The 204,433-nt window shown below is 55.5% G+C and overlaps 1 protein-coding gene across 25 annotated transcripts; it reads left to right on the top strand.

Moving 5' to 3' along the window:
* The first annotated feature begins 35,240 nt into the window (after positions 1-35,240).
* On the top strand, positions 35,241-168,373 carry TSNARE1 (t-SNARE domain containing 1). Of its 25 annotated transcripts, none has more exons than XM_031013892.3 (14): positions 35,342-35,538; positions 82,814-82,940; positions 92,031-92,180; positions 93,451-93,957; positions 104,535-104,612; positions 105,465-105,534; positions 117,546-117,636; positions 120,948-121,037; positions 121,600-121,656; positions 136,117-136,275; positions 152,553-152,625; positions 155,363-155,827; positions 160,847-160,929; positions 166,137-168,373. In XM_031013892.3, exons 2-14 carry the CDS (start codon positions 82,853-82,855, stop codon positions 166,179-166,181), a joined length of 1,956 nt encoding a protein of 651 aa, XP_030869752.3. In that variant the 5' UTR covers positions 35,342-35,538; positions 82,814-82,852; the 3' UTR covers positions 166,182-168,373. The 25 variants fall into 25 exon arrangements, with proteins under 25 accessions (XP_055203937.2, XP_030869752.3, XP_030869749.3 ...); XM_063709558.1 differs by lacking the exon at positions 35,342-35,538 and adding an exon at positions 69,242-71,945; XM_063709557.1 differs by lacking the exon at positions 35,342-35,538 and adding an exon at positions 69,242-71,945 and having other exon boundaries at positions 136,114-136,275.
* The last annotated feature ends 36,060 nt before the right edge of the window (positions 168,374-204,433 follow it).

The following is a 204,433-nucleotide window of genomic DNA, read 5'->3' as shown; positions in this document are numbered from 1 at the left end:
TCGCTGGGGTAGTGGGAAGGGAGGGGTGAATGGGCAGAGCGCAGGGGTTTTTAAGGTAGTGAAGCTCCTCTGGGTGCTGGTATAAAGGTAGATACGTGTCACACACATTGGTCAAAACCCGTAGAATGTGCAATACCCAGAATGAAGCCTGATGTGAACTGTGGACTTTAGTGATCATGTTGTATTATTGGCTCGTCAATTGTAACAAATGAACCACACTAATACAAGCTGTAAAAAATGGGGGAAACTGGGTGGGGAGAGGGAGAGAGTATCGTATTTTCAGATCAACAATAAGCCTAACACTGCTCTAAAATGTAGTCTATTGAAACAAAGTGCTGCCCAGAGCTCACCATGTGTTGAGGAAGCCCAGGCCACTTGGAGAGACAACACTGGTCACTAGCCACAGCTGGTCACTAGCCGTACTGGTCACTAGCTGCAGCTGAGGCCCCGGAGACAAGCCGTCCCCCCAGGCCTGTTGGAAGTCCTGACCCACAAACTCCACAGACACCGCAACCCCGTGTTCTCAGGCTGGAGGTCATGGGCTGACTTGCTGCAAGGCAGCACTAGCTGGCGAAGAGGCCTCAGGCGAGAGGGGAGCAGGAGGAGGGTGGGGCTGCCTTGGAAGGTGTGGGTGCCTGGCTGGGGAGTACAGGCTTTATCCTAGTCCTGGGAGCCCCCGAAGGGTTTGAAGTAGAGAGGTGGATGGTCAGATCCACAATCCGACAGACCACTAAGCAGTGAGACCCACTAAGAGGCAGGTGCTGGGCAGGGGTGGGCCGTGGGCATCTTTGGGGTGCTTGGGACAGGGGTCTGGGCAGGGGTAGGAGTTGAGGAGGCATCAGGGTGGGGGCATGAAGTCACCCTGAGAGACTGTGTGCCCAGGAAGGTGGAGGAGAGGAGGTGACACCACTTTAACCCCCTCTGTCTCCTGGACACAGGCCACTCTTGTTTTCCAGTGCCCCTGTGCTTAGATGAGGCCATGTGACTGGTCCCAGCTAATGGAGTGTGGGGCCATGAAGGCTGAGCTTGCAGAAAATTCCCAACCTGCTCCATGCACCCCCTGCTGCCTGGGGGCTGGTGGGGTCACAGATGAGGAGCCTGGATCCTGGTTATTGTGGGGTAGAGACTATCCTGCCACCGCAACGACCCTGATGAGCAACAGAAAACATCTATGCAGTTTAGGCTGTTGCATATCTGCTGTGTTATTGCTACAGCAGCCCTGGCCTGCCTGCTCCAACTCACACAGAAGATTGGGGACGAAAGAAAGGCCTGGGGTATTTCTGGAGCAGGCAGTGACAGGAATGCATGTGCAAGAGTGCACATGTGAGTGTGTGTGTGAAAGTGCATGTGTGAGTGTGTGAATGTACATGTGTGTGCAAGAGTGTGTGCATGTGACTGTGAGTGCACGTCTGTGCATGATAGTGCATATGTGTGTGAGTGTACATGTGTGTGCATGACTGTGAGTGCACGTCTGTGCATGATAGTGCATATGTGTGTGAGTGTACGTGTGTGCATGTGACTGTGAGTGCACGTGTGTGCATGATAGTGCATATGTGTGTGCGAGTGTACACGTGTGCAAGAGTGTGCATGTGACTGTGAGTGCACGTGTGTGCATGATAGTGCATGTGTGTGAAAGTGCATGTGTGTGCGAGAGTGCACGTGTATAAGCATGCACATGTGTGTGAGTACACATGTGAGCATGTGTTGGTGCATGTGTGTGTGAGAGTGGATGTGTGTGTATGAGTGCACTGTGTGTGCATGATGGTGCATATGTGAGCGTGTGTGTGAATGCACATGTGAGTGTGAGTGGATGTGTAAGGACGTGAGTGCACTGTGTGCCTGATTGTGCATGTGTGAGCACGTGTATAAGTGTACGTGTGAGTGTGTGTGAGCACGTGTATGAGCGCACGTGTGTGTGAATGCACGTGTGTGAGTGGATGTGTGAGCATGAGTGTGAGTGCACGTGTGTGTGAGAGTGGGGGTGTAAGCATACGTGTAAGTGCACTGTGAGGATGTGTGCACGGGACTGCACGTGCCCAAGTATACTCTGCCTCAGCAGCCCAAGGGAGGGTCCCTGAGCCCTCCTGCATGCCCCGCCCACCCAGCACCAGCAGAAACTTGGCTCTAACATCCTATTAGAACAGGGACCTCAGTGGCCCTGCAGGTGGCCTCAACACAGCCAGCTCCTCCGAATGCAGATTAATTTTTTTTTAAAAAAAGGAAGATGAACACGGGATTTGACACAGATTCCATCACAGATGACTTCATGGATGGGCGCCTTCTGCACACAGACTGACATTTGGGACTGTCCGAGGCACTGTGGTAGCTCCTGGCTGCCTGATGGGTGGACTTCTCTGGCCCAGGTTCCCCACGCACAGGCAGAAGGTGGTTCCCCCAGCTGGCCACAGCTGTCACTACAGCAACCAGGAGCCTTTACATGGGGTCCAGGTGACGTGGGGGTCAGCTTCAGGCTCTTGGCTTTTGTGCCAGCCCCAGCAGAGAGGGCCCTGGAGATGGGCACAGGGCCTGGGCTTGGACTCTGGAACCCTGTCTCCCCGAGAGGGATGTGCACACCAAACCCTGCCCCACCTGAAGGCACAGAACAGCCAGGGTGCAGCAGGACTTTTAAATCCCTTCTCGGAAGCCCCAGAGGACCCTCTCACCCATCACTCTGTGGATGAGCCCCAGGAGGCAGCCTGGTCACCCACATGCCCCTGGGAGGGATCCTCAGCCTGTGAGGGCAGAGCATGCTGGAGGGCTCCCAGGAGCCGTGACATGTGGGCGTGAGCCAGCCATTGTCTGCCCCATACTCCTGTGGGTTCCAGGAAAAGCGGGTCAACTCTTCAGGGCTGTGAAGGGGCTGCTGGCCTCCTCACCTCCAGTGCACCTTGCCCCAGGCTATCTTTCCTAAGGGTGGCTGTGACCTGCCACTCCAGGGCTTCAGAGCCTTCAGTGGCTTTCTTTTCCTCCCATGAAGCCCAAGCCCTCCCCACTCATCAGGCCTGTCCTGGTCTACCTGGCTGCCAGCCCCCCTGCCTCATCCCCAAACCCTGCTGCTCACCAACCCTGCCAGGCTCTCTCTTGTCCTCTTACTCCTTGTTCTGCTGAGTCCTTTGTCCAGGACACCCTCTCCCTTTGGGCTGCCTGGACCACATTGCGCTAGGGAGAAACCTCCATTTCCCTGAGGTGAGGGCAACCCCTGCCTCAGTGTCCTCACGTCACTCTCCATATTGACACTCTGTGGCCTGGACCCGTGGGATGGGACCATGATGGGGAGACCCTAGTGGGGGGATCGTCTCCTCTTGTGTCTCTCCTCAAAACCACAGTGCCCACCGTAGGAGGAGAGTGCGTCCAGAGCCTGCAAGAGTTCCCAGGAAGAGCTGGATGAAGGGAGGGAGGAGAGAGGACGGGGAGTGGGTGGCTGGGAGCTGTTGGGGAGGAGGGAGTCAGAGGCTGACAGGGGAGACAATGAGGGAGGCTTGGGCCTCTGTGAAGACGTAGTTGATACTCTGCGAAACAGAGACAGGGCAGCAGCATTGGCCAGTTGAGTTCAATCAGGTACTGATGTGTCAACGCCTTTTCCCTCCTCCTCTGGCTTCCCCAACTCAGTCCCTCCCCATGTTCAAAGCCAGCGGCAGGGCAGCCCACCCTAAAGAACCAGGCTGGGATCTCCCAAAGGAACACAGGGAATTTGCATGTTCATTTGCATATTGTTTGCATTCCAGTCAAAGGTGGAATCAATCTTCCAGCTCCTGGGGTCCGTTCCTGGAACTGTTGCCCTCCCAAAACCTGACAAATGTGTGGTTGCTGGGAGGAGGGCTGGGGAGGGGGTCACTACTGGGAATGGGCTTCACATGGTGATCATAATGCGTAACATTTGCTCAGCACTTTACAAGGCACACACACCTTCAAATACTTCAAATTATCTCGCTCTCAAACATTGAAAAGCAGAGAGGTTAGCGAGCATAATTCCCCTCTTAAAGGTAGGGAAACTGAGGCTCCAAAATAGCAAGCTGATGCAAAAGATCACACGGCAAGCAAGTAACCTGACAAACTTTCTCCTGTTCTTCCATACCAAACTGCCCAGTAGCCTTTGTCATTTCACCATCTGCCCTCAACTGGGTTTACACAGTCCTCTGCTCATAGCCTAATTGGGAAGATGGTGATGGTGGTGGTGATGGTGATGGAGGTGATGGTGATAGCGGTGGTGGTGATAGTAATGGTAGTGATAGTGACGGTGGTGGTGGTGATGCTGATGGGAGCGATGGTGATGGTGGTAGTGATGGTGGTGGTGATGATGGCTGTGATGATGTTAATGGTTATGATAGTGATGGTGGTGGTAATGATAGGGACAGTGATGGTGGTGGTGCTGGTAGTGATGGTAGTGGAGATAGTAATGGTGGTAGTTGTGATGATGGTGATAGTGATGATAATGGTGGTGATGATGGTGGTGGAGGTGGCAGTAATGGTGGTGGTTGTGATGGTGGTGGTAGGGTGATGGTAGGGATGGTGGTGATGGTTATAGTGGTGGTAGGAGTGATGGTGGTGATGGTGATGTTAGTGATTACAGTGTTAGTGGTGGTGGTGATGATGGTGATGGTGGTGGTGGTGATAATGATGATAGTGATGGTGATGATGGTAATGGGGTGGTGATAGTGATGGTGATGGCAATGATGATGATGGTGATGGTGGTGGTGGTGTTAATGATGGTGATAGTGGTGGTGTGGTGGTGATGGTGGTGATTATAGTGATGGTAGTGGTAGTGGTGATGCTAATGGTGGTGACAGTGGAGGTGGTGGTAATGGTGATGGTTGTGGTGGTGGGGTGATGGTGGTGATTATGATAATGGTGGTGGTTGTAGTGATAATGCTGATGGTGGCGATGATGATGGTGGTGGTGATGGTAATGGTGGTGGTAGTGGTGATGGTAATAATGGTGGTGGTGGTGATGATGGTAATAGAGATGGTGGAAATGGTGATGATAGTAATGGTAGTGATGATGGTGATGGAGATGGTGGTGGTGGTTGTAGTAATGGTGGTTATGGTGATAGTGGCAATTGTGATGATGGCGATGGTGATGGTGGTGGGAGGTGATGGTGGTTGTCATAGTGATGGTGGTTGTGGTGATGGTGGCAATTGTGATGATGGTGATGGGAGTGGGGGGTGATGGTGGTGGTGGTAGTGATGGTGGTGATAATGGTGATGGTTATGGTGATGGTGGTGTGGGTGATGGTGACTGTCATAGTGATGGTGGTTGTGGTGATGGTGGCAATTGTGATGATGGTGATGGGAGTGGGGGATGATGGTGGTGGTAGTGATGGTGGTGATAATGGTGATGGTGATGGTGGTGTGGGTGATGGTGATTGTCATAGTGATGGTGGTTGTGGTGATGGTGGCAATTGTGATGATGGTGATGGGAGTGGGGGGTGATGGTGGTGGTGGTAGTGATGATGGTGATAATTGTGGTGATGATGGTGATAGTGGTAATAGTGATGGTGGAAATGGTGATAATAGTAATGGTAGTGATGATGGTAATGATAATGGTGGTGGTGTTAATGATGGTGATGGTGGTGGTGGTGATTATAGTGATGGTAGTGGTAGTGGTGATGCTAATGGTGGTGATGGTGATGGTGATGGTGATGGTTGTGGTGGTGGGGTGATGGTGGTGATTATGATAATGGTGGTGGTTGTAGTGATGATGCTTATGGTGGTAATGATGGTGATGGTGGTGGTGATGGTGATGGTGGTGGTAGTGATGATGGTGATAATGGTGGTGGTGGTGATGGTGGTGATAGTGGTAATAGTGATGGTGGAAATGGTAGTGATAGTAATGGTAGTGATGATGGCAATGGTGATGATGGTGGTGGTTGCAGTAATGGTGGTGATGGTGATAGTGGCAATTGTGATGATGGTGATGGTGGTGGGTGGTGGTGGCGGTTGTTGTAGTGATAGTGGTTGTGGTGATGGTGGCAATTGTAATGATGGTAATGGGAGTGAGGGGTGATGGGAGTGGTGGTAGTGATGGTGGTGATAATGGTTATGGTGATGGTGATGATGATGGTAGTTTTGGTCGTGATGATGGTCATCCTGGAGGTGATGATGGTGATAGTGGTGGTGATGGTTATGGTGATGATAATGGTGGTGGTAGTGTTTATGGTGGTGGTGATGGTAGTGGTTGTGATGATGGTGATTATGATGATGGTGACAATGATGGTGGTGGTGGGGGCGGTGGAGGTGATGGGGATAGTGGTATTGATGGGGGGTGATGGTAATGGTGGTGGTTACGGGGGATGATGGTGAAGGTGACGGTGGTGATGGTAGTGGTGTTGGGGGTGAAGGTGGCGATGATGATGATGATGGCGGTGGTCATAGTGAAGGTGGTAATAATGGTGTTGGCACTAATGGCGAAGGTGCTGGTGGTGGTGGTGCTTCAGGGGATGGTAATGATGATAGTAATTGTAATGGTGTTGAAGCAAACGGGCCTGTAGGGTCTGGATGGCCCATGGAGCCAGGAACCAGAATCCACATGGCTCTCTCCTAAGATGTCTTCAGAGCCTGGCAACTGGCTTGCTCAGTGCCCATGCCATTCTTCCTGTGGTCAACCCACCATGTTTTTCAGTCTGAAGCTCTGGCAGGGTGGGGGAATCCTGGCCCCTCTGAGCTCTCCCTGCATCCTATTCAGCCCCCTCTCCTAGGCAGAGCCTTCTGGTGTGCAGTCTGTCTCCCAGCAGAATGCGGTGGCATGGCCTGCGTATTTGGATTTTTGTATCTATCCCAGTCCCAGCTCAGGGCTGGGCCCAGGGCTGCTTGACTCAGCTACTATTTGATGAGTGGGTGTATGAATGGGTCAAGACATACGGGTGATAGTCAGACAAGGTGGAGCAGCTCCTTATACCTCAAGACTCCGCCATCACCCCACAGCCCTCATCCCACTCCTCCACAGCACATGACCCAGGGCTAGCTACCTCCTCCTGCTCCCTTCTGTCCTCAACTGGAGCTAGGCCCAGGAAGCTGACAGCTCTGTGGGCCCTCAGGGTCTCTGTCCCCCAGAGGGTCTCAGCCCAAGGTGTGCATGGGTGCACAAGCATAGGTGCACATACACACAAACACATGAAAACACAGACAGCAAACGCAAACATATTCACACTCATATATGCACACAAACTGGCACACAAGGCCCTGGATCACATGGCCAGGCAGGGCAGATCCAGCCTGGGGGGCTTTTCTCCTGATTCCATGATCCTGCTCACCCCAATGCACCTACACGGCCTCGAATGCCAGGCAAGCCTCTGCAGGGACCCGAAAGGATGTCACCCAGCCGTAGCTTGTGTACTCCCAAGGAGGGAGCTGTGGCTGCCCGGTACCCCTTCCTGAGAATCAGCCAGCTGAGTCTTTCCTGCTGGTGGGCAGAGGGGCAGAGCTGCATGGAGAGGAAAGGTGGGACCCATGCTCCCTCCTGCAGGGCTTCCACGTGGAGAGATGAGAGCCTTGGGAACCAGCATCCTGGGATGTTTTCAGGGATTCCAAGGATAGTCCACTCCCAGCTCCGCCAATGGACGGGCAAGGAGCCCATGACACCCCATTAGTCCCTCTCCACTTTAGGGTAATTCGTACCCCTGCAAGCAAGGCTCCAGGAGCTGTCAGCATTTTACACCTCCATGGTACTTAGTTACGGGGTATCTTTCTTCTTTTAAACATTTCTGTAATATTTCCACTACACTGAAGTGTATGGGGACAACATAACTGGCAGCCAGCCCGGTACCCAGCTCCAATGCCTCTTAGCACGCTGCCATGTTTGCCTCTGATCTCTTCTGGTTTAGGGGAACAAAACCAAACGCTGCCGTCCTCTACCTGACTTTCCGTGACCCACAAGCCTCCCCCTTCTCCCTGCTGCAATGGAGCCTCTGGTTCCCAAGTCCCTTTCTTCACCTCTGCCTTCCATACACGTCTTTCAGATAGTGCACAGAGGGGCTCCCCTGGCTCCTAAACTTGTAAATGGCTCCCCAAGTCACACTCCCTTCAGTACTTAGTGTTTTGTGCTCAGTGCTGTGTGTGAGGTTAATTCACAGTGAGGCCTGCAGCTCTGTGCCTCCCAGCTCTTACATATGCCTCGGTCCTTCCAACTACTCCTCTGTCCCTGAACGCCATTCCCAGGATTTCAACTTCCCCAGCTGTTCTGTATATTAAGTGGGTTGTCACAGGTGAAACACAGGTTGCAGGGCCCGGCCTTTGTCTGCCAGGCTCACATGCTGTGTCTCCCTATAGGAAGCTGCACAGGGGCCTCCTTGAGTATGCAGGGCACCACTCTCTAGGGTGCCTACGGGGGAACAGAAGCACCGGGCCGAGGCCACGCGCAGCCTGAGGTTTACTGGCGTGGATTCTCCATCAGCAGGTGCATGCGTCGCACGTGTTATTTTAGCCAGTCCTGCCCAGCGGTGTGGATGGGCATTTTATTGCAGTTTTCATTTGTATTTCCTGTTGGCAGATATTCCATTGGCCAAAGAAATGGAGAGGGACAGGGACAAAGGTTGGGAAAGGGCCTGGTGGGGCCTGTAGACCCCGAGGCCCATAGGCACTGGGAGTGGCAGCAGGACGCTGAGGCAGTGTAGGAGGGGCCTGGTCTGGTGCAAGTCAAGGTGCAGGGGCCATGTTAGAAGCATCAGTCAGGGCAGCTGCAATGGCCGGTGGGACAGATGGCCACACTGAGGCCTGGGGCTTTTCTCCATCCCCCTGCCTCCAGCCCCAAGCGCCCTGGGACTTCCTGACGTTGGAATCCCCCTTCTTACAAGCCTCGTTTCTTAATCCCTAGAGCACCTCTCTCAGCCAGGTGAACTCTGAGTAAATGAATGACTGAAGGGATGGATGGATGGATGGACGGATGGATGGATGGATGGATGGATGGATGGATAGATGGATGGATAGATGGGTAGATGGATGAATGGATGGTTGGATGGATAGATGGGTGGATGGATGTATGGATGGATAGATGGATGGATGGATAGATGGGTGGATGGATGGATGGATGGATGGATGGATGGATGGATAGATGGGTGGATGGATGGATGGATAGATAGATGGATGGATAGATGGATGGATAGATGGGTGGATGGATGGATGGACAGATAGATGGATGGATAGATGGATGGATAGATGGGTGGATGGATGGATGGATAGATGGGTGGATGGATGGATGGATAGATAGATGGATGGATAGATGGATGGATAGATGGGTAGATGGATGAATGGATGGATAGATGGATGGATGGATGGATAGATGGGTGGATGGATGGATGGATGGATGGATGGATGGATGGATGGATGGATGCATGGATGGATGGATGGATGGATGGATGGATGGATGGATGGATGCATGGATGGATGGATGGATGGATGGATGGATGGATGCATGGATGGATGAATGGATGAACAGACCAGTCATGAAAAGCTTCTCTTAGGAGGCAGGCAGTTAGCTGGTTTGGGGATGAGGTCTCAGGATGACCAGGGCACACAGGGATGGGCTTTTGACTCCCTGTCCTCTCAGCTCTCCTTGTCCCCAAGCAGGACAGGTGACAGGCCAGGTGCAGCCCCTCACCCTTTGACTCCCGCATGTGGTGCTCTTGGTCAAGGCTCTAGGTCAGGTCCAAGGATGGTGCTGCAGTGGGGCTGGAAGGAGCGTCCCAATGGGAGGGATGCGGTCTCCGTGGAGGACACACGTGGTGGCAGCAGTCCCTGGGGTGGTGCAAAGGGTCTGCCTGATGACCAAGCCCAGCAAAGGGGAATCAGGAGCAAGTCAGAAATAAGCTGGTGCAGCTCAGGATCAGCACAGCATGACCTGCGAGGCAGTGAGCTCTCTGCCCCCTGCCCAGCCTCAGGCCATTCCCCTTCCCCAGGTGCTCTCTGCGTACCTGAGACAGAGCCTGCAGAGAGGAAGGCGGTTGAGAGAGTGCCTCAGGCTTTCTCTAGTGCCTGTCCAAGGCCTGGCTCCCAGGCACACTGCCCCCAGCCATCTCCCCACACAGCCCACTGGCAGGACAGGCGGGGGGCTGGGAAGCCTTGTGGCCCACGACGTGACTCAGCCTGAGATGCCTGCCGGTGACTGCAGAACACTGCCTGCCAGATTAAATTAGGCGCCTCAACATTAAAAATACATATTTATTTTAACTGGTTGGGGTGTTTGGAAGGAGATGAAAGGGAGGGGAGATGAAAAATTACAAATGAGATAATTAAGGAAGCAGAGAGGAGCGCGTGCCGAAATGGGAGTGAGGAGGTGAATTGTGAATTCCCCGCGCTGCACCAATTTAGAGGGTAGAAAAAGGAGTTAGAAGCAAAGAGGAAAAAATAAATAAACAGGCAACAAAAACCCAACCCAGCCAGCCTGAGCCATTTGCATTAGTGTTCATTTAGGAAATTAGCCGACGGGAAACGCTGGGGAGTGGAGTGGGCCCCGGCCTTGGGGACTGCAGAGCCCGCTCAGCCCTGGGTGGCTGGGCCCATATGGGCTGTGCCCCAGGGGTGCAGGAGGACCCAGAGGGTGGCCGAGGGAGTCTCGCCCGGCTCCGGTATGGGTCCTGGCCCCTCACAGGTGCGAGCCTGGCCCAGTGACTGTGGACGCTGTGGGAGAGCAGGCCTCCGATATGCAGGGCTGGGACTGCTGACCTGGAAGGTGGTGCCGGGCGTGTCTGGTGAAGGCGCGGTTGGCAGCTAGAGAGAGACGGCGGATGGGGTGACGCCATTACCCACGGTCCCAGTTTTGAGGCTTGACGGTGACGGAAAAGGACGTCGGTGCTGACCACGGCTGCTGTGGAGGTGGTGCTGAAGCTGATGGGGGTGGCACGAGGTTTGTCAGGAGGACAGTGAAGACGCTGTGCCGATGGAGTGTGCCCAGAAAGACGGCGAGGGGGCCGTCAGGAGGGGCAGCCCTGGTGCTGGTGTTGGCAGGTGACGAGAATCACAGAGGTGCCGTGGAAAAAGGGAGCGAGGATCTTCCCCGAGGCAGGGCGGGCTCCAATCCCAGCTCCAACCCTGAAAAGCCCTGGGCCAGTCCCCACAGTCAAGCCGTGGGCCAGTCCCCACAGTCACGGTCACGCATGTACAGCCAGAATATCCCACGTGGGAAGAACCGAGGGCCTGAGGGTGGGAGGGAACGCAGGCTCCGTGCTGAGGCAGGCTGGCAGTGACGCAGGTGGAGGTGGCTGAGAGAGGACAGACGACGCAGGTAATGACGGAGGAGGCGTCCCTCCGCAGGGCCAGGCTCGCCGTGGGCCTGGGCAGAAGGCACTGTTGGATCCAGCCGCTACCATGGGTGGGTCCACAGCTCAGAGCCCAGATCCTTGGCCAGGATCTGTGGGGGCCCAGGGCATGCCACCAAGGGTATGATGAGGATGTACTCGTACACACGCAGACTCTGTGTGTGTAAGGAACGCAATCTCAGCACACGCCCACGTACACGCCCTCCAGTGCCACACCCCAGCCTGCACTCCCTGCAGTGTCTGGAGTGTGTCAGGCAGGCGATGTGGGTCACGAACGGGGCCACGGCTTGTGTCACTCATTGTAACTCATCCCCCCGGGCTGACCTCCTTAGTACCAGAGGTCGCTGGTGACTTGCTGGCCCCAGATTTAGAGGGCGTGAAGAACAGCAGCTCCCCAAATCCTGAAGAGGTGGAGAAGGTTGTTTTCCCAAAAATAAAAGGAATAAAAGACACAGGCTGTCTCCTGCCCCATCCCTGTCCCTGGCCTGGAGGAATGGAGGCCACATGGGCGGAGGCCGGTGAGCCGTGCTTGGAACTTGCTGATCTGAGACATTCCATACCTTCCCTCCCTTCAGTCACCACGTGCCCCCAAGCATGGTACCTCACCAGCACCAGCGGCAGCGAGGGTCTGCACCAGGTTGGTTGGCACAGACATTGGGATTGTGGACAAAGGAAATCTGGGAGAGGAGGGGGCTTGGCTCTCTGAGACTCCCGTGAAACTGAGGTCCCGCTGGGCCCCAGGGAGGAGCCCCCTGCTCTCTCCCAGAGCAGAGATCCGGAGCTGGCCAACCACCTCCCCAGCACTCCCCTGGGCTTCAGCCACACCAGCCTCTCTACCCGCCTACCCACCAACCCCAGCTCTGAAGCCTGACCACCTGAGGATGTGCAAATCTCCCTGCCTGCTGAAGTCTTTAGTCTTTGGTTGGGAATCCAGGTAGGGGTGAAAAGGGGAGGCCCGTCCTGCAGAGGGGGAAGGGTGTGGTGCTGGGTTGGCCTGGGGACTGGTTCAAGTCCTGCACAGCCTGAGGCATGGGGGGCCTAGAGCTGGATTCCTGACCTCTGCCCCCAGCCATAGCTAAACCCAAGGCTGGCGGGGGCCTGGCAAGCTCTGCTACAGATGGCCGAGGAGGGCATGACCCTCTCTTGTGGCATCAGCTGGTCTCCCTGAGGTCTGGCTGGACCCTGGCTCACCCCACGCCCCTTGCACTTCTGCCTCCACTAAATCTGTATGGAGAGTAGGGCATATTGGCGTGTGCCTGTATGCACACCCTCATGTGTATATGTGTGCACCACGTGTATACATGGGTGGGTACATGCATGTGCACACATGTTCAAGTGTACACGTGCAGCTCTGTGCATGCTCCTCGTGTGTGTAGGAGCATACAACATGCAGACACTCTGCGTACATGTGTGCACCCACTTGTATATACAGAATGCATATGCAAGTGCACACGTGTGTGTGCGTGGACATGCTGTGAGCATAAGGGCAGGTGCACATGCACACCACACGCACACGGCGTACACACGGGTGTACAGGGCATGTGAATACACACAGGCTGCAGGCATGTGCACCGGCATGTAAACACAGAGGTACACGCAGAGCTCATGTGTCTATGCAAGTGCACGTGTTTGTGTATCCTGTGTGCATGTGGTCAGAGGAAGGCAGCCCTGGGAAAGCTGGGAGGTGCGGTAACTAAATCTGAAGGGTACAGAGAGGCCATACCATGCTTTCCACCGTTCCAGGGAAGGTGTGAGGTGCTGCCTGAGAATTTTAAATTGGGCCAAATGGAGCCTGGCAAAGGGCCCTGGAGTTGGGACCCAGGGGCTGCCAGGTTATCAGTCCAGGGGGTACCAGCTCTCCTCCTGGTCTGAGGACCTGTCCCCCATGCCCTCACCCACAGTATGGAGCACCCTTCCCTCCTTTCTCCCAGTGGGGCTCCTCCTCTAGGAAGTCTGCCTGGGTTCCCCAGGCTCACAGGCCAGCTGAAACACATGACTCTCCCACTGTATGTGTTGGGAAGTTTTCAGTGGCCTGTAACAGAAAACCCAACTCAAGCTGGCTGAAACCACATGCAAGCAGATGGTGGATGGTGGATTAGCCTAAGCAAATGGAAAACCTGACGCTGTTGCGGGTTTTGGATGAAGCGTGATGGGGCCGCAGCTCTGCTCCTCTGATTCTCCATACTTTGCCTCTTTCCAACGTGTTGACTTCGCCTTCACGATGGCTCACTCCACAGAGCAGGATGACGTCAGCGTCTCTGGCCCTCAACTGAATCCCACACCGTTCCTCCTCATCTGTGTCTTATACCTCATGGTCCAGGGTGACTGCTGGAGCTCCAGCTGTCACACTCACCTTCTGTCCATCAGGAAGGAGCAGAGGAGAAGAGCGGCCTACACTGCTCTTTAAGGGTACTTCCTGGAGGTTGCACACATCACTTCCTATGCATCCCATCGGTCAGAAATTAGTCAGGCTGTGAAGTGAAGTCTTTATTCTGGCAACTACTCACCCAGCTTAAGACCCAGGATTCTATTCCCCAGGGGCCACTGGCAGCTCATGCTACAGATGCCACCTCCTAGGAACGTTTGGACTATTAGAGGCCAGATCACCCAGCACAGGGCCTGCCCTTGGTGGTCAGCGTTTCCCATGGCTGCCTCCTGGGGGCCGTGGACTCTGAGATGACCCATACACTGTCCTACTCATAGTCAACCCACTGTCTGGTCGGGGGAGACAAACCTCGGACCCAGGGCAGGGGGTGGCCACAGAGATGGACAAATGCAGAGGGAGCTGTGGGATCCCTTCTTCAGATACTCCAGGCAGGAAGGAGGCAGGGCAGGCCAGGACAGGGAAGACCTCCCTGGTGGGCATGGGGTCTGTGCTCCACATACCATCCGACGGCGTCACTGTGACAGCAGCCCAACGCGGGCTGTCCAGATGACAGAGTGGCTGGCCTGCCGTGGAGACAGGAGGGAGAACAAAGAGGGCAGGAAAGCCCAGGGTCCTGGGGCCAGCGCCTGCCCGGTGTCCACAGGCTGGTGTCCCCAGCCTCCACACTCATCCACCTGTCCTGCCCAGCCAGCCCTCGGCAGCCAGACCCCGCCCACGCTGCCGTGTCCTGCCCTCATTGCCTCGCCCCGGATCCTAAGAGCCACGGGTGCTCGTTCTCACTCACCGGCCATGCAGGGAGCTGAAGTGCCATTTAATTAATTAACAGGTCCTCTGCAGCAGCGGGGAGCAAGTTTTTAGCACAACCCAGTTTGACTGCTACACAAGGAGCACTCGGCAGGCAGTCGCCTGAGTCCTGGCCTCCGCCCCAGAACGCCTGTCAGTGTAAAGCCAGTTCCCTCCCTAGACGCCCCCCATGCAGGGGCCTGCAGAGAACCTGGGGAGCTCCTGCTTCGGTTTCAGGCTCCCACCCGGCACCCTGGCTGTCCTCACCCTGGGCACCGCAGGTGCAGGCAGATGGTACACGGTGTTGGTAAAGAACTGGTCTGAGGGCAGAGCTGCACACTGGGAGGGTGACCACTGGCTTCAGGTGGCCCTGCATCCAAACCCAGCCCCTCCTGGACCCACCCCTGCCCTCTGGCTCAGCCTCTAGTCACTCATCTGTAAAGCGGGGGCAAACATCCCCGCCCCAAGCATGTGCCGATAAATGAAGTGCCTTTCCAGGACCTGGCAGGGGCCAGTGGAGAGTAGACACTCAGTAAACCCCAGATCCCGTCCCTCATTTACTTTGGAGAGCTTCCGGTCTAAGGGGAGGGTGGCCCTGCTGTCAGAGAGCCAGATAGGAAAGACAGAGCAGAGTGAGAAGGCAGAAAGTGGAGGCCAGGAGGAATGCTAGTGTCAGGGGTGCTCAGGGCTGGCTGCTGAGTCCACTGGGCCAATGTCACCGTCAGTCATGCCATACGATGGCATCAGAGCCCCTGCCCTGAATGCTCCCTGGAGGAATGTTCCGGAAGCTTGGCCCTCCATGGGTTCCAGTCCTTCTCTGGCTCTGTGGCCTTTCCTCTAAGACAATTTTAAAAATTTAATTCACATGTGGAGTTCTATGAGTTTACACGCACAATTTTTTTGTAGAGACGGGGTCTTGCTATGTTGCTCAGGCTGGCCTCAAACTTCTGGCTTCAAGTGATCCTCCTGCCTTGGCCTCCTATAGTGCTGGGCTCGCAGGTGTGTGCCCCGTGCCCGGCCCGTGTTTATATGTAACCATCACCACCATGAGGATACAGAACAGTTTCTTCCCCTGCCCTGTGCCTTCTGCCTGCAGTTGCACCTCCTCCTGCCCCTGCCCCCTGCAACTCCATTGCTGTACATCTGCCTTCCTGAGAATGTCATGTGGATGGAGTGGCACGTACGCCTCCTGTGGAGGCTGGCTTCTCTCACTCAGCATAACACCATTGGCAACCACCGTGTTGTTGCATATCCCAGAAGTTCGTTTCTGTTTCTGTTCACCACTGAGCTCTATCTTGCAGTGTGGATGGATCACAACTTGTTAAGTCGACCTGTTGAAAGATTTGAGTACTTTCCGATTTAGGGCTAATACAAATAAAGGTGCTATGAACATTTGTGTGCAAGTTTTTGTGAATATAAGATTTTGCTTAACTTAGGTGAGTACCTCGAATGGGATTTCTGGTCCCTGTGGCAAACGCACATCTAACTTGCTAAGAAACTGCCAACCCGTCTTCCAGCGTGGCTGAGCCATTTTGCATTTCCATTGTAATGGGACTGAGTTCCAGTTGCCTTGAGTTCTTGCTAACACTTAGTAGGGTTAGTATTTTTTTAACCCCATTTTTTTTTTGAGGTGGAGTCTTGCTCTGTTGCCCAGGCTGGAGTGCAGTGGTGTAATCTCGGCTCACTGCAACCTCAGCCTCCTGTGTTCAAGCGATTCTCCTGCCTCAGCCTCTTGAGTAGCTGGGATTACAGGTATGCATCACCATGCCCAGCTAATTTTTGTATTTTTAGTAAAGACGACGGGGTTTCTCCATGTTGGCCAGGCTGGTCTCGAACTCCTTACCTCAGGTGATCTGCCCACCTAGGCCTCCCAAAGTGCTGGGATTACAGGCGTGAGCCACCACTCCCATATTTTAGCCATTCTAGTAGGTGTGGAATAGCATCTCCTTGTGGTTTGAATTTGTATTTCCTTAATGATGAATGATGTAGAATATCTTTCCATGTGCATATTTACCATCCAAATATCCTCTTTCTTGAACTTTGTTGAGGTCTTTTGCCCTTTTTTCCCCCTTAACTTTTTATTTCAAAATAATGATAGATGCACAGGAAGTTGTAAAAATAGTACAGAAAGAGAGTTCACTTAGTTTCACTTCATCTGAGAATGTCTGTATTTCACCTTCACTCCTGAAGACTGTTTTACTGGGTATAGAATTCTAGGCCGTAGTTCTTTCCTTTCAGCATGAAAATTTTCCTCTGCTTCCATCTAGCCTCTGTGGTTTTTGATGAGACATCCAAAGACATTTGGAGAATTTTTCCTTTTATAAATAATTCATTACTTTTTTCTGCTTTCAAGATTTTTTCTTTGTCTTTAGTTTTTAGCAGATTGATTTGATGCATCTGGAAATAAATCTCTTTGGATTTATACTGCTTGGGGTTCACGGATCTTTTGTATCTGTAGGCTTGTTTTTACTAAATTTGAGAAGTTTGCAACCATTATTTCTTCAAATATTTGTTTTTGTATTATATTTCTCCTCTCCCTGTGGGCCCTGATTGTATGAATGTTAGACTTTGATATCCTTCCACAGGTCCCACAGGTCTTTCACTCTTTTTATCTCCTGTTGTTTATATTGGGTACTTTCTATTGACCCATGTTCATGTTCACTAATTTCTTCTGTCATCCCCATCCTGCTATTGAGCTTGTACCATAAGTATTTTTGTTTTGGTTAGGCAATTTTCAGTTCCAATGTTTTTATTTGGTTCTTCTTTCTCTCCCTCCCCCTCTTGCTGAGTTTTCTATGTTTCCATTTATTTCAAGAGTGTTTGCCTTTACTTGTTGGATCATTTTTATAATAGCTGCTTTTAAGTCTTTGTTTGAATCCTAACAACTGTGCCATCTTGAATTGGCTTCTGTTTATTGTTTTGTTTCATGCAAAACACAAGTTGTCATTTTCCTGTCCTTCATATGCCAAGTCATTTTGGATCATATCCTGGAAAATTTGAATATTATCATATAAGGCCTTGGATCTGGTCTAAATCATGTGGAGATGGAGATAACTCTTGTTTTAGCAGGCAATCTCCCCAGCTTCCTGGATGCAAGTAGTTCTTCTCCTTCTCCATCTCTGTTGCCTTCTCCTTCTCTTTCTCCTCCTCCTTCTCCTCCTCCTCCTCCTTCTTCTTCTTGAGACAGTGTCTTGCTCTGTTGCCCAGCCCAGTCTGGGGTGCAGTGTTGTGATCATAGCTCACTGTAACCTTGATCTCCTGGGCTCAAACAATCTTCTCACCTCTGCCTCCCAATTAGCTAGGACTACAGGTATGCACCACCATGCCTGGCTAATTTTTAAAAATTCTTATGGAGATTGAGTCTCACTCTGGGTTTGAGACCCAGGCTGATCTCAAATTCCTCACTTCAAGTGATTCTCCTGCCTTGGCCTCCCAAAGTGTTGGGATTATGGCATGAGCCAGCACACCTGGCCCTGGCTGCAAGTTCTGACCTGTCTTTCATGGGCTGTGATTTCTGTGATATTCATATCTGTCCTGTGTGTGAATACCCCATGGCCATTCTGCAACTTGGGCAGTGTCTACCCCACAGATGGTTTCTCCAAGTGTGTGGTATGCTGTTTAGGGTCCACGCATGCTCAGCTTGGGACTGGTCCTAGACAATCATAAACAACTTGATGATGTCCCCTTCCCAAGCTTCCTCAGTGCCCTCTTATACCTCTGTTCACTGGGATTTCCTCTTGTGGTCTTCTGGCCAAAAGGAAGGTTTCCATTAGGACACTGCTCCATGCACTCCCCATGTGTGGGCCAAGTGGGATGAGGATAGAGGGAAAAACAAAAAATTCAGGCTCACCCCATCTTCCTGTGAGCTCAGATCCTCTGATTAGAGAGGAAGTTTCCCTCCTGGGGTCTGTAAATGCCTGGGGCCTGCCTGCTGCCCTGCCTGCAGGACACTGCACTTGGGTTGCCTGGGGCTGGGGTGTGAGATAACAGAAAGGGACAAAAGAAATGGAAATCTCTCCCCCACTCTTTCCGTGTTAGGAGCCAGAGCTGGAAGGAGCTTCTTCCATCTCCCTCTGTTGTGCTGATGCCCACTTCCAGACTCAGGCCACCTTGAGTCCAGGCTGGAGGACACCAGTGGGGAGAAAGGAGGAGACTTACCACGGGCTTGGGGCTGCTTCAGATGTAAATTTTCCTCCCCAGTTCACCCGCTAGCATTGACTTTTGAGAGTCCTCAGGCAGCTGCTGCCTGTCCAGGTTCATAGCCTCATTCTGTGGGGGAGGAAGCTGGCATGTGTGTGCTCCACCTTACCCAGAACCAGAGCCCGGGGTACTTTTACACAGACTCTCCCTCCCCACTGCCTCCACTGCCCAGGGGCTCCCGCCTGTTCCCAAACAGGAGGAAAAGGAAAAAGAGGGCAGGGTTCATCCCCTCCATCCCTTTTCCATCTTCCAAACAGTGAAAAGCCACAGATTCTTCATCTGTGAATAGTTTGAGGCTGGAGGCCATGGCAGCGCCTGCCAACCTCACCAGGATTCCAGTTCAGGCAGGAGCTGGACACAAGGGCTCTGTTTCTCCTGGTGCTTCTCTTGCGTCTAGACCGCTACAAACAAACCCTTTGGCCTGATTAGCCTCTGCATGCTCCACCACCCAGAAAACCCTTTGGCGGCTGGGATGGCGGTGAAGGCAGGGCCCAGATGTGCCCCAGTGGGTGCTCCCACCCTCCACAAGACAGAGGCTCAGAGAGGCTTCCAGACCCCAAGAGCCATGGTGAGGCTACCAGAGAAGGCGAAGTGAGAACGGGCCTTCATGGAGAGGGATGGACCAAAGGGCAGGGACAGCAAAGGGTCCTGGTGACACTGAGCACATCCCTAGCTCCAGGCCTAGCTTTGGGACTCAGGCCCAGGAGCCAACACCCTTGGCCTGAAGAGCCTTCTCCACCTGCACACCAGAGCTCTGCACTGTCTCCTCCTGCAGCGCCCCCCTCTAGCCCCAAGGCCCCTGCTGCACCTGCTGCATCTGCTGCACCTGCTGCTGCGCCTGGACCTGCCCCACGCCCTCCTGACCTCTCAGCCCCCAACTTCTAGGTCTCCTTGACTCCATTCCAATGTGGCTCACCTCCTTTCTCTGCTTCACAGCCCCACTCTCACCTCCCAGGTGTGGCCACGCCTCTGCCTAGCCTTGCACTCTCACCTCACAGGTGCGGCCACATCTCTGCCCAGCCTTGGCATTTTGTGCTATCCATACCCCTGCCCCAGGGCGTCCCACCCCAACCCTGCAGGGAGAGCATGAGGGCTGGCAGAGGCTGTGGCCCAGAAAAGCCAGGACCTGGGGTCTGAGCAGCCTAACCCAGGGGTCTCGAGGCCTCTGGGGAGGCCTGGGCTGTCTATGGTGGGGCTCGGTCACTTTGCCCCTTCCAGCCTCAGTCTCCCCCTCCATAAGACATGGGGAACCAGGACTACAAGTTTCTGAGGACTCTGCCCAGTATTGCAGGACAGGGTCACCCAACTCCCACCTCAATGCCACGGCCACTTTGCCTGGGCGGGCAGGGCAGGACACCCAGGGCCCCAAGGCAGAAAGAGGTTCACTGGGGAGGGTGGGGGAGCCTGGGGCTGAGGGGTGAGCAGGTCTAGCTGCAGGGCTTGAGAGGATCTGGGACCTCCCCTGGTTTATGCTAACGAAGTGACACCGCCCGCCCATCAGGAGCTTCAGGGACTGCCCGGGAGTGCATTCATGTGCCTGCGGTGGGGCAGGGGAGCCCCAGGGACAGCTGGTTCTGGCTTCTCTCCTGGGCTGTGCCATTTCTCTCATTCAGTCACTCAACAAAGTAGGAGCAGAGTCACACTCCTGCATGCCCGGCACAGTGTGGGGTAAAGGGCCTGCCACAGGAGCAAATGGGACAGGGGGCCCGCCACGGTGCAGCCAATGCACCAGCCAAGCTCAGCCTGCTCTCTGTGCCTCGGCAGTGTCCCTCTGCTCCCTCTGCACTGCGCAGACCTGGCCTCCTGGGGCTCCCGCTCCACCCAGGGGAGCCGCGGCAGCTCCGGCAAGGGCCATGTCCCCTCCTACAGGCTTCATCCCTCCTTTGGGGCCTCCTACAGAGCCTTGCCATGGGACCCTGGTTGGCTGATGGCCAGAGACCCCAGCACTGCTTCCTAGAGCCAGGGGTGGTGGGCTGTGATGGCTAGAAGCACCTCTCAGCCCTTGGCAGCTACTCTCCAACCTCGTTGTGGCTTGCACACCCTGAGCAGTGTTCAGCCTCACAGGGCCCAGGAAGCCCTTTAGTTTCCAAGCAGGCCCCACTTCCCAGAGCTCACCACAGCCGGGTTAGCTGCAGATCTCCACTCAGAGGGGAACAGAGCCCAACTCAAGCCTGTTCAAGCAAAAAAGGAACTAGGACCACGTACATTCCCTGAAACAACTAGCTGCAGGTCTGGGTGGATCCAGCAGCTTGTGGGGGCGGGGCTTGGGGTCCCATCTTGCTCCCCAGCTCTCCAACGAGCTCCCCACTGCTGGCAGGCAAGCTGGTGGCACCAGGCCTTCAAGACGCATGCTCACCAATGCAGTAGCCCCAGCCGAAAATGTCAGAAAAGGCTGGGAGGCCCCGACCTCGGGAGCATCAGGAAGTGTCCACCCAATTCAAACAGACTGGGGTCCCCATGGGAAAGCAGGCTTCTGCCTGGAGCAGATTCTGAGGTGGGCGTTTGCCTGATGGATGTTTACTGGGGAAAGCTGGTAGGGGCAGCTCCTGTGAGGAGGCAGAGCAGGAGAATGGACTGGGTGCTGTGGTCCTGGGGCCTCGGCCAGCCCCATAACGGCCCCTGGAGCTGGGATGCCCCTGCAGAGCTGTGCCAACCTGGGGCGAGAGGTCTAGGACTGTGTCAGCCAGTCCCGGGGGTTAGGCTGCCCTTGGGTGGGGGCAGCGAGGACATTGCTTCCAGTCAAAGGCCATTCCCTGAGAGGGACCCAGCTAGGAGCTGGCAGCGAGTGACTCTCAGCAGTGGGAACAGGGTCTCCATGGAGGCCATTCCAAGTCCAAGGCCGGGCAGGGGATAGGCTTGGAGCCGGAAAGCAAGCACTCCCGAGGCTTCTGCCAGCCGGAGCAGCTCTCCGCGGGGGGTCCAATTGGCTGTTTGTGGCTCCCTTGCCCACCTGAAGCCTGAGGCTCATGTGGGCTTGACTTACAACAGCTGAACTCAAAGCAAAAATAGAGGATGGAACTCAGCCGGCGGAAGAGCCAGGCTCTCAGGAAGACATGGGAGCGGGGAGCCCACACAGGGAGGACCACACACGTCCTAACATCGGCACAGCCCTCGGCAGCGTGCAAAGCCCTCACAATAGCCCTGTGACGTGCATGGGACCCGCGCCGTGGGATGTCGGAAAGGGAGAGTTAAAGCCGGGGAAATTCCAGAGGAGGGCTGGAGGACAGATCCTGCCTGGGGTTTCAGGATTCTGGAAGCTCCTCCTACCTCGGGGGCCCTGCTGAACCTGACTCCGGCCACGCAGGTGGCCCGGGACCCTGCTGAACCTGACTCCGGCCACGCAGATGGCCCGGGACCCTGCTGAACCTGACTCCGGCCACGCAGGTGGCCCGGGACCCTGCTGAACCTGACTCTGGCCATGCAGGTGGCCTGGGACCCTGCTGAACCTGACTCCGGCCATGCAGGTGGCCTGGGGATGGGATGCAGACAGGCCGCACTGGGAGAGACCCTGCTCCAAGCTCGGAGGGGTGCTGGCTGCCAGCGCGGGAGTGAGCACAGGGCTCCACTGACACCCAGCTGTCCAGCTGTCCTGGGCCCAGCCCTGTCTGGGTCCCTGGCCCCTGCCCCCTTACCCATCCCACCCCAGGCTCTGTACCCAGCTGGGAGGCAGAGACCACGCTGTGAAGCACTGCAGTGACTCACGCGGCTCCTCCTCACTTTATTTTTATCTCCATCGAGCCCTATAAATACAGCAATGATCACCAAATACAGTCAATATTCCTAGCGCATCCCACCCCCGGCGCTGGCCCACCGTCACCACGGGGAGGCCAGTGAGTGGCCCATCCACACAGCAGGGGCACCAAATGGCGGAGCGGCGGGTCCCCGGCTTCCCCCAGGACAGACCCGCATCCCCTTGCCTGGATGGTCTGGGATCCCCCTTCTTTCTTCTCAGTTCTGGTGCCAAGCACGAATAGTGTATTTTCCTCTGCTGGGGACCCGGCTGTCTGTTTTCCTGTCTGAGACGGGCATGAGAATCAGGGTGGGTTGTGTGCGGTCGGCTCCCAGTGTCTGCTCCGGGTGGTGGGGTGGGCAGGGGCTTTGCTGGTGTTGGTCGCTGCTGCCCTACAGTGCCTGGGTCAAGGTCCTTGATGAATGTTTTTGGGGTGAGTGAAGGACTGAGTGAGTGCATGGATGGCCTGAGAGCACAGCCTTGCATGCCCGGGATGAGGGGCTGGGTGGGGATGATGCCACAGTGCTCATCAGAGCACCTGCTGCCCCTCACCTCCCAGCAGCCACTGGACAAGACAGGAATGGTCCCTGTCCCCATCACAGATGGGAAGGCCTCCTTACCTCTGTTAAGGCATGGATGGAAGCTGGGGCCTGGAGGCCAACCTCACAGGGTGGACGGGAGCCACCCAGGTTGAGGTCAGGGCTTGGAAACCCAAAATTCCACACACATGGCCCCCAATCTGTGCCAAGCTTCACAGACATATTTCCACATGGTTGGTCTCAAGTGCCCGTTTCCTGGACAAGAAAGTGAGGCACAGAGAGGTAGAGTGACTTGTTCAAGGTCACACAGCAAGAGAGAGCTGAGGTTTGAACTCAAGCTTGCTGAGATTTTTGTCCACACCCAGGGATGAAGCTCCTAGTGCCTTCAGAATCTGAGTCTCACCTGGGTGAGGCCAGGCCGGTGGGGAAGGCCACTGCCCAGCCACTCAGACAGGCTCAGGGCCCTCAGCTGCTGTCCCCCACCACTACCACTGGTGGTGCCCCCCATTAGCCCCTGTCCACCGGGTCCCCACAGCCTGAAGTCCTGCCCCAGGCCCCTCTCTGTCACCGTGAGCTCCATACACACTAGGGGGAGGAAGGGAGGGGTAGTCCTCCATGCCAGAGAATCATGGGGTCACATGAAGCTGCAGAGGCGCCTCCTCTCCTGAAGGCAGTCCTGCCGCCCACAGCCCCAGGAGGGCCCCTCCCTGAGCACGCCAGGGCCCAGGAGCACTCCCACCCCAGCCTCCTTAACAGATCCAGCTGGGAGCTGGTTCTTCCTTGATTGAAAGGCGGGCTGCAGGCAGGCCCCTTCCTCTCCTCTGTCCATGTGAGAAAGTATGTGCATGTGTGTGAGAACATGAGCATCTGTGTGTGAGGGAATGTGTGCATGTGTAAATATGCATGTCTGTCAATGTGAGGGGGTGTATGCGTGGGTGTGAGAATGTGCATGTCTCTGCATGTGACGGAGTGTGTGCACATGCGAGAACATGAGTGTGTGTGAGAGAATGTGCATGCGACAGAGTGTGTGCATGTGTGAGAACATGTGTGTCTCTGTGTGTGCATGTGTAAACATGCATGTCTGTGTACGTGATGGAGTGTGTGCATGTGTGAGAACACACATGTCTGTGTGTGCATGTGTAAACATGCATGTCTGTGTACGTGACGGTGTGCATGTGTGAGAACATGAATGTCTGTGTGTGAGAGAGTGTGTGGATGTGTAAACTTGCACATCTGTGCATGTGAGGGTGTGTGTGCATGTGTAAACATGCTCTGCATGTGAGGGGTGTGTGTGCACGTGTGTGAACATGTGTGTCTCTGCATGTGAGGGAGTGTGTGCATGTGTGTGAACATGTATATCTGTGCATGTGAGGGAGTGTGTGCATGTGTACATATGCATGTCTGTGAATGTGAGGGGATGTATGCATATGTGTGAGAACATGTGTGTGTGTGAGGGAGTGTGTGCATGTGTGTGTCAGAACTTGAGTCTGTGTATTTGAGGGAATGTGTGTATGTGTGATAATGTGTGTGCCTGTGCATGTGAGGTAATGTCTTCATGTGTGTGAGAACATGCGTATCTGTGTGTGTGAGGGAGTGTGTGCATGTGCGTGAGAATGTGCGTGTCTGTGTGTGAGGTATTGTGTGCCTGTGTGTGAACGTGAACATGAATCTCTATGCATATGAGGGAGTATGTGCATGTATGTGACAACATGCGTGTCTTGTGTGAGGGAGTGTGTGCATGTGTGAACACACGTCTGTGCATGTAAGGGAGTGCATGTGCATGCACTCTGTGAGGTGTGTGCATGTGTGTGGGGAGTGTGTACATGCATGTGGGAACGTGTGTCTGTGTGTGAATGTGCATGTGAGGAAGTGTGTGCATTGTGTGAAAACATGCATGTATGCATGAGCTGTGTGTGGGATATTTGTGCATGTGTGTAAGGGAGTGTGTGCATGGCTGTGAGAACATGTGTGTGCATGCACTGTGTGTCTGCACATGTTATTCAGGGAGCATGTGCATGTGTATGAGAACGTGTGTGTCTGTGTTGCATGTGCTGTGTACATGTCTGTGCATGTATGTGTGAGAACGTATGTGCATATGCTGCATGTCTGTGCACGTGTGTGTGAGAGAATGTGAATGAGTGGTGTGTGCATGTGTGTGTGTGGGTGTCTGTGCATGTGTGTGTATTTCAGGAGTGTGTGAATGTGTGGTGTGTGTGCGTGTATGTGTGTCTGCTTGTGTGCATTGCAGGAGTGTGTGACTGTGTGGTGTGTGTGCTGTGTGAGATGTGTGTGTGCGTGTGTGCATTGCAGGGGTGTATGAATGTGTGGTGTGTGTGCGTGTGTGAGAGTGTGTGTGTGGGTCTGTGTGTGTGCATTGCAGGAATGTGTGTGAATGTGTGAATGTGTGGTGTGTGTGTGTGTGGGTCTGCGTGTGTGCATTGCGGGAGTGTGTGTGAATGTGTGGTGTGTGTGCATGTGGGGCAGGGTGGATGCATTTAGGGGAGGACCTTAGCAGGGTAGGAATCTCACTCTACAGCTTTGTGAACACCCCAGGAGGCCATCACACCCTTGAGTTTTGGGGGCATACTCTGACAGCTTGGTAGGAGGGGCAGGACGGAGGAGGAAAGGCAGGAGATGGCCGTGGGGAAGGGGAGGTGTCCTATGCCTCAATGGAGAGATGGAGGCTGGGAGGAAGCCACAGGTCCTCCCCAGCCCCGCCCTCCCCCTGAGGCACCCCCTGCGATGTTATAAGGTCTTAGCACCTGAATTCTTTCTTCATGGATTAACGCCCCCCCCCACCACCATGTTTTTCTACTTGTTATCAAAGAGAAGGTGACTCTAAATTGCCTTTCCCCGCCCTACCCCTCACAGGCCAGGCCAGGAGCCCCTGCCGCACTGGAGTCATGCCTGGCACTGTCTTGGCTGCCTTTCCTGGGAGCTCGGCCCCAAGCTTCTCCCTGCTCCAGGCCAGGGCCCACCAAGCAGCAGGTGCGCCCCCCACCCCGCACCTGGCGGCACGGGAGCCTGGTGAATGCATGACAGGTTCAAGGGCCTCTCGCAGCTACCCTGCTTCACTTACAGGGAAAGTGAGGTCCAGGGAGGTGGCAGTAGTGCTCCAGGGCTGCCCCAGGCTTCGTGGGGGCAGTGCAGTGGGTTCAGTCTGCGGGTCTGCAGCCAGGCCCCAGTGGGGAACAGCAGCAAGGCCCCGGACTCCTGGGTGGGCAGGCAATGAAGCCTACCCGACACGGCATTGCTTCTCTGAGGGGCAGTGTGGGGTGGGCGAGGGCCAGTGTGGGGTGGGCGAGGGGCCAGTGTGGGGTGGGCGAGGGGCCACCTGGTTTGTCCCCCTTGCCAGAAACCTCAGTTCTGTCCTCCCGCGGAGAACGGTGCCCCACACTGAGAATCAGAACTGAAGACACAGCACTCATTTTCCAGATGGGAAAAGCGAAAAACAGCAAAATACCAACGTTGCGCAGGCCCGCGCCTGCCGGGCTGGGCTGGACCCAGCTGGGCTCCCTCTTCCTTGGCCTCCTGCTGTCACCACCGAGCATCACCTGGGCATGGCCACCCTGCCGGGGGCTGGATGCTTGTCCAGGGTGGTGACAGCTCCTTCCTGGGCCCTTCCCCATGTGGCACAGGGGAGCTGTGTTGGGTCCGCACCGCTCATCTGTCTTCATGATACCGGTGAGTTCTCTCCCTGCAACCTTGATGAAAACACAGGGAGAGGCCTGGGCGGTCAGGACTATTCCACCCAGGAATGCTGCCCCGTGGGCTGGAGGCCACCATCCCATGGCCCCTGAGGCCCTGGGAGCTCCTGGCATGCAGCCCAAGGGAGCACCCTGATGAGATCCAGCCATGATGACTTTTCTCTTGACTTCCACGACCTCCCAGGGACCAGAGGTACTTGTCTGTCCTGGTGCTGGGCCCCTCCCAGCACTGCACCCAGGCCCCTTGGAGCTGGGGAGAGTGATGGGGCACAGGCCCCGGGTCACAGGGGAGAATGCCTGGCCCTGCCCTCAGCACCTCGTCTGCTCTTCAGAGCCCATTGCTCAGCCACGGGGAAGCTGGGGTGTCTGGTTCAGAAAGGGATGATGGCGCTGCAGAGAGCGGTGGGGACCCCAAGGGCAGGGGAGAGGCCATCCCGATGAGGGCAGGGCTCTGGCCCCTGGAGATTTTCCCGCAATCCAGTGGAGAGGGAAACGCACTGGCTGGGGAGCCAGGAACTCAGTTCTGCCCCCACTGCTGGGTAGCTTTGGGGGCCACTTCCCTGCTCCAGGCCTCAGTTTCCTCCAGAATATTCCAGATGATCCCCAAGACCCCTTCCAGGTCAGTCACTCTAAGTCTATCATTCATTAATTCACCTTCTATCTAATTCATTCATCCAACAAACACACAATGAAGAGCAGTAATGGCCAGGTGCCAGCAAGGAGGAGTTCCTCCATTTGGGGGTGGGGGACAACACAGTCAGCACCCAGCAGGCAGGAAGGTTGGGCCTGCAGAGCTTAGAGGAGGCCCCAGAGCTGGGCCGAGGGGTCAGGAAGGCTTCTTGGAGCAGGTGGTAGAGAGTGTGCAGAGGTGCAACCCTAAAGGATGAGCGGGTTACCCTCCAGGCAGAGGCCCAGGCTGTGCCAACACAGGAGCTGGACGCAGGCGTGTGGAGAACCAGGAGCTCTGGCTGCTGTAGTCAGAGGCCTGGGACACTGGGCAGGTGCTTGGATGTAAGCCTGGCACGACGCATGGCCCCAGAAGGCCTCAAGCAGGCAGTTTCCCAGGGAGACCAGGTGTGTAAGCCAAGCAGAGAGGGGCATTGCTGGGCAGGGCCTGGGGCCGGGCACACCCCGGCAACCTCGAGGACCCCTTCTGCTTCCATCAACAACCTAGGAGGTGCCCCCCCACCCCCCACAGTTGCTTTCAGCCCACACACAGCGCTGTCGTGAGCTTTGGCAGCACGCTTGCTGGGGAGGGAGCCCCTGGAAGTACAAACTGTTGTGATTTTGCAAAATGCTGTTCTCCCTGATTTTTACCTTAGCTCGTTAGCATCTCATTACCGTGTTTCCCTGTGTGCAGAAGTCGGGGTGTTTTGGGTTTCTGAGTGGGCATGGAGGCTGATTTCAGCACAGCGGAGTCAACTCCAGCTTCTGTGAGTATAAGAATGTTTGTGACTGTATGTGAGTATCTGGGAGTGCATTTGTGTGCAGATGTGAAGAGAGGTGGGGGCCGAGGGAGGAGGTGTGGGCAAGTCCCTACATGCCATGTCTGGAATAGGAGTTGGGGCAGAAAGTGATGCAGGATGTGGATGGATGTGGCAACCTTCTCCAGCAGCCATGTTAGAGCCACATTGCTCCTGCCTGGCAAACTCCTACTCATCCTTCAACACCCAGCCCAAATGCTCCTTCTCTGGGAAACCTCTCCAACACCCTGGACAGAACGTAGTGTTTCCTCATATCACCTTCTAACAACAGTCTCATGGTCCAGCGGTGACCTCTTTGGCTGGTCTGCCACCTCTTCAACTTCCGAGATACCCTGAGGGCATCATGCTGTGTTCCTTAGCTCCCATGTCTGGCTTTGGTGCTTGGCATCCATGCAAGATGTCAATGGCAAATGCTCACCCACACACAACGCACTAGCTCGCATGTTCCAGGGCTTCCAGAGGGCCAGGCCCTGTGCTCAGCACTGTTCCAGGTTTCTCTTGCATTGACTCACTCAAGCCTCAGGTTGGCTCCACGGAGCCGGGAACTTTTTGGTGTGCATAGCACCGATGAGGAGGCTGAGGCTCTGGGCAGGTGTCTGATGCGCTGGGCCACCCAGCAGGCACACGGTGGAGCCAGGGGTCAAACCACACTCCCTGCCTCCAAGCTGAAAGGGCCCCAGGGATTGGCTGGGAGGCTGGAGCTTCTGGTGGCTCAGCTGGAGGGAGCACAGAGCAGGGAGGAGGGAGACGAAGTGCATCTGTCCCTAAACCGACCCTCATTACCGAGAGAATAATATGTGCCTTTGCAGAGCAGCTCATAGGATAACAGGTGGGCTGTGTCAGTGAAATGCGTCCCAGCATAGGGCTTCTTCAGCCGCTGCCCCTCGAGGGATGGCTTGGCTCAGCTCCTTGAAGAGCTGCAGAGGCAGGGCCAGGAGGGACAGCGCTTGCCCTCGGCCCTGCCCTGAGCGCTCACCAGGTCTCCCCCAGGGGAACCCAAAGGTCAGGGCGCAGTCTTCTGCTCTTTCTGCCCCCAGCCTGGGGGATGAGGGCATGTCCTGTTCCTCCACAGGCCCAGGGCTGCCCACTCGAGGTGGCAGAGGTGGCCGCCTTCTCCCTCCCTGACACTCAAACGATCCCCCTGTCATTTGCTTGTCTTCCTCATCCATGCACAAGCTCCCCATTCATCCCCCTCTCCGCAATGGGATGAGGCCTCTCTCCTGGGACACGACGCCCCTTCCTCAAGCGCCCCAGGTGGACGTCTAGAATGCAGGAAGGGGAGGCTGAGGGCCTGCAGCAGGCGGCCCCTTCGCCTCTCTCCTTCTCTTTTCACTCAACCCTTGTCCACTCGACTCAGTGACCCCCAGGACAAGAACGAGAGCCTTGGGACCTGTTCCTTCCCTCTTGTGGCTCCGCGGCTGCTGGGCGGCCCTGCCACCTGGCCACAGGCAGATGTACAGGGAAGGATGGCAGGGCGTGCTGCACCCACTCCCACACGGGGCCAGCCACATGGGCCTTAGACGACAAGAGGGGTCGGAAGTGTGGCTGCATCAGGGGGAGAATAGGGGAGCATTCAGGGAGCAGCTGCCGCCACAGTCACCATTGTGTCCATGCTTATGCCTCTCATCGCGGGCACTCACATGTGGGTACATGCCCTCAGCCCCACTCACCAGTGGCTCCTGATGGTTTCTAAGCTGTCCACCAAGAAGCCAGGTGCCAGCGTGCACGTCTAGGATGCTCACTGCCCAGCGTGAAGTGTCCTGGTCTCATTTGGGTACCAGGTCTAAATCCAAACAGCGGACACACAAGAACCACACATTCAGAACCAAAACGTGTGCTGTTGACTGTAAAAGAAGTGGTGAATGATAGCATTTTCAAAGTCCCTTCAGAGGCTGGGTGCAGTGGCTCACTTCGGAAAGCTGAGCTAGGTGAATCGCTTGAGTCCAGGAGTTTGAGACCAGCCTGGGCAACATGACGAAACCCTGTCTCAAATAAAAAAACGCAAAATACAAAAAAAATGAGCTGTAGTCCCAGCTACTAGGGAGGATGAGATGGGAGGATTGCTTGAGCCTGGGAGGTCAGGGCTGCAGTGAGCTGATTGCACCACCGCACTCCAGCTGGGCAACACAGCAAGACCCCGTGTCTAAAAAAAAAAAAAAATGGAAGCAGAACAAAATAAAGTCCCCTCGGCTCACTGGTTACTCCACTGGGCTATGACTTCGTGGCTGTTACAGGCTGAATGTGTGGAGAGGGGAGGTGCCATGACGAGGAGGCAGAGACCAAGCCTGGGGTGAGGTGACATGGGCTGGGCCCAGAGTGGCCCGGTGCTGGTCTGGGACCCTGTACGTGTCCCTCCCCTACCAGGTTTCTCACCTGTGGAATGAGGAGGAGCCAGGAGATGGGCCGTCTGAACCCTCCCGACCCCAAGCAGCTGGAGGGGTCAGGATGTGTCCACAGAGGAGAGTGGGACGTGGACGTTGCTGGCTCCTCTCTCGCCATGGTACTCACAGCTCACCCCCCAGAAACGCTACCCCTCAAGACTTGCCCATTTCGGTCTCCCCATTGATGGGCCTTCCCTGATCCCCATCCCCCCGGGCACCCCCACATCCCTGATCGCTCCTGCAGGGCCTCAGCACAGGTTCCCAGCACACACGTGTGTGATTTGCAGGTTGTCAACATTGGGCTGCCTGCCAGGTGGTGCACAGGGCTGTGTCCTGATGCAGAGACTGCCAGGTAACCCCATCCTTCCCTTTTTACTCAGTGCAAGAGTCCAGCTCTTAGCTGAGAACACAGCCCCTGGGGTGGAGACATGTCCTAGCCTCCCCTGCAGCTCGAAGTACCCGAGACCCAGCTGTGGCCAAGGGGGTGCTGTAAGCAGAGGTGGGGTGTGCAAAATCCAGGCAGCATCCGTAAAAGCACAGGTTGCAAGGTTGGGAAGAGTATGCCAATGTTTCTTCCCTGCTGGCTGAAAGCAGACATGATGGCTGGAGCTTCAACAGCTGTCTGGTACCGTGAGGCAAAAGGCCTTTTTGGGGATTGATGGGGCAACCAGACTAAGGGGGCCTGGGGTCCTGATGATTGTGAGGCCACCTTTCCAGTCCTACTGCCTACCTGGACATAAACATATCACATTAAAAGCAACCATCAATCGTTAAGCCACTGTTATTTGGGTTGTTCTGTCATCAGCAACCAAATCAAACTGGACGGTATCCCCAGATCCTAGCATGTTGCCTGGCGTGGAAGTAAAGCTTGTTGAATGAGTGAAAGAGGAGACAGGCTTTGCCGATGAGATGAACTATGGCAGGGAAGGAAAGGGCAGCTGTGCCCAGCAGCAGGCCTAGCAGTAGCTGTGGAATCTGGGGGGACCGCGCCCTTGCAGGGCGGAGACTCCTCCTGTCCCCACATCCCCACCTGCTGATCTCAGGCTCAGGGATGCCAGGAGGGGGCCGGGGAGTGGGAAGCATTCCCAGGAAGGGTGGCAAGTGTCCTTTCCCGGACGATGCATTAGCAAAAACAGCACTCCACACGCTTGTTGATGGATTTTCTATTCTTTTACTTCATTTTTCTTTTTGTCACTCCTGCTCCGTGTTAAACACCTTGGGAGGCTGTTATGCGCATCAGGCTGGAGTTGGCTTCTAAGAGCCTGGTCTCTGATGATGCAGACTGAGTCTTGAATGGTCAGACCCCTGTCCTGTGCTGGGGCTGTGTCAGGCCCTTCCCAGAGACTCCCACGTGTCCCCTCATGACACTGCCTCTGTGTGGGTGAGAAGGGAATGGACCGCCACCCTCCCACACACCCCATGCCCTTGGTTCTGCCCAGCCCTTTACCAACCTCACTCTTGGGCAGGCCTCATGACTGCTCTGCCCCTGCATTGCGGCTTTGGTGAACAAGCCTAGAGAAGGTGTGCCTCAGGCTGAGCATCACACAGCAAAACAGGGCTTAGTCTGGTGTTAGGACCAAAGTTTCTTCTCCTCCTCATCTTTTTATTTTTCAAGATGTGGTTGGAAGCCTGGGCTGCATGGGGACATGTGGAAAATAGGCACCTGGGAGTGTGGCTCCCGTGCCCTCATGCCTCACAAGCTCCTCCAGGCTGTTCCAGGTGTGAGGCACTCGCTGTGTGTGGGGCCATGACGCGCCCTTGGGGCCTGCCCGCAAGGAGCCATCGTTGTTGAGGGGCAGGACGCAGCTAATAGAACGATGTCCCACTCCCGTGAGCTTAGGAGCCCAAATCAGCTACAATGGAAGTGGCACTGGCTTGAGTTACAGAAAACCTGACGAAATTCAATGAGGCAGCCCCATAAAGGGAGCAGGGGCTTGTTCTTCCCATGGTGATGAGTCTGACGGTGCCATTGGGGCACCAAGGCAGCTGCTCACATCCTCAGCTTGGGACCCTGCCCCTTGCTGGCCACATGGCTGCTGTCCTCGGGATGCCGTGCCCACACTTCAGGCTGGAGCCAGGAGAAAGGAAGACTGTCAGTGAGGTGGGTGGCCACAGCTGCCCCTTCCAAAGGACCAGGAGGCTCGACTGTGCCTCCTGCAGTCATCCCCTGGGCAAACAGTGTCACAGCTGGCCCAGCTGCTGGTGAGGCTGGGTACATTGATGCCTTGAACAAAACTGGGGTTCTGTTGCTAAGGGACAAAGGAGGCCTGGGTAACAGTGAGGGCGGCTTGGCGGGGTTGGTGGGTGCAGGAATCAAGGACTGAGTGCCCGTGGGCTTTGCTGGAGCAGAAGCTGTGCTGGGAGCAGAGCAGGAGGTGCAAAGGCCTTCTCCTGTCCAGGCAGGGGCTGCGGGGGAGCAAGGGATGGTCTCCTGAGCAGGCGACATTGGAGCCAGGCAGCAGAGGGTAGAGAGGAAGGGTGGGAGGGTGGGGAAACTCACGACAAATCCATAGGTTGACACTGACCTGGAAATTCAGCTTAAACCCTGAGAAGTCCATGCTACTATTCAGAGAGGGAGCATTTCTGAGGTTGGCTTTAGTGGGTGCTGCCTCAACGTTCCTTCCGAAGGCCTTGGAACCACCCCCCAAACTTGTTGCCCACATTCCCTCTGGGACCTGGAATGGTAGATCCAATTTGGGGGGTGCCAGCTGAGGACCAGGCAACCCCCACCCCCTTAGGTAACAGAACTCAGCATGCTGGGGCCAATCCCACTTATTCACCCTGTTGGTCTCGCTGGTTGGCCAAGGGGTGGGACCAGAGCTCTTCCCCGGGAGTCCTGCTTCTCTGGAGGAAGGAGGGAGCCCAGAGCTGCCTGAGGTCATGCGATGACCTCTTCCAGGGAGGGGCAGAGATGAGGGAAGGGAGGGGAGCCCCAGCCCTAGGCCCAGGCAGCTATTGGCTATTTCCCTCATCCCTTCCTGAGGACCCCTTAGCATCCTCCTCCCCCTCCCCATCGGCTCAGCCTGAGGGAGTGGGCTCCTGGCTCTTCCACGGAGAGGTTTACCTTCCCTGACTTGCTGTGGGGCACTCGGGCGGGCTCAGCCCAGATTTCAGAGGAGCCAACAGGTACAGAGCCCCTCCTCTGGTGGTTCCTACCCACGCTAGACCATTCCCCCTGCAGTGTCCAGGCACAGAAACAGCCCCATATACGCCTTGTATGGTCAAGAAAGCGGCTCCTGGAGGTGGTCTGCCCTGGGAGGAAAGGGCTTCACTTTCCCCTCCTTTCCACACCTGAACACGGAGCTGTCAGAGGAGGCTGAGTGAGGTGGCGGCCAGACAGACAGCGCCAGCCACGGAGGGGGAGGTGGGCACCGTGCCAGGCACCCGGCATCCTCAGTCCGGACTGCCAGCTCTCAGACAGGCATTGGTCCTGGCGAACCTTCCCCTTCCAGTGGAAGCTGGGGGGTCAGCAGTCATGGGCATCCTCCCTGGATAGGAGCCGGCTTCCCTGCACTCTAGCTGTCCTAGCCGAAGAGTGAAGCCCTGTCCAAATCATGGCGAGGCTGCAAGACAGGCACACACTACTGCCTCCTGGGAGCCCAGGGGAGACTCAAATACACCAGGGCAAGGAGCGTGGGTGGGCCCAGGACAGGCCGGTCTGAGCACCAGCCCAGGAATGCTGGTGGGCATGTGCCTCTCTTCCCTCCCACCCATGTGTGCACACACATTTGTGCCATATACTACCGTTCCCATGTTCGTGCCTGGGCACACACTTGTGCCAGCATACACACACTTGTGCACTTGCACCTGGTGTCCAGGAACACTCAGCTCACAGACGTGCGTTGTGCGCACACAGTACCACGCAGTGTCCACGAGCACACTTTTGTGTTCATGTTCACAGAACCCGTGTGCACACACGTGCACAGTCCTGGGCTGCAGAGAACCCCAGCCAGCGGGGCGGTGGGGGAAGGGGAGGGCACGCCTCCTTCCCAGGAGCTCAGCAAGGCTGTCCGCGGGAGCCCAGGGCTGCCCGCAGGGCTTTGGCGTGGGCCTCACAAGGACAGCAAGCATCACAGAGTGAGGGCGGCGGGAGAACCTCCGCTGGCCGGAGAAGGTGCAGCGGACTCATCACTCTTGCTCTCCTGCCTTGGGTGTGACTCTTGGTTCACCTCTGGGGAAACAGGCTGAAAGGTGACCCTGGCGGCCCAAGGACACACACCCATTGTCCGCAGGTTCCTCCCAGATGTCTTCTCCAGCAGGTCACCGGGAGAGCGAGGGGCTGGAGTCTTTCGGGAGCTCAGTGCCCGCAGGCAGAGCAGGGAAAGGGAGGCGCCCCAGGCCCCTGCGGAAGGAGGTCCCAGGAGGGTCTCCGCAAGGGGGTCCCTACTCTGCGCTTCAGCTCCTCCAGGGAGGGGCTGCGACCTCGGGCAAAGGTCCCTCAGATGTCTTGAGACTCAGTTTCCTCGTTGGTGACAGTGGGCGTCCGGAGTCCCCGCGGGGCCTGCCAGCCCCAGGCCGAGCATGGCCCCACGTGGAGCCCGTGCAGCCTGACCTGGGCCCCAACGCCCGTCCCCGCAGCCCGAGACGCGCAGGTGCCCGGCCCTGCCCTGGCCGAGACCCGCCGCCTGCGCCGCCCTGCAGAAGCTCCAGCTTTGGCCCGTGTGAGGTCCGGGCTCGGCCTGGGCTGGGCGGAGCCCGCTCCCGAAGCGCCTCAGCGCCGGGCCGCCGCCCTCCACGTGACCTCCACCTTCGCCGTTATCCCCATATGCAAAACGGGGAAACCGGAAACGGAGGACCACAACCAGGCAGGTGAGGACAGCCGACTGGCGCGCGCACCCGCAGAGGCCTCTTGGCCCAGCCGACCGCCGTCCGCGCCGCTTCCGGCTCCGCGCCGGGGCCTCTGGGGCGGGTAGTCCCCCGCGCGCGTCCGGGACCGGCGGCCATTGGCTGGTGCGGGAGGGGGCGCGCACGCCGGCGGCGGGAGGGGCCGTCACGTGATGTTTGGGTGCCCGCCCCGCCCGCTCCGCCCGCCTCGCCCGCCGTGAGCGCCCCGAGCGGTCCGCGAGCCACCGAGGCCCAGGTGAGGCGGCGGCGGTGGGGTTGGGGCCTGGCCGGGGCCGGGCGTGGGGCGGCGAGGGCGAGGCGGCCGGGGGCCAGCGCGGGGCCCGGAGCCCGGCGGCGGCCGCGGCGTGGCGTCGTGTGGGGCTTGCGGGAGGCCGGGCGGGGGGCGGGGCCGCGCCGGTGGGGAGGGGAGGGGGCGGGACCGTGCTGGGAGCGGACCCCAGGGGCGCCAGGAACCCTGAGCCGCAGCCCCGCGAGAGCGCCGCATTTCGGGGACCGGCCCGCGGGCACATGAGCCCCTCGGCGGGTCCTCGCGCGCTGTTCAGACCTCAGGTCGGTGGGCTCTGGGCCGGGCAGCCGGTGCCTGCGCCTGGAGGTCAGTGCCGTCCCGGGGAGCGCCCCAGCGCCTACTTGCTGGGTGCAAGGGTTGGTGCCCTGCCGCTCAACGAGCGGAGCCCGCCTTCGAGCCTGAGCTGGGGACCCCGCCCCTGTGTGCTTGCCTCTCCACGCCTTTCTGTCCCTTCTCCAAGTTGTAAGAAGGTGCTTCCTGGGTACTGGGGCCTGCGACATCCCCACCAGGGACTTTCAGGTGATGTTGATCTGTGCTGCCCCCGCAGAAACTCTCCAGGGACCTCGTGTTTGTTGCCTCATGGCGCACTCCTCCTGCTCTGGAAGCTCTGCCATGTCCAGTGTGGTAGCCCCTAGGCATGTGTGGCTGTTTACTTTGACCTTAACATGAAGGATTCAGGTCCTCCGTGCCAGTGGTCACATGTCAGACACTCAGCAGCCACACGTGTCTGGCGGCGGCCGTGTGGGGCAGCGCGGGTAGGGAACACTACTTATCACAGGAAGTTCTGTGAGCCGTGTGGTGCGGCTCAAAATGGGCCTCGCACGTGCTTCTCCGCCCCTCATCCTGCCAGGTGCCTTTCCAGCCACACCTGGCGCCCTTTCTTTCCTCTGCTGCACGCTTGCCTCTTCTTTTAGTTCCTGGCTCGCTCCTGGCTTGGTGGCAGCTCCGCTTCCGGTATGTCTGAGCTCACCTTTCTGACCAATCTCCCTACAGTATTTCTTGTTTGTCATTGTCACTCATCTGCTTGTTTTCTGTTTTATCTTTAGTGTCTGTGAGACAGGGGTGGGGATGGTTGCTTAGGATACCCCCAGTGTGGACACAGTATTGAGTTGAAAGAAAGCTGAAGTTTGTTAGTACTGGAGTGCTTCCCGCGACTGAACCGCTGCTTTCATACGGTTCGACCCCATACATCACAGGACCTCAGCAGAAATCTGGCAGAACAAATGTTTGGACACAGCAGCACAGGCTGTGAATGCAGGTGGCTGTGGGAGGCTGGCAAATCCAAGAAGACTTCCTGGAGGAGGTTGAGTTTTGGCTGGGTCACCTCTGTTTCTCTCCTCCTCTGCTGGCCTGGCCCCATGAACATCTGGCAGCCTCTGGCTGCTCTGACTCTATCCAGGAACCTTCCGTGGACACTTCCCCTGAGTCTGGCCCTCTGCAGATGCTGGGTCAAGAGCCTAGACCTAGGCACTCAGTCTAGGGGCTCATGGGCTCATGGGCTCATGGGCAGCCAGGTGTCCCCTAAGTCTCTTCCACAGCTCCTCATGGCCTGCAGAGCGAGGTCCTGGGTTTGGCTTCTGCCAGCAGCTCCTGCCACATCTTCGGTCCCTGCTTTATGTCCCTGACAGTGCAGTCATTTTTCCTGCATTGTCTGTGGCTTTTCTCACCGGTGTGCCTGTCGATGCAGAGCCTTCTGCTTGGAATGCCCTGGCACTCCCGTGTTTGTCTCTCCTGTGTGCCTGGGAGCCTCTGTGGCATAGACCTCTGCTGTGTCACCCTTGTGTCCTGAGCACCTCGCCCAGCACCGAGAGTAGGATAAGCACCCAGCAGGTTTTGATGAATAAATAAACTGGACACATAAGGCTTTGAGGAGAACGTGGTGAGAAGTACAGCTAGGTCACGATGCTGGAGCTTGAGATGGAATCAGGGAGTCACCTTCCAGGTGGGCGGAGTTGGGGAGTCACCTTCCAGGTGGGGAGGAAAGACAAACACGCCTCGACCATGGCTGTACCAAGCCATTCGCGACACGGCGTGGGTGCATCCTTCCATGGTCCTGAAAAGGGGTGGTGAGTGTCTGCAGGTGGTGACACTAATGATACTAGTCACAGCACTTCCTGGTGCCAGGTGACCAGTGAACTGTGTTCATTACTCAGTTTACTCTCACAGTCACCCTGGGAGGAGGGTCTGTTGTCCCCATTTCCCAGATGGAGAGACTGAGACACAGAATGGTGATCTTGCCGTGAGTCCCTCAACTGTCGGGTTCTAGGACGTCATTTGTTCAGCCCAGACAGACACATTTCTTCCGAGGTTGTTGGGCGTTTTATCCCTCTGAGTGGTGTTTGGCCATAAGAACAGTTGGCTAGGGGTTAGGCTATCATCTTCTTATTTTTATTTTTTGACATGGAGTCTCACTCTGTCGCCAAGCTGGAGTGCAGTGGCGCAATCTCGGCTCGCTGCAACCTCCACCTCCCGGGTTCAAGTGATTCTCTTGCCTCAGCCTCCCAAGTAGCTGGGACTACAGGTGCCTGCCACCACACCTGGCTCATTTTTTGTATTTTTAGTAGAGATGGGGTTTCATCATGTTGGCCAGGATGGTCTCAATTTCTTGACTTTGTGATCCACCCACCTCGGCCTCCCAAAGTGCTGGGATCTCAGGCATGAGCCACCGTGCCCGGCCCTTTTAATTTTTTTTGAGAAGCTTCCCTCTTGTTGCCCAGGCTGGAGGGCGTTGGTGCAATCTTGGTTCACTGCAACCTCTGCCTCCTGGGTTCAAGCGATTTTCCTGCCTCAGCCTTCCAAGTAGCTGGGATTACGGGGGCCTGCCACCACGCCTGGCTAATGTTTTGTATTTTAAATAGAGACGGGGTTTCACCATGTTGGCCAGGCTGGACTCAAACTACTGACCTTCAGGTGATCAACCTGCCTGAGCCTCCCAAAGTGCTGGGATTACAGGTGTGAGCCACCGTGCCCAGCCACCTCTTTTTTTTTTTTTGAGATAGGCGTGTCTCACTGTGTTGCCCAGTTGCCCAGGCTGGTCTTGAACTCCTGGCCTTAAGCCATCCTCTGGCCTCAGCCTCCCGGAGTGCTGGGATTCCCAGCATGAGTCACGGCGTCTGGCTCCAGGCTTTTTTAATGCACACGGGCGTTTCTGTGGCTACTGGGTTTGTTTGGATGGGGTTATTTGCTACAAGTAGATTTTGACCTTGTGGCCCAGTCCAGCTGTAATTCATTGTGTTCTTTAAAGTCTGATTTGTGCGTCGTCCATAGTAGCGGACTCCTGAGCAGCCCTCCTCTCAGATTCCTCTGCTTTCTGCTGGGATGCTCAGCCCTGTCTAAACATTTGCGGCATCTGTGTGTGGAGCAGTGGTGACCAAAAGACTAAAGGCAAGAAGGAGTGAGCGAGAGAGTTGGAGAGCGCATGGCCGGCGCTGTCTCTCCAGAGGTGACAGTCAGTTGTTCAGTGTGGATGCTTATGTTTGGCTCTGCTCTCTGTACTGAGGGCATCCTCATCCTCTCCCTCTTGGGCGCATTGAGGCAGCTGGGGAAGATCATCATTCCTCCTGCCCCCACGGTCCCCAGCGCCAGTGGTGGACTCTGTACCTTTCCACACCTCCCTGTCTGCCACCCCACCCGCGGGGAGCTGTGCGTCTCTGAACGTCCGTCCAGCTGTGGCCCAGGGCCTGGGGCCCAGTGAATGCCTGATGGGGATTTGCTGAAGACGTGAGGGGTTGTTTCACAGCTGATCTTGAGCCTGTGCTGTTCTTATTCCACTATCCTTCCTGTTAGTGCTGCACGGTGGAGCCATCTGGAAGCTTCCATAGGAAGAGTTTTCTTGGTCTGAGTTCCCTGGCAGAGAAGAAGGGCACTACCAACAATGACAAGCCAGGTGCCTTGAATAGGTTTCTGAAGATGCCTTATGGGCGGGGTGTCCTCACCTACGGAGCCGAGTTGGGCGGTGTCTCCTGCAGGGGCCTTGCTTCGGGGTGTCCTGCTTGCCATCCAGGGCTGTCCTCAGAAGCCAGCTGTGGCTGTCCTGCCTGGCCTTATCCAGGCTATGAGATTCTCTCGTCAACTTGCGGCTTGCTGAGTCCGGGATGGGGGTGAAGGTGGCTCCGTGTGGGCTTCAAATCCGGACTGTACTGCACAGGGCCCTTCCTTTTTTGTCCTTGGGTAGGTCCTGTTAGGACGTGAACCCACTTGGGGGCCACTGCAGGCAAGCAGGACAGTCTACTGGGGGTGCCTGCCTGGACAGGGTCATTGGCAAGTCCCCAGCCCCTGCCCCTGCCATCAGGGCTGCTGTCTGAGATGCGTAATGTTCTGTGAGACTATGCTGAGGCCATGCCTGGCATGAGTCTTGGGATGGACACAGTGGCAAGCAGGATCAGGCTGTCCTGGCCTTGCTCCGGACACTGCTGTGCACCTTACAGAGCAAGGTCGAGGCGGTGTAGTGAGGAGGTGGAGAGGGGAGCTGACTCTGCTGGGGGTGTGCTTTGGGAGGGCTGGGGATGTGCTTTGGGAGGGCTGGGGATGTGCTTTGGGAGGGTTTGGGGGCATATTTTGGGGCTGGAGGTGTGTTTTGGGTAGGGCTGGGGGCATGTTTTGGGCAGGGCTAGGGGTGTGTTTTGGGCAGGGCTGGGGGTGTGTTTTGGGCAGGGCTGGGGGTGTGTTTTGGGCAGGGCTAGGGGTGTGTTTTGGGCAGGGCTGGGGGTGCGCTTTGGGAGGGTTTGGGGGTGCGTTTTGGGCAGGGCTGGGTAGATACCTGGGAAGAATCCTGGATGCTGGTGAGGCCTGAGCTGTGTCTGGAGAGCTGAGTGGCCTTAGCTGGGGAGGGCAGGAGAGGCAGCTGCTCCAGGCAGCAGGAGGCCCAAGGGAAGGCACAGCAGTGCTGGACTCCTAGTAGGCAGGTCTGACTCGGGTCAGCCTGTGAGGGTCTTGGGAGGCAGGGTGAGGCCTGGGCTTTTCTGATGGCTGTTGGTGCTGAGCAGGGAACCTGGGGCCCAGGCTGAGGTTTGCTGAAGAGGTCTGGAGACAGGGCTGGGTGGAGCAGTGCCACACCTAGGGCCTGTGTCTGGAGCCTGCAGGGGCCAGGCCCCATGCCTTGGCACTGTGTGGCTGGGTGCCTTGTGGCCGCGCTGTGGGCCCCCTCGATGGATTGGTGGGCTAGCCACGCAGCTGAGTGGACTGGCAGCAACTGCTGCTCATTATCCTGGCAACCCTGGGCTTCAGGCTGCAGGCTCAAGCCCTCCCCAGCATGGAAGCGAGTGAGCAGAGCCAGGCACTCACGCTGGCCTGGGAGCCTCTGGCCCAGTGCTGTGGCCAGATCAACTGTTGTTTTCTTCCACAGTGGAAGATTGCCTCGTTTTCTCCCTCTGATTTGCCCCGCAGGGAGGGCTACAACCCAGCCCTGACTTACGTAGCATCCAGGTAGGGACACAGCATTGCCGCATCTTAGCCGTGGGACCCTGGTCATGTCACTCGGCCCCTCCAGAAGCCCTGCCTTTCCATGTCATTAGTCTGATCCTGCAGCCTCCTGGGAGGTGGGCAGCATTGAGTCTGTCCCAGAGACTTGGAATCTCCGGGCGTCTTGGGGGACATCACCTGAGGGGTGTAGGGAAGAATTCCCAAGGTGCACAGAGGGGCTGTGGAAGGTCAGGGAGTGCAGCCCCAGGGCAGGTGGAGCTGCCTCTCTCCTGTGAGACCCTCGGGCTGCCTCGCCACTGCCACACGCATCAGAGAGCTTGCTCTACCTGGTCAGCCATGGCACGGCCAGCTCGCACAGTAGAACTGAGCATCAGGCCGTCTTGGATTCTGATTATAATAACACCTCCTGCTTTTGACCACAGGGCATCTGTCAGGCACCTGCTAGGCTCTTCCTGCTCCTCAGATCAGGAAACTTCCCAGCCTTGGGAAACTTACCTGAAGTCACGGGGGTGGTAAATGCCCAGCCATGACTTGAGCCCTGGTGTTCTCACCAGGATTCTGATCAGAGGCAGAAATCAGAGGCACTGCTCACCGTTCTGCTGCCCTGCCCACCTGGCGATCCTGCTCTGCTGCTCTCCAGGGGGACCAGGCTGGAAGCAGCTTTACGAACAAAAATTCCCTGTTGAGTTAGAGGATGTTATTAATAACGGCAATTACTGCACTAATAGAGACCTAATCCTGTCCCTCCCTTCCATCTTGAGATGATGTTCCAGAGCAGAGTGTGGCAAGGGTTCACAGGCTTGAAGGAATCCAGGTATGGAGGTTGAGATTTTTGATGGAGAGGGGAGGTGGGTGGAGCTCAAGATTCTTGTTCCCATAAGGCTTGAGGCTAGGAGGTCGGGGTGGTGTGAGCCCCCAGAGGCTGTGGTTGCCTGTGGATGGTGTCTAGTTGAGTCAGGCGTTTCCAGGGCTTTGGGGCCAGGTGCGCGGGTGTGTGCGTGTGTGTGTGTGTGTGTGTGTTTGTGTTTATCGCCTGAGCCTGACCCTGGGTGTCATCTGAGGGGTGCACACTGAACCTGTACCAATGGGAAGCTGGGCATTGGAGGGGTGATGGTGAAGGAGTTGAGTGTGGCGTGGTCTGGGGAAGATGAGGGCCAGTGTTCTGAGGGCATGGGTCATCAAGGGTCCTGTCAGAGAGCCATGGACAAAGAGAGCCACAGGCGTCTGCCCTGGACAGAGCGGGCCACCTTGGCTGCCCTCCGTCCGGACCCATGATCCATTCTAGCCAAGTATTTGGAAGGGGACATTTTTTTAAACCAGAGCCCAGAATCAGTCTCTCCCAACATTAGAAAGAAGCAACACAACACAGCAGCCTCCTTCCTGGGCTGGCTGCCCTCGGTGCTAATGACGAGCTGGATTCCTTGCTGGGAGTCTGACCTCCTTCCCCCTGCTGCTCACTTGTGGGAAGGTGCTGATGAGCGTGGCGTGCTGGGAGTGGGCGCGGGAGGCGGAATTGCGAGTGGGGAGAACCGTTGCTTCTGCTGCTTCCTGGTACCTGGGCGTTTTCGCTGGTCACAGCCTCCAGCCTGGGCCCCTTAATTCTGCATCTTGCTGAGGGGTAGATCCGGCGGTGCCGCCCCCTGGTGACAGATCTTCCTGGCAGCTCCAGCCTCACTCTCACTTGGCATTGCGGTGCTCCCTGGGCTTTCCAGCCCCTGGGAAACCTGCTGCGCTGACTTCGCAGGCTGCCTGCAGCCTGCCCCCGGTGTCTTTGCTGGGGCCGCCCCCTGCCTGGAGTGGCCCCGACTGGTGACCTCCTGGGCTGTTGAAGTCTCCGTTGGGGGACGCCGTCAGGAGTCAGCCCCATCCCCTCATCCTGAGGGCCTGGTGCCTCCCGGGGAGGGCAAGGTAGAGAGAGGGCTGCAGATTTTGGGAAGTGGCTCTGCGTGGCTTGGGCCTTGTTGCATTGCAGTCATTAGCTTTCCTCCTCCAGGGCCAGGACCTTGTCTTTTCTGTCTCTGTGGTCCCAGCACAGGAAAATGCCCACAGTGGGCACAAGATAACCATGGGAGGAGCTGAGCCTCACCTTTAGGCCGCTCAGCCTTTGATGCATGGGGCCGCCCCCCTTCCCTGCCAGGAGCAGGAAGTGGTGGGGGACAGGAACAACGATGCTTCCTGCAGGCGGGCAGGTCCTGACTTCCCAGAGCAGCCTCCAAGGTGACACCATCACCGTATCTTATGGAAGGGAGACCGGGTCACCTGCTTGCGTCTCTCCTTATGGAGACTTGGCTTCTAGGGCCCTGCACCCTTAGCGCACCTCACTGTCCCCGGGGCGCAGGCACAGCCTGGGATGCTGCCAGCAGAGGAGACTTGGCAGGGCACACGGGGACGTGGACAGGCACGCTGGCAGCTGGGGTGTGAGGAGTGCTGCGGTGACCCTGTGGACCATCCCACAGCTCAGAGCTCAGTGGCCTGGTGGCCCTGGTGCCCCTGGTTGGAGCAGGGAGGTGGGAGTTGTTTTCTGTCCAACCCGAGAGGTGATGTAGTTTCCCAAGACCATGAAGCAAGCACAGAGCAGAGCTGTGGGAGGAATCCCGTGGGGTCTGGCCGTAGAAACTGTGGCCTGTCATTCCCACACTGCGCCACGGGAAATGGGCCCAGGACTGTGGGGCACTTCCAGGTGAGTCGATTTGTGCCTTGGAACCCCGGAGGTTCTAGTCTTAGACCTGCTGCCATCATCGTCCCTCCCTTTACCCAGAGCAGCTCTGATGTGATCTGTTTCACTTGGTGTTTTCTGAGTACGGTTGTGTTTGGAGAAAAGATTCTGTAGCTAAGAATAGTTCTAGAGCGGCTTTCACTCCCCAGTTTACAGATGGGGAGTAAGAGGTCCGAGCTGTCCGGTCCACCCGCCCTGCTGCTGTGGGGTGCCCACACCCTGGTTCCTTCAGTCTGGCAGGGTGGTCCGTTGGGCAGAGCACCTCCCGTCTTCCCGTGTATCTGCCCCCAAAGCTGTTATCTTGACACCTTACCCTGTGTGAGAGGGTATGGAGGCCACTGGAGGCCGCAGGCATAAGCGTGGGGCCCACGGGCAGCCTGCAGGCTTCTGCCTTAGCCAGGGCAGGAAGGCCTCCCAGCCCAGCAAGGAGTGAAGACGGGCAGCCAGCGTGGGCAGAGCTGTGATTGGACGGGTGGAGAATGTAACCTGTATGGTTTTGCTTTTGTAATGAACATCCCTCAGGTTTTAGTAGCCTGAAGCAACAAAGGTGTGTGTTCATTGGGGACTCACAGTTCATTGGCCAGGAGGAACCACATGGCTGCAACCACAAGAGGCCAGGAAGTGCCCCACACTCCCCGAGGGAGGAGAACTGGAAGTCTCGGTTGAGCAGCACGAGCGATGCCCCACCAGCACGTAGCCAGGCAGCTTGCGCTGTGAACTGGCCGCCTTTGCTGCCCAGGCTTTCCCTCGATTTTCCTCCTGGGCTTCCCTATCTGCAGTAGGAGAGGGTGGGCTGTGTGACGCTTCGCCTCCCTCTAGTCCTCTGCTCCAGGAGGTGGTGGAGTGGACGGGGCAGGTGCTCGGGGGAGCTAGACCAGGGAGAATGTGGCCTCTGCTCTCTCACTTGGCACCTTTGGGCGTGGCGTTTGGCCTCTCAGGGTCTTTTTGTAAATTAAACTATTGTGACCATTGTAAATTCACATACAGTTTGAGAAATAATACACAGATCCTGTGCACCCTTCACCTAGTTTTCCCAGTGGTAGCTTTGTGCAGAACGAGGACAGTAGCACAGCCAGCGGATTGGCCGACGCGGCCGCCATGCCAGAGGTTTCCGTCATCACTCAGAGGAGCCCTGTGTCGTTGCCCGTTTCAGCGAAGCCTACCTTGCTTCTGCCATGAACCCTTCCTTAACTCCTGGGAGCCGCCAGTCTGCTCTCCATCTCCGTAATGTCGTCAGTTGAAGCAAGTCGTAGAAATGGAATCTTGCAGTGTGTGGCCGGGGATTGGCTTTTTCTATTCGCCATCATTCCCCGGATGGTTCTCAGGGCTGCTGCAGGGGCCAGGAGTGGTTTCTTCCTGTTGCTGAGAGGCCTGTTCCACGGTGTGGATGGCCCACAGGTTATTCTAATGACCTTTTACTTTACTATTTTGAATAGTTTAGGTAGTTTGACAATTAAAACATGGCAGGAAACATCCAGTAGAAAGTGTCCCTATCCCTGGCCGGCCCAGCTGTCATCTCCACAGCAGCCACTCTTGTAAGTTTCTTTCTTTCTTTTTTTTTTTCTTTTTCTCCTTTTTTGAGACGGAGTTTCGCTCAGGCTGGAGTGCAGTGGTGCAATCTCGGCTCACCGCAACCTCCACCTCCCAGGTTCAAGCAATTCTCCTGCCTCAGCCTCTTTAGTAGCTGGGATTACAGGCATGTGTCACCATGCCCGGCTAATTTTGTATTTTTAGTAGAGACGGGGTTTTGCCATGTTGGCCCGGGTGGTCTCAAACTCAAACTCCCGACCTCAGGTGATCCGCCCGCCTCGGCCTCCTGAAGTGCTGGGATTACAGGTGTGAGCCACCATGCCCGGCCTCTTGTGAGTTTCTCACACAGTCACGTGAAGCATAAGGACATTTTGGTCAATGATGGATGGCATAGACGAGGGTGGACCTGTAAGATTATACTGGCGCCAAAAAATTCCCGTCACCTGGTGATGTCCTGATGGTCATGATGTAGTGCAGGGCATCACTCCCGTGTGTGTGGAGAGCTGGTGCAAGCAGACCTGCTACACTGTCCGTCGTCTAACAGTTCAGCACATATGCTACATGAGACTTGATAATGAACCCTTGTGTTACCGTTCTGTGTATACTATACTTTTTATCATCATTTTAGAGTGTACTCCTTCTACTTATTAAAAAAAAGTTGGCTGGGTTTGGTGGCTCACGCCTGTAATCCCAGCACTTCAGGAGGCCGAGGTGGGTGGATCACCTGAGGTCAGGAGTTTGAGACCAGTCTGGCTGACATGGTGAAACCCTGTGTACTACAAATGCAAAAATTAGCCGGGCATGGTGGTGCGCCCCTGTAATCCCAGCCACTCGGGAGGCTGAAGCAGGATAATCACTTGAACCTGGGAGACGGAGGTTGCAGTGAGCTGAGATCGCACTATTGCACTCCAGCCTGGGCAACAAGAGCAAAACTCCGTCTCAAAAAAAAAAAATATTAACTGCAAAACAGCCTCGGGCAGGGCCTTCAGGAGGTGTTGTCACGGGATCCCTGGGGTGTCACTTAGACCGTTGGAAACCTCTGTGGCTGGTGGTGCCTCTGCCTGAGTCGTGCTTACACCCGCTGGGCTTGTTCCGCCCACTCAGCCCAGTAGGCTGTGCTCAGCTCGTGCTACCAGCCCAGATCCCACACATGCCAAGGGTGAGCCAGGCATGGAGCAGTGAGGGGCGTGTGGGTGAGCGAACATGGGTCTAGCCACTGTGCACAGCCAGGCATGCCGGCTGCTGTGGCAGGGCGGGCAGCCCCAGGTGCTGGCTGCATGCAAGGCTGCGGCTGGACCAGATGTACTGCATACGGCTTCCACTGTGAGCGCCTGCGTCTGGATGGGGGGAACGTGGTGGCGCTAGAAGCTTGGAGGCGCCAGGAACCGCAGAGCCCCAAAGAGGGTGCCACAGCCCTGGCTCAAGGAGTTTCTAGGTCTGGGCTTCCTGAAGAGCTGAAGAGCTGCAGTTCTTCCTTCCTTCTTGTCACCTGCAATGTTGCAAGTGGGGAGCGTGTCTATTTTAAAGTCCCCAGCAGTGTACAGCATCTGTTACAGAGTCACCAGCAGTGTACAGCGTCTGTTACAGAGTCCCCAGCAGTGTACAGTGTCTTATAAAGTCCCCAGCAGTGTACAGCGTCTGTTACAGAGCCCCCAGCAGTGTACAGCGTCTGTTACAGAGCCCCCAGCAGTGTACAGCGTCTGTTACAGAGCCCCCAGCAGTGTACAGCGTCTGTTACAGAGTCCCCCGCAGTGTGCAGCGTCTGTTACAGAGTCCCCAGCAGTGTGCAGCGTCTGTTACAGAGCCCCCAGCAGTGTACAGCGTCTGTTACAGAATCCCCCGCAGTGTACAGCGTCTGTTACAGAGTCCCCAGCAGTGTGCTATAAAGTCCCCCGCAGCGTACAGCGTCTGTTACAGAGTCCCCCGCAGCGTACAGCGTCTGTTACAGAGTCCCCCGCAGCGTACAGCGTCTGTTACAGAGTCCCCCGCAGCGTACAGCGTCTGTTACAGAGTCCCCCGCAGTGTACAGCGTCTGTTACAGAGTCCCCCGCAGTGTACAGCGTCTGTTACAGAGTCCCCCGCAGTGTACAGCGTCTGTTACAGAGTCCCCCGCAGTGTACAGCGTCTGTTTTAAAGTCCCTAGCAGTGTACAGCGTCTGTTATAGAGTCCCCCGCAGTGTACAGCGTCTGTTATAGAGTCCCCCGCAGTGTACAGCGTCTGTTACAGAGTTCCCAGCAGTGTACAGCGTCTGTTACAGAGCCCCCAGCAGTGTACAGCGTCTGTTACAGAGCCCCCAGCAGTGTGCAGCGTCTGTTACAGAGTCCCCCGCAGTGTACAGCGTCTGTTACAGAGTCCCCCGCAGTGTACAGCGTCTGTTATAGAGTCCCCAGCAGTGTACAGCGTCTGTTATAGAGTCCCCAGCAGTGTACAGCGTCTGTTATAGAGTCCCCAGCAGTGTACCGCGTCTGTTATAGAGTCCCCCGCAGTGTACAGCGTCTGTTACAGAGTCCCCCTCAGTGTACAGCGTCTGTTACAGAGTCCCCAGCAGTGTACAGTGTCTGTTATAAAGTCCCCAGCAGTGTACAGCGTCTATTATAAAGTCCCCCAAAGTGTACAGTAATGTCCCAGGCCTTCACATTCACTTGCCACTCACTCCCTGACGCACGCAGGCAACTTCTAGTCCTGCAAGCCCCATTCATGGTAAGTGCCCTATACAGTTGTATCATTTAAAAAAAATCCTTAAAACTGTACTTCTGCCGTACCTTTTCTATGTTTAGATATGCAGATTCTTACCACTCTGTTACAGTTGCCTACAGCATTTAGTACATTTGCCTGCTGTCCAGGTTTATAGCCTGGAGCAATAGATTTTACCACATGGCCTGGGTGTGTAATGGGCTCCAGCATTTGGTGTGTGAAGATACACTCTGTGATGTTTGCACAGTGAGGAAATCATCTAATGATACAGTCCTCAGATTGTATCCCTATGGTTAAGCAAAGAATGACTGTTTGTCCTTCCAGAGCTTCATTATACATTCCAAGCAAACATAAACATTTCTTTTTTGCTTTTTCTTTCACAAGTCATGATATGACACATTCCTGCACCTTGGATCCCTCCCTCCCTTGACGAAGTGTTAATATGGTAAGTGATGTGGAGATCTTTTGGAATCAGTCCAGGGTTCCTTTCTTGTCTCTGACAGTCACAGAGGATTCCATGGTGTGGATATGCTCAGACTGATTTCATAGGCCTCTGGGGCTGGACATTTAGGTGACTTTCAATCTTTTCCTATTACAAAATGGGTGGTCTAGTTCATATGCTGCTTTGCACATGTTTAAGTGTGATATATATGCAGGATAAATGTTCAGAACAAGTGCTGCGTCGATAAGGGTACACACTTTTGTAATTTTGATGTACATTGCCAAATTATCCTGTAACCCCATTTATTTCCACTTTTATTGCCTTTGCTTTTGGGGTCATATTCAGAAAATCATTGCCCAGACTGACGTTGTGGAGCTTTTGCTCCCTTTTCTTCTAGTTGTTTTATGGTTTTAGGACTAAATGGTTGTCTTTAATCCATTTTGAGTTGATTCTTGTATATGATGTGAGATGTGTCCACTGTTATTCTTCTGTATCTAGAGAAGCAGTTTTCCCAGCATCATTTATTGAGAAACTGTCCTTTTCTCATTGTGAATTCTTGGAACCATTGTCTAAAATCATTTGACCATGAATGAGTGGATTTATTTCTGGGCTCTCTATCCTGTTTCGTTAGGCCGTATGTCTGTTTTTATGTCATCACCATGCTGTTTTGATTACTGTAGCTTTGTGGTATGTTTTGAGTCAGGTGTTCTTTATCCTCAGAAATTTTATCCCTTTTATTGTTGTTCCAAGGAATATTTTCTTCTTTATCACATATGTGTGTGAATACTATTGTATTCTAAATATTAATTTTGGGCCAGGCACAGTGGCTCATGCCTGTAATCCCAGCACTTTGGGAGTCCGGGGCAGGCAGATCACCTGGCTGAGGTCAGGCGTTTGAGACCAGGAGTTTGAGACCAGCCTGGCCAACATGGCAAAACCCCGTCTCTACTAAAAATACAAAAACTAGCTGGGCATGGTGGTGTGTGCCTGTAATCCCAGCTACTCAGGAGGCTCAGTCAAGAGAATGATTTGAACCTGCAAGGTGGAGGTTGCAGTGAGCTGAGATCCTCTCACTGCATTCCAGCTTGGGTGACAGAGCAAGACTGTCTCAAAAAAAAAAAAATTTGTTTTTTGTTAACTTACTGATTTCTTTTTTTTTTTTTTTTAGTTCATTATCTTGGGTTTTCAAGGTATCCATTCATGTGAACTGCAAATAGTGATGGTTAACCTTATCCTTTCCAATTTTATACTCTAGTTTCTTACCTATTTTTGTGGACTAGATCCTTCAGCATGATGGTAGCTAATGGTGTTTTTAGTAGACACCTGTTAGGAATGTCTCTGCTGTTACTCCATAAAGCAGAGTATGGCTTTGGATTGAGAAAGGTATGTTAATGAAAAACCTGTACTTTCTATTTTATTTCATGTTTTCTTTTTAAAAAATCAAGAATCATTATTGAATTTTGTTAGTTGCTTTTTTAAAAAATCATCTATGAGGTGATCATGTGATTTTTTTCTTAAGACATATTAATATAATGAATTATACAAATGGAGTTGCTAATAATGAAAGATTCTTAAATTCCTTGATTATACTTCACTTGCTCTGATACATACTTCTTTTAAGGTGCTGGTGAATGTACTTTTTGCTGATATTTAATTGATTTTTATGTATTGCTCTTCATAATTAAGGTTGGTCTGTAGTTTTCTTTTGTATGTACACTGTTTTTGGTTGTGATATCAACGTTATAGTTGCTTCGTAAACATAATATAGAAGTTATATTTCTTATGCCATTCTCTGGAATAGTTTAATGGCACTGAACTGCGTGGTCTCTAAAGAGTGGTTAGATTCCTTTGTGAAATTGTTGGGACCTGGTGCTTTTTTGTTTGTTTTGTTTTCGTTTTGAGGATGAAAGTTCTTTTATGATTTTGTCTTTATTATTTTCCGTATGGAAATTATTCTGTTTGAACTTTTTGGGATCAGTTTTGTAAATATTTTCCCAAATGATTATCAATTTCATCCCGTTTGTCAAATTTATTCATGTAGGCTTGAGTAAAATGATCTTCTGTGACTCTTTTAATATCTTTGGTTTCTGCGGTTATTTCCGTCTCGGTTGCTTCTCTTGTTTTTCTTGGTTAAGTTAGTGAATAGTTTCCATTTTATTGTTTTATTTTTTTCTTCCAAGATTCAGCTTTTGAATTTTTAAATTAAATTAATTGCCTTATTTCTCTGCTTTTTAAACTCCCTTGTTTTTGCTAATAATAATCCCTTCTACTTTTCCTCAGTTTATCTTATCGTTTTTCTAAATGTCTGGTGTGAATGCTTGATTCATTTTTTATTATTCTTTTCAAACTTATTTTGTATTCAAGGGCTGATGCCTAAGTTTTGATGAGAGACATTTTCCTTATCATTGCTGTTTAGAAGTTCTGCAGTTTTGGTTTGTATTTTCTTTTTGGTTTGAGAGTTTTTCAGGAGCAAGTTTTAAAATTTCCAAGTAACAAGTCTTTTAATTTCCAGATTTTGTTAGTATTACAGTTTTCATTGCATTTTGGTGAGAGAATATTGACTATTCCCTCTTGAACTTCTGGGTTTCGGAAGGTTTCTTATGTTCCTAATTTGGAGTCAGTTTTCATCATTGTTCCACTGGGGCTTGAAAAGAGGATTGGGTTTTTGTTTTGGGTTATGGAAGTTTGATGTGTATATCAATCACTTCTACTGCCTTAATTGTGTTATTTAGGTCACGTATAATCCTTACTTAGTTTTTGTCTCTTGCTGTGTTGTGGACCAAGAGGAGTGAATTAATGTCTACCATTGATACGTTTCTGTCTGTTTCTCCTTGCGGCTCCTGTGAGTGTTGGCTGCTATGTGATTTGTTGCGTAGCTGTTTATAACTATTATATTTTTATTCTCAAGTGCATTCATTAGGATCAAAGTGCCCTTCTTTGTCTCATTTCTACTTGTCTGACTATAAGATCATAACTAGTGCTTTCTTGAGTTTGTATCTGCTTGGCATACCTTTGCCCATTACAAAATTTTAACTCTACCGAATTGTTTTAGATGTGTCTCTTATACCATGTGAAGTTAGATTTTGCCTTGTAATTCAATCGGGGAATCTTTTTTTTTTCTTGCCTAGTGAAGTTAAACTAATGTACATTTATTGATAGGTCACCTACATTTGACCTGAGTGGTGGTGTGCTTTGTGTGTGCATGTATTGTTAAGTGTTTTACTCTGTGGTCCATTTTCTTTCCTTTTTAAAAATTTTAAAGAGTTCTTATATTGAAGAGAGTCTATACTTTTGTCTATATGAGATATTATAGCATCTTATGTAATTCATAAATGCCTCTAATACTTCGTGTTGAGAGGGACCATTTATTAAGTACCTTCTGTGATAGCCAGAATAATGTTCTCCCATTCCCCCAGATAGCCACGCTCTAATCCCTAACACCTGTGAACATGTCATGTTACATGGCAAAAGGGTCTTTGCAGATGTGATTAAAGGGTATGGATCTCAAAGTAGATTGATTATCCTGGATTACCTGGGAAGGCTGAATTATCTGAGTCCTGAAAAGCAGAGAGCATTCTCTGGCAAGAAATGAGAGCTATGTGGTGAAGGGGAGAATGTTAGAGAGGTCCCAAGAGTGAGAAGGATTTGCTGGCCCCTAGATTCAAGGACTCTAGGGGCTAAGAGTGGTCCCCTGCCAGGAAGGAAACAGGGCCTCGGTCCTGTAGCCACAGGGACCTGGATTCTTCCTGCAATCCGAGTTATTTTCCCAGTCTCCAAGTAGGAACATGGCCCAGCTGGACTTCTGACCTACAGAAGCTGTGAAAGAGCAAATTTGTCTGTTTTAAGCAGCTACATTTGTGGTGATTTGATATGGCAGTCATTGGAAACTAGTACACCTTCTATGAGTAATTACAAAATGAATGTATTTTGTTTTCTTCCTCCCATCACCAATTTTCGATGACAATAGTACCTTTCTCAGTGTTTGCCTTTATACTATCAAATCTACTTGTATTTCTGTTACTGAAATGTCAGCTTTAAATGATATCCTTTGACTCCAGTTCTTACTAATGAGGTGAGGAGCTAATTGTTCTACCTCACTCCCTCTTGTCTCGTTCCCCTCCCAGGTGTCATCAGTTGAGTCATTACTCCATAGTCAGGGCTTATCTGCATTCTGTTCTGTCACCCCAAGCTCACATTTGTTTTAGTCTTAAATCTACTGGTAAATATATTAATAGTTCATGCTCATTGACAGTCGTTTTGATGGCATCTCCTCTGTCAGCTTTTGATTGGCTGAGGTTTGTTTTGAAGGTGTTTTTTTCAGAATGGTGGGTGGGAACAGTCCCTAAGTGCTGCATATTCAAAGCTGTGGCTTCTTGGCTTGCGGGATGGTTTGAATGTTGCTGGAGCCCTTGGTTTGGGCCGCCATCCTTCCAGGGTCTTGGAGGTGTCACTGTATTGTCTTCTGACCTCGAGTGTTGTTTCAGAGGAATCTGTGGCCTGGCTAGTTTTTCCTCCCTTTATAAGTGCCTGCCTGCCTGCCTTCCTTCCTCCCTCCCTCCCTCCCTCTCTTCCTTCCTTTCTCTCTCTCTCTTTCTCTCACCTCATTTCATTCGCTTTTCTTGTCTCTATCGTGTGTGATACTTTTAAAATCAGATTTTTTGTTGTTGTTGAGTTGTAGGAATTCTTTACTTATTGTGGATGTTAATCCCTCAACAGACACGTGACTGGCACATGTTTTCTCCCATGTTGTGAGTGGCCTTTGCAGTCTGTTGATAGTGTACTTTCATGTACAAAAGTTTTTAATTTTGATAAAATCCCATCTATTTTTTTCTTTTCTTGTCTGTGCTTTTGGTGTCTGTCATAGCTAAGAAATCATTGCCAAATCCAACGTCATGCACATTTTCCTTTATGTTTTGTTGTAAGAGTTTTAATAATTTTAGCTTTTACTTTTAGGCCTTTGATACGTTTCATGATAATTTTTGTGTGTGGTTTAAGGTGAGGATCCAACTTCATTCTTTGCGTGGGGCTATCCAGTCTTTCCAGCACCATTTGTTGAAAAGATGATCCTTTTCTCACTGAATAGTCTTAGCATGCTTGTTGATGATCATATCACCATGTATACACCAGGGCTTATTTCTGGGCTGTTTATTCTATTCTTTGGGTCTATATATCTGATTTTATGCCCTACCATACTGTTTTGATTACTGTAGCTTTGTAGCGTGTTTTGAAATCAGGAAGAATGTGGCCTCCAAATTTTTCTTTTTCAAGATTATTTTGGCTATTGGGTTTTATTTCATTTTAGAATGTGTTAGTTTTTTTCTGGGCCAGCTTCTTGTAAGAGTCCTTGCAGCTTCCTTCTCAGAGAGGCAGGGGATGGGGATGTAGGGGACGCAGTAGCTTTCCAGAGGCCCTTTCCTTCTCCTACAGCCCTGCCATGGAGGCAGACTGCACATGTGGCTCTCTTAGTGACTCCGTGTATGGTCCCTACTCTGCTGCTTGGGTCTGTCGACTGTTCAGGAGGCTCCTGACGCCAACCCTTCTCACCTGGTTCTGTTGCTGGTGGTGTGTTAAAGAAAGGCGTTTGAGTTCTGGGTCAGTGGCCATGCTCAGGGAACGTGTTTCTGCAGGTGCTGCACTGCACCCCTTCCACCGCGAGTGCTGCTTCACTCCCTCCTGCGTGGGCCCTGCCTGCCCTCTCTGTTCTTGGTCATAGCCCTCACTTGTGCTTTAGGGCCTATAGATTGTATTTATTTCCTGTTTTTTCTAAACGTGAAGCTTGGATTTTCAAACTTTTTGTTAATTTGGTAGCAGTGGTGGGGGCATTCTCCTTGTTGTTTTAAGGTGAGTTCTAGAAGGAAATAGGAAAAATATGTACGTAGCCATACTTAACACTCGAGGTCAGTTTCCTCACCTTGATAACCTCCTAGGGTTGTGAACATTGAAAAAGGAAATGTTCCAGTGCCTCTTTTGGTGGCTGCACACAGTAGGCACTTAGCAAATACGTGTCCACACCCCTGCCCCCTGCCGTGACAGTAGGGCCTCCAGCTCTGGCAGGTGCTGAGCTTGAGGCTGGGAGAGGGAAGACCCCATGAGGCTTTAGTGGGTGTGGACTAGGCTGGTGGGGGCAGCTTGCAGTCTGTGGCTCTCAGCACCACGGACAGTGCCTGGCCAGCTGTGCTTGGGGCCTCCCACAGAGGATGGCTGTCTGGCATTTGCACTCTGTCCTGGGTGGTGCCTTGTCTCTGGGCCCTGAAGTGGCAGCATCCTGTTCTCTGACCACACGTCTTACCCAGCCTCTGTGCCCTGCCCCGGCCTGTCTTTCTCCAGCTCTCTCTCAGCTGCTGCTGACCAGCCTGACCCGGGGTTGTTCTCCACGCACACTGACCCCTGGTTCTCCTGTCTCCCCTCCCTTAGGTCCTGTGGCCTATGACTCCACCCCTGTTTCTGAGGCTGCCTGTAGGAAAGCCACCTGCATGACGGGGCTTTTCTTGGTCCCAGGCAGGGCTAGGGCCAGCCTTTCCCTGTCCCGTTGTGGGTCCCTGTGCCCTTCTCCAGAGAGGGTCCCCACCTTCTCTTGAGGCCCCTTTCCTGCCGCCCTGCCCTCCTTTTCCCCCCAGACCCTGCTCGGCTGGGGCTGTGCTTCCAGCACAGTGGTGAAGAGCCTGCACTTCGGGCCCTCACCGCCTGCTGCCTGCTGCCTCCACCCTGGACGAGGGCCGGGCCCACTCCGTGGTTGATCTCCAACTCTGTGATCTGTGGAAGGACAGAAAAGTGCCTTCCACACAGACCTGGGAGCTCACTGAAGTGACGGCCACTGGCCCTAGGCAGGGCCTACCGGGCCCCTTCTCTCCTGGAAAGCTGGCCTCTGGTGAAGTGAACAGGTTTCCTCTGGAGTGAAATGTGCCTGAGTGGATGGGGCCCATGGGTCCCCTCCTCCTCATGGCCTGAAGGTGACAGTGGGTGGCTCTGCTTCTCCTGGCCACTCCATGGCCAGACCTTCTCTCTGCCAGGAGGTCCCTGCCTGAGGGCACAGCATGACTCTTGGGCTGCGTGCAGCTGCGTGCAGGGGTGCTCCCTGCCCCCTGCCCGCATGACTCAGGCGCTGGCATCTTGCTCTTTGTTGCTGCCATCCCGAGCAGAAGGGACTGGCGGGCAGTACCGGCAGCTGGTCAGTGGGCAGAGGCCGGCCTCCCGGGGAATGATGGAGGTTGGGAGGGAGAAAGAGGATGTGTGTTGCTGGTGTTCTGACCGCCCATTTGTGCCGTTAGCGATCGGTGCTTCTCCACCGCTGATTCTGGGCGTGGTCTACGAGGTGCCTGGGGGTGCCCGGCTGGCATTCTGCTTGACGTGGAGTTGAAGTTGCTATAACAACACTGATTCATGTAACTGCAGCTCCCCAGCTGGGCCCTCCTCCTCCTCTGGCTCTCTGTCGCACACATGAGCACACACGCTCACACATGCCACTCGGATGCCCATGCGCAGGGGCCCCATTCCACACGGAGGCTGCACAGGGCTGATGCTGGCAGGGGCGCGTGGGCCTGGGAACGGCCAGGCCTCCCCCACCGAGCATCTGGCCTGTGTGTAGGGGGGGTGTCAGGTACCCATCAGAGGAGGAGGTGGCGGCCTGCTCACCGAGGGGAGGACTGGGCAGCGTCTGAGAGTGGGTGCGGGCATGAGCCGTGGCTGTGATTCAGTGTCTCCCACACGCAGGATGAGCTGCGGCACCCGCGGGTGCTGCCTGTTCCCGATGCCAAGGCAGGCAGGGCTTGTCTTCTGCTCCGTTAGGGGCTGGCCCAGGACGCCGAGCTGCGGGGAGGTGACGATGCTTGCCCAGGTCATCTGGGGTTGGGGACTTGCTTACAGCCTGGGGCTGACACTCCCACTGAAGGAAACTGGAAGACTCTGTGGTTTGCCCCGCGTGGCTCCTCCTCGTTTAGGTGTGTGGCTCCCCTGGGTGCTGCCCTTCTCCTGCCTCACTCCAGATCCCTCAGCACTGCTGGGCGCCTGCCTCTGCTTCTGGGGTCTCCCAGAAAGGGCGCTGAGCTCCAAGACACACTCCTGCCTGTGCCACTGTCCCTGAGCCCACCCTAACCTCCACCCTTGTGCTTGGTGGGGGGGGGGGGCGCTGATAGGTTTTAGCAAGGGGAGAGCCCATTGGGTGCTAGAAGGGGGAGGCCGGAGGCTCCCCCAGCACTGACAGGAGTGCGTTGGGCAGCTCACTTCCCTGGACACCTGCTGCCCGGCCGTGGGGTTTAGCCATTCATCCTGGGACCATCACAGAGTGGGCAGGTGCTGGCCATATGGAGGTGGCTGAGACATGGCCTTGGGCTGCCCATGGCCTGACAGGGACCTGGGCTGGGTGGATGCTGTGGAGACAGGAGTTTCCCCGGTGCTCCAAGGTCAAGGGACAAGGGCGGGCAGGATTCCCAGGGGAGCAGCTTCTGGCACTGATTCTGAAGATGATTTGGAGCCCAGCAGTTGGGCCAGGGCAAGGCCCTGACGGCCCTGATTGGCTGCTGAGGCCGGGGAAGCTGTGTGCCTGCTTTGAGTCTGCAGTGCTGGGACTGAGGCTGGAGCCAGGGACTTGCTGTGGGTGATGCTGGGAGGCCAGCTGTGCAGGTGTGTGTGCAGGTGCATGTGTGTGTGGGGGGTGAGGGTGAGGAGAGAAGGGCATTGGAAGATTTTGCAGCATTCCCCCCCCCTTTATTATTTCTTAAAAGGACTTTATCTCACCTTCCTAAGAGTAGTACTCATTCCTTGTAGAAAACTCAGACCACGCCTGTCAGCAGGTGGTGTCGGTGGCATCCGCCGTGGGCTGTCCCTGGTGACCACTCAGACTTTCCTGGAGCATTTTCTCCTTGCAGTCTTTTTTCCGTTTCGGGTATTTTACCAACTTTCAGCCTCACCACATAGCTTGTTTCCACATTTGCTGTTTCCCCGTGAGGGAGGCAGGACTGTCCTCTGGGCAGGGGACGGAGGGGCTCTGCAGGGAGCCTACAGTCTGGCTGGGGAGCCCCATGGTGGGGCTGCTGTGAGAAGTGGGGTGGCCTGGTCTAGGTGAGGGCAGGGGTGGGGGCGGGGTCAGGATGCAGCGTGATAGGGGCACATTGCCTCAGGGTCTGTCTCCTCTGCCCTCCATGCAGTTCAGCCCGCAGGAGGCTGCACGATGCCATGAGCCTGTCCTGGGCCCACAGAGCCCCAGGTGAGTGTCCCAGCTGCGTCCTCCCTGCTCTGTGGCCTGCTGCTGCTGTGTCCGGTGGTGCCCGGAAGGAGGAAGGGGCCGTTGGCCATGGGTGGGACCCCGGGCTCTGCATCCGTCTGCGGAGGGCAAGGCCCGGGCACCCCATGGACGTGCTGCAGGTTCTCCTTGTTCTTTCATCTGTGTCTCCGTTTCTGTCCTGTGGAGTTGTTGGGAGGTGGGAATGAGTTCAGTGCTTAGGACAGTGCCTGGTGACGTGGTGTGCCCTGGACAAAGCTTGGCCTTGGTGTCCACCCACCTCCCCACTCTTATTGTTGTTGTTGTGACCTGGAACTCCCAGCGCAGATTTGGCAGTGGGGAGTGTGCGGGACCCACGTGTTCTCCTGCCCTCTCCCTCCAGTGTCAGTTGTCTCCTCTGCTGGGGACAGTGACACAAGAAGGCCCTTCAGACCCTGGGGAGAGGGGGATTAGATGCTTCCTTTCCCTCAGGGACCACAGAACCCTGCTTGGGATAAGAGCCTGCTGAAGGCTGTAGATCTAGGCAGATTTGGGTGGGTGGCACTGGGGCATCCCCTGGCCCTGCCAGGCCTACGTCAGCAGCCTGGAGCCCTGGAGGCTGAGGCAGCCCCGGCCCCACCCGTAAAGCTGGAGCCCTGAGGTGGGGCCCTGCACCTGACTTGGGGGCTTGGGCGGAGCACTGGGGGCTGCGTCTGTCTGGTGGGGTCTCTCTTCTCCCTTGTGTGGTCTGGCGCCTCCCCGTCAGGCAGAGAAGGGCTTTCAAGGGTGTGGAAGTACCTGTGGCACGTTGAACCCTGAAAACTGAATTAGGAAACGAAGGTGTAAGGACAAGGGGGCCTCCCCGCCCCGTTCCCCATCGTGCCCCTGGCAGGAGTGGTGTTGGCCGTGTTTGTTTTAGAAGTTGTGAAACCACTCTCCCTTTTCCCAGACGAGCACCTCTGGGCAAGTGTAGCTCCTCAGCCAGCGTGCGGCTCATCCTCCTGCTGGCTGGCCCCAGACATGAGCGCAGCACGAGTGCAGAGCCGCTGCTCACTGGGAGGGCGAGGTTGGGGGCATTTGAGTCTGGGGGTTAGGAGGAGAGGCAGCCCCTGGAGGCTTACTCGGAGGTGTGGTGCCTACTCCGTGACGGACGGTCTGTCCTTGCTGGCAGCGGCCCGCGGAGGCATGCCCACTATACAGATGAGGAGACTGATGCATTTGAGGCCGCATCTGCTGCTGAGGCGCTGACGTGGGGTGGGAGGACATGTGTGAGCCTCTCTGATCCGTGCTGATCTGCTGCAGGCTTGGTCCTCTGCTCTGAGAGTCCTCTGCAAAGGGATGCTGCTAGCCTAGTCCTCCCAAGGCTGGCATGATAGCCGCATCCAGGGAGCTATGAGAGTGCCCTGTGAGCTTGGCGACCACAGAGCCTGCTGGTGGGAAGGGTGTCTGCCCGGGCCAGCCTTGGGTGTTGAAGGGTGCGCCACCCAGGGCCTCAGAGGAGCTCACACTCAGAGGCTGCAGTGGAACCAAGGGTGCTGGGCCTGCGGTGGGCTGTTGGCAACACACCCGTGCCCGTTGGAGCACCTAACACGCCTGTGCGCCTTGAAGGACCTCTGGGCGGTAGCTTACTGGCTCCCTGAGGCCCACCAGGAACAGCTACTGAGGTTGTCTCCTTGTTACCTCTGGGCAACCCCTAATCTATCTTCTGGCTGTGGATTTGTGGGTTCTGAGCGTTTCCTGTAAATGACCTTGGATGACACGTGGTGCTTTGGGACTGGCTTCTTACCCTGAGCGGTGGATTCAAGGCTCATGCCTGCTGTCACATCTGGGAGAACTTTACTCTCGGCTTTGTAATAGATCTCCTTCTGGTCTTTTTGCTGTGCAAGTGCGCAAACTTCGAGCGTGTATAATTAACACACAGTAGGACACACAGCTCCCTGGTGTTCCGTGTGATGAGTTTTGACGGCTGCCTTTGCTCATGCCACGAAGGTGATCTTCCACCCCAAGAGAGTCCCTTGTGCCCCTCCCATGCCTTTCTGAGTTCCGTCACCACATGTGACTTTTGCCTGTTTTAGAATTTTCTGTAAATGGTATCACACAGCATGACTCTCTTTGGCCTGGCTGCTTTTGCTTTCCTGAACTGTGGGTGTGGCGTCCGCGCCTTCTCGCTTGTGATGCTGAGCAGTGTTCCCGTGTGTGGACAGACCAGGATTTGTCCTGTGTCCTGGGCTGTTTGGGACAATCGGCACAAGGCTGCTCTGACCATGGTGTATGGGGTCTTGGGGCCGCGCCTTTCCAGCATGTAAGTGCTTGGGGGTGTCAGTGGCTGGATCAGGGACTGCTGCGTCTTGATATCAGAAAGGACCGCGTAGTTCACCGCGCGGATCCGTGTGTGGGATGGCTGTGTGACGCACGCACATGCAGCCCATCCACTTCGGCATCTCTGAGCACTTACCCACATCACTAAAGACACGTGTTTAGACCCTGCTTAGAGATGCTGCGTATTATATAAATGAGTAGCATGGTTTGTTATTTATTTATTACTGAGTCTTTAGGACGTTTCCAGCTACTTGATTTTTGTTTCCAGTGCTTCCAGCTTCTGGTAGTTTCTGTCTGGATTCCTTGGAGCAGAGCTCTGGGGGTGCAGTGAAGAGGGGTCCCTCTGCATGATCATTTTGCAGGGGCCTGTGCTGCTTTGCACCCCCACAAGCTGTGTCTGAGGCTGGGGTCCCTGCCGTTCCCCCAGTTATGCACCAGCACTAACCCGATGGCAGGTGCTGGCGTCCTCTGGCTGGGAGCAGCCTTCCTGCAATTCTTGGGTTATTTGTCATGCTGCTGGGGCGCTCGCCTGCCTTCCTGCACGCTGCCCTGACTTAGTTCATGTTATGTCTGAATGTTTTAAAAATGAATTTGTAGGAGGTCCTTATTTATTGAGGGTAGCAGCCTTTGTCATGTTTGTTGCAAATATGTTGTTACTTTATCTTTTGCTTTTTAATTTTGCCTATGTTACATTTTAACTTATAGAAGCTTTTTTTTTTTTTAGTATGCTGCCAAGTCTGTGTTCGTGTGTGTGGATAACGTTGCTTTTGTATTTGGTAGATGTTTTCTTTGGGGCTGTCTTAATGTTTTACTTTTGATTTATTTGTAAGTGATGTAGCCCTTTAGTCTATCTGGGATAGATCTTGGGTAACTGATGAGATGAAGAGCTGGAGTATGTTTTGTCCCAAGTCACCCGCTGGTTTCTGGGCTGCTGGATGAGGAGTGTCTGCGGAGAACATGAGGGGACGTGCTCTTGGAGGGATGGGCTCTGAGGGTGCTGCCATGTCCCCCGTTGACGGGGGGAGGTGGCAGGGTGGGCACAGCAGAGAGATGGGACAGGAGGGCAGGCCTGAGGTGTGGGGCTCTGCCAGTAGCTGCCCTCTGCTTCCCGTGTGACCTCAGGAGTGCTTCCCTCTCTTCCTGAGCCCAGGGTCCTGTGTGGCTCTCCCTGCTCTGCCCAGGTTCTGCTGATCCGCCTGAAGCGGTTGGCCCAGGGGAAGGGCAAGGAAGGGCTGGCCTCTCTGCAGTGTGTCCACTGATGGCTTGGCACACGCTTCCCTGGCACTCCAGACCCCGGGTCTGCCACTCGGGGTTACAGCCCCCATGCCCGGGCCCTGGGAGTCCCGTGTCTGGGTGGGCTCTCCAGCTGGCCTTGTCTCTCTGCCTGACACCTTCTCCAGGCCATGGAGCTTCTCAGTCCATTCAGGCTGGTGAACAAATACCATGAACTGGCTGGTGACAGACACTCATTTCCCATCACTCTGAAGGCTACAAATCTGAGATCAGAGTGCCAGCAGGGGTGGTTCTGGGGGGCCCTCTTCTGGGTTGCAGGCTGCTGACGTCTTGCTGTGCCCACACATGGTGGAAAGACGGCCGGAGCGCTCTCAGGGGTCCATTTGACAAGGGCACTCATCCCACTGATGAGGGCTCTGCCTCATGACCTGTTCACCACCCAAATGCCTCACCTACTAACGCCATCGCCTTAGAGGCAGGATTTCAAAGTGGGAACTTGCAGAGGACACGAACATTCAGACCACAGCAGGGTTCACTGGGCCTCAGGGTCGCCCTTGCGGTTCTCAAGTTCCCCTCAGGGGAAAGCAGGGCACCAAGACACATGTGGAGTCTCACTGCGTGAGACACACCCTTGTCCCTTTCTCACCCGTTCAGTAGCCCTGCGGGGTGCAAATTGCTCCCGCACTTTGGATTATGTGGATAGACTCAGAGAGATGGAGCGATCCTCTGAAGGTTGCACGCAGGTCAGGGAGGCGCGGACTCTGCAGTCTGCAGTGTCCACCGACTCTGCTGGGACCATGTTTTCCGTATGTTTATAGCGGCTGGTCCGACTTGTGAAGTCTCCAGCACAGGGGCCTCTGTTATACCCATGGACCTGGAGGGGCAGCCAGATCTAGGAGGCCCTGCCCGCTGCTTTTGCCCACCCTCTTTCTCTCTCCTTACACCCTGCAGGCGTCCACACATCTCTATCAGTTGGAACCCCAGCCTGGGCCTGTGCTGGAAGCTGGAGCCTCATGGGAGCCAGCCAGGCCTGGGAGCAAGCAGGCTCTTGCTGCTAGGAAGCCGCATCTTCTGGGCCTCAGTTGCCATGACTGGGAGTCTCTGTGCGGGGAGGTTGGCCCAGCAGCTGAGTGCTGGTGGCATCACAGGCAGGATTTCATTTTCGTTGAACCACTTGCTTTGCTAATTGAAGGGTCAGACCTTTGAGAGAGCATGCAGTGTGCACTGTGGTGAGCTGGGTGGCGGACTTCACCGGGAGGTGCACCGAAGGCTGCCCAGTGGGCTGAGCATTCAGGCAGCTGCTGCCAGGCCTGCCTGGCGGGTCCCCTTGGAGCCGAGGAAGCTGGCGCCCAGCCCTAGGGCATGTCCTGCCAGTGCCTGCCCTGCCAGGGCCTGCGCCATCCTCTGCCAGCCCAGCTTCCTTTCCCTGCAGAGACTTAGGGACACACGCGCACTGCTCTGACCACCACGTGTGGCGCTCCTCACCTGCTACCCGCCCTCCCCCGGGGCACCGCTCCACTACTGCTCTCTGTCCAGCACAGGCCAGGCCCTGGGTGTGCACCCCTGTCCTCAAGGGGCCACATGCTGTTGTCCGCTGTGGGTGCCGGGAGCAGCTGGAAGACTGCCCCATTCTCATGGGCACCCAGAAGCAGATGTGTGGCTTGTCCCTTGCTGTACCCCAGCGTTCAGGACACGACCGGCACGTGGCAGGCTTGGAGCGTGCTGTGACCAATGGGGCCGCCCCTGTGTGAGACCCACTTCTGTTTCTTCTGGTTGGGTACTGTGGTCGAGTACTGTGGTTGAGGTGTGGTGACCCTAAATTTGGGTCTTTCCAGCAAGCCTGTCTCCTCCCTGGGGAAAGGGGACAGGAACTAATGGTGCTTGGACACCTGCCTGGCGCCGGGTCCCTGGCGGGTTCTGTCAAATGTGGATTGGTTTGGTAGCAGCAGTCGGATGTGTGTGGGGTCTTCCCAGGGCAGCCCGAGGCCAGCGCCTGTTCCCCAGGCTGAGCTGAGTCTCTCCTTCCTCCGCCCCAGCCCCTCCCTGCCCCCACTAGTTTCCAGAGCCTTCTCAGAGCCTCTTTCCCCTTTTCAGATGGTCTTTGTTTGAGAAAACTCTCCAGGGGCCATAATTCATGCATTTCCCACTTTTTTTTTTTTTTGAGACAGCGTCTTGCTCTGTCGCCCAGGCTGGAATGCAGTGGCCCGATCTCGGCTCACTGCAACCTCCGCCTCTGGGTTTCACGCCATTCTCCTGACTCACCTTCCTGAGTAGCCTGGGACTACAGGTGCCCGCCATCACGCCTGGCTAATTTTTTTGTATTTTTAGTAGAGACGGGGTTTCACCATGTTAGCCAGGATGGTGTCAATCTCCTGACCTCGTGATCCGCCTGCCTCGGCCTCCCAAAGTGCTGGGATTACAGGCGTGAGCCACCGCACCCAGCCGCATTTCCCACTTCTAAAGTGATTTGCCTGGAAGCCAAGTCCCCAGTGAGTGAACTTTAGTCTTTTGTTTTTTTCTTTTTCTTTTGTTTTTTGAGACTAGGTCTCGCTCTGTCTCCCATGCTGTAGTGCAATGGCGCGATCTTGGCTCACTGCAACCTCCGCCTCCCTGGGTTCAAGCGATTCTCCTGCCTCAGCCTCCCCAGTAGTTGGGATTACAGGTGTGGGCCACCACGCCTGGCTAACTTTTGTATTTTTAGTAGAGACGGGGTTTCACCATGTTGCCCAGGCTGGTCTCGAACTCCTGACCTCAAGTGATCTGGCTGCTTCAGCCTCCCAAAGTGCTGAGATTACAGGCATGAGCCATGTCGCCTGGCCTGAACTTTAGTCTTTTAATTTTTTTCCTCACTGACGCCTCCTGGAGACTTCCCCTTTGCTCCACACACACAGTGTATTACCTGGAGCCTGAGGTGTTTCTTCTTGTTGATGTTTTAATCCCCTGGGTGTGCCGCTGGCTGTGCTCTGAGCCCTTCCTCCCTGGCCGTCCCTCTCCCCGCTTCCCCGCTCCCCTGCCTAGCTCCCTCTCCTGTGTGTGCCTGCTTGCCTCTGCCTGGAGTGGGTAAGGCTGTCTTCTTGGATGCCGGAGGTCTAGGTCTCGCCCTGATGGGCAGCAGGCAGGTCTCTGGTGGTTTTCTGTGCTCGGCCCTTCCTTGCCTGACTCACTTTCTCTCTCCTGTGGCGGGTCCCCGTGTCAGAGGTAGAAGGAGGGGTGGGGGTGGGGGCGTCACAGAGAGCAGGGGCCAGCGTCCATCAGCTGTGGGATGGTGGTGTGGTCTCAGGGTCCTGTGGAGCTCGTGGGCCTGCCGGGCTTTCTTCCTGGAGGATGGCAGTGAACCCCTCTTGATGTTGTCTTTGATGCCTGTGTCCTGGTTTCTTGGGCCAGGTGGGGTATTGGCGGGAGTCTGGATTGGCCCTGCCATCCCCCTGCTGGCCTCCCCTGTGGGTGTTTTCCCAGCCTCCTCTCTCCCAGCCGCCAGTCAATGTGAGACCTGGCTGGACCTTTGAGATCACCCAGCTGTCCTTTGAAGGTGGCAGCGTGGCTGGGCCTGAACCCACTCCCATGGCCGTAGCCCAGGTTGCACCCTGCAGTACCTTCACAGACCAGATGGTTTTCTTCCTAAGGGAGTTGTGCCCAGCTCCAGGCCGGGCTCACATGCCTGCTGCCTGGTCCTGTGAGGCCTCCCTTCCTCTCTTTCTTCTCATGACACCCAGAGACAGAGGCTGAGGGAGACACAGACACAGTCTGAGAGAGAGACCCACTCAGGGGTCTCAGCAGGCAGGTGACGGGGGAGGCCTAGGACAGGCTGAGTGGTAGGATGGAGGGGCAGAGGGAGGGAGTGGAGCAAGAAAAATCATCCAGAAGTCAGGGGCAGGGGCTTGGCCAAGAGGCCACAGAGGAGGCCTGTGGGAGTCTGCTGGGAGAGGCACAGCAGGGAAGGAAACAGCACTGGTGGGGTGGCCTTCTCAGGAGGAGGCCCTTGGGGATGTTCCGGGTCCTTCTGCGTATGTGAGCTCAGCTCATCCTCCAGCATTGCTAAGACCATTTCATGGAGGAGGGACACAGAGGCTCCGGAATGTGCCAGGGGCCCCCCCAAGCAGGAGCCCCTTTGCCCCTGCTGCTCACATGAGGGGTGAGGGAAGCCAGCACCCCCGCTCCACCCCGCAGCCTCTGTCTGTCCCTGGGGCCCAGTTTCTCTTCTCATCCTTCCAAAGCCAGTGTGCCCACTCTTAAAGAGGGGGTCCATCCTGTGGCTGCTGTAAGGCTGACATTCATGGTTGTACTCCGTGTCCCTGCCTCTCCAGCTCTTCCCTTCCCTTCTCCCTCCCACTCATCCTTCGCTGGTTTTCTCTCATTCTTTCAGCAAATGGTTGTGGGGCTCCTCCCACTCTGCTGCCAGATGCCAGGTCCCAGGAGCTGAGGCTGCAGTGAACATGCCCAGGGACCATCCTCTGTCTGTCGTGCTGCGGACCTGCGGGGTCAGGCTCCTGTGGTGGGTCTTTCAGTCCTAGCCTCTCCCCTGAGGTCAGATCCTGTGTTCAGTTGCCCATACTCTGTTTTCAGTGAGGTGGCTTCTCAAGGTTAATGTCTGCCAAGCAGAATTCAGAATCCACCACCTCCTCTCACAGCCTTCGTCTCCTTGGTTGATGGCAACCCTGTTCTTCCATTTGCTTAAACCAGAATCACCACACATTTCCTGGAAAGGGCCAGACTGTAAATATGTTGGTGTTCTCCGGCTTTAGAGTGTCTGTTGCAGCTACCCAGCTCTGCCCCATGGTACAAAAGCAGCCCATAGACAACTCATGGATGAATGGGCGTGGCTGTGTGCCAGCAAAGCTTTACTGCAGATGAGGCAGAGTGCCTGTGGGTTGTTGTTTGCCAACCCTCAGCTTAGGCAAAAAATTTGTATTCATACTCTTTTTTTTTAAGAGTTGGCGTTTAGCTCACGTATGGTAAGAGACACATACCTTAAGTATACAGTCTGACAAATTGTTGCAGGTGTATCCACCCCTGGAACCACCACCTCGATCCAGAAACAGAGTGTTTCCAACGCCTGCAAGTTGCCTTTGTGCTCCTTTCCAGCCTGATACCTCCTCACAAGGATGACTGTGATCCTGGTTGCTGTCATGATTAATGAGTGTTGTCTGGTTGTTTTTGTGATGTCAGCCTTATTGAAGTATAATTTGTATACAGTAAAATTTACTCTTTTAAGTGTGCAGTGAATTTTGATGAATTTGTACAGTCATGCATCGCCACTGTCGTCAAGATACCGGACATTTTCACCGCCCAGGATGTTTTCTCCTGCCCGCTGCAGTCCATCCCTATGGCTGACCCCTAGCCCCTGGCAGCCATTCACCTGACTTTGCTTCCTGCAGGGTTTTTTTTTTCCCCCTTCATGGAAGAGTTTATGTATTTGGTATTCTTTAAATATTTGATAGAATTTGCTCTGAAGCCTCTAGGCCTGGAGTTTTTGTTAATGGAAGGTTTTTAACTATCAGTTCAATGTGTATTTAGTAGATACAAGGCTGTTCAGGGTTGCGTCCTTCAAGGAATTTGTTGATTTCATCTAGGTTGTTGAATTTATGGGCATAAAGTTGTTAGTAATATTCCCTCCTTATTCTTTGAATGTCTGTAGGATCTGTAATGATGTCCTCCTGTACCTGTGAGAAACAGCCTTGGCAGCTGAAGTGTAGTGTTTTTATACAGTTCCTTTTGCTTTAGTCTGACATTTCCAGTCAGAATGCTGTTTTCCGAAGGTAGTTAGGTCAGCAGCTTTTTTTCTCTACTTCATTTTTGAAGATATTTTCATTGGGTATAGAATTCTGGCTTGCAGGTTTTTTTTTTTTTTTTTTTTTTTCCCCCTCCCAGCACTTTAAAGATGTCACTCCATTGTCTTCTGGCTTGCATGGTTTCTGAAGGAAAGTCAGCTGTAATTCTTTTCTTCATTTCTTTGCATGCAGTCTGCATTCTTTCTTTGTCAGCTTCAAGATTTTTTAACCTTTGGTTTTCATCAGGTTGAGTATGATATTTCTATGTGTTTTTCACCTTCTTTTTTATGTAGTATTTATTTTCTGTAGTGTTCTCTGAGCTTTTTGTTGTTGTTGGGTTTTGTTGTTGTTGTTGTTTTTGAGACAGGATCTCACTCTGTCCCCCAGGCTGGAGTGCGGTGGTGCTTGGCTCACTGTGATCTCAAACTCCTGGGCGCAAGTGATCCTCCCACCTCAGCCTGCCGAGTAGCTGGGCACATATCATTGTACCCAACGAATGTTTAAATTTATTTTTTATTTTTTGTAGAGATGGAGTCTCACTTTGTTGGCCAGGCTGGTCTTGAACTTCTGGCCTCAAGTGATGTTCCTGCCTTGGCCTTCCAAAGTGCTGGGATTACAGGCATGAGCCACCATACCTGGCCTCTCTGGGCCTTTTGGGTCTGTGGGATGATACTGTCTCAGTTTGTTGAGGCTGCTATAGCAGAATACCATAGACGACAGAAATGTGTTTCTCACAGTTCTCAAGGCTGCAAGTCCAGGATGAAGGTGCCAGCAGATTTGGTGTCCTGTGATGGCCTATGTCCTAGTTCCTAGATGGGACCTTCTATCTGTGTCCTCACGTGGCAGAAGGGTGAAGGGTCTTTCTGGGGTCTTATTTATAAGGGCACTGATCCAATTCATGAGCGCTCCACCTCCATGATCTCATTACCTCCTAAAAGGCCCTCCTCCTAACACCATCATGTTGGGGGTTAGATTCCAACCTTGGAAAACACGTTCAGTCTAGAGTGAATGCCTTTCATTCTTTCTGGAAAATTCTCTGCCACTGTTCTCTCTCTCTTCACCTTCTGGGATTCCAGTTAAACATTTGCTGGGACGTTTGATAATGTCTGGTAGGTGCTTGTCTTTTGTTTTCTTTTTTCACTTTTTTCTCTGTGTTTTGGTTTGGGTAATTTCAGGTTGACTGACTTTTCCCTCCTGGCTGTGTTGAGTGTATGGCAGAGCTCCGGAAGCTTCTTCATTTCCGTCTGGTGTTTCTAATTGTTGGCATTTCCCTGTGACCTCCTGTTAGTTTCCATTTCTCTGCTGAGCTTCCCCACTGCTCATGCATTTTGTCCATCTTTTCTACTGGGACCTTTCACATAGAAGCCATAGTTATTTTAAATTCCTTGATGGTTCTGACCTCTCCTTAGTCTGGCTCTGCTGATTGTCTTGTTACTTGACAGTGGTTCGCTTTTTCTAATGTTCTTGTGTGTCTCGTACTTTTTGATTGATTTGATTGATTTTGACTTCAATTATAGGACTGCAGACTGAGATAAATAATATTTATGCTCAGAAATGGGCATGCCCCTTATGCTAGGCCATTTATGTGGGGTTGAGTCCAGCTGGTCAGGGGTTGGCCTGGATTCGGGTTTTGTTGCTGCTGTTTTTACCCTCAGTATACAACCTGGCTGCAGATTCCTCTGGAGTTACTTTGGGTTCAGGGTGGGTGGGTGTTCCTGCCCTACCCCCGGCAGTGTTGGGCTTCCTCCTGTGCTCACGCTGCAGATACAGAGGTGGTCTCTCCCCACACTGTTTCCCCTCCTGCAGCAGTAGGTGCGTCTGCTGGCTGTTGGAAACCTGGCAGCCGGGTGGCGGTTGTCTCATTGCAGCCTCAGTCTCAGGCAGGCCTGGTCTGCGGAGCGGGGGTTTCACAGTGACCCTTCCCTCTCCCTGCGACAGTCAAACTCTGCTTGAGTCCTTTGCTGGTCTTTAGAGGAGAGTGCTTTCTGCCTCTCCTGCACTCCTGCAGTGGGCCCAGGAAGGTGCTCTGCCCCTTTTCCAGAGACATAAGGTGTTTTTTGACCCTTCCTTAGCCACTGTGGGTGTTCACAGATGCCCTGGGGCCACAGGACTCAGCCATTGCTGCCCTTAACCCATAGGCTTGGACTTTTATTCTTCTGGGGAGAGGGACTTCCTGTCTTTGAGCTAGCAGGGCCGCCCATCTGCCGTCTGCTGGCACCTGCACCCCAGGGGTCCTGGGTTGTTCTGTGCTAGGCTTTCTCTTGAGCCCATGGAGAAGAGCTTGTGAGTGGATGTGGCTGCCCAGGTGGCTTCATTCTTCTTGTCTGCCTGGGTGACCCCTGGGGTCTCCCGTCCTTTCTCTGCTGCAGAGACCAGTGCTCCCATCTTCTCTCCTGGGACTCTCTGTCTTTCTTTAGGCTTCAGGCGACTCCATGGCCCTGACGCTTCAGCTGTCTGATGAGTCCAGGCCTTTTCGTATTGTTAGGTTCGGGCAGCACTCTTTGCAGCTTCCTAGTCATGGGCCGAAGGGGAACTCTCCGAACCAGTATAAATTTCACTTCTCTAGTTATGAGTCAGCTTGAACAATCTTTTCACATGTTTAAGCACCAGTTTTATATCCTGTGTGTGTAAATTTTCTGTTTGTGTCTTTTGCCCGTTTTTTTTTGTTTGTTTCCTTGTAGTTTTTATGAGCTCTTTATATGTTAAGGATAATATTCGTCCTTTGGCATATATTGCAAATCTTTTCTCCCTGCTTGTCTGTTGTCTTTCTGTGTTGCTTAGGGTACTTTTTTTTTTTTTAACCATACAGAAGTTTTTTTTGTTTGTTTGCTTGCTTTTATAAAAGCTGTGACATGTGTCAGTCTTCCCTTTTATAGTATTTTGATTTTGAGTCCTGCTTGGGAAACTTTTCCCTACATAGAGGTTAAAGGGGAATTCATTTTTTCTGCACATACTTTGATTGTTTTATCTTTTTTTTAATTGATAGCCATGATCCATTTGGAGTGTATTCTTTTATTATGTGAGGTATGAACCAATTTTTTTCCAAATGTCCAAGCAGATGTCTCAGCACCATTTATGAAAAAGTCCTTCTTTGATTTGTGATGCCGCATTTATCATATACTAAATTTCTATGTGTACATGGCTCTATTTTTAGACTTTCTTCCTTATTCCATTGGTCTATTTATATTTTCATGCACAGTTTTAGTTATAGAGGCTTTCTAGCATTTTTATAATAGCATTGTAATTCACATATCCTAAAGTTCACCGTTTTGAAGTGCATAATTAAGTGAATTTTAGTCTATTTACAGTGTTGTACGTTCATTACTATCAAATGCCAGAATATCTCAATCACCCTGAAAAGAAAGCCCACATATATTAGCAGTCACTCCCTAGTCCCCCTCCCCCTCCCCTGCCCCAGTGTCCGTCTGTCTGCTTTCTGTTTCTGTAGATTTGTGTCTTGCGGACCTCTCATGACAGTGGAACCACACATGTGTGGTCTTTGGTTTCTGGCTCCTCTCGCCTAGCACAGTGCTTTCAGGATCCGTCCCTGTTGTAACGCGCATCAGGACTTCACTCTCTAGGTTCTGAAAGTCTGCAAGTGCGAGCCCATTTTGTTTAGCGTTTTCCCAGTTATTCTTGTGTCTTTGTTTTCCTAGATGAACTGCCTGTTGTTTTCCCATATGAACTGTCTGCCAACTTGTCCAGCTCCATAAAAACGCATGATGGTATTTTTATTGCGACAGGAAAACTGACGTCTTTGTGATACAGTCATTCTATTCAAGAACAAGGGATAGCTTTCTGTTTGATCAGTTCTAGTTTTGTGAACTTTAAAATACTTTAAAGTCCCGTTGTAGAGATTTTTCCCATTTCATGTTAAATTTATTCCTAGGTATACTATATTCTTCGTTGCTATTGTAAATGGGTTTTTTCCTACCATGACAGCCTCAGACTGGTTTCTGTATATGTGAAGGCTGTGAATTTCTGTATGTTAATTTTATATCCTGATACTTTACCAAAGTCTTTTATTGTTCAGATTTTAACATTGTTTTGCTAGGGTTTTCCAAGTACACTGTCATATCATTTACAAGGAGAGAGAATTTTGTTTCATTTCTTTTTTTGTTTTTAATGTCTTGTTGATTTCTTGTTTTAACTGCATTGGCTGACACCAGCATAACAGTGTTGAATAGGACTGGAGATAGCTGGCACCTTTGTTTTCTTCTTGATCTTCGGGAATTGTTCCTAGTGTGATTTATTAAATAAGGTGCTCGTTTAGGATGAAAGGTTCTTTATTTTATCATTATAAGACAGCTTCTTGTGTTTTCATCAGGAATGAGCGTTCAACTCTGTTGATACTGTTTTTAACATCTGTAGAGAAACTCACCAGCTTTTCCCTGTAGGTCTCTTAGGTTAATATGGTGTAGTGCACTGGGGAGTGTCCTCGTGTTGAGCTAGCCTTGCATTCCTGGGAAAAACAAGCAGAGGGGGTTTTGGATTTTATTTATTAGTGTTTTATTTCGTATTTTTGCATCAGTATTTATAACATATTTATTTGTAATTTTTTCTTTTTCTTGTTTTTAGACTAGGTTTATTAGGTTTTGGTGACATGGTTATACATGCTTCATAAAAGCAATCAGATTGGGAGGCTGAGGCGGGCAGATCATGAGGTCAGGAGATCGAGACCATCCTGGCTAACATGGTGAAACCCCATCTCTACTAAAAATAGAAAAAATTAGCCGGGCATGGTGGTGGGTGCCTGTAGTCCCAGCTACTCGGGAGGCTGAGGCTGGAGAATGGTGTGAACCTGGGAGGCGGAGCTTACAGTGAGCTGAGATTGCGCCACTGCACTCCAGCCTGGTCAACAGAGCAAGACTCCTTCTCAAAAAAAAAAAAAAAAGAAAAAAAGCAATCAGAAAAATCCTTCATTTTCAGTGTCCTGGGACAATTTTTGGCACATTGGAAATGTTCAGCCAAATTCCTCTACAAAACCATCAGCTGCTGTAGCTGCACAGTCTTGAGTGTTCCTGTCCATGAACATGGTAGGTCTCTTCACTCATTTACATGTTCTTGACTTTCTTTTAGTAATGTTTTGCACTTTTCAGTGCTTGCACCTTTTACAATTTATTCCTATGATTAAAAAATAATTTCCAGTGAGTTTTTATTTTAGGTTTAATTTAGAACTTTTGGAATAATTTTAGTTTTAAAGAAAAGTTGCCAGATTAACAGGAAAACTTGTTGTGTATATTTTGCCCAAATGTCCCAAATGTTAACATGTCCCTCATTTGGTTTATTCTTTCTTCCCCTCTCTCTGTCTCTGTGTGTGTGTGCGCGTGCGTGTGCAGGTGTTTATGGATGGTTTTTCTCAGAACTACTTGATAGTGAGTTGCAGACGTGATGCTCCTTGATCCCCAAATACACAGTGTGTATAGCTACACCACAGTGATCAAGATCAGGACATTGACATGGATACAATAGCTTCTCCATTCTAAAGGTTGTGTTCATATTCACAGGACAGACCTTTTGAGTTGTGTTCTTTTTAGCAAAACGTCCTTTTTAGTAACATGAAATCCCAGATCCTGTGTTGGTTTTAGTGATTGTCTCTTTAGCCTCCTTTTATTTCAGACAACACCTCAGTCTGCCTGTCTTTGATGACATTGACATTTTGAAGATGGTTGGTGAGTTCTTCTCAGTCTGAGTGTCTCTGCTGTTTCTCACAGTCACACACTTTGGGCAGGGAGATCATGGAAGTGATGTTCTTCTCTGTGCATTGTGTCAGAGGGATATGTGGTGCTGGCTTGTCCCATGGCTGATGATGCTGATTTAGATCATTTGATTAAGATGATGCCTACCAGGCTTCTCTTATGTAAAGTTATTTTCTTACATTTTTAATTTATAAGTATCTCAGGGAAGATCCTTTGCAATTATGTAAATATCCTGTTATTCATCAAGCCTTCACACACTAGCTTTAACATCTGTTGGACATTCTTACCAGAATGAATGATTATCCTGTTGGTTGCTGGTTCCATCATTCCTTCCACAGTTATTAGCTGGCTTTCTACTCTAAAGAAAAGCTCTTCTTGTTTTTTTCTACTTATTCATCTATAACAGTGTGGACTCATACATTTTTATTTTATTCAATGAATTACACAATTCTTATCATTATTTATTTTCATGCTCAGATTGTCCAGATTTGGCCAGGGACAGCCTTTTCAAGCTGGTTCTTGTGTCCTTTTGAGATGCCCCTACCTTTATTTGAGCTCTTCCGTACTCTTGCATAACAGCATGCTCCATGATCCAGACTTATCTTTTACTTTCCTGGGTATAGTCCTGGAATCAGCCATTTCTCTAAGACATGTTAATATCTCTTGCTTGCTTTCGGTGAAGAGTGGTATTTAGGAAGCAAGAGCTCTGTGCTGGGTGTGCCCATTGCTGTGGGGGTGTGTAGTGTCTCAGCCCTCTCAGTGGACAAAGCTAGGGAGTAGATGTCTGTCATGTACACACTCAGCTATGTAAATGAGTGTGCCTGTGTGATTATATATACCCACACACATCTATATCTGTATTTCTCTGTGCATCTTAAAAACTATGAATTCACGCTGACTCCTCCAAATTCTAATCGAGTACCACTGCTTGGTGAGTGAGCGCGGGAGTGCTTAGTGTGGCGGGTAGGATGACGAGGACATGCTTCTCTTCCTCCGTAGCTCATGGTCCAGCAGGGAGACTGCCATGAGGGCAGACCTCAGGCCTTAGTGCCAGTGCAGGGAGAGCGCCGAGGAACCCTGAGTGTGGAAGCTGGGGCAGGTAGAAGGCACTGCAGCCATGGGGCGCCAGGTACCTTATTCTAGATCCGCTGTGTCCCTGTGACCTTGATAAGTGATTTTCCCTCCCCAGGTTTTGTTTTCTCATTTTAAAAATTGAGGTTTCAGTTAGAGAATTCCTGGTACAGGTGACTCTTCTTCCTCACCTGGAACCATGCTGTCTGCCATCACTCATCATCCCCTTTGACCCCCAGACAGGTCCTACACATCTCCACATGAGACTATGGTCTTGTGAGCAGGTGTGACCAGACGCAAGGCACCATCTGTTGGGCATCCCGGTCTCTTGTGAGGGCGTGCGTGGTCTTCACCCTGAGATCTCTGGGTCGGTTGACTTCCAAAGCACCCTGAGGGCACATTCATGGGTGGGAGCCGTTTTGGTGGGTTCTGTGGGCAGTGGGCAGTAGAGGTGAGGGTGGTCCAGGGGACATCAGTCACAGCTTGAAGGCTCCTGTGGGGACCAGTTCATGGTGTCTGTCTGGCCCTCAGGGTGAGTGGCAGGCTGGGCAGCTCAGGATTCCCTGGGAACGCCGTCTTCAGGTTGTGTTTTTGTGTTCCTGCAGGGACCAGTGGACCAAGAGGCTACCTTGAAGGGGCTCTGTGGGGGCTGGTGAGAAGCCCCGGGTGGCCTAGGGAATGGGTGCAGTGGAGCCAGGCTCATGGGGCTGGGGAGGGGCACGAGGCCCCTGTGCACCTTGAATTGGAGCTTTAACCCACATCTCTTCTCCCTATCCCCCTGGTTCCCGCTGAAAAGGCCACGTCTCCCCAGGCCACCTCCACCGGTGATGGATCTGTATGACATTTTCTTACAGAGGGCAGGGCCAGCAGCCTCCATACTGAGCTAGAGGAACCAGGAAACAGGATCCAGAGGCTCCCCGCTTTCCTCACCAGGCCCTGCTGCTTCCTCTGGGCCATGTGGTCTTGGGATGGCTCTACCCGTAGGGCCATCCCCAGTAGATACCAGTGCACAGGGAGCCACAGCCCTCACACAGCCACGTGGGGAGATGACAGAAGATCCTCTTCCTTGCTGGCGGCTTGGAGACTGGTCTGTTTGAGCGTAGCATGGTGTCTGTGGGCTTCTGGGGGGTCAGGAACCCTTCTAGATGTCTATGTGTTAGGGTGGGGCCAGGACCCGAGTGTCCAGGGATTTGGAAGCTGGGCTTTGAGCTCCTGCCTGGACCTAAGTGTGGCTCACATGTTTCATCTCACTGGTCTTCACACCTACCCTCTGAGATTTCCCTTCTTGGTCCCATGTTACAGAGGAAGAAACAGATTCAAGGGCCAGGACTTGCTGGGACACAGCAGGCTAGAGAGAGAACCAGCTAGAGGTTGAGCTGGGACTTTGCCAGGTCTTCTGCTCCTGGACTGGGACTGTGCTGTGGTGTGAATGTCCCCTCCAAAACTCATTGAAATCCAGTCACCATTGTGACGGTATGAAGAGTGGGACCTGTGAGAGGTGATTGGGTCGTGGTCACTGCCGTATCTGGGGGTGATCTCCTGATGAGAGGAAGCGCTGGCCCCCACTTGATCTCGGCCTAGTGTGCTTGTATGCTCTTCCACCGGAGGCCCCTCTGTCTTGGACTTCCCAGCCCCCAGAACCACGAGCTGAGGAAATCTCTTTTCCTTACAGACTCCCCTGTGAGTGACATTCTGTTACAGCAGCAGAAAATGGGCTCAGACTGTGTTCTCTGCCTTACACTGAATGCTTTTAGGGATTATACAGAGAAGTCTAAAGAGGCCGATAATATCCAGGGCAGGGAGGTGACCTACTGCTGTCAGCGTGGGTCTGTTGAGGCCAAGTAAGGGAGTCAGCTAATTCACGGTGGGAAGACAGCTCCAGCAGCAACCCCTGAGGCCACAGCTCCACTGGGGTCCTGGTTCTGTCTCTTCCCGCCTGGGAGTAGGATGCCAGACAAGGTGCTCACTTTTCCTGGGACTGCCCCTTCCCGTGCCGCTGTCTGATTCCTGCCTGTGGAGAGGCTGTGTTAGGGGTGTGGTGAAAGCTGCGCACCCGGCAGAGGAGCTGCAGCATGGCCACCCATGGGGGCTCCTGGTGGGCAGCTGCCCTGCTGACAGCAAGCCCTCCTGCTGCAGGCCATCAGGGCGCCTCATCCATCATTCAGTTTCTCCTCTTGAACTTTGCAGTTTCATTTTGCCCTGGAAAATGGTTTCCCCCGAAGGGTAGGCTTTGGAGAGCAGAAATTTGTGTTGTGGTTTCTCCCTGTGGTGGGGCGTGGCCGAGGGCTCCCGGCGGTCTGCAGCGGGGTCTGGCTGTGGTCTGGCCACTGATCTAGGCCTCTGCTCCCTGTGTGTGTGCACCCGTCCCTGTGAACTGACAGCTCCCTCTGTCTTTTCCGGCCTTGCCTGTGGAGCTCGCCTGAGGCTCATTCAGGGAGTGTGAAGGTAGCATGTGTTCCACTGGCTGAGGGCAAGCCTGAGCCTGAGCTCCCTGGGAGCAAGTTCAGCTCCACCTTGGTCACCATGTTGTTCCCCAGGGGACAGGGGAGGCTGGGGGCTGCAGAAAGCCCATGCGTGAGCAGCCCAGCTGGGCCAGAGCCTGCCCCAGGATTCACTCCGCCACACTGGGTCCGCAGGTGGGCACCGTGGAGGCCACAGGTCGCCCGTGTCCTGGCCCCTCGTCTGGGTGTGGGCCCTGGGCTGCTTTCTGTGCCCTCGCTCCTGGGAGGCAGGAGCTTCTTGCCATTGCCTCTGCTGCTGCGTGTCCCGGTTGGCGGCTCAGCCCTGGGCTCGCCCGAGGAGCCCGTCCCTGCGCTCGTGTCCTCCAGCCCAAGTTGTCGGGGCCTCTGGTGCCCTCACTGACCCGGCACATCCAATCAGCTGCCCTTGTCGTTTCCTCCCCCATGGGACAAGCACGATGCCGCTTTCCCGTCTGTCCCCATCTGGAGCACAGAGTCTCCGAGAGCAGGCCAGGCCTGTCTGGAGCTGCTGTGTCCCCACCACGGTGCCCGGGTCAGAGGTCCAGAGAACGCGTGCCCGAAGGTGAGGGAGGGACTGCTGTCCATTTGACAGGTGAGAAAACCAGGGGCGGGAGAGCTGGTGCGACCTGTGTGGGGCCTGGCCCTGTGGGCGACCTGCTCTCAAGCCAGGCTGAGGGGCTGGAGCTGTTCTGGAAGCCCCGGCCTGGGGAACACTGTTCCCATCTGCTGGGGGGAAGGGTGGCCCAGCCTGGGTGTCCTCTGCCTGTGTGGGGCCCGGCCCCCTGCCTCAGAGGCCCTACTGGGGAGTCTGACTGAAGGGCTAAAGACCCCCGCACTGGCCCCACAGCCCAGTAGTTGGGGACTGAGCCCCAGAGCTGGAGCCGGGAGCCCGGTGGGCAGTGGGTGTGGCATGCTGCCAGGCCTCCCTCCTCCTGGGCCGGTTTGCTTTGTCCCAGGAGCAGGCTGAGTTGCCAGGGTGGTGGCACGCCTGAGGTGGGTGTTCCCTGGCACCGCCGCTTCCCCCGGCGCCCTGCAAACAGGATCTGGGCAGTGCAAGGACAGACGGCTCCCTTCAGGCTGGCAGGGGTCGGGGGCCCTGGGGAGAGCCGGCGCCAGCCTGAGGGGCTGGTGGCTGGCCTCGGCGGGCACGGAAGCAGCTCGGTAGGAAGCCTCCTTGGGAGCAAGTGGGGCATTGTCCTGGCCTCCGTCCGGCCTCATTGAGGCAGCCCTGGAGCTCGGGCTATTCTTGGGCAAAACAGCCTGGCAGCCTCTGCCCACCCCTCTGTCCTGGCCCCGCTGCCAGCTTCCGCTCAGCGGGGCTGCGAATGGCTTCTGTGGCCCTGGCCCAGGCCCTCAGCCACATGTGGCTCAGCCAGTGCCCGCTCTGCCCTTGCCACACTCCCCCAAGGGACTCCGTGTCCCCCTCACGCCTCGTCCCTGTCCTCTGCCACACCCCCTCCTGGCCATGCCTCTGCCTGCCCAGCCCTCCCTCCTCTGAGTGCTGGCCCTGGCTGGGTCCCCTGCCCATGTGCAGCCCCTTATGCTGGCCTGCCTTCTCCTGGAGTTCTCGGGGGCGCCACTGCGTCCTGAACTCAGCAGAGTGCTTTGGTTGGGAAGGCCTGGCTCCCTCTGTTGCTGTGCCCAGGCCTTCGAGGCTGCACCCCACAGTGCCCGGCTGCCTTCCTGGCTCCTGTGCCACAGCCCTTCCCTGCACCCAGCTCACTTCTGGGAGGCTCTCGTGGTGTCCGGGTGAAGTCCCATCCGAGCGAGCCAGCATGCCTGGGTGCTGACCCCTCCTCCTGGCAGGGCAGCTGTGCCAGCAGTGGTTGGCAGTGTGCTCCTGCTGGGACAGGAGTGGCATGCTGTGGCCAGGGTGTCTCAGGCCTTCTGGCATGTTCCATGCCCTGCACTGACGGCTGGCTGACCCCGGGCCTTAGTGTCCTCTCCTTGAATGGGGTTATAAGTCCTGCCTCATAGTGTCGTGAGGATCAGCATTGCTCACACAGGTGAGGCACCTGGCCAGCGCCTGCTGAGCAGGTGCAGGTGAGGCAGGCGGGCTCTGGGTGGCCTGGGGCCAGTCAGATTCTCTTCTGGAGATTTCTCTGGCTCCCCTGTGAACGGGTTGCATGAGAGAACCTCCTCATGGACTTGTGTGGCATCCAGCGACGTGAGCGGTGCCGGTTCTAAGGACACTGGCTCAGCACCTGTGAGGGCTGGGCTTCTTCTTCTTTCCTCCCTCAGTGAAGGGTGGACCAATCCTGTGGGGGTTCTTGACTAGGGACAGGAGACAGGGTTTCCGATCTGGCCTGCTGGGATGTGCTGAGGTCAGGGCAGGGCTGGGGTGATGATGCACTGGACCGGGCCAGCGTGGGTGAGGACGGCTCCAGCGGGCGTGCAGCCTCCCTCAGGCAGGGAACAGGTGGGCATCTACATCTTATGGAGCGTGGCGATGCTCGGCCTGACGTGTGGTAAGCATCGGGCTCTGAGGTCAGGTGTGGGCAGGAAGGTCAGGATGGGGGCACCTGGCTGGCCCGGTGGGACAGCTGGGTTGAGAAGTGGGGGCATGAGCTGGTTGCGGGGTGGAGGAGCAGGAGCAGCATGGGGGAAGCCAAGTAACAGCCTGGGTGAAGGCACAGAGGTGGGAGGCAGCCTGGGTGAAACTGGAAGAACCCCCAGTGAGCAAGGGTGTGGGGCAGGGGCGCAGCAAGAGCTGAGGCTGGGGCAGGACAGGGCCCAGCTCCCAGAGACCTTGGGTGCCGGTGTGGGCGCAGGGGCCACTGCGGGCTGGGGCAGGACTGGAGAGGGCTGGGCCAGCGCAGGATGGGGGTTGAGTCGGACACTGGACGGAAGTGGAAGCGTGGGGCACCTGGGGGGTTTGGGTTAGTACAGCTCTGTACCCCATGGCCCCTTGTGGTCTCCCAGCGATGGGGGGGTTGCACCCACTGGATTCCAGGTGTCCCCAGGGGCACAGAGTGGCTGGCTGGGTGGGGCCGTGAATAGGCAGAAGACATGTGCTGCCATTTCGTGTTTCCAGACCAGCCTCCTCTGCCTGCGGTGACTCGGTGGCCCTGACCATGGGTTAGCCTTTGTCCTTGAGCTGGCTGAGCAAACACAGAGGTGTTTCATGTTTCCGTGTGCAGCAAAATGAAATTGTGAGTTTGATCAGGTGGTCTCTTTGGTGGTGGTGGAGCAGCTCACGAATCTTCACTCTCCTCCGCGTGCCTGGCCGGAGCAGAGGGGAGTTGGGCAGCCTTCCAGTCCCCCCAGGGGCCACAGCTCTGATTCAGCTCAGCTCTTTCAGACTTGAATCCCTTCTCTCCTCCCATGAGCGTTCCTACCTCTCATGAGCCCTCCTCAAGCTTCCTGTGCTCCTCCTTGTCCTGAACCCAGCAGACCCCGCTGCCCTTTCCAGTGATGGCCGCTGACTGCCCCTCCTTGTCCTGAAACCCAGGAGACTCTGCCGCCCTTTGCAGTGATAGCTGCTGGCCGCCCCCTCCTCTCACGGAGCCTCCGCCGTGGCTTTCGTGGCCTCTGGTTAACATCCCCGACTCATCCCCATCTCCTGTGTTGTCTGTGGGGCCCTCTCCTCTCTCCGTGGTGGCTTCTCTCCCTGGGAGTTCTCTTCCTTAACAACTGTCCCTACACAGTGGACTCGCGTTCTGCATGTAACCCCAACTCCAGGGCTTTGGGTATCTGCCTGCCTGTGCAAGCCCCTCTGGGCTCATCCCTGCACACGGCTCCCCTCACTTTCTGGCACGAGGAAGTCAAAGCACTGTCCGTGTGCCTTCTGGGCCAGAACTTAGGACTTGTCCTTGACTCTCCCTGGGATTGACTCTTCCGTGCCAATCCCTAGCTCCACACTCCTCCCTCCCCGGGCCCTGGTTCCTGCCGCCGCCTGCTCACTGCCCTGCCAGCCCCTCACGTGCCCCCAGCAGCTTGCTCTCGATCCTGAAGCAGAGGGAGCTCCCCAAACACAAGTCTCGTGTCAGGCATGGCTGGCCCCGCGAGCGCCTCACCATCATTTGAGGTGATGGCAAGTAGTGCCCTGTGCTTAGAGCCCCCTTGAGCCGCTTCCTTGGGACTGCTGGACCCTCCCCACCTGGGGTTTGAGTGTCCCTCCCCGAGTTCTCTGAAAGCCTGTGCAGCAGCCCTCACCCAAGACGGCTTGTGCTCCTGAGGTCTCACGGGGCGTGAGGGGCCCCTAACCAGCTCGAGTGAGCTCCGGCTGGGATCAGTGTGAATGCTGTTCCTGACGATTCTCTTCCCCTGGCCCTCCTGTCCTTCTTTCTGGAACTCTCCTTCCTCGGATGGAGAAGTGCCTGTGCAGGGCTGGTGGTTTCCTCTGACTCTGCGGTGTCTTCGTGCTCTGGTTTCTGGAGGCCCCCGCTCTGCCTGCCCCTTCTCTGGAGCTCTTTGCTGCTGCCCCCAGTGTTGGCTTCTCGGTGCTTCTCTGTGTTCTCTGAAAGTCCCTTACTTGGCGTCCCGTTCCTGTCCTGGGGCTGTTAACACAGCCTTTGTTATCTGAACTCGTTCCTTTGAGGGCAGTACAGAGAACTCAGGTGTTGGAACCAGACTGCCCGACCCTGAAACCTTCTCCACCACTTAGCAGCTGGGGGACCTTGGGCAAGTTACCTCACCTCTCCATGCCTCAGTTTCCTCAGCTGCAAGGTAAAGATGCTTGTGGCCCCAGCTTAGAGGGTTGTGAGGATGAATCTGCGCGTGTAGTAAAGCGCCTCTGTGATTGTCGTCACGCGCCAAGTGTTAAGGAAGTGCTAGCTGCTATGCTGTTAACGTGTTAAAGTTTTCTCTCTGGATAGTGTCTGTTTCCTCCACGCTGTGTTTCCCCCATGTGTCTTGGGCTGTCTTCCACATCTGAGCTTTTCCCGATGAGGCCCCGGCACGTGTGCGGAGCTCTCTGCTCGCTGGGTTGAGACCTGCCTCTCACTCGGGGCTCCTGGAATCCCACCCGCTCTCAGAGCCCACTCTCCCCGGGGCAGCAGACATCTCCTGCCTCCTGCCTCCCACTGAGACCCAACTTCCTGCCCACCTCCCCATTCCAGGCAGCGTGCAGAGAGGGGAGGGAGGCCATGGCGACTGGGCAGGTACCTGGGATGCGAGGCCTGAGACCTGTGGAGAGAGGGGCTGAGGACCACTCTGCCTGCTGCCTCTCTGCGTGGGGCCGGGCGTTTTCGTGCGCCCTGGGCAGAACAAGGCCTGCGCCAGCAGCAGGTGTGAGTCCAGCTGTCCTGCTGGGCCTGCCCGGAGGGTGCCACGACTGTAGGACGGCACCGCTGTCTCTGAGGGGTCTTGTTTTGGAAAATGCAGTGGTTTTTAATAAAGATGTTATCTGTGTTCGCAGTAAGAGCTTTGTTATTTAAAATGAATTACTACTATTTCAGAAGCCTCCATGTGAGTTTCTAATGCAGTAGATGTTGGTAGGTGCGATCCGCAGCAACCAGAGCTGTTTGGGTCCCGATTGTTCTGAGCAGGGCAATGGGGCCCACTGGGTCGATGGTGTCCTGGTGCTGCCCTGCTCTGGGCAGGGCTGGATGGCACAGGCGGGCGTCTTGCTCAGAGGGAACGTGGGGTCACACACCGCCTCCCCCGGCCCTAGGGACTTGGGTCTGTACTCAGCTGGCGTGAGGCTCACTTTGCTCTGAAACCTGCCTTTGCACTTCAGGTGTTTGTGTGGGCGGGTGGAGCCCTTGCCCTAAGGTGTTTAGAACTGAGTGTGGCCTGGCCAGCAGGCTCCATAGTGATAGCATTAGGGTGTAGGCCAGTCAGAAGCTGCCCGCACCTGCACACAGGGAGGACGCTCTGGTAGTGTCTGGGCAGGAGAGCTCCCGTTATCCTCTGGTCATTTGCTCTGAGTCCCTGGAGCTGCAGCCCATGCGAGGAGAGGTTTGGGCGGGATGCCCAGCTCCCCATTCGAGGGATGGCCTGTGCCCCAAGGGTGGCACCACTCCCGTGAGTTATGTGTTGAGTGCTTACTGTTCGCCAACCATAACGTGTGTCTGATTGCATCTCACAACAGCCCTAAGACGCAGGTCCTCTTCTTCCCCTTACTTCACAGATGAGGAGACTGAGGCCCAGAGAGGCCCCGTGGCTCTTGCCCAGCTGCACAGGTTTCATTCAGCCAGGGCAGAGCCAACCCCGGGCCTGACGCAGCCCCACTACCGTGGAGTGCGGCTCAAGACGATGGAGCTAGAGATGCCGGCAGGCTGCATGGGCGCCAGGTTCTCAGCCCGGCCTGGGCCTGACTCACATGCAGTGGATGCTGCCCTGCCTGCATGGTGGGGGCCCAGTGCTCCCAGAAGCCAGCTGGGAGGCTGGCGGTGGGGGTTGGTCTTTAAGAGCCGGCCAGAGGGCTCACCTTGCTGGGGGTCCCTGTTGGGAGGGGAGGGGGCACACCTTCCTCAGGCTGTGTTTCTGTGTTCCTGCAGGGACCAGTGGACCAAGAGGCCACCTTGAAGGGGCTCTGTGGGGGGGTTGCTGTTTGGGGGCTGGTGAGAAGCCTGGAGTAGCCTAGGGAATGGGTACAATGGAGCCAGGGTCTTGGGGCTGGGGAGGGGCCGGCGGCCCCTGTGCGCCCTGAATTGGAGCTTTAATCCCCATGTCTTCTCCCTCTTCCCCTGGTTTTCGTGTTTCCTCCAGCTCAGTGTGGAGGCTGCTGGCCCTGCCATCTGTAAGAAGATGTCATACGGATCCATCGCCCGTGGAGGTGGCCTGGGGAGCCGTGGCCCTTTCGGGGGACCTTCGAGACAAGGCTGTCAGCCCCTAGGTAATGATAGCAGCTGGCAGTGGGGGCAGGGAGGAGGGGATGACAGTGGGTAGGGTAGGATCCTCACTGTGTCATGCTGATGGCTGTACACCAGTTCTGTTCTTTTGAGGAAAGTGGCCTGTGTCCTGAGATGGGGTGTGATTCCTGAGCTCAGCCCATTCAGGGCCCTGGAAAGGAAGCATCAGGAGTGGCTGTCCTGGGTGTGGGCAGACCTGGGTGTCCCAGTTCATGCTGGGCATGGAGCTGGCGCTTAGAGCACCAAGCTGCTGGTGGGTGGTGCTTGGGGTGTTTGGAGAGTGGCTGAGGGGATGCAGGATCTCACCTGGCCTTCCTAATGACGGTGTGGAGCAGGTGGCACTTTGCACTCTGTACAGAGGAGGAAGCTGAGGCCCCTGGGGCTCTCAAACCTCACCCCAGGGCCGCGCAGCTGGTGCAGGGCAGAGCTGGGGTTTATTTCTAGGTGTTTCAGAGCGTCGAGCCCCTGCTCTTCCATTTCACCTCATCCACCCCCACCCTGCAGGCTGGCCCCACTTAGGTCCTCATGGTACCTGAATGCCACGGTAACCCCCCACTCCTGCTCTGCCGTCAGCTTGGCCTGCACATCCGGCCCTTCACGTGGGCAGGCCTGGGTCATGTAGGTGATGCCTGGGTCAGGGCAGCCGCCATGAGGGTTGTCTGGGTGTGGGGAAGAGGACTGAATTTGGGGCCTCAAGCTCTTTGCGTACCTCTCTCCACCCAGTGCCAGGCCTTGGGCTCAGCCTAACAACTGTGCAGGCAGGGTCTCCCTCACCCTGGGGCCCTTCTTTGCTGGGGTGTGAGCGTCCTCCCAGCTGTGCGGGCGGGTCTCCCTCACCCTGGGGCCCTTCTCTGCTGGGGTGTGAGCGTCCTCCCAGCTGTGCGGGCAGGTCTCCCTCGCCGTGGGGCCCTTCTCTGCTGGGGTGTGAGCGTCCTCCCAGCTGTGTGGGCAGGTCTCCCTCACCCTGGGGCCCTTCTCCGCTGGGGTGGTTCCTCCCTTGCAGCTCTGCTTGGCTCTTGGCCGGGGCTCTGGTCCCCAGGGTGGCCTGTTCAGGGAATGAGGCCTGCTGAGGGGCCCTCGCTGGCTCCTTGGCAGCCCCCAGTGCCCTGGATTTGTTTCCCACCCCCAGCCCTGCAGAGAGGGAGCAGCATGTGCTCGAGAGGGCGGCTGCCTGCCTCAGCCCTGCTGGGATAGGATGGCAGCAGGGAGGACGGGTGCAGATGGCCGTTGGTGATATCACCAAGTGCCCCTCCTCATCTTGCCATCACCACTGAGCGCCTCGCAGGCCAGGTCCTCTAGGATGCCCTCATCCTTCCTGCCCACTGGGAGTGCCGGGCTGGCCTGGTCTCCTCCCACTTCTGCCTCCCTTTCCTCCTTCCCGCCGAGACCATTGATACAGCGTCTGCTGCATGCCAGGAGTTGGGCAGGAGGCAGAGAGACAAGTGAGTCCTGTGCCCTTAGGGGGCCTGTGTTCTGACTGGGATGGTTCTGAGATCCTCTTTCTTGAGTGCTAGGAAGGAAATGACCCAGCAGGGACTAGGACTGCCAGCCCAGAGGGGTGGACTGCATGAACTGAGGAGGTGAAGGAGGGCCCTCGGGGAGAGGGTGCTTAGTGGAGAGTAGAGGGGGACCCTGGAGAAGGCAGCCCCGGGAGACCTGAATGAGAGTGTCCTGGGAGACGGGCCGGTGTGGATGGAGCTTCCTTCCATGGGCCAGGGAAGCCTGCGGGGCCTTAGGCAGGGCACGGTGTCAGCTGCTTGATCTATTTTATGTTTAAAAATGTGTTCCGAGGGACGCTGAGTAGACACAGGATTGTGTGTGTGTGCATGTGCACACGTGTGCATGGGGTATCAACACAGGTTCAGATCTAACGGTTCGGAGGTGATGCGCCTGACCCCCAGGCCCCTGCTCCTTTACCCTCCTGCCTCCTTCGTCCTTGCTCTGAACTGTGTATGTGCCGCATCTTGCATGTGCACACGTGTGCGTGGGGTATAGACACAGGTTCAGATCTAACGGTTCGGAGGTGGTGCGCCTGACCCCCAGGCCCCTGCTCCGTTACCCTCCCGCCTCCTTCGTCCTTGCTCTGAACTGTGTATGTGCCGCATCTTGCTGGTTCTTCACGGTTTTGCTTATGTGTGTGCATATCCCTGAGCCGTATGTTGCTGAGCTGTGCAGGTTTTGAACTTCCCTGGGCTCAGACGATTTGCGTTGCTCCGTGTTGTGCTACTTTTACGCGTCGTGTTCTGAGAGCCTCCACGTTGCGCGTGGCCGTGGCTCCTTCAATTCCGCGCTGCATCACGTTGGGTTCTCTGAGCACACCGTGGCGTCTGTGCGTGTTCCGCGTCTCAGGGATGCTGAGGCTGGCTCCTATGTCGTCCCTCACAGCCTGTGCCCATGGCCAGGGCCTCTGCAGGTACACGGGGCGTGGCGTTCCTGGGCTGGGCCACCTGCAGCCGAGCTGATGCGGGCCCCACCCAGAGCCCTCTTTGCTCCATGTCCTTGTCAGCACCCAGGGGTGTCGGACGGCGATGTCTTGCCAGTCTGGTGGGTGTGGCTTGTCCTCTCTGGTTGGAAGGATGTTTCTCTGATAATGAATGGGGTGGATCCCCTTTTCGTGTTTATTGGGCATGTGGGTCTTCCTGCCAGTGAGCACTGTTTGTCTGCTTTTCTCTTGGGTTTGCCTTGTGCTTATGGGTTCGCAGGCTTCCCTCCTGTGCTCTGGAGACGAAAGCCTCATCAGGTGGGTTTACATAGCCCAATCCAGGCCGGGCTGGCTTCTCACTGGGAGGCCTGCTGGGAAGCAGAAGTTCTCAGCCAGGGCAGCCTTGAGTTGATCCATCATTCCCTTCGGGACTTGTACTTTTCTCTTTAGTAACTTCCATCACAAGATGATAATGCTGCCATCTTTTACTTCCCTCTAAAGATTGAACAATTTGTTTTTCATGTTTAAGACTGTAATTGACCTTTGATTTTTGTTTATGGTGTGAGGTGGGGTGAGTGTGGAGGGGAAGCTGTGATGTTGTTTTTCTCTGTTTGAAGAACAAATTGTGTGGACTGTTGAATTGCCTTTCTTCTGTAGACCTGCAGTGACAGCTCTGTGATAAAGTTTTCATGTGGATTCTCTGGTCAAGTTTGCTTTTCCTGTGCCAAAATCCACCTTAATTTCTATAGTTTTGCTATAATCCTCAATACTTTTTAGAACAAAGTGCCCTTCTTATTTTTCTACAGAAGTGTCTTGGGTATGTTTGGCGGTTTGATGTTGACCATAAGGTTTAGAATCACCTGTCGCACTCTGGAGCTTTGACTGGGTTTTCCTGGCGTCCCTGCATCCGTGTGGGGAGAAGTGATTTCTTTATCGTTCTGAGCCTTCCAGTCCGTGAACAAGCACACGTCTTTATATTTATGGGTTTTTCTTTAATGTCTTTCAATGAAGTCATTTAACTTTCTCTGTAAAGATCTTACATATCTTTTCTTCAATTCATTTCAACAAAGTAAAAACTTTCTTTCCTGCTGTTGTAAGTGGTACCATTCTGAATATTACATTTTCCAAATGCTTCTTGCTGGTGTGTGCGTGTAATTGGCTTTTTCTAAGAACAAAGTCCAGATGTTGTATTTAATTTTTGAATATTTTATGTTTTAATTTTCTAAATGTGGAAACTTTCAAACACATCAAAGTAGGCACAGACGCGCCACAGCCCCTGGTGTACCTCGGCTTCCCCTCACTGCTCGTGGCCAGTGTGGCGGTACATGTGCCCCCAAACTGCTTCCCTGCTGTGTCATTCCGGAGTAAATCCCAGATAGCAGATCATCTCATCTGGTAATATTTCAGCGTGTCTCTAAAAGAGAAGGACTCCTTTTATGTGTGACCAGATTTCCACTGTGACAGCGCGTTTGGCTGCCGTACCCGACCTGCAGTTGAAGTGGCCGACGGCCTCTAGGAGTGTCTGTTTCAGAGATGCCGTTTAACGTGGAGCCTCCCGAGATCCCGTGTTACAGCTGACCCGTGCTCCTCCTTCGAGTGTGTCTCTGTCTCTGGCTTCCCTCCATCTCTTTATTTCCCTCCAACTTTATTTGTTGAAGAAACCAGGGTTTTCCTGTGTGGTGTAATTGATTTTTGTGTACTGGTTTGTGTCCAGCCATGTTGCTAAACGCTTTTTATTGTAATTATTTGTCTGTGGGATCTGTTGAACTTTCCCCGTAGATGGTGGTGTTTGTGCATAATGACAGTGTTTTCGCTCCTTTTCCAGTGCTTTCACCTATTATGTGTTTCTTTTCCTGGCTGGAACCTCTACTGCAGTGTTGAATGGAGATGGTGGTTCTATTCTTGGTGAGTTTGTGGAAGAACAGGATTATGTATTCCTTGAATGTTTCTGGGTTTTTGCTGTAAAACTATGCGGGTCTAGTGTTTTCCTTTGTGGAAAGATTTTCTGACTACCAGTTAATTCCTCTAGTTGTCAAACGTTATTCAGGCTTTCTGTTTCTTCTTGGGTCAGTTTTGTTAAGTTGCATTTTTCTGGAAATTCGACTGTTTTATCTAAATGTTCAACTTACTGAAATGAAATTGTACACAATAGCCTTTCACTGTCAGTTGTGACACTGGGGCACCCTCATGTAATGGTTAAGATGCAGATGCAGGAGCCGGCCTGCCCTGGTCCCAGCCCTGCCCGCCCTGCCTGCCCTGGTCCCAGCCCTGCCTGCTGAGGTCCCAGCCATACCCACCCTGCCTGCCCTAGTCACAGCCCTGCCCGCCCTGCCTGCCCTGGTCCCAGCCTTGCCTGCCCTGCCTGCCCTGGTCCCAGCCTTGCCTGCCCTGCCTGCCCTGGTCCCAGCCCTGCCTGCCCTGGTCCCAGCCCTGCCAGCCCTGCCTGCCCTGGTCCCAGCCCTGCCCGCCCTGCCTGCCCTGGTCCCAGCCCTGCCCGCCCTGCCTGCCCTGGTCCCAGCCTTGCCCGCCCTGCCTGCCCTGGTCCCAGCCTTGCCTGCCCTGCCTGCCCTGGTCCCAGCCCTGCTAGTCTTTGTCCCAGTGTGCCAGCCCTGCCTGCTTGGTCCCTGCCTTGTCTGCCCTGCCCTGTCTGCTCTGCCCTGTCTACCCACCCTGCCTGCCTTGGTCTCAGCCCTGCCCACCCTGCTGCTCATGAGCTTTGTGAACTCAGGGTTGGGAAGGGGAGGTGAGAAGAGGCCTCCGGCCTGGTGGTCATGCAGATGGATGTGTCGACACCCGTGAAGCTCGGGCAGGGCCGCTGAGGGCCGGTGGTGGCTGCTGCTGCTTTCACAGCCACAGCATCTCAACCACGTCCCTTTTCTCATTCCTGATATTCTGTATTTGTACCTTCTCTGTCTTCTTTTATAGTCAGTATCGACAGAGACCTGGCAGTTCCACAGGTCTCTGCAGAGATATGGCCCCTGGCTTCCCCCTTCTGTGCATGCGAGTTTTGAATTGTGATTGATTTCTGTTCATAGTTTCATCATTTCCCTCCTTTCTTTAAGTTGATGCTATTTTATTTTTCTGACTCCCAGATTGAATATTTACCACATTCACCATGAATATGGTAAATATTCATTTCTAATAAAAGCACTGGAAATTAGAAATTTCCCTAGAAACTGCTTTAGTTGAATATCACACATTTTGAAATGTATAGTATTTTAAATTTTTGTTCAGTTCTAAATATCTTTAACTTTCCATCATGATTTCTTTGTTTAGGAATTACTTGGAAGTTTACTTCATCATTTTCAGATGTACTTTTTTCCAGTTGTCTTTTTAAAGTGATTTCAAACCCGATCACACATCTGAAAGAAAAGCACCAGTGTTGTCCTGGTTTGTTGAAAATCGTCTCGCCGGGGCTGCTTCTGGGGCATGGGGGCGAGCCTGGCTCAGTGCCTCCTTTGCTCCCCTCAGCTCTTGGCCTTCTGTGTGGGCGGGGCCTTCGAGGACCCTCAGAGCTGGGCAAGGCCTTCCAGGCAGGCCGGTGGGGCCTGGACAGATTCCCCATGGGTGTAGGGTCAGCTGCATGTGCCCAGTCCGTGCTGTGTGCCAAAGTCCTGCCATCCTAACTGTGCAGCACCTTAGGGCCGTCGTGTCATTGTAACGTTCTCTGGACAGAGGCAGCAAAAAGCCAGCTAGTGAGTCATCAACTCATAAATCACTCAGATACACAGAAGAAAGCTCCCCAGAGCTCCATGCACACGGGCCAGGTCTGTGGACAGCTGGGACATGTAGCTGTCTCCTCAGCGCACCAGCAGTGGTCAGCCTCACAGTAACCTGGCAGGAAAAGAAAATGTCGACACGCCCTTGGCAGCCTGGGGCGGGAGCGGGGGCCAGGGGAGGGTGGGCATGGGGTGCCGGGAGCAGCCAGCTTCGGGGCAGCCTGGGGCAGGAGCAGGGGCCATGGGGTTGCAGGGGAGGGTGGGCGAGGGGTGCCGGGAGCAGCCAGCTTGGGGCAGCCGGGAGTGTTCCTTCTCTTAGCCCAGCCGTGCTTCCTCTTGGACTCTGTCTTAGGAGATAGACGCACGGGCAGAGGTGTTCACCACATATGATTTGTGCGAGTGCTGACTCAGAAATACTGTAAGCATCTGGCTTTAGGGAGACGATTGTGTTACAGCTGGGATAGAATTCGATGTGGGCATTAAAATCACATTGTTGAAGGCCCTCGAGTGACCCGCGCACGTTCTGTGATTTGTGGCGAATGTGGTGCGTGGAAGAAGCAAAGCCATACATGCAGCATTTGCTTGTGGAAGACAGCCGCCCACCTCCAGGGTTAATAGTGTTTATCTCTGGATGTTGTGATCTTTATTTTTTTATTTATAACTGTCTGCATTTACATTTTTTCTGTAATTTGTGGGTATTATTCTATTCAAAAGCAAACAGCAAATGTCCCAGGCCTGTCCCTGCCATGTTCTAGGTTCACGTGGCTCAGGTGGGCAGAGCAGACTGGCCCCTCGAGGGGCGTGGGGAGCAGCGTGGAATAACGTTGGTGCAGTGGGCAGGACCTGGATGTGGGTGAGTGGATGCAGTGTGGCGAGGTGATGGCGTGTCCTTCTGGACTTGGGTGAGCGGATGCAGTGTGGTGAGGTGATGGCGTGTCCTTCTGGACTTGGGTGAGCGGATGCAGTGTGGTGAGGTGATGGCGTGTCCTTCTGGACTTGGGTGAGTGGGTGCAGTGTGGTGAGGTGATGGCGTGTCCTTCTGGACTTGGGTGAGTGGGTGCAGTGTGGTGAGGTGATGGCGTGTCCTTCTGGACTTGGGTGGGTGGATGCAGTGTGGTGAGGTGATGGCGTGTCCTTCTGGACTTGGGTGAGCGGATGCAGTGTGGCGAGGTGATGGCGTGTCCTTGACTGACAGCAGGGCCTGTGGTCTCTCTGGGGGCCTGTGGGACCCCATTTCTGAGCAGAGGCTGAGCTCAGTCACCAAGTGCCTGGATCCCCTCACAGGCCATTGTCCGGGGTTTCCAGCTTGCAGAGTGTATCTCTGTGCAGAGAGAGGATGGTGTGGATGCCAGGGGAGAAGGGCCTGCTGGGAGCTGGAGGGACAGGCCCTGCCCTCTTGGGAGGAGGGCCCATGCTGGAGGCTCACTTCATCAAACACTGAGAGGCGTCTGTGACTTGGGGTCCCTCCCTCTGTGACTTGGGCCCCCTCCGGGCCTTGGTCAGTGCCTCTTTCGTGGGTGCCTGGTTTTCCCAGGGCAGTGTCTGTCCAGGCTGTGGCTGCTCCCTCTAGAGCCAGCTCCTCCGGAGGGTTGTCTTCTTCTGACTCTGATCCACTTTGCTGCACTTCTCTGCCCTGCGGAAACCTCTGCCCCGAAATGAGCCAGGCAGCTGCCCTCCCTTCCTTCCGCAGGCGTCTCCCTCTTCCCCCCACCAGGGCCCAGAGCTGGAGGGTGAGTGAGCCCCAGTCCAGAGCAGTGAGCTGGGCACTGGAGGCCCTTTCCTGAGTCTGGGTGGCCGTAGGCCTGTCTCTGCCTGTGTGGTTTGGGCAGTGCTGTCTGGGGGCAGGAGGATGGACCAGGTGGCTTTTGGGCCCTCGCCCGCCTCGCGGGGGTCCGATGAGAGGCTTTGGGAAAGTCCTTCCCTCCCTGTCACGTTGGGCTGTAGGGTCCCCCTAGATGGATCCTGAGAGGGAGCTCACCAGGGTGGCCCCTAGTGTCACTTCTCTGAGGGTTGTATGAAGGGCCTTTTCCAAGAGCTGCTGCTTCGGTCACTTGGCTCAGGGATGCAGCCCTGGGACCCACTGTGCCGACCTGGCCCTGGAGGCCGCGGATGTGGCTGGAAAGCGCTTCCGAGCCAGCAGCATCCTTGTGACCTACCGGGACACGTCCCGGGAAGAACAGGTTGCACACAGGCACGCGGGGTCCGGCTTCGGAGGCCTCAGCCTGGCGCACACGGCGTGTCTGTGACTCTGGGGTGCCGTGGATCAAAAGGCACATCGTGGTTCCGGAGATGTTAAAAGGCTTTTATAAGGTGCATCTGAGGATCAGTGAATTTCAGTGAAATGTGTCCAGAAATGTTTTGTGAACAAATGGAAATAATTAGAGAAAATTACGATGTGTTCCGTGCGGGGGCTGGGAGCCGGGAGAGGGGGAGCACGCATCTCTGCCTCCGCAAAGCCGAGTGGGGACAGCAGTGTGGCTTTGCTTTTCATCTCCCATACGCTACGGAGTGGCACTTTTATAAAATGCAGTAGAATGATTCTGAGCGTGGAGGTCGCAGCAGTTTCAAATTGCCTTAAACGATGCTGGAGCCGCACTTCCCATTTTGTACTTTGTTGCTGACTGGTAATAGCTGTCCAGGGATTAATCTGTGGCTACCCCTGCAGGCCCTGGGGGTTGTTTGCTAGTTTGCAGTCACATTTCAGAACTGGTTCAGAGAAAATTCCGGAACACCTAAAGTTCTGAACTCCTTGCTGGCATTCAGCAGAAGGGGGATGATCCAGAGGATATAGCAGGCAGGGAGGGCTTCCTGGAGGAGGAGCCCTGAGTGGAGCATCTTGGGTCCTGGGTGTCTGCTGTCGGTGCGTGGGGGCCTGGCACTGCCAGGAGCGCCCTGAGCTGAGAGTAATCGTGACTGTCCCTTGCTGTCCGTAGAGTGCGCTAGATGTTGGACCGAGTATGGAATCCGCCATTTCCCCTGCCCGTCGCCAGAGAGCAAGCTACAGAACCCCTGTGTGGGGAAGGACGGGGAAGGTGATCTGGGGCCGGCAGGCTCGCCTGTTGTCCCAAGGGCCAGGAAGCGAGGTACTTCACTCAGACGCTGGGTCTCAGGGGTCCTGGGAAGGCGGCTTGGAGATGCAGGTGCTGAGGAGGGCAGGGTCAGCAGGTGGGAGCTGCAGGGAGGAGGCTGGGACCAGGAGGCAAGGGGCCTGCGTCCCCTGCCCCCCACCAGGCCTTCCCCTGAGTAGGGTCAAGGGTGCAGCCGGCCCATACAGGCCACAGGATGGAAGCTGTGTGGTGGCCAGAGCTGGCCAACCCTGTAGGCTCAGGACTGAGCAGGGGTGCTCCCGCTGGGGGCTCTGGACCTGCTCTTGTGGCCCCTCACCCTCAAGCCCGACTGTCCTTGTGCTGTGGGCCAGTGAGGGGTGGCAGAGTGCTTGCTGTGGTTTGGGGAGGGACAGGTGCGGTGACCTCTGCAGGTATCCTGGTGGGCTTCCCTCCTGGTGGAGGGGCCCCTTCCAGGTCCTTCTGGGACACCAGGTCCCCAGGGAGAGGCCTGCACTTGAGTGCTTCTCCTCGGGGGCTCAGACATGCAGCACCAGGGAACCTGCAGTGTCGGGCACTGTCCCTGCCTTCAGGAAGCTGGTCCGGTTAGTGAAAAAGCTCGTCTGTGAGCAAAGACGCAGAGACTTTGCCACTGTTGCCAGTGCAGCCCTGTTCCCTTGCAGGATGGAGGGCTGTGGAGGCACAGGATGGTAGGGGGGTGAGGCTGCCGACCAGGCCACCACGTCCCCACCGGCCTCAGCCCAAGTGCGGGAGGGGAAGTCGAGGCTGGCCACCGTGTCCCCACTGGCCCTGGCCCAAGTGTGGAAGGGAAGCCGAGGCCTGTGCTCAGAGGGCTCTTAGTTGTGCTGTGGGCAGGTAGGCAGGAGCCTTCCAAAATGTCAGCTGGCAAGGCTGTCCCCAGGCGAGGGCTGACCCCAGGAGCAGCCCAGCCCTGGCCTGAGGGCAGAAAACCCTGGAGAGGGTCCAGGGCCGCAACCTAGCCTGCCCGGCTCCTGCACCTCTGTGGTGGCTGCAGGGGCAGGCAGGGCTAGTGGTGTGCTGTCTTGGAGATGGGGCACTGTGACCCAGAAGCTACGTGCTTGCCGATGGCACCTGGTGAGGCAGTGTCAGGGCTAGGGGATCGTGGGCCCAGGTCTCTGGACACCCAGCAGGGAGGGGTGGTGGCCAGGACCAGGCAGCCGTGTCCTGAAGCAGAAACCAGAGAGGAGGCGCCGTAGGGAGCCGCCGCCGGGGCCACTGCCTCCACAGGCCCAGGGCCTTAAACATCCGCCTTTTGGTGCCTTTCCAGGGCCTGGGGTTGCCCCTGAAGGCAGCCGGATGCCGGAGCCCACCTCATCACCCACCATTGGCCCGAGGAAGGACTCGGCTGCTGGGCCGCATGGCCGGATGGCGGGGCCCAGCGCTACCCGGGCCAAGAAGAGGAAGCCCAACTTCTGCCCGCAGGAGACTGAGGTGCTGGTGTCCAAGGTGAGCAAGCACCACCAGCTGCTGTTTGGCACGGGGCTGCTGAAGGCCGAGCCCACTCGCAGGTACCGCGTGTGGAGCCGCATCCTGCAGGCTGTGAATGCGCTGGGCTACTGTCGCCGCGACGTCGTGGACCTGAAGCACAAGTGGCGGGACCTACGAGCCGTCGTGCGGCGCAAGCTGGGCGACCTCCGGAAGGCGGCCCACGGCCCCAGCCCTGGTTCCGGAAAGCCCCAGGCCCTGGCTCTCACGCCCGTGGAGCAGGTGGTGGCCAAGACCTTCTCTTGCCAGGCCCTGCCCTCCGAGGGCTTCGGTCTGGAGCCGCCCAGAGGTGAGTTCCTTGCTCAGCTCACCTTGCTAGGGTGCCACTCTGTCCAGCAGGAGGGTGGGGCCCATCTTGGCCATGTTGCCCTGCATCTTCCTCCACAGTGACTTTCCTCCTCCTCCTCTTCCTCCCCTTCCCCTCTCCCCTCCTCCCCCTCCACCTCCCCTCCTCCTCCTCCTCCTCCTCCTCTTCTCCCCTCCACTCCCACTCCCCATCACCACTGTCTCATCTGGAGTGTTCTTGTTCATTCATCCTCTGCCCCATTCACTCTTCACTCGTCTGTGCATCCACCCATGTGTCCATTCAGCCAATATATATTACCTATAAAGGGAGCATTAGTAAATTTTGTCTCCCTGCTTGGCGTTTGACTTGGCCTGTCCCTCACCGCGTCCTAGAGCGGAGCTGAGCATGCAGACAGGCAGGACAGAGTTCTCCCGTCACCATCACCCAGTGACACACTGGGACCACGGCCGTGGCGAGAAGGGCATTTGCCGTTGCTGCCTGGGGTAGACACACACGCCGAGAATCAGGCATTTCTAGCCGTGCCGACGCTCCCCATGGCCACGCGTGCTCATGTTCCTCCTGCTGCGTCTTGTGCTACTCATGAAAGAAAAAGCTGGTTGCAACTTACTAAACTGGTTTTCTGACCTGGGTTTCAGCGCTGTGGTTTGAAACATGCTGCTCTGTTACTGTTTTTAACACCCAGAAGAGGCCTTCCTACAGGCTGGCGCCGCCCTGTGGTGTCAGGGTGGGCAGGTTGAGACCTGGGAGGCAGCATCTGCTCAGAGCTGCAGTGGGCCTTCTGCAGACCCTAAGGCTGAGGCTCAGGCAGAGTCCCTTTTCCCAGGGAGAGCATCGCTTTATTGGTGTCTGATGGGTCAGGGAGGTCCGCAGGAGGTCAGCGTGGGCCCAGCGTCTGAGCTCCTGCTGTGGTGGGTCCGGACAGGTGTTGGGACAGTTGCCTGGACAGGTGCGGGGCGTAGGCATGGTGTCTGAGCTCTTGCTGTGGTGGGCCTGGACAGGTGCTGGGACAGGTGTCCGGACAGGTGCTGGGACAGGTGCTGGGCATAGACACGGCATGCACTCAGGCCTCTTGACTGTTGCACGAGGCCGTGCTATAGGAGATCTTGAAGAGGAGGGCGGCAGCCTGGTTCCTGCACTGGATTCCAGCTGTGGGCGATGAGGCCTCCATCCTGGTGTGGAAGCTGCCTGGACATGCCCTGCCCTGGGACTGGATGGGTCCCTAGAGCACTGGGCTGCAGTGGGCCAAGGTTCCCCTCAAGACATTGGCTGGGATCTGCCCCCATACCTGAGCCGAGTGTGTGGCGAGGACCGCAGTGCTGGCTGTGGTGGAGCTGACAGTGTCTGGAAGAGGATCTGAGCAAGTACTCCCAGCCCCACCTGGACGGGGCAGACCTCAGTAGGCATCTCTGGTCACAGGCGCTGAGGCCTCCTGCTCAGCCGCAGGATGAGGTAGCAGGCAGTGGCAGTCCCGGCCCCGAGTCACTCGGCGTTGCTGCCGGAACTTGCTCGGGCTTGACTGTTTCAGCTTGAGGGAGGTCTTTATGGGGCAGCCCTTTCTCTTGGCACAGTTGGGGGCCGTGGGGGAGCCCCTCTTTGGCCGTCAGTGGGATAGCTGGCCCCAGGGCCTCCCCTTTGCTGTGTCCGAGGACAGGGGCTCTGCTCTCTGGCAGCCGCTGTAGTGGCTCAGTCGCCCCAGCAGTGAGGTCAGCCCGTATTGTAGGCGGCCGGCAGGGCCTGGGACTGGGGTGACACAGAGCACTGCTGTCATGGGCTGTGGGCTGCTTGTCTCTGGCTTTTACATGAAGAAGGCCTCCTGCCCTCCTCACAGGGTTCGAGTGGGTTTCCTGGTGCTGTCAGGGCTGAGGGTGCTGAGTGAGCCGGTGTTGTGCTGGGCACTGGGTAATTAACGGGATGATGGAGGAGGTGGCTAAGGTAGAGGCACAGTCCGTGGTACTCCGCAAAAGGCCTGGGCTGCAGGAGGGCTCATTGCAGCCTGCCGGGCAGTGAGTGGCTGATGGACAGTGACACTGACGGGGGTGACCTCGCTGGTGTGGAAGAGGAGGAGGTGGTCCCGGGCGGGAGGTGGTGGGATGGCTTCATATCCTCTTCTACCTCGTGCTGTCCTGCCTGTGTCCAAGACCTCTGGCCCCAGCCGTGTGTCTGGATGCGCCCCAGGCGTGCGCTCTGCTTCGGGTTGGAGGGTGGGGTCAGGCCCCAGGGCCCCTTGCCGGCCTGCCTGCTAGCCTGCCAGGGCCGTCCTGGGATGTGCCTGCAGCCCCAGGTGGCCTCTCCACCACTGCCTGCGCTTTACTCCTCTCCATGCTCATCAAGGATGAGCCTTTATTTCCTGTGAACAGGAGTCCCTTTGCCCTTGCCTTGGCAGGAGATGTGGGCCTGGATTGTTACTCCGAAGAAGACTACCCGGCCAGGCCTGGCGGGGCGGGTGCAGGGAGGCTGGGAAGGGGGCACTTGAGGGCACTCTCAATGTTCTTGGCCTCTCTCAGTCCCCACTGTGCCACTTCAACTCCCTCCCCAATGTCAGGCTCTGCATCTGAGAGGGTGGAGCCACGTGTGGACAGATGGGAGGCGTCGGGGGGCAGGGGAGGGGTCTGGGGGAGTGTGAGAGTGTTTTGTGAGCGCCTCCTTTTCCGACCCAGGCAGGCTCTGGAGTTAGGCCTTGAGGGGCATTTCTCTAATTGCATACCTCGTCTTTGACTTTGAAACAGGCTCCCTAAAGTGTATTAAGAACTTAAAAAGCCAACAGAAGCAAGTACACACTGCTCCTTCTCTGACACCAGCCCCATGCTGTGTTGTGGCTTCCCCTCTGGGCCCAAGGAGGTGTCTAGGCACGTGGTGTCATCCGTGGGGTGTGAAGTCCGAGCAGACTGCAGGCCCTGCCTGCGTGTGGGCTGGGTCATGCAGCCCTGGGGTCTGAGGCAAAGGGCTAGAGAGGTCCTTTGAGATCCAGACAGTGGTGAGAAGGCTGAGGTCGAGAGGGGATGGCACCCTTGGGACTGAGCTGGAACAAACCCGCCAGGCCCTGCCTTTCCCAGCTCTGGGGCCTTTGGTGAGTGCCACAGCCTTATTATTTTCTTTCTTTATTGACATAATAGTCACACATCAAAGTTTGTCGTTTCACCCTTTTAAAGTCTTCAACCTGGTGATGCTAGTTCATTCCCAGTGCTGTGCAGCCACCGCCACCGTCTCAATTCCAGAGCATTTCCATCTCCCAAAAGGGATCCCTGGCCCTAGGCAGTCACCCCACCCTCAGCTCCCCCAGCCCTGGCAGCTCTAGTCTGCGGTCTGCCTGCGGCTTTGCCTGTTCTGGACGTTTCCTGTGAGTGGAGCCATGCCCCATGTGCCTCTGTCTGCTCTGTGATCCTTGGAGCCTCCGCTTCCTCCTCTAGTAGGGTTCCCGCCATCACGAGGAAACACGGGACATGCCTCGGCCAGGGCTGGTGCACAGGAGGCCCCGGCAAACCTCACTTCTCTTATGTGGCCCCGTGTTCTTTTTGGACTGGTGCTCGCCTGTCTCCATCTTCCAAGGCCTGAGCACCACCCCTGCGCCCCAGCCTTCATGGACGCCTCCTTCCTGATGCCGTCCGCCTTCCTGGAGCGTGAGGCCCCGACCCTGGCCACAAACCCAGCCCTGTGCTGGCCAGTCTGGCCCCAACCCTGCCCCAGAATGAGCTTTCACTCCCCAGCTCTCCGGCTGCGTCATCAGCCCCTGTTGGGAAGCGCCTCTAGCCCTCTCAGTCCTCTGCGGAGTTGCCTGCATGGTGCAGGACTGTTGCCATGTGTGTTGGAGACACCCCCTGCGCAGCTGTCCAGAGGAGGGCTGGTCGCAGAGGAGGAGGGTGCTGCACGGCAGGGCCGCTGCTCTGGCTCATCCTTCAGCTCATCCCCTCCGGCAACTGGGGAACTGCCTGGCCAGTGTCATGCCTGGTGGCAGCAGAGCCTGGCAGCCTGTCAGCTCGCCCAGTGGTCCAGGCAGCCAGGCAGGCTTGGGGTGGGTGTTGGCTGTCCAGGGGGGCTCGGTGCCCACTGTGGAGTGGCTGTGTGGGTGCCCTCCTCAAGCTCCTGCCCTGGGGACCCCCTCGTGCTGGGGCTGCATTGCCTTGAGACCTGGTTCAGTGAAGAGTAGGTGGGGACCCAGACCCTTGTAATCCCACACACGGCCGAGTGTTCATCAGAGGCCTTCGTCTGCAGCGGGCAGGTAAGTGTGGCCTGCAGTGAGAGGTGGGGGGACGCAGCACTGGCAGGGAGCGTGCCTGCCGCCTTTTGGCGTTTTAGGGTGTCCCGTTATCCGTGTTCACAGCAGAGCTGGAGGGTGGGGATGGGGATGGCAGAGAGAAGTCCCGAGAAGTGCTGCTGACGTTTTGTTTTGTTTTATGGAGTGTTAGTGAAGTTGCTCAGATGGTGTGAAGATGGAATCTGGGAAATGAATTTTTCTTCCTTCTCCTGGGAATGGGTGTTGGGGACAGGACTGGGAATGAGGGGTCCCTCTCTGGACCTCCCTTAGGTCCCCAGCCAGAGTCACGGGATTGTTGCTAACGGCCTGTGAAGCCAGGGTCTTCAGCTGGGTGGCCGTCCCTCTGAGGGTTCCCGGACCCAAAAAACCTGTGCTCCAGTGGCAGCCGTGGGATATGTGGGAATGGGCGCTTCCTGAGACCAGGATGTGGCGTCCTGCATGTAGTGATGAGTTGGCCCAGTCGGGGCTGGAAGCGGCAGGAGGCCTGTGCTGTGGTTGGCGGGGCTGCGGTGTCGCAGGAGCGCCGTGGTGGTGTGGGATGAGGCAGCCTCTGCCTCGTGACCGTGGACCCCCAGCAGTAGCAGAGGCAGTGCTTGGGGGAGGCCCCACAGCCTGCCTGGTGACAGGACAGCACTCCCCGCGGCTCCCTCAGTCTTGAGGTTATGCTGTGACTCAACAGCCGTTTCTAGAAAGCACGGTTGCGCCGAGTCCTGGCTTTATTGCTGGGTGGCAGGCATGTCTTTGGACATAGCACGGCCTGTGTTTCCACTTATCGATGGATGCTTTCGTGTTCTCCAGCTTTTGGCTGGTAGGCAGAAAGAGGCTGTGAGCATTTCTGTAGGATCTTTGTACGGACAAATGTTTGCATTTTGTTGTGGGGGGATTATTACCTGCAAGTTGAATTGCTGGCCGTAGGGTTGGTGTGACTTTTAAAGATATGCCCAGTTAATTAAGATCAAGATCAATTCATCTTGATCTGAATAATTTTATCATCTCAGTATTATTCCCATGTAAATCGATTGATTTTATTAATCATTTGAAAGGTCCAGATGTTGATATCATTAGTTTTCTCTATTGATTTGATGTTGATTTAATTGGTTTCTGCTCACCTTTATTATTTCTTTCTCCTACTTACTTTGGGTTAATGCTTTTGTCAGATTATTGACTTGAGATCTTTTTTTTTCTAAGTATTTATTGCTATACACTTCCCTGTATACATTGCTTTACTGATACACATTTTAATATCTTGTGTTTTTATTTCATTCAGTTATTTCCTAATTTCTCTTTGATTTCTGTTACACATGATTATTTAGAAGTGTGTAATTTCAGATGATTATGTCATTCACAGATAACTTTCTGTTACTGATTTCTAGTTCTCTTTTCAGAGAATGTATTTTGTATGATTTCAGCGATTATAACTATGTCAAGACTTGCTTTATGGCCTAAAATAGAGTCTGTCTTAGTGAATGTTCCACGTGCGTTTGGCAGGAATGTGTATTCTCCTGTTGCGTGGGTTAGGCTGGTTGATGGTGTTGGAGTTTCTGTGGCCTCTATGCTCTTGTGTCTGCTTGCTCTGCTGACCGTGCTGCCTGTAACTGTGGATTTGTGTGTTTCTTTCCAGTTCTATCAGTTTTTGCTTCATTTATTTTCAAGCTGTGACATTAGGTGCATACATACTTAGAATTGTTTTATCTTAGTTGACCATCTGTGTTGAAAGTGTCCTTCTTTTATTTCTATATATTTGTGGTTCTGAATTCTACTCTGATATTAGTGTAGCCATTCCAGCTTTTTATGATTACTGTTTACATGATATATTTTTCTAATTTTTACTTATAATTTCATCTGATTTTATGTATGAAGTGGGCTTCTTGTATATACTGTAGAGCAAGATATTGCCTTTTTTTTTTTTTTTTTTTTTTTGAGACAGGGTGTCTTTCTCTGTTGTCCATGCTAAAATGTAGTGGTGTGATCAAGGCTCACTGCAGCCTCGATCTCCCAGGTTCAAGCAGTCTTCCCACCTCAGCATTTCAAGTAGCTGAGACTGCAGGTGTACATCACCACAGCTGGCCAATTTTTATTTTTTTATAGAAAGGGATCTCACTGTGTGGCCCAGGCTGATCTTGAACTTCTAGGCTCAAGTGATCCTCCTATCTTAGCCTCGGAAAGTGTTGGGATTACAGGCATGAGCCGCCACGCCTGGCCGGAATCTTGCTTTTACTCTCATCGGAGAAGCTCTGCTTTTTGGTCGGAATGGTGAAAGCAGTGCCTCTGTCCAGTAGGATTTTTGGTAATGATGAAAGGCCCTGTCATCTGCATTCTTCATTGTGACAGCCATTTGCCACATGGGGCTCCTGGGCACTTGAAATGTGGCTAGTGCAGGAAGCAACCGAGTTTACCATTTTATTTAATTTTAATTAATTAAAATCTACATTTAAATTGCCGCAAGGGGTTGATGGCTACTGGAGTGGACGAGCCGTGTTCGGCTCATGCATCATTAAGTGTAAGGCCTTCATGTTTGGCTTTAACTCTACTGTCTTGATGTTTGCTTTCTATATTTCCTTTTTTCCCCCTTTTTATTTTCTTTCTCTTCCTTCCTTTTTTTTTTGGAGTAGAATTGAGTGCTATTTAGCATTCCATTTTATCTCCACTGTGGGCTTATGAGAGATTCCTGTTTGTTTCTTTTTTTAGTGGTTGCTTTAGAGTTTACAGCATAGATCTTTAACTTTCCGCAGCCCGCCTTCAAGTAGCACCGTATTATGTCCTGTGTGGTGGATCGGCCACACAGGAATGCACTTCTGTGTCCCACGCCCGCCTCATTGATGTGGTTTCAGTACATTCAGGACCACACGTCATTTATAACACATGATGACCCCACCTCGTTGACGTGGTTTCAATACATTCGGGACCGAGGGTCATTTATAACACGATGACCCCGCCTCGTTGAGGTGGTTTCAGTACATTCAGGATCACATGTCATTTATAACATCTGATGACCCTGCCTCGTTGATGTGGTTTCAGTACATTCAGGACCATGTGTGATTTATAACACATGATGACCCCGGCACATAGTTGCGGATTTTGCTTTCACAATCGATAATGTTTTAAATAAATGAACGTATCTTTTTTCTATTTACCATTCTGGCGTTCTTTAATTCTTCAGGGAGATCCAGGTTTCTTGCTGTTACTTTCACCCTAACTAGCTGCTTCTAACATTTCCCGTACTTCACATCTGGTTGGAACCAATCCTTTTCACTTTTGCTTGTCAAAATCTGCCCGTGTTTGAAATCTGTTTCCAGTGGTTGTAGAATTCTAGTTGCAGGTTTTTCCGTCCAGCACATTAAAAACATCCTTCCATTGTCTTTCAGCTTCCACAGTTTCTGACTAAAGGGTCAAGTCCTTCTTATGTTTTTTCTTCCTCATGAAATGTGCAGTTTTTTCTCCAGGCCACTTTTCAGGTTTCTTTATCACTGTTTTTCTGCAGTTTGCCTATAATGTACCTTGGATTTAAAAAATATGTATTTATTCTGCTTGTGGATTGGTTAAATTTTTGAATCTCCGAGTTTATAGTTTCATAAAATTTGGGTACTTTTGGTCATTATTTCTGGCAATTCTTTTTGTTTTGTGTCCCATCCCCCCTGCTGCCCCCCTCCCTGTGTGTGCCGCTTACTGGCCTGTGACCTTGAGCAGGTCACCTGCCCATTTGTGAATGGGGAGAGTGATCCTGGGCCCTGGGATAGGTTCTTGTGCTCCTGCCAGAGCTTGTTCCATGATAAAAGAAAAACTTGAGCTGAAATAAATTTAAAGGAGTTTAGTTAAGCAGTGAACAATTCATGAATTGGGCAGCCTCCCGAACCAGAGTAGGCTCAGAGACTCCAGCACAGCCATGGGGTAGAAGATTTTGGACAGCAAAAGGAAAGTGACATACAGAAAATGGTAGCGAGGCATGGAAACAGATCCGTTACAGCTTGGCATTTGCCTTATTTGAACACAGTTCCAGCAGTTGGCTTTGTTTGGCCAAAATTCAGTGATTGTTACAAGTATAGACCATGGTCCATTTACACTCCCTGTTGTCATAGCTCAAGATGTACAGATAAACCTTTAGGCTGAACTGAAAATATGTAAGGAGGTGCCTTTAGGCTAAACTTGATTTAACTCATCCTCATTCTCGTTGTTCTACTAATGCAACTGAGGCCCTGGCTTGACCTTGCTAGGCTGGGCCATGGTGACATCGAGGGGTGGTGGGGGCTGGGTGATGGGGGGCCGTCCCTCAGGCCTCGCCCTCCTGGAGGCCGCCTGGCAGTTCCTCCTTTCTCCAGGCCTTGCCATGAGTGCGGCTGCTGGACCGGGAGGCCTGGGGCTGGGGCAGGGTGGAGGTAGCTGGACGGAAAGTGTGCAGGGGGCCAGGACTTTCTGGGGAGCCAGGGGTGCACAGAGCATACGTGGACAGGCCTGTGTGCACCCAGATGGAGTGCCAGGGTCAGCCCTGCCCTGGCCAGGCAGCTCAGAGACCCCAAGCAGAGCTGGGCTTGGGCCTTGTCCTGGTGGAAACCCAGATATCCAGCCAGGGGTGCTGTGTCCCTTCATGCCGGGCCACCTCAGGGCAGCCCAGACAGGATTGGTGTTGGGAGGGTCCCCCCGGCACCCCAGCGTCTTCTAGCCCTCACACCTGTTTGTAGACCTCAAACCACGTTCTTTTATTACTAAATTTTAATATGGAAAATTGTAAACTTGCAGAGAAAGTTGAAAGAACTGCACAGACACCCACGTAGCTGCCATCTGGATGCGAGCCTGGAGTCTCTACCTGGTTTAATCGCACCTTTAGTGCCTCCACCTGCATGCACTTAGGAGCGAGCTCGGCCCTCCGTGCTTCCTTCTGAACGCTGCTTTACTTGCCGTTTACTTTTCTTTCATTTATGTACAGCGAACTGCACAGCTCCTAAGTGTGCCATTCTGGGCGTTGTGACAGATGTGTAACCCACAGCTCTGTCCAGGCACAGGGCAGGCCCTCACCCAGGAGGGTCCCTCCGGCCCTGCCCCAGTTCCCCAGCCTGGCCCAGAGGCCCCGGGGATTGCCTTGGTCGTTCTGGACCTTCGCCCCGTTCGCTCTGGTTTCTGAACAGTGTTTCTGAGATTCACCGTGTTGTGTGCCTGGAGTTTCCTTGCACACAGGCCCCGTGTGGCTGTCCCTTCCCCGGTGTCTCTTGGACACCAGCCCTCTCTCCGGGTGTGGGCTGGTAGCAATCAAGCTGCTGGGAGCTGGGAGTGCTCTTCAGGAGCTTCTCTGGATGTGCGCTCTGCTCCTCTGTGTAAACCCTGGGGCTGCTGGCTGGAGGGCGGGCGGGCAGCGAGTGTTTCGATGTGCTTTGATGTGTGCTCTGCTCCTCTGTGTAAATGCCCAAGATGCTGACTGGGGGGTGAACCAGAGGGCGAGTGTGTGCAGCCTGCAGACCCTTCCCATGGTGGCCGTGCCGTTTATCCTCACCATGCAGCGGGCGAGCGTTCCATCCACCATGTCCTCATGAGGACTTGCTGTCCTCATAATGTTCTGTAGATTTTTAAAAATTGAGATAAAACTTAGTCACTCAGAATTCACCATCTTATCCATATTAAAGCATACAGCTCAGTGTCTGTTAGAATATTCAGCATTCTATAATCACCACTTTCTAATTCTAAAATGTTTCCATCACCCCCAAGAGGACCCCTGTACCCATCAGCAGTCATGCCCATTCCTCCCTCTCACTGCCCCTGCCCTGGCTCTGTCCTAGGATTGGTCTATTCCGACATGGTAGATGTGTGGAACCGTGCGGCGTATGGCCTTTTCCTGCTGGCTTTCATCTCCATGCATGCTGCGCTTAGGGCTCAGCTGCATTGTGCGGAAACCAGTGTTTCTGTTTCCAATGCTGAGCTGCTGGTGCAGAGCTGGACCTTGTTTCTGTTGCTTCATCAGCGGGGCTGTGCTTTGACTCTTAGTGATGCTGCTCTGAGCCTCCACGTGCAGGTGCTCATAGCTTCCGGGCACACACGCCAGCTGCTGCGGTGTATGGAAACTCAGGGTGCTGCCTTTCTGAGGGACCACCCCCTGCCTTCCTCTCTCCTTCCTTCCAGCTTGAAGGTACTGTGAAGGCAGGTGCGGGTGTCCAGCACTGACTCCAGGGTGGCCAAGCCGCAAAGGCAGTGAGGGGGTTCAGGGCCACTCTGCTGCCTCTCGGGTCCCTGCCCCTGGGGGCTGCCCAGAGCGGTTAGCAGAGCTGGGCCTGCAGGCTTCACCCTCAGCCTGTGTTCTCTCCTCCTCCCTGTCTTATCCCAGCCACCCAGGTCGATCCGTGCAACCTCCAGGAGCTGTTCCAGGAGATGTCGGCCAACGTCTTCCGAATCAACTCCAGTGGTGAGTGTGCGTCTGGCCTGGGCCTGCCCCTCCATCCAGGCACCCTGGACCACTGATGCGACATTGGAGGCGAGGGTGCTGGATGGCTTCCCCCCTCAGGCTGTCCTGCGGTGCAGTCCCGGGTTTCGTGGGTCCACTGACGCGACGTTGGAGGCGAGGGTGCTGGATGGCTTCCCCCCTCAGGCCGTCCTGCGGTGCAGTCCCGGGTTTCGTGGGTCCACTGATGCGACGTTGGAGGCGAGGGTGCTGGATGGCTTCCCCCCTCAGGCTGTCCTGCGGTGCAGTCCCGGGTTTCGTGGGTGGGAAGGAGCGAGGGCTGGGTCAGGGCCGGGTACTGCTCCCGCTGGCTGCTCCTGCACGCTGCTGGCTCCTCTCCCTGACCCCATGCTGCTCCTTCTTGACACCTTTTGTGTGATCTGGATGGAGCCCAGTGGAGGAAGGAGCATCCCAGGGCCTCTCAGACGTGCAGACCAGAGGTCACTGAGGCTGAGGGCAGGGATGAGAGCCATGGCCAGGGGAGGGGCAAGGGACGGGGTGAGGGGAGCAGGGTGGAGAGAAGCTGTCCCCAGAGCCAGGGCAAGACTGCTGGAGGCAGCTCCTCAGAGCCCCTGAGCTGCATGTGGACCTGAGCACCTGTTGCAGGCCAGCTGGGGAGGGGTTCTGGCGGGCGTGACCTTGTGCTGAGGCAGTGTGGGCCCTGGCCTCCAGGCCACTTAGGTGGTCTGCCCTGGCTCAAGCACTGGTCCTTGGGCTCTGCTCACCCTGCCCAGGCTGCAGTAGGCCACCCATATGGAGTAGCAGGGGGCAGGGAAGCTCCTTCTGCCCTCACCCTGTCCCTCTTCTCTCGGGCAGTGACCTCCTTGGAGCGGAGCCTTCAGTCCTTAGGGACACCGAGTGACACGCAGGAGCTTCGGGACAGCCTGTGAGTGTGTGGGCCATGGTATCTCTTTGCCTGGGCATGGTGCACATTGGGGGGCGGGGGCGGGAGTGTGGTCCTCCTGGGCACACGGGCTTTGTCCACACAGCTGCTTACGCACAGCTGCCTGGACACACATGTGCGCACATACGCACACGCACCTGCGGATAAGCCTAGTCAGTGCTGTGAACCTGAGACTGGGCCCTCAGCCTGCAGGTGCCCTCCACAGGGCGCACAGGTGCACTCTGCCCCGACGTAGAAGCCCAGGTGCACCTGTGTGCTAAGGTCAGGGGGTGCATGCCTGCTGGCACACGCTTTTCCCTGCCAACATGCTCCAAATGTGTCTTTGTCACGTTTGAAGGCTCCCTGTTGGGGCCTGCTCAGCTATGGACACAGGAGGTGACACAGATGTACCATTTGCACGGCCATGGGCTAGGTTGGAGTGGGGCGTCCGATCTTGCTTCTGCCCTTTCGGGGAGCTGAGCCTTGGCGGGCTCCCACTGGACTTTCCTTGAGGGGTGCCCAGCGGCCTGCCCTGGGTTGGGCTGGTCTGGGATGCCTCGGGTGCCTCGGGTGCTGTCTGCTAAGTCTGAGCGCTGGCTGGGCTGGGGAGGAGAGGGAAGGGAGCATCTGCCCTGGGTGTGGTTAGAGTGGCACTCTGGGGTCCGAGGGGACGCTAGCAGTCTATACTTTTCCCCTCCAGCTGGCCCCCACTGCACTTGCTGCTGTGACCTCCTGTGCTGGCCTGTGTCCCGCCCTGCAGTGAGCGGGATGCCCGCAGCTCCAAGGACCCCTGCCAGCCCCAGGCCACTGCACTGGGACGTTGTCCTCGCACTCCCCTGTGCAGAACTGGTGGCCACACCAGCCTCGCACCCTGAAAGGGCCAGAACTGAGGAGGCTGGGAGGGCCACGGCTCCCACAAGGGTGGAGGGTGCTGGAGTCTCTGCTCCTCCTCACGGCGGCTCCATTCAAAATCCACAGGCGCCTGCTACACAGCCTCATGCACCAGCTGCAGAGCACCCTTTGCAGATGTTCAGGGCAGTTCTATTCTTAGCTTTTTTTTTTTTTTTTTTTTTAAGCTCTTTTATAAAACTGAAACTTAGTGTTTTCTGATGTGACAGTGACGTAGGCTCATGATAGGGAATTTGGATGCAGGATGCCTGGGAGCTGCTGTTAGCATGTCGGTATTCCCGCCAGCCTTCCTCACACCCACGCGTATTTGCAGAGTCAGACCTCAGTGAGGGACTGTGGACCTGCTGGTCGCACCTGGGCTCTGGGGTGCTCGGGCTCAGGAAATGCGTGGCCTCTCAGAGGGCCCTGTTGATGCAGATAACTTGTGTAACTCTGGGCCGGGTCTGTGGCTCTCCCGTCTCTTCAGTGTGGTGGGCAGGTTCCCAGTGAAGCTGCTGCGCTTAGAACTTGGTGCCGCTGCCCGACTCCTGGGTTAGGTCACAAGGGCCAGGTGGGATGGGCACGTCAGGACCCTGGCCCTCATGTGCGCATCCTGGGCCACCCGGCCTGGTTCGCTGAAGACCGACACCACCTGCTGTGGGCCTTGGAGAGGAGAGGGGACCCCGGCGTGGAGTAGGAGACTGCCCTGGTCTGAGGACCGAGTATCCCGGCACCTTGGCTCTCCCCTGGGCCGGCCTTAGCTCTCAGGTCTGGAAACTCGCCTTAGTGCTTTTCCGACCCTCCCTGCATGGCCAGCTGTGGGCCTAGCCTGCTTGGCATGGCTTATCTAGAGCCTTCTATGGCCCCTCTGATGCTCCCGTATCATGGACGGTTAACATTTAAAAATAACTTTTGAGACCAACGTGGTTGCCGGTTCTATATTTCCTCCACATTGACGAAGTCGCCAACTAAGGACGTTTAAAGAATATACCTTCATCCGTGGCCGCCATCATTTCATCAGGGAAAAGGCTTTCCAGCCCTGCAGTGTAGGAGGACCCAGTCTCAGGAGGAAGGGTGGTCCTTCCACCTGAATACATTCAGCTTCAGAAAAACCTCACCAGGTGGGGCCCATTTCTCTGATCCCATGCAAGGCCAGTGTGGCCAGGTCATTTCTGTCACCTGTGTGTGGAACCCCCCCCCCAATGGCATCCCTGTCACAGACCCCCACACTGGAGTCCAGTGGCCACGTTGCGATCCCGTGGGCGGGGCTCAGTGGCAGCTCGGCTCACGCACTCCTGTCTGGGCTCTATTCCCTTCCACCCTGGGGGCCGTCACGATCTGGAGATGGTGTGTGGGCTGGCGCACCCCCGGTGTGTGGCTGTCAGAAATGCTCGTTCCTTGATGCCGAAAAGAAGAACTAGCACTCAAAGAATTTTCTCAGCAAGGCAATTTTACTTTCTGCAGAAGGGGTGCTGCCTGTTAGCACTCCTGCCACGAGAGCACGATTGAACAAAGAAAGGCAAGAATATTTATCCCTTACGCATTGGGTCCTTTAGACCTGATTGGCTAACAACTTAAAACTTTCCTGAATAGGTAAAGGTAATGGAGAACAAAAGGAAAAGAGGAAGTTGCTTGCGAAAGAACTTAGAAAAGTAATGACATTTCCAAATAAGGAGGGCACGTAGGCTGTGAGCTGGGACATGCTTGAGCATGTTTAGAACAAATACCTTGGTTAAAGTACAAGGACATAGGATGTACTTATTCCCTTATATCTAACAGCTACATAGGATAGGGCTTAACAAAGAGTTATTAGTATAAAAGCAAGGAGGCTTGAAGGAAGTTAGTTTTTTTTTTAAAAAACTATTATTTCTAACACCTATGATATATTCTTTAGTAAGAAGGGAAACTTTGAAGAGGAAATTTTTTACTTTCCACAGTGGCACAGGGGACCCGCTCCTCTTGGGGCTTTTGCACTTGTTCCCATGGGCTGTGTTCTCTGATCTGCCTGGGGCATGCAGCGACGCCTCTCTCTCACCTCCCCAGTGTGGTGAGGGTGTAGGTTGGGTGGCCCTGGTGGGGATGCATTAGAGGTGGCTGCTGAGAGTCTGCTGGCCCACTGCCCAGCATGCAGCGATGGCAGTGGGGTCTGGGTGAGCTGGGCTGCTGCTCTGCGTGAGGTGTGCTCTCCTTCCTGGCCCGGGATTTGCGTGTCAGAATCAGCACCAGAAGGGCTCAAGGAGCCTTGGATGACGATCGTTGAGCACCGTGGGCCCTTGCTTGGCAGCTCTTTCAGGGGCTTAGTCCTAACAGCCCCGCCTCCTGCAGTGAGAGCTTAAGCAGGGCAGGACCATGATCCATGTGTGCGGTTCATCCCATCCCACTTGATTGAAGGCAAGTCCCTGTGGCAGAGGGGTGGCCAGCAGGGTGTGAAGAGCTGACCTCCCGGAGTGCCCGATGGAGGGCTCTGTGAGGGGGCCAGAGAGGGCTCACAGTGCCCTCCATATGTAGGGACAGACCCATTTGCCAGCTGGTGCAGAATTGCGCCCCTCTGTCCCTCTGTAAGGATGGACCCATTCACCAGCTTGTGCAGAACCGTGCCCCTCAGTCCCACTGTGAGGACACACCCATTCGCTAGCTGGTACAGAACTGTGCCCCTCTCCCACTGTAAGGACGGATCCATTCGCCAGCTGATATAGAACTGCCCCCTCTCTGTCGCACTGTGAGGACAGACCTATTCACCAGCTTGTGCAGAACTGCACCCCTTTGCCTCACTGTAAGGACAGACCCATTCACCAGCTGGTGGGCATTTGGGTGACTTCATTTTGACCATGATGAATAAAGCTGCGGTGAATGTTTGCGGTAGGTGTTTGCGTGTGTAGATTTTCACCTGTCTTGGATATATCCCCAGGACTGGACTTGCTGGGTTATATGGTGGCTCTTTGTGTAATCCTTTGAGGAACTGCCAGACTTTCCAAAGCAGCTGCCCCATTTTACGCCCCCGCCAGCAGTGTTGGAGGGTTCCTGTCTCCTCACCTCACTGCCAGCACTGGTTGTTACATGTCTTTTGGATGTGGCTATCCTAGTGGGTGTGAAGTGGGGTCTTGTGGTGATCTCATTTGCATTTTCCTGGTAATTGAAGGCTTCAGGCATCTTTTCATCTGCTTGTTAGCCGTTTGTATATCTTCTTGGAAGGAATGTCTATTCAGATCCTTTGCCCATGTCCTGATCGGGTATTTTTCTTTTTACTGTTGAGTTGATTCCTTCTAGAAGTTTCCTCCTGCTGTGCAGCCCATGCTCTCCAGGGCCTTCACTGGTGCTGGTTCCTCATCCGTCTCGTGCTGTCCGGGGCCCTCCCCTTCACTGGTGCTGGTTCCTCATCCGTCTCATGCTCTCCGGGGCCCTCCCCTTTGCTGGTGCTGGTTCCTCATCCCTCTCATGCTCTCCGGGGCCCTCCCCTTCGTTGGTGCTGGTTCCTCATCTGTCTCATGCTCTCCAGGGCCCTCCCCTTCGCTGGTGTTGGTTCCTCATCCCTCTCATGCTCTCCGGGGCCCTCCCCTTTGCTGGTGCTGGTTCTTCACCGTCTCATGCTCTCCGGGGCCCTGGCCTTCGTTGGTGCTGGTTCGTCATCCATCTACTCCAGCCTCTTTTCCTCTCTGACCTCCTCCCCTCCCTTGGTGGTGTTGCATATCCCACAGCTCGGAATCCCTCCTCAGTGGGGCCCCAGAACCCCAGGTGTCCCTCCAGCCCTGCCACCTTCTCGCCTGCTAACTTAGGGTCCTTCTGGACTGACCGGGGGTCTCCCTGTTAGTCCCAGGCCAAGGAAGGGACCTCCAGGACCCCACCCCACCCCTGCCCTCACCGGTCATGGGCTGGCCTGTCCACTCCTCTTGAGCTGCCCCATGTCCACGCACTTCTCACCTCCTCTCCACCTCCTGGTCCAGGCCCGGCCTTGGCCCCTGGGCTCCTGCACTGTCTCCTCTTGGCCTCCCCACCCCTAGTCTTGCCCCCGACAGTGGATTGTCCATGCAGAGCTCAAAGTGATCTTTAAAAATGTGGATCTGATCACATCAGTTCCTGCTCAGGATGTTCCACTGGCCTCCCTCCCCGTAAAGTAAAACTCAAAGTCTGTGCTGTGGCCTTTCAGGTCCGCCCAGCATGACCCTTACAACTGTAGACCTGTCTCATGGCCACACCACCCCCTCCAGCCCCACGGCCTCAGGCTTCTGCCCGCGCTGCCCTCTGCCTGCCTCACTTCCAGGCCCGCTCAGTCCAGGCCTTGCCGGCCCACTCGCCCTGGCCACCTCCTCCACCGTGGGTGGTCCCTGGGTCTGTGCGCCAACACCACTGCGTTGTGTTGACTTGGGCGTCACCCGCTCATGAAGCTGGGCCGTGGTCTACGTGGAGTCACTCCTGGGGTGTTGCCAGGTCTAGGACGGGGCAGTGTACCTACTGGGAAAGGGCAGGAACCAGGAAATCAAACCAGCCCAGCCACAGGCTCTTCCCACAGCCCCCTCAGCCGAGGGACCGGCAGGGGCATTGCAGTCACTAGGAACACAGGGGCGGGAGTGCCGATTAACCACTCGAGTCTGGAGTGGGCAGCAGGGTGCCTTCCAGGGCGAGTGTGTCACCTGGAAGCTGGCATGGAGGCTGGGAGAGCTCAGGGCCCGGTGCCAGGGAGCCTGGGCTGGTCCTGACCCTACCTCTGCCCACTCCAGCTCACCAGCTCCAGCCTGCAGGTGCTTTTGTGACTCAGGGCCTTGTGTCTTCATCTGTAAAACACAGGTGGTCATGGGAGTAAATGAGCAGGTATGAGATATGCAGGACATGAGGTGCTTCTAAACAGCATCTTAAGTAATGACAAGCAAATGCCAGAGCCTCAGTACTCAGGTCGGTTCTGGCCCCGGCAGACTAGGGCAGGGCGCTAGGGCAGATGGGCCTCAGGTGACACACCCCCCAGGCAGGCCTCACAGACTCCTCAGTCACCTGACTGCTGGCAGCAACGGCACCACCTGGCTGGTAGTGCAGGAGCCGCGGAGCCGGCAGCTGCGCAGACCTCGCACAGGAGTGCTGGGAGAGGGATGCTTGGGTCAGGTTTCCTGGACCCTGTAGCCGCCTGCCTGGCCTTTCACCAAAACCGTGCAGAGCTGGCTTTGTGGGGATATGTGGGTTTTGTAAAGCGGTTGTGGGGCTTCAGGTGAAGTTTGATGAAGGCTCCAGTTCACTTGGTTTCTTTTGGCTCTGCTGATGCATCAGATTCAATCTCAGGCCAGCTTCTCTTGAGGTGACAAATGGGTGTCATGGTTCCGGGCATTGCATCTGTATCCCACATTGAATGTGGAGAGATGGGCCCGCTCTCTCAATGTACAGCTAGCGTTTCCAGCTTTCTCTGCCTCACTTGGCTCCTGGCTGAAGCAGTCCAGGGCAGGTGAGGGTCACAGGTTCACTGACATGGGCCTCGCTGGTGTTGGGGTCATAAGATGGGTGCAGTCTCATCCGTCTCCCTGCACTGGATCCACTGCTGTTCCCCAAGCCATGCATGCTATGGTGATGGAGTGGGACCCCCTCCCTCGGTGGCCGTGAGGATGGATGGGGAAGTGAGACACAAGCGGGAGGGGCACTCTATTTGTTGTTGTGGCAACTGCCTCGTGATGGCGAGTGGGAATGCTGACATCATCAGTCCATTTTCTAGTGAGGAAGGTGACTCCCTGGCTCTGACAGTGTGAGCTCCTGTGTCCTTGGGCCAAGTGCCCTGCTGGTCCTGGGTTGCTCTGTTGCCCTTGCTGAGGCACCTCGGCCTTTGGAACAGTGTCCAGCCTGAGATTGGAGTCGCCATTTCCCGGAGGAGCCCCCTCCAGTGGGACCCACACTTGGCCTTGCTGCCCCGTTGCCCCTCACGAGGCCTCCCCTTGCCAGCAGGAGTCTGCCTGAAAGTGCGTCTTTAGGATGTCTCTCATACTTTGGCGACAGGCAGAAGTTCCAGAGAGTCCTCGTTGGCTCACTGTCCACTCTGGAGACCCAGGAGGTGGCCACGAGCTGTTCCTCGCCTCGCCTGCCCCATGCCACGGTGTTCAGCCAGCCACGCTGGTGCTGCCCCCCGTGCTGCCCAAACGCATCTCCTCGTCTCACACCCCTTTGTAACTCAGTATACATTTTAGAATCAGTTTGTCAATTATTATTTCTTTAAAAAAAAGCTTTCTGTAATTTTTTGGGATTACCTTGAATCTGTGGATAAATTAAAGAACTGGCATCATAACAATATCGTCATCCAGCCCACAGACATGGCCAGGCTGGCCTTTCATAACAATATCGTCATCAGCCCACGGATGCAGCCAGGCCGGCCTTTCATAACAATATCGTCATCAGCCCACGGATGCAGCCAGGCCGGCCTTTCATAACAGTATTGTCGTCCAGCCCACAGACATGTCCAGGCCGGCCTTTCATAACAATATCATCCAGCCCACAGACACGGCCAGGCTGGCCTTTCGTAATAGTATCGTTGTCCAACCCACGGACACGGTAAGGCCGGCCTTTCATAACAATATCATCCAGCCCATGGACACGTCCAGGCCAGCCTTTCATAACAACATCGTCATCAGCCCACAGACATGGCCAGGCTGGCCTTTCATAATAGTATTGTGGTCCAACCCACGGACACGGTAAGGCCGGCCTTTCATAACAATATCATCCAGCCCATGGACACAGCCAGGCCAGCCTTTCATAACAACATCGTCATCAGCCCACAGACACGGCCAGGCTGGCCTTTCGTAATAGTATTGTGGTCCAACCCATGGACACGGTAAGGCCGGCCTTTCATAACAATATCATCCAGCCCATGGACACGTCCAGGCCAGCCTTTCATAACAACATCGTCATCAGCCCACAGACACGGCCAGGCTGGCCTTTCGTAATAGTATTGTGGTCCAACCCACGGACACGGTAAGGCCGGCCTTTCATAACAATATCATCCAGCCCATGGACACAGCCAGGCCAGCCTTTCATAACAACATCGTCATCAGCCCACAGACATGGCCAGGCCAGCCTTTCGTAATAGTATCGTTGTCCAACCCACAGACATGGTAAGGCCGGCCTTTCATAACAATATCATCCAGCCCATGGACACAGCCAGGCCGGCCTTTCATAACAACATCGTCGCCCAACCCACAGGCACGGCCAAGCTGGACTTCCATAACAATGTCATCGTCCAGCCCACGGACACAGGCTGGCCTTTCTCTTATTTGTGTTCCTCTCCTCTCATTGGCTGCAACTCCATAGAAATATAAGAGACTTCTGTGTACTTCCTTGTATCCTGTGACCTGCATAGATTCACTCGCTGATTAGTTCCTGGAGCTTCTTTGTGGATTCCTTGGGATTTTCTATATAGATGTACACGTCTCTATGACTGAAGACAGTTTTACTCTTCATTTTCAATCTTTATGCTTCTTAGTTCTTTCCTCCTTATTCCTAGGTAAACTTATAGTATGAGGAGTAAAAGTAGTGAAAGCACACATACCTGCCTCATTCCCCATCTTACAGGGAAGCATTCCGTCTTTTGCTCTAAGTATCCTAGATGTTTGTTTTGTTTTTTATTTAAGAGCCTCTCTGTATCAGATTGAGGGAGTCCCCTTCTTTTTTCTAGTTAAGGAAACTAGGAACTAAATTAAAGGAAGTTTTAGTCTAAAATGAGTGTTGAATTTTGTCACATGCTTTTTCTGCATAATTTATTAAGATGTTTTTCTCCTTATTAAAGTTGCTCTGTTGATATGAGAATTACACTCACTGATGTTTGAATGTTGAACCAACCTTGTATCCTGTGGGTAAATGCCTCTTGGTCATGGTGTACTGTCTCTTTCATATATTGTTGAATTCGTTTTTCTAAAATTGTATTGAAGATTTTTGCTGCTGGGTTTGTGAGTGATATATGGGTTTCTTTCCTTTAGATTCTCTTTGGGTTTTGTTATCAGGGTAGTGTGAGCCTCATACAATGTGTGTCTCCTCTCTGTTTTCTAGGGGATTGCATGATATTGATACTGAAGCCTGTTGTGCCTGTGTATTTGCAGCAATGTTTTTAAGCACATATTTACTTCTTGACATACATATAGAGCTATTTAGGTTTTCTATTTCTTTTTGAGTCAGTTTTGATATAATTCATGTCTTTTAAGGAATTTTTCTATTTCATCTTAGTTGTCAAATTTATGGGCCTGATATGATTTGTGTTTCCTTAATGTTCTTTTAATGTTGGATCTGTAGTCAGGCTCACTCTTTCATTCTTGATCTTGGTAATTTGCAAGTGTGGTTTTTTTTTCCTCTTGACCTGTCTAGGCAGAGTTGGGTAATGTTTTGAATGCTTTTTTATTTTATTGTTTCTATTATTGGTCTGTTTGCTATTTTATTAATTATTGAACTTACCTTTATTATCTCTGTTCTACTTCCTTTGTGTTTAATTTTCTGGCTTCTTTAGGTGGACTTTCTGGACACTGATTTTATTCTTTTCTCTTTTCTAATATAAGAATTTAAAGCAGTAATTTCCTTGTAAGTACTGTTTTAGCTGCATCCCTTAGCTTTGTGTGTGTGTTTGTTTAAAATGTATTTTCTGCTTGTTTGAGGTAGGAGGTACTGCCTGGTACCATGGCTGTAAGTGGAGGTCTCCTCTGGGCCTTTTATTGGGACGAGCATCATGGAAGGTGGCCCCTCTGCAGTGCCATTCCGTCTGGCTGCCCTTCCTTGACTGGTGGCTCTCATTCCCCACTCCCTTCATCATGTCTTGGGTTTTCTGGTTGGCAACCTCCTGTTCCCACGATGGACTTGGCAGGGTGATCTGATGCCTGGGGTATTGCCAGGTTGGGTAAGGAGGCCTTGTTCACTTTGATCCTGCATGGTGCTAACAGTTTGTGAGGGAGGCACAAATGAGACGAGATCCTGCCTGGAAAGAGAAAAGCCTGACCCACTGCCTACAGGAAACGGGCTGCCTTCGTTCCAGCACTAATGGCTCCATGAGGATGTTTCAGTGGGGGCATGAGTGGGGGCATGAGTGAGAGCCCCTGCCACATGGGAGTCTAGAGGAGTGGAGAGGTCAGCGCGGAGCAGAGAAAAGTGTGAGCCGTGACCTGCCTGGCCCTCCCAGGGGAGCTGTCTGGGAAGGTGTTGGTGCTGGGGGCGTTGCCCACGGTGGCAGCGTGACCACAGACAGCTGCTCCTGGGTCAGCAACTAGTGCTTGGTTGTCTGCATCTGGCCTAGGAAAGTGTTAAGGCAGGGATTTGTCTGGCTCATTCAGGAGCAGCAGAGACTCATGGGCCAGGAGTGAAGTGAACCCAGGGGTGGTGTGGGGAGGTGAAGTTGCAGGTACAGGAGGCTGCCCACGTGGGCCTAGAACCTAGGGGTGGTGTGGGAAGGTGAAGTTGCAGGTGCAGGAGGGCGGTGTGGGGAGGTGAAGTCGGAGGTGCAGGAGGGTGGTGTGGGGAGGTGAAGTTGCAGGTGCAGGAGGCCACCCACGTGGGCTTAGAGCAGTGCTAGAGGGACTTTGGCTTTGACCGGAATGAGATGTGGAACTGTTGGTGAGCTCTGAGGTTTGGACTGGCAAGATCTGAACTGTCTTTAGCAGAATCACTCAGGCCTGCTGTGCACAAAATGTGAGGGGATGCAGTGGTGAGTGGGCCGGGGACGGGAGGCCAAGTGGCAGCCCAGGGAGAGGGACAAGAGGCTGCGTGGCAGCCCAGGGTGAGGAGGGGACTGGTGGGAGCGGGGGTGAGGGGCACTCTGCTTCTGCATCCTTCCCACAGTGTTAAGCCAGTGGTTGGCCGAAGAGGCGTGTTTGGGAGCTGGAGGCACTGGAGGCTCTACAAAGCCTCAGACGCCAGCCGCAGGAGGAGGTGGCCCTGACCAAGGCCCCGGGGAAGAAAGCTCCTGTCCCCGCGGTTCCCGCCTAGTCTGTAGTAACCTTATGGCTCCTTGCCCTCCTTGGCCCACACCCTCTCTAGCCTGCTGGGTGCCTGTTCTGGGGGGCAGTCTTACTCCTCTGTGTGCCACAGGCTCTGCCCGCCCAGGGTGGGTATCAGGAGGTGGGCCCCGCTCCTGTAGGCTTGGCCTGCAGTGGTGGTGCCAGGCTCGCTCCCACGTGTCGGCCCCAAGGCCTGCTTGGTGCAGGTCCTGGGTGATGCCTGAGGGGCCTGCAGGGGCCTTTTGGGCTGTACTTGAAAGGGTCACTGAGGCTCCCCAGTTTCCAGCAGGCCAGGGTCCTCTCTGCAGTTGGTGTGTGTGCCTGCAGCCGGGCTGGGGTACCGTTGCCCTGGTGCTTCTCTCTCCAGGGATGGGGGTGGCGAACCCCAAGCGGGAGACGGGCTGGTCTTCCCAGTTGCTTTCGAGGTCATGCTTGGAACTGTAACTTGGGACTGTCCTGGCCTCCTTGTGTCTCCCTGGGTCTGGGTGTGAGAACCGTCTCACCCGGGGCCCCTCAGAGGTGTGCACCCCTCAGAAGTGTGCAGGGGGGTGGGGACTGCTGGCCTCCCTTGGCCATGGCGCTGTTGCCCTGATTCTCCTGCTGGTTTTCCGAGGGGAGCTGACCCCGAGACGGGCCTTTCTGCAGGGAGGGCTCGTGGCTCAGCCTCCTGTCTGTGGGGTATTTGGGGGTGGTTGCGGCGGGGGAGCAAGGTGGTCCTCGCAGTGGCCGATTGGTGGGGCCCGGCTGCCACTGTTCTGGCTGGGCCACGCACCCCAGCCAGAGCTTACCTGTGCCGTCTCTCTCTGCCTGCCTTTCTGACCCCACTGCCTCTTGCTGTGTGTCTGCCCGTCTCCCCCATCTCTTGCTGGGTGTCTGCCTGTCTCTCCCTGTCGTGGCTCTTGGGCCCCCTCCTCTTTCTCTGTGGGAATCACCGCTGCTCGTCTCTGTTCCCTTCTCTCTTTCTCTGAGTCTTTGCCTCTTTCTGTTTGCTACCCTTTCCCTACTCTTGTTTTCCTCTCTGCTGTTTTCTCTGTCTCTGTGTGTCTCTTGGCCCTCTCTCCGCCTGTCCATCCATCTGTCTCTGTCTCCCCCACTCGGCCCGTGTGTCCCTGCTTGCTGCGTCCTTCTGGGCCCTTGCTCTCTGCTGCCTTCCTCCCCTGCCTTCGCTCCTGGCTCCTTCTCGGCCCCCAGGCACACGGCACAGCAGGAGACCAACAAGACCATCGCAGCCAGCGCCAGCTCCGTGAAGCAGATGGCCGAGCTGCTGCGCAGCTCCTGCCCGGTATGTTCCTGGGGTCTGGGGCTGGGAGGGAGGAGAGGAATGGACCCCTCTGCCTGTGATGGGAGCAGGGATGTCACACGAGGCAGGATACAGGGAGGCTGACGTGTGGATGGACACAGACTGGCCTGGCACCCAGCCTCCCTTGGCTCCATGGCTCAGAACCTGTGTGCAGTCATTCAGGCAGCAGCCGTGTGCTGACCACGTGCCGGGAGCTGGTGTGGCCATCCGGACTCTTGCTGTCCTTGGCTTATGCAGTAGTGGGGACAAGAGCACCCTGGGTCTTCCTGGCCAGGCCTTACTGGAAGCTGATGGCCCGCCATTGTTTGTTTCACCATCCTCTCCCCTGCTCTGCATCCCCTGCCCCTCTGCTGCATCCGCCACCCAAGGCCACCTGCACGTGCACCCTCCCTGTCCCCTCACCTACCTTGGCGCCTTATCAGACGCATGGGCCTCAAGCCAGACATATTGCCGTGGCAGTGGCCATCAGCATACCCACCGCCACAGCCATCACTACCGTTCCAGCTCAGCTGCCCCAGGGCTGTTCCCTCGTTTCCACCCTGTCCCCAATTTTTTTGTGTGTTTTTGAGACGGAGTCTTGCTCTGTCTCCCAGGCTGGAGTGCAGTGGCATGATCTTGGCTCACTGCAGCTTCTGCCCCCAGGGTTCAAGTGATTCTCATGCCTCAGCCTCCTGAGAACCTGAGATTACAGGCGCCCGTCACCATGCCCAGCTAATTTTTGTGTTTTTAGTAGAGGTGGGGTTTCACCATGTTGCTCAGGCTGGTCTCAAACTCCTGGCCTCAAGTGATCCTCCCACCTCTGCCTCCCAAAGTGCTGCGATTACAGGCATGAGCCACCACGCCTGGCCCTGTCCCCACTTCTGACTGTCCCCACACCCTCCGCTCCACCACACCAGGTCAGTGCCCAGTTGCTGAAGATTGGAGGGTACCTGTGACAAAAGATTAAATACTGCTGAACCCTAAGATTTTACGGGGCAGGAGTCAGCAAGCTGCAGCCCGCTGGCCTGCACCCACTTCATAAGCACAGTGTGAGCCGCTGGCCGCACCCGCTTCACGCGTGCAGTGGGAGCCGCTGGCCGCACCCGCTTCACGCGTGCAGTGTGAGCCGCTGGCCGCACCCGCTTCACGCGTGCAGTGGGAGCCGCTGGCCGCACCCGCTTCACGCGTGCAGTGGGAGCCGCTGGCCGCACCCGCTTCACGCGTGCAGTGGGAGCCGCTGGCCGTACCCGCTTCACGCGTGCAGTGTGAGCCCCTGGCCGCACCCGCTTCATGCGTACAGTGTGAGCCCCTGGCCGCGCCCGCTTCATGCGTACAGTGTGAGCCGCTGGCTGCACCTGCTTCACGCGTACAGTGTGAGCTGCTGGCCACACCTGCTTCACGTGCACAGTGTGAGCAAGACGCCAATCTGTCCCTGCCGTAGGTGCTGCCCATAGCTGCTCTCACTGCCTTGGGAGGGCTGGGGTTGCAAGTTCGGCCTGCTGCAGAGCCAGCAGCGTGGTTCAGCCAGTCCTACAGGGGAAATGCATGCCGCCCTCCCTGTGGAAAATACATGTGACGTGGCCAGTGCCGCGTTGGGTGTGGTCAGCAGTGAGGAGCGGAGAGTTAGGCAGGCCACAATGTGGTGAGGCTGGAAGACCGCATGCCCCCACGCAAGAAAACACACAGTGTGTGGTTCTGTTTGTGTGAAGCATCCAGAAAATGCAATCTCTGGAGACCAAAAGTCGATGAGCAGTTGTCGGGGTTGGGAGCAGGGCTTGGTTTTGGGGTGCCTGCAGGCAGGCACAGGGCCCTTTCTGGGGTAATGGGCATGTTCTAAAACTGGGTTGTGGGGATGGCTGTACAACTAAGAGTTACTGAACTCTACACTTAAAGTGGGTAAATTTTATCAGATCTAAATTAGACAGTAATAAAACTTGTACTTAAAAAAGTAGAATCAGTTCAAAAGTTAGTTACACTAAAAAACTGTAACAGAGGCAGCAGCCCCCTGTCCAGTGATGGGGTGGCCAGAGTCTCCCTAAAGGTAGATGACAGGAACACTGGGAGCTTTGTGCTGAGCGGCCTGGAGCCTTTCCATGCATGGGTCATTCCTCATAGCCATGGCCGCCCTGCGGGGACCACTCTGTGGGGACCGGGTGCTGCCCTGGCCTGTGCCCTCGGGCAGTGATGTCAGCAGCAGCATGACCAGCATCGATGCCTGTGTCTGACCTCTTCCTCTGTAGCTTTGTTCTCCATTCTCTGACTCAGGTGTGCCTGAGTCACTTATTCATTTACTCATTCATCCAAGCATACATGCTGGGTCCCTCTTACGGGAGGCGCTGCGCTTACGTGAGGTGCTGAGCAAGGCCCCACATGGTGGAGGGTTGCGATTCTGAGAGGCGTTTCTGTGGGGTGAGAGCAGAGTTGGGTGGTCTGCGCAGGCCGTTTCCTCATGAAGCGAATGGCTCCTTCACGCGGCTTGGTGGGTGCACAGTCGGTGCCTACCACGTCTTTGACTCTGTGGGCCGTGGATGCTTCGATGAGATGTAGTGCCTTCGATTGTGGGAAGAGGTCAAGGCTGTGGTAGGCTGCTCCCAGTGCCCCTCGGCTGTCAGAGGTTTACCCCAGACCAGCCCGCCTTAGCCTTGGCTCTCTCCAATCCTCCGATAGCCATGGGGTGGGTGCTGGGAGGAAGCTGTGGGCTCCTTGGTGCACCTGCTGGTGGGTGGTGCCCACGGTGAGCCAGAGCAATGAGGCTGCCCCAGGGCTGCGTGTCCAGCCCCACCCCGGCTCCGTGCCTCTCCAGCTCCAGCTTGGAAGCAGGTGCCTGGTGGGCGCTGAGGTGTGGTGGCGAACATCCCAGCAGGAAGGAACTGGGGTTGGTGGACCCTGGTGGCCACGGGGAGCCCAGGTACAGGCGAGATGCTGCGGAGGGGGATGGTTCTGGCAGTGGCCCCACCACCTATGTGACCACAGACAAGTCACTCGGGACTCAGGGCCATGATGTCCTGCGCTGTGGAAGAGGAGTCACAGTGCTTCTCGCGGAGGTGATGTGGGGCCAGGTTTATGTGCCTTGAATAGCTCCTGGCTCCGGCAGGCGGTGTTGACCCCTGCGCCGGATTTTGTGGTGATGGTGTCCCTGGGGACCCTGGGTGTGCCTGTGGAGACGACGGTGACACGGAGGGGAAGTAGTTGATGGCGAGCCCCATTCTGAGTGTGGGAAGGTGGGACATCGGTGCGGGAGGAGGTGTGGGTGGTGGGGGCTGCTGGGGCAGGGCCAAGCCTCCCATGCCGTGCCAGCTGTACCTTCTCTGCAGCAGGAGCGTCTGCAGCAGGAGCGTCCTCAGCTGGACCGGCTGAAAACCCAGCTCTCAGATGCCATTCAGTGCTATGGAGTGGTGCAGAAGGTGAGGTGCTGGTGGGGGCAGCGGGGGTCTGCAGGCCAGGTGGGGTGGGCCTCGGTTCCCGGAGCACCCTCATGGCTGTCTTGTCCCTGTGGGCCTCGTGCAGCCCCATCCCCAAAGGCAAAGAAGAGGGTCATTCTTGCAGACAGTCTCCAGGCAGCCAGGATCCAGACTGTGCCTCAGGGCATGTGTCCTAGAGGACATTTACCTTCAAGAGCTGACCCACAGTAGCTCTGGGGAAGCAGGAAGAACAGGTCTCACCCTGCTCTGACAGGTGAGGAAACTGGGGCCCAGAGAGCTCCCACGCGTGGACAGAGGCCATCCAGTGACTCGCTGGCAGAGCTCAGCCCCGGCCCCGGCAGCCTCTTCTGGGAGTGGCATGGACAGAGGCCATCCAGCGACTCGCTGGCAGAGCTCAGCCCCGGCCCCGGCAGCCTCTTCTGGGAGTGGCAGGCGTGTTTTGCTGCACCATCGTCCAGAGCCCTGCGCTCAGCTGACCATTTCTTCTCCCTTCCCCACCTTTTTTGCTCTTCCTGTCTTCCTTCTCTTGTCCTTTTTTCAACAGAAAATTGCAGAAAAGTCCAGAGCGCTGCTTCCCATGGCGCAGAGGGGCAGTAAACAGGTGGGTGCCGAGTACTGACCATGGTCAGTGGCTGTTAGGGGACAGCCCAGAATCTGCTGCCATCTGTGCTCCATGGAAGGGCGGGGAGGGCCAAGGGCAGGGGTGTCATCTGAGGGGCGCCCTGAGGCACAGCCTTGAAAACGTGGGCATTTTGACCTTTGGGCCCTGGCACAGTGCCTGACAAGGGCTCAGCTCCCAAAGAATGACTGCGGACGGTTCCATGTGCTGGGCAGGACTCACAGGTCAGACCAGCTCTCCTGCTGAGAGCTACTGTAAAACCTGGGTTAAAACACACATACACACGTGGCCAGGTGCGGTGGCTCACGCCTGGAATCCCAGCACTTTGGGAGGCCGAGGTGGGCAGATCACCTGAGGTCAGGAGTTCAAGATCAGCCTGGCCAACATGGAGAAACCCCATCTCTACTAAAAATACAAAAATTAGCTAGGCGTGGTGGTGAGCACCTATCATCCCAGCTACACGGGAGGCTGAGGCAGGAGAATTGCTTGAACCCAGGAGGCAGGGCCAAGGTTCCAGTGAGCCAAGATCGCGCCACTGCATTCCAGCCTGGGCGACAGAGTGAGATTCTGTGTCAAAAACAAAAACAAAAAACACAGGCACATGCACACAGAAAAATGCACACATAGATGCACACAGACATGCAGACACACAGATAAACACAGATGCACAGAGATAAACACACAGAGACACAGACACGCAGAGACTTGCAGAGACAGAGCTGGAGACACACAGATACACAGAGACATACAGATAAACACAGACACATAGAGACACATGCAGATAAACACAGATGCGCAGACACATGCAGATAAACACAGACATGCAGACCCATGCAGATAAACACAGACATGTAGACACATGCAGATAAACACACAGAGACACATAAACACAGACATGCAGACACATGCAGATAAACAAGACATGTAGACAACATGCAGATAAACACGCAGAGACAGATAAACACAGACATGCAGACACATAAACAGACATGCAGACATGCAGATAAACAGACATAGAGACACACAGATAAACACGCAGAGACACAGACATGCAGAGACACAGATAAACACAGACACACAGACACACATGCAGATAAACACAGACATGCAGACCAATGCAGATAAACACAGACATCTAGACACATGCAGATAAAGAGACACGCAGACATGTGCAGATAAACACAGACATGTAGACACGCAGATAAACACACAGAGACACAGATAAACAGACACGCAGACACATGCGGATAAATGCAGACACACAGATAAACAGTCATGCAGACATGAAGAGACACAGATAAACAGACACGCAGACACATGCAGATAAACACAGACATGTAGACACATGCAGATAGACACCCAGAGACACACAGATAGATGCAGACACACATGGATCCAACATGGGGGAAACATCGGAGCAGCTGGGAGCCAGGCCTAGAGAGGCATGTGTTTCCAGATCACTCAGGCTCATCATCACTGCCTTCTCACCCCCAGGACATTTGCCAGCTTGTGTCTCAGCTTATGGAGACTGAACAGCAGTGGTGGCTTATAGCTTTAGTGGTCTTACTGGGCTGGAGAGACAAAAATTAGAGTTCAGGACCCTTAGGAATAAAACCCTAGAGCACAAGGGGATTGCAGCACTCGGTCCGTTTTCCCCTTGAGGCAGGCTTTTGCTGATCCATATTCGCTGGTGAGTGCGTGATGTGAGAGTCTAAGAAGTCAAGCAACAAGTACTTTACAGGAAAAGCTGAACAGAAATTGGAGTACCCTCAGAGTACTAAGAAGACGAAAGTTGGATTTTAAGGCCCACCCAGGAGGAGGAACTCTTGTAAACACAAGTTCTGCTTGAGACCATGAGAGATGAAGGTAAACCAGAAGTAGACCAGCCCTGACCAACCAAACCTAAAGTATAGCCTGGAATCATGTCTATGTTGTCTCTCCAAAGACAGAGGACAATCCCATCATCTAGAATCTCTGCAATTTTTCATACAGTGTTTGGGATTTAAGCCAAAGTCATCAGGCATCACAGGTAACAGGATCCAATTACTAAAGCCAAGGAAAAACAGGAAGTAGAAACTGACCAACAGGTGATGCAGATATTCAAATAGTTGGTTGGACACTCAGCTTATAGGTTGAGCATCCCTAATTTAAAACTCCAAAATCCAAAATGCTCCAAAATCTGAAACTTGTTGAGCCAACCTAACGCACAAAGGAAATGCTCATTGGAACATTTAGGTTTTTGGATTTTTGATGAGGAATGTTCATCCAATAAGTACAATGCAGATATTCCAAAATCTGAAAATAAAATCCAAAATCTGAAAACAAGTTCAAAATCTGAAACACTTCTGGTCCCAAGCATTCCGGATGAGGGATATTCAATCTGTGTTATTAACATGTGAAAGGAAATAGTAAATGGTATAGACTTTTACCAGAGAACTTACATTTTATTTTAAAAAGGGAGTTCTGGTATTGAACAATATAATTAAAATTAAGAATTTAGTGGGTTAGCTAAATCTCCACATAGACAAAGCAGAAAAAAGGATTGGTGAATTAGAAGGCAGGGCATAAGAAAACTTATGTTGAAATGCAAAAGAAAAAATGATAGAAAATCTAAAGAATATAGAGTGCTAGATGAACAGGAGAGAGAGAAAATGGATAGAAATAATATTTGAAGAGGTAACGATTGAGAGTTTTCCAAAACTGTCCAAATACTTCAAGTCACAGATTCAAGAAGCTCTATGAATAGATAAATTTGTCGTTTTAAAAAACCACCCTTGCCAGGTGTGGTGGCTCATGCTTGTATCCCAGCACTTTGGGAGGCCGAGGCGGGTGGATCACCTGAGGTTGGGAGTTTGAGACCAGCCTGACCAACATGGAGAAACCCTGTCTCTACTAAAAATACAAAATTAGCCGGGTGTGGTGGCACATGCCTGTAATTCCACCTACTCGGGAGGCTGAAGCAGGAGAACTGCTTGAACCCGGGAGGCAGAGGCTGCGGTGAGCCGAGATCGCACCATTGCACTCCAGCCTGGGCAACAAGAGCAAAACTCCATCTCAAAAAAAAAAAAAAAAAAAAACTAGAGAGGCTGAGGCAGGAGAATTGCTTGAATCTGGGAGGCGCAGGTTGCAGTGAGCCAAGATTGCCATTGCACTCCAGCCTGGGCAACAGGAGCGAAACTCCGTCTCAAATAATTAAAAAAAAAATAACCACCCTTGGCTGGGTGCAGTGGCTCACGCCTATAATCCCAGCACTTTGGGAGGCCAAGGCAGGTGGATCACTTGAGGCCAGGAGTTTGAGTCCAGCCTGACCAACATGGTGAAACCCCATCTCTACTAAAAATACATAATTTTTGTCGGGTGTGGTGGCAGGCGCCTGTAATTCCAGCTACTCAGGAGGCTGAGGCCGAGAATTGCTTGAACCTGGGTGATGGAGGTTGCAGTGAGCTGAGAGCACGCCATTTCATTCCAGCCTGGGGGACAGAGCAAAACTCTGTCTCAAAAAAGAAAAAACACAAACAAAAACACCCTTGGTCATAGCGTGATAAAAATTTGAAAACCAAAGGCAAAAATAAAATCTTAGAAAAGCAGATTCAAACTAGAAAAAAAATGTTAAGAGCACATTAAAGTCAGAGAAAAAAGTCACATGATTTTTAAAGGGACAAGACTGACACCTGACTTTCTTAGAAGAAACTATGGAATCCAGAAGACAGCGGAAATGTGCCTTCAAAACGCATGAGAAAAATAACTAATCTCCAGCTGCACCCTGGGGAAGACATGCTTCAGAAATAAAGGTGAAGTGAAAACAGTTTTAGAGGCACAAAAACGAGAGAACTCCTCATCAACAGAACCCCCTCCACGTGGAAAAGGAGTGATCTCAGAGGGAAGCGTGTCCCGGAGGAGGGAGTAAAGGACAACGGAAACAGTTGATGTGGCTGCGCCCAGGTTAACGTCGACAGTGGAATGGTGATGATGAGGATTGGCGGGCTTCAGATTATGGTCAGGTGTGTGCTATTGACAAAATGGCCCAGAAGACAGAGGGGAGGCAAATAGTGTTAAAGTGTCATGACATCCTTGCATCATCAGAGAAGTAACATACACGTCGAGGGCAGACTGAGTAAGCGTTATGTAGTAATATATGCAATTACTAAGGCAGAAATTAACAAAACATTAAACACGTTCAGTAGGCAAGTTAGCAAAGCCAAAATAATTGGCTCTTTGAAAGGGTTATTAAACCCCTACAAGATTAATCAAGATAGAAAAAGAAAATACAGATTACCAGTTGTCAGAATGAAAATGGATAGATCATTACCAGTCCTACACATTAAAAAAAGAAAAACGCAGGGATGTTATAAACATCAATAAATTTGACAACTTAGAGGAGACTTTTTTTTAGAAAACAATTTACCAGGAGGTACAGAAAATCTGGGATGTTTAATATTTATTAAAAAATTAAATCCGTAATTTAAAAATATCCCACAAAGAAAACTCTGGACCTCAATAGCTGTATGGGTGAATTCAGTCCCATATTTGAGCAGTAGCTAGCAGCAGTTTACACACGCTGTTACAGAGAATATGGCAGGAGGAAGCACACCTTGCCTGCCTCATGAGGCCCCAGTACCTTGATTTCCAGATTCTTACGAGGTTCCCAGGAAGGAAAATAACATGCCCGTCTCTCTTATGAACATGGACACAAAAGTCCTAAATATTAGTAACTTCAATCTAGCAATATGTGAAAGGATGATCCATCATTATAAAGTGGGCTTTACTGTAGGGATGCAGGATTGATTTGCATTCAGAGTCTGGGTGTGATTCACCACGTAATATAGAATAAGTGAGGAAATCTGTACAGGTCATTTAAACAGATAGAAAAAAGCACTTGATAAAATTCAGCACTCAAGGAGGCTAAAAAACTCTTGGCAAACTAGGAATAGATAGGAATGCCTTTAATCTGCCAGAAGGTATCTTCAGAAACCCTGCAGTTAATGTTAGACTTACTGAGGGATGTTAAAATCTTTTCTCCTAAGATAGAAGATAAAACTAGGGCATCTAGTACTGTGGTTTCTGTTCCCCATTGTGCCAGAAGTTGTATCCAACGCAGTATGGCATGAAAAAAAAGAGTAGGATTGAGAAGAAACTGTGTTTCATAGACAGTGTGATTATGTCCATGGAAAATCCGAATGCACCTGTAGCGTGCTGTCAGAATTCATCAGTGAATGCGGCAGGACAGGTCACTAGACAAGAAGACATTGTGTATGCTGGCAAAAGACAGTTTGGAGAGGAAATTTAAAGACTGATATAATAAATTATTACAATAGATAAATTTCTTCAAAAAATTCTATGAAGAACGGTTTAAGGCCTCTACATTAAAAAACATGCCACATTACTGAGAGAAATGACAGATGACCTAAACCACGGAGGGGTTGCTGTGCTTACGGAGATGTCAGCTCTCACCCAGTGGATGATCTAAACCGTGGAGGGGATACCGTGTGTATGGAGATGTCAGCTCTCACCCAGTGAATCTGTAGGCTCAATACAATCCCAATAAGGTTCCAGCAGGTTTTCAGTGTGTGTGTGTGTGAACTGTCAAGCTGATTCCAAAATGTATATGGAAATATGAAAGACCCAAGATAGCAAAGGCAATTTTGAAGAAGAACGAAAGGGATTTATACTATCAGGTATTGGAACACACTATAAAGCACAGAAATGAAAACAGTGTGGTGTTTGTGTGAGGCTAGACACACCAGCCCGTGGACACACCAGCCCACGGACACACCAACCCATGGGACAGGGTGGAGACTGGACACAGACCACACGTACGTGGCGGCTGGGTTTGTGGCTGAGGTGGACTGCCCTGCCACGGGAGGTGGGTGATTCATTCAGAGCTTGATACGGATCACTCGGATGTTTGAACTGGAAAAAAAGGACTCTTTGCAAACGTCAGCTCACCCTGTGCAGAAAGCACTTCCAGCCGGACTACAGACCCATGGGCGAAAGATAAGGCAGTAGCACATCCAGAAGGCACCATGGGAGGCTCCCCTGACGCCTTCACGGTGGACAAGTATTTCTTACACAGACGCACAAGTGCCAACCGCAAAGGAGAAGGTCGACACACTTTGTTAAAATTATACCCCAGGAAGAGAGTGCAGCCCACAGCACAAGACAGGGCGTTTGCACAACACGTGTGAAAAGGACTTACATCCTTAATATATAAAGATATCTTACAAATCAACAAGGAAAGGGCAGACAACTGTATTGAAAAACAATGAAAGGACAGCAGCTTTCCACAGGCACCTCACAGAAGAGGATTCCGGTTGGCTCATAAGCCTGTGATTGTGTACTTGGCAACACGAGTTGTCAGAAAAATGGCAAAGAAACCCATGATGGTAAATCACCACACACCACACCCACACAAATAACTAGAGCAAACATGAGTGAAAACCTCTGCAAAAGCTGGGCGTGGGCTGCGTGCAGGCGGTTGCACTCTCATGCCTTTACTGGTGGGGTGTGCCTCTGCATCATCACTTTGGAACACTGTTCGAGAATATCAAGTCCAGCTTTTTCTGACCTAGGATCTTGCAGTTCTGCCCAACAGACATGCATATTCAGTTGGCCCTTCGTATCCATGAGTTTCACATCCATGGATTCCACCAATCACAGACTGAAAATATTTTTAAAAGATGGCAGCTGTTCTGAACATGTACAGCCTCTTTTCTTGTCATCATTTCCAAAACAATACGGTAGAACAACTATGCTATTTACTACATAGCATTTACATCATATTAAATATTATAGGCAACCTAGAGGTGATTTAAATATATGGGAGGATGTGCGTAGGTTGTATGAAAATACCAAGTCATTTTATATCAGGGACTTGCGCACCCACAGATTCTGGTATCTGTGGAAGTCCTCGGCCACTCCCCCGTGGAGACAGGACAACTGTGTGTTGACAGAAGTCACATGGGAGAATGCTCATAGCAGCCCTCACACAGTGGCACAACCTGGAACACCGCCCAGTCTGACCAGCACGGAAAAGCAGCACCTGCTGAATTCATGCCACGGGGGACTCCACAGCAGCCAAAAGAGTGAGCTGTGGCCACCACGCCCACTGGTGATGTCTCGGACATAACGCTGAGTCCAAGCTGAATTCATGCCACTGGGGACTCTATAGCAGCCAAAAGAGTGAGCTGTGGCCACCACGCCCACTGGTGATGTCTCGGACATAACGCTGAGTCCAAGCTGAATTCATGCCACTGGGGACTCTATAGCAGCCAAAAGAGTGAGCTGTGGCTACTGTATGATCAGTGGCCCCACCAGTGATGCCTCGGACATAACGCTGAGTCCAAGAAGCCTGAGACCCAAGGGGATAGACTGTGGGATTCCATTTCTGTAGTATTCAGAACCAGGCCCCACCGGTGGACAGTGTTAGAAGTTGGAACTGGGTTCTCCTCTGTTGGGGGCCTGGGATGACAGGTGCTGGAGGGAGGCCCCGGGGGTCCTGGCCAGTGTCCTGTGTCTTGGCTGGGACGTGTTTCCTTTGTAAGCAGTCATAGAGCTATATTCTTTGCACCTGGCATTGAAACACAGATGTATTGCCTTTCGGTAGAATTTTCTTTTAAAGAGGTGGGGAGTGGCCAGTAGTGCTTCTGAGAAATCATGGAAGGTTAGATTATTTCTAGGAATTTGCAAACTATAAATGATGAGATGATATGCAACCCTGTTCAACAAAAGGACTGTTGCCAAGTTGATGCTGGGCTGATGTGGGGGGACTTGGGGGCTGCTGCTCACAGGCCGGGCAGCCCTGGCAGGGGCGAGGGGCACTTGCTGCCTTCCCTGTCTCCTGCCTGTCTCCCCTGGGTGTGGGGTGAGCAGCTCAGCCTGTGTGGAGTTGGCGATCCTGGCTGTGGTCCGTAGTTTTCAGCTGGGTCGAGGGTCAGTCTCAGACCCAGCTTGGGCTCAGCCAGTGAGCAGCATCCCAGTCCCTGGGGCAGCATCAGGGCAGTGGCCCCAGTGGCAGGTCATGCTCTGTCTCTGCCGTCACTGGCCACCTCAGCCTACATTTCCACCAGGACTTTGTGTGTCCCCAGCCAGGCTGCAGAAGTGAAGACCTGCTTCACTCTCACGGGCTGGCTGGAAATTGCCTAGACAACACCTCCCTGTCTGAGGCACAGGGCTGGGGGTCGCCCCTTGTCTCTGGGTCCAGTTCCCTTTGATTTAACGTGGGGCTGGGGGAAGCATTGCCACAGCCGTGTCCGTCCTGATGTTCTGGGCTTTGCCTCCAGAGACTCCACCAGTGAATAAATAGAGTCTGTTGCTGCTTGTAGGAAACAGCTATCTGGGGCTCCTGAAAAGACACCACCACTCCCTGTGTGAGCGCCTCTTGCCCTGGCCCCTGCCCTCCCTCGGGTCGGAGTGCATGAGAAAGTGGTCTCCTTCCCAGAGCCTTGGAGAGCCCTGAGCGCCGGCCTCGGGTCCCTGCTTTCTGAATGCCTGGCAGAGCGGAGTCTCTTCCCACGGGAAACCGTGTGTGCCCTGTCTCCAGCACTCACGTTAGAGCATGTCTCTTCCCTACGTGTCGGAACAGGGACCCAGGCCCTGAGCCCTGCGGGGAAGAGAAAGCCGCCTTTGTCTGTCTGCCTCTTGAGCTGGAAAACTATCACAGGGCCGTCCCCTCTGCGCTTGCCCCAGCACCTTGCCAGCAAATCCCTAATCCCAGCCTCGGAGCTCAAGACCCAAATTGGGCCTTTGTGAGGAGAATAAAGGAGCGCTTTGTGAGCCTTTCAGGAGGAGGCCGCGGACGGACCCGGGCATCTAAGCCATCTCTTCCTCCCCTGGCTTTTGTCCTGCACTGCTGGGGAGAGCGGCACCAGGCCCCCTGATCCTCCTGCTGTGGAGGTGAGGGAGACCGAGCACCTGCGGGGTCTCCTCTGGCCCGCACCCCAGTCCTGCCGCCTTCCTGGGCATCCACACGGCTCGCACCCCAGCCCTGCCGCCTTCCTGGACGTCCACACGGCTTGCACCCCAGCGCGACTGCCTTCCTGGGTGTACACACAGCCCGCACCCCAGCCTGGCCGCTTTCCTGGGCGTCCACACGGAGCCCCGTTTGCACCCCCCTCCCACCCCTGCGCCCTCCCCTATCCTCAGCTTCCCCCTTCTCCACATGCAGGAGGTGGCATCAATCCCAAGGCACAGATCCGAGGCAGGTGTCCATGGGTGCCCGGCACCCTCTGCCCACAGCTCCTGGGGAGCTGTCACTGAAACCCCCAAGTCCAGGGAACATCGCACAGAGCGTCCTGTGGTGCCTTCTCCACCCGGCCATCTCACTCGCCCGCATTAGCTGCCCTGGAGGATTTCATTGTGGGAGGGAGCACATTTCCTCCAGCCCCCTCGCCTGTGGCTGTTTGCTGTCAGGGCCGAGGGCAGGCTCCTGCATCTCCGTCCTCGGGCACACCAGCCGGGCTGCCCCGGGGGCCTCTTACCTCAAAAGTTTATTATGTTTACCTGGGGGCTTTGACTTTACCCAGGCCACGGGACCCCAGTCAGTGGGGCTGTTGTAGAGCCTGTCACCACTGGCAGGAGGAGGCTGTGCTCAGCTGTCATGCCGCTCTCCAGGGGCGTGTATGGCCATGTCCCCCCTGGGAGGAACGTCTCTGCCCCGTAGCTCACAGCGTTGGGAAAAGCACAGCTCAACCTGGTTTCCCACCTGAGTCCGGAAGGTGGCATCTCATGGCATCTCTGCTGTATGCTGCAGCCTCGTGTGCCTCACCTCGAGCTCTCCAGGCGACACTAGGACGTGGTGAGGTCAGCTCCATCCCCTGGAAGTGAAGCTGGAGGCTCAGGGAAGCTGAGGACCCTCCCCAGGCCCACACAGGAAGTGAAGGGCAGTGTTGCTGAGCCCTCGCACCTTAGGAGAGCCTCGTGCTCGGGCTCCTGCTGGAGTGAGGTGCACAGCTGCTGTGCTCTGCAGACATGAGGGGTCAGACCGTGTGGGTGGAGCTTGAGGGGCATAGACCACGGGGCTGTGAGTGCCGCTGCTCCCATTCTACAGATGAGGACAGTGAGGCCCAGAGAAGGGCGTGGCATGCCTGGGGCCTCACAGCCGGCACCAGTGCTGGGCCGGAACCTGAGCCCAGGCTCTTTCTGCAAGCGCCCCGGAAGCCTAGGGGCTGGAGCCGTAGGAAGGAGGCGTTGGGGTTGCTGGGCTTGGCGCGAGGCCAGCGCCTCCCTGGGCTCCCACCGCCAGGCACTGCTCACTTCCTCCCGCCCACTCCAGGAAGGGGAGGTGATAATTACCACCTTGGACGAGTTGCACTTGTCAACAGATTTTTTAGATCTTTTATTTTATATTCATCTATCCACGTATTTATTTATTTAAAGGCCTCTGCTAGCTTCTACCCGTGTCAGGGTGGTGTGTAGGAAGAAGCTGGCTTGGGAAGGAGAACCTGGCTAGGGCAGCCTCACCATCCCACCTGCAGGACCTGGGCAAGGTGCCCTTTAGACGAGGGTGGCCGTGCCCCTGCCGAGGGGCCTGAGGAAATGGGAGAAAGGAAGTAGCACCTAGCCTCATGCCGTGTCCCTCCTGGGGTGGCCGGTGCTGTGGCTGTTGGTCCTGTTGTCTCCAGCCTCATGCCATGTCCCTCCAAGGTTGCTGTGGCTGTTGGTCCTGTTGTCTCCAGCCTCATGCCATGTCCCTCCAAGGTTGCTGTGGCTGTTGGTCCTGTTGTCACCAGCCGTTTCGGCAGACTGTGGGGACTAGTGAGGTCACCCCGTCCTGGATCCAGTCATACCAGCATACAGCCCTCCTAGCCTCGCACCTGCCTGGGGTGGCTTCTGCCAGAAACACAGTGAAGTGCTTGTTTGTAGATCCGCCGGTTCGGTGCCCAGCCGGGGTTCATCTCTCTGTATTTGGTTGTCACCTGTCCATCTGCTCCAGTCCCAGTGCCTGGCATAGGGTGGGTACCATGGGCCCCCCATGGGTGTTCCTGGAAAGAAAAGCATGTGAGACGGGGCGGACCCCTCCGTCTCCTGTGTGGTGTCTGGGGTCTTCCTTCCAGCGGCCAAGGCGCAGTCGTCTCCCCACCTTGGCCAAGAGAGGGTTCTCGGGCCTCAGGAGGCGGGGCACCTCGCTGGGCCCTGGGCATAAATGGGACCCAGCCTGGGCGGTTTTTGGGAGCAGCACCTGCTGGGAAGCCAGGCGGGGCCAGTGACTGCTCCAGGGGGGGTGAACCCCCCCTACCCCGGGAGGCCTCCCCAGGAGCGCTCACAGAGCTTCCTCTGGCCTGGGGTCTCTGCACGTGCCCACCCTGAGCTACACGGCATGGTGAGGCAGCTTTCAGCTTGGGAAAGGGCAGAAGATGAGCAAGTTGCAGCCTCTACAGCTTCCTTGCAGGGCGACTGAGGTTATAGTCCCTGAGCAATGGGGGAGCCGGCAGAGCAGGTCCTGTGAGCCAGGCTGCCCTGCAGCCCATGTCCCCAGATGCCCACACACATGGAAGGGGCATGGCAAGAGCTCTGGACGTGAGTGGGATGGGTTGGGGTGGCAGCTGTACCCCTAGTGCCTGCATGCCTAGCGCTGACGGAGGATCCTTCACAGTGCCTTGCCTCCTGGCCTGCATGGCCAGCTGCTCTTGGTGGACAGTGCTGTCCCTAGGCACAGCGGAGGCCATCAGGGTCCAGTGGGGAGAGATGAGGCAGAGAGGTTGCCTGCACCCCAGGTCTAGCCTGGATTCCCATTCCCAGTCAGTTCCACACATTGCACCCAGATCTCATGCCTAGGGCGACACCCAGGCAGGGCCCTGTGCCCTCAGAGGCTAGGACCTGGCAAAGCTGTCCACACTACCTGAGGGCCCTGATGAGCAGAGGCGCAAAGCTGGCTGGGACCCTGTGCTTTGCGGGGCCTTTCCCAGACCTGGGAGAGGACGTTGATTATGTTCCCCGCAGAGGGCTGGGGAGATGGGGGTGAGGACAGCAAGGGAGGGGGCCTGTGGCTGAGTCCCTGGCTCTGGTGTGAGCTGGGCAGCCGCCATCCTGAGAGTCCTGTCCCAGCAGGGGCTCTGATGCAGGCCCAGCAACTGTGCCTCCTGCCTCACTGCCACAGAAGGCCCCGAGGCATCGGGACCGGCACAGCCCCCACCTCTGTCAGATCCTCCTCTCCAGACATGTGGTGACACCTACTGGGCCAAGACCAGCGGCCGGACGAGTCAGCTGGGAGAGCACCTGCCTGGGCAGGCAGGGTGGTCCGAGGATTTGTGTCAGGGGGTGTGTGTGGGCGCAGCATGAGTGAAGCTGAGGGGAAGCTGGATCTGGGGGCAGGGCTGAGGGCGCCATGGGTCTGCTCCTGAGGGCTGCAGGAGGCAGCAGCCTGGCCAGGTTTGCTGAATTGCACGTTCACTGCAGAGTGGCTTGGGTGGCTGTGAACCCCCTGAGTCTCCCATATGGTGTGTGGGGGGTCATTACGGTGCCCCAGGAGCATGAGGAGCAAGTAAAGGTAGCAGTGGCCGGCATGGCATCAGTGGGCCTGGCACACGTGGCACTGTTCGTTGTCAGCCATCCCCACCACTGTCGCCTTGTCCTTGCGCTCACCGAATCTTGATGTGTGTCTGAGGGCAGGCGCTGCTGCAGAGCCCCACGGGCTCGCCCTGATTTAGCACGGCGCCAGCCCCACCTCGCTCTGCCTCAGTGTCCTCGGCTGTTGTGGAGGCCCTGGCTCCTCCCTGCAGGGTTTTCAGGAAGATCGGGGGCACGGCTGAGTGGAGCAGGTGCTCGTGGTGAGGCCGGTCCTGGCCAGGCTGCCACCTCAGTTTTCTGCTCTGCCCATTCTCGGTGCCTTTTCCTGTCTCCCTTTTTCCCTCACACACACACAATGTCACATGGTCACACATCCCACAACCACACAGGCACTCGCAGTCACACATGCATAACCACACACACCTTCCTAAGGTGAAGGATGGCCTGCTGGCATGGGCAGGGCAGGTGAGGGGCACTGTGGCCGGGCTCCTGACGGGAGGGGAAGGAAGGCCCGCTGGCATGGGCAGGGCAGGTGGGGGCACTGCGGGCTCCTGACGGGAGGGGAAGGAAGGCCTGCTGGCATGGGCAGGGCAGGTGGGGGGCACTGTGGCCAGGCTCCTGGCGGGAGGTGAAGGAAGGCCTGCTGGCATGGGCAGGGCAGGTTGGGGGCACTGTGGCCGGGCTCCTGACGGGAGGGGAGGAAGGACTGTGGGGTGGGATCGCCACTGTTGTCACGTTTTCAGTTCGGTATGAACGTGTGCACCTGGAGGGGGCAGCTGCAGCATGGACCCTTCCTGCCTCCTGCCCACCCTCCCCTCTGCTGGGTGCTCCCGGGCCCCTACACCCCCACTTGGGACCTGATGCGGGGGTGCTGATGACACCGGGGACTGACGTCTGTGGTCTTTCCCAGGTGACCGGCGCCTGGGAGGCCCAGATTGATGTCCAGTGACAGGCTCGTGGCTGCAGAAGGCCCCCGCCTCAGACCCAGATCGTCCCCTCAGAGAGCAGATGGGGATAGTGAAGGGAAAAGCACCATTTTGTTGAATTTCAAAATGTGGCCAATAAATTAACAAGGAATGAAAACAAATTCCAAAAACCTCTTGGGCTCGCTCCCTGAGGCTGTCACGGGAGGGCGGGTTCCTGTGGGTGCACCTGTGCCCTGCCTGCAGTCCCACCTCATCTTTGAGCCCCACGCTGCGGCCTGCCCCTGGCTCTGTAACTGGCTCCTTGATGGGGCCGTCGTTGGGCTCACAGCCCCCAAAATGAAGAGGTAGAATTTGTGTTTATGTGCATAGGGGCATTTTTTCTGGCGGTTCACAAAGGGCCTGTGTCCCCCAAAAGCTGGGAACACGAGGTAGACTGTGTGCTCTCTGGGGTCGGGGCCACGTTTTGCTCTCGTGTCCTCCATCTGGCCAGGGACAGGGTATCCCTGGCTTGGCGTGGGGGCCGTAGGGCTCACAAGTTCTTGCACAGGCCTGGGATGGCCAGAGAGGGGGACATGTGCCAAAAGGCGGGGACCAGGGTCCACTCGCCTGTGACCCTGGCCCACTGCTCACGGTAGCCCCAGCTCCTCTCCTGCCCTCACAGTGTGCATGACGTTGCCCAGAGCTCTGGGGGGTCCCAACTTCCAGAGGCGTGGGAGGCCAAGGCCTAGCATCTGTGGCCTCATCTCATCTTGAGATGGAGCTGGGTGGCCTGCTGGGAGCCATGGGAAGACTTGGCCCTGGGGCGTGGTGGTAATGGGGGGTGTCCGTGCTAACAAGGTCTGGGCCTGGGGCGTGGTGGTAATGGGGGGTGTCCGTGCTAACAAGGTCTGGGCCTGGGGCGTGGTGAGAATGGGTCGGGGGGGGGGGTGGTCCGGTGCTGATAAGATCTGGGCCTGGGGTGTGGTGGTAATGGGAGGGGTCAGTGCTAACAAGATCTGTCTGTCATCAGCAGAGTCCCCAGGCCCCGTTTGCCGAGCTGGCTGATGATGAGAAGGTCTTTAATGGGAGTGACAACATGTGGCAGGGCCAGGAGCAGGCGCTGCTCCCGGACATCACTGAGGAGGACCTGGAGGCCATCCGGCTGCGGGAGGAGGCCATCCTGCAGATGGAGGTGAGGCTGGCGTGGGCAAGCGTGCTCACTCTCCACGCTCCACATGAGGCCGGGAACCAGAGGAGCCCAGGTGCCAGCCTGCTGCACCATTGCTTGCCCTTGACCTAGAGGGGCCGGAACTAGGCCTCCATGGCCTTGTCCATTCTAAACACCTCTCTCTGGCCATCTGGTCCAATAAGGGAGAGACGGGAGTCTGGGAGCCCTATCCCCATCCCCTCCTTCCTGGGTTTCCCTAATAGGGCACAGCCCTCTGGCCAGGAGCTGGGGTCTATTCTGGGGTAGCCTCTCAGTCACCATGGCCATTTCATTTGCTGTGTGGTTAGACTTCCAGGAGGCTGTTTAGCTCTAATGAAGATGATTTGGTGCTTAATGCAGTTCCCAGTAACTTTTTTTTGAAAAGTTGAATAAATTGCTCAGAACCGAACCTGCAATTTGGTGGTGCTACCAGCAGGTGGTGGGGTGAGCTGTCGGGGTACAACTGTAGAGTGTGGGCATTGGATGCTGCTTATTTTTCGTTTCTTTAAAGTTTACACATGTATAATACCTGCTGCCAAATGTGTCTGTAGCCCATGGTTAATCTCCTTAAGACAGTTGCTAAAACAGAGTATCCCAAGAGGCACCTGAGTCTGGGCATGTGTGTATGTATGTGTGTGTGAGTGCATGCACGTATGCATGTGTGTGTGCACGTGTGTGCGTGCATGTGCATGTGTGTGTGCGTGCATGTGAGTGCGTGTATGAGCGTGTGTGCATGCGTGTGATGCATGTGAGTGCGTGTATGAGTGCGTGTGTGTGCATGCGTGTGTGCGTGAGTGCGTGTGTGTGCATGCATGTGTAAGTGCATGCATGTGTGAGTGAGCCTCTTCTCTCTTGATGCCTGAGTGTACATAGAACACATCAGTCAGGCAGCGTGGGGGGGACACGCTCTGTTGGCGGTGGGATCCGAACCTCTGCGTGTGACCTTGAACGTCCTTCCCTTCCTCTGGCCCCCTCATCTGCAGAAGGCGCTAGGGCCTGCCCACTCTGGAGCTCCCAGAGGCTGGGTTTCCAGAGCAAATGTCTGCTAAGAGCTGACTCTTCTAGAAAAGCAGAGGCCTGGCAGTAATTCAGCTAAGTCACTGGGTTAGGACCTGTGGCTGGTTCTGCTCTCCCAGGGAGCAGGTCTTCCTCTCTTGAAGGAAGGGAATACCCCACAGTGCTGGGGCTCAGCCCCTTCTCTCTTGCTCCTTACTTCTGTGGCCCCCACCTCCCTGCCTCTGCTGTGGCAACCCCCTACTTTGACCTGGTGGAGGAGCGCCCATTTCTCAAGACCTGTGTTCGGGGCCCCTGCCTCCTCTGTGAGGTGTCCTCCCCTTCACCTTTTCCTGTCCTCGGGCTCCCTGGAGAGGAAGGCACCAGCTCTGGGCCTGTGGCCCTGGCTGGAGGCTGCTTCGGGGGCTTCTCTCTGGGGCTGAACGAGCCCTTTGCTGCTGCTGAGATGCTCCAGAGAACCACCCGAAGCACAGAGATGGTTTCCATCCCTCCCTGCTGGTGCATGAGGCCCACTGTTCCCAGAGAAGTGGAGAAACGGGTGCTCGTGAGCTCCTCCAGGAGCACTGCCCTGAAGGCTTCACAGCTAGAGAGGCAGACGGACCGCTTCCCCTTTGTGCTGGAATTGAGATCCTCCTGGGAAGGTCCAGTCACAGCCCCTCGGGCAACTCAGGCTCAGCCCTCCCTGTGGGGCATAGAGTGGCGTGAGGAGAGAGGAGGCGCTGCTTATTGATTAAGTCCAAGGAGTGGAGGTCGCTCACAGAAGCTCATTCTGCCAAAAAGCCCAAACCCCCACAGAGGGCTGCGGGCATGAGGAGGCCGTTAGAGGGCAGCGTCCAGGGAGAGGCGTGGCTCCTGGCCCACCTCCAGCCTCCTGGCGCTCACTCAGCAGCATCGGTGGCACTGGTCTCGGGGTTCCAGCGTGGCGCCTTCACCTGAGGGGCTGGCTTCTCCCTGTCCTGGCCTGGGAGTCCTGCTCCCAGGGCCTGGTGAGGGCTCGTGCCCGGTGCAGCCACCCCAGGATAGGGTTCAGAGGAGTGGAGGCTGGGGCTGGCTGCCCCGTCCGCGATCCTCTGTGTGAGGGCCTCTCCAACCGGCAGTCCTGGCCCTGGGTTCCCTCTGGCACTCTGTGTGGTGAGTGTGGGCTGAGCAGCGGCCTTTCCCAGGGCAAGGGCGCCCCACGTGGAGGCCACTGCAGTCGTCCAGCTCAGAGATGGAGAGGCCTGGGCCAGGGCGGGAGGAAAGCTGGGGCTCTGGGCTGAACTGAGCTCACTCAGGGGCCTGGGCTTGCATCTAGACCAGAGAACCCAGGTGGCCTGGGCTCTGCCTGTGGCCCTCGGGGCCCCTCACAGCTCAGCACTGTGTGGACGGGGGGTAGCAGGGGGGCTAGGAGTGGTGCAGAGTGGGCAGGCCCCATGGCCAGCCTGGCCCTTCCAGCCTCACTTTCTTTGTCTGTAGCATGGGGGTGACGCAGAGGATGTGGATCCTCATGCCAGCAACAGCAGGCGCGGGACGGAGGCTGGCGGGGTGGGAGTCGTTCTTGGAAGGCGTCTGTACACCTCACTGCATCACTCCCTCCCTTTGGTCTCTGAAAACGGGAAAAACAAAACGCAAATTGTCATTAGCCTTTAGGAAGCCCTCCCCACGGTCTGCAGCAGGTCCCGGTGACAGTAACTCCAGCGTGACGCGTGAGAGGCTGTGACGCAGTGGAGGTCCCACGTGCCAGGCCCTGCTGGCCCGATTGCTCTGCAGCCATCTTTGCAGCCTGCGCAGGGCTCGGGGGGTGGGCGGCAGGGTTTTGTGGAGCTGTGTTACGCACCTTGGCTGGCTGTAGCCCTTTCCTGTGGAAGCTGGCACCCTCATCCCCTCATCTCTCTTCCCACATTCACTGGGGGCTTTGGGATTTGCAAGATTTTATAGGTTCAGAAGTCCCCTAGTGCAGACTTGGGGTCTGAGAGAGAGCCCCCTTTGTGGCCAGCCTTCAATGACTTACTAGGTGGCTAGTGGGGGTGTGAACACAAGGGCCAGCTGAGGCCCGGGGAGGGGAAGCAGTATCACAGTAGTGGGCCAGTGTTGCGTGATTCCTGGTGCCCACTTTCCGCCTTGCTCTTGGTCTCCTCGAGTGTCCGTGGCTGCTGTCAGGCAGGGTGCAGATCGGGGTTGTGTTGGGGGCTCCTGTCCACTGGGACAGATGGCCACGCCCGGCATCCCTTTCCTTTGTCCTCCTTCCCAGCATCGTCCTTGGGACAAAACAAAGGGCCAGGCTGGGGACATGCTGTCCTGGCTTTAGGCCCGTGTCCGCTCACTGGTTGGGTGACCTTGAACCCCGATTTGCCTCAGTCATTTCATCTGTGAAGTGGGAAGGTGGAAGGTCACTCTCTGTCCTCAGGGACTTGCCAGCTGGGACAGCCCGTGTGGCCGTAGGCAGAGTGTAGCAGGCCCTGTGGGGCGTCCACAGGCCCTGTGGAAATGACAGCCTATCAGAGGACCCAGGGGGTGCCATGAGGCTGGCTTGAGAGGCCACCCACGGGAGACAGTGGAGAGCAGGCCAGCCTCCGTTCTGGGCAGTGACCTTGCCCCCCCTCAGGCCTGGTGCAGTCGGATTCTGAGGGAGGGTGTCCTGCCCCGTCCTGGGGAGCCTGTGGGGACCGCCGAGACCCACCCTGAGGACCCCTGCTGGCTTCCATGTGCCCCTGAGCACTGTTCCCTGATCTGAGCATTGCTGCTTCCATGGCGTGCCCTCCTCAGGGAGGCCCTCCCCACTGCCCTCGACTGCCCTAGCCCCCTGTCCGCCTCCCACGGGGAGTCTCTGGTTGGTCCCTGCCCTGACAGAAGGTGAGCGGCCCTTGCCTGCCTGGGGTCAGCCCCATCCCCAGAGCCTGGAGTAGTGGGCTCCACAGCGACTTGCCAGTACTTGTGGAACCGACGTGTCAAACTGGCCAGTGCCCCCAAAGACAGTGACTGCCCTTCCCCCACAGTGACCACCTCTCCCCCATGACAGTGACCGCCCCTCCCCCATGACAGTGACTGCCCCTCCCCCATGACAGTGACCACCTTTCCTCCATGACAGTGACCACCCCTCCCCCATGACAGTGACCACCCTTCCCCCATGAGTGACCAACCCCTCCCCCATGACAGTCACCACCCCCTCCGCCATGACAGTCACCACCCCCTCCCGCATGAGTCACCACCCCCTCCCCCACAATGACCACCCCCTCCCCCATGACCATCACTACCCTCTCCCGCATGACAGTCACCACCCCCTCCCCCATGACAGTCACCACCCCCTCCCCCATGACCATCACTACCCCCTCCCCTGTGACAGTGACCACCCCCTCTCCCACAATGAACACCCCCTCCCCCATGACCATCACTACTCCCTCCCGCATGACAGTCACCACCCCCTCCCCCATGACAGTCACCACCCCTCCATGACAGTGACCACCCCCTCCCCCATGACCATCACTACCCCTCCCCCGTGACAGTGACCACCCCCTCCCCCATGACCATCACTACCCCCTCCCCCGTGACAGTGACCACTCCCTCCCCCATGACCATCACCACCCCTCCCCCACAATGACCACCCCCTTCCCCCATGACCATCACCACCCCCCTCCCGTGGTAGTGACCACCCCCCCATGACAGTGACCACCTTCCTCTTCCACAGTGACCACCCCCTGCCCCATGAGTGACCACCCCCTCCCCCACAATGACCACCCTTCCCCCATGACAGTCACCACCCCCTCCCCCGTGACAGTGACTGCCTCACTCCCATGAGTGACCTCCCCCCTCCCATGACAGTGGCCAACCCCTCCCTGATGATAGCCAGCCCCCAGTGCTAGGCCTGTCCTGAGCCCTCACTGCTGGCATCCAGGATGGACTCAGGTCCCACAGGTAGCATCTCATCCCTGCACACAGGGTGTCCTGCAGAGCCATGCTGCAGGGCTGTGTGGTGAGTGCAGGGGGTTGGAGGTGCAGGCAGAGGCTAGGCCAGCCCCAGAGCATTCCCAGCCTGAGTCTGGGCAATGGACGGCCCAGCTGGAAGCACACCAGGCCATGTTTCTCTTTACTGGTTTATGTTGGGCATCTTCCTTTTTCTCTGCTGTGCAGGAATGGAGTTGATAAATACACTAAAGTTCCTCTGAGAGCAGAAGTGGAGCCACCCAGGGGCCCGTGGAGGCTGAGGGCTGCCAGTGACGGGGGCCTGCCCCCTATGTGTTCCGTGGCCTGTTCACTGGCCGCAGGGCAGCCGTCCTTGGCCTGCATGGGGCCCTGGCCCTCTCCATGGTGCCGGGACCCTCCGCCAGACAGGCCCGCTCCAGCTGCGTACACAGGGGTGTTAGAGGGGCAGAGCGGCCACCCAAGAGTGAGCAGGACCTGGGGCCGGCTCAGTGCACAGGCTCCCTCCAGGGAGGACACCATGCCCACTTCCCAGTGGGGGAGGCCACAGGGCTGGAACCCAGGCAGTCTGACTCCGACCCAAGTGCCATCTGCCTCTGGAGGGTGCAGGGTCTGGCAGCCCTGGAATTTGAACTTTTCACCTGGGGCTGCCCACCATCTCCCAGAGGGGGGTCGTAGTGGGAGGGGTTGTGCCAGTCACATGTGGGAGCTGAGTCTACTTATGGGTTGCTTGGGTGGGAGAAGGCTGGAGGGGTCCCGGAACATTGCCTGTCTCCACTGTGTACTCACTCCCCTCCCTGGGGCTGCCCTCCCTGCCTGAGCTGAGGTAGCCTGTCTCTGGCCTTCCAGCCTTGGGTAGCCCCTGGTGCTGGTCCCGGGCTGGAGCCCCGAGCCTCCCAGGACTCCGGGTGTTGGGTATCCAGGTGCCGCGGAGGTGAGTGCTGGCGGCTGGCAGCCTCCTGGCCAGTGGCCCTGTCTGGATGGGGGAGAAGATGGAGAGGCCATTCCCATCTCATCACCGGGAGTGTGAGCTTCAGTTGTGTCTGAGCAGCAGTGCGAGCCCTGGCGTGGGCGAGGAGGTGTCTGAGCATCCAATTAGGTCGTGTCCAGGAGCCACTGCCCGTCCCTGCAGCAGCAGCTCCTCTGTAGGGCTGTCTGCTGACTCTCAGCTGTCTGCTTGTCCAGCCAGGCCCTCCGAGCTCCCGCAGCTGTGCCGGCCCTGTATGGACCCTGCTGACCGGCCCCATCTCCTCTTGGCCTTGGCCAGGAGAGAGCTGGCTTCCAGGACAGCTGCCTCCACCCTCTGCACTGAGCTGCGGGACTCCCAGAGGAGGCAGGGTGCCCACGGCCACACAGCAGGGCCGCCAGCTGCCGCCAGGAGCCCAGGCCAGAACCATGCCCGGTGCCTCCCAGGTCACTCTCTGAGCCCTGGTCTCCGACTCCTGCCAGATGGTTGGGAATGAGAAGGCCCTTGAGGTAGTGACTGCAAAGTGCTTTGCAAACCAGTCTGAGTGACGCTGTGGGTGAGGGCGTGAAGGACAAAGGACAGCCCTCAGCCTGGTGTTTGGGCCCTTGCTGTTGCCCCAGGTGTTAGCGAGGTGATTGATCCCTGCCTCGTCCCTGCAAACTCATGCCCTTCGATTCTCCCAGGGGCCCTGGGCACCCTCTTGGCCTTTGCTGCTTCTCACCTCCGGTGCCCTTCCTCACACTGCCCTCCACCTTCCCTCTGGCCACTCTGCATCCTCTGAGGTCCGCAGGGGGTCCCGGCCCTCTGCAGACCCTGAAGCAGTTCGCTCTTTCCTCCTCGCCCTGGGCTCCCTTACTCCCTCTCCTCGTGGCCCCTGGGTGGGCTGCCCCTGCCCCTGTCCCAGCTGCCCCTGCCCCTGTCCCTGCCCCTCCAGGTGGGGCCTAGGTAACCTTTTTTATTTGACTAAGATAAAGAATAGGGTGGCTGTGGTGGCCAGGGGAAGCTTAGTGCCAAGGCTGGGCCAGTGTGGCCCCTCCTCTCCCGCCCCCACTGCAGCCCCACTTCCTGCTTGCTGAGGGCCCCGTGGGGTTGAAATGCATCCCTGCAGTGTGTGGGCAGATGCAGATGCTCCAGGGCAGAGCCAACAGGTGGCGTCTGAACACCAATAGCACCCAGTTAGCAGGAGATGACCCTCGATCCGAGGTGGCCAGAGCTGTCTGGCTGCCAGGCTGGTGGGAGGGATGACAGCCAGGTCTCCAGGAAGCTTCCTTGTCCCCTGCGGAGGGGAGCCGGCAGGCCTCAGGCGTCTTCTAGACAAGGAGAAGTAGGTGCTGGTCCAGGATCCCAGACTCAGGCACAGCCATACCACTGGGCCATGTGACCCTGGGCAGGTCTCTCCTGGAGCCTCGGTTTACTTATCTGTAAAATGGGCACAATGACACCAGCCTCTGCTGGCCTCAGGGTGAAAGTGCCACGGTGGAGTGTAACTGCCTGGCGAGAACTCAGGCCTGGGAAGAACCCGCGCCAGGAGATGTGGCCGTGGCTGTCCATGTGCCCCCACACCCACCCTCCTGCTGCGCTGGGGATCTCCACCTGCGCCTCCCTCCTTCAAGCGTCCCGGCCCTCTGCCTCGGGAATGCGGCCAAGCTCTGGGGTGAGCAGGTGAACTCTGGGCTTTGCTGTTGGCTCAGCAGCTCACTGTACGCTAAGGGGTTAGCCTTGCATTGCTGCCAGCTGGGGTGTCGGTGCCACTGAGAACAGCAGCAGATGCTGCTGATGGCCTGTGGTGCGGCTGCTCGAGGGAGGGGTTTGCGTTTTCTTGGGGACTCCTGAGGAAGGAAAGCACTCAAGCCTAGGAGGTTCCGGAGTCCTGGGATTTCTTCATGTGGGGTCCTGGAGCTTTCTGGGGCAGGAAAGGCGAGCCGTGGTCTGACACGTGGCTCCCCCACTTTCTGTGTGCTGAGTGTGGGGGAGGTGGAGCTTGCCACCCCGTGAAGAGCCTGACTGACAGGGTTGTGCTTCTGTGGTGGTGCGCGGCTGTAGATCCACACTGGCGGGGCACCTGGTGAAATGTGTTCTGCCTGCGTTGGTCTGGGTTAGGGCTGGGAACTGACTCTTTGGGGCTCTGAAAGGCCCTTGGTGGGTCTGGTGCAGCCTGGAGTAGGGCTCCATGCTCAATGCGCTTTGGGGCTTAGGTGGCGTTCTAGGGGCTCGGGACAGTCTTCCTGTGATTTATTTCATGTCTGCTCTCCTTCCTTGTCCTCACCCCACTGGTGACCTTGACCTTGACCTTGCTTCTCATTCCACGGGGAAACAAGCCCTTAAAAGAGCTCATCGACAGCCTCCTGGGGCCTGGCCGGCCTCCTCTCCAGGGGCGGTGGGTGAGCTGCTTGCACGACAGCTAGCCTGTGGCTCCCGCCCTGTCTGTGCCCGCCACCCACCGCCTCCACAGGCCCATCTTGGACCCTCACGTCTCCCTCGTCCAATTCTGCCCATCAGCAAGCACATTGCAGTCATGCCCATCTTCAAAATTCCCATGAGAAAGGGTGCCGCACCTGCCCGCCCACCACTGGTTCTCGGCACTCCTCCATTCCTCTCCGGCCCTCGCCTCGCTTCCACGGGGAAGCTCGTGGGTTCTGTGGGTCAGAACTTCCAATGGGGCAAAGCTGAGACTGCTTTCCCTGTCCACTAGCTCGGAGAGCCAAGGGTGGAGACTCTCGGGAAGGCTTGTCTGCCCCTGTCTCGTGTTGGTGTTCTGGCTACTGGCTGGGATGCAGGCTGGGCTCTGGGCCGGAGCTCCACGCTTGGCCTCTCCCATGGCCTGGTTTCCTCCTGGTATGGAGGCTGGGCCCTGGAGGATGCTGCCAGGACCCCGGCAGAGCCAGAAGGAAGCCGAGCCTCAGAAACCCTACAGTGTCCCTTCTATCACATTCTGCTTGAAACAGGTGGGGGGGCGGGGGGGGGGGGGGCGTGCGTTGCTGTGACCGTCCACGGGAGAGGCAGCTGACCCCGTACTCCCAATGGACTGTCCTCTCCCTCATTCCTCACCCCCACACCTCACAGTTCCCTGGGCAGGCCCGGCCACCCCTGCTCCTGGTTCCTGTTGCCCGAGGCCCAGAGCACCCTATGCCTGACGCCTGAGCCGCTGGCTCCCTTTCACTGGCAGGCCCTGACTCCAGGGGTGCCCTCTAACCCCTGCCGCTCCCACGCTCACCCCACACACACTGTTGGGTTCTCGTTAGGATTCATCTCTTGCCACTCGAGCCTAAGCCCGCGGAGGTAGCGGTGTTGCCTGTTCCCGTCACGTCTGCGTTCGCAGCAGCTCACCGGCCTGACGCTGCCTGGCACCCGGTGGCTGCTGAATGAACAAATGGGTGGGTGGCAGTGCTGGGTGGGGTGGGTGGAGGAGGGCTGGGTCGGGGGCTGGGTGAGTGTGTTTCTATCCTGGGACTCCATGGAGGCTCTGTGTTTAACGACAGGGCCCTGCTGACATTATTTATATGTGTCTCATCCCACACCAGAGCTCTGTGAGAGTGAACACTCCTACGTTCTGATTTTGTCAGAGATGACAGTGGCTTGGAGCAGGCCCATCGCTTGCCCAGGGTCACACAGCTCACACGCCATGGAGCTGGGATTCGAGCCCAGGTGCCCTACTCCAGCACAAGGCCATCCTCACCGCGATGCTGGAGAGCCGACTTTTGCTTGGCCTTTCTGAGATGAGGGTGGTGGGATTTGTCTCCAAGGCCACCCGCAGGTCCAGGGCCAGGCATGGAAAGAGCCAGCGCCCCAGGAGCCAGTGACTTAATCCCCAACTGAGGACACCAGTCCTGAGCAGCGGGCGGCGAGCAGCGATTCATCTCCCTGGGCAGGAGAGGTTGGAGGGAACAGGCGCGTGCCCTTCAGTCCACTGCCAGCGTGCAGCAGGCTCACCGGGGCACTGGTCCAGAGCTGGTGTCTGCTTTCTGCCAGCTCTGCCTACCTGCCCCTTTGTGTCTGCACTGGGCTTCCCTCGCCAAGCCCATCTCACCTGCTGGAGCTCCTGAGCGGGCATCACCTGACCCAGGTACAGAGCTCAGAATACGCCACCTGCTCTGTTGCCATGGCTACCTGGCAGGCCTGGGAGGGCGGAGGATGGGATGCGGAGATGGCCCAGGCGGGGCTCCAAGGCCCCAGGCAGAGCCCAGCAGACCTGCCCTGTGGTTGGCATTGCACAGCCTGAAGGTGCCTGACCTGGCTGATCTCTAGCTATAAATGGGCGAGTGGACAAATAAATGCATACGGTTTGGTGGCTCCATTAGCTGGAATAGTCATCTTTGTAGGTGGATGGTTGCCAAGATCCTAATCATAAGAAGAGATGGTGTGATAGAGAAAAATGCAGTGATGTTTTGACTTCTCGTTCTGGAAAGTGAAGGGAACACACAGGCACACACACACCAAGGTTTTATTATGTCTCATGCAAGGGGCTTTTTCCACTGTGCCAGTGAAAGAAGAGAAAGAAAATTCCATGAGAGCTTTTAATGAGTTCTAGTTTTAGAAGCAGTCTGAAAAATAATTGCATGATTTAACCATCTACTAAGTTCTGGGTCTCCCCCGCTCTCCCGCTCTCTGGCTGCCGTGCCAGGGCATGGCCTGCCTGTCCCCCGAGAACAGCACCAGGACTGCTGCTGCCCTGGAGGGCTCTATCCGGGGCAGTCCCAGCCCCTCGAGCAGGCCCCACCCTTCTCAGGCCTGGCCTTGGCCTCTCTGTCGCCCCAGGACTGAGGACGGGGCTTCTGCCTGGAACTAGGCTCCCACCTAGGCCCGTGGGGGAGCCCAAATCTCTGGCAAGTCTCCCAGGTGTGCCTGGGAGTGGAGCTGCGCCTGCCCCGAGCTTCCTCCTCAGGAGCCGAGGCCTGCCCAGGTGCACAGTGCCCAGGGCCCACAGTGCCTGGGGGGACCCACCCATGCTAGCTGCCTGCCTGAGAGGCCCTCCTCTGTCTCTTGCGGTGGGCCCTCTCTGGGCCCATCCTTGGGATCTGCCTGCACCATCAGCTACAGGCCCAGCTGTAAGTCCCAGCCCCACTGCGCCTGCCCGGCTCTCTCGCAGCCGCAGGGTATGTTCAGCTCTTTATTCCTCTGTTTGTTCTGAGACCAGCACTGGGCCAGGACGAAGGAGAATCCCCAGTAAGTACCGGCGGCCTCCCATGATGGAGGAAGAGACACAAAGGCAGGCAGTACCTCAGGCTCCCTGCTCTCTTCAGGAAGCTCCTATGCAGAGGGCTTGGGGCTGCCTGGTAGAAGTGGCCCATCCCTTTGCATCTGGGGCCTCTAGGGCAGGCCTCAGGGCCAGGGTGCACCCTGCCCCATCCTGAGACAGCACAGTGGTGTAAACGTAGCCTGCAGCTCGTGTGGCTGATGTGGCAGGACCTGGGTTTCTGGGGCTGCCTGTGCCCTGAGCAGCCCTCTCAGTTGGTTCCGTGAGATCCCCGGCTCGGTCGGCAGGAGGGGTAGTGGGGCCCTGGCCTCCAGCCTCAGGTTGGGGAGCAGGGAGGGGCCCCAGGCTCACTGAGTTCAGCGTCCTTTCCCTTCTATACAGAGAGTGCTCCCCAAGGACTGGGTCCAGCTGGCCGTGCCCAGGGCCTGTGGGAAGTGGTTCTCTGTGGTGAGCCATTTTCCAGAAAACAAGGCTCAGGGGTTTCTTAACTGTGGCTGCTTGCCTGGAGCCTGAGCTGCTCTTCAGGCTTTGCTTCCTGCTTTGTTCGAGGTGAACGATGTTCACTTATCAGTGAGCGCCTCGGCAGGGGGTGCCTCCGAGTGGGCTGGGCCGGCTGGCAGCTCACCCTTCTGCAGGGAAGTGGGACCAGGCCGATGTTTGAGTGCCAGGCGTCTTAAAGAGAGGGGCGCCTGAAATGAGGAAGAGCAGGCTTCACACAAATGTTGCGTTTGCTCGTAAGAGGTCAGGGAGTGGGAACCTCTCGGCATGCAGCCCTGAGGCCCTGCCAGCCCTGCTGGCCGAGCCTCTTGAAGCTGGGATGCATGAGCCCGTGGTGCCAGGAGCCATGGTCCCCTCTCACAGGAGGCACAGCCACGGCACTGAAGGCTTGGAGTCTGTGTGTCCCCCGCGCTGGCTGTGGTGCAAATTAACATTCTGTGTCTTAGCTCATCCCAATGGGCAGTTATCACTGTTCCTGCTGCTTCTCTGCTGAGTCCAGCAATGAGTGGGCGGGAGCCCCGGCAGCAGCCCCAGCCCAGAGAACATGCCCCCACCCCCCACCAGCTCCTCTGTCTGCGGGCCTGACATGTTGCTGGTAAGGTTGGCACGGATAGCAGGTGGCTCCGTGAGTGCCGGCTCCTGTCAGCCGCATTCTCGGCACCAGCACTGACTAAGAAACCCTTCTGCCCAGGAGGACCCGGGGCCTTGGAGGAGCAAGCCCTCTGTGAAGCCAGGCAGTGGCAGTGAGTGTCCGCGATGAGATGGAAAATCACTTCCGCCACTGCCTCCGGGGGCCTCCCCCAAAACCTAGAATGCAGGCCATCTGTGCCCTGGGGGCGCCACAGGGTCTCTGCCTGTCTTGGGAACACCATGTCCCAGCCTGCGCTTTTGGGGTTGTGGAAGTTGACTCTGATGTCAGCAGGGAACGCCCAGTGCAGTGGCCGTGTGTGCACAGAGGAGTGCCTGGAACACTGAGGCCGAGCCTCAGGGACTCGCAGCTGCCCCTCTTCCACCCTGCCCCAGCCGCTGGGCGTCCCAGGCCCCTGAAAGGCACTGGACCCGGCCTTGCTCAGCCACACCCCTCCCTGGCATTTCTCACCAAAGCTGCATCCCCACAGGCTGGGCAGGGGCTTGGAGCCATGCTTCCCCCCAGGGACACAGCAGCATCATGCCAGTGTGGCCTTTCTCTGCCCATGCTCATGGGAAGCAGATTGATTGGTGTACACACATAAGGCCCATCCCATGCTGGTGGCTGCAGCGCAGGAGGTCCTGAAGGGAGCCCCACCATCCCCGAGATCTGACCGAGGTCCTGGGTTCCACAACCTGGAGGGCGGCCCACTGTCCCTGAGATCTGGCCGAGGTCCTGGGTTCCACGACCTGGAGGGCGGCCCACTGTCCCTGAGATCTGGCCGAGGTCCTGGGTTCCACGACCTGGAGGGCGGCCCACTGTCCCTGAGATCTGGCCGGGGTCCTGGGTTCCACATCCTGGAGGGTGGCCCACTGTCCCTGAGATCTGGCCGAGGTCCTGGGTTCCACGACCTGGAGGGCGGCCCACTGTCCCTGAGATCTGGCCGAGGTCCTGGGTTCCACATCCTGGAGGGTGGCCCACTGTCCCTGAGATCTGGCCGAGGTCCTGGGTTCCACGACCTGGAGGGCGGCCCACTGTCCCTGAGATCTGGCCGAGGTCCTGGGTTCCACGACCTGGAGGGCGGCCCACTGTCCCTGAGATCTGGCCGAGGTCCTGGGTTCCACGACCTGGAGGGCAGCCCACTGTCCCTGAGATCTGACCGGGGTCCTGGGTTCCACATCCTGGAGGGCGGCCCACTGTCCCTGAGATCTGGCCGGGGTCCTGGGTTCCACGACCTGGAGGGCGGCCCACTGTCCCTGAGATCTGGCCGGGGTCCTGGGTTCCACGACCTGGAGGGCGGCCCACTGTCCCTGAGATCTGGCCGGAGTCCTGGGTTCCACTGTCCCTGAGATCTGGCTGGGGTCCTGGGTTCCATGACCTGGAGGGCAGCCCACTGTCCCTGAGATCTGGCCGGGGTCCTGGGTTCCACGACCTGGAGGGCGGCCCACTGTCCCTGAGATCTGGCCGGGGTCGTGGGTTCCACATCCTGGAGGGCAGCCTTGGGTGCCACCCCACGTTGGTGGTGGTAGTGACCTGGGTTGGAGTCTGCCTAAATGTGGGTTGGATGTGGATTCCAGCATTTTCCAGCTGTGTGTCATTGGGCAGTCACTAACCGTCTCAGTGACTCAGGTTCCATCTTCCCTGTCAAATGGGGCAATAACAGGTGAGTCACATGCCGCGTGGGGAGATGCTTCTGCCTGTGAAGCCCTTGGGAAGGCCCCTGCAAGTCCCTGAGGCCATGAGCCACCAAGACCAGGCTCAGGGTGCACCAGGCCTGGGTATGCTCAGTGGCCAGGGTCGAAAAAAAGTTGGTGGTGGTGAGGTCATGCCTGGCTTCTGATGGGATCATGTCTATAACTGGGAAGCCCGTGGAGGTGGGGACCTGCCTGGCTGAGCCATGCTTCGTGACCTTGATGTCCCCGTTGTAGGATGAAGCCTAGGCTTGGTCTCCAGAACCCGTGACCTCACTCTGGCAGAAGGTGGTGGTGACGAGGACACCAGAAACCGGCCCGGGCCAACCCGCACCCATCCTTTCATTCACTGTTGCCCCGATTGCCATGCCACAGATACACACCGAAGCCATGACCCCTGGGCCCCACCTTCGCGCTACCTTCCCAGCCACTGCCCAGTTCCTGCAGAGGGACCGCCTGCCTCTGCATCACATTTAAGCCTGATAATTGAATTGCAATTGATACTACCTGTCAGTTTAAGATCATGCTAATTGCTTCATTTCCCAGAATACTCCTAAAGAGAAAATGAATTCCCTTGTAACATTTTGCAGTGGGGTGAAATGACCCTCATGGAAGTCAGTCCCAGCTCTGGAATGAGCTGCTGACTGGACGGGTGTGCCAGGGCAGGGGTCACGGCAGGCCTGAAGGAGCTTCCCCTGGACTTGACTGGAACCCAGCCATGTGCCAGGCACTATGTGAGGAGGGTTGGTTTTGTTTGGGTGATAAGTGAGCAAACCTGGCTTGAGGTGGCCAGGCTTGCCCAGGGCCATGCATCTGGCCAGTGGAGGAGCCGTCCTAGGTGCAGCGTGGCAGTCAGGGAAGGAGTGGGCATCTGGTCGGTGGGCAGGGGTCTGAGTCCCAACTCTTCCCCTTTCCGAGAGGCCCTGGAGGTCATGGGACCACTTGAGCCCCCACTCCCTGCTCTGTTAGATGGGTGCTAGGATGCCCCTGGGTGGGTGCCAGGTGTGAAGGGGATGGTATGTGCCTTGCCTGAAGCACAGCCCAGGTGTGTGCTCTGAGAGTGGCGTGGCCACGTCTCTTAGGATCATCAGAGCCACTTAACTGGGAAAAAGGAGTTAGGGTAAAGGTAGACAGCATGGAAGATGGAAGAGGCCAGCACAGTATGCCGGGGTGGAGGGGTACCCGAAGTCCTCCTGGCCCACGTTTCTGTTCCTTACTCTGTTCACTAGCTTCATGGAGCCACTCAGTCCTTGGATAGCAGTGGAGCAACCATCCACTTAGCCGCTCATTGACCACCCCACCCACCCACCTGTCCATCATCCATCCACATACCATCCATTCACTCTTCCATCCATTCACCCACTCATCTATCCCCCCATCATCCATCTACCCCTCATCCATCCATCCATCATCTGCCCACCAACCCACCTATCCACCCATCTACCCACCCATGCACCCATCCATCCACCCATCCCACCCACCCACCCATCTATCCATCCATCTATCCATTCATCCATCCATCCATCCACCCACCCACCCACCCATCCATCCATTCACCCATCCATACATCTACCCACCCATCTGTCCAACCACCTATCCACCTACCCATCCATCCATCTACCCATCCATCCATCCACCCATTCATCTGTCCATCCACTCACCCATCAACCCATCACCCACCCATCCATCCACTCACCCGTCTATTCATCCATCCACCCACCCATCCACCATTCCATTTGTCCACCCACCTATTCACGCATCTGTCCATCATCCTTCCATCTACCCGTCCACCCTTTTGTCCACTCCTCTGAACCCGTTCGTCCATCTATCCCACTTCTTTAGGATTTGCTGAGCAGTGCCTGCGTGCTGGCCCATGCTCAGTGCTGTTACACAGAGAGGGAAAGGTAGACCCTTCTGTCCAGGAGCACCCAGGCAAGTGGGGATGGTGTATCTGCCCTAGACATTCTCTGCTCTTTTGCAGTCAGGTCTTTACAGTGCTGGGGATGCTGTCCTTCACTAGACTGCAAATCCTGGGGACAGACCCTGGGACCTCTGTACCCAGGGAAGCAGCTCACAGCCCCTAGGACACCTGGAGAGGTTGGGGTTTGGCTTCAGAGTCAGGAGATGGAGCACTCAGATCCCTGCCCTGTCTCTGACTTTTGGGGTGACCCTGGGCTCACCCCTGGCCCTTTCTGGACCCAGTCATGCCTTCTGTCACAGGAAGTGGACAGACCAGCCAGTCCCCAGCTGTTCTCTGGTCCTGATTCTGCAGGTGCCGCCCGGGCCCGCCCCAGGTTCCATGGGAACTTTCAGGTGCCCTTGGTGTCTGCCCCACAGCCCTGCTCCTGATGTGGTTCTGTGTTGTTTCCACAGAGCAACTTGCTGGATGTGAATCAGATCATCAAGGACTTGGCCTCCATGGTGTCAGAGCAAGGAGAAGCTGTTGGTGGGTACCCGCCCCAGCCTCGGGCCACCTGCTGCCCCGAGGGCCTGCCTGCCAGCCCCCAGCCCTCACCCCTTCACCTAAGGGTGGGTGAAGGGGCCTCTAAGAGGAGCCAGGCCCAGGTTGGGGTCCAGGTCTGAGCATCTGCTCCCTCCCCTCCTGCCCTGTCTTCCTCCAGCCCTGCTCCGCTCGTTACCACTAGTCCCTGCTCCACTCATTGACACTGGTCCCTGCTCTGCTCATTGACAGACACTGGCCCCGCCTCTGCTCATTGGCAGACACTAGCCCCCACTCTGCTCATTGGCAGACATTGGTACCCGCTCATTGATAGACACTAGCCTTCACCCTGCTCATCGACAGACACTGGCTCCATACTCTGTTCTTTGACAGACGCTGACCCCAACCTGCTCATTGACAGAACCTGGTCCCTGCTCCCCTCACTGACAGACACTGGCCCTGCCTCTGTTCATTGACACTGTCCCTGCCTCTGCTCGTTGACAGACACTAACCCTGCCTCTGCTCATTGACAGACACTGGCCCCGCCTCTGCTCATTGGCAGACACTGACCCTGCCTTTGCTCTTTGACAGACAGTGGCCTCCCCTCTGCTCATTGATAGACACTGGCCCCTGCTCCGCTCATTAATAAGACACTGGCCCCACCCTGATCATTGACAGACGCTGGTCCCTGCTCCGCTCATTGACAGATACTAGCCTCCACGCCTTCATCCTGGGCCTCTGCCCAGAGACTCCCCACAGTGAGGCTGTTCTGGGGTGGATAGGGTTGTGAGGTTGCAGAGATGTGGAGGCTGGAGCTCTGGTTCTGCTATGGATGTACCCGTGCTGGGGGGGTGTGGGGAGAGCAGCATGGGAATGTGCAGTCCTGGCCAGGGCATGGTGTCCTGAAGTCCCTGCATCCACGAGAAGAGGGGCTGCACCGCAAGCCAGGGCACCTCCCAGCCAGCACCGTGGGCCCTCAGCCCTGCGTTCCTCTGGAAAAGGAAGTGAAGCAGCAGGGGCGCCCGGGTGCCTAGAGTCAGGCCCTACCTTAGCGCCAGGCCGTATGTGGGGGCAGGAAGTGGGAGGCCCACAGTCTTGTCCCTTGCCTCTGAGTCCCCAGGAGAAGCCCTGCCCTTTTGCTTCTGGAGGCCGCCAGTCGAGGACCTGACAGGCGAGAGGTCAGGATGAAGGGGCTGAGCTTGGAGCCAGGGAGGCTGGAGGCTCCGTTCAGGGAACCCTCACCCGGGGCAAGGGAGGGGCCTTCCCAGATGGGACAGAGGTCACAGTGCCTGGTGACCCCGCCCAGGCCCACCGACTCCCCAGCGCCCCCACCCGCCTTGGTTGCTCACCCACCCTGGGCCACATCCCTTCCTCTATGGGGTTGCCCATGAACCTCCCTAGAGAGGTCCTCACCATGAGGTCTAAAAGCTCTGGGTCCCCTTAACCCTGACCCTAACCCCGGGGTGACTGTGTCCAGTTCTGACTCCATGCGCTGTGGCCTCCTCTGCTTGTGGAGAGCCAGAGTCCCTCATGTCCTCTTCCCACTGTAGTCACACAGCAGCCCTGGCCTGCCTGTGCGGCCCCCAACCATGGTGGGGCTCCAGGTTTGCAGGGGGCTTTTGAGGGGATGCTGACCTTGCCCCCCTCCCATAGGGACCCCATCCCTGCTGTGTTTTGGTGTCTTTCCCGCTCCCACTGGAGGGCTCTGACCCATTCATCCCGCCCTGTCCATACCTACTGCTGCCAGGAGCCCTGGCTCCCAGGCCGGTGGGGCAGGGGCTCCTGGCTCTGGCTGGGTGTCTCTTTTCCTCAGTTGAGGAAGAGCCAGGCTGCCCCTGGTGCCCACGGGCCTTTGGTTAGAGCACTCAGCTGCCCACCAGGACTCTCAGGCTCCACCCCACCCACTCACTCTCCCTCCATGCCCTGACCGAGCTGTGGCCTCACCTTGGGGCCTGTGCCTAGAACAGCCTTCTGGTCCCTCCTGCTCTGACAACTGGCAGTGTGTCCGGAGACCCTCAGGCAGCTGGAGTCCTCTTCCCGGGCACTGTGCTGTGTCCCCAGGAGAAGAGTGACTGAGGCTGAAGCACCCTGCTGCTCCCTGGGGCGGGGCTGGGCCAGGCTGGCCCCTCAATCCCCTCGGAGCCTGCTTCCAGCTGCTCTGTGGCCCCCTCCAGCTGCTCTGTGGCCCCATACAGGGCCTGCTGGGCTGCCCCATCACTCCCTTACCACCTCCTCTCCCCAGGACCCCTCCTATCGCTCTGTCCTCCCCACTTCTCCCCACTGTCAGCTTCCAGAGGTGGCTGTAGCCATTTCTGCCCCTGGCCACCTGTTGCGGGCTGGGATGTGCTGAGTGTGTGGAGCGCTTTGTCCACTTCAGGTGCCCACCCAGTCCCAGTGACAGATTGATCAGTCCCAGTGAAGGACTGATCACGAGGGGCACTCATGCCAGCAGTTCAGGGAAGGGAGCAGTCGTGGGGAGGGGGACAAACCAGGGCTGACCCACCACACGTGGTCAGGGCCCCGGGGAGGGCAGAGGGCACCTGTCGGGTGGACAGGCGGGAGGCCCAGAGAGTAGCTGAGACAGAAGGGCCCCAGTATAGTGGATGTAGGCTGCCTATGCTGGGTGCCGATGCGAGGCCTGGCTGCTGTGCACAGATGCAGGGCCTGTGATGACCTGTGACCCCGAACCCGGCTGCTCTCCCCAGGGTCTCTGCCCCCTGCTCAGCCTCTGGTGCCTTTCCAGGGTCCAGCAGCAGCAAAGCCATCTGCCGGCAGAGCTGCAGCCCCGAGCCGGCCGCGGCGGCCCTGCTGCTGGGTGCCGGGCCGGGCTCCACACCCCTGCGGCCGGGCCCCCACTCCCGCACCAAGACACGCAAGCCCAACTTCAGCCCCCAGGAGACGGAGGTGCTGGTGCAGAGGGTGAGGCGCCACTACCCGCTGCTCTTCGGGGCGCTGCGGGGCACACCTGCCCGAAAGCACCGCGTGTGGAGCCGCATCCTGCAGGCAGTGAACGCGCTGGGCTACTGCCGCCGCGACCTGGGGGACCTCAAGCACAAGTGGCGGGACCTGCGAGGTGCCGTGCGCAAGAAGCTGGCGGAGGGCGGCCCCGCCCCCGGCCTCCTCCTCACGCCTGTGGAACGCATGGTGGCAGAGACCTTTTCCGCCCACGGTCCCCAAGGCGAGGGCCAGACCACGGAGCCCCTGCCAAGTAAGTGGGCCTTCCCCACAGCCCACCCCCCGGGACCACCCTGCCCTGGGGCAAGCAGGGCCGGCGAGTGGGCTGTGAGCCTTCTGCACCAGCTCCCAAGAGGGAGACCCTCTGAGGGAGACCCAGAGGCCCGTGGAGATGGCCCGCCACCCTCCTGGCCCATCTCTTCTTTTAGGTGGGGAAACCAAGGGTCGGGGCCAGGGAGGGTTCTGCCTGTCTCGGTAGTGGAAGGGCTGCGGTTCACGCCTGGGGTCGCAGCTCAGGGTCCTCCCAGCATTGCCAAGCATTGTGCCGTCGAGGGGCTCGACCATAGACGCCACCTCAAGCCGTGCCCACTGGGTGTCCAGATGGGACGCTGGGGCCTAGTCACTGTAGAGAGGTGAGCACTACCATGGGGAGGCGGTCACAAGGTGGCCTCTGGGACCAGTGCCTGGTGAGGGACAGAGATGAGGCCTGAGCCCTCCGACGTGCAGCAGCAGCGGGTGCAGCCCAGGGTGCCCTGGTGCCCTCCAAGGCCCCCATCTTGACCTCTGCCGTTCCCGCCTGATGTCGTGTGGCCGGGAGGCCTATTTGGCCCCGGGCCCTGGCCTGGCCTTCCTCTCCACGGGCAGCCCTCCCCTTCCAAATGCAGTCCAGCGGTGAGCACAGCTGTCCTTAGGCAGCCAGGTCTTCCAAACCAGTGGGTCCCAGCAGGGAGAAGTCCCTACTTTCCCATGCAGGGCAGCAGGGCCCAGCTGGCCCCAGGGTCTGAAGACAGGGGTGTCTGGGAAGAAGGAGGGCTTCCCTCCGCTCTCCCCCAGCCCCAGAGCCCCAGCGTGCAGCTACCATGAGAAGGCAAGGCCAGCCAGCAGGCGGGAGGAGCCTCAGCCCATATGCACCTCCAGCCAGCTGGCCCTTGCCATAGCTCCCAGGGAGCAGCAGGTGACCTGTCCATTCATTGGTCACTGTTGAGGAGTTTGGGCAGAGCCAGGGAGGAGCTTGACTCTTCCCCGCCCCACTCTGTGCCTCACTCTGGCTTGCAGTGGCCTCCCCCTCCTTCTGCAGGCCCTTCCCTCTGGGCCCACTTGGAAGCCCCACACGTGGTGCTGTCAGGTGACTCTCAGCCTGTCAGGCACGCTGTGCCCCCTTCCGAGCCCACGGGCCCACTCCAGGGACCACCGGAAGCCAGGCGTTTCTGTCTGGTCAGGCCTCGTCTGCAGTCCGCAGCTGCCACTGGCTCCAAGGGTGACGCTGGCTCTGAGGGTGACGCTGGCTCCGTGCCTCCTCCTGCCGCCTCCATGCCTCCTTCCACCGCACCTCCTCTCCTCCTCAAGACACCGTGCCAGGAGCTCCTTCGCCGTCCTCCGCATATGGTGGCCCACCCTTCGAAGCAGAGCCCCGCTGGACCCTCCCCTTCCTGGGAGCTGCCGGAAGGACTTTGGGAACGAAGCCCCGGAAGCAGGACCAGCTCCTTGAGGGCCACAGAGTGGACAGAAGGACCCAGCCTCACAGGACAAGCGGGGGCTGGCCTCAAACGCCCCCAGTGGCGGCCATGGCAGAACTTGGAGCGCTGGGGCATCCTCAGCTGCTCCTGCTCATGGTGGTGCATGAGGCTGGGACCCATGGGCAGAGTGGGCCGGACTGGTTGGGAGACGCATGTAGACCCAGCCAACCCTGTGGCTGGGCTTGGACAAGGGGCCTGGGCTGTGGGCCTTGGGCGATGGGCCTGGGCACTAGGCCTTGTGATGGGGCTTGGGGGATGGGCCTGGTCAGTGGGCCTCCTGATGGGGTGGGGCTGGAGGAGGATGTGGGTCCTCTCAGGCCTGTGCAGGCCAGGGATGGCTGGATCCACCCCCAGGGAGGCCACATTGTCTCCTGCAGGGCAGATTCTTGCAGCCCAGGGTCCTATGGGCAGAGGCAGACCTGGTTTGGGGGTGCTTCATGGCAAGGGTGGACATGTGGTGTGGGGCTGAGAAGGAGGAGCCTGGCAGGCAGGGGTGGCACTGGTATGGCCCAGGTGCTTAGTCCTTTTCTGCAAGTCCTCAGCCCTGGAGGCTGCAGGAACTCAGGTTTGCTCACCCTGTGGTTCCCTGCTCTAGACTGAGACCCAGCCTTGACTTCTGTGACCGCTGGTGGATCAGCCACTCGAGGTCCCCAGGCCGCTGGGCACCCCTGCAGCACGGGAGTCTTTGGTGCCTGTGAGCTGCTTCGAGTGGCTTGCCCTGCTGCTGACAGCAACTGACGTGTTGAATTCCCAAGCGAGAGTGCTTAGGACAGGGCCAGACTTCCTCTTGTGGGCGCTGAGGCAGGGAGTAGGGAAGTGGCTGCCAAGCCTGAGGACAGGGTGGGGGCATCCCAGCTGCAGGCCCAGGTGCCCTGAGCCGGCCATGCTTTCCGCTCTGCAGCGGCACTGCCTGGGGTTTGGGCAGGGCCAGGCCTGCAGGGCTGGTCATGACTGTGGGGCTGGGGGCAGCGAGTTGACCCAGTGCGGGGGGGTCTCCCACAGGGGTCCCTGTGCCCTGAGGCCACTGGGCAGGCAGTTTCCTTTGAGGTGTGTGTGCTGCTCTGCAAGTGTCTGGGGAGGGCAGTCCCAAAGGCTGCTCTCTTTGGCCCTTGGAGGCCTCTGGCCTAGTGCTTGGGTATCCCTTGGACTCCTGGAGTCAGGGGATCTGCAAGGGGCCCCCGTGGAGCACCCCCTGTGTTGGGAGGAGCAGGTGCCCAGGGCCTGTGGCTCTGCAGGGCTCACCTCACAGACCGGGGGCCTCCAAGACCTGACAAAGCCACTGGGCCCAGGGCTGATGGCTGATGAGGTATTGGAGTGTCGCTCAGTACCACAGGGCCCACGCACCAAACCTGTCCTCACCCCACGAGTAACACGCGGCCGCACAGCACCAGGAGCAGCCCCCATCCCCTTGTGCATCTCTGTGCACTGCTCCAGGGCAGAACATGGCGTGCTCACCTGGCAGCCTGGGCGCTGAGGGAGATGTTGCTGGCTGCGGAGCTGGGCAGTGGTTGTGTGAGGTGTCTTGAATGTGGGCAGTGCCATGCTGGCTACGAATGCCCCTGGGACTGCCCTGGGTCTGTGGCCCGTGCATGCAGCCCTGGAGCAGCAGGACGTCAGTCCCCATTCTGAGGGTGGGCCTCCAGGTCACACACCACGATCAGAGTCCCCCAGGGCCAGGGCTAGGTGTAGAGCAGGATTGGGCACAGGCTGAGTCCAAGGGTGGGGTCCAGGGCTTGGCTGAGGCTGCGTGTGGTCACGGGGCAGAGAAAGTGTCCAGCCAGGGCACGTGGCCTGTCCAGCACCACCTGTGTTAGCCCAGACCACCATGGCCTTCCTGTCTCTGCTGGCAAATGCTCTCCACTGTCCACATTCACCTCTCAGCAACAGAAGTGAGGCCAGGCTGTTACCACTGCAGGTGTAAGGTGGCTCCTTTGCATGTGAGCGGGGCATTGCCCGGGCCCAGGCTAGCGCCTCCTCCCTGGCAGGCTGGTCCCTCCTGGGTGGCAATTGTGGGGGGATCTGTCACACCTCTGGCCCCATCTTCCTTCCGTCTCCTCCTCCATTGGCTCAGAGGGTCGTGACCCTAATGTGGCAGGACATAGAGAGCAGAGTTCAGTTGGGGGCTGTCTGCAAGTGAGCAAAGGGGTGCTTTGCTCCAGGAGCGGCCGAGGCCGTCACCCATACCCGCCCTCTCTGGGCTTTGGCTCCTTGTGCAGGAGCCTGGCTCTCCCCTCCCTGGCTAGGGCAGGAGCCCCCAGATGCGGCGATCAGGGTGTGTCTGCGACTGCCTGCGGCTCCACTAGGGCCCTGCGCTGGGGGCAAGGGTGGGGTGGAGCTGGTGACCAAGGGTTCAAGGATCCCTGTGAGGCCTGGGTGGGGGCTTCTGAAGGCAGGGCTCATGGGTTCCACCTCCTGCCCAGGGGGCTTGCAGAGATGGGGCCACAGTTCCCTGATGAGAGTAGGGAGTCCTTGCTGGGATGGTGGGGAGTGGCCTTGTCTTTCTGAGGACCCTCCTCCCTCAGAGCCAGTCGTGCCAGGCCGGAGGTGACGCTGTGCCTGGCAGCAGTCCCTGTGGTTGTAATGGCCTCTCTATCCCAGGCCTTAAGACCCCTGAGGCTCAAGTCAGCTCAGGCCTGTGCCCTGGTAGGCACTGCAGGTGCACAGTTTGTTTAGATACTCCTGCCTCCCAAGTTCTTATTCAGTTGCCTGATTGGAGGCAGGCCTTGCAAGGAACCTCCCTCCGGGAAGAAGGCTTGCCCGTGCTCGTGTTTGCTTGTGTTTGCATGTGGCTCTGTTGCGGACCCAGGCTGCGCCTGCGCTCCTGGTGCCCAGGTGGCATGTGTCCTTCCTTTGGGTGGAAGAGAATGCTGAGCATGGAATCCTCCGGATCCCTGGGGCTGCCCTGGCCCTGGTCTGGTGTCTCCTGTGGGCCCTGCTGATGTGGCTTCCCTGGGTGGCACTGCTGCAGCCACCGAGCCTGGCTTTGCCCAGGTACCGTCTCCCGTGATCCCCGCATGGCAGCACAACTTTCTGATCAGCTCCCTGTGCTTGAGTCGAGGGCCAGTGCGTGTGGCAAACCAGAGCCCTGTGCTTGCGGACCCGGTCTCCATCAGCCGCGTCGCAACTCCACAGACGTTAAGGCAGGGGCTTTGCCCCTTCAGAGGGGGCCATGGCCACAGAGTGGAGGGGCTGGCCCAGGCAAGGTCATGACAGAGCAGGACTTGACCCCAGCCCTGACCTCCGCCTGCCACTCCCACCCTTTCCTGAGTGGACTCTTCCTGCCCCACCTGGTGTGGGCACTGAGGAGTCCCCTTCCCTGGGCCACCTCCAGGCCTCCGTGCTAATGTCATTGCTGCCCACTGCCCACACCGCGCGGAGCCCTCGGCATGTCTGGCAGCCCAGCGCCCATCCCTGCAGCCTCCGCTCCTCTGCAGGCCCTGGGCTCAGGCTCCCTGGGCTTGCCTTTGGGGGGTGTCCTCAGGGCGGGGGCGGCTGGGCCTCCATCTGTAATTGCCTTCTGTTGTCTTGATTTGCAGATAGTATTGAAGCCAGCCTTGAGGCTGCGTCCTCGCATGCGGAGGCAGCCCGCCAGCTCCTGGCTGGAGCCAGCCGGCACCAAGTAAGTCCGTGTGAGGGCCACAGTGCCCGGCCGGCCCGGCCTCCGTCCCCTATCCTCCAACCCTCCCTCCGTCTGTCTGGAGGGGCCCAGGCCCTGCCCTGTGCCTGGGAGGGGCATGCCCACAAGGCCTCCTCTGAACCAGTCTGCTGCCCGTGCCCTGGGGCTCTGGGAGTGGCGGGGTTGCGGCAGCAGTGGTCTGCGTGGTGCCCACAGCGGTCGGCACCGTCTCCTCTCTTGTGTGCACCACGCTGCCCTCTCCCATGGATCCGGGGTGCAGCCGAGGGGAGGGCCCTTGGGGCCTTCCCGCTCCACCTCCCGTGCCAGATGCTGACGTGCAGCTCAGTGTCCGTCCTGGGGCGGGGGACTGCAGAGGGGACTTTGTGGTTGGGGCAGGTCAGTGGCTCAGAGGGAACAAGAAAGCTCAGGCCTTTATTTTCTTGAAGTGGGACTTGGAGCTGCCTTGAGGACCAGCCACTCACTGGGCCTTGTTGCTGACTTGTGGTCACCACCGGAGGACCTGACAGGTCAGGCTGGCTGGAGACTGTGGCCCAGCCGCTGTCTTCCCCTCACCGGCTCTGTCCCCGTTGTGGCCTGGTGCTGCCCACTGGCCCTGACGGGCAGAGATGACCAGAGCCTGTTCCTCAAGGAGTCCCAGGGGCCAGGCAGGCTGGACATTAAGTCCAGCAAGGTGAGGGTGGCATGGGCCACTGTGGGAGCGCAGAAGAAGCCCCTGGGCCAGCTGGGGCCAGGAGAGCACACACTCTTGAGGGCGGAGCAGGGGCAGTACTGGCAGACGAGATGGTGCAGTGGGTGTGAGGCCAGGGTCCAGGAGCAGCCAGACGAGCCCAGGACATCACAGGCAGGTGTGACGAGAGAGGAGCCACATCCCCAGGACGCTGGGATATCACGGCTGTGCCCGCACAGGGTCCTCAGTTGCCTCAGGGGTGCAAGAGGAAAAGGGGGCCGCAGCTGGAACCACGCAGGGGCCTGACTGGGTGGAGAATGAGGGAAAGGCCAGGGCTGCCTTGAGCTTCCCCAGTGGGACCCAGCCCGGGCACCCCCACTGGGGGAGTGTGTGGTAACGGGGAGGCTGAGCCCAGTTTGGGCCTCCCCATTTCTGTCGGGGGCCATGAGACTCAGAAGGTCCAGGTCACCAAGGGTCGGCCCCTGTTGACAGCTGGTGAACGCCAGGCCGGGAGACAAGACCTGGGAGAGGCTGTGCCAAGGTCACCTGCAGGATGGGGTCAGAGGCAAGGCTGGGGCTGCGTCTCCTGGCGCCAGCTCTGGGCTGTTTGGCCTCAGCCCTTGGCCCAGCACCTCTAGTCGCTGAGGGCAGCTAGGCCCAGGGGCCTCCAGGAGGCAGAAGGTGATGGGCAGAAGGTGACGCCTGGTGACAGACAAGGTGGACTCGCTGGAAACTCAGGGCCACACCACGCAGAAGGCCTTGTTTCAAGAGGAAAGCAGCCAGCCAGCAAGATGACCCCTCCTGAGCACCCTGGGATCACCTGGTCAGAAGCAGCGCTGATGCCTGGGACGGCAGGAGGACGATGGGACAGTGAGGAAGAGGAGGAGGAGAAGGAGGAGGAGGAAAGGAGGGCAGTGGCAACTGGGCCAGCCACCTGTGCCATGGACGCCATGCCGTATTCCCAGTGAGCCTGTGGGCTCAGTCCTGTCAAAGCAGGCACCGCCCCCCCGACACACTGCAGAGGAGGTGGGCAGGGCTCAGGCCCAGGAGGCGGCCGTGAAGTCACCTCTGCATAGACTGTCCCGCTCCTGTTCCCGAGGGGGTCCACCAGGGAGTATCAGGGAGGGATGAGGCATCTGTGAAGTCGCCTCTGCGTAGAATGTCCTGCTCCCACCTGCCTGCGAGGGGCCTTCCCCATGGTGTATCAGGAGGGTTGAGGCGTCTGTGAAGTTGTCTCTGCATAGAATGTGCTGCTCCCACCTGCCTGCGAGGGGCCTTCCCCACGGTGTGTCAGGAGGGTTGAGGCGTCTGTGAAGTTGCCTCTGCATAGAATGTCCTGTTCCCGCCTGTGAGGGGCCCTCCCCACGGTGTGTCAGGAGGGACCAGGTGTCTGTGAAGTCGCCTCTGTGTAGAATGTCCTGCTCCTACCTGCAAGGGGCCCTCCCCACGGTGTGTCAGGAGGGATGAGGCCTCTGTGAAGTCGCCTCTGCATAGAATGTCCTGCTCCTGCTTTCGAGGGGCCTCCCCACGGTGTGTCAGGGAGGGACGTTTGTTCACCCATTTTCCACACCCAGGGAACTGGAAGGGTCAGAGATCCCAAACCTAGAAACTGTGAAGCCAGGCCTTTAATTTGCAGACTGGGAATTTGAGGCCTGCAGAAGAGAAGGTGTTTTCTAGGGTCGCACGGCAATTGAGACCAAGCAGAGCTGGCCTTGGAGCCCACGTCTGCTGCATCTCAGGTTCAGGCCTCTCTCCCTGTTGCCCTACGGAAGCTTGACCCTCTTGTCTTCCTGGGGACATTCACTTAGGTGGATGGGTGCCTGATGGACAAGGGCATGGCCAGAAGGATGATTGGAAGAACGGATGCATGTGTGGATGGATGGAAGGAGGAAGGTGTAGATGGGTGGGTGGATGGAAGGAGGAAAGTATAGACAGGCAGGCGGATGGAAGGAGGAAGGTGTAGACAGGCGGGTGGATGGACAGAAGGAGGAAGGTGTAGACAGGCAGGTGGATGGAAGGAGGAAGATGTAGACAGGCAGGTGGATGGAAGGAGGAAAGTGTAGATGGGCGGGTGGATGGAAGGAGAAAGGCGTAGACAGGCGGGTGGATGGATGGAGGAAGGCGTAGATGGGCGGGTGGACGGAAGGAGGAAGGTATAGATGGGTGGGTGGATGGAAGGAGGAAAGTGTAGACAGGCAGGCGGATGGAAGGAGGAAGGTGTAGACAGGCGAGTGGATGGATGGAAGGAGGAAGTGTAGACAGGCAGGTGGATGGAAGGAGAAAGGTGTAGATGGGCGGGTGGATGGAAGGAGAAAGGCATAGATGGGCGGGTGGATGGATGGAAGGAGGAAGGTGTAGATGGGTGGGTGGATGGATGGAAGGAGGAAGGTGTAGACGGGTGGGTGGATGGAAGGAGGAAGGTGTAGATGGACAGGTGGATGGAAAGAGGAAGGTGTAGACAGGCGGGTGGTTGGATGGAAGGAGGAAGGTGTAGATGGGCGGGTGGATGGAAAGAGGAAGGTGTAGACGGGTGGGTGGATGGATGGAAGGAGGAAGGTGTAGATGGGTGGGTGGATGGAAGGAAGGTGTAGACAGGTGGGTGGATGGAAGGAGGAAGGTGTAGACGGGTGGGTGGATGGAAGGAAGGTGTAGATGGACAGGTGGATGGAAAGAGGAAGGTGTAGACGGGTGGGTGGATGGAAGGAGGAAGGTGTAGACGGGTGGGTGGATGGAAGGAGGAAGGTGTAGACGGGTGGGTGGATGGAAGGAGGAAGGTGTAGATGGACAGGTGGATGGAAAGAGGAAGGTGTAGACAGGTGGGTGGATGGATGGAAGGAGGAAGGTGTAGATGGGTGGGTGGATGGAAGGAAGGTGTAGACGGGTGGGTGGATGGAAGGAAGGTGTAGACGGGTGGGTGGATGGAAGGAAGGTGTAGACGGGTGGGTAGATGGAAGAAGGAAGGTGTAGACGGGCAGTTGGGTGGATGGAAGGAGGAAGGTGTAGACAGGCGGGTGGATAGGTGGATGGAAGGAGGAAGGTGTAGATGGGCGGGTGGATGGATGGAAGGAGGAAGGTGTAGACGGGTGGGTGGATGGAAGGAGGAAGGTGTAGACGGGTGGGTGGATGGAAGGAGGAAGGTGTAGACGGGTGGGTGGATGGAAGGAGGAAGGTGTAGATGGACAGGTGGATGGAAAGAGGAAGGTGTAGACAGGTGGGTGGATGGATGGAAGGAGGAAGGTGTAGATGGGTGGGTGGATGGAAGGAAGGTGTAGACGGGTGGGTGGATGGAAGGAAGGTGTAGACGGGTGGGTGGATGGAAGGAAGGTGTAGACGGGTGGGTAGATGGAAGAAGGAAGGTGTAGACGGGTAGTTGGGTGGATGGAAGGAGGAAGGTGTAGACAGGCGGGTGGATAGGTGGATGGAAGGAGGAAGGTGTAGATGGGCGGGTGGATGGATGGAAGGAGGAAGGTGTAGACGGGTGGGTGGATGGAAGGAGGAAGGTGTAGACGGGTGGGTGGATGGAAGGAGGAAGGTGTAGACGGGTGGGTGGATGGAAGGAGGAAGGTGTAGATGGACAGGTGGATGGAAAGAGGAAGGTGTAGACAGGTGGGTGGATGGATGGAAGGAGGAAGGTGTAGATGGGTGGGTGGATGGAAGGAAGGTGTAGACGGGTGGGTGGATGGAAGGAAGGTGTAGACGGGTGGGTAGATGGAAGGAGGAAGGTGTAGATGGGTGGTGGATGGATGGAAGAAGGAAGGTGTAGACGGGCAGTTGGGTGGATGGAAGGAAGAAGGTGTAGACAGGCGGGTGGATAGGTGGATGGAAGGAGGAAGGTGTAGATGGGCGGGTGGATGGATGGAAGGAGGAAGGTGTAGATGGGCGGGTGGGTGGATGGGTAGATGGAGGAAGGTGTAGATGGGCTGGTGGCTGGGTGGAAGGAGGAAGGTGTAGACGGGCAGTGGATGGGTAGATGGAAGGAGGAAGGAGTAGATGGGTGGGTGGCTGGGTGGATGGACAGACAGCATGGATAAATGGGTGAGTAGACGGATGGATGGATAAATAGAAGGAAGAGGAGGTTGGAAGGGGATGGCTGGACAGTGATGAACAGACAGGTGGACAGATAGATGAGTGGATGAGGTGGGCGTGTCTATGTGGAGGAATAGACACTTGGGTAGCAGGATGGCGGGTAGACCAGAGGGCAGGCGGACGAGCGGATGGAGCACAGGGGAGTCGGTGGGAGGATGAATACAAGTGGTGCTGTGATGAGTGGGCACTCAGGCTTTGCATTTGGACAGGCTGTGGCTTCATTCCCAGCACTACTAGAGTAAATGTGCCCACCTCTCTGGGTCTGTTTCCTCATCTCTCAAACGGGTGCAACTCCCACTGCAGACGGAGCATCGTGAGACCCAAACAGCTCCAGGTGCAGAGGCCTCACATGGGCACTCTCCCTGCACCCTGCTCACCCCCCAGATCACTGGGTTTTGGACGTGCAGGCTGACATTTCCCTGTCTCCCTCTGTTAGCCGATGAGGAGGACGAGACCCCCAGCTGCTTGTGGCTGCCCCTGAGGACCCTGGAAAGGCCCAGCCCGCCTGAACCTGACCCCCTGGACTTACGAGGAGTCTTCCACGCACCCACCTCCTCACCCTCCCCACCTGCTTCCCCAGCCTCCACCCCACCAGCAGCCACACTCATGGGGGCCTTCCAGCCTTCCCCGCCCTCTTCGGCGCCAGCACCTCCCTTGTCCTCCAGGGGCACCCCAGTGGCAGCATCTGAAACGTCCGCATTTGAGCAGCGGCTGCTGGACTCCCACCGGCAGCAGGGCGCCCTGCTGTCCTCCTGGGCCCAGCAGCAGAGCACACTCATGGCCCAGCAAAACCTGCTGCTGCAGCGGCTGGCCGAGCAGAGCCAGCGTCTGGCTGATGGCGTGGAGGCCCTCAACCGGACCCTCGAGAGGCTGGTGGAAGCACGCCCTACCCGGGAAGCCTCACCATCACTCCAGGACAGTAGTCCTGCCAGTGGAGTGGCCCAGGGGCCTGCTGGAGGCTCCCAGGACAGCCCCAAGGGCGCCCACTCGGGGCTCGAGGTCTTCTCAGGGTTGATCTTGAAGGTGGAGGAGGAGATATAGGGCTGGTCGGGGGTGCTGGCAGAGCCAAAGGGCAGGAGCAGGGCCTCCAGTCTTTCCCCTGCTGAGTCCAGGCAGGGGAGAGGTGGCAGTGACTAGGTCTCCAGGGCACCGGGACAACTCGAGTCCAGGAGACCGGAAGGATGAGAGGATGTGGGCTGTCTACCTGTGATGTCGCGTCCTTGCCATTGCCTGTAGAGGGTGGTGACCTGCAGGGAAAGGCTGCAGAGAGCCGACCTGTGGGGCTCAGTGGACCAGGTCTACTCAGGGATGATGCTGCCAACCCCATGTGGCAGCAGCTGCGAAGTCTGCAGCCCAGCGTCCCTGGAGGCAGGGGAGGTGGGGAAGATGCACTGAGGGGCCCCCTGCTCACCGGAGCTCTGGAAAGGGTGGCTCGGCCAGGCCCTAAAAAGGTCCCAAGCGTGTGATCTGGTGTGACTCCTGAAAGCCCCTGTCCCCTTCGTGGGCATGCACACTTGGAGGGCAGGGTCCTCTGCCCTACGTGGTTCTGGCCCAGGGGAACCACATCCCATACGCCTGGAATAATTTCTATCCAATTTTCTATGTTATAAATACATATATATATATATATGCCTATATATTACTTGGTACTGTATGGGGCTGGGATGACATTTTGTACCTGTAGATTTTTCTTGCAAAAGGTATTTTTTTACCTAAGCATAAAATGACAAAGCAGGCAGCAGTGCGGCTGCTGACGAGCACGTGAGTTGGAGCCTGCTTCTCGGGCGTGGCGGGCACCGCTGCTTTCAGCCTCCCTGCAGGGGCCTGGGCACTTCCCTGCGTCTTCAGATCCTTCTTCCTCCATTACCTCCTTTGACTCTTGGGAGATCCCTTGGCGGGGCTGCCCCATCTCCAGTCCCTGCGTGGCAGGGCACAGTCTGCAGCCCCCCAGCCTGGGCAGCCGTCGGGAGCGAGCAGGAGCGGGAGGTGGGACCAGCCCGGGCCTTGGCTAGTCTGGGGCCTCCAGCTTCTTTCTCTGCGGCCTCTGCCTGGCTCCCATGGCCCAAAGCCTGTCCCAGGAGCAAGATGCTGGCTGACTGGCCTGAGTGGGAGGCATGCTGGTCCCAGCAGCTTCCGGGGAAGCTCTGGCACAGCCGAGAGTCAAAAGACTACAGCATCCCTGAGAGCAGGGAGAGGGGCCTTTTCCTCGTTTTGCGTTTTCCCCTGGAGCCAGCAATGTGTCAGTAACTCTTGTCTGTGAAAGAACCTGAGGTGTAGCCACGTGTCCAGCTGCCTTCTGTGCACGCCTGGCCTCCCTCCAGGCTACCCCTTCTATGGGTGCCCATGGTGCTGCTGTTGGTTCTGGGCGGGGCCTCCACTCTGATGGTTCCACCCCGGGAAAGCTGGCCTTCCATCCTGCCAAACCAGGTGACCTCAGTCTCGCCACCTCCAGGAAGCCTCTGTAGATCTTCATTCTGGGTTCTTGTCCATTAAAAATACCCACCATGGCCTGGGCACAGTGGCTCATGCCTGTAATCACAGCACTTTGGGAGGCTGAGGCAGGAAGATCACTTGAGGCCAGGAGTTCGAGACCAGCCTGGACAACATAGCAAAACCTTGCTTCTACAGAAAATAAAGCTTTATAAATAAAGATACCCAGCACGGCTGACAGTGGCCTCGTATGGCTGTGTGTGTTTTCTGTCTTGCATTACAGTCTTAACCTGGACACAGCCTCTACTCTGGTGCTAGCTGAGCCCCAACCTTCACCCCACACTGTGTCCTGACTGCAGTTGCACATTGAGCCTTGACCCTGAGCCCTGGTCCTGGTACTGCACTGTGTCCTGACCCCAGTTACACATGGAGCATTGATCCTGGTCACTGACTTAGCCTTGATCCTGGTGACAGACTTGGCCCTGATTCTGATCACACACTGAGCCTGATCCTAGTTACACACTAAGCTTTGGCCCCAGCCCTGACCCTGGTCAGTCCAGGCATCTTCTGGGAGTATCCTCTGGGCTGAGCCCTTACTAAGTGCTGAGGATACAGAAACAACCAAGGCAAACTTGAGGCCTCTTCTTCCAGAGCTTAGCGTGTGCTACAGAAAACGTATACTAAGCAAGTCAATACATATTTGATGAAAGTTATTTTGTGTATCAGTTAAAAATCAGTGTAACTGCATTTGGTAGGAAACAGAGAATAGGGTGTCTTAGAGTAGATAGGCGTCATGGCCCCTACGTCACAGACATTGATGACCTGGAGCTGGCAAGGCAGGGCCACAGTCCTCAGAGGTCCAGGTGTCTTTCTGCTCCCTTCTCTGCCATGGTCCTCATGGCCCAGGATGGCTGCAGGCCTCCCCCCATCACACTTGTGTTTCAGGTAGCAGGGTGTAGGGAAGGAATGGAGGAAGGTCACACACCCTCCCTTGAAGGAGATCTCTGCCTGCATCTCAGCCCACTGACTGGGAGTTAGTCAGATGCTCACATTTCGTTGCATTAGAAGCTGGAAAACACGGCTTCAGCCCCAAGTCGGGATTTTGTTAACTAAGACGGAAGGGACTGGATGGTGGGGTAAGCAGCGTGCAATCTGCCAAGCTGGGGCGTTGACAGAGCTGGGATTGCACAGTCTAGAGTGTCGGGGGCTTCCCTGCAGGACGGACAGCAGAGGCCTCCAAGGCGATTTGGCAGTAATCACTGCAGCCAGCGAGGGGCAGGAAGAGCCAGAAGTACCTCAGGCAGAGAAGACCAAGGGCCAAGCTAGGAGAGCCGGCTTCACCTCTGCATTGTGGCTGAGGAGCAGGGACTCGAGAACTTAGGGGCAGAATGGGTAAGTCCTGGTCCCTGTGTCTCCACAGTGCACACGTGCCCTTTGCACTCTAGGACAGTTTCCTGAGAGCTGCTCAGATGCCGAGAGGCCAGGCAGGAGCATGGCCAGGACAGCAGATGGCTGTCCATGAAGCTCCATCATCCAGTGGGGGCATGGAATGGCAGGCGGCATGCAGGGAGGGCAGAGGCCATGCCTGGCCCTGAGGACAAGGGCGTTTCTGGATGAAAGGAGAACCAGGAGGGTCCAGGAGTGTTGCCCTCAGATCTGGGCCTGGAAACCCCTTCTCTTGGATGTGGGCCAGGAGTGGCCTGAGGTTCGCCAGGAAGGAGACTGTGGTCTTGGCTTCACCAGGAGCCTGTCAGGATCAGAGCTTTTGAGGAAGGAATGCTCTTAGCAAGCGTGTGAGAGAGGCAGCCGGGAAGACCTTGAGGGTTGCCGACCTATCCCAGATGGGATTTCAGTGGGATTCGTATCCACACTGCTCACCTCGGACACTGTGCTTCTTGCATTCCATCCCCCAAGCAGCCCAAATGTTTACCAGGAGAGATTAGGAGGATGGTGGGTCTGTGATGAGAAATGGGATGTGGCATTCTGTGGCGGAGCTTGCCTGCAGGGCCTTCCAAGGCGTGTTTTAGAAAGAGGCCGGGGGGAGTGGCGGGGATGGTTCCTGTCAGAGCTAGAGAGCCTGGGTCCCCTCACTAGGTCCCCCATTTTACAGACAGACTGAGAGCCCAGGGTGGTGGTGGAGGGGTGGTGTTGAAGCTGCAGGGTCATGTCCAGGTTCACAGAGAGTGCTAGAGGCAGGCCTTGAACCAGGTGTCTGGATTCCAAGTTCATGCCCTTTCCCTACGCAGTGCTGCATTCCAGGTGAGTGAGGACAGTTTTCAGGTGCCTCATCCATCTGGCTCAAATGAGCACGGCCAGCTTGCCCACCCTAGAGGATCTCAGGAAACGAGGAAGGTTCTTGCCCTTAGCCTGAATAAGCACCAGGTCTACCTGTGGATCCTGGATCCAAGAAGAAGGTTCTGGAGAAAAGATCCCCTAGTCAGGCCTTTGGGATACCCACAAAATAAGAGGAATCTTTTGGGCCTCCAGTTGGAAATCACTTAGTCTGTAATGGGGAAAGCCATTGAGGGAAAACCAGGAGAAATAACCAACAAGAGCAAAAATATCAAGTTTAGACCCCAAAAGACTTTAGCTGTTGGAATTAATCAGACATATAATATGATTTCTGTGAAATATTTTTAAAAATAAAAAGATGAAATCACGAAAGTGAGCAATAAGATTCTAAAAAGTGATTAGGCCGATCTGTGAAAGGTCAATATGGCTTTTAGAAATGAAGAACTTTGTGGATGGGTTAAGCAACATACTGGATATAGACGAAGTTAGTAATAGCAAACTCGAAGATTTCTAAAGAAATAATGTTGCAAAGAGAGGTAAGAAAATAGAAACTACGACAGACGAAGAGATGGGGAGAGTAGAACCAGAGATGCAACATACGTCGTCTTGGAGTCCCGGAAGAGGAGGATCAGTGAAATGGAGGAAAGCAGTGTGTGAAGAAGTCGTTGATGTGATGTGTGATTCCACGGACACAGGAAGCACGAGCATACTGAACACATACATGAAATACCTTCCTGGGCACATCATGGGTGAACTGCGGAACAGCACAGAGAAAGGGAAAGCCTCAAGCAATTTGAAAGAAGGGAGAAGTGATGACAAATTTGCCAACATTTCACATTACATTGGCAGCAGAAGAAGCCAGAAAATGGTAGTATCTACAAAGTATTGAGAGAAAGTCAGTGTCAACTTAGAATTCTGCAACTGACAAGACTACCTTTGAAGATCAAAGGCAAAATACAGACATTCTCTCCAAATAAAAACTGCGAGGGCTTACCACCAACAGGCCTTCATGAAAAGTGGTTTCCAAAAGATTGACTTCAAGGTGAAGGACTGGAATCCCAGAAAGAGTATGTGTAATGCAAGAAGAATAGTGAACCAAGAAATTGGTAAATGTGTAAGTAAATCCAAATCCTCATTAAGGTTTTAAAAAGTCCATAATTACTAGAATGTCTAATTTGTGGAATAGATTTTTCACAAAGGATGGAACTACTGGACAATGATAGTATATTAAAGGTGAAGAATTGTCCAAATATTCTGAGATCCTTGTATTTGCAGGGGAGTTAAATGTTGATTAATTTTAGCCTGTGCTAGTAACTGTACATCATAAAAAAGCTCAAGGGTTCCTTCATCAAAACTGGAAACTTCTGTTCTGCAAGAGATCCTGTTAAGGGAATGAAAAGAGAAGCCAGAGACTAGTAGAACATATTTGCAAATCACATGTCTGATGAAGGATGTATCCAGAATATATAAAAAGCTCTCTAATTTCAACTGAAAGAAAACAATTCAATCAGAAAGTGCACAACAATTTGATCCGACACTCACCAGAGTAGATATATGGGTAGCAAGTAAGCTCATGAAAAGATGCCCCACAGCAGTAGCCATGAGGGAGATACACATTAAGCCCACACCGCGATGCCACTGCCTGCCACTAAAGTGACCAAGAGGCACGGGGATAAGGAGAAATGGCTCGCTCATGCACTGCTGTTGGGCAGGTCGAATGTTACAGCCACTCTGAAAAACAGTTTTGTAGTTTCTTAAACATGTAAACATAACACTTACTATACAACCCAACAGTTTCACTCCTGGGCATTTATCCTAGAGAAAGAAAAACTCATGTTCACACCAACACTTGCACACGGATGTTCATCGTGTCTTTATCTGCAGTGGCCCCAAAGTGGAAAAGCCCCGCTGTGCCTCTCTGCAGGTGAGCAGGTGAACAGACTGCCACGGCCACACAGTGGAGCTCTACCCAGGAACAAAAGGAGCCCACTCGGAAATGCCAGCAACTCAGACGGTTCTTAAGGCATTGTGCTTAATGAAAAAGCCAGTCTCGAAAAGGCCATGCTTTGTGACTCCATTTCTGTAACATTCTCGAAAGGGCGAGATCACAGGGATGGAGGGCAGAGCGGTGGCTGGTTGTCAAGGGTTAGGGAAGTGGAGTGGGGTAGGGTGCAGCTGTAAAAGGCTGCAGGAGAGCCTTGTGGTGGTGGAACAGTTTTGTATTTTGAACATGGTGCTGGTGACGTGAATCTACATACGTGATAAAATTTCATAGAACTACACACACACACACACACACACACACAAACTGAGTAGAAAGTTAATTAGAAACTGAAGACTAAGGTAACCTAAGAGTATTAGAGTATATAACTTCCAAATCAGTAAAAATGGAATAAGAATACAATTAAACAAAAACCTATGTTGAATAGAAAGGAGAAGGGAAAAAAAGCAACAAAAAGAAAAGGAGAAGCAGATAATACAGAAGAAAAATGCAGGACAGGGCGAGAACACAAAGAAGCATTTGGAACTGTCCAGTGAGCAAAATAAATGCAGACAGATTAAAAGGGCTCATCAGAGTTAAGGACTGTCAGATTGGAGGAAAAAATAACACCTTTGCTATTGACAAGAGAGGCACTCCAACATAAGGCCAAGGGGTATTGGAAGGAAAGGTGTGAAGATTTGCCAGTCAAAAGCTATGCAAAAGAGAGCTTAAGTAGCAATGTTAATTTTAGACAAAATGGACTTTAAGACAAAAAGTATATATTAAGGATACACTGGAGTCACTCCAGAATGGGTTCAGCTCATTGGGAGGATGAAAAATCCTAAACCCTTCTACACTTAATAAAATACATAAAGCAAAAGTGGGTAGAATTACAGAAGGAAATCAATGAATCTATCAGGACAGTGGAAGGTTTCAGCACGTTGTTTTAGAGATTGATGGGGAGTGTCAGCAGGAAACCTAAAAATTTGAACACCAACGCTGAGCTGCATGGATGCTTACAGAACCCTCTGCTACACAAATAGAGGGCACTCATTTTCTCAGGTACAACCAGAATATTTCCAGATTTTGACCATGGACTAGGTCATAAAGCAAGAGTCAAAACATTTCAAAGGATCAGTAATGTGTAGAACACTTCAATCACTAGAAAATGCAGTTAGAAAAATGCAGTCATTAGATATTGGTGGCAAAAAATAAAAAGGTCATTGTATGTTTGAAAATTTTAAAACAGTTCTACATAACTCAGAGGTCAAAGAAATCATTAAGGGATATGAAGTTAATAGCTAGGTACAAAGACATGATTGGATAATAATGAAAATACTGCATATCAAAATTTGTGGGAGACTTCAATGAAACTTAGTAGCCTTCAATGCTTATACTACCAAAGAAAGCTGAAAATTACAATAGACATTAAAAAGACTTTTTTTAAGTAAAGGAACAACAGAATGAACCCAAAGAAATAGAAGGAAGAAACTTGTAAAGACAGGAGCAGAGTTAACTTTAACTTGTTAAAATTTTGATGGAAGGCTCTACGAAGTCCAAAGCCAGTTCTTAGGAAGGACCATTTAAATAGCTGAACTACTAGCAACAGCAGTCCAGGAGAGAAAGAGCAGACATTTCAAAATAACAAGAGGAGTCCATGGATAATCTTATGCCAACACATGGGGAAACTCAGCTAAAAAATAGACAGATTCCTAGAAAAGTCCACTTTGCCGACATCAACTCTAAATAGCCTCAGTCATTCTTTAAAGAAATTGAATCAGTAGGAAAAATTCTTTCCATGGTGAAGACACTAAACCCAGATGATTTTTAAAGTGTATTCTACCCAACTTTCAAGGAAGAAATCCAGTCTTACACAAAGCTTCCAAAGAAAAATAAAAAGAGGGGAAATTCCTAAATGCGTAGGATGAGGAACAAGCACATGAGAAGGGGATGTTAGAGGCCAGTCCACCCCTTGAACTAAACCGTGGTGATCCCAAAGAAAACACTAACAAACCGCGACCAGAAGTGTTTGGAGATACGGCATCCTCGCCAGGTTGGATTTATGCTGGAAGTGGATTTAACACTGCTTATTTATTCATTTAATCAACAGGAAACCTATAAATAGAATTCACCCCACTGGAATAGAAGAAATAAGAAAAAGCAGATGATTGCCATTTCCAGACATCCTGAGAAAGTATTTGTTACAATTGAATACCCATTCATATTTTTAAAACTCATCAAAATAGAAAGGCAAGAATTTTCTTAACTGACCAGGATTATCTACCAAAACCTCAACAGCGAACATTCACGGTGAGACATGAGGAGCCCTCCTTTAAACACAGAGAAAGTCGAGGGTGCTAGCTGGGCTCAGTTAGGAAGGACACCCAATCATATGTAAAGACTGGAAAAGAGGAAACACAACTGTCTTTATTCATAAAAAGAACTCCTGGACAAATTAGTAGAATTTATAAGAGAGTTTGTGAAGTGGCTCGTCTAAAGTCCGCATGTTATTACAATCAAAGGTGTTTCCGTACATAGTCAATAAGTGTGTTAGTCCATTCTTGCTTTGCTGTAGAGAAATACCTGAGACTGGGTGGGTAATTTATAAAGAAAAGAGGCATGATTGGCTCACGGTTCTGCAGGCTGTACGGGAAGCATAGCGGCTTCTGCTTCTAGGGAGGCCTCAGGGAACTTACAATCATGGTGGAAGGCGAAGGGGAAGTAGGCACGTCTTATGTGCCTGGAGCAGGAGCAAGAGAGACGGGGGAGGTGCCACACACTTTTAAACAACCAGATCTTGTGAGAACTCACTATCGCCATGACAGCACTAGGGGGATGGCATTAAACCGTGAGAAACCGGCCCTCGTGATCCAGGCACCTCCCACCAGGCCTCCAGCACTGAAGATTACAGATGGACATGAGATTTGGGCGGGCACACACATCCAAACCATATTAATAAGTAAGCTGCATTTAAAAACATACCATTTATAATACCAGCAAAAATACCATGTGTAAAATAACAAAATATGAGGACAATATTTGTGGAGAAAATTATAAAGCTTTATTACAATACATAAAAAATTCTAAATAAATGGACACACACACACACACACACGTTCATGGATAGGAAGAGTGGGTTTTGTAAAGCTGCCAATTCCCAAATCTATAGGCTCAATGCAATTCCGATCAAAATTCTGATAGTGTTTTTCAAGGAGTTTGGCAGGCTGATTATAAAGTTTGTGAGCAAACGAAGGCCTAAAAACAGCCATGCCACCTGGAAAAAGAAGGACGAGGTAGAGAGACTGCTGTCCCACCACGGAGTTGCCGCAGGCCTGAAGGGGACTTCAGTGTCTGCTGGAGGGCTGGGCCTTGTCTTGTTACCATGAGCAGGTGGGCGTGAGTGGCTTCATGAGCCTGTGAAAGGGACGCCAGGCAAGAGTTGATGGGGCTGGGAGTAGGCTGGCCCCGCCGTGGGATGGAAGGAGTGGCTGTTGGGGAGATGCCCTGGGCAGCTGTGGCCGGCAGGACTCTCCTGGGCATCAGCCCTACTGCCCAGGTTGGACTTGGCTGGCATCTGGCACTGTGACCTGTGCCCCCAGGGCAGGTCTGAAGGACAGACTCGTGGCACGTTGGAGGAGGCTCTGCTGGGTATAGCGAGGGCAGCCTCCGACCCCTCTGTGCCCATGACCTGCCTTGTCGGAGCTCGTGGTTTGGCAGGAAGGCTGGGGAAACGCAATCGTTAAAGGAGAATAATAACCCCCTGCACCCCCATCCTGGGGCTGTGGCCAGGATGAGGGGCAAGGAGAAATGCCACCTTCACAGATCTTTCCTCCGCCAGGAACATCCTGGGGCTCACATGGGTCAATGCATTGAGGCGTCACAGCGCCTGTGCAGTGGGAGCGGCTACAGTCTTCAAATAACTACAGAAAGCAGGGAGTGCCAGCATCCCAGCATGTGCTGAGTTCCCAGCAGGTGTTCACCACTCTCCCTCCCCTGTCCTCCCTCTCTCCTTCATCCCTCCTTCCTCTCTCCTCCCACTATCCCTCCCGCCCCCTCTCTCCTCCATCCCTCCTCCCTCTATCCTCCCACTCTCCCTCCCTCCCTCCTCCCTCTCTCCTCCATCCCTCCTTCCTCTCGCCTTCCCTCCTCCCTCCCTCTATCCTCTCTCTCCTTCCTTCCCTCCTCCCTCTCCTTCTCTCCCTCCTCCCTCTCCCCTCCCTTCCTCTCTCCTTCCTCCCTCATCCTTCCCTCTCTCCTCCCTCCCTTCTACCTCTCTCCTCCTTCCCTCCCTCCTCCCTCTCTCCTTCCCTCCTCCCCCTCTCTTCCCTCCTTCCTCCTTTCCTCTCTCCTCCCTCCTGCTTCCCTCTTTCCTTTCTCCCTCCTCTTTCTCTCCTCCCTGTCTCCTCTCCTCCCTCCCCTCTCCCTCCTCCCTCCCTCTCTCCTCCCTTCCTCCTACCTTTCTCCCTCCCTCCTTCCTTCCTCCTTCCTCCTTCTCTCCTCCCTCTTCCCTCTCTCCTCCTTCCCTTCTTCCTCCCTCCCTCTCTCCCTCCCTGTCTCCTCCCTCCCTTCTCCCTCTGTCCTTCTTTCCTTCTATCTGCCTTTCTGCTGCCTCCCTCCTCCTTCTTCCTCTCCTCCCTCCCTCCTGCTTCCCTCCTCCCTTCCTCCCTCTCTCCTCCCTCCCTCCCTCTCCCTTCCCTCCTCCTCCCTCTTTTCTCCTTCCCTCCTGCTTCCCTCCTCTCTTCCTCCCTCCTCTCTCTCTCCTCCCTCCCCCCCCCGTCCCCCTCCCTCTCTCCTCCCTCCCTCCCTCCCTGACTGCTTTGTCCTCTCTGCATCCTGCCTTGCTGCTTCCCCTTAGGTCTCAGATATGTGCTTATCAGAAGATCTGCCCTCACCTTCCCTTCCCTCCCTGACCCAGCTGCGGAGGCTCTGCCCTGTGGTCTCCCTCCCTGCGGAACATTAGCTCTGGGGGCAGGGCTTTAGTGCCTGAGGCAGAGCTCTGCATGCAATAGGTGCTCAGTAAAGGCAGATCACAGAGTGCATGTGCCCTCTGTGCATCCCCCAGGAACTGGGGAGGCTGGGGTGTCAGGATCTTTCCCGGGGGACTCAGCCGACTGCTGGGGTGAGACGAAGACATGCAGAGAGGTCTCTGGCCACATCGAAGCTTTCCAGGGGAACGGGGCTCAAGGTTCTGAGAACTGAGGCTGGGTCAGATGGTGGCTAAAGAGTTTGGGCTTCTGAGTTAATCCAAGGCCAACAAAGGGCAAGGTTAGCTGATAACCCACCCGGCCTCCCTGGCCGTGGGCCCCGGCCAGTGTGTGCCCCAAGGGAGGACAGAGGGCGCCTGACCAGGGAGGGCTGAGTCCCTTGAGAGTGGGCTGCCAGACCCGGCCCCAGTGCCCGTGCTTGCTCATCTGGCCCTCAACTTTCCCACTCGCTGTTCCTCCCTCCTTCCCTTCTCTCTTTCCATCTTTAAACAGTTGTGCTTCTGTGGCTCTCAGGCTCTGAGCTAGTTGTGCTGAGATCATGATTTGACTTTTTCTACTTTCTTCCCTGTAAAATTAGGGGCCTGCCCCAGGGTAAGACGTTGCATGCTTTTCTGAGGTGCCTTCCAGGTGGCAGGCTCTGGGTTCGGGGCTGTGGGGACCGGAGGAAGGAGTTAGCCATTGGCTCTAGGGAGTCAAGGGAGGCTTCCTGGAGGAAGAGACACTTAACTGTGCCTGGAAGCCAGGCCCAAGCAGAGGCGGGCTGGGGGAGTGCAGAGGGTGAGTCCTGGGCCTCTGCGGCCTGAGGGCACCTGGGCAGGGTGGGGCCGGGTTGGGAAGGTGCACCAGGCCCTGAACCACTGTCCTGTTCCTGAAGGCCAAATTTCCTTGCCACGACAGCCTTCAGGGTTTGCTGCGAGGCATCCCCTAGGTGCCCCCGGGGGAAGGCGTGCCACCAAATCTCCTTCCAGAACCCCTTAGTTGCATTCTTAGCAACTCGGTTTTTTAATCTTGAGAGCTGGGAGCGGCCACGTTGCAGGCAGGGAAGTAGCAGAACGGTAGGGGAAGGGGCCTGCGCCGGTGCTGGGCTGGAAGCCCTGTGAGAGGCTGCTTGCGGGGGACGTGGGCCTGTGTCCGGGGCGAAGGAGGCTGCCTTTTAATTGGGAGGCCAAGCAAGTTAAATAAACAGCAATTGGATTTTGCTGAGGCCTGAGCTGCCTGCAGTGTCCCCGGGTACAGAGAACACTGGAGAATCTCATTTTCGTGATCAGATTGTTATAGATTCTTCCCCCAGTCTGCTGAGAAATGTAAATGTGAATTGTGTTTCCAGGCGCTATAAAGGACAGCCTGCAGGGGTATGGGGGGCAGGGAGGGTGACCCGGTCTGAACTCGGCCCTCTCAGGCCTGGGACCCCAGAAACCGTGCCCTTTCCTGTCTACAGAAGCTCTGGCCCTGCCCACTTGACCAGTCCTTCTCTGGGAGAATGCTGAACAGAAAAATAACCCTAGGCAAAGATTTAAATCAATCTGCAGCGTCTAATAAATACCAGGCTCACAGCTGAGGGAAGGGTAGAGACAGCAGTCACAGGAGGTGGGGTGCTGTCGCCCTTCTGCCCCTCGGCCCCGTCCTCAGACAACGTGCCCATCCTCCTCACCTCACCTGGGAGTGTCCTTGGTGACTCAGGAGCAACTTCAGAGTCAGACAGACCTGGGTTCATGGTGGGCTGCTCCACGCCTCAGCTGCAGCGTGACTGTGGCTGGATGTATCTCGCCTGAGCTCGCCGGACCGTGCAAGGCGGTGGCTCAGGGGCCCCTCGGGCTGGCGGTGGGAGTAGGGCCCCGGGGATGCTGCACCCACACACACCGTGGACACCCCTCTGTTCTGGCACCGTGCCCTGCACCTGGGGCTCTTCCAGACTCTCAGCCGGATGGGTTCTGGGGTCTCTGAGGTGAGCAACAGAAAGGCATGCGTTCCGGCTGGGCGTGGTGGTTCACACTTGTAATCCCAGCACTTTGGGAGGCCAAGGTGGGTGGATCACTTGAGGTCAGGAGTTTGAGACCAGCCTGGCCAACATGGCAAAACTCTGTCTCTACTAAAAATATGATAAAAAAGCAAAACCCTGTCTCTAATACAACTACAAAACAATTAGCCGGGTGTGGTGGTACATGCCCGTGATCCCAGCTACTTGGGTGGCTGAGGCATGAGAATGGCTTCAACCCAGGAGGCAGAGGTTGCAGTGAGCCTAGATCACGCCACGGCACTGCAGCCTGGGCAGCAGAGTGAGACTCTGTCTCAAAAAAAAAAAAAAAAAAAAAAGCACAAGTTCTGCAGCTGACTGGGTCCCAACTGAGGGAAGGCAGAAGGCCCAGGGGATGAAGAGAAGACTTGTCCAAGATGCAGTAAGACTTGTACAAGATGCAGTAAGCACTCCCTGAGTTCCACCTACCGCGTAGGTTTGCACTCAGGGCAGCAGTGGGCGGGTGCGTGCATTTACATATGCCTGCATGCGTGCATCCGTGTGTGTGTGCATTTGTGTGCATGTGTGCAGTGTGCACACACGTGCCTTCATGTACCAGTGTGCATTCCTGTATATGTGCACAGCTTATGCACTCATGTACTGTGTGTGCATACAGCGTGTGTACATGTGTATCCATGTGTGCCTTCACGTGTGCCTTCGTGCATCGGCATGTTGCATGCAGGTGTGTACATGTGTGCATGAGCATAGGTTTTGTGTGTGCATGTGTGAGCACAAGTGCGTGTGTGCATGTGTGTATAAGCACAGGTGTGTGTGTGTGAGCTTGAGTGTTGTGTCTGTGAGACAGCACGGGTGGTGTGTGTGTGTGTGAGCTTGGGTGTTGTGTGCGTGTGCGTGCTCAAGCCCTTATGCTCACCCAGGGGCGGTGGGTGGGAGCACCAAGGTGAGAGTGCCTCACTTTCTGGCTGTGGGGCCAGCAGAGTGGGCAGAAAGGGCTTCTCCAGGAGGCGGCTGGATCTCCATGAAGCAGTGAGTGACTGGCAGGGGTGGCCTGGCCAGGGTGGGTAGAGGAAGAGTAGCACCCCCAGGGCCAGGCCTCCCACCCCTGGGTCATCGGGGGGATCTTCAGAGGGACCTGAGACCCTGCCTATCAGGCCCCTGAAGTTGTAACCTGGGAGGCCAGCTTGAAGCACCTTCCAAAACTGCTTCCTCCCAGCCTGTCAGCCTGGACCCCTGCAGCGGCAGGGGAGCTGCCCAGTGTCCCGGAGCCAAGCAGCTGCCAGGGAAGCAGAGGGGAGTGGTGGGTGCAATGTGGTGGCCTACAGGGGAGGAGGCTCCCAGAGTCTCCTGGCTGGGCAAGGCAGCTGCCTGGGGGTCTCCAGGAGGCAGCACCTGACATCCTGTCCAGTCCAGGTGTTCTGGCTGTCCACGGCCAGCTGTCCAGTATGCGTCGGGCTTGTGGGGAGCTCCTGCCCTCCGGAGGCCCCTCCTGAGCACCGGCCCTGCAGAGGACCTTGTCCTGTCCAATCTGCCCCTCCATCTTTGCATGCTCAGCTAGGAGGGCCTGGGAACCCCGGGCTGCTCCAGTTGGGTGGGCTGCAGTCAGAAAGAGGAGGTTCCCTGTCCAAGGTCACCCCTGAAGTGGGCACCGTGCTGAAAGTGGAGACTTGCCTCCCTCGGAGAGAGGTGATGAGGGACACCGCCCCACGTCAGGGTGTCTGTGTCTATGGTGATTGGGGGATGGGTATGTGTGCGTGGGAAGGTCCCTTTCAAGGCAGAACAAAGCAGTTTGGAAGTGGTGGGGAATTGTGGCTCCTTTTAGCAACTGTATGCAAATGGAATGCAAATGAGCCTGTTTTCCCTCCAATACCTGTGGCTCAGAGCAACAGGTATGGTGGTGGTGATGGTGACAGTGGTGGTGGTGACGGTGGTGGTGGTGGTGGTGGTGATGGTGACAGTGGTGGTGGTGACGGTGGTGGTGGTGGTGATGGTGATAGTGGTGATAATGATGGTGATGATGATGGTGGCGATGATGGTGATGGTGGTGGTGATGGTGACAGTGGTGGTGGTGACGGTGGTGGTGGTGGTGGTGGTGATGGTGACAGTGGTGGTGGTGACGGTGGTGGTGGTGGTGATGGTGATAGTGGTGATAATGATGGTGATGATGATGGTGGCGATGATGGTGATGGTGGTGGTGGTGGTGGTGGTGATGATGGTGGTCGTGATGGTGACGGTGGTGGTGATGGTGGTGGTGGTGGTGGTGATGGTGGTCGTGATGGTGATGGTGGTGGTGATGGTAATGGTGGTGGTGACAGCCATGATGATGGTGATGGTGATGGTGGTGATGGTGATGGTGGTGGTGGTGGTGATGATGGTGGTGGTGATGATGATGGTGGTGGTGATGGTAATGGTGGTGGTGATAGCCATGATGATGTTGATGGTGATGGTGCTGTGGTGTTGGTGACGGTGGTGATAATGATGTGGCTGGTCTGGTAGGGATGGTGGTGGTGGTGGCACTTGGTGATGGTAGGTATTAGGGTGATAGTGTCGAGTCCTCCATACTAGGCACTGCATAGGGCACTGGGAGAATGGGATAAAGAAAGTGACCTCTGTCTTAGGGTGCTGAGTTCTTACTGACAGGTTCATGGGGCTGGGGACAGAGTCCCTACCTGCCTCACTCCCCTTCAGCCGCTGGGGGCCTCTGTCTCTGAGAGCTCTCCTCTTGCCGCCTGCTGTTCTCTGTTATGCGACAGGGATCTGCCTTCCCCACCTGGCCTCAAGATCCTCAAAGGTGGCTCAAGTCTGTCCCCTCAAACCACCCAGGCAGTCAGCACAAGGCTGGGCTCAGAGTGAGTGTCCAGGACCTTCTGGAGGGGCCTGGCCCAGGGAGTGGCAGGCAGGGGAGGGCATGGGGTGTGCAGCTTCAGCACCAGAGCCCTGGGTGCAACACCACCCCTGCGAGGGACTCTCCTCCCCTTGGCCGTCCTCAGCCCAGCAGCCGCCTGCAGCACTGTCTTGTGTTGTCCTCATTCTGTGGATGTGAGACTGAAACTGGGGTGGGGCTGGGACTTGCCCCCATCATGCAGCTGGCAGGTGGTGAGGCCAGGGTTCGAGTCCAGGCCTCTCTGATGCCCCCCCTTCCCCATATGACGGAACACCTCTCCCACAGCCAGCATGGCGGGGGAGGAAGCGTGTTCTGCCAGGGGGTGCTGGAAGGAGGGGGATGAGCCAGAGAAGGGGTCGCTCAGGGAAGAACATGAGAGGTGAAGCAAGATGGGTCCCACGGGGATCCCCTGCCACTGCTGTGTACAGAGGTGCTGCTTAAAGGTCCATCACTTTCTGGGAACTCAGGAAGCATTTCTGTCCGTCTGCAGGCTCCAGGTGGTTTGGAGTGTTGGCCAGGTGGGCTTGGGTCCTTCCTCTGAGCTGGTAGATGGGATGTCTTCTGCAGACAGCAGCAGCAGGCAGCAGGGAGAGGCCGGGGCATGGGGAGGGCCTCCGTGCCAGGAAGCATGGCCCCACGGGGCACTGGGGAAGCCAGCTGCAGCCTCCGACTCCTGGAAACCACAGCAGAACTCAGTTGGCTGTACCCTGCCTCCTGCAAACAGATATAGATCGGTTTCATTAAAAAGCCTTAACACACTGCCAGGCTTCCAGCCGGCCGGGCTCCCGGGGCCAGAGCCCACGGCTGTCTGGTGCCTTCTGCCAAGAAGAAGGTGGAAGGGAGGCACAGGGCATTTTATTGCTCTCTAAACGAAAAACCAAGAATATCTCTGCGTGGAATTGATTTCTGTCTTCTGGAAAAGGCTTGGCGTCTTCTCTCAGCCCTGCCTTTGTCCTAGTCCAGTCTTGGGTCTGACAGGGTCTGGAGGGATCAGTGGGCAGCCCTGGGTCAGGGGAACCTGAGGGCTCCACCTCCCACCTCCCTCACCCACTGTCCTGTTCCGGGCTCGGGAGTTCATGAGGGTGGCGACACACAACATGGGCCACGTGCTGGGCCCCTGGGAAAAGGCTGGCTACGCGTTCCCACTGACCCGCCACAGGGTCCTGTGGGAGGGGTCACCATTGCCACTTGGGGATGAAGTGATGGAGATTCAGCGAGGTCACCCATCCTGCCTGAGGCCTTGCAAGGAAGTTAGTGATATCAGGGCAGAGTGACCTCGAGGCAGGGGCAAACACAGAGCCCAGCTGGTGACTAGGGGGTGACCGCCCTACTGCAGTGGGTCTATGCCCAGAACGGCCACTGGGGCTGGTGACTGGGGGGTGACCGCCCTACCTGCAATGGGTCCCTGCCCAGAATGGCCACTGGGGGTGGTGACTCGGGGGTGACTGCACCCTCAGGGTGGCAGTCAGGAAGGCCTCATGCCCGGAACCTTGTCTGTGCCTTTCCTGGACTGGGCCCTCTGACCCTGTGCAGACGCGGCACGCATGCTGGCCTGTGCCTCGCTTGTTGCTTGTGCTCGGGAGGTGGCCCAGCAGCCCTGCTTCTGCAGGCACCGCCGTCACCACTGCTGTGACTCCACTGCTCCCGGCCCTCCTCCCGTACCCCTAGTGCCGGCCTGGGCTGTCGCCAGCCTGTCCACCTCCGCACTCTTACCCGTGGCAGAGCCCGGTCTCCTTGCCAGGCTGCCCGTCTGGTCTCTACCCCAGATACTGCACCCGGGAGTGGGCACATCCAGTATGTGAACAGGCAGATGCCCTCCTGCAGGCCTGGGGAGGGGACGTGGGCAGGGCAGGGCAGAGGCTGGACCTTGTGTCCTGCTCTGAGCATCCCCACACCTGGGCCGGAGTGGACGGAGAGCAGGCGTGTCTGTGCTTTGACTCAGCCAAGCCTCATACCTGCCCCACTAGGGCAGTGGCCAGGAAGCAGTGTCCCATTGTGCAGAGGAAATGGCTGAGGGGTGGGGAGGGGAGGACCTGCCAGGTCCACAGGGGAGCCAGGATAGGGGCTCGGGGCTGAGGTCACCACGGCAGCATGCTTCCAAACTGTCGCACACAAGAATGGAGACAGCAGGGATGGCTGGAAGTAAACAACGGCCCTCACAGTGCTATTGGCCCTTCCAGGGAAGGATAAATGCTTGGAAGTGCCCTGGCCTGGGTCCTGGCTGTGTTACTTGCTTGCTGTGTGACTTTTGACAAATCGTGTTGTCTCTGAGCCGTTTCTTCCTCGCCTGGAGCTTTAGGAAGATTGAGCGACACCACATGGGTAGCTCCTGCTGGGGCGCTGGGCACAGGCGGCTGCCGCTTCTTCCCCTGACCACTGTCGCCGGCAGCACCACCTCAAACCTCAGGGCAGGACGAGGTCTCCAGCCTCAATTACAGACGTGGGAAAGAGAGGCTCAGAGAGGTTCCAAGGCTTGGCTTGAGACACACAGCCAGTGGGCGGCACAGCCAGGACAGAGCAGGTGCCCTGGTACCGGGGGGGCCCGGCCCTTCCTCCTCCCACCCGCAACCCATGCATTACGAATGCAGGCCTGCTTAGGAAGATGAAGCAGCCGTCTGTTTACCTCTTGACAGCAGAAAGGGAAAACAACAAAATTAAACCAAACAAACCGCCCAGACATCAAACAAGCTCTCTCTCAACGTGCGTGCCTTGCAGATAGAGATCACGGGCGGCGGGTACATGGTGCCCGGGCCCTGCAGATAGAGAACGCGGGTGGCGGGTACATGGTGCCCGGGCCCTGCAGATAGAGAACGCGGGCGGCGGGTACATGGTGCCTGGGCCCTGCAGATAGAGATCGCGGGTGGCGGTACGTGGTGCCCAGGCCCTGCAGATAGAGAACGTGGGCGGCGGGTACATGGTGCCCAGGCCCTGCAGATAGAGATCGCGGGTGGCGGGTATGTGGTGCCCGGGCCCTGCAGATAGAGATCGCGGGTGGCGGGTATGTGGTGCCCAGGCCCTGCAGATAGAGAACACGGGTGGCGGGTACATGGTGCCCAGGCCCTGCAGATAGAGATCGCGGGCGGCGGGTACATGGTGCCCGGGCCCTGCAGATAGAGAATGCAGATGGTGGGTACATGGTGCCCGGGCCCTGCAGATAGAGATCACGGGCGGCGGGTACATGGTGCCCTGGCCCTGCAGATAGAGAACGCGGGTGGTGGGTATGTGGTGCCCGGGCCCTGCAGATAGAGATCGCAGGTGGCAGGTACGTGGTGCCCAGGCCCTGCAGATAGAGAACGCGGGCAGCGGGTACATGGTGCCCAGGCCCTGCAGATAGAGAATGCAGGTGGTGGGTACATGGTGCCCGGGCCCTGCAGATAGAGATCACGGGCGGCAGGTACATGGTGCCCGGGCCCTGCAGATAGAGAACGCGGGTGGCGGGTACATGGTGCCCGGGCCCTGCAGATAGAGAATGCGGGTGGCGGGTACGTGGTGCCCGGGCCCTGCAGATAGAGAACGCGGGTGGTGGGTACATGGTGTCCGGGCCCTGCAGATAGAGAACGTGGGCGGCGGGTACATGGTGCCCAGGCCCTGGCAAGAGGCACTCATTGAAGGGTGTCGAAGGCTCCTCTCATGAGCCGGGCCCTGTCTCCAGGCAGGAACGTGACCAGGGCCTGGTGGGTGCTCTCAGAAGACAGAGGGTGCCAGAGCGGTGCTGCTCGGACGGACAGGAGCCTGCCGCACCCTAACTGGGAGGACAACCTCTGCCCTGAGCTGCTCGTGGGCCCACTGCTTATGGGAGGTGTCGGGATGCTGCAGGAGGGGCATGAGTGGCAGGGCCGCGCTTTGCAGCCCTTTCTCTCAACTTCCCTCAGAAGGATGAACCAAGTCTCTTTTCTTGATTGTGGCTTTTGTGGGGGGAGGGGGGGCGGGGTTCTCAGCCCTAGCTGACCGGAATCTCAAGCTCCGACACGGCCTGAGCCAGCAGTGTGTGGCATGGGGGGTAGGCTGCGGTGTGCAGGGGGGCCGGGGTCTGCAGACTGGGAATCTGGTGGAAGGCGGCGGGGGCCAGTAGGGAGAGTCTGGCTCTGATCCCAAATGCCCTGGGCTGGAACTCCTCACTTGCCTGCCCGGTGACTCTGTGCCTCAGCATTTTCGTCTTTCAAATGGGCACATGATCCCCAGCAAAGCCCTCTGGCTGGCGGGCTGCACCAGAGCTCTGAGCTCCAGCACCATGGGCAGCTCCCATGACAGCCCGCTGCTCCCTGGAGGCTGAGCCGCCCTTACGGGGGTTTCCTCGGCCTTCCTTTACTGGGTCAGGCCTCGGGCCTGGACAGTGGTGATTCATGCTCATCCCTCTCCGAGAGGCACAGGCAGGGAAAGGCTAGCCCCTCGTCCATCGGCTCCTGCGTTCGAGGCAGTCTGCACATGGACTACGTCCATCACCATGGCAGCTCCTTGGAGCAGGCAACCTTGACTGCAGGTCAGGGAAGCAGGGCTGGCCAGCCTTGGGGTCAGTAGCCTGTGCTGCCATGCCCTCGGTGTTGCCTTCCCCACGTCTGCAAGTGCCTGGGGCTGCAGCTGCATGCTCCCCAGCGCCTGGTGCCTAGCTGCTGCTTCAGGTGCATCCAGCGAGGGCTCATTAACGCTGCCATCAACAAGACAGATGAGAACGCTCCGAAGGAAAACAAGCGGCAGCAGGCTACTGCGATCGGGCCTGGAACCTGCTCCAGATGCCTTCACTGGCGGGTGAGTGTCTGCCTCACCAAGGAGACCGCGACGCTGATGGCTGTTTTCCCTCTCCCCTGGCTCAGCCCCCACGCCGCTGCTTGGAAAGGGATCCGGGATTATACAGAAGCAGGGATTATGCCTTGGCACCCACTGCTCCAACCTCGCACCCCGAGGAGCTCTAACTCGCTCCTACTCCAGGGGAGGAGGCCTCATTAGAGCGCCATTTTTAGCCTGGTGAAGAGCTCCCCCATGTCCCCCAAATTTGCATTTTTCCCTCAAAATGCTCTTGCCGCTGGCAGGAGAATGGCTGTAAAAATCCGAGAGGAGCACATGGCTAGAAGTGTGAGTGGCTGCCATGTGGATTTCATTAGCTCAGGGCCTGCCTGCATTAATGACTCCAGCACACTGCTGCGCTGCCGGCCTGGCTCCAGCAGGTCTCATGCGGCGCACTCTGAAGAAGGGCATGGGAGGTCCAGAGAGGTCTCTGGAGCTGCCCAGGACCCCCCAGCAGGTTTGCAGCAGAGCTCGGCATCCCCCGGCCCCCACTCCCCAAGCTCAGAGCTCTCGTAGCCATCAGCCCAGGCTATTGAGCTGCAGTCACAATTGCCCCCAGGTCGCAGGTGTGATTGGGGCTGGAGCTGCGAGGCCACCATGGGCCGGTCTGGCTGTGGCTTTGCTGCCGTGCTTCCCACTCTGGGACCGCAGATCTCTCGAAGACATCATGGGCTCTAGGTAGAGAGGGAGAGGGAGGAGGAGTGCCACGGTCTCCCTGAAGGGATCTGCTTGGAAACAGCACATGTTACTGCTGCTCCACGGCATTGACCAGAGCATTTCTCACAAGCCGGTCCTGACGCGGACGGCCTGCTGCAGCACGCTGGGCGGAGGAGGGAGAGGTGCCGTGAGAAGGCAGCACAGGCTTATGAACAATTATGCAACCCACTGCGTCCTTGAAACCGCTGCCTCCGCCCCAGTCGAGTCCTCTCTGTTTCGGCTCCCATCCTCCCCCCTTCCTTTAGCCTCTGCCCAGGACCTGCCCTCCTTGGGGATCTTGGGAATTGCCACCCAACCCCCCCTTTCCAGGTCGGCTGTCCCCCTTCCTAGTAGCCACCTCCTGCTGGGTCAGGGCTGGGCCCCAGGCCCACCTCTCACACACGCTGGCCTCGGCAGCCTTCCCAGTGGCCCTTCCTGTTCCTTGCCGGCTGCCCAGCCCACCCTCTGCCCACAGTTCTCCTCCAGGGAGAGAAGCTGCCTGGCACAAGCCTGGGTCCACCACCCTTGCCCCGTCCGGATGACGTCCCTGGGGCCTGGGTCCACTCCCCCTCGCCCCATCTGGATGACGTCCCTGGGGCCTGGGTCCACTCCCCCTCGCCCCATCTGGATGACGTCCCTGGGGCCTGGGTCCACCGCCCTCGCCCTGTCCGGATGACGTCCCTGGGGTTTGCAGAGCATATCTAGGCTTCTGGTCTTCAGCCCCTTCCTCATGTTATAAACTGGCAGTCGTAGTGTGGCCCCGTGAGGAAGGGGCATTGGGCGCCTGCTGTGTGCAGCCTGGCGGGGGCCCGGTGTCTGCCTCAGTTTAGTTCCTGTTGGGGAGGTGGCATTACTGATGGAGACTCAGGCTTTGAGAGGTGGATGTCCTGCCCAAGGCCACAGGGCTGGCTACCTCCAAAGGCGTGGCCCTTCTGGAAGTGGAGGAGGCGTGGGTAGTGGGCGCAGCAGTGCCCTCCCTGCTGAGCACCCAGCCCTGTGAGCGAGGCCCTCAGCTGCCCCTGCTCCCGAGAACCATCCGTGACTGGCAGGAGCCTGCAACCGAGTGATACAGGGCAGTGGGAGGCTGGCCTCTGTTCCTCCAGGTGGGAGACGTGGAGCCCCCGTGGGCCAGGCTCAGGGCAGACACTGTCTGAGCCCAGGATGCCCTGCTTCCCCTCCCTCCAGGCTTCCCAGTAGCTCCACTTCCGTAAACCCGACCCAGACCCCAGCCCAGACCTGCTCCTAGGGAGTCCACTCTCAGTGCCACGAGTCCCCAGTTTCCAGACCATCTGCAGTGCCAGGAACCTACTCTGCCCAGAGCTGGCCCCACAGGGCAGCATTTGGGAAGCACTTCCTGCCGTCTGGGGGCTGCGTTCTCAGCCTGGGAGCTAGACAGAGATCAGTGAGGCAAGAGCAATCTTTATGAGTCTGAGAGAGAGAGAACACCAGGAGCCCCGTGGGTGCTGAGTTTCTGGCTGGGGCTCTTTGTCCCGTTACTCAATCCCTTTAACTCCCCTGGGGAGCTGTTCGGGCTTCCTGGAGCTGCCATGTTGGTGCTCTCAGAGCCTCTTCTGAACGTGGGTGTCTTCATCCGTTTGTGCTGCTAGACAGAACACCTGAGACTGGGTCATTTCTAAAGAGCAGAGATTTACTTCTCACAGCACTGGACGCTGGGAGTCCAAGGTCCAGGTGCCACATCTTGTCCGGGCAGGGTCTCCCAGCTGCACCCTCAGGTGGCAGAAGGCAGAGGGCGAGGTGGAGGATGCTGCGTGAAGCCTCGTAAGGGCCTTGGTCCCCGTCATGAGGGAGCAGCCACCAGGCCTCATCACCTCTCGATACCGTCACAGTGGTAACACCTGGATTTTGGAGGGGGCCATTCACACCTTTGCATTCTGTCCCTACCCCCAAAACTCATGTCCTTCCCACATGCAAAAGAGCATTATTGCATCCCAGTAGCCCCCACATCAGCTTGTTCCAGCACTGACCTTTACGTCTAAAGTCTAATCCAGACACCACAAGCGTGCTGGGCATGGCGGTGGTGCCTGTAATCGCAGCTACTTGGGAGGCTGAGGCAGGAGGATTGCTTAAGTGCAGGAAGTCTGGGCCCCTCAGGTGTCCACACTAAGTTTGGCATCTATATGGTGATCTCCTGGGAGTGGGGGACCACCAGGTTGCCTAAAGAGGGGTGAACCGGCCCAGGTGGGAAACAGAGCAGGTCAGAGCTCTCGTGCTGATCAGTAGTGGGACTGCACCTGCAAATAGCCACCGCACTCCAGCCTGGGCAACACAGTGAGATCCCATCTCTTAAAACATCACATGGGCGAGACTCACGACATGTTTTGTCCTGAGGCCAATTGCCCCCACCCCCCACTATGAGCTGTGAAATCAAACAAGTTATTCACTTCCAAAATACAAGGGTGAGACAGGTATAGGACAGACATTTCTACTTTGAATGAGAGAAACAGGAAAGAAGAAAGGGGTCACTGGTCCCAAGTAAGAGTCCAAAACCCAACAGACAGACAACATTACATCTGAAGCCTTGAGAATAATCTCTTTGACTCCATGTCCCACCTTCTAGACACACCAGGGTGGGGGCTGGACCCCGAGCCTCGGGCAGTAGCGCCCCCAGAGCTTTGCTGGGCTCAGTCCAGGCAGCCGTTCTCATGGGCTGAAGTTTCGTGCCTGCAGCTCTCCAGGGCTGGTGGATCTATAGGTCTGGAGTCTCGGCGGTGGGCACCCATCTGCTGCTCCCTCCCTGCTTCCCACACCTGCCCAGGCTCAGGGCTCTGCTGACACCTTTGGCTCAGGACTGGCATCGGGGTTTCTCCAGGAGGAGAGAGCTGCGTGTACAGGACATCGTCTGGCCATAGCTGGTCGCAGCACCTGGCGGGCACAGATGTGTGTTCATTGAGAAGGGGAAGGATTGGAGAGACTAAGGAATGACTGAGTGCGTGATGCGGCCACTTTCAGATGGCAGCCTTCATGATGGTCTTTGCTCATCGCTGCCTCGCACATTCTCAGGGTGGTGCTGATGTGTAGCAGGTGCTAACACAGGTTGGTGGGGATGACTGGAAGGAGGAGTGTGTCTGGCCACTCAGAAGGCAGAGGCACAGCAGGCGTTTGGGCTCAGGCCAGCCTCTGTGGCCTTGAACGGTTCTCCCGTGTCTGCGCATCTCACTTCCCAGGTCCTCGGTCATCCCTCCGTTCTGCCAGCCTCCACGGGGAAGACGAGGGGCCCAGGGCTCAGGGAAGCCAAGAGGCTTCCCCAAAGCTACACTCGAGGGGCAGAGCCAGGTTTGCACCCTGTCTGCTTGACCCTAAGTCCAAGACCCAACGTTTTAAGCAGTCCAGGCTGCCTCCTCCTCCAGGGATGAATGAATGAATGAAGCTGGGGTTGTGTCCAGGGGAGGAGGGGGCATGCCAGGGAGGGGGTGGGCAGAGCTGTGGAGGCTGGCTCTTGACTCCTCAGATGGGGGCAGGCTGGATGGTGGGGGGCAGGGAGAGCCAGCAGCAGGAGGACCTGTGGCTCTGCCCAAGAAATGGGCCCTTGTGTAACTTGGAAGAGGGGACCTGGCCCACCAGCACAGTGTGGAGCCCTAGAGAGGACCCTCAGCCCAGCCCTGCCATCTCCTGGGGGTCCCCCAGCCCTGCCTTCATGGGGGTAGGGGTGGCTACAAGGTGCTGCTCTGCCATCCCAGGGCTGGCCACTGAGGACAGGCCTTGGGTGCCCTTGGCAAGTGGACACCCCCTTTGGGACCCTTATGGGACGGGGGCTGTGGAACCGAAGAGTGGGGAAGTCTCCCGCTGGGAAGTCCTTAGCTCCATGCTCTGCTGTGCCGTGTCTTTGGATAATTGGAATTGCGGAATTAGCATGTTCGGATCTTACAGCAGTGGAATTTTGGAATTGTGGAGAAGGTTACCTGTAAGGGTTAGAGGTAAAGTCTGTACAAACCCCTAGCTTGTCTCAGTATTGTTGTTGTATGAGCTTTTCCTGATCTGTTATTCAACAGCCACACCAGGTTGTGTGTAGCGTGTATTTAGGATATAAAGGATAGTGTCTATGAACCACCTCCCAATCCAGAACCAACAGGACCACTGCTTGCTCCTGGGAGCAGCCCTGCCCCATCGCACCCTCTGCCCTCACCCCAACCTAATCTTGTCCCCAAATTGTGTGTCTGTTGTTCCATTGCTCTTATGTAGTTTTAAATGGTTTTGTCTTATTTTATGCAGGAAATGTTGGTAAGATGTATTCACTACTAAACAATGTATTGTTTGGTTTTGCTTATTTTTTAGCTCATAAAAATTGAGCCATACTATTAGTATTCTTCCGAGACTGGCCTTTTGTCTCCAGCTTTGTTTTGAAGACTCATCCATGTGCTTATGCATAGCTACGGTTCATAATTTTCACTGATGCAGAAATGACATTGCGTGACCCTATCATAATTTATATCCATTCTCCTCTCAATGGATGCGTAGAGTGTTTGCAGTTTTTGGTGAAAAACCAGCACTGCTCTGAGCACACTTGTGTCGGCTGCTGCTCTGACGAGCATGTCTCCAGCCCTCTACTAAAGTGTGATCCCTGGGTCTCAGGGATGCAGATGCTTCCCTTCTGTCAGCTGAGACTGAATTGCTTTCCAGCCATGTGGTTATTGCATTTTCACCAGCAGTAGATGAGCTCCTCTCAATCCGCTCACTGGCTATCTTGTGTTTGATATTGTCAGACTCCTCAATTTTTGCCAGTCTGCTGGGTGTAAAATAGTAACTAATTGTGGTCTCCATCTGCATTTCCCTGATTACTAACGAGGCTGGAATTTTTCATGTGTTTGTATTTGTGTTTTGTTCACTGTGAAAAGTCTGTTCATGCCTCTTGCCCATTTTCAAAATTGGATTGTTGATTTTTTTCTGTCGTAATGATGGTGCAGCGTCTGCACACAGGTGTGTGGGCTCCGACCTCAAAGCCAACACTCTCTGAGTCTACACATGTTGCAAATGTCCTCTCTGGCCGATGCCTCCCGCTGCAGGTGCGGGAAGGCCCCTTGCCGGTCTGCCCTGCTCCCCCTGCTCCCCTGCGGGTGGCAGGTTCTGTGCCAGGCTCCCTTTCCCCTCTGTGGGCTGCCGTGAGTGTCTCTCTCCCTGCGTCCCTGCTCATTGTCTTAGTTGCTACTCTTCCGTATGAAACGATGAGACCTGGTTGGGCTGGCCTCCACCTCCCGGATTCGTTCTAGGAGTGTCTTGGGGACGTTGGCCCTCGCTCTTCCATACGTATTTTAGAATCACCTTGTCAAGTTCCATAGATAACCCTGTTAGCATTCTTATTGGCATTGCATGGAATCTGTGGATCAATGTGGTCAGTCTTATCCTCACGATGGTGAGTCTTCTTGTCTGCGAACATAGTATATCATTCTGTTTACTGACGCCCTCTTTAATGTTTTAAAATACGTGTAAGTGATGATTTTCTTTATATATCTTTCTTTTTTTGACTTATTCCTAAACATATATTTTGTTTGTTTCTATAAATGATGTCTCATTTTAAAACCACATTTTCTAATTGGATGTGGCTGATATATAGAAATGTGTGTGATCTTTGTAAATTGAGTGTATAGTCAGCCAAGTGTTCATTTCTCATTATCTCTAATAATTTGCCTAAGAATTTTTTAGGTTTCCTGTGATGATAATTCTGTTATTATCAATCATGACAGTTTAATGTCTTCCCTCCGGATCCTGATCCCTTTAAAATCTCTTTCTTGTTTTCTTGTGTCCTGGAGCCCTAGTTCAGTGTGGACTAGGCGTGGGGGTGGCCGCCCCTCTTGTGCTCCGAATTTTAAAATAAATGCTTCCAACATTGCCCCATTAAGAATATTAATCTCAAGTTTATTGTAGACACTCTTTATCTTAATCATCGATTGCCAGAAGTCTGCTAAGGGTTTGCTAAGAGGTTTTTGTTGTTGTTGTTGTTAATCCTGGTTGGGTCAGGTGTTCAATTTCATCAAATGCTTTTTGTTTTTTGCATCTATTGAGATAATTACTTAGTTTCTCTCCTTTAATCTGGTGGATGACATGTACAGATTTCTAACGTTAACCCCTCTTTCATTTCTAGGGTAAACTCAACTTGACCAGCATCTGTAAGAATAAGAGCAACAATCACTTGCGTTCCCTGATGGATGAATCCAGTGTGAAAATACTTCATTTAGGATTCTTGCATCTCTATTGGCTTCTGTTTCCCCACTTCTGACCTTGTCTGATTTTGATATCAGTGCTATATCCATCTCAGAGACTGCATTAGGGATTACTCTCTCCTTTTCTTTTGTGTGTGTGTGTATATATATATATATATATATATATATATATTTTTTTTTTTTTTTTTTTTTTTTTTTTTTTTTTTTTGAGACGGAGTCTCGCTCTGTCGCCCAGGCTAGAGTGCAGTGGCGCGATCTCGGCTCACTGCAAGCTCCGCCTCCCGGGTTCATGCCATTCTCCTGCCTCAGCTTCCTGAGTAGCTGGGACCACAGGCGCCTGCGACCACGCCCGGCAATTTTTTTGTACTTTTAGTAGAGACGGGGTTTCACCGTGTTAGCCAGGATGGTCTCGATCTCCTGACCTTGTGATCCGCCTGCCTCGGCCTCCCAAATTGCTGGGATTACAGGTATGAGCCACCACGCCCGGCTTCTTTTTTGTACATTTTTAAATTGACAAATGCCAAATTGCATATATTTATGGTATACAATATAATGTTTTGACATACGTATTATTGTGGAAAAATTAAATCAAGCGAATTCACATACCCATCCCTCCACATACTTATTTTGTGATGAGAACATTTTAAATACATTCTCTTAGCAATGTGTAAGTCTACTATACATTATTATTCACTATAGTTACCATGCTGTACGATAGAGCTCCAGAACGTATTGCTCTTGTCTGATTGAAACCTTGTACCGTTTAACCCAGATCTCCCCACCTCCTCCCCTGCTCCCCCAGCCCCTCTCTGCTTCTGTGAGTTCAGGTTTTTTTTTAGATTTTACGTATAAGTGAGATAATGCAGCATTTGTCTCTGTGTGCCTGGCTTACTTCACTTAAGCATGATGTCTTCCAGGTGCCTCCACGTTGTCACGAATGACGGGATTTCCTTCTTTAAGAAGCTGAATCGTATTTCCTGGTGTATATGTACCACACTTTCTTTATCCGACTTTGGATGGACACTCAGGCTGATTCCACGTCCTGGCTATTGTGAATAGGGCAGCGATAAACATGGGCGTGCCAGTGTCCCCTTTGACATACTGGTTTTATTTCCTTCGGATGTATACCGAGTAGTGGGATTGCTGGAACATGTGATAGTTCTAGTTTTAATATTTTGAGGAACCTCCGTACTGTTTTCCATGATGGCTGCACTAATTTACATTCCCACCAACAGTGTGCAAGGGTTCCCTTTCCCCACGCCCTCACCAACATTGATCTTATATGTATATGTGCGTGTGTACAGAAAAGCAATTCTAACAGGTGTGAGGCGATACTTCATTTTGGTTTTAATTTGCACTTTCCTGATGAATAGTGCTGTTGAGCACCTTGTCATATATCTGTTAGCTTTTTTTTTTTTTTTTGAGACAGAGTTTCACTCTTGTTGCCTAGGCTGATCTCAGTTCACTGCAACCTCCGCCTCCCGGGTTCAAGCAATTCTCCTGCCTCAGCCTCCTGAGTAGCTGGGATTACAGGTGCCCTCCAGCATGCCCGGCTAATTTTAGTATTTTTAGTAGAGACAGGGTTTCATCATGTTGGCCAGGCTGGTCTTGAACTCCTGACCTCAGGTGATCCACCCGCCTTGGCTTCCCAAAGTGCTGGGATTACAGGCATGAACCACCGTGCCCGGCCCTGTTAGCTTTTTGTATGTCTCTTTCAAGAAATGTCTATTCAGGTCCTCTGCCCATTTTCAAAATCATCAGGTCCTCTGCCCATTTTAAAAATCAGGTTATTTGTTTTCTTGCTATTGAGTTGTTTGGGTTCCTGATAGATTTTAAATTTTAACCACTTATCAGGTGTATGGTTTGGACATATTTCCTCCCATCCTGCAGGTTGTCTCTTCACTCTGCTGACTGCTCCCCTTGCTGGACAGAAGCTTTTTAGTTTGATGCAATCTGTTTTGTTTATTTTTGCTTTTGTAGCTCATGCTGTTGGGGTCATATCTAACAAATCTTTACCAAGACCAGTGTTAAGAAAAATTCTCCCTATGTTTTCTTCTAGTAGTTTTAGAGTTTTAGGTCTCACATGTAAGTCTTTCATCCATTTTGAGTTGATTGTTGTATACGGCATGAGATGGAGATCCGTTTTTACTCTTTTGTGTGTAGATACTTGGTTTTCCCAGCACCATTTATTGCAGAGACTGTCATATCCCCATGACGTATTGGTGACAACTTTGCCAAAGATTAGTTAACTGCAAATGCATGGATTTATTTCTGGGCCTTCTCTTCTGTTTCATTGGTCTGTATGTCTGTTTTTGTGCCAGTACCCTGCTGTTTTGGTTACCATAGCTTTGTGGATTTTGAGATTATTTAATGTGACCTCTCCAGCTTTCATCTGTTTGCTTAGGATTGCTTTGGCTATTTGAGGTCTTTTGTGGTTCCATACAAATTTTAGATTTTTTTTCTATTTCTGTGAAAAAATGTTGGAATTTTGATAGGATTCTGTTCGATCTGTATATTGCCTTGCATAGTATAGGCATTATAACAGTATAAATTCTTCCAATCCATGAACAAAGTATATCTTTCCATTTATTTGTGTCTTCTTCAATTTCTTCATTAAGGTTTTATAATTTTCATTGTATATATCTTTCACCCCTTCCTTAAATGTACTCTTAAGTAATTTTTTATACTATTGTAAATGGGGTTGTTTTCTTGACTTCTTTTGTGGATAGTTCATTGTTAGTGTATAGAAATGTGACTGATTTTTGAATGTGGATTTTGTATCCTGCAACTTTCCTGAATTCGTTTGTTACTTCTAACAGGTTTTGTGTGGAGTCCTTGGGGTTTTCTATCAGTAAGACCATGTCATCTGCAAACAGAGAGACAATTTAACTTCTTCCTTTCCAATTTGGATGCCTTTTACTTCTTCGTTTTGCCTAATTACACTGGCAAGGACTTTCAGTGCTGTGTTGAGTAGAAGTGACGAGAGCCGGCACCCTTGTCCTGTTCCTGATCTTGGAAGAAAAGTTCTTCCCTCTAAAGTTGGACGCTTGGCCCACGAATTTTCAGCCTTTCTTATTTTCTAACATAAGCATCTAGAGCCTATAAATCTTCCTGTAAAGGTCTGTTTATACTGCATCCTGTGTTTTGATACATAATATTTCCATTATTGTTCAGTTTAGAAACTGTATATGTCTATTATCATTTTTCTTTGACCCATTACTTAAGGAGATTATACAATTTCTAAATGCATGGGGATTTTTAATTTACTGTTTTTTTAAATTACCTTCTAACAATTGCATTTTGCTCAGAGAATTTCTTTTATGTCCAACACTGCTTCTTTGAAATTTGCCAAGACTTGCTTTATAGCCTAGAACTTTCCATCTCTGTAAATGTTCCATTTGTGCCTGAGAAGAATGTGCATTCTTTAATTAGCGCATGGAAAGTTATATTAGTGTCCCTCAAATCAAGCTTGTTAACTTTGTAGTTCAGATCTCGGTATTTTTACCTCTTTTTGGTCTGTGTGACCTATCATAAATTGAGAGGAATATGTTGAAATCTCCTACCCCACTGGTGGATTTGGAAATTTCTCCCAGTAGCTTTATAACTGTTTGCTTTATGTATTCCGTGGCTATTTTGTTAAGATTGTATACAAGTTTGGAATGTATCATCTTGGTGAAGTGAACCTTTCAGCATTATAAAGTGACCTTTCTGATTCCACATAATGCTTTTTATCTTAAATCCATGTTGTCTGCCCTTAACAGGACTATCCCAGCTTTCTTTTGATTAATGTTTTCATCATATATTTTCCTGTTATTTTTCATTTTCAGTATTTCTATGCCTCTGTGCTTTTGATATGCCTCTTGTAAATAGCAGATAGCTGGATTTAAAAAAATCCCATGTGGCAATCCCTGTCTTTTCATTGGCGAGTTTAATCCATTATTGATATATGGGGACTTGTTTCTCCCTTCTTACTTTTTGATCTGTATTTATCTTGATGTCTGAAAGCTTCTTTATTTTTTATTGCTAGAGTTTTAAACTTTTTACTTTGAAAATATTTCAAATGTACATAACAGTCGCAGAAATAGGACACCAAGCCCGGCCTCTTTGGGTCCCATCCACCATTGTTAACGCTTCCTCATCAGGATGCTCCAATCCCCAGCCCTTGAGTAGCATCAGGAGGAGCCGACATTCTCTCCCGCACACCCTCAGAAGTGGCGAGTTGGCGCTAACCACGTATTTAACGTGACTCGCTAATCACAGCCCCACTCAGGTTTTCCTGATTACTCCATTAACGCTTCCTGTTAAGTCCAGGATGGAATTCAGATGCACCTGGTGCATTCACTTTCCACGTCTCCTGAATCAATGGAGTTTTAAAAAGTTAGTTCATTTTTCTCTTACTCTATTTTTAAAAGTCTTCTTCTACACTTTATTTCAATCTTGTATTTGTTTCCCTTGAAATGTTGCCAGGTCATTCTACTGAAATGAAGTCTCAGGTTAGACATCATCCTAGCCCCTTCCTGAATAATGCTTGGGTCTTTAAACGCTTGAGCTCTGATTACTCCCTTCCAACTTCCACGCTATTGTTACCCGTTATTTTTAGTTCACGCTCTCCAGGCCTGTCTTGGCTCTTACCCAAGGGGCTTTAAGGCTCCTTGTGGAAAGGGCGTGGCTGCCCCCGGCCACCTTTTCTGCAGAAAGGAGAGGTGTCGGCTCTGGGAAGCCCACCTGGCTAAGGTTTGGCTGCTGATGGCAGCGGAGGCTCAGTGGGACCTTGAACTCAGTTTTCTGGCTGTGCCAAGCTTCCCCTGAGCCCTAGAACTTTCTCTCCTGTAGGCCTTCACCCAAACCAGTCCTCCTTCCTGGGGGCCTTTCCTGCCTGCCCTCTGGCTCCCACATCTCTTCTGGCCAGCTTTTTCCTAATCCCTTGCCTCTCATCCCACCCCTAGGCCCAGCTGGTGCATCTGCACATTTGTTTACCAAGTGTCATGGAGTCTGCAGTGCCAGGGACGGGCCAGACACCACCCCTGCCACGGTGGGATTCTGTGGAAGCCGTGCTAGCAACACCTCCCCTGGCTGGTGAGCAGGAGTCTGAGAGGCTTCCTGGAGGAGATGCCACCTGAGCTGAGGTTGGGAGACTGAGTAGGCAGGAGCTGGGTGAGGAAGGGGAGAGAGGTGTTTGGCAGAGGCAGGTGTGCAGGGGTGGGCGTACAGGGGCAGGTGTGCAGGGGCGGGCGTACGGGGCAGGTGTGCAGGGGCGGGCGTACAGGGGCAGGTGTGCAGGGGCGGGCGTACAGGGGCGGGTGTGCAGGGGCGGGCGTACAGGGGCGGGTGTGCAGGGGCGGGCGTACAGGGGCGGGTGTGCAGGGGTGGGCGTGCAGGGGCGGGTGTGCAGGGGCGGGTGTGCAGGGGCGGGTGTGCAGGGGCAGGTGTGCATGTGCAAGTGAGCAGCAGGAGTGTGCAGGGGAGGGGCTGGGGAGGTGAGGCAGGAGGAGTGTGGCTTGGAGCCTTGAGCATGGTTCTGGCTGGAGAATGGCGTGGAGGGGAGAAATGGGGCTCTGGGGAGCAGCTGGCAGATGGTGGCAGGAGAGGTACCACGGTGTGGGGCGGAGCAGGTGTGGGGGCTCCATCTCCTCAGGTTCCGGCGTTTGCTTCTGGCTATCAGCATCTGTCTGTCGAATGTGTCTCCCTGCTGACTGGGCTCAGTGGCAGGGTTTTATTCCTTCCGTGTCCCTAGCTCCTGACTTGTGGCAAGAATTCAGTTAATGGTGTGGAAAGGAGGCAGGAAAGGAGGGGGAACAGGATTGTCAGGTATGGAGGTGACAGGTGGTGGCCCAGGAGCCAGGAGGATGTGAGCCGCTAGGAGCCCCGGGTTGCTGCCTGCAGAGGGGCCAGGCCCAGTCGAGGCCCTGCACATTCTGAGCAACCTGGGAGGGTGGGGACTGTAGGCTGGGGTCCTGGGGACCCAGGGAGACAGACGGCACTCCTTCTCCCCAGAAAGAGGCCGACAGGGGTGCAGGGTGGAGGGGGGCGGGTAATGCAGTCACCAGGATGCCTGACAATCACAGCATTAGGTGAAGCAGACGTGCTTCCTGGGTTGGGTGAGGGAGCCGCTGCCTCCCTAAGTCAGATGCATGGAGACCTGGGCGGGTGGCGTGGGCAGGCGGGTGGCGTGGGCCAGCAGGGAAACGGGAGGTCCAGGAGATCCTTGTCTCTGGTAGACTTGCCTTCCCCCAACCCGACGCTTCTCTAAGTCAGACGCATTAAAAAGCTATAAGCCACCCTGTGGGGCTGGTGGACAGGACTCACGAGCAGCCACTGCAAGCATGGTTTGGGAGAGAGAGGTCCAGGAGAGATCCAGCTCATGGGCCCTCCCTCCGCATCCACCTGGGGCCTGCTGGTGGGACCGCATGACTCCATCCTTGGAGCGACAGTGTCCAAGCATGGCCTGTCCGAGCTCTGGGAAGGGGCTGTCTGCAGGAAGGAGAGTATGCCTGTGCACTCACAGCATGCGGCCACCGACCAAACGTGCAGTCACCTCTGCCATCCTCAGGAGGACTTGCTTGTCAAAATGTTTGATTGATAAGGAAACGGAGGCTCAGGGGAGGGCCCAGGTGGTTCCACTGGCACACGGTGGAGAGAGCCAGGGCCTGTGCACTCACCGGGGCCCCCTGTGTGCCAGGCCCTTTGGGTGGAGAGGCCATGAAAGGCCCTGTGGCTTCACTTGGTGGGGACATTCAGCAGGGAGGTCCACAAAACCACGAGCTGCCCGTGTGCCAGTCATTGACCCCAGCTTAGGGCTGGGGACACAGGCCTGAACAGACCAAGGCCCCTGCCCTCACGGAGCCACACACTGGTGGGCGGAACAGACAAGGAACAGCAGGCAGAGGAAGCCTCAGCCCCTCCAGGGAGAGAGTGGTCCACGCAGGGAGAAGCAGGAGGGGTGGCAGGCGTGTGACTGCAGGCGGCAGATGAGTCGGGCCACAGGAGGGGAGGCTGAGCAGGAGGTGGGCTCTGGGGAAGAACTGGGCAGAGGGAAGAGCGAGCCCAGGCTATCTGCCCACACGCCATTCTGGGAACCTCAGGCCCCACAAGCCCAGGCTACCCGCCCGTCCGCCGTTCTGGGAACCTCAGGCCCCTGGCTCCGGGCTTTTGATTGCCTAAAAAGCTCCCCCCTCATAACCATGGGCTCTTCCCTTCCTGCCTTCAGGTCTGGACTCGGAAGTCACCTTGGCAGTGACGCCTTTGCTGACCAGCCCCTGCCCGTTTTCCTCATCATCACCGCGGCAGGGTGCATTTCGTCTGCGCCTGCTTCCTGTGTCTGCGCCAGGGCGGGGTCTTTGTTTCCTTCCCTGACATCCCCAGCACCTAGGACAGCCCCTGCACATAGGCAATGAATACGCACCAATTAACTAATTGATATGCAACATGAGGAGAGGGACTGGGGCAGACAGGTGTGGGCGTCAGCTCTGCTCAGGGATGGTGGGAAGAGGTGGTGGTCTGGAGGGTCAGGGATGAGCTCACCTGTGTGGAGGTGGGGTCTAGGGGAGCCTGGTGTCTTTGGGGATTTCTTAATTTTTTAAAATTAATTAATTAATTAATTCATTTATTCAGCCTCCAGTGTAAGGAGGCCTGGGGACATGGGGATCAGCCTGGGACTTCAGTCACAGAAACAGGGGAGGGGGGCCTACTTGGGGGGATTTCTCATGCCTGACGAGCCCGGGAGGTTGCTTGGCATAGGGAAGGTGCCCAGCGGAGACTTGGTGCCGAAAGGAGGGTGGGGACGGTCACGCCACCTCGGGTGAGAGTCCCAGTCCTGGGCTCAGCCCTGGCCAGGCTCTTCCTGCCCCACCTGCCCCTGCCAGGCTCCCCATCTCCTGCCTCTGTCTGCCCGCCTCTGAACCTGCCCTGCCCTGAACCCGTGGCATGTGTCTCAGGGGTGGGTCTGAGGAGCAGAAGCCTCTTTAAAAGGCTTCCCTCTTTGCATTTTTGTCTTCATGAAGGAGGCTCATTGTAACAGAAGTCAAACCAAAAGAAAGCACCCCAGGATCCCACCTCCAGAGGAAACTGACCGGGGAAACTGAAGCCTCGAATGGGCAGAGCCTCATGGCCACGCGGTGAGGCTGTGGCTGGAGCCCGGCTGCGGAGTCCTTGCCCTGAAGCTCCAGCGTCCCGCACAGCCTGGGGCTAATTGGGAGAGGTGAGCCCGTCTCCCCTGGGGGACTTGCAGCCTTCTGTGCCCCCACCTTGCCAGGTGAAGCCCCTCCTGCGTGCCCACCTCCTCCTGCCCCGCCATGCTCCTCAACTTGTCCATCCCCCACCCTGCATGAAGCCCTCCCTGAGAGACAGGACTCCTGTGTCCCTGGCGGGCCCTGGCACAGAGGAAACGCTCAGGGCCGCTTCCCTTTCAGGACAGTGGACCCAACGCCATGTGCTCTCACCCGCTGCCGCCTTTGGCCTCAAGTGAGTGCCCAAGGACACAGCATTCCTGAGATCCAAGTCATAATTCTGTAATTTTCCCCAGCAGAATGCGCCCATTTCAATAATTACAGCATTTGTAATCCACTTAGAAAACATGGTATTTTTGACGTGAACATTTAAGAAACAATCCGTTCCACACCCATCTATCCAAATGGCTCCGATTTTGAATAATTCTTTTGAAATGGAGTCTAAATATATACAAATAGATGTTTCTGAAACGTCATGTGTTCTGAGTGCATTTGCATGGGAAGCGGTTCCTGAGGAATGGGGGGCCAGGGTGCAGGGGGGTCAGGAGGAAGGGGCCGGGGGTAGGGGTGGGGGTGGAGGGGCAGAGGGAGGAGCAAACCAGGTGGGGACGAGGAGGCCTCATGGCCCGAGGAGGGCGCTGGGGCCCGCGTTAGACATCCAGCATCCAGCCACCTGCCGGACCCTGCCTGTGGGTATCCTGGGTGAGTCACGTCCTTCTCTGGGGCCTGCGGGTATCCTGGGTGAGTCACGTCCTTCTCTGGACCACGGGCACCAGCACCCAGGGCGCTCAGTGCAGGCAGGTTCCCCTTGGTCCCTCCAGCCTCAAGTCTGTGCCCGAATGCCTGCCCTCCCTGTGGGCTGTGCTGGCGGCTGTTTTCTCCTGCTCCGTCTCTGTGAATTTCTTTCCGTTTGTTCTGCTTCCATTCTTTTTGCTGGGGGCACTCCTCAGCCATCTGGGGTCCCTAGTTTTCTGCTTGTATTTAGACTGGGGCACTCACACACTGGTGGGAAGGTGTTGCGGGGGACAAGGGGACTTTAGGAGGTGGAGTTGGAGTGAGGATGTTGTAGAGGGACAAGGGGACTTCAGGAGGTGGAGCCAGGGTGAGCCTCCCCAGATGTGTAGCCCTCTCTAGGCTTGGGCATCTCCCCGTCTCCATGTCTGGGGTGCACTGTGGACCCTCATGTTAATGGGATGAGGGAGCAGGTGGATGGGGTGCCTATCTGTGTGCCCCACCTGACTGACAGCCCAGCATTCCTCCTTCCTCACCTGGACAGGGAGCTGAAGAGGCCGGAGGGTCTGCCCTGGTCACACAGCAGGGCTGGGCTGCCCTCTGGGCAACATCTACAGAGAACTAATGGAGCCTTCCCTGAACTTGTGGTTGGGGTCATGGCGCCATCTTGAGCTTTCCCTGAACCCATGGTTGGGGTCATGGAGCTATCCTGGAGCTTTCCCTGAACCCATGGTTGGGGTCATGGTGCCATCCTAGAACCTTCCCTGAACCCATGGTGGTAGTCATGGTGCCATCTTGGAACCTTCCCTGAACCCATGGTGGTGGTCATGGCGCCATCTTGGAACCTTCCCTGAACCCACGGTTGGGGTCATGGCGCCATCTTGGAGCTTTCCCTGAACCTGTGGTTGGGGTCATGGCACCATCTTGAGCTTTCCCTGGACCCATGGTTGGGATCATGGAGCTATCTTGGAGCTTTCCCTGAACCCATGGTTGGGGTCATGGTGCCATCCTGGAACCTTTCCTGAACCCATGGTGGTAGTCATGGTGCCATCTTGGAACCTTCCCTGAACCCATGGTGGTGGTCATGGCACCATCTTGGAACCTTCCCTGAATGCATGGTTGGGGTCATGGAGCCATCTTGGAGCCTTCCCTGGCCTCCATGATTGGGGTCACTTGTTTTCTCCTCTCTCTTCTTGGTTACCATGTTTCCACTGAGCACCTGCCACATTCAGATGGCTAGGGTGGCCACACCTCATCTGCCTCCCACAGCTCCACTGGGGAAGGAGGTCAGATTTGAGCTGGGAGGGTGCAGTGGTTGGTTCTGTGCAGGGGGAAGCTGGGAGGGTGCAGTGGCCGGTTCTGTACAGGCGGAAGCCAAGGCTCTGGACCCTAGCGACTCAGCATGACTCGGGACATCTGGGAAGGCATCCTGGAAGTGGTGGGGCTGAAGATGGTGATGAAGAGCCAGCAGGCAGAGGGAAGAGCCCTTGTGTACGCCCTGCAGGGAGCAAGCCTCCTTCCCAAACCATAACCTAGGCACTGGTTCCCGCTGGGGGCAAGAGGCAGAGCAGACAGGGG

The sequence above is a fragment of the Gorilla gorilla genome, chromosome 7 (genome assembly GCF_029281585.2).
Source record: "Gorilla gorilla gorilla isolate KB3781 chromosome 7, NHGRI_mGorGor1-v2.1_pri, whole genome shotgun sequence".
In the NCBI taxonomy this organism is placed as follows: domain Eukaryota; kingdom Metazoa; phylum Chordata; class Mammalia; order Primates; family Hominidae; genus Gorilla; species Gorilla gorilla.
The sequence above is the reverse complement of the archived record's forward strand: the minus strand, read 5'-3'. Positions and strand labels throughout refer to the sequence as shown.

Bases quoted from the DNA above. Each gene is read 5' to 3' on its own strand.
- TSNARE1 (XM_055347960.2), top strand. The intron at 104,613-105,464 runs GTGAGTGTGCGT...TCTCTCGGGCAG, and splicing joins CTTCCGAATCAACTCCAGTG to TGACCTCCTTGGAGCGGAGC. The intron at 117,637-120,947 runs GTATGTTCCTGG...CCTTCTCTGCAG, and splicing joins TGCTGCGCAGCTCCTGCCCG to CAGGAGCGTCTGCAGCAGGA.